Source organism: Cervus elaphus, chromosome 13 (assembly GCF_910594005.1).
Source record: "Cervus elaphus chromosome 13, mCerEla1.1, whole genome shotgun sequence".
Taxonomy (NCBI): Eukaryota; Metazoa; Chordata; class Mammalia; order Artiodactyla; family Cervidae; genus Cervus; species Cervus elaphus.
The window spans coordinates 66,096,277-66,322,168 of record NC_057827.1 but is presented as its reverse complement, the minus strand read 5'-3'; the positions used below and the strand labels follow the sequence as shown (position 1 = coordinate 66,322,168).

The 225,892-nt window shown below is 53.0% G+C and overlaps 3 protein-coding genes and 1 long non-coding RNA gene across 11 annotated transcripts; 3 read left to right on the top strand and 1 right to left on the bottom strand.

Moving 5' to 3' along the window:
• The first annotated feature begins 29,433 nt into the window (after positions 1–29,433).
• Positions 29,434–107,548, top strand: CCDC85C (coiled-coil domain containing 85C). Of its 2 annotated transcripts, none has more exons than XM_043922354.1 (6): positions 29,434–30,376; positions 88,650–88,723; positions 98,576–98,680; positions 103,454–103,549; positions 103,856–103,954; positions 104,675–107,548. In XM_043922354.1, exons 1-6 carry the CDS (start codon positions 29,578–29,580, stop codon positions 104,762–104,764), a joined length of 1,263 nt encoding a protein of 420 aa, XP_043778289.1. In that variant the 5' UTR covers positions 29,434–29,577; the 3' UTR covers positions 104,765–107,548. The 2 variants fall into 2 exon arrangements, with proteins under 2 accessions (XP_043778289.1, XP_043778288.1); XM_043922353.1 differs by having other exon boundaries at positions 98,573–98,680.
• A 377-nt stretch (positions 107,549–107,925) lies between these two features.
• On the bottom strand, positions 107,926–136,891 carry CCNK (cyclin K). Of its 4 annotated transcripts, XM_043922349.1 has the most exons (13): positions 136,778–136,891; positions 126,048–126,149; positions 123,035–123,285; positions 122,272–122,353; positions 120,707–120,838; positions 116,633–116,738; positions 116,078–116,135; positions 115,153–115,322; positions 114,576–114,847; positions 113,927–113,960; positions 112,022–112,075; positions 111,618–111,689; positions 107,926–109,291 (listed from the first exon to the last, which is right to left on the bottom strand). In XM_043922349.1, exons 3-13 carry the CDS (start codon positions 123,229–123,231, stop codon positions 108,666–108,668), a joined length of 1,803 nt encoding a protein of 600 aa, XP_043778284.1. In that variant the 5' UTR covers positions 123,232–123,285; positions 126,048–126,149; positions 136,778–136,891; the 3' UTR covers positions 107,926–108,665. The 4 variants fall into 4 exon arrangements, with proteins under 4 accessions (XP_043778284.1, XP_043778286.1, XP_043778285.1 ...); XM_043922351.1 differs by lacking the exon at positions 112,022–112,075; XM_043922350.1 differs by lacking the exon at positions 126,048–126,149 and having other exon boundaries at positions 136,778–136,883.
• Positions 125,596–129,665, top strand: LOC122706839. The gene is made up of 3 exons (XR_006344475.1): positions 125,596–125,629; positions 128,112–128,198; positions 129,530–129,665. It is a non-coding gene; the product is annotated as an uncharacterized LOC122706839 (long non-coding RNA).
• A 487-nt stretch (positions 136,892–137,378) lies between the features above and the next one.
• On the top strand, positions 137,379–212,980 carry SETD3 (SET domain containing 3, actin histidine methyltransferase). 4 transcript variants are annotated; one of them, XM_043922345.1, is made up of 14 exons: positions 137,379–137,551; positions 152,440–152,546; positions 152,659–152,768; positions 154,201–154,293; positions 156,421–156,569; positions 158,953–159,025; positions 159,321–159,577; positions 199,467–199,525; positions 200,382–200,496; positions 205,446–205,520; positions 206,422–206,588; positions 207,456–207,541; positions 210,739–210,899; positions 211,640–212,980. In XM_043922345.1, exons 2-14 carry the CDS (start codon positions 152,533–152,535, stop codon positions 212,084–212,086), a joined length of 1,806 nt encoding a protein of 601 aa, XP_043778280.1. In that variant the 5' UTR covers positions 137,379–137,551; positions 152,440–152,532; the 3' UTR covers positions 212,087–212,980. The 4 variants fall into 4 exon arrangements, with proteins under 4 accessions (XP_043778280.1, XP_043778279.1, XP_043778281.1 ...); XM_043922344.1 differs by having other exon boundaries at positions 152,404–152,546; XM_043922348.1 differs by lacking the exons at positions 137,379–137,551; positions 152,440–152,546 and adding exons at positions 139,791–139,795; positions 144,261–144,267.
• The last annotated feature ends 12,912 nt before the right edge of the window (positions 212,981–225,892 follow it).

Sequence of the window (225,892 nt, the reverse complement as noted above, 5' to 3'; positions counted from 1 at the left end):
TCCCTCCTCCCCATCAGCTCCACTCCACAGAGCCCTAGAGGTTTTTCAGAAAGGCAAATACCATGGGGGTCCTTGCCCTGCTGACCAGGCCTGAGGCCTCTCAGAGCCCAGGGTAGCGGTTTGCAAACTCTCTTGAGCAAGCCAGCCCCCCTGAAATGCAGCTTCTGAGGCATGCAGATATTCTGATGCCCCTCCCCCCCACCCCGTAGAACTCTAATGCAAGAAATTCTGGAATTACTCTTTGAGTTACCCTGGTATACAACACACAGGGTAGGGTTGGGTTCACCCATGGCTCCCACTGCCCAGACAGGACCCCCCTAAACACACACACACACACACACACACACACACACACACACTCTACCCCCTACTCCCAGGATCTCAGAGCAACAAATCCCCCAGGGTATATTTTCCAGGTGGGCCTTAGCACTTGCTTCTCCCAGAACTGCTCTTCCCCATCTTCTCGGTCTGGCAAACTCCTACTCAGCCCTCATGGCCCCAGCTCACACACCCATTCTGGGCAGGTCTCTTTCAGCTGCCGTGGGGGACAGGCCCTCGTGGCAGGACTGAGGGTGAACTTGATTCTGCAGGACTCTGAGCTCCTGAGGTCTGTGGTTTAGGCCTGAACAGGTACCATGTGTGAGCCGGGGCGTCCACAGCAGGTCAAACATCTCTAAGTACTTAAAATGTGGCGGGGGTGGACTTCCCTGGTAGTCCAGTGGTTAAGACTCCCTGTTTCCACTGCAGCGGGGCACAGGTTCAATCCCTGGTCAGGGAATTAAGATCCCACATACCTCGTGTCTCCTGCATCGGCAGGCGGATTCTTTACCACTGAGTCACCAGGGGAGTCCTGCAGGGACGAAAACATTCAGATCGTAATAACAGCACATCCACACGGGCTCCTGGAGCGTGTGTGAGGGGCTGGGAGGGCGGGGAGGAGGGCGCAGAGCCGGGGCCATAGCCATGAGCTTCGGGGATGGGGACAGCCTCACCAGTGCCCAGTGTCATTGCCACGGGAGTTTCTGGAGATGGCCAGGCAGACACCTTTCCCCTGCAGCATACGCACCTGGGCACCGCCAGCCACTCAGGCAGATTCTGGGGCCACGGAGTCCTGCTGAGCCCCCATTCCCCACCTGGGTGGATCAACTTTTAGAGATGTGTTGTTAGTTCATTAAACAAATGTTCATTAAGCAGCTACAGGGCACTTGGCTCAAGGCCCCTGTCCCCACCTGGCTGTTTTCTGGCATGCTGGGCTGTCTGACCTCGGAGAAGACCTGCTGTCTGGGGTCCCGAGGAGGGGGGCCCGGGGGCCTGGACTCCTCTGACTGATGCCTCCATCATGGGCGCCTGCTTGCCAGGGTCCCCAGCACTCTTTACAGGTCTCGGCAGCGTGGTCGCAGAGTCTTCGTGCTGAGGCCCGCTGTGCAGAGGAGGAAACACGGGCTGCAGCACACAGCAAGCTGGCGTTGGAGAGCCAGGGTCTCCGCTTCCTCTCTGGCATGTCACAGCTTGGAAGCTTTTACTCCTGTCTCACCAGTAAGACAAAGGGTGGGGCTTCTCCGCTGGTCTAATGGTTAAGAATCCAACTGCCAATGCAGGGCCCAAGGGTTTGATCCCTGGCCCGGGAAGATCCCACGTGCCACGGAGCAACTGAACCTGGGCACCATGACTCCTGAGTCTGCACTCTATAGACCATGCTGGGTAACAAGAGAAGCCACTGCAATGAGAAGCCTGCACAGAAATGGCAGCAAAGAGTAGCCCCGCTCTCTGCACCTGGAGAAAGCCCGTGGGAAGTAACAATGACCCAGAATAGCCATAAATAAATAAATCTTAAAAAAAAAAAAAAAAAGGATGAGTAGACTGAAACCTGGATCGGTGATTTTCCTGGACCCATCTGAGAACTGAGGTTTGAAGGTCAACCGCGACCCCCAAATCTGAAGAGACAAGCGAGTCCAGAGTGCCAGGGGTGATCAGCTCACTTAGGGCAGAAGGTACTGTATCCAGAACCTGTCGGATGGCCTCAGAGGTCATGTTGATGAACTGTAGGAGGCTTCGTGCGAAATAGCGTGAGGCTGAGGAACTCCTGTGGGGCCCAGGGGTCACAGTCTAAAGGAGGAGGGACTTTATCGCTAGGGAGCCTCGCCAAAGACCCCCACAGCTCTTGCAGGGGGAAGGGAAAGCCTATGGTCCCCTCCCTACCCACCGCAAAATACTCTCACAACGGTCTCCATAACAAAACCCACTCTCCAGGATTAAGAGTCGTACCAGAGGCATGTCCCTGGTGGTGCAGTGGTTAAGAATCCACCTTACAATGTAGGGGCTGTGGGTTCAATCCCTGGCCGAGAAACTGAGATCCCACGTGCCTTGGAGTCTGCGCAACCCAGCTAGAAAGGCTGCATGCCACAGTGAAGGATCCCGCAGGACACAACGAGGGTCCCAGGGGCCGCAACTAAGGCCTGATGCACCCAAGTAAATAAATAACTTAAAAAAAAAGAATACTAATCAGCATAGGCATGTCAAAAAGAGAGAGAGCCCCATCCACATCACCCCCCAACACCCCTCACAAGGCATTTCCCCAACTCCAGCCCTCCCTAACCTAACCTCTAACCCACCTGTCTTACCTAAGGGGGTGGGTTAAGAAACACTAGTGAATGTCACAGCCCCTGAGGACTGAGCCGGTGGCCATGGACTAGACGGCCTGAACGTTTTCACCAAATGCCATCTGGGGTCAGGGATATTCGGGGGATTGGGGACACTGCCTGGGCAGTAGGAACAAAGCTGGTCCTTTGAGCCGATGTGCCCTCGGGCTCCATGTGATGGAAACAGCGGCGGAAGCCAGGCCTGTGGCTAAGGAAACCTCCAGACTTTCTTCCCCAAACATTGGCTTCGTGGGTACTTTGAGCAGTTGCTTCCGGGCCCAAAGGCTGCCTTCTTGCCCATCCGGGTCCCGCCTGGAACAAGAGGGACGCGCAGTTCTGCCATCAACACCCTTGGTGACCCCGTGCATGACCTTCCCCACCCTCAGCCCCGACTGCCCTACTTCTTGAGTGGGGGCGGTGCGGAGGAGGTGAGACCAGGCCACTGCTGGCCACTCCGGGTCCCAGCCCAGTGGGCCTGAGGATTGTCTGAGGGTGCAGGACTATTGCCCACATTTCCAGGAGCCCCGAGGGCACTGCCAGAACCCGGACACAGAGACCAGAGGAACACCCAAAGCCTACTCTAGGCAGACTGGGTCAGTGTGGGCCGCCAGCCACGCATCAGCTCCTGCTGAGCAGACGCCCGCTAATTACACAGCCATTAGTTCCTTCTCCAGAGCGACGGGAAAGGCCCCCCGACCCGCCTGTCTGCGCAGGGGGCCACTTGCCCTCCCCGTCTCCAGGGGGCAGCCCACATCAGCTAATCCTTTCTCCCCAGGACCCAGGCCACTCAGCCACAGCAGGAGATTACGCTAGGCGTCCTAGTACAGGAGAATGCGGGAGCTGGGGGCTGGGCTGGTCCCAGCTCAGTCACTCTGGCAGCCGGACTCCCTGCGTGATGTGGATCACAGCTGGGCAAAGGGCCTGGGGCCAGCAGAGGCTTTTGCAAACACCTCACACCTATGAGAAATCATACAGCGTGAGAGAAAGAACACACAAGGACACACCACCAGACTTTACCCACATTAATATTTGACCACATTTGCTTCAGACGTCTCAAGTGTTATTTCAAAACAAGAGGAACTGTGAGAACTGTGAGAGGCCAGGCAGGAGGGTTAGTAATCCAGAGTGTGGGCTCTGCCACTTACTGTGACCTTGGACAGGCCGCTTAACCCTTCTGAGCCTCAGTCTACTCATCTGTTCAATGGGCTGGCAGGTGAGGCCTGGCACATAATATGTGCTTGATACAGACCTGGCTGGCTCCCACCTTCTGCACCTGACATTGACCTCACAGCCTTTTCCTCTGCTCCTGGGGGAAGTCTTTCCTGAAGGCGGTGCATGCAGGTACCACAGAGAACTCAGAACGTCATCTAACACCTTCTCTAACTTTGAACGACTGGGCTGTGCCGTGTACTTTCACTCCTGTGACTGGCTTCTGTCCCCTCACCCGGTGTTGGAGATTCGACCGTGTGGATATGGGAGCTTGCTCACTGAACTGCTGTCCAGGCCACACCGGGTGCTTAGGGTTACCTTCTATCCTCCTTGCCAGTCACCAAAAGGCAGCTCAGCCTGTCTCTGGAGACCTGCTGGCCTGCCGATCTGCTGGCCTCTTTTCAAAATGTCAGGTCCCGGGGGCTCAGGAAGCCACCCCCAGGGCCTCAGTGAAGTGTCCTGACACTGAGTCCGGGGTTCAAATCCCAGTCCCCCCATTTCCTGACCCCACTGTGATTCCTTCGGCACCCTGTGCTCTCCATCCGCCTGTGACCAGGACGTCAGTGGAGACACCGGCTGGTGCAGGCAGGCGGTGGGAGAAGTTCTCAGGGGCTGGAAGACGCCAGCAAGCTTGCCCCTGAGTTCACACCTGACGCCCAGAGACTCAGGGTACCTGGGGAGACCTGAGGATCCTGCAGGCGCACGGTAGGGGTGGGGGCAGCATCCTGAGTCACGTGGCCCCCGGGACCTGACGGCTGAGACCTGGTGGCAGACAGCTCATGTGTGCAGTCGTGCTGGTATGAGGTCATAGAGGCAGCACAAAGCTGCATCATACCCATTTTCTTGTTTTTTGTACTTATTCTTCTTTTTCAAGTTTAAAATTAAACATAGATGTTTTGAAAAGAGACCAGCAGACTGGCAGGCACCTCACAGAAACCTTCTAGGATGAACATTCTTATTAACCCCATTTTACAGATGAGGAAACTGAGGCTCGGGACATTGATACTGCAAGACCAATCAGATACACCCATCAGACACTTCAGTACAAGGGCATATCTGTAGACACTGGACAGTAGGAAGTGGGACAAGAGGATGCAACAAGAATTCATGGGTGCCGTGAATGGGTGTTGTTGCTACAAACACCTGCCAACCCTGTGTGTGGTGGTCAAGTCCTATATTGGCTACAGTCTTGTACTCAATGGCCTCAGAATCCCATCTATTGCTGGGCTTATAGAAACTGGCCTCTGAGCTTGTTAGGGGCTGAAACCAGGCCCAAGGCCCCAGGGGATGCTCAGCCAGTACTGGAATCCTACCAATAACCAAAGGTCATCCCAGGAGAGGAAGTGTAAACCAGAGAGCTATGGTTCAGCTCATAGAGAGAGAGTCTTTCCAGACTGGGAGTTGGCTCATTAAGGTGTAAGCTCCCCTTTGCTGTAGGCATACAAGTAATTGTCAAGCAGCTTCCTATCAGTGTTTTTGTGACCTGGGGAAAATCCGGCTACTTCCATGTTCCTTTCTGTCCCTGAGTCTCTGAATACTTAGACCTTTCATGTATTTTTAAGTACAGGCAATCTTTCTACAGGGTTCAAAAACCAGAAAGCACAAAATTAAACCAGTGAGAAAGGTTCCTCTCCCCCCTGCGCCCAGGCCTCAGCTCCCCTCCTGAAAGCACAGGGTGATACCAGGTTCTGTGCCAACCTCCAGACCACACTCGCTCTTCATTTCTCAAGTAAGTACATGTTTACGTTATTTTTATTTCTGTTCTGTCTCTTGCTTGTTTCTCTAACAATGGATTTTTGGTGGCAGCTTAATGACTTGGGACAGTCCCCTCTAGATAACCACATGTGTAAGATGGGGTAACTTCCACCTCACAGGACTGTTGGGAGATGACTTTTCCCCAATGACACCCAGCAAAGAACCTGACATGCAGTCTGGTTCTCCCAAGAAAGGTCCTGTATCAGGGGGAGTCCAGGTGAGCTTACCCCAGCCTGTGTGGCTGCAGCAACTCCTTGGGCCACCAGGGGGCCCCATGGAGCTGCCCAGTCGTTTTGGTGGCCACATCATGTCCCGAGGTGACCAGCACACCACTGGAGGCTCCGCAGAGGGAGGGAGGCAAACCTGCACTGGGACTCAGCATCCTGAATTTCCAGGAGCACTGCCTCTCCTCCATCCTGCCGCTGTCCTTGTCCAGGAATGCAAGGGCAAGACGCAGAGGTCACCTCTGACCCCAGTTACCTCTCCCGAAAAGAAAAGAACAACAGATTTTAAGCCATCTTGTTGGGTGTTGTTTTCATTCGGAGAAGACAGCGAGATGTTGTCCCACGCACAGCCACGGCCCGCCTGCCCCGCCTCCATCGGATCCCCTTATCCCCCGGACCCTTGGCTGTTCGTGGCCACTGGGATGCCCCTCTGCCTTAGCAACGCTCCCCGAGAATCCTGGCCCCTGTGGGGCCTCCTCACCTTCATGCTGCCTATTGACTGATGTGAATGGTTGAAAGTCTCAGTTGCTCAGTCGTGTCCGATGCTTTGCGATCCCATGACTGTAGCCCACCAGGCTCCTCTGTCCATGGAATTCTCCAGGCAAGAATACTGGCGTGGGTAGCCATTCGCTTCTCCGGGGGATCTCCCCAACCCAGGGATGGAACCCAGGTCTTCAGCATTGCGGGCAGACTCTTTACCGTCTGACCACCAGGGAAGTCCGTTTACAAAGGCACCTGAAAATGCACCCTGCCTTCCCCTTTGCCCATGCTGGTGTCTCCCTCTGGGTGCCCTAGACATTCTCAACGCTGTGCCAGCAAGCCAGCCCTCTGGACAGGCTCCAGGCCAGGCACCCATCCCGTGGGGAGCCTGCGAGGCCAGCTGCGGGCTGACACTGGCGCTGGACACCCTGTCCTGAGGCTGCAGACTTGGTCTCTGAGCCCAGAGCTGGGCAGCTGGGTGGGCTGTGTCCCAGAGGCTGGAGCTAGGCCTTCAGATTTCTACCCCTTCCCCCTTGGTCCCAGGGGCAGGACAGAGCAGAAGATGGAGCTGGAATCCTGGCTGGAAGCAGGGAGCAGGAACTTGTTAGGCAGGCTTCCTCAGGGTCTCTTAGCTCCAAGGGAACCAGGGGGGGCCTGAGGGGCTCAAACACATGGTCCTGGACCCTTGGGGGCAGCAAGCCCTCTGGCTTTCCCAGCCCTCTGGCTTTCCCAGCCCAGAGCTGATGCCTGCTGGGGCCATGGGGCTGTCCCAGCCACACATAGGGGCCGCCACGCCACGAGGACTCATCGCCATCAAGTCCGCCCCTTCTCCAGCTGTCCCCACCTGCAGGGATAATGGTGCAAACGTTTATGGAGCATGGGCATGGGCCAGGCATGGTTCCAGCTTGCAGTCCTCACAGTGACCTTGAGCTTTGCCCTGTTGTGCAGATGGGGAAACAGAGCCACAGGTGAAGTCACTTGTTCGTATAGTCAAAGCTATGATTTTTCCAGTGTGAGTGAAGTCGCTCAGTCGTGTCCGACTCTTTGTGACCCCATGGACTGTAGCCTACCAGGCTCCTCCATCTGTGGGATTCTCCAGGCAAGAATACTGGAGTGGGTTGCCATTCCCTTCTCCAGGAGATCTTCCCAACCCAGGGATCGAACCCGGGTCTCCCACATTGCAGGCAGACGCTTTACCATCTGAACCACCAGGGAAGTAGTCAGGTACAAACGGGAGGACCATAAAGAAAGCTGAGCGCTTTTGATGCTTTTGAATACTGGTGCTGAAGAAGACTGTTGAGAATCCCTTGGACTGCAAGGAGATCACACCAGTCAATCCTAAAGGAAATCAACCCTGAATATTCACTGGAAGGACTGATGCTGAAGCTGAAGCTCCAATACTTTGGCCACCTGATGCAAAGAGCCAACTCATTGGAAAAGACCCTGATGCTGGGAAAGATTGAAGGCAGGAGGAGAAGGGGACGCCAGAGGACGAGGTGGTTGGATGGCATCACTGACTCGATGGACATGAGTTTGAGCAAGCACCAGGAGATGGTGAAGGACAAGGAAGCCTGGTGTGCTGCAGTCCGTGGGGTCACAGAGTTGGACACGACTGAACGACTGAACGACAACAATCTTGCATTAACCAGCAGGATGTACCGCCTTTTGGAGCAGGGCTACTTAGCTTGCCTGGGAGCAGGTGCGGGGAGACCGTGCTTTATCAAAACAGTGGGCGCCTCTGGTTGAATTTTCAGTGTTCCCATCCGTGAAGCTCTGCTGTCTCCATCACCAGATGCTTCCAGGAGCAGATGGACACTGAGTAGCCTGCCGGAGTCCAGGATCCGCCGGAGGGTGGGCGAGGCCCCATGCTGTTGACCCAGCCTGCAGACTTGGGCTGCACGGTGGAGCCTCGCATCTTCACTGTGGTCCTGGGGCGCCTGGGACAGGACCCTGCCGAGTTTTGGACACCAGCCAGGCACCTGGCCCCGGCGACACGCCACCCAGACCTGTCTGCCGAGGGCGCTGCCCTCCATAGCAGTAATTACAGCTATTATGAATATTCTATTTTAATGACGATAATAACCTTGGAAGCAGTTTTGGCGTCATGGCCAAGAGACCAGACTCTGTGTCAGGCAGACCGGCACACCTTCGCCTCAAGACCTTTGGCTGGTGACGTACCTTCCCTGACCTCAGTTTTCTCCTCTGCAAACAGGGATGAGGTTGTTGAGGGGTGTCAGTTCCCGAGGGCTGCCCCCTGGGGTGGGGCTGCGCAGGGTGGAGGCCTGGCCAGGCTGGTGGGGCCGGAGCTGCGGCCACAGGAAAGAAGGCCCTGCGATGCTGCCATGGGGTGGGGGGCGGGGGGAGCCTGAGCCCACCGGCTCCCAGGGGACCATCAATTCCAGGCCCCCTGAGCTGCAGCACCTGCCTCTTGGCAGCAGACCCCTCGACTGGCAGCTCTGGCACTTCAACCTTAAGGCAGTTCTCACTAAGTCAGGGACTGGGTATTTCTCCAAACTCCAGAGGTGTGAATGGGATGGACTGCCCATTTTAGGGGCTTCCTTGGTGACTCAGCTGTAAAGAATCTGCCTGCAATTCTGGAGACGCAGGTTTGACCCCTGGGTTAGGAAGATCCCCTGAAGGAGGGCATGGCAAGCCACTCCAGGATTCTTGCCTGGAGAATCTTCATGGACAGAGGAGCCTGGAGGGCTACAGTCCATAGAGTCACAAAGAGCTGGACATGACTGAAGTGACTTAGCACACACACCCATTTTAGAGATAGGAAGACTGAGGCACAGGGAGGCTAGGGGCTTGCTTCGGGCCATAGAGGGGGCGGCCCAAGGCCAGTGTGGGATTCTGAATCTGGCCTCCTCTGCATAGTGAACTAGGCTTCTGAGGACAAGAAAAGGGGGCCCAGTTCATGGTCACATGAACGGGGTAGGAAGGGAGTCGGGTGGCTGACATAGGCCACCAGTCCTGTGAACAACTCGCACTTATAGGCCGGCTGCTCCAGCCGCCACCTGCCCTGTCTCCTCAGATTCCAGGATGGGGACACGGGGGAGGAGAAGGCAGGTCCCACTTCTGCATCCACCAGAGTCAGAGAAGGGGCAGTGTGTCCCCAGGGGGACCCGGGGCTGTACACGCGTTATCTTGTGTCAGTTGATAAGAAAACCAGACTTGTCCCAGATTGAGCCCTCGTCCAGACCATACGTCTCCAGTTTCGCATGGCTCCTGTCTCCACCACAGCCCCGCGGGGCAGACATTATTGCTGTCCCATCCACAGATGCGATGAAGTGATGGTTCTGGCCACACAGCGGGTGGGAGGCAGGACTGCACTGGAACCCGGGTCAGGGAGCCCTGGGACTCTAGAACCGTCTCATCTCACCTTCCAGGGAGCCACCTGCCAAGAAGGAGGAGCAACTGGGTGTTGTGAGCCAAGCAAGGTGGAGAGTCAGCTCTGGGCTTCAATTCCTGGCTCTGCCAAGTCCTTGGCAGCCCCTGGGCCCTTCCGAGAGTCCACCCCCTCACCTGCAGCCTGGGTAGCTCCCCCGCCTTGCTCACGTGTTGAGTGCTCAAGCCCAGTAAGTCTCCAGCTTCCTTTCCTTTGATAATAAAGCACATAGTAGGTGCTCGATAAAAGTAAGTTTCCATCTTCCGCTCTCTTGATGATGAAGCCAAGTCTCCCAGACAAAATATTTACATTCTAGGAGAAACGCTTGCCTTAAGAAGGAACGTGAGGGATGGTGGAATTCGAGGCGGCCGCGGGTCGTGTCAGGCCAGGAGGCGGCTAGGGAAGACTCTTCGTGTTTCTCAGATCACAGTGAGCGGCAGCCCCAGGGAGGCTGGTGCTGCCCGGGGCATGCCAGGGTCCTGCCTTTCTTCCCTACCAAGTGGGGGTCTCATCATCTGAAATGCACCACTTCGGAAAAACCACCCAAGCGCTCCAGCGCTGAGCTAATAGAGAAGGACTTCCCTGGACTCATACATACTTTTGAGATGTGTGGTTCTCAGAGCCAGCCTTAAAGGGAAACAGGCATTCAAAGACATACAGAATAAGGCTGTTCCAACACCATTCACCCTTATTAAATCACACAGACATATACACACACGCTCATCATTAAAATGATAAAAGCCAGTGCCGACAGCTCTGTAGGCAAGAGCACCCCCAGGAAGGCTAGAATGTTTCCACCAGCTCTGCTGCCTACAGAACTCAGGAGGCCCCGAGCAGTGCATGAACCTCCTCTGCCATAAAGCCTTCCTTGCTTCCCGTCAATCGCGGCTCCTCGTGGCAGTTCCCACAGCATGAATCTGTCCCCTTCTCTACTGAACTTGAGGACAGGGACCGTGGCTCCTGGCTCCTTCATTCACCCGGTGAGCACAGAGAGCCCGTCCCAGCCCAGCATTTTGCGCACGGGGGTCTGTGATCCTCGTTAACCCTTGACCTGGTGAGCATCCTGTTTGGAGAAGCGGGGAAAGAGAGGCTCAGAGAGATTCAGCCATTGGTCTAAACCTTGCTGGGCCCTGAGCCCGGGCCCTTTCGGCAGCACAGAACTGCCTCTGCAGGGGTGTGGTCCTGCCTGGGCTCTGAGAACCCTGAGATCCCAGGGTGTAGGTGAGGGGCCAGGAGACAGGGCCACAGCACTGGCCATGGGGTGGCGGGGGGCATGAACGGGGAGCCCAGGGGCCTGTGGGAGCCTGATGGGCTAGGAGGGGGCGTGGAGAAGGACTTTACAAGCCTGTGTCCAGGCAGCGTGGGAGTCAGCCAGGTGAGGAAGAAGGACAGGGCATCCGAGGCATAGGGAACACTGTGGCCCAAGGCGTGGAGGTGTGACAGATAAGGGTGGGTCTAGGAGGCAAGCTCTTCACGCTGTCCTTTCGGTGGAATGGAGAATGCACGCTGGAGAGGAGGGCAGCCATAACTCCCCAGACCCAGTGACCTGGGGGCAAAGTGTGCCTGTAAATCAGTGCAGTCTGATGTGAGAGGGTCTCTAAAGGTGGGCCATGGGACTCTGCCTTCTGCTCTGCTCGTTTCAATCAAGCATCTGCATGGAGCCCCGGGAGGCTTGCTTATCAGATGTGCCAGTGGCAACATCCCACAAAAACACAGCATTTCCAGGAACCTCAGCAGGACCGGGGACTGAGACCAACAGAATGGAACTGAACAAAGAGGGCCGGAATAACCTGCCTTCATGTGCAGAAGGTCGAATGCACAGACTGTTCCCCCAAATTGTCTTTTAAATGAGCATCTCTTGAGGCTGAGATGGAGGACCTGTTTTCCTGGGGCCCGCCCACAAAACATTCTATATCAACTTTTTGTGGGCAGTGGACCCCCGGATGAATGCCCCTGTATCATCCAGGAGGATCTTCTCCAGGGGATCTTCCCAACTCAGGAATCGAACCTGTATCTCTCATTGCAGGCAGCTATGCTTCTCATAGGAGCAAGGGGAGCTGACCCTGTGAGATCAGCCTCTTAGTGGCTAGACCATCTCACAGAGCCTGGCACTAGTGGGTTCCCCCTTCCTATTATGTGTCCCGAGCCTGGGAGAATCCTTCAGAGGAGGGCAGCCGGTGGCCTGGCTCCAGGAACAGGCAACCCCAGCCGTGCCTGTAAGGCTCCCTCCCCCACAACAACAGCTGGAGTTGGCCGACCCCCCAGTTCTACCCAGGAACAGCTATCAGGCTGCTCCGAGGCCGAAGAGAGTCACGGCTAGCTGAACATCAGCTTTGGGGCAGGGCAACGGGGGTAACGCCCTTCCTGCGGGCGTGGACGCACGGCTGCTCCTTGTGCCTGTGACGAAATGTGGACAATGGCTGGGAAAACTGGTCAAGGGGAGACTCGGGAAGCCAGGTGGCCTGGCACACAGCAGCTGCTGAGTAAGCACGATGAGCTGTGAAGGAGTCTTCAGGCCGCCGGGCAAGCCAGTCGAGCCCCTATGCCTCAGTTTATGCAGCTGTAAAGTGGGTGTAATATCCAGAGCCAAGTAAATTTTGGGCAAACAGTGGCACAGGGTGGGCACGCAGCCTGGGGAGACCCTTCTACCTAGCTGGTACAACCTGCAGGCCTCTGAGAGATGGTCATGCTGCTTTAGCTTGTCCACCTCCAGGGACAGAGAGCTCACTTCTGAGTCTGAAACAGAGCAGACACCGGCCTGCCTTCAGAGAATTCATAATAAGGAGGGGGATCCGACGAGTGCCAGGCTCTGTGAGACGGTCTGCGCACTCAGAGGCTGGCCTCCCAGGGTCGACTCCTCCTGCTCCTATTAGAAGCATAGAATCTGCCCGCAACGAGAGATCCAGGTTCGATTCCTGAGTTGGGAAGATCTGCTAGAGAAGGAATTGGCAATGCACTCCAGTACTCTTGCCTGGAGAATCCCATGGACAGAGGATCCTGGCAGGCTACAGTCCTTGGGGTCACAAAGAGTCGTACACGACTGGGCAACTGACACTTTCACTTTCAGTGGGAGAAGGGCCTGAGTGTCCCATAGATGTGCCCTGGAGGGGCGGCCCCCACCTCAGGGGGGTCAGAGAGGCCAGAGGTCCTTTGTTGTCTGTAAAGACGAGGAACCATCAGCTCACTGGGTCTCAAGCCTTCTCTATGGCCCTTGCCCAAAAGCTGCTGACAGAAGTGGATGGCTTTCTGCTTCCTGTGACCTCCACGGAGAAAATCCATCACCTGCTGGTGAAGCCATCCTGGCGGGCCCCGGAAAGATGGTACTGAGTCACCTGGCCCTCGTGGCTCTGCCAGCCGTGGATGCGTGAAGCTGGTCATTAGCTCTTACTGGAAGGACCAGACCTGTCATTTTCCTCCGGAAGTGCTGAGGGCGACTTGCCGGCCGCCCCTCCCAGAAGCCAGAGAAAGGCCGGATCCTCCTCCTGGGGCGAGACTGGATTAGGGATGGGGACCAGGGGCGGGAGAACATCCATCCTTCCGCTCAGGAATCCCACTTCTGGGAACTCGTCCCGAGGAAACAATTGGACAGGAAAACCAAGCTGTGCACAAACACGGCCCCGCGGGAAGTATTTATAATAGTTCAGCCCCGGAAATCACCCTCGTGTCCCGCAGTGGAGGGGCAGCCAAGCACCTCAGCTGCCTAAATAGCACACGGCAGTAAAATTAGGTGAATGGCGGGGGGGGGGGGGGGGGGGGGGCGGGGTGGCGCCTGGCGGCCGTGGGTCAATTACCCTGAGGTTGCTGATGCCCCCATCCCCACCCCCGCACTGATCAAGCAGACCTACTACCAGCTGCACCCAGAGGCGGTGGATCAGAATCTCCAGGGAAAAGTTCTAACTGACAAGGGTCTGCGTGATTCCTATCACCAGGCTGGCTGAGAAACCCTGCTCACGGCTAAGATTGCAACTTCAGCCATGCATTGATTTAAACCTTGTTAAGTCTTAGTTTTTGCATCTGTGAAATGGGCCTAGCCCCAGGCCTGTCCCTGGGATTCTGGGAAGGCTGGTGAGATTCTGGACAGGATGACTCCACGGGATGCAAGGCTCTGGGAGCCGCTGTCACCACTTACACAGCCTGCCTCTCCCACTTCCTCTCCCCAGACCTGTCCCATCACCACTGGGGGAAGTTACACCTGTGCATTATATTAAAAAGCAGAACCATCACTTTGTAGACAAAGGTTCATATAGTCAGAGCTATGGTTTTTCCAATAGTTATGTACGGATGTGAGAGCTGGACCATAAAAACAGCTGAGGAGCACCAAAGATCTATGCTTTCAAATTGTGGTGCTGGAGAAGACTCTTGAGAGTCCCTTGGAAAGCAAGGAGATCAAACCTGTCAATCCTAAAGGAAATCAACCGTGGATATTCATTAGAAGGACTGATGCTGAAGCTCCAATCTTTGGCCACTTGATGCGAAGAGCCAATTCATTGGAAAAGACCTTGATGCTGGGAAAGACTGAGGGCAGGAGGAGAAGGAGGTGACAGAGGATGAGATGGTTGGATGGCATCACTGACTCAACAGACATGAGTTTGAGCAAAGTCCGGGAGATCGTGAAGGACAGGGGAGCCTGGCGTGCTGCAGTCCATGGGATCGCAGCGAGTCGGACACGGCTGAGCGACTGAACAACATACGCCAGCAACCGCACCCAGCGCACACAGGCTGCTTTGAGGACATCCAGTGTCAAGATGGGCGGGGAGGCTGGTGGGATGTTTCTGCAGGGGTCTTCTCCACGCTCCCCCTACCTGGCCAGGCCCAGTCCCAGCCTGCGGAGGGGAGGATGGAGGCTCTGGGCAGAGCACGGCAGCCCCACTCACCTGATGTGTCAGACTCCAGGTGGGGGAGAATGCCACCTCCCTTCCCATTCCGTTCCTACCTGGGTCCCCAAGAGCCAGGGGGTGTCTGAGCCCTTGCTCTATACCCACGCAGGTCCAAGTATTTGAAGGATGCTCCTGAGTGAAGCAGCTGGGCTGAGTTCCCCAGAATCTTAAAGAGAGAAGGAAAGGCCAGACAAAGGCCTGGGGCTGTTAGCTGTTCCGCCGAGGGGACTGGGCTAAGGGACGTTAGGGGGCTGGTTGTACACATGGGTCCGGAGCTTTGGGTCCATGTGGGCTGAAGAGGTGTGAGACTATAGAGGAGACTAAAGAGTTGTGTTGGGTATGCTGCTTCTGCAACCAGGAAGATCTGGGTGCAGACTGCAGGGAGAGTGCGGGTGTCCCACTCCTGAGATGGGTCAGCCTCTTTTTTCTTAGTAGCTTTCAGGATCTCCCATCTTCTCTGGAGGGACTGGGCTGGGTCAGTGGTCTTGAGCCATTGTGTGTTTTCAAGGGGAATATTAAGAGTCTGGGGCTGCGAACCTAAAGAGATTTGACTGCAGCAAACTTAGGACTTCCCTGCTGGTCCAGTGGCTAAGACTCCACGCTCCCAACGCGGGGGCCCCGGTTCCATCCCTGGTCAGGGAACTAGATTCAAGATGCCGAATGAAATTAAGACCCGGAGCAGCCAAATAAATAAAAAATAAATCTTTGTGTTAAATGAACATTTACAAAAAGAAAAAGAAAAGAAACAACAGCAAACTCATCAGCAGTAAGCACGACTCGGAGCCTGTCTCAGGAGCATGGAGACCCCCGGACCCACCACCCCACCAGCTGGACTTTCTGCATGGAGGTGCCTGTCCACTGCCCCCCCGCCCCAGCTCCCACACAGCCCCCAGGATACCGCATCTAAGTGCAGCCCCGGCTGGTGCCAGCCCTTCCTCTTGGGCAACTGGAGGTACCCCCTCAACAGGGCACCCCCACTTGCTGGACAAAATGCTCCTTCCAACAGACCCTGGGAGTAGGGTTTGTGACTACATATGAGGAAAAGTAAATTGTACAGTCAAGTGAAGGGTTTGCAGCCTCCTGGCTGGGTGCCCCCAGCCCGAGAGAGGTGACTCCAGCCCTGAAATTCCAGCCTAATTGCCTCTCACAGGCTTTTTTTTTTTTTTTATTTTTGGCTGTACTGGGTCTTTGTTGTGGTGCATGGGCTTTCTCGAGTTGTGGCAAGCGGAGGCCACACTTCACCGTGGAGCTTGAGCTTCTCATTGAAGTGGCTTCTCTTGTTGCAGAGCACAGGCTCAGTAGTTGCGATGCTCCGGCTTGGCTGCGCTGGGGCCTGTGAGATCTTCTGGGACCAGGGATCAGACCCGTGACCCCCGCACGGGCAGGTGGGTTCTTAACCACTGGACCACCGGTGAGGTCCATGCCTCCCCCTGGCTCTTGAATGTGTCCTCCACTGACCAGCCACGGCAGGGACCCGTTTCAACCCCCTAAATACACACGGACTCTCAGCTTCTGTGGGCATAAATGGACATGCTCATTCCTGTCACCTTGCAGGCTTTGCAGGGAGGATGGGAGGAGGATGCTCCCCAGAGAATGCTTCATAAACTGGAAATGGCCTTGGAGAACGTGAGGGCAGATTGGGCTGGGCGGGCCTGCAGTCCTCGAGGCTCCGGGGCCTGGGCTGCTGAGCATCAGGTCTAGGAGTGTGTCTGGGGGAGCATCTCTGGTCCTTCTCTCTTATTTCACACGCCCTGGCCCAGAGGTAGGTTTTATTATTTAGATTAGTGATATATTTATTGTTTATACATAATAAATTATATAATATAAATGTTTTATGTAAATTGTATTATAATATAATATAAATGTATTGTTTATATAAATTATAATATATTAATTATATATAGTTATATATATTATTTATACTGTAAACCAAACAATGCATGCACTTTGGGTAAAAACAAACCCAATAACAGTAAAAGGTTCAGAAGGAAATATTTCCCTGGCCTTTCCTCCCCTCCCCCACCCCCGGAACAATCTGTTTCTACATTTAGTTTTCCTTTTGATCTCCGCATTTCTTGGTAAGGTGTTTCTGTCCATGGCTTTCTTGATTTCTTGGTTCTAGACTTTTCTAGAATTCCTTCCGGCCATGACGGACAAGCCTTCACCTCTCTTAAATCCTCCCACTCTCACATCTCCTCCGTCAGCTTCCCCTTGAGGGCTCGACCCACGGCTTAGGTGACTAGTCGTCCAGGGTTTCATTATGATTCTATAAACGTTGCCTATGAAAGTCAAGGAATGGTTTCTTTTTTGGTGGAGTTTGTTTATGCCTTGGAGTTAATGCGTTTAAAAAAACAAACTTGTAAAATGTCTCTTTTTCCATCTGCTCCGCTCTAACCTAGTGGCGGGATGGTCAAATGGTCAGGCACTTGGATATCTTATCTCCCAGCTCCGACCTGGGCTCTTCCTGGCTGAACCCTCCCCCCCTGCTCTGGGGCCTGGGCTGGCCCCTCCCCCTTCTCCTTTCCTCCCCCACCCCTCCCCCCAGGGAAGGACTGGCCCCCCTGGGGAGCCGTCCTGTCCTCTGGTCTACTCTCAGCTCCTAGGTGGAGCATGTGCTTCAAAAGCTTCCTGAGAGGTGCACGGCAGTCCATTTTTTCCTCTTTTTGGTGACCTTGCATTTCTGACAATGTTTATATTCCAGTCTCATATTTGGCTGATGTTCTCTGTGGGCATAGAATCCAGGCAGGAAATCCTTTTCCCTTAGACTTTTAAGGCGACTGATGACTCTTGTGATCTTCTAGCCTCCAGGGTTTCTAATAAGAAGTCCAATGCCAGCTTGTTAAAAACGTATTAATTTAAATACACGTGCACAGAGTTTCAAAAATCAGATACAAGTATAAAGCCTATGAAAAACAAAAACTCCCTGCCTCAAGGCTCCACCACGATCCTGATCCTGGATCCCAGAGGCAACTGCTTTCGATTCTTCTTTTGTCCACAGTTCAAAACAACACACTAACACAGCTCTTCTTTGACTTTCCAGTTTAGGTATTATCACTGCCTTTCTCTTAGGGACCAGGAAGATTTACTACACTTATAAACCACCCCCACACATGCCACCCCTTCCCCTATGCTCCTAGTAAAACTGTACACAATTTTCTTTGGTTAAATCAATGTTTACATATGATACTATTTAAACACTCTGGTCAACAGAGCCACAGTACATCCTATGACTGTATTTCCTTCCTTGCAGGACTTCTGGGTTTCCCTGGGGATTATTAGTTGCCTCCTTCTTTGTACTTGCCTCTCATTCACCACCAGGCTCTCTGACAGAGCTCTAATGCTCCTCTCTAGGTAGCCGAGGCCCCAGGCAATCCACGAGTTGTGTTCTCTTTCTCAGCCAGCTCCTCCTGGTGCCCCTTCCCACCCCGTTCCAATGTGCTCTGATTGTTTCTAGTCCTGAAGCCCTCACTGTCCGATTTCCCTAGGCCATCACCTTCGTTCAGGCGCTAAGTCGTGTCTGACTCTTCGAGACCCCGTGAACTGCAGCACGCCAGGCTTCCTTGTCCCCCGAGATGTATACCATCACTTTGGAATTCCCCACTTTCTGAATTTTGGATCTTCTTGTGTCTTTGTTAAGTTCCTAATTTTTAGAGAAAGAATGCGTGGGAGATACTGTTCTAAAAATCTGGGGACTTTTGGGACTTCCTTGGAGGCGCAGTGGATAAGAATCTGCCTGCCAATGCCGGGGACACACGTTCAATCCCTGGTGTGGGAAGATTCCACATGCCTCAGAGCAACTAGGCCTGTGTGCCACAACTACTGAGCCTGTCTGCTGCTAGTACCGAAGCCGGAGCACCCAGAGCCCGTGCTCCACGGCAAGAGACGCCACCACAATGAGAAGCCAGCGCACTGCCCAAAGAGTGGCCCCCGCTCACTGCACCTCGAGAAAGCCCATGCACAGCAATGGAGACCCAGCGCAGCCAAAATAAATACATAAAATTTAAAATCTGAACATGTCATACTTTACCCTCATACTTAATTGGCCAGATACTGAAATCATTTTCCTTCAGAGTCTTGAACGTGTTGCTCCAAAATCCTCTAGCTTTTGGAGTTACTGTTGAGAACGTCAGGGTTTCTGCTTTCTGATCCTCTTTGTGAATTCTCTCTTTCTCTCCCCTTCTCTCTCTCTTTCTTTCTGGAGATTTTTAGGATCTCCTCCACCCTGTTGTTTTCAGATTTTACAAGGATGTGCCCTCTGTGACAATTTCTCCACTTCTGTGCTCGCGCTTTGTAGCCCTCAGTCCCAGATAAGTTTTATGTATCATATCGCTAATATTTTCCTTCCCTTCGTTTTGTCCCATTAGATATGGGGCAAAAAAAAGTGGGGGACATTAAGTGAACTCTAGAGTGAACTCCAGGATCCCTTGGCCCCTTCCTTAACCTCGGCAGTGTATCTAAAGATTATTTGGGGTATTTGGAGAACCTAGAGAAAAAATCTCTAAATCCAGACACTTGGAGAAAGGAGTGCCCCCAGAAATGGTGGTGGCTTCTTGGGTAGCCTGGTGCCAGTGAACAAGGACTTCATCTAACCCAGTCCTTCTCCGCCCTGCCTGCTAGACCCCCCTCCTCCAGATGGAATGGGTCTGGGGTGGGGCCTGGGCATCTGCATTTTACCAGCTTATGAGGGGCTTTCCAGGTGGCGCTAGTGGTAAAGAATCTGCCTGCCAATGCAGGAGACTTCGGAGACGCAGCTTTGATCCCTGGGCCGGGAAGATCCCCTGGAGGAGGGCCTGGCAACCCAGTCCAGTATTCTTGCCTAGAGAATTCCATGGATAGTAGAGGCTGGTGGGCTACAGTCCTTGGGGTCACAAAGAGTTGGATACGACTGAAGCGACTCAGCACGCACACGGGTGAGTCTGAGCAGTCCGTGCCCAGGGCTGACGGCCACTGATCTGACCCACTGGCCTTGTTCAGAGTTAGCTACTTCCTGTGTGCTGTGAGCTTAGTCACTCAGTCCTGTCTGATTCTTTTCAACGGCTCAGCAGGTAAAGAATCACCTGCAGAGCAGGAGACACAGGAGATGCAGGTTCGATCCCTGGATTGGGAAGATCCCCTGGAGCAGGAAATAGCTGCTTCCTTAGTGTTACTGAAAGCGTGGCCTCTCTGAGCACTGGTGTTGAATCAAACCCTGCAGACAGAATTTTGGGTGAAGTAGAAAAGGGTAGCTTTATTGCTTTGCCAGGCTTCTGCCTTGAAAAATTGTGTGTCTCCATTGCAAAGAACCTGATGAGGGTTTTTATAACAGAGTAAAGCGTGGGGTCTCTGACAAGGTTAGGGTGTGAGCAGGATGGTCTGATTCTTGATGAGCTTCTCTGATCACTTTCCTCCGGCCTCAGGTGGTCTCCTGGCTTCTCCTCCCTTGCTTAGCAACTGTTCAAACCCACACTATGGAACTCAGAGAAGGTCATGATGGCTCGAGTCTTGACTATAAGAACTGGGGGACAGAAAGGCCTGGGAGCCCCACAGGGCCTTGCTCGGCTTCATTAGGACCGTGACTCGTTTATAGAGGCTCTGACACTTTGCGATGCTAAGATGTGACTCTCCATTGCAAAGCTGTGTCCTGGAATCGGGTCTTGGTGGAGCTGAGCCTGTGCTGGAAAGAAGGATCAGCCCTCCTAGAGTCTCAGAGTCTCCGGCTGGGCTCGGGGGGATGCCCAGGCCTTTCCCTAGCAGACCAGCTCCCCACCTGCCTCACTGTGTGGCTCAGGGTTCGAGCCTACCTTTTCTCTGCATTTGAGTATCTCTCCGTCCCAGCAGGAGGAGGGAATGATTCCATTTCCTCATAAGATCCAGAGGCTCAGGGAGGGGCAGGACCCCCCAGGTTAAGCATCAGGTTAGAGACACAGATTCTAACTCCAGGGCTTTCCTACTTAAACCAGCTCCCTCCTGTATCATTCATTCACCCCACAAATACTCTTTGAGCTCCCAGCTCTCTGCTGGGAGGACTCTGGGGACCGTTGCCGTTGTTCAGGAGCTCAGCCCTGTCTGACTCTCTGTGACCCCATGGACTGCAACACGCCAGGCTCCCCTGTCCCTCACTGTCTCCTGGAGCTTGCTCAAACTCCTGTCCATTGAGCTGGAGATGCCATCCAACCATCTCATCCTCTGTCACCCCCGTCTCCTTCTGCCCTCCCTGTTCCCCAGCATCAGTGTCTTTTACAATGATGGGCTCTTCGCATCAGGTGGCCAAAGCATTGGAACTCCAGCTTCAGTAATAGGGCTTCTAGTGAATATTCAGGGTTGATTTCCTTAAGGATTCACTGGTTTGATCTCCTCGCTGGGCAAGGGACTCTCAAGAGTCTTTTCCAGCACCACAGTTCAAACGGCGGTAATCAAAGAGGTGGACCCAACTGATGGTTCAGTTGGTAAAGTTACTCGTGTCACAGCTTCTCTGCCCAGCTGCGGACTCGCCTAGGGGCTGGGTGAGGGGGACAACTTCACTTCAGCCCAGCCTCACCCAGAGCAGGTCACAGGAGGAATTATTGATACTGCTGTTGTATCAGACAGGAGGGGGCAGGCTGGAGAGAGTGGGAAAGGCTGGTCTCAGCCACATTAACAATTAAGGTCTTCACCGACTTCATTTCCACTGTCAGAGCATGAAATATTCAGCAGCGGAGGAGGCTGCTCTCCCATCTCCGCAGAGAGCAGGGCCAGAAGGGCAGCTGCCCAGGCCTGGCGGGCAGGGCATCTAGAGGCTGAGGTGGGGCCTGGGGGTGGGGGTGGGGGGTCTCTGGGGGTGTGGCCCAGAGGTATCTCTTGCAGACCCCCAGGGAACTCTGCTGGGCGGGTCCCAGAGAAGGGCGGGGCTTTGTCCTGGAGGAGGGTACAGCTGCGGCCAGGCAGATGGAAACCACCCATCCCAGGTGGGACTGCTCGCCTGGGCTTCCCCCTTCCTAGCACAGTCTTGAGAGTCACAGAGAAGCACGCTGGCCTCAAAGACCCTGCGTCTGGGGTCTGGAACTTATCACCTGGAGTAAATCCTGTATATCTGACAAGTAACATAAGTCATGTCTCACTGGTATCTCTGCACATTTGAAAGTGTCAGTTTGATAAACATTTCAAAGATGTCATAGTGGGCAAACCTGCTATACTGTTTCTTTTTCCCCCCTAATATCTGTGCACCTCCAGTATGAAATTTAGCCCGGGTTTCTCTTATGCCCCGAGAGCCACGAGGGTACAGACCCAAGAGAAGCTTGTGCCTGTGAGCACGGGGACACAGACGGCGGCATCGCTCGCTGCAGCAGAAAACTAGAAACAAATGTCCTTCAACAGGAGAAGAGAAGTAAAGGTAATGTATTCATGCAATGGAAATTAGATGGCGGCGTTCTCAGCTGGGGAGATTTCGATCTCAGTGGCCATTTGGCAAGGTCTGGAGACATTTTTGTTCTTGTTTTTTAATTTTTATTTTATACTGGAGTATAGTCGATTTACAATGTTGTGTTAGTTTCAGGCAGACAGCAAAGTGATTCGGTTATACATATACACGTATCTATTCTTCCATTTAGGTCATTATGGAATGCTGAGTAGAGTTTCCTGTGCTCTGTAGTAGGCCCTTGTTGATTATTTTATATATAGTAGCTTGTATCTGCTCCTTGTGTTGGGAAGATCCCCTGGAGGAGAGCATGGCAACCCACTCCAGTATTCTTGCCTCGAGAATCCCATGGACTGAGGAGCCGGGTGGGATACAGTCCATGGGGGGGGGGGGGTCTCAAAGAGTCGGACAGGACTGAAGTGACTTAGCAAGGACGCTAGTGTATCTGTTAACCCCAAACTCCTGATTTATCCCTCCCCGCCACCTCCTGCCTCTGGTAACCATGAATTTGTTTGTTAAGTCTGAGAGTCTGTTTCTATTTTGTAAATGAGTTCATTTGGATCATTTTTTTAGATTGGAGACGTTTTTGGTTTTCACAGTAACAGGGGCAGGGGCGTCACTTCCATCTAATGGGTGGAGGCCAGAGAAGCTGGTAAACATCTTACACTGGGGAGGACGCCCCCTCCCCGCCCCTACAACAAAGACTTCTCCAGTCCAAACTGCCAACGTGCTGAGGCTGGGAAACCTCGCTCTACAGCCAGCCGTGCAAATAAATGAACCCCAGCGACATATTTCAACATAATAATGCATGACTTAAAAGCTTGCTGCCAGAGAACACATGAAGTATAATACAATTTGAATAAAGTTCAAAAGCATGCAAGATTAAGCAGTATATTATAAGGGGAAAATACAGCACTATGAGATACAGGAATAAGCAATGCAACATTTAGGATCCTGTTCACCCTGGCGTCAGGTGGGCTGGCCAGGTGACCTGGGAGGGGCTCCAGGGGCCAATGACGTCGGTGATTTCTTAAGCTGGGCAGTAGGGTTCCAGGCACCTGCATTGCAGTTTGCTGTGGTAGGAAATCACATAATGAGAAGACTGGTGTTTTGAAGTGCATGGAGCTGGGAGCCAGTCCTTCAAAGAGCTCTCCTCATTAGGTTTCCCCAAGATTGAGGGTTCCTCCCCGCTCCCTCCCCCTTCCCCTCCCCCCTTCCCCTCCCTCTTTCCCCTTCCCCCTCCACTGGTGCTTTGCTCCTGAGGCAATGGTCTGAGCTGGTGTCAGCAGCTGCAGGGGAAGGAGGGTATTTTGGTGGCTCCAGAGGGGAAGGGAGAGGCAGGGAGGGATGCGGGTCTTGATCCCCCACCACTGAATTGATCCCTAAAGGCAACTTTCTCCCACCTCTGCCCTGGCCTCTGGCCAGCCTGGCTTTGCAGTCTTCTGACTCTGTCTCAGCCTCAGCTGACTCTCTCTCCGATCCATTCACAGCTCCGGTCACTTGCTCTTTTTCAAACAAAGCCTGCCAGGTCCCTCCCCTGCTCGCCCCTCTCCTGCAGCTCCCACTGCCCTCAGGTTGAGCGCGGGCTTGTGCTCAGACGCTTCAGCTGTGTCAACTCTGCGACCCCACGGACTGTAGCCCTCCAGGCTCCTCTGTCTATGGGATTCTCCAGGCAAGAATATTGAAGTGGGTAGCCATTTTCTTCTCCAGGGGATCTTCTTGACCCAGGGATCAAACCCCTGTCTCTTATATCTCCTGCATTGGCAGGCGGGTTCTTTCCATTAGCACCCTTAGGTTAACGTTGAGGCTTTTGCCTGTGACGTTGGCGGTTCTGGAAGCTGTGCAGTTCATCACCAACTTCCTGATCTCCAGCACCCAGGGGCCTGGCAGCTGGTTAAGGATGTGAGTGAGTGAGCCCACCCTCCCCCTAGACCTCCCAGGGCTGTGCTCCAGGGGCTGATATCCCAGCAGACTTGCCTGCTAGTGGCCCAGCATCACTGCAGTTTCCCCACTTAAAAATGTGAGAATTGAGACCCTTCATCACTAAACCTCATATTCTGTGCTGCACCCTTTCCAGAAAGAAGTCGGTGGCAGCCCAAGGCCATAGCCGGCATCCTTTGTAGCCCTGTTTGCCAGGGGCAAGCACTAGGCTTCCTGGACAGCCCTTGTTTCAATGTACCTCAGGGTTTGCATCTGGAAAATGGGTGCAAAAGTCCTTGTGGGAAGATTGTCCTGATCCAGAGGGTGGGGAGAATGAGCAGAAAGGAGAGGTACATTTCTCCGGGCCTTGACACTGGCCTCGTGAAGGAAGGCTCAGAGGAGAAAACTGGCTCAGAGAGGGTAAGGGACTGGCCTAAGGTCACCCAGCAAATGGGTGAGAGAAGAGCTGTGAGACAGAGCTAACAGCACGCAGTGATTGATCTGTCAGCAGGGAGAGCTGGGAAGCTCTACCCAGTGGTCCCCCCAGAGGCGCAGGGAGTCTGACTTGGGGACAATGGGGAAGGCGGAAGCAGGAGGAAGCTGGGTGATGGGCGTGGTGCGGGCAGAGCGCAGGCCTCCCCATGGTAGAACCAGAGTCACAGTGAAAAGGATGTTGCAGAGCAGCGGGCGTGCAGGAGGCTGTGGGCTGTGGGCTCAGAAGGTCGTGGGTTTGAATCTCAGCTCATTCACTTGCTTGCCTTGTGAGCTGGGACAAGTGACCTAGCCTGTGAGCCTTGGTCTGCCCCTCTGTAAAACGGGGATTGAGGCTCTTAACTGAGGACTGCATTGAGGACTCAGTGAGACAATCCCTGTGAAGCCTTTGCCCAGGGCTGGGTAGATGTGTAGCAAGTGCTCCGCAAACACTGCCCTTTATTCATAACAATTCCAGTTGCTTTTCCACGGGCCCTGATTTCACTGTGGCCTCTCAGCTGTGCATGCTGACTTCCCCCGTTCAGGGGTGCAGGGTGGGGTGCAGAGAAGAAACCCCAGAGCCTGGTCCCGGACCTGTCAGCTGCCATCGCCTCGCTGACCTGCAGAAATCCTCAGCCACCACACAAACCTCCACTGGCCACACCAGAGGCTTTGGACATCCACCAGCCTCTGAACACTGCCCATAAGTTTGCATTCAGTGATCTGAGCTTTGTGGAGACAAAACCCACAGCCAATAGGAATCCATGTGAAATCCTCCAAGGGGTTAATGACATTGTCATTCTGATCATCATGTGGGGGCTGGTTTAGGACCCCTGGCACCCACTGGGTGCGTGGTAGGAGGTGATGGTTATTATTATTATTGCTGCTGCTGCTGCTCTTAGCCGTCAGAGCCCCAGGAAGGGGGCCACACTTCCCCTGGAACTATTCCCTGCTGTTCTCTGCCTCTTCAGGCAATAAGGCATGGCTGTGTCTACACCTGGCCCTCACCATTGCTCACCTCTGGGCATTGGCTTTGTTGTTGCCTCCACCTGGATTATCTCAACCCTCTCCTTCCCCATCTACAATCTGATAAACTCCTACTCTTTAATTCCCTTTGGGTGGTGGTGGGGGTGGAAGGTGGGGGTGGCAGGGGGGTGGGTGTCACCTCCTCCATGGCCTCAGGATGCTCCCACAATGATGTGTTCTGCTCCTCTCCTCTGTGGTACTTACCACACTGCATTTCCAATGCATATCTGATTGCACATATACATATGCATTTATGCATAAACACTGAACCAATTATGTTTGTGTGTTTCGGAAATCAATGAATGAAAGTGACCTTAGGCAAGTCATTTCCCTGCTGGGGCTCCGTATCTTTATCATCAAAACGTGGGACTCAGACTTGATTGATCACGGATTTACTCAGCAAACAGCAAAGAGTGGCTGCTGGGAGGTCTATGCTCAGGGCCCAGACACAGAGGCACAAGAACCCCCTTCCCCTCCCATTGTGGAGACAATTTACTTACCCCTAGTGTGCTGTTACCATTTTCCAGGTTCACAGACCCTGTGATCAGGAATCATTTTGTCTACTATATGTTAGTGTACTGGCTGTCCCCCTAGCAGGCTCTCAAAAACATTTGTGTGGCTTTAAATGGACACACACAGCCTTGGAGATTCAGAAGAAAAAAAAAAAATTGAGGAGCAGTGGTGGTGCATCTTTATTTTTTTCCAACACCCACAGCTACTTGTACTGGCCATCTAGAGAATTATTAGGGTCTTCCCTGGTGGTTCAGTCGGTAAAGGATCCACCTGCAATGCAGGAGACCTGAGTTCGAGCCCTGGGTCGGGAAGATCCCCTGGAGGAGGAGATGGCAACTCGCTCCAAGTATTGTTGCCTGGAAAAGCCCATGGATAAAGGAGTCTGGCAGGATATAGTACATGGGGCTGTAAGAGTTACTGTATTGGAGATCCATGGTTCAGTTTTACAGGTTTCATGACAAAGCAGAGCTTGTTACGATCACATAGCTAAAAAAAACCAAAGACACGATATTTTTGGGATCCTGGCTTGGGTATAGGGTCTGTTGGACCGCGAGTGTTCTAGGGGGGCTTGGCGCTTGCTGGACCCTTAGGGAGGGGGCTCTGGCTTGGACGGTTTCCCGTGCTTCAGGAGCCTGTTTCAGGTCTGGACCCTCTCACCCTCCTGCCGTCGGTCTTGTGCCTCGGCCTGTCCAGCCACAGTGGGGAGAGCAAAGACTGTCACTGAGACTTCCTACCCAGTAGCCTCATCTCTAGCCCCTTGTCTTTGCTGCACCAGAGGGACGTGAGGGACGCTCTCGTGAGTTTTGGCAAGGGGGACTCTAGGTCCCACATCTTGTAGATGATGCAAGTAAACCCCCTCTAGATAGAGGCTTCATTTTTCTCTTGGAAAGTTCAGCTGAAGCTGCCAGCCCTGGAGGATCAGAGGACTGGATGCTATGGGAACAACCTGGAGCCACGCTCAAATTGGGGGGAGGGGGTCCCCACAAACAGTGCTAACATCTCAGCGACTTCCCTGGTGCTCACCCTTCACTCTCCCAGGAGCGCCTCTGACCGGCCTTTGTTCTGGGGACAGCCTCCAGGGAGCTATTACTTCCGGTTGGCCTTTGGGGGTAAGAAAGACTTTAGCCTTCTCAAGTGAGAGCTGGAACTCTTCTCCTCAAACTCAAACTTAGATGGCCTGGGCTGGGTCCTCGAAGCACAGTGCCCCAGTGGGGAGGGTGGCCCCCCCACAGGACCCAGGGACTGGTTCACCTGCCTGGGGACCCTTGGCTACCCTGGGGTTTGACCCTCGAAGCTATGCTCCCCCCCACCCCCCGCCCAACTCATCCTTTCCTCACTACCCTTTCCTAAACATATGGGGGGGGGAAGGGAGTGGCGAATCTGTACTACCCTGCGACCCCACACCCCCACCCCTTCTCCACATATGGGCCAGAAAAAGAAAAGAAAGTGTTAGTCCATCAGTCCTGTCTGACCCTGTGCGGCCCCATGGAATCTAGCCCACACAGGCTCCGCTGTCTGTGGGATTTCCCAGGCAAGAATGTTGGAGTGGGTTTGCCATTTCCTTCTCCAGGGGATCTTTCTGACCCAGGGATCAAACCCAGGTCTCCTACACTATAGGCAGCTTCTTTACTGTCTGAGCCATCAGCGTGAAGCTCTTAAAAGGCAAATCGGGTCATGTTGTGTCCTGCTAATTCCCCCCACGGCTTTCCCAGCTGCATTAGAATCACGGATGATCTGGTCTCTCTGACCTCATCTCTCACACCTCTTCCTTGAATAGGCCACAAACAGGGCAACCCTAGGGCCTCTGCACTAGCTGTTCTCTTTACCTGGAGTGCCCTCCCCCTTATCTTTGTCCTTCTCCGTCACTCAGACAGCAGCTTAGACCGCACCTCCTCAAAGGTCCTCCCTGACCACGGGATCTAAAGTAACTGATAATCACTTTCCGCGACAGCAGCTGGTCTTAATCCCCTGCACAGCACTTATTACAGCCTCACAGTTCTCCAGTTTGTTGATTTTCTTCTCGCCCCTCCTCCCCGCAGAGTGCAAAGTCCCCCCAGCGGGCAGTGGCCGCCGGTCCCCTAGAGAATCCCCTAGTGGTCCAGAGCAAGCCTGGCTTAGAGGAGGCGCTGTACACGGTTGTCCAATGAATGGCTGGGTCGCTGTAAGCCGGGACAACCGCTGCCGAGCGGGCGCGCGCGCCGGGCCGTGGCGCTCTCGGTCGAGGGCGCGGGTCCCGGGGGCAGAGACGCCCCCCTCCGCCCGCCCGGCAGCAGACTCGCCGTAAATGCACTTCAGGGACGCGAGGATAACGAGATGGATTCGCACAAGCCAGTGGGGGGAGACCCGGGTGCCAGGCGAGGCTGTCGGTGGGGAGGGTTTGATTTTTATTGCCGCGGAATCGACGCCCCCGCCCCGAGTTAAGACCCCAGTGAAAGACCTTCCCCTCCCCTCCCCAGTGGTCTCCACGTCGCGAGTCACAGATTCCCTCCCGCATTCCGGGACGAGCGGTCGGGTTGGCGGGGGAACGGTGCGTGTTCCTCAAGCCCTCGCCCTCTCGGGGCAGGGAGGGTACGGGACCCCGATCCGGGACGGCGGGTGAGGCCCCCTGGCCCTCCTGGGGCGCAGATGCCGGAGCCGCAGCCCCTGGCTTGAGTGGAAAACGCTGCAACCTCGGCGCGCTCCGGGCTGGGGACCACGGTGGAGACCGGGGTGGAGGAGGAGCCGGGGGCCGGGAGCGGACAAAGAGCCGCTCTCCGCCGGGGAGAGCGACCCCCCGGGCCTGAGTCCTATTGTCCGCCGTATCTCAGACTAAGCTGGCCTCTGGTGCCCTCGGCCGGGAGAAGGGGAGCGGTCCTTCCGACCGTGGGTATTTGTTCATTCGGGGCGGGGGACGGCGGGCGGGGCGCGCGGGCCCAGGAAGGGGCTGGGCGCCCTTTTCCACGCGTCTCCTTTAAGGGAAGCCCTGCCCTACCTTTCCCACCGTTACCCCCCCGCCCCGCAGCCGTACCTGCATTTTAAAAGCGCCCTGTAGCCCTGGGATTGGCGGAGGCCGCGTCCTCCGGCCGCAGAAACTTGAACCGCGGAAGGGGGGGGGGCGGCGGGCAGCCCGAAGGGTGGACTGTACCATCTCCCGCGGCGTCCCCCGAGTGCGCCCCGCCCCTCCCACACACCCCCGGGAAGACCCAATCGGACGGGCGCGGGGGTGGGACCACGGCTCGAGCGCGCCTCTGGCTGGGCGCCGGGAGGGCGGGCGCACGGCGCGGGGGAGACGTGGGGACCCGCCGCGCCTCTGCCCGCCCGCCCGCTCGCTCCCCCCAGGAGGCGGGGCCCGGACCGCGTGCGCCCAGCCCCTTCCCCGCCCGGAGTAGGCGGGGCGGCTGGGGCTCCGGAGCTGGGCCGGGGGCGGGCCTCCGCCTGCTTAGCCCGAGCCGGGAGAGAGCCCGGCACCACGGCCGCCGACGCAGCAGCGTTCCCAGCTCGCCGAGTCTCGAGACGCACCGATTCCCCCGGGCGCCCCGGGCGGCGGGCAGGCGCTGCGTGAGGGCGCGCGAGGCAGCGCGGGGCGGGCCGCACGCGCCCCCCGGCCGCCACCACCACCCCCACCCCACCCCGCCGCCCGCGCGCGGACCGGCCCAGCGCAGCCCCGGAACGGGGAGCGCCGGCCGGGCGAGGGCGCGGGCGATGCCGCGGTGACGGCCCCGCCATGGCGAAGCCCCCGGCGGCAGCGGCGGCGGCGGCGTCGGAGGAGCTGAGCCAGGTGCCGGACGAGGAGCTGCTGCGCTGGAGCAAGGAGGAGCTGGCGCGGAGGCTGCGGCGCGCGGAGGGCGAGAAGGTGGGCCTCATGCTGGAGCACGGCGGCCTGATGCGCGACGTGAACCGGAGGCTGCAGCAGCACTTGCTGGAGATCCGCGGCCTCAAGGACGTGAACCAGCGGCTGCAGGACGACAACCAGGAGCTGCGCGAGCTGTGCTGCTTCCTCGACGACGACCGGCAGAAGGGGCGCAAGCTGGCGCGCGAGTGGCAGCGCTTCGGGCGCCACGCGGCCGGCGCCGTGTGGCACGAGGTGGCCCGCTCGCAGCAGAAGCTCCGCGAGCTTGAGGCGCGCCAGGAGGCCCTGCTGCGCGAGAACCTGGAGCTCAAAGAACTGGTGCTGCTGCTGGACGAGGAGCGCGCGGCGCTGGCGGGGGGCGCGGGCGGCGCGGGCGGCGGCGGTGGCGCCGGCGGCGCCGGCTCCCGCAGCTCCATCGACAGCCAGGCCAGCTTGAGCGGGCCGCTGCCCGGCGGCGCGGCGGGCGCGGGTACCCGGGACGTGGGCGACGGCAGCAGCACGTCGAGCGCGGGCAGCGGCGGCAGCCCAGACCATCACCACCACGTCCCGCCGCCGCTGCTGCCTCCCGGGCCGCCCAAGGCCCCGGACGGCAAGGCGGTCGCCACGCGCCGGTCCCTGGACGACCTTTCGGCGCCGCCGCCGCACCACCGAAGCATCCCCAACGGCTTGCACGGTAAGGAGGGCGCCCGCCGGGTAGGGCGCGTCTCGGGCCCAGAGCCCCTTCCGCCGCGGGCGGCCGCCACTCCGGACCCCTCCTCCGGCTGGCGTCGGAGAGATCGCCAGCCAGTCCGCGGTGGGGCTTTTTTTTTTTTTAGGTGCCGAATTTTCCGGTTAAGCGATGGGGGCGTGTCCCTGCCGCGCTGAATCCGCAGCCGGTCCGGGACCCCCAGGCTCCTCAAAAGTTTCTCCCCTGCGGAGTTTATCGGTCTCAGAATCTGGGACCATAGGGCTGGCTGGAGGTGCCGCAGCTCTGCCTGGAAACCCTGGCCCGGGACCGGGAAGTTTTTAATGGGAGGGGGCGCGGGGAGGAGGGAAGTGATAGGCCCTTTGAGCGAAAGCGAAATTTTCCCTCTTCTTGGAACAACAGGCAGCCCCCAAGCAATGATCACCTGTGTGCCTGGGCAGAGCTGGCATTCCACCTGGGCTTCTCCGTGCTGTCTGCCCCAGGGAAGGGGTCACAGGCAGCTGGGCCCGAGTACTGGGGTGGAAGAATCTTCCTGGTTTGCTATTACTCCTGCCTTTCTCAGCGCCCCCCGCCCCGGGGGAGCTTTCTCAACTGAGGCTCTTAATATTTCCCAGAGGAATATAGGCTTGGACTGGATCCTGGCATTATATCTCCTCGAGCCTCAGTTTCCTTATCTGTAGAATGGAGCCGGTAATCCCTACCTCCCGGATTTGAGGCAGAGATAAAAGCCTCTGAAGGGGTCTGTAAATTACTGCTCACCTTACAGGAAGTGCGGAGGTTGGCAGCAGCTGCTGGGCTGTGGGTGGGAGGACCTTTGGCCTCGGGAAAGCCCAGCTACTGTATTCCAGCCCACTTGACTGCTGGGCCCCCGGGCAGAGGGCTCTGTCGCAGCTGGTCGCCCTCCCCGTCCCCAGCTCTCTGATCGGTGGCTGTCCCCCTGCCTCACTCCTCTCCCTCCTCCCTGTCTTTCCACATTTTTGGTGGCTTGGCTCCTGCCTCTGGTGGCTGTTCCTGCTCCCTGAACTATTTGCCTGAAGGTGGAGATTAAACAGCCCTTTCTGGTTTTCTTTAAAGGCTTACCTAGTTCAGAGAAAATGTATCTAGGCCTTAAATGACTGTTCTTCCCCTGAGTGACAGCCTGGGAGCCGGGTGGGGACGGGACATGCTCTCTTTGCTTTGGTGGCCAAGTGGCCTCTGCAGGTGCCTCGGGGTGGTGGCTGGGGTGGGAACTGGACCCTGGGGAGGTGGGGCACTAGCCCAGTGCAGGTTTTATTTACCTTCCTAGCCTGTGAGTTGGGGCAGGGCTAGGTGTAGAGGGATATTTCATTACTGATTAGCAATCTAAGGCTACAACTTGGGTTTCTCTCCAGTGACTCTCTATCCACCCCACCTCCCACCAGCAAGCTCCTTAAGGCCAGTGGGAGTAGTTCAGAGTTAGGTGGTTTGCACCATTTGGGGAATGAGGAGTCCCAGTCTCAGCCTCTCTGGTCTTGTTTTCTGGGGCGGGGGTGGAGGGGTGGGGCTTGGGAGGGACAGATTTCTGGGCCTCGGTTTCCCCAAGTGCCGTAGGAAGTGGAGGACTGCGGCAGTCTCTGGCTAGGAAGCAAAATGTTTCTGGTTTTCAGCTGCGTCATCAGTGACACTTGGCGAGGGTGTTTCTCTGCAGGGCACTAAAGTGTCAGGGCACATTGGCAGAGAAGTTCTGGCATTATTTTGGACAAGGAGACGCAGACCCTGTCTTCGTTCGCGGCTGCTGTGAGCAGAGCAGGTGTGGAGGACTGGATCCCACCTGAGGTTTCCCAGCCCACTGAGGGGCAGGGAGGATTGGAGCTGTAGTTTTCCCTGTAGAGTCCACGCTCCCCCAAGACCCGTGCACACAGGACTGCCACAGATTCTGTGGGGGCACAGCTTTCTGTCGGGGTGAAATAAGCACTCAGCGTCATGATCACAAGTTTCAGTCATCAGTGGGATTGTTGTCAATTTCGTTTTGTCTCAAAGTTGAGCGTGGCCTTGAGATGGTCTCCCAACAGTATGAGTGGGATGTCTGGAGACAAGGGAAGGCCCTTCTCTTCAAAGCCACTCTTCTGGCCTTGGACCTGTAGTTTTGGGTGGAGAGCAAGCTGGAGATGAGGCAGATAACAGGCCCCAGTCTGGGTGGTGGTGAAAGTGGAATCAGATACCAGAGTGGTGCTTCAGATTCTTTGCCCTCTCAGCTTACCCTCACAGGAACCCTGCGAGGCAGTATTATCCCCATTTTACAGTCAAGCAACTAGAGGCTCAGAGAGGTTCTGAGCAATTCCTGAGAAGGCAACTGAGATTGCAATGTCAGTTGTCAGTTGCCTGGGTGGTGCTGCGGGGGTCATGTACTGCTCAGGCCACGGGGTTGGCTCACGTCTCTGGCCTGTGGTCATTTTGGCCGATAATATTCATCAACAGACACTGCTGACTCCCCGTTCTTGATTCCGGCCCACGTTTGCCCTGCTTCTCCTGCCCCAGCAAATGTCACTTCCTTATCGGTGACCCCTGAGCAGATGGTTGATAACCCCCGTGCCTGGAGGGCTCAGACAATCTCCTGTTCGAATCTCTTCCCTCTTCCCTCCGGCCAGGGACTTCACTTTCACGAGCCTCTCTTTGCTCCTCTTCTGTAGAGTGGGTGCTCCTCTATCCCTGCAGACAGTGGGCCTCAACAGTTGTCAGGGCCTTGTCATGTGTGTTTCTCCCAAGGATCCTCATGAGAAAGAGAGGGACCTGTTGGGGGTTTGCCAAATAGACATCGGCCGTTCTCTTTGAAACTCTGTTTGCTGTTTAGACAGATAGCTCGCCCTAGTGTTTGCGGCTGAGCTGGTGTCTGGTTGCACCTCCTGGGGCGCAGTGGCCCTGTAGTCCTGTCTGGAAGCTGCAGGGTACCTGCAGTCCTGCTGGGTGCCCTTGGGGCTGTAAGAGGCTGTGGTGGGTGGCGGCCCATCTGTATTCCAGGTCCTCCCTGGCTGGGCCTGGGCCTGACTGGCCTGTGAATGGGAATTCAAATAGGCCTTTTTTTTGGTCTTTTTTTTTTTCTTTTTCTTTGATAGAAGTCCGGGCTGAGCTGATTAAAGTCTGGACTGGGATGCTCTTTGCTCTAATTTAGTCGGGGGGCAGACTGGGACAGGCGAACCCCACACATCAGACAGTCAGGTCTGCACTTTGAACTCATGCAATTTTCAAACAAAAGTTATTTTTAACAGTTCTTCCTTCCCCCTCCCCATCCTGCGTGTCCCACCTTTTTCCTCCCTCCCGCCGCCCACCGTGTGCCCATTCACCTCCGGCCCAGTCCTCCCATCACGTCACATGGCCCACTCCCCTTTTTGCTAACCCCAGGAACGAGGGCCTCCAGCAGCCCTTTGTACAGGCCCCGTTTATACCTTTAAAAGTTTGCATGAAAAGTTTGAGCTTCTCAAAATAAGATGGGTTTGTTCTCTGGCTTGTGTTTTTTTGTTGGTTTAAAGGGAGGATAGAGTGAGGGTGGTCTGGGTCTTTAAAAAAAGACAGAGCCTCTGGCCTTGAATAGGTCTTTTCTGTGGGGATTCCAGCTCAGCAGCCCCGGGGCAGGAGGCTAATGGGCAGCTTTTCCTAAACCTGGCCAGGCCTGGGGGCAGAGGTCAGTGAAGACAAGGAGGCGGGGTTGAATAAGCCTTTTCCCCTCCCTCCCCATCTTGACCCCACCACCTGTCACTGGCCTTGGGTACCGGGCCCCCAGGGCCAGGAGCTCACTGGCTGGTAACCCAGGGCATGTGCCCTGAGCCTCACAGTTTATACCTACCACAGAGCGTCCCAGTCCCAGCTCCATTGTGTTCAGAGCTCCCAAGTGGTCCCATATGGCAGATGGAGAAACTGAGGTCTGGAGAGGTGTGGTGACTAGCTCCCAGTCCTGTGGGCTGGCTGGGGCAGAGAGGAGTGGCTGGATCAGTCCAGGGGATCTCTCTCAGCCTTGGGTGTCAGAGCCTGGGCCTACCACCCCTCTGGGCCAGGACAGTCTGAGCGCCCCCCCAATAGGAGGCCCCCTTCCAGCCGTGGAAGGCCACTCGGAGCTTAATCCTGGGCAGGGCTCCAATGACCTGTAGATGGACCCAGGCAGGGCGGGGCCTGTGTAGCTAAGGTGTGGCTCCCCTTCTCAGGCCAGACCCAGAGCCTCAGTCTTGCTGTCCTCTTTCCTTGCCTGAAGTTCACGGCTCCAGAGATCTGTGGATGGGAAAGTGCCAGCTTCCACGCACCGGGTCCCTCCTCACTTCTGTTTTCATTCCCTCGCTTCCCTGCCAGACAGCTTCCCTCTGCTGTCGTGGCCCCACCAGACCCCTCACCCAGGGCCTGGCCTCTGAGTTCCTAGGACACAGACTTGGTTTTTATGTTGATCCTGGAGCTTCAGGATTAGCAGGGAAATGCTCCGCTGCTCGTGGTCTGTGGTTTGCACTCGTGGGGGGGTTTCCTACGCTCTGCTTGTCCTCCCCGTTGGCAGAAAGCATCGGAGGCCTGGACCCTGCTCGAGTTCTGGGACCTCTGTTTTATCATCTGCAAAGTGGGAAGCTGTGACCTGCCTCTGGGTTGAGGAAGGAGGGAGCGGAGGGGTGTGTGTAAAGTGGGCAGCGTGTAAGAGGAGGCAGCTTACTGCACGTTGAAGCCTCGATTTCCTCATCTGTGTCCTGAGAACCGAGCCTCAAAGGATGGGCTTAGGGACTCCTGCAGATTTGCCTCCTCGTGGTGGGGCTGCGGGACCCCCATCACGTGCTTATGAAGGGGCCCTTGTGCCCGCCGCCCATCACAGTCACAGGAGTGCTTGTCCAGTTGAATGGAAAGGGGTGGCGTTCCAGCAGCAGCCGTAGGCCTGCAGGTGGCTCTGGACCAGGGGTGCCAAGAGCCCAGAGCCTGCAAGGTGCTCTCATGACCTGCGGGGAGGCAGGGGGCCTGGAAGCCTCTTCTCGGGAACAGCAAGAGCGAGCATGTTGAGCCAGGAGATGAAAGACTTTGGGGTTGGTGAGAGGCCGCTAGGCAGGGAGGGCTGTCAGCCCAGGGGGATTAGTGCTGTGTGCAGACCCCCGAAGTTCCAGCAATTCGGACTTCAGCTCCCGCAAACAAGAGTGGTCCAGGCGGACCTGGTTGCCTCTGGAGGTGGGGAGCTCCCCATCAGGGGAGGCATGCAAGCCCAGGGCATTCCTGAACCCACTGCGATGAAGCACTCAGACAGCTGGGCAGCTGGTTGTGCGAGTCCAGAACAGGAGTAGAGAATAGTCTGGAGGCGGGTGGGTGGGGCTGGTTGTTGAGAGAATTCGCCCTTCAAGCAGGAAGGAAAACAGGAGCAGACGTTTCTTGAGCGGTTACTCAGTCTGAGAGTGCCACGCGCGGTGATTCATGTAGCTGGGCTTGGGGAGTGGCAGCTTGGGAGCGTCCATCTGGAGTCCGTCGTGGTGTGGGCTGGGTTGGGGGCCTCCAGGGTGGTTGTCACGGGGACCGTGGTCACAGGAGAGAACCTTCTCTGCAGGTCCTCAGACCAGGTGTGTCTGCCCCAAAGCCCCGCCTGCCTCCTTGTGACTCCTGACGTCTGGGGTCAGGGGCTCCACCCTGAGCTATTGGGGTGCTCAGGCACGCCTTCTCTCTCTGCAGCCTCACTCTGCCTGCCCACAGAATACTTACGCCCATGGTGGCTCTGCCCACGCCTACAACCTGGGTGCCGGGGGGTCCCTGCAGGGAGTGCCCTGGGATTTCAGAGCTGGGAAGGAGGCAACGCTAATTTCCCTGGAGCAGGGTGGCGAGGGAACCCGAGTGGCTTCCCCGAAGCCTGGCGATAGAGGAACAAGTTGGTCTGCGAAAGAGACCTGATGCTCTTTTGATTGTGTACAGGCAGGAATGGTCCCCCACACCCTCAGCTTCCAGGCACCGAGAGCTGGTCACTGTCACCTGTTCCCCTCTTGCTGTCTTCTGCTGCCTCAGGCAGTCAGGGGCAGGAGGGTGGAGGGCAGGTCTGGAGCTGGGTCAGTCCCCTGTGATGGGATGCCTGCCTCTTCTTGACCAACTCACTGTTGGTCTCCACTGTCCAGGGAGCAGGGCAGAAAGATCAGGAGTTGTATTGATTCGTCGGTAAATGTTCTTGGGATCACCCTGTGTGTGATGTTTAAGCAGAGGTGTGGAGCGTCGTCTAACCAGAGCAGAGCCTGCGGGCCCTGGGGAGTAGGTGAGGGTCTGTTTCCCTTTCCTCCGTCCTGCTTCCCCATTGGCCGGAGGCCCTGGTCATTTGTTATTTCCTGAATTCGAACGTGGGCTTTACTCTCCTCCGTTGCAATGCCGGGTTGCATCTTAGAATCAGCGTGTGTGTTTACTGCAGGTCTTCCCCTCCCTCCCTCTGGAAAATCGGGCATCTGTGACTGATGGTATCTTAGAGAGGAGGAAATGCCATGCCTGGGAAAGCCGGAAACCTGGGAGCAAACTGCCTGGAGCCCTGAAGGCTCTCGGAAGAGACTGGGAAGGAAAGGGGGCCCGCCCCAGGCTTGGCCACACAGGTTCGAGGAGACGCACCGGGGCGGGGTCGGGGTGGGGTCCCTGTTTCTGCTGAGGAAGAGGGGCTCGGGGCAGAGAGGCAAGTCACATCAGGTCACGTGGGGGTGGGGATGGGGCCGTCCACGTGAAGGTGCCCCGCCACCGCCGTGTGACTTCATCATGCCCCCCTTCGCTGCTCTCAGAGGCGCCCTGGTTTGGCTCTCAGCCTCTTCGGGGGTGCCCGGAGCTCAGCCGAGGGGGTTGGCTGGAGCTGGGAGCTGAGACGGAGCAGGTCCGTGCAAGCAGAGGAGAGCAGGGGAGAGGCCAGGTGTGGAGGGAGGAACCGCTGGCACATCTGGCTCGGCGGGGTGGGGCTGACTGCGTGATGCTGGGGCAGGTGGCTCTGCGGCGCTGCCCTCACCGCGCGCCCCGCTGCAGTCCCTGGGCTGGGCTCTTCCAGCTGTGAGCGGTTCCAGCTGTGACCTTCTCGGAGAGTTTTTCTGCAGTCAGCTGTCCCAGGCGCTCTCAAGAGACTGCCACTTCCCATAGCCCGTCTGCTCCCTTCCCCTTGCACTCCGCTGAACACACACACACAGGGGCCCCCCGCCAGCTGATACAGCCCCCACATCTGGGGCAGCTTCAGGGGCACGGCTGTGCCCTACCCGCCCCCCGGGTCAGGGCTCTGTGTGTGGACCGGACAACGCAGAACCAACGGCCGCAGCCCACTCGTGAGCTGACCTCACGCGAGCCCCGTCTTCTCTCTGGGCCCTCGTTTTGCCCTCCTGTAAAATGGGAGGCTTGGGTGGGCTGTGCCCAGGGTTCCAGAGACCCTCGCATCCTCTGGCCCCTTGACTCGGCGTTCCTAGAGCTGGCAGAGCCACAGGGAACGGGCCACTGCCCTGCCCGTCCTCCTCTGGTTGTCACCTTTGTGGTTGGGTCTCTCGCAGGGGCAGGTCTGGGTGGTGGCGGGGCTGTGGCTGCTGTGATGACAGGCGGGCACCACTCTGTCCAGCACTGAGGCCAAGCCAGTGGCTGGCCATCCTGTCCTCGTGAGGGGCCGTGGTGAGGGCCCCGGTGGAATTACCTGCCCCTGCCATCTGATCGCCTTCTGCAGGGCTGGGCGCTGCTAGAAGAGGGCGCTGGGCTCTGGTCCCCAGGTGTGGGTTACGCGGAACAAGTCTGTCTGTTCTGGACTTACGCCATTTGCTGTCCTGTCTGTCCCCGAGTCCATAACCTTCCCCAGGGCAGGGTCCAGTCTTCCTGGCATGTGGTGGGCACTCAGTAAATGGTGGGATGAGAAATGAGCAACCCAGAGGCGTTGGATGAGTTCTCCCTCTGGTTTTAAACCCAACAGAGTTCCATCCGCTTTGGCCACCTGCCTTTTTTTTTTTTTTGTGCCATTTGGCGCCAAATGGCCTTCAACTACTTTAAAAATCAGATCACCTCCCCAACCCCCAGGGTGGTGACTTGTGCTTCCCACTGCCCGCCCCCTCCCCCGCCCCCCACCAGCTTCCCTGTTTCCTTTTAACAACTCCTTAGAAGTACCTCTTTGCTTTTTTCAGTGGTTCTCAACCTCAGCTGCATATTAGACATCACCTCTGGGAACTTGAAGAAATGTCAGTGCTTGGACCAGTCCTCGGAGATGGGCCTGTCTGGTCGGGGCGGGTGGGTGTTGGAGATGCTCCCTGGAGACTCCTCCCTGGTGGGAAGCTCTGGGGGACGAGCTGTGGGGTCCACTGGTCGCCTGAGCTGGAGGTGGCCTGTTTGCAGGTCAGCTGGCGGCAAGGACACCTCCCCACACTGGGGCATCACAGAGCCAGGCCCTCGGGCCTGGAGGCTGGTGTCGGCTCACGTTAGCCGTGAGCGTGAGACAGGCCCGTTCGGATGGTCGCTTGCCCGCATTTGCCGCCTGGATGCCCAGGGAGCTGGCTTTGGCCTGCCCGGCGGACAGTGGAAAGCTGGGTCTGAAGCTGGCCTTGCGTCTGCTGAGCACCCACCCCAGCCCTGGTCATGGCTTGGCCCAGTGGTCCCCTCCCCACCCCCCTGCCCCCTGCCACCCAACTTGGGAGCCAGAGCAGACTGCCAGGCTTCAGGCTGGGAGGCACTGACGGCCTTTGTCACCCCCGTGGAGCGGGGCGGTGGGTGGTGGAGGGGGAGGCTGGGCCACCCCAGAGGGGCTGGGGGCCTCCTTAGGGCTGCGGTCAAGGGGACAGAGGTGGGCAGGGCTGGCAGCACCCAGACGGCAGGAGAGCCGACCCATTTCCAGAAATAGCCCGTGAACTGTCAGGGGAAGCATCTCTTTGTCTTCCCCGATCTGTCTTTCTGTCGGCTCTGGGCTGTAAGGCAAGAAGCAGGCGCGCTCTTGTCTTGGAATCAGAGGCTCCGGGAGCCGCCCGCCCCCCCCACCGCCCCCTACAAGGGCCCGATTGTGCGGCGCCCCTGCAAGGGCCCGCCCCGCATCGAGCGCACCGGCTCCTGTCCTAATGAGCCCGCTCTGGGAGTGGCCCTTTGTGGCGGGTTCCGGCCACGCTGCCTGTGCCAGGGGCTCCCAGAAGGCTCGATTCACATCTCCCGGAGCTCCGGGGGTGGACAATGGGAGCCTCCCGCCCTGCCCTTTCGCCTTTTTCTCTGTATTTTCTGTACTTTGGGGGAATGCACACACACCCCACTTTTACATAGGACAGAAAATCAAACTGCATGTTTCTCTTCCTCTCTGCACCTTCCAGCCTGGGGGGTGGGGCGGCGGGTTCCCAGCCCCCCCGTGGGACCTGCCTCCACCATTGTCCCCTTCCTCTTGTTTCTGGGTCTCTCCTGGCTCCTTTCCCCTGCAAACAGGCTCATGTTTCCTGGTCCAAAACAATAAACAAGGTCTTCCCCCTTCTGTTCCCTGCCCCGGCTTCCTCCTTCCACTGCTGACTTCTCCCCGGAGCATCGGAGGCCCAGCCCACCTTCCCACCCGCCGCCGCTTCTTGGCCCCTGGCAGCCCTGGGCCCCAGGAAAGGCAGCTCCGGCTTGGCCCATTGGCTTCTCCTCATCCTGACCTCCCGGTGGTGTGTGATGCCCACCCTGGGCTCATCTGCTAGAACAAGGCTGTGTGCCGCCTGCCCTCAGACCTCCGTGGCTGCAGTGCTTGGGTGCCTGGCTGCCTCCCGCCTTTGCCCGGCTGCCTCCCTCCTGGAATGAGCCCCTGGTCTTTCTCTGCTTCTCTCTCCTGACTTGGATGTCTAGCTGTCCAGTGTCCCAGTCAGCTTCTCGCTGATGTCAGGGCCCCTGTGTCTCACCGACACCCCTGTGTCTTCCGCCTGATGGGTGGTGACCCTACTCCAGGGTTTCCTGGCTCTGGCCCTGAGCTGCCCACTAGCCACTGGAGGCTGTTTTGATCTGAGTTAATTCGGATTAAGTAACAAGAGCGGTTTGGTTTCTGAGCTGCACTTAGGCCCCTTGCAGGCGCTTCGCAGCTTGTTGTCAACAGAGGAAAGGAACCTCTCCGTCGTTCCAGAGAGTTCTGTGGGCAGCGCCGATCTGGACAACGCCTGGCCGGGCCTTGCACTTGCTCTTGTGCATGGAAGGAAGCTCTGTGTCTCGGCTGGTGTCAGGGACTCTGCCCCTCCCTGCCGGGCTCCACGCACCTCCCCAAGGTCTGCCTGCCTTGAAGGTGCACAGCCGGCCCTGAGGGCTTCTGTTGGCAGGAGCCCCCTCTCCCTCCTGCCCCCACGGGGATCCCGCTCTTCCCTCGAGGCTTAGGTCTGCCCTTCGAGGTGGCCGCTCACCAGCTGAGCGAGCAGCAGTCCGCGTCCTCTCATCCCCCGGTGTCCGCAGGAGCCTCTCGCCGGTTGCCCTGCAGCCGTGGATGCCGCTCCTGCTGGTGGCCTTGTGTGTGGGTCCACAGATCTGTGTAGGAAACCCAAACCAAGGGGGCCACAGGCAGGGCCCCCGGGGGCTGCGGAGGTCACCCCCTCAGAGCCCAGCCCCCTGCGCCCAGCCTCAAAATGAGACCAAGAAGCCTGCAGGATCAGAAAACAGAGAAAACGGCCTTAGAAACGGTGGGGTGAGGCGGGCGTAGGGGTGCAGAGGAGGGGACCCAGGCCTCCGATCGGTCTCCTCCCCGCCGTCCTTGCCGGCAGCATCCTGGCCAGTCACCAGCCCCCAGCAGGGTCCCCCTGCCGCCCTCTGTGGCTGTGACGGGCAGCGGGCGGGCGCACCATCTCAGGGTTAAATGAGTTGCCGGAGTCCAGCCACGGCGGGTCGTTAGGCCGGCTGGTCTCCCTGGCAGATGAAGCCATTACACACCACACCTGGGTCCCGCCCTGGGCTCGGCCTCGCTGACTGCTGCCCCTCCTTGAGCCCACTGTTGGGTTTTGGTGGGGGAGGGCAGGGGGACTGATGAGATCACAGCCTGATGGCGCCTCCCGTGTGCCCCCTCCCGCTCTCCGCTTGAGGGCCTGCTGGGGCACTGGCTTGGCCTCGGGAAGATGAGCTAATATTCTGGCCTTCCCGACTTTGGGGCCCAGAAGGGTCCAAGGAGAGCCCCTTCTAAGTCATCTTCCTCTGGAAATGCGGCTGATGGTGGTGGAGCCCTTGGTGGGTGGGGGACCCTTGGTGTCAGCTCCCTGGGGGTCTGCTGACCCCCTTCTGCCACCGCCCTCCTCTCCCTGGTCTGCGGCCGTGGGTTTCCTGGGAGCCCTGCCCCACCCCAGCCTGTAGCCCCCCAGTCGTGGGACCCCCTCGTGCTGACCAAGTGTGGTCAGGAGGTCCAGTGGGTGTTCCCTGCCCTCCCTCCAAGGTCCCGGCTCTGGAGGGTGGTCCTCACCCTCGAGGGTGATCCCTGCCCTTGGAGGGTGGGCCCCAGTGCGGTTTAATTTCATCTCACACCTCTCCCTGCAGGGTCCTTAATCCCTGTTGTCCCCTCTGAGTTAAGACCTGGTTCCCGTGAGCGCCAGCCTGGCTGTGGGCAACGTGATCCTCTCCCCAGTGTATGTGGCTGGGTCCTTGTGGGTAACGCAGGATGAAAAGACCCCTTGTTTTTGCTGCAATTCAGACTCGTGGGCAGGGGAGTGGCGGGCGGGGATGGGGGTGCTGGAGGTGTGGGGAGGCCAGTCTGCCCTCCAGCTCTCCGGAAAGGCGGTGCAGGTGGGGTCCCTGGAGCTTCCTGGCCAGGGACTTCAATTTGGGGGTCGTGATAGGAGGGAGACAGCCGGGCCCCCTCAGCCTCCTCTGGTCCCTCAGCAGGCCCTCTTGCTTCAAGGTCAGCTGTGCCCTGCCCTGAGCTGACGTCTGGTGGACATGTGTGCTGTGGTCTCCTTAACCCGGGCAAGACAGGCTTTGCCGAAACTTGGGTCCCCAACATGACTGCTCTCGGGCTATTTCTAAGAGGTGGGGCGTGGTCTCTGGCCCAGGAAAGACCCAGAACCACATTGGGAGGGACAGTGCAATCCCTCCCTGAAGGTTTTAAAACAATTTTTTAAAAAACTGTATGCATATATATAAATAATTTTGTTTAGTTTCTTTTTTAAAGTTTTTATTGACATAGAGTTGATTTGCAGTGTGGTTTTAGCTTCAGGTATATAGCAAACCGATTCAGTTGTACACATGTATATAAATATATACATTCTTTTTTAATATTCTCTTCTGTTGTAGTTTATTGCAAGATATCGAGTGCAGTTCCCTGTGCTATTTAGTAGGTCTTTGTTGGTAATGTATTTTATATATAGTAGTGTATATATTTTAATTCCAGACTCCTAATTTATCCTCATCACCTTTGCCTTTGGTAACCATAGCTTTGTTATCTGACTGTGAGTCTATTTCTGTTTTGTAAACCAGTTCGTGTCTTTTTTTAAGATTGCACATATAAGAAATATAATACGAAAATTTTCTTTGGCTTACTTCACTTGGTACGATCATCTCTAGTTCTTGCCATTGGCATTATTTCATTCTTTTTATGGAGGAGTAATATTCCATTGTATATATCAATATTTCCCTTCTCCATGGTATCTTCCCAACCCAGGGCTCGAACCCAGGTCTCCCGCATTGCAGGCGGATTCTTTACCAGCTGAGCCATAAAGGGAAGCCCAATATATATTATACTACACCTTTACCCATTCCCCTAATTCCCCTATCGATGGACATTTAGGTTGCTTCTCCATGAAGCCTTTGAAAAATAAAAATGAATGAGCTTAACACACACCTAGCCAAGAGGCTCCATGCAGGACGCAGGGAGTGAAATCTAATGGCCTCTCCCTTGGCTGACCGGGCATCCTGGACACCGACCATCTTGGCTTGAGCCTGTGGTCTAGTGGGTTTGGAGGTCAAGTTCTGGTTCACCTCCCACCCCACCGTCTCCAGAAAGTCACACCTCTGCTCCTCTGTCTTTTTTAAAAAATAATTTTATTTGTTTGTGGATTTATTTTTGGCTCTGCTGGGTCTTCACTGCTGCACAGGCGTTCTTTGGTTGCAGAGAGCAGGGTCGCTCTCTAGTTGCGCTGCGTGGACTTCTCATTGTGGGGCTTCTCTTGTTTCCGAGCACAGGCTGCGGGCGCGCGGACGTCAGTAGTTGTGGCTCTCGGGCTCTGGAGCACAGACTCAGGAGCTGGGGCGCACGGTCTTAGTTGCTCTGCGGTGTGTGGGGTCCTCCCAGACCAGGGATCGAGTCCGTGGCTCCTGCCTTGGCTGGTAGATTCTTTACCACTGAGCCCCCAGGGACGCCCTTGCTCCTCTCTCGCAGTGAAGGATTCAGGCTTAGGTAGGTGTTTCCCTGCACATCTCTGCTTCCTGACTTTCTGTGTCGCTTCCCCTCTGCCTCATTTTCCCGGGGCCTCAGCTTACCAGCTGGGAAATGTGGCAGCTGGACCAGGTCCGTGGGGGCTCAGAGACCCCAGAGGAACCTGGGGAAGGTTCTGGACGCGGGGTCCCTTCTGGGCAGCAGCCTTGCCTCGGTGGCTGTTCCCGGCCTGGCCCCTTCTCCCCTGCTGAACTAGTGCTATTGGGGCTTTTTTCTGGGTGATGTTCTTATCTCTGGGGCTTTCAGAATCCAAGGTGACTCAGTTTCTAACCTCAGGCCTTTGCCTTCCAAGTGCCTGCCGTGGTGGGGGCTGACCCAGCCCAGAATCAGCAAGCAGTGGCCGGGAGGGATCGCATACTGCCCTCCCCCACCCCCGACCCCTCCTACGAAGGCTTGGCTTTCCAAGCTGCCCCCCTGCCCTCCCAGAACCAGAGGTGCACGTGCCAGCTCCCCGAGGCTGTGGGCGCCTTAGCCATCACCAGCGAGAGCAGAATGAACATGGGAAAGTCTCCTCATTTCCTTCTTTTGAATGGCAACCTCCCTCCTCCTGTAGACCGGGCCTCTGGTGACTTTTGAATCGGTCTGTGGGCTGAAATATATGCCCACAGCATATATTTCCGTTCTTTGGCTGAAAATATATGCATTAGTGCCTCCTTTGCCTTAATGAAAACGGCAGCCTTAGGGCATCAGGGGAGGCCCGGGGGCGAGAAGGCGGCTCTGAGCCTGGACTGACGGCCTGGCATCCAGCCTGTGACTTTGGCTCTGAAAGGTGCTAATGCGCTTGTGTGCCGGCTGGGGTTTTCAGCCTCCCGGGAGGCTTTGTGGGTTCAAGGGAGCCCTGTGCCCAGCCGAGAGGCCTCGTTTCCCCGCGTCATGCCCACCGGCCCCTCCGTGGCCTGCTGACTGGTGCCTTGAAGAAGCAGGAAGGACGTTCCCAAAGCAGGAAGGACGTTCCCAAAGGGGAGAATGGGGTCTCGGAGGCCTCGGGGGTGTGTGTGCGGGGCTGCAGGTAAGGGGTGGCCGAGGGCAGACGAAAGGGATGTGGGACCCCGCTTGCCGCGTTCTGCACGGGGACGGGGAGGGTGGCGTGGCTTCGTCACTGGCGTGGCAGACGTTTCTAGGGCTGCCCGTGGTGCAGGCCCCGGGGCGGGAGTGACCACCTGCTTCAATGTCCTATTTCCGCACCTGGGAATGAGTCTGGGAGGAGGGGTCGGCCCAGTGCAGGCTGGGGAGGTGGGGACGGCCAGGGAGAGCCGGGGGCACCTGCTCTGTTGTGACCACCTCCTAGGCAGGAGGTGCACCCGGCGCCCAGCCCTGGGGCCTGTGTCTGTCCTTGGCTGGTCCTGTTGTGGCGGGGGAGCCCTTCAGGCGAGGGAGCGGTGAGCTCCCCATCCCCTCCCCTCCCCTCCTTTCCCCTCCCCAGGGCGGCTCTGCTTTGTCCCTGGTGATGCAGATCCTTGGGTTAGGGGTCTGGAAGGGCCTTGCCACAGAGAGTTGGAAAGAATCCACCTACACCACTCAATGTTTTTCTTTTTTTTTCTTTCTAATAACTTAGAAAACCGGCATCCACAACCTCCTTCAGAGGTCTTGGGTGAGACTCAGTTCTGACCACTCTCATCAGGCACCGAGGCTGTTTTCCGTCGCTGTTCCTAGAGGATGATGGGGAGTGGGTAGTCCTGGAAGGGAGAGGGACCCCGGGTGTTGACGGGAGGGGGTGGGGATGTCGGGGCTGAGTCTGCGCTGGGCTCTGGACCGCCCCCAGAGCAGGAGGGCTGCCTTGGATAACACACCAACTGCTGTCCTTAGAGTTTATCATTTTAATGCCCCGGGGGCTTGAGGTGTCCGTGGGCCCAGGAGGAGAGTTTGTGGGGAAGAAGGAGGCCCCGGTGGGAGGCTGCCCTGCTGGGGGAAAAGGGGAGCTGGCCTGGCCCCTCTGCCCCTCTTACCCCCACCCACAGGAGCAAGCAGGACCCCAGGTCAGAAAGGCAGGGACCCACGTGAGCTCTGGAGGTGTGCCTGTGGCCGCAGGGCTTAGCCATGGCTCGCCAGCCCCGAGGCGGCCTGGTGTGACTTGGGGTCCTGGATCAGCAGCGGCAGGGGTGGGAGAAGGGGCAGGCGGGGGTCCCGGGGGTCGGGGTCGGGGGGTCCCTTGCTGACACATCACCATTCCTCTCCATGTCCAGAGCGGCTCAGACAGGGAGATGCTTGTGCAAAAGAGTGATGAGCTGGTATCTGGAAATGACGCGTCATTACAGAGTGTGCTTCCTAAAAACGCGTGCATTTATCATGAAGGGCCTTCAGGAGGAGGAGTCCCCTGGTTGCTGTGGCCCGGATTGGGGCCTGGATACGGGGAGGAGAGCTGGTCGCGGCCCCACGGCACAGAGGAGGGGGAACACAGACCTCAGGGCCATAGGACTTCACAGGTTCTCCCCGTCCATCCCTGAGCCCCAGTTCCTGCCTCTGTCCTGGGGGGAATGTGGGGGTGTTGGTGGTCTTCTCCGCTCTGTGCCATGCTGTCTCCAGCAGAGTGCCACCCGATGCGGGGAGGCAGTGGTGGATGGGACCCGGGCCCCAGTGCTGCTGACCCCTGTGTCCCTCCCCACAGGCTGCTGGTCCCCGCTCAGGAGACGGATGGAGTTTGATGTCTGAGTTTGTACCTGTGTGTGTGTGGGAGGGGGACAGTTTTCTCTGGGAGCCCTGGAGGATGCTTGGGGGGGGTCCCCCATTAAAAAACAGAGACATCACTTTGCCGGCAAAGGTCGAACTGTGGTGCTGGAGAAGACTCTTGAGAGCCCCTTGGACAGCAAGGAGATCCAACCTGTCAGTCCTAAAGGAAATCAAGCCTGAATATCCATTGGGAGGACTGATGCTGAAGCTGAAGCTCCAATACTTTGGCCAGCTGATGGAAAGAGCTGACTCATTGGAAAAGACCCTGTTGCTGGGAAAGACTAAAGGCAGGAGGAGAAGGGGACGACAGAGGATGAGATGGTTGGATAGTAGCATCATCCAGTCAGTGGACATGAGTTTGAGTAAACTGTAGCAGATAGTGAAGGACAGGCTTGCTTCGGTCCATGGGGTTGCAGAGTCAGACACGACTGAGTAACAACTGAACAAGAACAATGAGGTCCCAATAACATGTTGGGCCATCATTACTAATGACATGTTGACATAACAATGACATGTTGGGTCATCATTACCACGTGGTCTGAGCACCACCCAGGGCAGGCAGGGGCCACCGGGAAAGAAAATCCTGCCCAGAGTGGGACCGTCCTTGCTGCAGGGAGGAGGGAGGAGGCTCCCGGGTGGCCGGCCTGGCCCTTGTCCCTGTGTCCTGAGCTTGACCGCCTCCCAGCCTCTGACCTGAGGTCCAAGGGAGGAGGGGGCTTTGGCGTCTCACCCTCCCCACTGCAGGACTTGGTCAGGGTCAGCTTGCTGGGTGGGTTTCAGCTGGGGCTGTGATTCAGTTTCCTGGCGGGCACTGGGTACCATCTGACCGGGTCCAGATGGAGGGTCCTGAGGTCTGGTCGTGGGTCCCCCTGGCGTGAACCCAGGCAGGTCACACAAACTCGAGTGCCTCGCCTTTCCATCTCTGTTTGATGGAGTGACCTTGTCTTGTTCATCTTAGGGCTGTTGAGACTGGATCAAGATGTGTGCCTAGTAACAGCAAGAGCGGCCTGGTAGGAACAGTAATGGGTGCTGCATGCTGGGTATCCACGTGTTTAACCTTTGGAAAGCACAGGCACTTCAGTTTTCCCGCGTGGATGGGAAGAGGAAGCGGAGACCCAGAGAGGTTGAGCAGCCCAGATCCAGGGGAGAGAGGGGAAGAAGGGGGCCTGGCTCTGGGGCCCGCATCCCTCACCGGGACCCTGCACTGCCTCTCTGCACAAGACATGGTGCACAATCAATGCATTTTCTTCTTCTGAAATAACTGCCTGTTGGGAATTCCCCAGAGGCCCAGTGGTTAGGCCTGGATGCCCTGGTTGGGGAACTAACATCCCACAAGCCATGCGGCATGGCCAAAAATAAATACATAAATGACAGTGCCTATTTATCATAGAAAATTTAGGAAAATAATCACCTTGGGCTCAGCACGCAGAAGGTCTCTGTGAACCAGAGTGATATGGCCTGAAAGTCATGGGTGCGTTTTCCCACTTTCCCTGGGGGCATTGGCCGTGGGAATGGGCGAGTTAAGGAGACAATCAGGAACATTCCAGTTTGAGTGTGATGTTTCTCCCCTCCGCGGGCAGTGGGGCAGTTGGTGGACCTGAAACACGTATGTCACTGGAACACTTATCCTGGAATTTTTTGGCTCCAAAGCCCCGCCGGGTTTACGTTTTTGCAGCATGTCCTGCGTTGCAGATTCTTCCCAGGGTGTCACTGCCCCCTCCCCTCAGTACCCCCTACCCCGCTCTGGGATGCACAGCTCCCTGTTGCAAGCCTGAGTTCAGCCTTCCTCATTTATCCTGAGATCCCCTGAAAGGAGTTGGGCGGGGGTGGTAGTGAGGCGCTCTGGACATCATTCCCCACAAATGTGTCCAGCTGGGGCTGGGGGACACCTCTCCAGCTGCTGTGTCTCACCTGGTCCTTTCATGCTGCAGACTCCACCCTCCCCCCCCCCCCCGCCCCCCCCCCGCAAACCCCTCTGGCTTATCCTGGTGGGGATACAGAGTATTGCTCACACCTGAATCATCCTTTGCTTATGGTGTGCCCGTCAGGGGAGACTTGGAAGGTACTGAGAGATGCAACATTCGAAATTTGAAAATCGCCTATAATCCTGCTCTCTGGAGAGAACAGGTATTAACATTTTGTTCCTTTCCTAAAGGAGGAAATAGATGCTGGCTCGAAGGGGAGGTTTGTGCACACCTTTTGTTAACTTAACAAAGCAGCAAGATATTGAATATAGTTCACTGTGCAGCACAGTAGGTCCATGTTGTTTATTTTGTATATAGTAGAGTGTGTATCTGTTGATTCCAAGTTTATCCCTCCTCCCCAACTTCCTCTTTGGTAACAGTAAGCTTGTTCTGCGTGTGAGTCTGCAAATAATGCCATTGGCGGCAGCGTGGATGGACTTAGAGACGATCATACTAAGTGAAATAAGCCAGACAGAGAAAGACAAATAACATATATCACTTAAATGTGAAATCTAAAAAAAAAAAAGAAAAATCCATTCAAAACAACTTATGTATAAAACAGAAAGAGACTCACACACAGAAAGCAGACTCTGTTTTATTTTGAAATAACTGTAGACTCACAAGAAGTTGCAGTTGTGGCACAGTGGGCTCCCTTGAGCCCTTCCTCACCGCCCACCCCCCACAGTGACGTCTTTGTGCGAATGGGCATTATTGAAACCACAGCAACGATGGATGATGACCCCACACAGTGACCAGACCTCAGACCCTCCCTCTGACCAGTCCGTCTTTCCAGTGTTCTCATTCCTATGTGTGTGGGGAGTTTTATGAGCTCTTGCCACGTGTATAGAGTTGTTAGACACACTTTTTCTGTGTAGAACTGTTTTCAGATTTACAGGATCACTGAGAAGATAGTGGAGCTACCCATGAACCCTGGACCCCATTCTCTTGTTGCTTGCTGGCTCTAATGGAACTGGTACATTTGTTACGGTTCCTGAGCCGATATTGGTACGTGTGTGTTAACTAGAGTCTGCACTTCCAGATCTTACGTTTCTTCTTCTGTTCAGGATGCTATCTAAGACATGATTTTTTTTTTTTTTTTTTTTTAATATTTGTCTATTTGACTGCTCTGGTCTTAGTTGGACACGTGGGATCTTCGTTTCAGCCTGTGGGATCTTTAGCTGAGGCATGCGAACTCTTAGTTGAGGCCTATGGGACCTAGTTCCTTGACCAGGGATCGAACCCTGGGCCGCCTGCATTGGGAGCTCAGAGTCTTAGCCAGTGGACCACCAGGGAAGTCCCGGACATCCTCCAGTTGGTAATCCCACCTTTTTTTTCCTGGGAGCTTGTTGAGAATTTCTCTCAATTTATTGAAGTATTGCTGATTTTCCAGGTTGTATTGAGAGTATCTCAGCAAAGCATATCAGGCAGTTCTCACTCGTCACGTTGGGTGGCCCTCTGCTTGTTCGTCTTGTGGCCAGCCCCACCAGGACCTTCAGAAGGGCCACTGCAGTCCCTCTGGGCTGCTTTGGTCATGTCAGTGTCCAGCCTGCCGCCCCCGCCCCCCCCACAATGGGAGGAGTCCAAGGAGCAGACCAGGTACCCCTTTCTCCTGAGACAGGGCAGCTTTGGGGGCACACAGACCTCTCCCAGAGTGCCCCTGGGTCCCCCAGGCTGGGCGAGGTCATATAAGAGGGCAGAATGTGGCAGTGGGGTGGAGTGGGGTCCAGGAGGATCTGGGTGCTGGCTCTGCCCTCCGGGGCCCCATGACCCTAGGAGGGGGTTCCCGCCGCCTGTGTACGACCTTGCAATCCAACCATTGCTTGGCTTAGAGTAGCCGCTCACATCCGGGGCCACTTCTGAAGGGTCACTGACCCCCAGCCACTCTCCTGGCTGGGAGCAGCGGGTCCCGCCAACAGGATGTTTCTCCCCAAGCCCGCTGAGAAATCCCTCTGGAAGCCCTGCTTTGACCCTGGTGCAGGCAGGCGAGAGAATCGCAGACAATGGGACCGCCAGACAAAAGGCAGTTGTCAGCAGGGTTGCCCGTCGACCGTTGGGCAGGTCACTGGATTTCTGCCCGCTGGGCGGAGGCCCCGAAGGAGGGGGGAGTCAGGCCGGCCCCCGGGTGCCACACCGCGTCCTGTAGAGCTCGGAGTTTTGACTTCGGGGCTGCGTGCTTTGCAAGAAGTCCAGACCCCCAGAGGGTCTACCCGGCTTGGTGTGGCGTGGTCTGGGGCCGCCCTTGGGGCTCCATCCCCCTGCTCTGTGCGGTCTTTGCCTGGACGAGCTCGTGGTTTGTGGTGCCACCGTGGGCATGGGTCTGCAGTCTCCAGGCGTGGGCGCTCCCACCCCGATCCCTCGGTGCTGGGACTTCACCCCCCAGGCCCACCTCTGCGCCAGTGTTCCTGGAGCCAGCCTCTCAGGTGGCCTCCCTGCCTCCAGGGTCTCCACCTCCAGCCCTCACTCTGGCCTTTCAAAATGTTCTGGAAACAACAGCCCCTACCTTGCCCCCAACCCACGGGGACCCTCAGCCTCAGAATCTAGTGTAGCTTCCTGGGGACAAAGTTGGAGGCACTCTGACTCCTTTTCCACACGCCTCTCCCTTCCAGAAGCTTCCACGACCCCAGGCCAGTAGCAGCTCCTGAGTGCCATCCAGGCGTCTGTGCTCCCCCCGCCTTTGCCTTGACCATCTCCTCCACCTCCAGTCCCCTTCCCGTCTCCTCGCCTCCCGCCACTTATTTGGAAGATCCTGCCTGTTTGCAAGCTGTGGCTGAGATGCCGCCCCCTCTTTCCACATTTCTGGCCACCCCCTCCCCCAGCACTCGGGGTGGATCTCTTTGAGTCGGGTTTCATTCTGTCGGGTCTGTGGATGTTTCCTCGTCAGCCTCCTGCCTGAACTCCAAGGATGGCCCCTCATCCTAACGGTCACTGGTCCGGTACCCACTGCCCGAGTGGGGAGCGCCCCGCGGTGGCCCGTGTCTCCCCCGCCCGATGCCGAGGGCTCCTCCTCCTCCATCAGGGCCGTAGTGGCCAGGCCCCCTGCTTCCTGCCCCCGGGGGCTCCGTCCGCCTCGGTGACCGGGATCGGGGGTCACTGTGTGCCCCACCCCCAGGCTGACACCCGGAGTTGTGGGACCCAGCCAGATGGGGGTGGACAGGGGGTGTCTCAGGCCGCGCGAAGGCAGGCAGCCTGACCCCCTCTGTCCTTGATGCCCTTGTTGGTAAGATGCGGATGGTGAGGGTCAGGAGGGGTGACGGCGGGCAGGAGATGGTGTGTGGTTCCCTCTGCCAGCGGCCGTCACAGCTGGGGTGGCGAGGGCCCTGAGAGACATCAGGCAGCCCCCCCGGGTCATGCAGGCACCCCCTCTGCCCTCGGCAATCCTGACCCTGTTCCTGGCCTTTCGGGCTCTGCCCTGTCCTGTGTTTCTTGCCTGGGCTCTTTGGGCTGGGTTCCGGGCAGGCTCAGAGTAGGGTGGACTGAGTTGCTCAGTGGCCCCCCGGCTGCCAGGGGGCATCTGGAGCACCAGGGGCCCATCACAGGTGCCCTGGGGTTGTGCAGGGTGAGCTGGAGGAGGCTGGGGCGTGGGGCACCCCCTGTTGGCCCCCCCGAGCTCCGAGTCTCCTGACTGTGGAGCCAGCCACCAGCTTCTCGGATTAACCAAGCTGCAGCGATGACGCAGGGCGCCAAGGGAGCGTGGCCTTTCTCAGCGGCCCCTTGACCAGGCTCCTGAGAACAGGACCCGCATTCTCCCCGAGCTGCCCTGGGCCCAGTGCCTGGTGTTGGGCAGAAGGGAGGAGAAGTCTCCCTAGGGGATTGGGGGCTTCCCAGACGACGCTCGTGGTAAAGAACTTGCCTGCCAGTGCAGGAGACATAAGAGATGTGGGTTTGATCCCTGGGTCGGGAAGATCCCCTGGAGGAGGGCATGGCAACCCACTCCAGTGTTCTTGCCTGGAAAATCCCATGGACAGAGGAGCCAGTGGGCTACAGTTCATGGGGTCACAAGGAATCAGACACGACTGAAGTGACTTAGCACGCACTAGGGAATTGGCTTTGGGAAGACCCGGTGTGGGGAGGATGGAAGGTGTGTGAGTGTGTGTGTATATGGGAGAGAGTGTGTGTCTGTGTGAGTCAGAATGCGCGTGTCCATGTGTGTCTGTGAGTGTGTGTGTATGAATGAGAGTGTGTGAGTCACCGCCCCGCCCACACAGCCTGTCCCCGCTCCCCTCGCTCACGTTCAATGGCCTGAAAGCATCTCTCCCCACAGCTTCTATTTTTGCTTTCGACCTTTAGTTAAATGCTCACGACGCTGGGCTGTTGGTGCGCTGCTGAGTTTATGACATGTAATTGGGAGAGAGGACCGTTTGTTGCTCTGGGCCCCCATGCTCCTCCCCACCCACCCCACCCCCACCCCCAGCCCCTCGCAAGAGTAGAGCTGACTTCTGCAAGCTTTTTTCCTGGGGTGAGGATTTAATGATATGCCAGGCGGTATGACGGCGCCCACGAAAGGTTCTAGGTGACAGTGGATGCTGTCTGTATCAGTATTGATGTTTACAGGCTCATGACACCCTCCCGCCATCCACAGATCCCGGTTGTGTGGAGGGAGGCAGTTGCTGACCCACGCCCCTCTGGTGCTGGTGGGGGTCGGAGGCTCTGGGAACATTGACCCTTCTTTCTGCTGAGTCTAAAGCCTCCGTGCAGGTGAGGACGCTGAGGCCTGGAGCGTGGAGGGAGCTGGCCTGCTCAGCCAGGCGGCCCTGAGCCCTGAGATGCCCCCGGGAAGATGGTGTCAGGGTGCTGTCCTCTGTGTGGAATGCCTCCTGGCACACCCTGGAGCCCAGGGGCCCGTGGAGGAGGAGCAACCCCGGGGCATGCCAGGGTCGGGGGCCCAGGGTGACTTGCCGCCACTTGCTGGGCAGGTTGTCCTGCTCACCCAGCCTCTGTCCCCTCCTCCATTCAGCGGGCTCAGGGACACTCAGGCAGTTTCACGCGCCGCACTGGGGACCCACGCCCGGCGCAAAGCCGGCCGTCAGTGGGGGAGATGCCTTTGTTCGTCCAGTCTGTGTGTGTGTGAAGTGCCCTGAGCACCGGTGATGGGCAAGATGCAGACTGGAAAGCGGCGAGGAGGCAGGCCGGGAGTGTTGTTCCTGGGGTTGGAAGGAGTCCAGCTTGGTGCAGGTGCGGTCGTATCCCCTGCCGATATCTGTTCTGACTTGAGGCCTCCGGCCGGCTGCAAAGCAAGCAGATGGGGGAGGCGGGTGGGGTCCCTGGGGCGTCCGGTCACTGGTGCCCGCCGTGCGCCCAGGCCACCTCGGTGGGGAGGGACAGCTCATCGGTGGGTGCGGGAAGGGCATCTGACGTGGGCCTCCAGGCTGATGGGGCGGGCAGGGTGGTGTGGAAAGAGTGCTGACTTGCTGTGCTACCTCGGGCGTATATTCCTACCTCTCTGAGCCCTGATTTCCTGCTGAGTGAAGCGTCTGGCCCTCCCGCCCCGCCCTGAGTCTCCCGAGGGTGTTGTGGGGTGAGAGGATGGTAAACTTGAAACAGGCCGTGCAAGCTCATCAGGGGCCCTGACGTCACCAGGCCTGGTGGCTTGGGGTGAGTGTGAACTCCAGGGGAGCTCTGTAGCCATCTGCACCTGCAGGCCCCCAGTACTCCAACGTGGATGTGGGACTCGGCTCCTCATTGATTACCTCCTAGGTCTCCTGTTCTCGGAGGTGAGGCTGCCTCCCCAGAGAGGCAGGTCCCACCGGTGAGGTTCATGGAACGTGAGTGGACGACGCTCTTCTGTCCTGGGGATAGCACGATGCCAGGCAGAGGTGGGGGTGGGCCTCCTGGGGGCTCCTTCTCCTGGGCCAGCCTGGTCCTGTGTGTTGGAACCGGAAGGAGCGCCATGCACTGTCCAGCCGGCTCACCCCACTTGCAGTGGCCCACAGGACCACACTCGGTCTGGAGGCCTCTGGCCCTGGGTGTTAGATGTGGTCAGTGGGGAAGGTTAGCAGCCGCTCTCTGATTTTTATTTTACTAAGGCATCTGAAATGCCCCACCAAATATCACAGCTTGCCTTGGTGATCTGTCAGCCCCTGGAGTGTGCCCTGGGCCCCCCTTGTGGGGTTGGGCTTCCTCTTTGAAGATGGGGGAGATGTGATCGTCATTCGGTCCACACCCATCAGAGCTGCATGGACAGGGGAGATTTGTGGGGTGGGCAGAGGACGTGGTGGCTTTCCCTGAGGTTTCCTCTGGCGACTGGAGTTCTGGATGGGAATGGGAGGGCCCGCCGGCCCACAGGTATCTGATTTGGCCTGGGAGACAATTCAGATTCTCGATGTCCACTCTTGTCCCCACAGCCGTGAAACATAGGCCATCTGTGAGGATCCACCTCGGGGGAGCATGCCAGCCTTCTCCCCTGGATGCCCCAGGGCGGGCTCCTTGGCCTGGAAGCTGCCTTCTTGTGGGCTTTGCTTTCTAGCCCCTGTCAGGAGCCGGGAGACTGGAGTGGGCTTATCTCTGCAGGGCCTGGAGTGCAAATGTTCCCCATGCAGAGCTCGGCTGGGAGATGGCCTGGAGCAGGTGGAGGGCGTGTGGCTTTGCACAGACATTTGTGAATGATCTCCTCCAGGGTGGGCCGCTGTGAGCCCACTGTTTCTTGCTGGGTCCTCAACGGCAGCCCTGAGGGGCGCCCGCCACCCACAGAAGGGGACCAGGCTCACGGAATGGTCCCTGGGTCCCGGTGTCCTCCGAGCCCTGCAGGGTGAGCCGTGGGCAGAGGGCCCGGCACCGTCTGTTGGTCCCGGGGCCTCCGCGTCTCCCAGGGCCCTTGCCGCCTCCCTCGCATGGTCACACGCGTGCCTGCTGAATGCCCTAATTCCCTTGCTGGGCCCAGGGTCAGGAAGCGGGCCCCACCCGGGGCTCCCATGTCAGGGAACTTGGCCGGATCCTGGGGGTGGTGCCCGTTAAACAGGAAGGAGGAGGCCCAGATGCGATCCTAAAGGCCACGCTCTGGCTGCAGTCCCCGCCTCCAGGAAGCCTTTCTTCCCTGTCGCTGGTCGAAGCTGTTTGCTTGCTGACCTTGGCAGTCCCTAGCGTCTCAGGAACCCTGGGCATATACGTGGGATAACCCACGGGTGGCCAGCGGCGTCCCACTGATGGCCTGTCCACAGCCGGGCCCGGGCGAGGACCCAGCGCATGACCTTGTTAACCTCCAGAATGCCCTGTGGTGGGCCCTCCTGTGGTCTTGCCCTTCACAGGTGGGAACAGGTTTAGGAATGTTCATTTCCTCTGGTCTTCAGCACTGACTGCCTCCCTGCCATTCTCCCCTATCTCCGTACATTCCCTGAATTCCAGGCCCGCCTGCCTCCTACCTCCTGGGTGCCCCGCATCACCTGCCCAGGTCATCTTTATCCCCAGGGATCCCCGGGTCTGGGTTGAACTTGCTGGATTCTCTGCCTCACCCTGGGGGGAGGGGTGTGCTGGGCATGTGTCAGACCCGAGTTGTGGGGAGAGCCCGCTGTGGTTGGGATGGTGCCCAGCAGGCATCTCTGCCTCCCCTGGGCCAGGGACGACTCCAGCTGAGAGCTAGCTGCTTCTCCTGTGAACACACGGAAAATCCCTGCAAGTTTTCACTTCTCCATTGAGCTGCTTGCACCCCAGCTCCCCACACCCCGCCATGAGGAGGGCTCCCTAGTCCTTGACTGCGAGCTGGTGGGACGGCAGAGAGGAAGGAGCAGGTGTCGCAGAATTTAACTCTGACCCAAAGCCCTGATAGCTCAGTTGGTAAAGAATCCGCCGGCAATGCACGAGACCTCCGTTTGATTCCTGGGTCTGGAAGATCCCCTGGAGAAGGGAAAGGCTACCGACTCCAGTATTCTGGCCTGGAGAATTTCATGGACTGTATAGTCCGTGGGGTCGCAAAGAGTCGGACACGACCGAGCGACTTTCAGTTTTAAAGCTGGCAGGCAGCCGTGCCCTCCATCAGCCAGGATGCCTGGCCGAGACCCCAGGTTCCAGGTGACCGCTGCCAAACACAGCCCTCCACGTGCGTCCTTCACACCCTGGGGTGGCGGGCCGGAGGACTCCAGCGAGGCGGGATCAGGCCCCTTCCTGGGGTCGCTTGCCCCTCATTTGAGGGGCCGTGGAGCGCTTGCGGAGACCAGAGGCCTTCTGCAGGTTGGGGGCGGGTGTTAACACGCCCGGAAATCCAAGGCTCAGAGATGCGGAGGGACTCGCTTAGAGTCACCCAGAAGCTGCCTGGGCCTGACCCAGGCTCCTCTGTCCCCACCCTCAGCCTTGCGTGGAGGAGGGGCAGGGGGCGTTGAGGGTCTGGGTGGGGTCGTGGGGAGGAGTGCATTTGGGGGACAGTGCTGCTGTCAAAAGGAAGGCCTCTTGGAAGGCTGTCTCCCCTGCCCACACCCCCAGCAGCTGCACACCCCTGCCAGCCTTGGACTATGGGTGCTTCTGCCCGGGGCTGTTTAGAGATAGTGAGGGTGGAGCCCAGTGATGCTGCCCAGGGCCCTGCCTGGGGGTTGGGGTAGGGGGTGGGGGTGGGCGGAGTGCCCTCTGTCCTTGGAGCCAGAGCAGCCGGACCTCAGGGGCCTCATCACCGACCAGCAAGGCCCCGAGCAGCCTGCCCCTTGAAGGGGAATCGAGGCCCTGAGTGGGGAGGGCGGCGGTGACCGTGAAGGCACGACTTCAGCCGGTGCCTGCGCTTGGTGCCAGCTGAGGGTCTGCGCTCTAAGAGACGCCGGGTGACCCTCAGTGATGTCGAAACAGAAGCCCCCCCAGCAGCCGGGCAGTGCGGGCCGCCGGGGCAGCCCCCTTCCTCTGTCCCTCTGGGCAATGTCATGGAATACCCCTGCCTGGGGGTGTTATCGGGAAAACACAAGTGTGTTGCTCCCAGTTCTGAAGGCTGTTGGTCCACGATCAAGGCACCGGTTCCTAGCAGCTCCCTCCTCCCTGCGGCCTCACCGGTGGTGGGGGGAGGTGGGGGGTCTCTGGAGCCCCTCATGAGGCACTCGTCCCATTCTCGGGGCCCCACATTCTGGCTTTAGCCCCCTCCCAAAGGCCCCGTCCCCAACAGCATCACCTGTGGGGGTCGGGACTGCAGCACGAACTTTGGAGGCACACAGACTTTCAGACCATAACAACCCGGATGCCAGGCAGAGCCAGCTCCCCCGGGGGGCGCCCGTCAGAGTCCTAGCCGCCCACGGCTCCTTCCTCTGCAGGAAGCACCCCCCCGGGGGGGCTGGCGTTCACTCTGGGTGGTCGGCCCAGTGGTGGGCGTGTTGGATGGTGGCAGCAGCGGCACTGGCGGAGACGCCGGGGTCTCCCGGAGACGCTGAGTGGTGTGTGGGTGGTGGGGCGGCCGTCTCTGCCTGGTTTCTGATGTCCCCAGAAATAGCGGCAGCCTTGCTTGTCCCCGTCAGCATCGGGCTCTGTCACTTGGCGTCTCCCGTGGTTACCATGACGTTCTGACGTTTTCATTATCCTGTCCTATGTACGGAGACGGTGGATGGAGGATGGAGCTCAGAGGTCCAGGAGCCTGCCCGGGGTGGTCCCGATGCCACCAGCGAGGGGGTGGGGGCCCAGCCTCCTGCCCTTTGCCCTCTGTGGTACTCGAAGCGGGAGCTCTCTGTCAGCTGTTACTGAGCACCTGTTTCACGTCGGGACCCTGTGTCCATGCTCCTGGGATAGTCCCCGGAGCAACGTAGACAGAAACCTCATTGGTGAGTTTGTTGTGCCGTTGCTAAGTCACGTTTGACTCTTTGCGACCCTGTGGACTGCAGCACGCCAGGCTCGTCTGTCCTCCACGATCTCCTAGAGCTTGCTCAAACTCACGTCCATCGAGTTGGTGATGCCATCCAGCCATCTCATCCTCTGTTGCCCCCTTCTCTTTCTGCCCTCAATCTTTCCCAGCATCAGGGTCTTTTTCAATGAGTCATTTCTTCGCATCAGGTGGCCAAAGTATTGGAGCTTCAGCTTCAGCATCAGTCCTTCCAATGAATACTCAGGATTGATTTCCTTTAGGATTGACTGGTTTGATCTCCTTGCTTTCCAAGGGACTCTCAAGAGTCTTCTCCAACACCACAGTTTGAAAGCATCAATTCTTCGGCACTCAGCCCTCTTTATGGTCCAACTCTCCTAGCTTTGACTATGTGGACCTTTGTTGGCAAAGTGATGCCTCTGCTTTTGAAAATGGTGTCTAGGTTTGTCATAGCTTTCCTTCCAAGGAGCAAGTGTATTTTGCAGTCACTGTCTGCAGTGATTTTGGAGCCCAAGAAAATAAATCTATCACTGTTTCCATTTTTTCCCCAGCTATCTGCCATAAAGTGATGGGACCGGATGCCATGATCTTCGTTTTCTGAATGTTGACCTTTAAGCCAGCTTTTTCACTCTGCTCTTTCACCTTCGTCAACAGGCTGTTAGTTCCTTTTTACTTCCTGCCGGTTAGTTTGGTATCATCTGCATATCTGAGGTTGTTGATATTTTTCCCGGCAATCTTGATTCCAGCTTGTGATTAATCCACCCCGGCATTGTGCATGATGTACTCTGTATAGAAGTTAAACAAACAGGGAGACAAATGAGCAAACAAATCAATGAACAAGAGAGGTTTGTGTGCTGGTGAGTGCCGGGAAGAGCAGACAAGAGGCGGTGGCTGCCATCAGGGAGGAGGGGGGCCGCCTGGACCGCGGCCGGGATGAGCAGGAGCTGTTGCTGGAGGTCTTCCAGCCCAGGGAGGATGCGGAGGCGGGTGGGAACGAGCCTGGTGCTTTCCAGGACAGGATGCAGGCCACTGTGGCCGGAGCCTGGTGACCGCGGGGGCAGAGTGGGCGGGGCGGTTGGAGTTGGGATTTTCTCTAAGTCGGGCAGAGCTGACTGTCTCACTCAGACTTCTCCGAAGGCTCTGGGTTGCCTGGTGGAGGGTGGGCTCGGGGTGGGGTGGAGGTGCCTGGTTGGAGGCCCTGCCGTGTCCTGGTGACAGAGACCACAGGCGCAGCTTTCAGTCTCCTTGCTAAGGACTGGGGAGGGGGGAGGAGATGACACCCCAGCTTTTCTGGTGTTGGGACTTACGTGATATTTCTTAGAGAGAAACAATTCATTAAAAAAAAAAAACAATTCATTTTTGAGGGAGGCGTGGCTCTTTCCCTGGGGATGGAGGAATTTCCAGGGAGGGAGGGCTGTGCCTTGGCCATTCACAAACATTCCAAACCCCCGCAACCCGCCGACACCAGGGCTGATGTGTGTGGCCAGGGACGCAGGAGTCCACCTTCTCGGGCTACCACCCTGTGGAGGGAGCCCATGGACTTGGGAGAACGTCTAGGGGATCTCACCCCCACCACTGATTTCCAGAGACTTCCAGAGCCTGGGGTGGGGTTACAGGACCCCGTGAGGGGACCCTCTGGGCCTCAGGTTTGTGCAGACGCCCTGGTGGGGGTAGGGGGCCCACACTGAGCAGCTTCTAGCTCCTTTGCCCCCTCGCCCTGTCCCTTCAGCCCCCCTGCCTGTGACTCCGGGCTAAGATGAAGGGCCAGGAAGCTGGCAGGTGTGACAGTCCCTCCCTCCTGCATGTCAGGAGGCAGGAGGGAAGGGGTAAGAGAGACTTGATTTCGGGGACGAGAGTGATTTGATTTCTAATCAGCCTGATGGGGCCTGACTCAAGAAATCAGCCGCAGGGGCCTGGAACTCTCCATCTGCCCGCCCGAAATATGTGCATCCGTCAGGCCACAGATTACCCCGTGCCTGTGATTCAGCTTCCCACCCACCTTTCTCTCCAAGGAGTTCCTGGCATCATAAATCTTGCTGCAAACAGAGGGCAGGAAAGGAATCCGAGGTGGTATGGCGCGCTCTCACATCCGTGGCCGAGTCTGACCTTCCAGGCGGTGGAGGACCCAGCCGGCTCCCGTCTCCAGCAGCCCGCCCAGGGATGCCCTGTGACCCCCGCCGTGGGCCGGCCCTCTGCTCCTCTGAGCTGCCGCTCACCACCCGTCACTTGGGGCTGGAGTGTGCGTTCAGCACCCCAGGTGTACAACGGGCACTTGGTCTTCACAGCAGCCGGAGCTGGGTGTTCTCATGAATTGGTGACTGTTACCATTATTGTCTTTATGAATTGGTGACCGTTATTATTATTGTTGGTTTCCCAGGTGGCTCAGTGGTAAAGAATCCACCTGTCAATGCAGGAGAGGCGGGTTCAGTCCCTGGAGAAGGAAGATCCCCTGGAGGAGGAAATGGCAACCCACTCCAGTATTCTTGCCTGGAGAATCCCACGGACAGAGGAGCCTGGTGGGCCACAGTCCATGGGGTCACAAAGAGTCGGACACTTGTGAGCGGCTGAGCACACACGCACACACCTGTGTTATTGTTGCGGTGGTGGCAGCCCCGGCGGGCAGACCTCCCCAAGATGGGAAGCCCTGGTCTCCCCGTGGCTGGGCTTTCTCTGTCTCAGTCCTCTTTCCTGTGTGTTGCCCTCTCTTGGGTGGTTTTTGGAGAGAGTGAGGCCCTGGCAAAGGCAGGGACTGTGGGTCTGGGTGGACAGTGATTGGTTGGGGGAACCCACCGGCAGGCCGGGGAGGCCGGCGGGGACGGGGCCCCGGGGAAGGGGCCCCTCCCTCCCCCGCTGCTGCCCCGCCCCGGCCCCAGCACATGCCCACCCCAGCATGGCCTGGCCATCTTCTCCTTGTTGGCTTCTGCCCTTCGGTTCATACCAGGGCCTGGGCCTTTCTGCTCCTTCCAAAACCGCACGTGCCCATAAGCTCTGGGTTTTCCGCCGTCAGTGGCCAAGGAGGTTGACCTCTAGATAAGATGCCTCTGGCTCTGGGAGGACCCATCTTTCCCAGGGGCCCGCAGGGCATATCTCAAGGTCTAGGAACATCTTTTCATTTCTCTGGCCTGGTCTGTCGGAGTGTAGCCCCATGCTCCCCTCCGACCCTCCCCTGCTGGCCTGTTATCTGCCTTAGAAACCTCTGTCTGGGCCACTTGTGGTCCCTGCTGAGGTCGCTCATCTGTAGAGTGGGGTTGATAAGGGACCCGCGTCACAGGGCGTGTGTGTGGCAGGGGCCTAGGCACGCAGGCCACCCCACATTCCTCCACCCTGAGCGCAGTGGGAGGAAGCTGGGTGAGGCCCCTTTGAGGGTTCTCGGCAAACCCCCGTGTTGGCTGCTGTGTTACCTTGGGCTGGCCAGTTAACCTCTCTGAGCCTCTCTCCTCGTGGGTCAAGTGGGGGGATGTGCGAACCTTCCTTACTGCAGCGCGTGGCGAGCGCTGGCCGGGATGACGTGTGTACGGTGCTCAGGTGTGTCAGGAGCCAGGCTGTGATGGCTGCACGTGGACGTCACCCCCAGTGGGTGGCAGTTGGCTTCAGGAAGTGTATTTCCAGCCCCATATCGAGGGCTCCTCCTTCGGAGCCAGCCTTGCCCGCTCAGGTCCCCTCTTCTGACCGTGAGCTGCCCAGCTGAGGCCGACCCTCAGCTCCAGATCCTTCCCACCAGCCCAGCATCGGCAAATGCCGCACGTGAGCCTGCGTCTGGGGCAGTGACCTGGACAGAGGGGCTCAGGGCAGCTCTGGGTGCTCTCGGGACCCCCACATGCGGCCCCTCGGAGGCAGGAGGACCGAATGCAGGTCTCGGGCTCTGACGGGGCCTCCTGGAGCGCTGCGGGATCCCCGCCTGAGGTGGCTGCCCCTGGCTCGGGTTGGTTCCCGAGCGTCCTGGCCTTGTGGCTCAGATAGCAGCTGGGTCCCTGTCTCTTCTTCGAGCCTGTCTGGATAAGAGGCTTGGACTTCCGTGGCTTCGAGTTTTGTCTTGGCACCAGGGGGCACCCCCCCTCCCCCCACTGTCACTGCCGAGAGCCCTGGGCAGTGGTGACCACCGCCAGCCACACGCACCGTTTTGGAATCCCACCTGGTGCAGCTGAGCAAACACCGTGCTGGCCAGTGGCCTGTTTTTTGGGGGACCTCAGAGCTTCAGCACCCAGCGCCCTGTGTTGTGTGGCTCCCGGCTTCCGGGTTCCTGGGTTTAGCTTCCTTGACACCGGGCCACCGCTGGGAATTTGGATCTTGCTTTGTGGATGAGGCATAAGGTCACATGGGTCTTTTGTTAGAGTTGGCCGTGGTGTGGCTGGGTTTGGGAGCCGGGGCTGGACAGTCAGGCCAAGAGTTGGGGTCTGACCTTCCCCAGAGCGGTCTCTCTCTGCAGCCCCCCTCCCGATCGCTGGGACCCCTGGTCAGCCCACCCGTGTTTCTGAGGCTTGTTCCTGCTGCGGTGCCAGGCACCGGCCACCCCAGGAGAGAGGGCCCTGCCCACTCCTGGGACCACGTTCGAGATGGAGCTGGGGGTGGGGATCCCGGAGGAGCCCCCCGCACCCCCATCATTTCCAGCACCGTCTCTGACGAGGTAATCCTCTCCTTTGTTTACAGCCTGACTGAAGTCACGTTTCATCTGCCCTTTTCTCTGAGCCCGTGTCTGGCCTTTGGCCAAACCGCTAGTAATCACACAGCTCGCAGTAATCCTTACGTTTGCGGGATGTGTGGGCTGTCCCCGGCCCTGTCCCCCAGTCGCAGGAAGGCCCGGCGTCCTCTCCCCGAGGGCCCTGCACGCCTGTCAAGCTGGTCTGCGTCCCCCTCGCTGCCGACACAGGGTCCCACGGCCACTTCTGTCTTGGTCGCTGTACTCACGTCCTTGTCTTGCTCACCTGCCGGCCCGTCAGGAGGGCGCTGTCTTCCGAGTGTTTGCTTGTGTGTCCAGGGGTCCACAGAGGAGGTCTCTGCGGCTTTCCCCTACCCTCCAAGGAAGCTGGGGAGGGGGGATGTACCTTCAGACGCCTGGGGGCAGAGGTTCCAGGACACAGAGGGGCAGAGGAGGCTGGAGAAGATCTGAGGGGTCCAGAGGCCTTCCGAAATTCACACACTTGGCTGGCAGCACCCCCGCCCTGGGGCTGCAGGCCTGGATTGCCCAGCAAAGAGACCTTCCCCTGCCGCTCTGCTGAACAGCGGCGGATGCCCCCTAATGCATAAGACTGGCCCTCCACTCCCAGCGGGAAACGGGCACACAGTGGCAAAGGCGGGGACTCTGGGGCCCTGGCCCCCCCAGGCAGAGACAGCAGGGCGCAGAGGCTGGCCCGGGGCCCTGGCTTGGGTGGGTCTGGTCCAGAGAGGCCGGAGTCGGGGAGCTAATTCATGGACAGCGGGGGCAAGGTCATAGACACAGGCCCCCTGAAGCCACCCATCCCGTCGTAAACAAGCCTGCATCTGCCGTGTCCTGGGCCGGGAGTCCCTTCTGCTCTGAGAACGAGGGCTCTGATGGAGCTTTTCTTTTTTTTTTTTTTTTTTTTGATGGAGCTTTTCTGTCTTTATTTCTTTTATTATTTTATTTTTATTTATTTGGCTGCGTCGGATCTTAATTGTGGCATGCAGGATCTTTACGGCATCCTTAGTTTTGTGGCTTGCAAACTCTTAGTTGCGGCGTGTGGGATCTAGTTCCCGACCAGGGATTGAACTGGGGAGTGAGGGGTCTTAGCCACTGGACCACCGGGGACGTCCACCCCATGGAGCTCTTTACAAAAAGTCCAGCCTAACAGGGGTCTCAGCACCGGGGCTCCTCTGCCGATCTCCGCTCCCTGCCTGGTCCACCCGGAGGATTTCTGTCCCTGCTGTGCCTTCCCCGGGGTGAGCCGAGGCCCCCTACCTCGGTTCCCGTGGGTCCTGGTGCTGCCCTGTCTCATCGGCCGCCAGGCTGTGTGTGCTGCTGCCTGGGACAGAGCAGGCCTTTCCGGGGGGCCTGGGACTGCTCCAGCAGTCATCCTCTTGTTAACCCAGACCAGGGATGGGGGGCTGCCTTCCCCATCCCTGAGACGCGGGGCCCGAGCGGAGGTCCTGACCCAGGCCGAGCTGCCTGCTCGGGGACCCAGGGCAGTTCTTGGTGTGGGGTGAGGGAAGGGAGTTGGCATCCATGGTCCTCGCCTGCCCCGTGATGTCTGGGCGTGGCGGGCGTGGCAGCGCCCTGACCGTGGCCGGCCCTGGGCGGGGCGGGTCTCATGGAAGTTCTGGCTCCTCTGGGCTTCTGAGATCGCAGCCATGGGGCCCTTGCTATCAGCAGAGGGCGAGGGACAGTGAAGCGGCCACGAGTCCACCGCTGCCAGCAGGAGGCAGGCCCTCAGCCTGGAGGGACACGTCTGGGTCTCAGGGGGTCGATGGGCGTGGAGCCGGGTTTGCTCAAAGCCTTTTCAGGGCAGCGAGCACCTGGCATGAGGCGGGCACCTCCCTGCCCAGACAGCGACACTGCGAGGCTCCTCTGCTGTAAATGGGTGCAGAGTTCACAGGGTCAGCCGGGGGTGTGTGCATTTTTGTCTCGGGGAGCTGAGGAGGCCTTGGCACCTTACTCACTCTCCAGGAGGGTGTGGACCGGGCGCCCCACCTCCCTGGATGGCTGGTGGAAGGGGAGGGTGGGGGGCGGGCAGCGGGGCAGGGAAGGGAGAGTCAGGAGGCTGTAGGTTAGTGGTGAAGAGTCCAGCTCTGAGTAGATCAGTCCTGGATGCAAAGTCTTAGACCCACCCAGGACCGTTCCCGGTGGTGCGGGCACCTGACACCACCCTCAGGAGCCTCAGTTTTCCCATCTGTAAAATGGAGCAACGACAGCGCATCCCTCGTAGGCCTGAGTAACTCGCGTGGTGTGTTTGGCAGAACGCCTGGCACGCAGCAAGTGCCCCGCAGACGTGGTCAGTGGCCGTGACGGGGGCGAACGAGCCTTCCCCACACTCGGTGCTCGGGAAGGACCACACGGTTTAAGCCCGGAGGATGTGGGGGGCCTTGCTGCCGCCGCCTCCCTGGTCTCCGGGGACCCTCTGTGACGTGTCCCTGCCACTGCTCAGCTGGGCCCCCGCTGCCTTCCCTTGCCCTGGGGTGGGGGCCGCCCACGTGCCCCTCCTGCACTGTGATGCCTCTTCTAGGGGGTGTGCCCGCCCTGGCCCGGCCCACTGGGGGCCTGTTTATATTTGTGGCTCTTCCAGTGTGTGTGTTCTGCTCGGGTCAGGCTGCCCAGCACAGACTCCTCTTTTAGTGGAGCAGCAGACAATGGTCATGAAGCAGCCGGGGCTGGTGGGGTGGCCGCGGCAGGGGGTGGGGGTGGTCGTGGCGTCCTGCTGGGCTCCACATTCATCACGGTGGCAGCCTGCCCACTCCCAGCCTGGCCACATACCCACCTCTCTCTCTCTGGGGCCACATAGGTCAAGGGGCCACACACAGGCCCCCGGGTGGGGCTTGTAACCTGTCTGACTTTCAGGCCTCTGTGCGCTGGAGCCAGGTTACCACCACTCAGGCCTTGGATCATCTCTGGGAGAGAGTGTTCTTGATGGCCCAGCTTCGACCAGGGAGGCTGAAGTCCCTACCTCTCAGCACAGCACAAAGCATTGCGTACCAGAGGGGTGCCCGGCCCGGCGCCCTCTGCACTGGAGTTGGCTCTCCTTCTCCGTGGACCTGCTCCCTGAGTCCCGGCTGGTGGTCGCAGTGGAGGAGGGACCTCTGCAAGGAAGAGGCGAGCACCACATCGAAACGCCCCGCAGAGGAGCAGCGGCCTTAAGCTGTTGACAGAGGTGGGAGGGGTGATTGCGGCTCGGGCCTCCTCCTGGGGCTCGCGGAGGCCCGCGGTGCCTGGCATGGCCCTTCCCAGCTGATGTTTCCAGACCCACCCACCGCCTGCTCCCGCGCCGGCCTGGGGAATGCCAAGAGACTGCCTGGCAGTGGGACTCAGACACCCTCCTCCCCTCAATTTCCTCCCCACACCCAGGCCCTTCTGTCCCCATGTTCAGAGACCCCGGCCTCTGGGCCTGGACTTGTCTCGTGACCACCCCTGGCCTTAACCCCTGGGCCTGCGGAGGCCCAGAGCAGTGCTCTGAAGCCGTGCCCTGCTGTATCACGCAGGCGTGTGGCGTTCCCGCGGCCCCCTCCCGCTTTGCCGTTGTCTTTGCCGTGATGGGCAGGCAGGTGTGGGTACCATGGACGGATGCTGTCAGTGGGGTGTGGCGCTGTGTCTGGGCGGGCGGGTGATCTGGGCACACTTCCTGCTGCCTCGCCGGCAGAGGAGACTTGTTCAGTGGTGGACTCTCTCTGCGCCCTCCGCGTCTCCGTGGGTTAGATGGGGGAACTTAGTGTGAGCCGCTCGGTGGGGTTGTGGTGAGGCTCAGACAGCGTGATGGGGCAAATGAGCTTTGTGTCTGTAAGGAAACCTTCAAGCTTTAAAGAGCCGCAGGACAGGCGTCCCAGCGTCTTGTCATCAGCGGGCACGAATGCTGCGTGCCCTGAGACGGTGAGCCGCCAGGGGCAGGAGCCTCGGGCGCTGCAGCCCCGGGTGAGGCCCAGGGCAGGGGTGCCACCCCTTGTCTTAGGACCCCCGACCCCTTCCGCAGCCTCCCCTTCCCCCTGCCCGTCCTTCTACCCTGGGTTCTGCCTTGAGACTTTGGGAGGCAGGGGTCTCCAAAGGGTCAGCTGAGGGTCACACGGGTCAGCTCTCCCGGGTGACCTTGTTTCCTCCTGCTCAGAGCCCCCCGGGACCTGACCAGCTAGGTCCTGTGACTGCCAACCATCGCGTCGAGGGGCCCTGGGAGCCAGTTCCTTGCCCACGGGATGGGCGGGCAGCCTCTCTGCCCTGTGGCTGTGAGAAGACCCGGGGGGCTGGCTGGGTGGGGGGCTGGCTGGGTGGAGGGCGGGGGTAGCAGGACTTACTGCAGCGCTTGGGGACCAGGGACCCAGGAACAGGGGTCTCCCCGCCCCCCTCTGTGGCTGCGCTATAGCCTGAGCTGACTGTCCCTGGCCAAGCCAGCCGGGGGACAGCGGGCCCAGTGGCCTGTGACTAAGCTCTGAGCGAGTGCAGCCGCTCGGCTGCGTGCTCAGGGGCCTGAGGCCACCCGGGGAGGCTCCGTTTCCCTGCGCTGCGGCTGGTTGTCCCCAGCGGCCGCTGCTCCCGCCCGGATTCCTCGCAGTTCCTGAGTGTTCTCTGGACAAGCACACATTCCTCACGGCCTGTTTGCTCCTTTCTGCCCCCAGCTGCTCCCCACCCCCGTCCTGTCGCCGTCCCCCACCCCACCCCCACTAAGCCGGCACAGTCTGTCCAGAAGGTCTCAGATTGGCCGAATGCCCTTCTTTTTCTGTAAAGACAGTTTAATTTGGGCTGTCTCCGAGAACCCGTGACAGGCTGGACATTGTTGGCTGGTGTCGTGAGATGAGCCTGGATGACCCAGTATCCAGCCCACCCGCCCCAGCCTCCTGATGGCCTCAACCAGACACTCCCCACAAGGGCCTGTGTCAGGCACCACCGGGAGGGGACACGTGGGACGTGGGAGAGGTGCTCAGTCAGACGGTGGAGGCTGATTTCGGGGAAAAGGGGATACAATGAGCCAAGAATCACAGAGGGCTTGAAGGGCTGGCGCAGAGGGCGGGCATGTGTGCGTGCTCAGTCGTGTCCAGTTTTTTGTACCACCTCCCAGGGACTGTAGCCCGCCAGGCTCCTCCGTCCATGGGATTCTCCAGGCAAGGATACTGGAGTGGGCTGTCATGCTCTTCTTCAGGGGATCTTCCTGACCTGGGGATGGAACCCCGGTCTCCTGCGCTGCAGGCAGATTCTTTACCCACTGAGCTAGGAGGGAAGCCTGGATACAGGAGTGGGTTGCACTTCTAGAAGGCCATGTGGGTGAGGGGGTGTTGGAGAGGCACTGCCTCTTTCCTGATGAGCTTGACTCTGGTCTGCAGCTGCAGGCTGGCCCAGGCGGGAGGACGTGTCTCAGAGTCACCTGGGTCCTGTTCCTCTTTCCCAGCCTCTCCGGGCGTGGGCAGGGAGGTGGGCACCACGCACCAGGGGAGGGAATTCCTAGGTGAGAGGACCAGCAGCGAGGAGGCTGCATGTGGAGCTACAAGGTGTCCAACTGGCTAGCTCCTTCTCTTCGGAAAATGAAGGGCAAGCCAGAAAGCATTCCTCATACGTGCTAATGGGAGACGGATGCTCTCACACATGCTAATGGTGGTGTGATGGGGGCCAGTCCCTCTGGAGAGCAATCTGGTGACTTTTAGAAAATCGCAGAGGCATGGCCCTTTGGCCGAGCAGTCCCTGTGTCAGGCATTGGTCCTCAGCAGGCACGCAGATGGGGCCCGCCCCAGCCCTTGCTGCGGCCGAGCTCGTGATGGCTGAATTTGGAGACAGCCCAGGGGTCCCCTGCTGAGGACTCGTGCCTGCTACCCACCCCGGTGCCCTGGGAGCCCTGCTCAGGGGGAAGGCGGGACTCATCCAGCCCTGCCTGGCTTGTGCCAGGACCGGCCTGGCCCACCTGCTCCCTCATGGGCCGTTCACAGGACTCCTTGCCCGAGAAGCGTGCAGGGGGTGCTGGCACATGGAGGCCCCGGGTGGCCCCTGGGAGGGGTGATTTATGCCTGCCTGCTGGCAAGCTCTGCGCCTTCTGCCAGCCCTGGGGGCGCGTGGCGCCTGGCGTCTCCCTGCCTGCTCCATTGCCCTCCCCATCTCGCCCTGGTGTCTTGCAGATACCTAGTGACCCCTTAATCACCAGGCAGGTCTGCCTCCTCCCCTGGGGGGTGATATCCCTGCCTGAGGTCCTCTCGATGGCCCAGCTGGGCCCCACGCCGCCTGTGTCCGTGGGCCAGGGACCGGGAGGTGGTCAGGGCAGGGGTGAGCGAGACATGCCTTGGGCCAGTTCCCAGGTGTCCTGCCCACAGCCCCTGCTGGGTCTCGACAGGATGAGCGATTGGCTTGAAGGGGCCGCTGGCCACGCCACGCCATCTGGTGGGGCTATTGTGGGCGACACAAAGGATGGAGCGCGGCAGGGCAGGGGCCGGCCCCGCGGTGGACAGAGGAACCGAGAGAGGACGCAGGCCGGCTGGCCCGCACCCGGCTGGCGGGAGCCGGCCCATTTGTTCCTTCTGTGGCCGCAGCTTCAGAGCAGAGACCTGGTTTATCACTTCCCGGGGCGCCGAGGGGGGCAACTCCTCACCGCCCCCCTGCCCCGGAATCTTTGGCTAGAATGCTTTAAACAACTCTGGTTCTGAGCTGATTTATTGCTCTGCTAAGATGCAAAGGCAGTTTTATGTAGTAGGTAATTAAGTGGCATTATGGATGGCTTAAGAGTAAGTGGCTACTGTTTTAATAATTAAAATAAATGACCCCTTGACTGCTTCCCGACTCGATAGTGTTTTCTCAGTGTTGAGACCCTGGAGAGGGATGGGGCACACGCGCGCGTGTGGGTGTGCGCGTGCGCACGCATATGTGGGTGTGCGTGTGTGTGGGTGCATGGGTGCGAGCTCCCGTGTGTGAGTGTGAGGTGTGCAGGGGAGGGGGAGGTGGTGGTGCCCTCAGGAATCTCTGGTTTCCAGGACGGCCCTCAGGGAGCGCGTGTTACTCGGGGCAGGCGGTGTGCCGGCCCTGGAAACACCTCCTTTTCCCGCTTTGAGGCAAGGCTGCCCCCCGGGGAGGCTCTCTTGAAGTTCTCGTACGGCGAGGTGACAACGCCTGCCTCCCGTAGTGGGCATGCAGGGGACCCAGGGACATGCCAGCCCTCCTTCACTGCTGGGGAGGCGGTGAGCGCCAGCTCTGCATGGCCACCAGCTGGGGGCTGCCGCTGTCCTTGAGGCCCGCGTGAGCGAGGCGGGTGGGCACAAGGTCACGGGCAGCAGAAACACTGCGGGGAGCAGGACTTGAGTCCTGGGAGGGACCTTGCCCCCTGCTGGGTGGAGCATCTGTCTGTCTGGAAATCTGTCACCTGCTGGGGGTGCTTGGGCGAGCCTGCTGGGGCTGCACATGCCCGGGGGAGGTCATTGTCTTCTGCCTTCGACTGTGCTTTGGTTTTGTGGGAGAATCGCCTTCCCCAAAAGACGTGGGTATCACACGTTGGCACCTCTGTGGGGTTGCCCCCAGGCATTTCTGGGGGGAGAATGGCCCAGTGAAGGAAGCAAGGGCCCCGGTAGGCAGTTTTGCCTCCAGGTCCTTACGTGAGTGACCCAGGAAAAGGGGAGAGGAAGGAGGGGAATGTACATATGGTGGGGAGTCAGGCCTGGTACTGGGCTCCCTGCATCCTGCATCCTACGGAATCAAGTTTAACTGAACTTCCCCAGGGCTTCCCAAGTGGCGCTAGTGATAAAAAAAACCCACCTGCCAATGCAGGAGACATTAGAGACACGTGTTTGATCCCTGGGTTGGGAAGATCCCCTGGAGGAGGGCATGACAACCCAGTCCAGTATTCTTGCCTGGAGCATCCCATGGACAGAGGAGCCTGGCGGGCTGTGGTCCACGGGGTCACACAGAGTCAGACACAATGGAAGCGACTTAGCACACACAGCTCTGCAGTGAAGATGCTTCTTTGACAGCTGGGAGAGTGATAAGTCAGAGGCAGAGCCACTCGGCGGGGTCGGGCGTGAAACCCCCTCCCTCCGGGCCCTCCATGCTCCGTCTGTCCTTCCCTGAGGTGTCCTGGGCCCCAGCGTGGGCAGGCACAGTGTCGGGAGCTGGTGGGTTGCCAGGCCAGCTCCCTTGCCATCTCGTGGCCCCTCCCTGGCCCAGAGCCCAACGTTGAACTTGCAGCCCTGGGGGCTCCCAGGAGTGCCATGTGGCCCGCAGGCACCTCCACCATTCTGGGCCTCGGTGGTTCTTTCTGGAGCCTGGAGTGTCTGAGGCCACTTCTGGCCTTTGCTGTGCCCGGCCGTGCCCGCTGTGACGACGCGTGGAGGGGGTGGCATGCTGAGGCCGAGGGATGCGGAACGTGGCTGGGCCGACCAGGCTCCTGGGCAGAGGCAGGCCCTGGCACAGCCTAGCCCTCGGCGGGCGTGTGCCGCCCTGTCTGTGGGTGCCTCGCCCTGGCCCCCCTCCCCTTCTCTGCCGTGAGCTCCCAGGGCAGGCCTGGGTCCTCAGAGTCTGCCTCCGGGGCTGGGCATGGAGGAGGCACGCTCTGAGTGTGACCTGGGCCCGGGTCTGTGGTTCGAAGCCCCTCCTTCCTGACCCTGCTGATCTGGGAGGGCTCCAGCCTCCCTGACGCCCCCGTCTCGGGCTAGCGAGTGTCTTTTCCAGTCGGGTAGATGGATGGGTGGTTGCCAGGGTGGTTCTGTTGCCAGAGGGACTCGCCCAGGCTCATGCCATCCCAGGGCTCAGATTCAGACATGCCGAGGCTCACTTTTGCCTATCGCAGCGAGGGCAGCCACGGGAAGGTCACCGTTGGGTGTGGGTGCTTCCTGCGGGACGGGCACAGCCTCCTGAAGCCGCCCCCTGAGAGTTGTGGCCTGGGGTCCTGGCCCCTGGGGGCAGAAGAGAGGCACCGTAGGCCCAGGAGGGAGGTCGGGGTGTGGGGTGGGCGCGGGCAGGACCCCTCTGTGCTGGGGTTCCCTGAGGGCCTGCTGCCGCCTATCCCCACCCTTACCCTGCTCGCCATCTGCGTCATCCCTAAATTTTGGATCCTGGGCACTGAAGATGCTCCTGAAGATCCAGGCAATCGCCCGGCACCCAAGGCTACGAAATAAGCCTCACTCCTTCCCCTGGTGCCCCTTGACTCCGGGAGAAGGGCCGGGCTGCCTGAGGCATCTCTCCTGTGGCTGAGTGAGCTCAGGCACAGGCTGTGTTTGGGCCTCGGGGTAGGAGGAACTTGCAAGACCAGGTCAGAGGTCTTTGGGTCCAGCCCAGTGGACAGGCTGAGGCCACGCCGAGAGGCCATGGCTCCGCCGGGTCTGGGGCAGAGTGGCCACGGCTGCCCCCACGTGCTGCCCCCCAGGGGCAGCGCCAGCTGGTGGTGTGTGCACGTGAGCGAGTTGTCCTGGCTGGACCGGACGCCCTGACCTGTGGCTGCAGCCAGTGCCCCAGTGCAGCTGGAATCCTGGGGTCCTCCCTGGACTGGGTGTGGGGAGAGGAGGCTGGCTTCTCTTCCTGGTTCTGAAACTCCCTGGACCCCTCTCTGGATCTGGGTTCCCCGTATAAGAGATTTCTCGCGTTCCCAGGGGCTCTGGCATCAGGGCAGAGCTGGGCGGTGGCTGTTGATGAACCAAACCACCCTTGGGGGCGTGTGTGACCTGCACGGCAACTCCCAGCTCGGAGTGTTTCTGCACGTGGGGCCCGCCTCCGGGTGTGGGGCCGGGGTGGCGGGGCAGAGCATGCGTAGCTGCCTCCCTCCGGGGCCCTCTGAGAGCGAGCATGTCCTTGGCACCCTCACTCTGTGGCACTGGAATGCCCACGGGGGAAGGGCCGGGCCCACTGGATGTCACCAGGCCTCCTCCCCCACTTCTCCAAAGAGAGCCTGGCGCCGGAGGGCTCTAGAATTGCAACACGGGGGTTTTGTCATTCCCCGGGCACCCCTGTGCTTCCGTTCAAGGCGTTCTTGCCAGCACTGCCGCCTTCCAGCGAACTCACCTCGTGTGTGATTGTCACCGTTTCCCAGTTGGCATGCCCAGACTCAGAGGGCTCACCCCAGGATCGCCCAGTCCAGACCCTCTGCCTGCCCCTGGGCTGGCCTGAAGACCCCTCTCTTTGCCGGGGTTAAGTGGGCAGCCTTGGGAGGCCACCACTCAGAAGCAGCCTGGCCTGAGAGTTCCTGGGTCTCATCCTTGGGGTCTAGCACATGTCTGCCCGGGGAAGCAACTGGTATGAGCTGATTCTTGCAATGAGGAATTCCAGGGCTGTGTGCTGGGGAGGCCTGTGAGGCCCAGGCACAGATTTGATTGATTTTATTTCTAAGTGGATACGTATTCCTCAGAGAAACAGGAAGATTTGGAAGAGTAGAAAGAAAATCAAAACACATTTAGCGCAGTACCTACCCTCCTCCCACCCCTGACCCTGCTCTGAAGATTCCACCCTGCGATGTGCCATTGACGTAAGACTGTTTTGTTCATAAAAACATAAGAGTGTTTGCTTTCTCCCCGGAGCAGGCGTGTTTTGGTGGCTGGTTATCTTGCTGTGGGTTTAATGTGGAATCTGGCTCTTTTCACTTAACATTGCATCAGACTTCCTAAACCTTGTTAGTGTCTGTACAACATCCCTTCGAGTGAGTTAACCAGAATTTACGTGACTGTTGCTCTGTTGTTGGGGAAACACAGATTGTTTCCTGCATGGGGGGTGCTTTAGGTCCGTGGTCGGCCTCTGCTGACTCAGTGGACATGAGTTTGAGCAACTCCAGGAGATGGTGAAGGACAGGGAAGCCTGGCGTGCTGCGGTCCATGGGGTCGCAAAGAGTCGGACAGGGCTGAGCGGCTGAACAGCAACGGCCTCTGCCTGGGAGGAGGGGTGTTGGTTTGGGGGCCGTGGCGGGACCCCAGGTCCCCTCATGGTGATGCTCCAGGCAGCGCGGCAAGGTGGCACTCGGGATGGCTCTCGTGGGAGGTGACGCCGTGTGGCTGGAATTCCTTGGCTTTTCCCATTCTTGCCCTTAAATGTCGCTAAGAGCAGGTGCATTCGTTTCCCAGGGCTGTCCAGCCCTTGCTCATTCCTTCTCTGCACGTGGGCTGTTTTTTTGCCCCTGAACCGTTTGGGAGGAGTCGGGGTTAACACACACCTTTGGCCTGCGTTTCCTGGGGACCGGGACTTTCCCTTAGGTGGTGCCCGTATGGTGACAGTGCCCGGGGGTGGAAGCCGGCCACCTGTGCAGCCCGGCTCGGTGCTCTGGAGCAGCTGCTTTCTTTCTTAAAGAAGTATTTATTTATTTGGCTGCATCGGGTCTTAATTGCGGTACTGGTTCTCTAGTTGTGGCGCGTGGTCTCCAGAGCTCCTGGGCTCAGGAGCTCCAAGGCACGTGAGATTTTGGTTCCCCAACCAGGGATTGATCCTGTCTCCCCTCCACTGATTTGGAACCACTGGGCCACCAGGCAAGTCTCTAGAGCAACCGCTTTCTGATCTGGGGCCCCGGGCAGGGTCACGCCCTCCCCTTGGTCGTCCTTCCTGGGGAACCTTGCTTCCATCTTCCTTTGACGGTTCACGGTTGTTTTGAAGAGCAGGGAGCAGCCACGAGCTTGGCTCACGGTTGGATTCCAGGCTGTGTGTCTGGGGCGGGAATGGCCCCGAGGGGACGCTGTGTCGTCAGCCCGTCCTGCCAGGGGCACCCAGTACGGCCCGTCTTGGGAGCAGACTTCCCTTCGTGGGGTCAGGAGGTTTCTCACGGTCTCCCCACCGTGAGGTCAGTACATGGAGTTCTGTGGTTAATAAACCACCCGTGGGAAGCACTCTGAGGACACACCGGTGTCTTGATGCTCACTGGATGCTCACCCTCGAGCGGCTGGCGTCCCCTGGCTGTGGTGGCGGTGACTTTTTATAACTTCCTCCATGCACCTGCTACTCAGCGGCTGGAATTCTGCCGGGGGCGGGAGGGAGGGAGGGAGGGCTTCCCCTTCTCGCTCAGCAGCCTGTGTGTGTGGATGTGTTTTTATCGGTGTGGATCCTTATTTTATCCAACGTGATTGCGATCCCTGGCTTTCTCTGTTATTGTCATTGTCACCTTGCCCGGGACAAACAGCTGGCTAGATGCCAGGGAGGAGAAGGCGGGAGTTGGGCTTTGATGCGTGTGTGTCCATGGTGGGGCCCTGGGGGCCAGGAGGGCCTATGACCTCGGGCAAGTTGGGGAGCATCTTGGGGTCCCTCAGTAAACCCTGATGTTAGGAAGAGGCTGGGAAAGGCTGACCTTGAGGGCCCTCTTGCTCCCTTGGGGGGTCCCCTTTCCAGGCCTTGTGCTGGCTCCCTGCTGAGACTGAGAGCTGGCCGTGGGCAGTTCCTGGCGGCCAGCTGTCACCTGTCACCTGTGGGTGTGACGACGCGGGGGGTGGGGGGTGGCGCCCTGGCCCCGCCCACCTCACGCTCCCCCGGCGCGTCTCCAGCAGGGCCCTTCCTCTGCGGGGCCGAGGCCTGTTTGTCCTCATTGGTAACCAAACACTGACCTCATCCTGGCACCGGCTCTCCTGACCTTCGGGTCTGTCCGCGTTCGTCTCTTTCTTAAAGAAACAGCCGCGTGGGCAGGGGTGCTGCTGCGGTGATGCGCCCGCCCCCGCTGTGCCCACCGTGTCAGAAGGGCCCCCGGAGGCCTTCAACTTCCTTGTTGTACAGAGAAGGTGTTCTGGGGCCCAGAGAAGGCAGGCGACCTGCCCAGGGTCACACGGCGAGTGGTGGTGGGTCCCGGGCCCTGGGGCCTGGGCTCTGCTCCCCTCACTGCTGGTGACCCTTTTCCGTGACGAGCCTCACCGGTCCCCTCTCAGCCCAGGGCCGGTGTTTGATGCCAGGGAGTGGGCTGATGGTTCCTGCTCTGTGTAGTGTACGGGATGTGAGGGTTAGCCACCTTCTCTACCCAGAAACGTGCAGAGGGCGGGCGCACTCCAATCAGAGGCACCCTGGGGGAGGCGGAATGGGCAGGCTCTGGGGTCTCCCCCAGCAGGCTGAGCCTTGACCAGAGGCGCCGTGGAGGCCTGGCTTGCCAGTCCTGTTTGGATCCACCCACTGAGGTTGTGGCAGGAAGGGCCCTGCCCAAAGGTGAGCCGGTGACCTTTGAATCCTGGAAGCTCATGCACCCCTCCCTCGTGGGGAGAGTTGTGGGTCCAAAGGGCAATTCCAGCTCTGTTGACCAGGTGAAAGGCAGCCTGGGCCCGAGGGTCATTCAGAGAGCTGACGGCAGGACGGGAAGGCACCTGGGGAGGCTGGCAGGGCCAGGTGAAGCCCACCACCTGGGGCACCCCCGTCAGCACCAGCGCCTGCAGGGCTGCAGCCCCTCTCTGCCAGGGTCTTTGCGGCCTTTTGGGGGGGCCTGGTCTGTCCCCATGGTTCTCTCTGACTCATGGATGTGGACGACTTGCCCGGCAAATGCAGCCAGCCCAGACCCCACGCCCAGGTGCTCCTCGCAGTGTGGCAGGGATGCGGCTGTGCATGCCTCCCCCCTGCCAGCTGTAGCCTGGGGCCCGCCTGGGGCACTTGATGCCTCGTGAAGGCCCCCACGATGACCCAGGGTGGACGTGCGGGTCTGTGAGCTTCCTCAGAGGAGTTGGATCATGCACCAAAATCATAACCCCGCCAGGCGGTAGCCGGCTCCTGCCCATCCACCCTAGGTGCCGCAGGAGACCCCTCCATGCGTGTAGCGTGGGGCTGTGTGGGGTGCAGGCTTCCCTGCCCGGGAGGAGCTCCGTCCTTCCTCTCCCTGAGCCTCATGCCTGGACCCCCAGCTTCAGGGTTTGACCCCATCCTTACAGCCTTCGAATCAGACCTCCAGGTGCCCTGTGACCAAGCACATCCTCTCTGGCCTTGCTCAGCCTGGCTCTCGTTGCCACGAGGGCCTGGGGTCTGGTGAGTGTCGGCTTGGGTCATTTCTTCTCTCGCCATGTTCCTTTCTTTTGTGGACCCGCCTTCCTGCCTGGGTTTGGCTTGGGCTGCCTCTTGAACCCTGTTTCCTGGGGTATTGAACTGGGGTTGGGGAGCAGTGTGCTAGGGAGTAGGGGGCTGAGCCTGGCCTCGGGCTCACCTGCTCGCTCATTCCTTCCCCGCCCCCTGGAGGCCACCTGTGATGCATCCGTGAACACGGGGCTGGGCGCTGGGGTCTGTGCAGCCCCAGGGGTCCATGCACAGAGGACCCTTACCCGCGCTGGGACTCTGTTTATGGCAGGGAGGTCTTCCCTGCGGTCTGTGGAACCAGCGCGGTTTGTTTCTCCATCACAGCCAGCTCAGGTGTCCGTGCACGCCACGCTCTACAAGAATCTCAACTTAAAATAGAGAAGGGGGCATTTGTTTTATGAACAAACAGTACCACCATTGCTTCAGATACTCTCTGGGTGTGACGGTCCTAAATTGGATTCATACCCCATTTTCACAGGCTGTTGGTGATGCACCAGCCTCGCTAACTCTGAAAGCGAGGCAGACGCAGGGGGTTCGGGTGGGCCAGGCCCCAGGTGGGCGGTCATGCCGTGGAGGTGGCTGTGGCCTGATGCCGCCGTCTCCATGGTGACCTGGTGCTGGTGGGACAGCTCAGAGGCGGTGTGCCCTTGGCTGGCAGCATGGAAGCCTCCGCTCACCGTGAGTTCCTTCCTGTCAAGGTTGTGCCGCTGGGATGTGGGCAGTGGAGAGGATGGGGCCGGGTTTTAACTGAGCATCTATTAAGTATGCCAGGCGCTGAGCCAGGGGCTTCCAGGGCCGCTTGCTACCTCTCTCAGCTTTCTTAGTCCTCGCGGCAGCCTCCCAAGGCTGGTTTCTCTCTTCTCGTTTTAAAATGAAACTGAGATTAGAGTGGCTGGGCATGTCACCTGAAGTCACAGCCACAGCTTTTATTCCCACGGCTGCCGTCACCGATGACGACCTTGGGGTGGCGTACACAGCACAAGTGGGTCATCTTATAGCAGTCCTAAAGTCCAGGTGTCAGCAGGTCTGAGGGGGAAACCTTCTCCTGCCTGTTCCAGTTTCTAGACTCCACCCGCATTCCTTGGCTCGTGGCCCGTCCCTGTCTTCCGAAGTAGCAGTAGTGCTTTTTTCTGACCATTCCTCACTTCACACATCCCTCTGACCACAGCCAGGAACGGCTCTCCATTTTTCATACTCTCATGAGACTAGGTTGGGGAATCATCCAGGCTAGTCCCCCCCACCGCCCTTGACTGCCATGACTTTAATCACATCGGCAAAGTCTCTTTGTCTGCGTAAGGTCACGTATTCGTGGATTCCAGGAGTTAAGAGTGGGCATCTTTGGGTGGACAGCAGTCTGCCAAGTACAGTTCATAAGTGCAGGCTGATATCTTTATCGTATTGTTTGGGGGAGACTGAAGCTCGAGGGTGCTGCCGGAGCTGGGACCCTTCACTGGTTTTCTCCTCTTGCGATGTGCCCTGGCCACAAAAGGAGTTGGTCCCTCACCGGCTAGAAGGGCGCGTCCTCCCTAGGACCTCGGGGGAGGCACGCAGAAGTCAGTCTTCTCCATGGTCCTTCGGTCACCAGCCACCTGCTCTGGGTGTCCTGTGATGTGGGAGGGGCGGTTTGCTGTCCCCACGCCGAATCTGTGTCATTGTAACGGGCGGGTCCTCGCTGCTCTGCCTAATTGCAGGGGTGCTGCCCTGCAGGGGCTCTGAATCACCTCCTGGTCCTGCCCTCAGCCCCCTGGGTCACCTGCGCCTCCTACCCACATCTCTCTGGGCCTGGGCAGGGGAAGGGGCTTGTTCAAGGCCACAGGGTGGTTGGGGGCAGAGACGGGACCCGCCCTTGTCCCTGAACTGTCTGCAGGAGGGTGGCTTCCCACTGCTGTCAGCCTCCCATCCCCGTGGACCCCTCCTCTCCCTGCAGGCTCTGACCTGCCGCCACTCGGCTGCTCCCAAGGGTTGGGGGCAGCAGCAGAGGAGGCCTGTTGCCGTGGGTGTTTGTGAGGTTTTCCAAAGTTGTTTTTGTTTAGTTGCTGAGTCGTGTCTGACTCTTCGCAGCCCCATGGATGGTTGCCCACCAGGCTCCTCTGTCCATGGGATTCTCCAGGCAAGAATACTGGAGTGGGTTGCCATGCCCTCCTCCAGGGGATCTTCCTGACTCAGGGATCGAACTCAGGTCCCCTGCTTTGGCAGGTAGATTCTTTACAATCTGAGCCACCAGGGAAACTCTTCATGTTTTTACTGAATCGGCAAAACTGTCCGGATGTGATGCTGCCTCCCGAGCTTGCTGCCTGGAGCCCCCTCTTTCTCTTGCTGCCAAGGCCTTGAGCCCCAGCTCTGCTGCTCACCCATGGGGCAGGGTTCCTGCTGAGGTGTCAGACATCAGAGCTGCTGGCCGTACCTCCAGCTGCTCCCCTGTATCTGGAATGGGGATCCCTGGGACTGAGGAGCCAGCCACGCCCAGATTTTCCCTGCTCCACCTGCCACTCCTCTCCCCACTCCTCCTGCCCCTGCCCACGGCTGGAGTGTGCCCTGGTGTCCTGCCCCCTGCCTCCGGCGACCTCGGCTGGCCAGTCGGCCCCGTTCCGGCCCCACCAGCTTTTCATGCTTGGTTTAGTTCAGTTCAGTCAGAGTTGTGTCTGACTCTTTGCGACCCCATGGACTGCAGCACGCCAGGCCTCCCTGTCCTTCAACAACTCCAGGAACTTGCTCAAACTCACGTCCATCGAGTCAGTGATGCCATCCCACCATCTCATCCTCTGTTGTCCCCTTCTCCTCTCGCCTTCAATCTTTCCAGCATCAGGGTCTTTTCCAAGGAGTCAGTTCTTTGCATCAGGTGGCCAAAGTATTGGAGCTTCAGCTTCAGCGTCAGTCCTTCCAATGAATGTTCAGTACTGATCTCCTTTAGGATTGACTGGTTTGACCTCCTTGCAATCCAAGGGACTCTCAAGAGTCTTGTCCAACACCACAGTTCAAAAGCATCAATTCTTTGGGACCCAGCTTTCTTTATAGTTCAACTCTCACATCCATACATGACTACTGGAAAAACCATAGCTTTTACTAGACAAAACTTTGTTGGTAAAGTAATGTCTCTGCTTTTTAATATGCTGTCTAGGTTGGTCATAACTTTTCTTCTAAGGAGCATGCTTGGCAGAGACGTACCTGATATCTAGGCAGGAAGGCAAACTCTCTTTCCTGCTCAAACCCACAAGGTCTCCACTGTGGCTACCAGAGGGTTTGGTTGATACGTTCTGGGGTCCATGAACTGCCCCCTCTTCCCACCACTTTTAAACGTCCGCGTGTCCTGGTCTCATCGGGGTCCCTGTAGTGCAGCTATGTTGTCAGGAGTTTAGCCCCAAGGAATAGTCAGGGCCAGACGGCATGGAGTCCCTCGGGGAAGGAGCCCGAGAGGGGGACCGTTTGAACGGTCATTGCTCCGCATAGATCAGGGGTCCCCAGCCCATGTGCCTGATAGAATCACCTGGAGGATGTCTGAGTTGTATGTGGACCTCCAGGCCCTTTCGCTGGAGTCCAGTCTCGTGGGTTTCAGGGGAGACGAGATCAAGCGTTGAGAAGATCCCCGGGGAGCCAGGTGCTGTGACCGAGAGACACAGGCCAGGTGTGACTCGGCTTCTGTGTGTCCCCCCTTCTGTGGGGGCCTCTCGGTGGTCTGTTCCGCCTCTGTCACTGATTCCCAATCATTCAGAGCGAAATCAGGTTGGTGGGGGCGGAGACATGAACAGGGCCGACACCTGCTCTGGCGCCTAAGCACACAGGCTAGTTTCTGGGCCTGCAAACTGACGTGAAGTCGCTCAGTCATGTCTGACTCTTGGCGATCCCATGGACTGTGGCTTACCAGGCTCCTCCATCCATGGAATTTTCCAGGCAAGAGTACTGGAGTGGGTTGCCGTTTCCTTCTCCAGGGGATCTTCCCGACCCGGGGATCGAACTCGGGTCTCCCACATTGCAGGCAGACGCTTTACCCTCTGAGCCAGCAGGGGAAAGTTGAAGGCATGGGGAAGGAAGTCTCTTTTCCCTTCTTTTCCCCTGGTTTCAGTCTGGCTTGTCAGGCTTCCTAAGCGGTAGATGGAGAGGATGAGTTTGAGTTTTCGGCTGGAGAACACCCGCAGCGGCAGGTGGATCCACACCGGGGCAGGTTCTAAGTATGCTGGGCCGGTCCCTCCAGATTTCAGCGTGGGTTAGATTAAATGCCAGGCGGCCCCAGGAGGGTAGAGCACCAAGCTGTGGGTCCCTGGAGCCGTGCGCATGGCACATAGCGGGGCAGGTGGCTGCCAGGGGCAGCCGTGTGCCTCTCCGGGAGAGGGTGAGCGGCCGGCCTGGGGAGGTCTCAGTTTTCATCAATGAGGTATTCGTTTCTCTCTGTGCCCCTTCATTTTCTTGCCTCTGAAGGATCCGGATGAGGAAGGTGGGGCATGGCTGTCTTGTTTGAACTGGAGAGGTGGGATCTGAGGTTTCCAGGGTCCCCTATCTCAGGACACAGGGGAGAGTGGGGGAGAGGCTAGGTGCCAGCCTTTCGGAGCCTCGTGACCTGGTGAGGTCCAGACCCTGGGGGCCGGCAGGTGCCTTTGGTGGAGGGGGTCCGAGGGGAGAGAGGGCCAGGAGAATGCCGTCCAGGGCGGAGCTCCCTGGGCCCCGCCTTGGAGGCGGAGAGTTTCCAGAGCTGCCCCTTGGTGAGAATTTGTGCTCAGGGAGAGGGAGGTGGGGGGAGGGAAGCCGTGGGCCTTCCCAGGCCTGATGGGTGGCCTGGAAGAGCACCAGGTTTGGGGATGGACACACACACACACACACACACACACACACGCATGCACATCTCAAGTTTGGGGATGGACACACACACACACATGCATGCACATCTCAAGTTGCAGCCCTGCTTTTATGCCTCTGATGGGACCAGTTCCTGAGCCCCTCCAAATCTTGGTTTCTCCATCCGGGGAGTGGGTGAAAATCGCTGGTCCCCTGACCGGGTCAGGGCTGTGATTGAGCAGTGCCAGTCCCCTTGGCCGTGACGTTCTGAGAGGCCCAGGGTGATCGTGTGGCCCCAGGGCTGCTGGGGGTGCTTCGAGGAAGGGCCGAAAGAGCCTTGGCTCTAGACAAAGCTGGGTTCACATCCCAGCCCTGCCGTGTTTTCACCACGTGACTCTGGACTTGCTACTTAACCTCTCTGAGTCTCAGCGGATGGTGTGTGAGGATCACGGGGGTGCTGGAAGGACTGGGCTTTTGCTCAGTGCCAGCTGACATACAGTAGCGTGCGTGCTCGGTCGTGTCCGACTCTTTGCAACCCCGTGGACTGTAGCCCGCCAGGCTCCTCTGTCCTTGGGACTTTCTAGGCAAGAATACTGCAGTGGGTTTCCACTTCCCTACTCCAGGCATACAGTAGGTTCTCAGTAAAATTTGCGTTCTTGTTTGTTCTGTGTGGACAGGAGACATCTTTCTCATGCCCAAGGCTCTGGAAGTCAGCTGCCTTGGCCCGCACGCCCTGCAGACCCACTGTGGGCAACTCAGGTGGGCAGGCCCGGCCGGAGGAGGGAGGTGCCGAGGCAGCCTTCCCTGCTCAGCGCTGCCCCTGCCAAGCGGTGTCCTCACAGGAACCTGATGTTCCTCTGATATGCCTGCCGCAGCCCTCTCGCCTTCATGCATAAATAATGTCTGTCTCACATTCAGCCTGCACCTCCTGGGGCAACGATGTGTGCCAGGAGACAGATGCCAGTGGGCACCGGCGCAGGTGCTCCCGAACCTGCCTGACCCCACCTCCTGCCTCTGCTCACTCTGCACCCTCAGCTGGGACTTGCCTTCCATCCCTGCCCCACTTGCCTGCGGGTCAGTGTCCTGCTCGCTCTTCAGTGCTCAGATGCCACCTCCCTCAGGCAGGACTCCCTGATTTCTCCCTGTTAGTGCATCCTCACTCTCTCTGTGCCCTGTCATCCCAGGGTGAGCCTCTTCACTCTACCCTTTGCCCTTCAGCAGACGTGGTTATTCCTGCAGCTCCTTCCTTGGGCTGAGAGCCCCTCGCAGAAGGGGACCATGCCCTGGGACAAGCATGCTGACTGCCGGTCCTGCTGGCACCTGGCCCTGTGACCTTGGGTGAGCCCAAGTCTGAGTGTTTTTTTCCTTCTCTGTAGGTTGGGCTTTCTGCCGCCCACCTGACGGGGTCCCCCCCTTCCTCCCAGCTTGGTGGGGAAACTTCAGTATTACTGGGGTTTCTCTCCAGTCTCCAGATTCTGCTTGCTTCCCGTTAGCAGTGGGGAGCTCACTCCCCACTGGCAGCCTGGACTGTCATGAAGTTGGTGACTCTCCTTTCCGGTCCTGGGTTTGGGGACCACCTGCTCTGTGAGAACGCGGTGCTCTGGTGACCTTTGGGATTGCCCAGGGTCGGGAGTAGTTGGGTCTGGGATTGGAACGCCCTTTAAGTCCTTTCAGGACACAGGACGGTGCCCAGGCTCAGCTGGATTAGTGTCCTTGTGGTGGTGGGTGGTGGACCTGCGTGGCTCTTTCATCAGAGGCAGAGACAGCAGGAACATCAGCCCAGGGCGTGCTGAGCCTGGTCTGCAGGCAAGGGCGCCTGGCTCTGTGTCTGAGTCTGCTCCAGCTGCTCCGGGTGGCTTATAAACAACAGGAGTTCCTCCGTCTGGAGGCTGGGACCCCAAGGTCAAAGCGCCGGCAGATTCAGTGTCTGGGGAGGGCTACTTGCTGGGTCATAGATGGCCTTCTCCCTGCTGTGTGGTCACAAGGCAGCGGACAAAGGAGCTCTCTGGGGTCTCATCTATTAGGGCACTAATTGCCCTCATGGGGGCTCCACACTCATGACCTAAGCACCTCCCGAAGGCCCTGCTTCCTAGCACCGTCTTGCCAGGCGTTAGGTTTCAACATGTGGATTTTGCAGTGGGGGCAGACACAAGCATTGAGAGCGTCGCCCCTGTTCCTGGAGCCTGGAGTTGGTCCGAGCCCCCTGGGTGTGAGCCTGGAGCTGGTCCGAGCCCCCTGGGCGTGGTTCTCCTGGTGGCCCTTGCCTATGTGATTCGGGTGCGATCCTGCATCCTTGTTCTGCGCCTTATGGGGGGGCGGGGGGTACCTCCCATGGGGTCGCCTGTCAGAGGCCACAGCTCCACCACCTGGGCAGGTGGGAGGCACGCGTGGAGACTGAGCCCCATGGCGCAGAGTGCGGGTGTCTTCTGGGCCCACCCTGCTTGGTTTCGATTTCCACGGCCGCAGGCGTGGGTAGTGCTCACCTGCCCCCTTGGAGGTGAGTCCTGAGATGGGGGTAGAAAGGAGAGAAGCCCAGAATGACTCCTGGGAAGGCAGAGATGCTCTTAGGAGCTGCTCTTATCCCCTGGGGCAGAGGGGGAGGGAACCTGGAGCAGTGAGCGGGCCTCGGCTTAATGAGACCTTTTAGGTCCGATGGAGCCCCCAGCCCTGATGCCGCAAGCGACCCCTTCTTAATGAAGCGGGCGGAGAAAGGAATTGAATCAGACGTGGAAAAGTCAGCCGTCTCAGAGCAGGGCGTCTGGGTGTGAGCCCCCACGGATGGCTCCAAGGCATGGCATGGCCGCGTCTCCTGCTAGTGATGCCACAAAGCCTGCCTGTCCCCAATCCCTTACGGGGCCCCTGCTCAAGGAGAGGGGGCTGGCAGGGATCAGGGCTGGTGGGGACCCTGGGAGAGGTGGCAGCTGTAGAGTCAGGCCCCGTGTGTTGCTGTGTGTCGCAGCGCCCGCCCCCCAGCCCCCATCCCCTTCCTCCCGTGCAGAGAAGGAGAATCGTGCTTTCTCCTGACCGTGGCGGGCACTGTTGGCTCCTTCCCCAGGTCCCCGTGGCACTCACTGCCGCCAAGCCCACCACCCGCTTCGCCTGCTGGCACCTGCAGCTCTGCGTGGGGGCTTGTCCCATCACCCGTCCAGGTGGGCAGTCCTGGGGCACGCACACCCCTCGTCTGCCAGGAGCGGCTCCCGTCAGCGAGCCCCTGGGTCGGCGAGTGACTCTGAGGCCCCCGGAGCTCCCCAGAGGGTTGACACCCCCTGTCCTTGTCTCCTTGTGATCCCCTCTAACCTCCCCACGCCCCCCACCTGGGCTTCCCAGGCACCCCCCCACCTCACCGCTTGCCCACGAGCCTGTGTCTCATCCAAACTAAGACGTTAAGTTCATGGTGAGACAGCGTGAGTGCTGTGGGCTGAGGTCCGGGGAACACTGGGCCTTGGCCACTGGCATTGCTCTGCCCTGGGTGGCCTGGCGGTGCCATGTCACGGTCACAGGCGGGGTGCTTCTGACTGTCATCGTTGCTGCTGCTGGCGGGAGCTTGCAGGATTGAGAAGGTCGACTCCTCTGGGGAAACCAGACCGGCCCACCAGGAAGGATGAATTCCTCTTAGGTCCTTAGGTCTCCCAGGACCTTCTGGGTGCCCAGCGGTGAGGTTTCTCAAGGACTTTGGGGAGGTGGCCCCATGGCCTGTTAAACTCTATGAGCTAGGCGGGGAGGGGGTGATGGGTGATTGGACTTGGCCTCTGGCCCCCAAATTCTTGCAGTTTGGATTGATGCTGAGGCTGGAGTGACATTGCCTAGCCAGGCAAGGGGGCTGGGCCAGGAGGGGAGATGTGACCTGGTGGCTTCTGGGAGGGCAGGGTCCCCTGATGGTCAAGGCCAGCACCAGGCACAGGGCTTCTGGGGGGAGCTGATCAGCGCCGTTGGGGAGGAGTTTGGAGACCTGCATCTCTGTGACTCCCCCTGCCTCATGGGCTGCACTGGTCCTCCACACACCCCGGGAGCAAGGATCCTTGAGGAGGGCTGGTGCTCAGGCTCCTGGGAGTGAGAACATTGTAGGGGGCGCTCCTTGTCTCCCCACATGGAAGGTGGATCATGAGTCCCCCAGAATTGGACCAGTGAGCCCTGCCTGGCTCAGGGGAGGTCTGAGGGGATGGATACCTTGGCCAGCCCAGCTCGGGGTCCCTTCCGCAGTCAACCGCCCCCCTACACCCCCCTCCCATGCCCCTCCGCCCAGCCATCAGGCCAGGAAATGACGCTTCCCTCCCTGCTGGCTCCACTCATTACTGCAAACCCTGGGATTAATTTAATTACACGCTTGTCTCCTAGAGGCTGGGGCATGGAGGCGCCCCATGGGATCCCAGTTGCCCAAGGCTGCTGGGGAGGATTAGGGAGCCAGGCCCTTCCTGCCGTCCCTTCCCCACATCGCCCCCCCCCAACTTGAGGGTCCACCTGGCTCTCATGCTTCTCCACCGCAGGGCACCTGCTCTGACCCCCTGGGTGACCAGATGTCCGGCTCCTTGGCCCTGGGCAGCGTGCACAGCCTGGTTTGGAGAGCTGAGGATAGAGACAGTGGGGAGGGGTCCCACGGGGCAGGGGAGGTTTATCCAGGACTTTGAGGAGGCGGCCTCTTCCCTTGTTAAACTGAGCAGGGTTGGGCAGGCTCGGAGCTGGGCCTGGGGCTCAGGAAAGGTCCCCGGACCAGAACTGGAGGACGTGGGCAGAGGGTGGGTGATGGGGTCCACTTTCCAGGCCGTACTCTGGGCCCCCTCTTCTGCCTGCCTTGACATCAACAGGGGGCTCTGTGATGTGGAGGGGAATCATTTAATCCCTCCTCCTTTTTTATAAAGAAAGATCGCTCCCTATTCTAAAAGCAGATTATTGGAAAACTAACAGGAAATGGTGTGAATAAATAAAAGATCACCCGTCCCCTCGTGAGCAACACTGCAATCAGTATTTCCCCGTGCCTCCTTCCTGGATTTATTTCAATGCACAGATATTTTTAAACACAACAGCAATTATATGTGTGCTTTTGCGTCCAGTTCTTTTCACTGGCGTTGAAGTGTTGTTTTTTTTTCCCTGTATCGTTGAAGAGAGACGCTCTCCCAAACGTCATTTGAAAGATGACGAGGCTATGAACTCTCTGCTGTTGTTCAGCAAGTGGTTTCAGTTTTGGTCCCTGTAGCACCATCTGCCTGGAGCCGGGAGGGTCTTTTCCTCAGGTGGTGTTCCAGGGAATCCTCCTGCCGGCAGCTGGTGAAGGACAGAGTACTGGGGAGACTGCACCCCATCTCCGCCCTGGTGCTCAGAGGGCCCAGCAGACCACAAACCTTAAGGCCCTTCCCATCGGGCCTGTTTGTGTGGATAGGTGTGGACGGGTGTGGGTGCGTGTGGGTGGGTGAGGACGGGATGTGGGAGCTACTGGTCAGTTTGGGCAGACGGATGGGTAAACCGAGGCAGGGGAATGGCACAGGGCGTGGACTGTAGTGACCGCCGAGGGCTCCCCGCCCAGGCAGGGGGGATCTACCCAGCCCTGACCGGGGTACCGGGTCCCAGTGGGGGGCCTTTGGAGTCCCCGCCTGGGGTCCAGCCATCCTCCGCCACTGCGCTGCGTGTGTATGAAGAAGCCCCTTCACCTCTCGGAGACCAGCGCGCAGGGCTCGCTGCAGATCTGCCTTCTGGTTCCCGGTGTCACCCCTGGGGTTGTGGGTGGGAGGCTGGCGGGTGAGTGGCCTTCTTCCTCGCTAGAAGCCTCCACATTCCTGGGAGGTGACTGGCGGAGAGCAAGGGGAGGAGTCGGCTGTGTAATCGGGGTGGGGTGGGCCGCCTCCCATTCCTGCCCAGGGCTGGGCTGCAGTCTCCTGGGTCTGGTCCCGGGCTGGGCACACAAGCCTCCCCAGGTCCTTCTGAGGTGCTCGGGTCACAGAGTGACCCCCAGCAGACAGGTCAAGGGGCAGCTGGACACTGCAGGGGGAAGCGCCTCCCGGGCATGTCAGAGGGCAGAGCTGCTGATGGGCAGAGGCTGGTGGAGCCGGGCCCAAGCTTCCATGCAGGGCGGTGGGGGGTGGTGGTCATGGCATCTGGGGAGGGGGCCACCCACCGCCTCGTCCTCACAGGGCACCCGTGGGCTCCTCTTTGGCCCACAGGCTCCGTGGGGAAGGGGCGTGAAGTCCACGTCACACACGGGGACCCTCAGGGCTGGGGGCCCCTCTGGGGGTGTGCTGACTCTGCTGCCTTGGTTGCGTGACGGTCCCAGCTCGTCCTCTGGCAGCAGCCAAGCCCCCTTTCTCCCCCACCCCCTGCCCGGGAAGGTCAAAAGCCCCGTGGGGGGCAGTGCTGTGGGCGGGTTAGGGAGCTGGCTTACGTCGAAGGTCTGGTGCCTTCTGAGACGAAGGGTCAGTAGTGTGATCTAGGAAGACCCTGAGTCCTGTCATGGGCCAGGGGTCAGGGCAGGAGCAGCAGGCTGGCCCACGGGTGGGCAGGGTCCTGGCTGGTGCCTGAGCCAGGCGCCCGTGGGACTTCAGAGGCGCGCGGCAGTCTCCTCCCAGGTGCCCGCAGACCTGGGGAGGTGCCCGTGCTGTCACTGAGGCGTTGGGCCCAGCCTCCTCCCTCTGCCCCTGCTGTGACCTCCCCTACCCCGCTTCCTGCCTCCTTCCCCCTGCCCCATGTCACCCTTGACCTCTACCCAGGCCGGCTCCCTTGTCCTGGCCTGGAGGGACTTTTCTCCTCTGAGCCCATTTCCAGCCCCATGGGGAGAGGGGTCCGGGGCTGTGGGTAGCTGGGGTGGTGGAATTTCTCCTGCTTCTGATGCAGCAGGCTCAGTGAGTCAAGGGAGGGTGGGTTTCACCCCCTCGCTGCGTTCAGACACTGGGGGCGTGTGGTTGGGGGTGTCTCTGGTCCGGCCCCTGACCTCAGGAAAGGTGCTGGGTTACGCCTACAATCGTTTGTAGAAGTTCAGGTGGGACGGAGTGGAGGAAGCCCAGTTGCCCCCACTGCGTGGGCGAGGGCCTCCCTGCCCCGCGGGCCCTGGGGTGGGCCGCCCCGGGGTGAGGGGGCCATCAGGGACCTCCTTTTGGACCTGAAGCCCTGCGGAGGCTGAAGGCATCAGCCCAGGACAAGCTGGTGAGAGCATCCCTCACCCCGGTTCTGCAGGTGGACAGGGAAACCGGGCTCCAAGGCCCACCCAGGGCGGGGGCGCGCAGGGGAGGGCCCTCCTGCGGGAGACAGCCTGCCGGCCGGTGACGCGACTCCTCTGTGCCTTTCAGATCCCTCGTCCGCCTACGTGCGGCAGCTGGAGACCAAGGTGAAGCTGCTGGAAGGTGACAAGCTCCTGGTGCAGGTAGGCTGGCTGCACCCCGAGGGCCGGGGCGGGCCCTGGCACCGCCCTCCGCTCCAGGGCCTGGCTTCCCAGCCCCAGGTGGCCTCTGTGGGTTCCTTCCTGCTTCGTGCCCCCAACGTCCCACCTGCCCTCCACTCCCGCCCAGAGTCACCTCCAGGGACACCTGCTCAGGGACCCCACAGCCTCCGGGCATCCCTCCGTCATGGCCGTCCCCCGTCTGTCCCCCCGGTGTCCTGCGAGCTCCTCGGGGGCCCGGAGATGCTGTGGAACCCACACTTGCTGAAGAAGTGGGCTGCTTTGCCCCTCTGCTGGGTGCATCCAAGGCCCGATAGGCGGACAGGCTCGCCCGCGCTCAGACCCGTAGGGAAACTTCCCTGGGCTTGCCGGGCCAGATTCTTGACGGGCTGGGGGCTGCCCTCTGCCCTGCTGCCTGGCCTGGGGCCACAGAGAGCCGAGGCCAGGCCTGACCCTGGCCCGTCCTCAGCACGGGGACGACGGGTCGGGGATGGGTGACGAGGTTGGTGCAGGGAGGAGATGGAGCTGGGAGGCTGCGGGCGGCTGGAGCCTGGAGCGGACCTGGCTACCCAGTCGAGGACAAGGGGCCCTCCCCGCTACGGACGGGGCGCTGCTGGGCGCCTACGGTCAGCTTGGTCAATCGGGGCGCCCGGTGGCGGGATGGGCAGCTGGCTGGGTGGACCCTCCAGCCTCTCTCCCCGCTTGTCCTCAGCCCTGACTCCATCTCAGCACCCGCGTCTCCCCAACCACGCCTGCTGGCTCCTAAGCAGCCGGCCTGGATCCCAGAGCGTGTTTCTGGGAACCGACCCCAGGGAGGGCTCGGCGGCCGGGCCCCGTTGCTAAGCGACTGGTGGGCTTGCTGCCGCCCCGAGGGCAGCCCCAACGGCTGCCGTCCCACCTCTCGCCCTTGCATGGGCGGCTGGAAGGTGCAGGACTCCGCGGAGTACATGGTCCACGCACCCTGGCCTTGTTCCTCCATGGCCTCCATGTTAGGTGCGCAGCCAGGCATCGAATTGCAAGGCCCGTTTTTGGGTGTCGGGTGCCTGCCCCCACGTGTGCAGGCTCCTCGGGGCTGGTGAGGGCAGGGAGGGGTGGGGGCTCGCCTGGCTGTGAGCTGGGGCTCCCTACACCCAAACACTCCCCGGGGGCTGGTCCTAGGGGCGAAGGAGGGTGTGTGGTGGGGGGCTGCGGGAACTGTAGGCAGAGGTGATGGGGGGTGGGCAGCATCAGAACTTGGGGGCCTTGACTCTGGAGCTGGTTCCTGTCCAGCAAGTAGGGGAGAATGGCACTGCTTCTGGGGAGAAGCAGGTTGAGAGCGTGGACTCCAAATTCCGGATGCTGTTTGCAGTGTTGTTCCACGGTCCAGCCCTGCTGTGGCTCGTGGTCCTGTTTCCGAGGACCAGGGTGGATGTGTCCCTGTGGCCCCTGCTCTCCTAGGCCACGCCGTCCCATCGAGAACACGCACCCACTTCCACGTGGTGGACTTGGCCTTGTGTTTAGTCGCTCAGTCGTGTCTGACTCCTTCGTGACCCCATGGACTGTAGCCCGCCAGGCTCCTCTGTCCATGGGATTCTCCAGGCAAGAATACTGGAGTGGGTTGCCATTTCCTTCTCCAGGGGATTTTCCCGACCCAGGGATTGAACCCACGTCTCCTGCATCGCAGGCAGATTCTTTACCACTGAGCCCCCGGGGACTTGTTCAAAACCTACACATGCTCAGGCCCCAGACTGGTGGGCCTTCCTCTTCCGCCTCCCTGTGGGTACCCCCTGGTCTCACAAGGAGCACCCCACCATGGCTGTATCTGCCTACTTGCGCGCACATGGGCAGAGGTGGAGGTTGACAGGGGCCTTGTGTCTGGAGCATCGGGGTATGCGGGTGTCTCTGTCTGGGCCCTTCCCTCCCCAAGCCTGCTCTGACCTGCTCCCTGGGGGCCTTGCCCTGGAGGCAGCAGCAGGGGGGTTCTGTCCCCAGCTTGTGCCCACACTTGGGCCAGGCTCTCCGGACACAGATTTCCATCCCTCAGATGTGGGGTGGCCTCTAGCCTGGGTCCAGGCCTGCTGGCTGCAGGCAATCAGATTGGGCTTTAGGGAATAAGAGCATCTTTTTGCTCAGCTTCTTGCTAGTGCAGGAGAAGTGCTGGGAACTCAGAGACTGGCCAGTGAGCACTTGCTCTGAGCTCTCTTTGCACCGCAGGCTGCTCTTTCGGATGGGGTGTTGGGATCCTCCCTTGGGGAGTTCAGCCCCCACCTGTGCTGGAGTGTCAGCCTCTCACAGACAGGGCTGTGATCTCAGTGGTCACATCCCCAGTGCCCGGCTGGACTTGGCGGATGCATCTGGGGACCCCTGCCTGTACCCTACCCAGTCTTCTGGGTCAGAGGGGAGACTGGTTCTTGCCCAGAGTAAGGAAGATCCGCTTAACCCAGGGAGAGCTGCTTCATAGCATAGTGAGTGTATCATCTTTGGAGGTAATCAAGGGTGGATGGGTGGGAGGATGGATGACCAGGTTTAGGAAGGAGACTGCTGCCATGGGTGGGCATCTGGCCACGGCCTCATGGGCTCTGGCTTGTGAGATTTTATGATTCTGGCACCTAAGTCTTGTCAGTGAAATAAAAATTGCCCAGGAACCTCCAGCCCTGTGCAAAGCAGAAAAATCTGCCTTTTGGCAAAAAGCAGCAGAGAGCAACATTATTCTTTTAACTATCTTCAGATGATGTGGCTTTGGGGTTCGAGGGGAAGGGCAGAGGGCCTCCACGGGTTCCCTTTCCCATTTCCCACCCCCTCCCCCGTCCCCCCACTGCCTCTATTTAGCTCCAGAATAGCTTTAATTAAAAATGCTCCAGAGTGTCCACAGGCTAAATTAGTGTATTGCAGTTCCTATTTTCTTTCTCGTGTCGGCTTTAAAATTTCATCAGTGCAGCTGCTCCCCCTGCGATGATTCATCTGGAGCCTGGTCCATGGTATGATTTTCCCTGTGGATTCTGTGCCTGGCAGGGCTGGGCTGGGGGCGGCTGTCATTGACGCTGCTCCGTGGTTCCCTCCGTTCACTTCCCTGCAGGGCTGATCAGCCAAGGCGCCGCGTGCGCCCAGAAGCCAGCTTCACAAAAGAGCAAGAAGCTGGTTGGGCAGGAGTGGGTGGCCCTCTGGGGGCGCAGAGGCAGTGGTCCAGGCTGGCGACTTGGGACCAGCTCCAGCTGCCCGCGCCTCCTGGCCCTAGGGCCCGTTTGTCCCGTCCTGCCACGCCGCACGGAATTGCTGAACACTCAGGTTGGAAGCGACCCCAGAATTTACACCGAGCCGGGATGGAGAAACTGAGGCCTGGGTGGAGGAGGATTTCCTGGGATGGGTGATTGAGTTGGTTTGCTGGGGCTGCCCGGGAAAAGAGCCATACACTTGGTGGAGGTGGGAGGGTGGAGAAGGGGCTTAAGCAACTGAAATGTATTGAATGTATTGTCTCATAATTCTGGGGGCGTGGGGGTCAACAGGGCCATGTATAAATTTGATTGAGACACAGTTCAACCTGCTGCTGTGGGGCTGTTGGCCTGATGGTATGAGAAAGTGGGTTTGGGCCCCAGAGGAATCTGGGTTCAGATGATGCCTGCTCCAGCTGTCGCCCTCTGTGTGTGTGGCTTTAAGTGGGGTGTCTTATGTCCCAGTGCCTCGGTTTCTTCTCCTGTAACCCAGGGATGGCGGGGTGCCCGCTGCAGCGCTGGTCGGAACCTGGGGCGCCCTGGGCAAGTATCTGCCCTTCCCTCCTTTTCCTGGTCTTGGGAGCCTGGGATTTTCCAGGGTCTGGCAGACCGCGCCCACTCAGCCGGGCTTGATCCCTGATGAACTGCTTGCTCCTTTTTGTACTTTGAGTTTTGAACCATCCAGGCTTTGGGACTGAGAAAGGGGCCTCTGCTGTCTCAGCCCATGGCTGACGCCTCCTTCCTGTTTCCGGCCTCCCTGGGGGCGGGGCTTGTTCTTAGCCGTGGTTCCTTCGCCCAAGCCCTCTGCAGGTGCTGGCCTCATGGCGTGCCTGCTCGCCAGCATCCTCTGTGCCGCTCTGTTGACAGGCTCTGGACCACCCCCTCTCCCCTTGTTTGGTGTCTATGGTTGGCCATCACTTCCCTGTCCCCTCTGTCAGGGGTGACATGGTCTCCGGAGGGCTTAAACAGGTATCCTTAGCAGAATCTTTGACCCAGTCCACCTTCTTTCTCAGCCAGGGAGAACACCCCCTCTTTCCACCATCTGATGGATGGTCCATCTAGCAACGTGGGCAGGAAGAGAGACTAGGAATTCACCTCTGTATCTGAGGCTCAACCAGTGTCCATTGTGAGCCAGTTGCCGGCCAGGTCAGCCTGGCTAGAGGGCAACCCCAGGACTTTAGAGCCAGAGGGCCTGGTTCCGATCCCTAAAGTGCCACTTACTGGCGGGGTGGCACTGGGCCAGTGGTTTAACCTCTGTGCTTCCGTTTCCCCATATATGAGATGAGGACACTAAGGGTGCCTGCCCAGGACTAAAGGGCGAATCACGGAAGGGCCTAAAGGGCCAGGCCTGGCTGGTGGTAAGGGCCATGGGTCAGTGACTGTGACCTCGCCTGGGGGTCACCCAGCAGCTGAGTGTCTTCTGGACCCCATTTGACATGCAAGAGACCAGGAGGCTGGGAAGCTGCTCAGATCCGACAGCTGTGATGGGATTGGGATTTAGCAATGTCTGTGCCTTCCAAGAAATGGCAGCCCACTCCAGTGTTCTTGCCTGGAGAATCCCAGGGATAGGGGAGCCTGGTGGACTGCCGTCTATGGGGTCGCACAGAGTCAGACACGACTGCAGTGACTTAGCTGCAGCAGCAGTGCCCTCCAAGGGCTTCCAGGGGGCTCAGTGGTAAAGAATCCATCTGCAGTGCAGGAGACATCCCTAGGTGGAGAAGATCCCCTGGAGGAGAAAATGGCAACCCACTCCAGTATTCTTGCCTGGAGAATCCCATGGACAGAGGAGCCTGGCGGGCTGCAGTCCATGGGGTCGCAAAGAGTCAGACGCGGCTGAGCGACTGAACATGCACCCATGCACGTGCCCTTCAAAGCCCCCGTCTTCCCCCCGTGGAGGTCCCATGGCCTGCCCCTCAGTCACCTCATCGTGCCAGGGGACACAGGAGCAGACAGTGGTCATTGTGGCTGAGGCCCGGTCTGTGTGGTACCCATCGGTCACAGGCCGGACGGTCCTGGGCGGTCCTCAAATCCCAGGTTGAGCACCGAAGCCTCGTGGGGAGCAGGGGGCAGTGCCAGCCGCGGATTAGAAATACTCTCCATTCGTTAACCACACGAGGACGCCACGTGCTTCATCTGAGCACCGATCAGAGGAACCCTCTGGGCCTGGGCCACCCTGCAGCCCTTTGTTCAGTGGCCTGCAGATGAGTTCTTATAAAATACCAGGGGGAAAAACGGAAGTAAATCTGACTGTATGTTCCTGTGAGGGACCTTCACCCTGAGGACACAGCAGAGGCAGATCCCCGGCCTCCCCGGGGCTGGCTAGGGTCTCAGGGTGCCTGTCAGGAGGGCAGCTGTGTTCTGGGTTCTGGTGTCAGCCTCGGGGAATCAGGGGCTGGCCATGTGCTACGTCACGACCTCGTGGAATCCAGAGTTTCTGAAAACGTGGGACTCTGTTGAGACACCTTGGGGACCCCACCTGGGCCCTGGGACACCCTCCCACTCCAGCCCAGCCGAGGTCCTGGCGGCTTTGGGGCAGTGGGAGTTCGGGGGGGATGGCGGGGAGGGCAGAGGTGAGGGTGGTGGGAGGCGTTTGCGGGGTGACACGTGCTCTTTTCCTTTCCAGCTGCCCCGCCCCTACGGCCGTCCCCGACGCTGGCTTCAGGTAGCCCCGACCGGGGCTCGAGTGCAGTGGCGTGTGGGGTGGGGGCGGCTTGCAGTGCTGTGTGATGGCCTTCCTGTCCCTTCCCCGGGGAGCTGACCACCACCCAGGGTCTAGCATTTAGATTCATCTTAGGTTTCGCCTCCTCTCTGAGCTGGCAGCTTTACAAAACAACAGCCAAGGGTTAGGACGCAGCAGCCTGCTGTGACACTCGGCCCAGGCCCCACTCACCCACCTCTCATCCCATCTGCCCCATCTGCCCAGCATGCGAGGTCGGGGCTGGGGGGGAGCAGGGGGACAGGTCGTGATCCACACTTTGCAGGAGAACCCGCAGTGCCTGGTGGGGCGAGGGGCTGGCTGGCCAAGGCCCAGGCGTGAGTGCTGGCTCCTGGCTGGCCCGGGTCCTCGGGCGAGGTCTCCAGGGGTGCCTGGTGGTCGGAAGAGCCCACCGGCGCCCAGCGATAGGCTCCCAGCCCCACCAAGCAGTAGAGCCCTACCGCCCCTGGGAGGCAGGCATACCGCCCTGGGTTACCATTCTGGAAAGCAGGACTGGTGTCATCTGCGATCAGGGCCTTGTTCCTATGATGGAGATGCCGACACCTCCCTGCCCCATGAAGGCCGGCAGCCCGAGGGATGGTTCCCCCTGAGGGGGTCCTGCCCCTGATCACTGCGTGCAGATCAGCCTTGGGGCCCTGGACCTGAGTGGTCACCGGTGGGCAGGCTGCCTGGTGGGGACCCCGGGCGCCCCTGTGTGAGTTCTCACCTTCCATCCCCAGAGCTGCAGGCGTCGCCTCACCTATCAGGTGCTGCCCTCTGCTCAGGTGCGCACACAGTAGGTGCTTAGTGACCAGATCTGGGGGTAGCGTGCGGCCCACCCGAGGGGCCTCCAGCCCTTTGGGAGGAGGGCAGGGTGAGCAACTGCCTTTGAGCCAGGAGGGGTGGGCGCCTGGCCCCCTTTTCTCTGAGTTCTGTTTGTCTTCAGCACCTCCCCTGATGGTCCTCCCCAGGAGGATCCCGGGGGTGCCGTCCCCCCAGCTTTGCAAGGAGGAGTCCCTGGGAAGGAGATGATGGCCGTTCCCGCTGCTGGAATCTCCTTGCAGCTCCACAGAGGCCTGGAGAGGCTGGGCGGCCTGAATTCACGCCGCGCGCCGCAGCCAGCTCTGAGCTGAGGGCCCCAGACAGAGGCCTCTGCAGCCTGCTGGGCCACCCCCGCCTGGCCTGGCCTCTAAACCCCATCCAGAACCCTCGCGCTGCCCTTGGCGGGTGCGGGACCGAGTGGAAGGGCATTTCAGCGCTGGGATCGTTTCCTTCTCTTTTAAGGATTCAGGCAACTCTCCAGCTCCTGTTCTGTGTCCCCGACCCACCCCTCCACATCCTGAGGGACCCCATTTGGGAGCCTGGGGGGGCAGGGCGGTCCTCTCCTGGGGAGCGGCAATGAGCCCCGTCCCTTGCCTGCCCAGTCACCCTAGAAGACCGCTCCCCATCAGCGGTGAAACCCTCAGGGATTTCATCTTCCAGGGCACTGGTGGGCACATAGCAGGATTTTTAATTTGGATTTAAGTGCAATTATGTTTCTTCATTTCGATGCGTCATTAGGCACGTTGCCCTTCGTGAGAGCTGGTGCGTTCTCCCCGCCAGCTTTGTGGCTTGCTTCTCGAGCACTGTGGGCTCGCAAATATTGATGCACAACACCCATCACCGAAGGCAGGGGTGGGAATTGCCCGCTGCTAATTAAAATCTCCCCGTCCCCTTGCACACACATATATACACCTCCTCCCCAGGGAATCATCTGGGGGAGGGAGGAGACGTACAAACCAGTGTTTTCAGAAGCAGCACGTGGGCTGCTTGTGATCCCATTGGGTCCAGGATCAGAGATGCTGTGGACGAGGGGAGCCGCAGCCCAGGGCAGCATCTGGACCGCGTGTGGGCGGGGACAGGGAGGCGTCTGCCTCCTGGTCCCTGGGGCCCGTGGGAGCACCGGGGCCCAGAGCCCAGCCCTGGGGCCACATCCACATCCACACGTGTGTGTGTTGGGCCAGCTGGGCCTTACGCCTGGCCCCTTGGCTTTCTCTCACCAGGCAGGCGGGGGAATGCCTGTAGAATGGCTCCGGGGCCCGGTGAGACGCCGGTGGCCCCAGGAGTGGACATTCCGTGGGTTGGGTTTAGAACGCACTCTCAGTTGGAAGTGATTTTGCAGCTGTCATGGAGATCTGGCCAAAAAATAATTCTGTTTGGGAAGTTTGCTTTTAAGTGGAGCTGTGGGTGAGACCCCCCCAGCCCCACAGGAAGGCAAGGGTGCCCTGGGGGTGAGAAACCCCCATGGTGGGGGCAGACGCAGGGCCTCTCTCTTTTGGGGGCTGTTGGTAGAGGCTTCTCCACTCAGACCTCTGGCCGGGCCAGGGAGGGTCTCTGTGCCTGGGGCGCTGATGCCGCAGGTTGACCTAGACAGGCAGTGATGGGGCGTGACTGTCCCAGTTCCAGACAGAGGGCTGTGCCCGAGGTCCCCCAGTGAGACCCTGCCCGCTTCTCCCCACTCTGGCCCCCCCAGGCTATGGGAACCGTGCTTAGCTAGGTGGCTGGTGTCTGCTCCGGCTGCCGGGAGCTGGGAATAGGGGTTGGGGGTGTTAATCAGGGAGCGGCCGCCTGTCCCCTGTTCCCCTGGCCGCCTCCACTCCTGGCCTGCAGACACAAGGCACTAGAGACGGTGAGGCCTGGGGGGTCAGCCCTGGGCGTGACGGGGGGCAGGAGAGCAGAACCTAGGGAGTCGATGAGGCTGAAGGTCCCATGGGAAACGGGGACCTGGATCCAGTGGCTGGCGAGAGGGCGGCAGGGTGTGTGCAGACGCCTCTGGGTGAGGCGGGGGGCAGGGGCGCTGATGAGAAGGAGGAGGTCCCCCCATCCCCGCCCCCCGCCTACCCCAGCGAGGCTGCTGCCTGTATTTCTCACCCCAGCCCTGGCCTCCTCCTCTTGAAGGGTTTGTTTGGGCAACTCAACAGCCTGCTGATTTATGGGACGTTCCGCTGAATTTTATCTGCCCAGCAGTGTTCCCGAAGTTCCTTTGAAGTAGAAGAGTGTGTTGGGGTCAGAAACGCCATCCCAGGGTCGAAGGGACTCAGAGGGTCCGCAGACCAAGGCTTCTGCTCGGCCAGACTGGGGGCTGTGCTGGATCGAGTGTGACCCCTGGGTCCTCCCCCTGTCTGGGTCCAGCCCCAGCTTCTGTAGGGGGTGCCGTGTGTTGCTTTGCTCAAGCGAACCACTTAAGGCCAGATCTGTGCTTGTTCATTCATTCATTCATTCTCTTCTCCCTTGCCCGCTCCTTCTAAGCACGCCTTGGGCTTTAGTCACGAGCCCAGCGGCACTGGTTCCTGTGGACAGAGGGCAAGGCCCCGGGCTCATGTTTGGGAGCTCCCTGTCCGATGGTGGAGGCTCGTGGGCACGTGTCAGAGCGCCGTGCAGGCTCACCCGGGCAGCCCCCAGCCTTGTGGTGGTGGGCGGGCTTCCCCCCTCCAGGACCTGAGCCCCAGGGCTGGAGAGGCTGTTCCCCAGGCCTGGCGGGGACCCCAAGGGCAGGATGCTGGCGCAGAGGGGCGAGAGTGGAGAGGGGTGGGGGAGCCACCGACTCACTCACCTGTTTATTCGGCCACCAACAGATGCTTATAAAGCACGCAGCGGGGAGCTAATCAAAGCCCCTGGCCTCGTGGCTCTGACCCTCGAGTGGGGAGAGGGAGGGATGTCAAGGGCTTCCGATGGCTGTGGCAGTGGGGATGGATGAAGAGGGGGCGGGGAAGGGAGAGGGCACAGGCGGGGTCGCCCGGCAGGTGCCCCGAGGTGGATGCCCTGCTGAGCCAAGGACTGGGTGGGGGCGTCTGGTCCAGCAAAGAGGCCAGCGGTTCTCGGCCCCCCTGGCCCAGCCCCCACCCCACATCCAATCCCACCCGCTTTCTCTCTCTCTCTCTCTCTCTCTCTCTCTCTCTCTCTCTCTCGCAGCAGGCAGGCCCTGGGGAGTTCAGGACGCTGCGGAAAGGCTTCTCCCCGTACCACTCGGAGTCACAGCTCTCCAGCCTGCCGCCCTCCTACCAGGACTCCCTGCAGAACGTAAGTGCCCCTCCCCCAAGGGCCCCACCATGCCTAGGAGGACCCCGCACCCCCCAGGGAATTGGAGGGATGAGGCTCAGACCGAGCTCGTGACCTGCCCAGGGCCACGTCGGCGGTCACAGCTGAGCTGGGTGTGGGACCCTGAGCTTCTGCCCAAGCTCTTCCGGGGCAGGGCTTGGACTCTCGACCCTTGCCTTCCACCTCTGACTCTTGGAGCCTTGTAAGGGCCCAGTGTGCTGGCGGGAGGTGGAGGCCCGGCTTGAGATGCCGTCCCTGGCATCGCAGGCTGGTGTAGCGGCCACGAGGCCCGGCCGCCGTCTGTGTCTCTCGTGGGCCTGTGTCCCTCCTCGGACGCAGCCGGGGGAGGCTGCCCGGCTGGGCTGGGGCTGGCCCGAGTCTGTGTGGGTGTCGCTACCCTGGCTTGAGCTCAGGTGTATGCTCATGTGCCTCAGTTCTTGCCAGTGGCCCCCACGGTTGTCCTGGGTTCTCGCCTGGGCCCTGACCTGCCCTGGGAGGGCAGCAGGGGGCCTGCTCCCCGGGACGAGCGTGGTCAGCTCAGGAGTGCTCCCTGTGGGTGAGCGTGCCATCGTCCCCGGTGACTGCGTGTGCAGAAGGCAGCGATCTATAGAGGCAGAGAGTGCGTGAGTGGTTGCCAGGGGCTGGGGGGAGCGGGGAGGAGGTGATGAAAGTGTTCTGTTGAGTGACTGCACAAATCGGTGAATGTGCAAAACCACCTCCCCCAGAAGCACGCGTCTGAGTGAGCCGTGGGATGTTTATTGAGCATCTGTTACTTGGAGGGCCATGCCGGGTTCTCCCCACGCCCAGAAACCCCATCACAGGGTGGGGACCTCACTGTCCCCCTGGAACAGATAGGAAACCGAGCCGGCCTGAGGTCACGGTGGGCCCACCTCTCTCCCAGGGTCCCGGCCTTGCTGCCCCCCTCCACCCCGGCCAGTGAGGGCGAGCCTGGGGCTCCTCCTGGGACTCCGAGCTGGCGGGAGCGGGCTGGCACCGCTGCTGGCTGCCGGCAGAACCCTCTGCAGTTTCTCTCCGAGGCCTCGCACCTTCTCCAGGAATGTAGCTGCTGACGCTGCGGAGGTGGCAAAGCCCGCTGACGACAGATAATCCAAATATTTACCCAGGAGCCCCGTGGCTCAATGAGGCTCCAATTGCTTCCTGATGAAGGGCTCTGAAAAGCCCAGCATCGCCCCCACAGGGGGCAGCTCCCCAGCCCTTCGTATCCTCTCCCTGGGCTGTGGGAAGCCTCACCGCTGATGGTACTGTGCGCTGAAGCCTCGGCAGGTTGCAAACTGGAAAGTGCGGTGCAAACCCTGCTGGCTCCCGTGATGTGCCAGGCCTGTGAGATGTGAGCAGAGGAAGCTCGCTCCTCTGCTCCTCAGGGCTGAGCCCCTGAGGCCTTGACAGTGCTGCTTGGGCTGTCAAAGGGAGGGAGGCTTCTGGAAGGCTTCCTGGAGGAGGCGTTAAGAGGGGTTCCATGGGCCTCCCTTAGGCCGCCCTGTGTGGCCAGGGGTTGTCACCCCACTTCAGAGGGAAGGAAGCTGAGGCCCACCGAGGTGAGGTGGGGTGGACTGCCAGGGTCACGTGGCTAGTCCATGCCAGCACCCAGGCCAAATTGGGCCTGGGGGCCGGGGGCCAGCCCGAAGCTCCACTGAGGCTGGGGGGCAGGTTCCTGGGGCGGAGGGGGAGGGTTGGGGTATCTCGTGGGAGGCCGCCGCAGAGGGGCCCTAGCTTGGGTGGAGGCTCGTGGTCCAGGCCTCTCGGGCTGTTTAGGGGGCATGGAGCCTCTCTGGAGCGGCTGGGCGCTGAGCCCCATGTCCAGCGTACGGATGCACTGGGAGAGGAGGCTTGTATGGGGAGGACCCTCTGCCCTCTGATGCTGCCAGGGGCGTTGTCTCTCCGTACCTGGGTGTGGGCACGCCTTCTGTGAGGCTATTTTAAGTGTTCATTTCAGTGGATTTTAGTATCTTCACAGATCCATGCAATCATCGCAGCAAAATGTCTCCCTTATCCCAGAAAGCAAGCCCGTGCTCATTAGCAATCCCTCCCCACCCCCCACCCCCGCCAGCCCCCTGACAATCACTGATCTGCTTTCTGCCTCTCCGTTTGCCTTTTCTGGATATTTCATATAAATGGAAGCATAACACGTGTCCCTCTTTGTCCCTGGCTTCCGAGCACCGTTTCTAGGGTGCAGCCACACGGTAGCAGGTGTCAGAGCTTCATGCCTTTTCCTTACCAAGCAGCACCCCACCACGTGGGGACCCTCGTGTTGCTCATCCGTTTGTCAGTCGCTGTGCATGCCTCTGTTCCACTTTTGCCTCCTGTGGTTGTGCGTCTCTGAACACCCCCAGACGGGGCACTTGTGTGGACGTCTGTGTTCAGTTCTCTGGGGTGTACACTCGTCTCCCCACTTTGGACGCTGGTCCTGGCGTCCCACAGCCCCGGGCTGGAGGCTCGGGCCCCCTGGTGTACTAGCTGTTTGGCCTCAGGCAAGTCTTGCAGCCTTCCCCTCCTCATCTGTAAAATGGGTGCATAGAAAAGACAGCTTCCACACAGAGGGTTGCAGTCAGCCCTCGGTAGGCTGCCCTGCTCTGAGTGGGCACTTGGGGAGCTGGGGAGGCGTCCTTGGGCCTTCCAGGCTGTGACTGGGGGAGTCTGCCAGGGTGAGCTGGTTTGGGAAGTGCTCTTAAGTTCACAGTCCTGACCAGTGTCTGGCGGTGGCTTCGCTCACAGGCTCCTCTGCGCACTCATTGAGTGAGTGAAGTCGCTCTGTCGTGTCCAACTCTTTGCGACCCCATGGACTGTAGCTTACCAGGCTCCTCTGTTCATGGAATTTTCCAGGCAAGAGTACTGGAGTGAGTTGCCACTTCCTTCTCCAGGGGATCTTCCCGACCCAGGGATCGAAGCTGGGTCTCTCACATTGCAGGCAGATGTTTTACCATCTGAGCCACCAGGGAAGCCCCATTAGCACCTGCTATCGGCCCAGCGAGGAGGCCCAGGAAAGGGCTGGATTGCACAGCCTCCCCCAGCCACTCCTGGCCTTTGTTCTAGGAACATGTCCCCTTGCGGAGCAGGGAGCCCCAGGTGCAAACAAGACCTGAGCCCAGAGCCAAGGGCCAGGCGCCTTCCGGGGCGGTACGTGTGTGACCGTCGCCCCCTGCTGGCCGGTGCGAGGAAGGCAGCCTTCTGTCCAGGTGCCCACCTGGGTGTGGCCCACACCCCCTCCAGTCCCTGCCCCCACTACCCCCCAGGACCCTGTTTGGTTCCCCCGTATGACACCAGAGACCAGGCAGCCCGGGCCAGAGTTAGGGAACAGCGTCCCAGGGCTCTGCACACGCCTTGGGACACACAGGGGCCCTGGCTGAGACAGAGACCGAGATCCAGAGTGGGTTGGGCCTCCCTTGAGAACCATGCTCATGCCCAGCTTTCCCAGACCCCAGGGCTGTGGGGTCTTGGCCTCTGCATGGAACCAGGAGCAGGGCAAGCCTGGCAGGCTCCCCTGGGAGCAGGTCCAGGCCATGCTGGCCGGTAGGGCAAGTGCCGAGGTTGGCCGCTGGTGGTGGAAGGTTCCAGACCCTGAGGGTCCCTGCACAGCGCAGCCAGGCTGGGAGGATCCCGGGGCCATGGCCTCATCTGAGCTCACTGAGTTGGCCTGGTCTCCAGAGGCGTCATCGGGCGGTTGATGGAGAAGAAAACCACAACTCAGAGACGGGAGGGATGCCCAAGGACTCTAGGGTCTTCTCTCCCCTCACACACTCCCTGGGGCATTCTCGGTGTTTTCTCTCTGGCTTCCAGCACCTGCTGCTTTATCGCAGGGCCCAGCCCAGCGTCTCCTGACCTCCTGGCTCCTGCTGGCCCCAGGGCTCCAGCTGTCTCTGAGTGTGAGCTCCCTCTGTGTGGCCTTGAGTCCTTCCTGACCTTGCTCTGGGGCCTGGGGTCCCCACTCCAGCCTGAAGGCCTGCCTCCAGCCCCACGGCCACAAGGCCAGCGCCCCTTGCCCGGGAGAAGCTGGACGGATGCTCGGCCTCTGACACGGGCAGGCAGGGGACCGGAGGCTGGATCCTTTCCTCTCCCAGCCTCATCTCCTGGCTTCCCCGGCTGTTGTGGGAACCTGGCTCCTAGTTGCCAGTTAGAGTGTTTGTAGAATGTGGTGGCCGTTCTCGGACAGGGCTGGGAGTGTCAGGGCTGGAAGCCCCATGATGGCCCTAGAGGATGGAAATGGGGGAGGGAGAGGGGCCTTAGGAGTCAGGCTGCCTGGGGCTGGAGCCCAAGCCCTTCCGCACCTTCCTAGGTGACCTGCCAAACAGAACAATAGACCTGCCCCGTGGGCTGTTTACAGGGGCCTATGGGAACGGGACGCAAAGGATGAGATGGTTGGATGGCATCACCAACTCCATGGACATGAGTTTGAGTAAACTCTGGGAGTTGGTGATGGACAGGGAGGCCTGGCATGCTGCAGTCCATGGGGTTGCAAAGAGTCGGACACGACTGAGCGACTGAACTGACTGACTGATGGGATTTGGGAGGTTTCTTGGGCAGGGGGAAGGTTTCTTGATGCTTCTTCTCTGCCCCGGCCCAGTCTTCTTTCCCAGCCTCCTCTCCCCCCATCACCTCAGCCCCCGTTTCCTCCCACTTGGGCCCTAGCCCAGATGCAAGGCCCTCTGCCAGCCGCCGGTTGCCCCATGGCCCCATGGCCCCATGGCCCAGGAGCCACCCAGGGCAAGCTCCGAGCTCAGACACAGTCTATTCCCGCAGGGCCCAGCCTGCCCGGCTCCCGAGCTGCCCTCACCCCCGTCCGGCGGCTACAGCTCCACAGGGCAGAAGCCCGAGGCCGTGGTGCACGCAATGAAGGTGAGGGCCAGGCCCTGCCGGCTCCCACTGCTTTGGGGGACCCCCACCCTGGTCCCTGCTGCTCTTCCGGACCCTGTGACCCTGGACCCCACATTTGCCCTCTCCGGGCCTCAGGGCCGCTGAGCAGCAGGGCAGGAAGGCGGGGGGTGGGGGGGTGGGGGGGCATGACTGCCTGGGACAGTGTGGGGGAGGGGTTTGGGGGTGCTGGGCGGCAGCTGGGGGCGCTGAGGCCTGGTGGAGGTCAGGGAGGGGGGCAGTGGGCATTGCTCAGGGCCTGCCTGGTGACCCGGGGCTCGCCCCCTTCAGGTCCTGGAGGTGCATGAAAACCTCGACCGGCCGCTGCAGGACAGCTGTGAGGAGGACCTGAGTGAGAAGGAGAAGGCCATCGTCCGCGAGATGTGCAACGTGAGCTGCGAGGGCCTGGGGGTGGGCTCGGGGGCTCCAGGATCTCCCGGCGGTCTCTGTTCCCCTCCTCCTCCTCCCCTCCCTCCTCCCCTCCCTCCTTCCCTGCCCCACCTTTGTTCTGACCTGCTTCCCCTCCCTGAGAACCAAGTCCCTGATCCTGGTCTGGTTTGCCCCGCGCGTCCTGACCCTTGACCCCTGACCCCTGTCCCCTGGTGTCAGTCTGGCTGCTAGCGCACAGGTGGTGCTCACACTGTGGGTGCCCGTGGGGCCCTCTCTGCCCGGGGCTGCCCCCCTGGGGCTTCGGGGAGGCAGAGCGTTCTCCTCCTCTCCGCCTGGTCGATGCGTGCTGTCCCTGTGGACCTCGAGGGGGCCAGGAGGGAAGGGGATCACGGGGGCTGCACCCAGGCCCCGCTCGGGGTAGTGTGTCCTGAGTCCCCCTCCTCTGCCTGCCCCCCCCGCCCCCCCGGGTCTGTAGACCCCACTGGACCACCGTGAGGCCAGGGCCGCACCGATGTGATCTGCGTTGGGGTGGGGAGTGTGGTGGTGAGGGTGGGCGTGCACAGACCGGGTCTGAGGGTCTCCTCCGTGCCCCCTCCTGGCCCCAGGGCTCTGGGGGACGCAGGCGATCTTGAGCGACTGGGCAGTCTGTGACCACAGGCCCCCAGGGGCGGCTCGGGGTGGGCCTTCCCCTCACAGCGCCCCCCCCCCCCCTCCCCACAGGTGGTCTGGAGGAAACTGGGAGATGCCGCCAGCTCCAAGCCCTCCATCCGGCAGCACCTCTCTGGGAACCAGTTCAAAGGGCCTTTGTAGGGCCGCTCCCCCGCGGACGTGGACTTGGCCCTTGTGCCGAGCCGCCGGCTCCTTTCTCCCTGGTGGACTGTACATAGGACGCTGCCTGTTGCCGCCTGGCTGCAGGGGGCGCGGCCCCCTCCCGCCTCTCAGACACCAGCACACCGGGGAGTCGGCTCCCCAGCAGAGCGGCCTGGACAGCTTCCTTCCTGCCCCGGGGCCCGGTGGCGGTGGGCGAGAGGCTGAGGGGTGCTCGGAGATGCCCAGCCCTGGCGAAGCGGTCCCCCGGGCTGCCGCCTGCCCAGGACAGTGGTCGCTGGCTGCCGGACCGCCCCGCGGGGCTCCACTTCTGAACGCCGGCTCCCCGAGCAGGGTGCCCCGACTCTTGGATGACGGGGGCTCCACTGTGGCCCCTCCTCTGGCCCTCAGGCCCGGTGCCTCCCTGCTGCCAGCCGCTGCTTGTTTTTAGATTCCACACCCCCACCCTTGGCCACACACCCTCTGCCGTGTCCCCTCGCCTGTGCCAGCTGGTGCCCCATCTTTCTGGGTCCCTCGTGCCCAGGGGCCCAAGGCACTTCCTGGTCTGTGCTCCACACGACGGGCCGTGCGGAGCCTCTGGGCCGGGCCTCCCTCTGCGTGGGTGGCAGCAGGCCACGGCATGGCTGGGCCTCTGCTCAGGAATGGTCCCCCGGAGCCCAGGCCCCTTCCTGGGTGACTGTGCCCAGAGCTGCGTGGCCGCAGGTGAAGGGGTTCTGCCCTCCTTGGTAGGAGCCCCCCCCGGGCTCTGGCTTTCATTTTCCTGTGTGACCTTCAGCAAGTCACTCAGCATCTCTGGGCCCCTGGTGGGGAAAAAAGGAGGACTCAGAGGATCAGGGCCAGCAGCTCACGCACAGCGCAGGGGCCAGTGGGGACCCTCCTGCTGGAGGGGCGGCTGGCGGGGGCGGGGGGCTGCAGGGGAGCCCCGCTGCCTTGGCCCCCGCCTCGATGGGTGGCCGCCTCCCTCTCTGAGCTTCAGTGTCCTCTCCTGTCGAGGGCGCAGCCTAAGGCCCTCCTTGCAGGGCTCTGGGGATCAAATGAGACCTTCCGTGTAAAATGACCATGTATAAAACTGTAAAGCGAGACATGTAAATGTTAAAATTTATGTGAGGGAAGTGAGGCCCAGAGGCCTCGGTTTCCAGTTCCTCCAGCACCGCTGACCCCTGCACCTCGGCGGTACCGAGAGGCTGTCTCGGCCTCGTCCAGGCTCACGTGAGCGGCGGGGACCAGGCGAAGGGACGGGCGAGACTGCCCTGGTCTGCCCCCGCGGGGACTCAGAGCCGTCCCCACTGCCTGTCTGCCGTCGGCACCCTTGGGCGCACAGTCCCCGGGGAGAGGCCCGCGTCCGCAGAGTGCCGAGTGGGTGCTGCTGACAGCATCAGGCATGGTCCTGATGCCCTGAGCGTTGCAGGAAGCTATGGGCGCCCTGGAAGAGCTGGTCCTCAGGCCAGGTGGTGAGCTCCCCGTCTCCGGGGGTGTGCACTTGGAGTTGGGTGATTCCTACCTAGGTGGGCAGCGAGCTGGAGGGCAGAGGGCCCCCCTCCTGGGTCTCCGGGGTGGGAGCCACTCCCGAGAACCCGTGTGTCACGTTTGGGTCAGGTTGGCTCGGCCACCACTGAAAATAAGCAATAAGTCAGGCGTCCTGGTACCTGCGGGTCTCCTGCAAACTGACCCAGGGAACGGCCTCAAAGGGACCTTTCCCGGGTGGAGGGAGGTGACCCTGCCCCCTAATGCTGCGGTGGCGTCCAGGGGATGGGGCGGGGCAAGCGTTTCCGGCCGGTGCTGAGGTCTCCTTCCTGCCCCCTGCCCGTGTCCAGAGCCAGCGCTGCCTGGGAACGGCTTTCCAGGACAAAGCTGTACCTGGGATACCATCTTGCTCACCTAAGCTGTTGAAAAGTCTGCAGCGCTTCTGCCTGGCCCGCGCTGGGCCTGGGGCCTTGGCTGCAGCAGGAACCCTCGGCTGGGAGGAGGACCCCGGGATCCCGGCTAGCTCAGGGGGGTCCCAGCTCTGCCACCACGCAGGGAGTGCGCGCAGGGCGACCGTGGCACCCCTCCTCCCGTCCGGAGCCTTAGCTCTGAAGCTCGTGGGTAGGGGTGTCACTGAACCTGGTGTCCTTTTGTGAAGGTCCTTGTTTCAGACACTCTTTGCTGCCAGAGCCCCATGGGACCCCTATGCTGTGGCTTTCATCCCCACTGTGATGGATGTCACCCTTCCAGCCTCATCCCAGGTGGCCAGGCCCATCCTGGAATCAGAATCCACTGAGCACATTTTTATCCAAAAGTTATTAGCTACACATCAGTGTTTGAAAGAGAAAAGTGACCTTTCATTTTTTTTTTTTCTTTCTTGAAAACTTGAGAGGAAACCATGCATACTACTGATTTTTTTTTAAAGAAACAAAGGAAATGCATGACTGCAGAGCGGTAGAGGTGTATATTTTTCATAAGGTGGGGGAACTATTTGTGCTGCTCTCTGGGAACGGGTGCGTGCCTGGCTCCCGTCCCCGGGCCAGCAGCCACGCTCTGTCTTCCGAGGGACGCTGGAGCCCCGGGCCGACCCCTCCCCGGCTCCGGGCAGTGCCGGTAGCCCTGGACTCCTGTGCCCGTTTCTACCTTCTATTGAACCACTTTGATTTGGGGAGAGAAAAAGAAATAGAACTTTTTTGATAGTGTGGTAAAAACATTGATTTGAACTATTTTAGTAAAAGTAACAGAGAAGACTGTGATAGTGTATACTTTGCGCTAGATAAATAAAGGCTCCTTGCAAGCCTCCGCGGTGCGTATGCAGTGCTCATTATCTCTGGTGATGGGGCCCCTCGGGGCAGACAGTGGGGCTGACGCCCGCTGCTCCAGGGTCTCAGTCACAGACCAGCAGGGAAAAGGGTTTCCGGTCTAAACCCAGGGACCTGTCTATGGAGGGAGATGGACAGGCCCAAACCACCATCACATTCAACGACTTCCTCCCAAGAAAGCCCGAGCAGGTGCCTGATGTGGGAGGCCGGCCCCCGAAGGTCCTCCTGGGCCATCTCCTGGGGGGCATTCCTCCATGCCCTGCTCCCGTACCCCCAGAACCCGGGGGAAGAAGGCCTGCTTCTGGGCTGCAAACCCCAGGCGCCCCGCCTTCTGCCCGTAACAAAGGAAAGGGGCCATTGCAGAACTGATTTTATTTGGGTAACTGACTGAAGGAGTCTTGTTTGTAACCAAGATGGAATTCACAGTATGTTGTTACATTCACACTTAAAAAATATATCTCTATGTATAGGAATTTGCAAATTGATGTAAACATACATTACTTCCAAGAACATTTCTCCCTTTCTCCCTGGAAAAAGAATAGAGCCATCCAAGCAAGGCAGCCCCTTCAGAGTACCTCAAACACAAACGGGGTGGGTTCTCTCTAAATCAGACAGTGGTTCATCTGGCCTGGGCGCCGTGGGCTAGAACTTCATGAATGACAGCAATGACAAGCTTGACTTCAGACGGAACTGGACTATTGAAAACTGACTTTCCAGGAAAAATAGGCACTGGTTTCTAGAAGGAAATGCACTCCTCACTGAAGCTGTGTGTTGAGCCAGCATGGCTGGTGAACATTCTCAGCAGTGGGAAGTAACCCAGCGCAGGGCCCGAGGACACCACCGAGCTGGGGGAGGCGGTGGGGGGAGAGGCGGCGGGGTCACAGCCGGGTGGCCCAGCCCCCCGACGGCTGCTGCGCCCACTCTTCAGGTGCGCAGGGGCACCCCAATTTCATCTCCGGTCCCGTCCACTTCTTCTCATACTCCAACTGTCGACGTAATACAAGGTACCCTGCTGCTTACCCACTTAAACTACTTTTCAAGTCGATTAGAAAAACTTTTCTTAAAAAAACAACAAAGGAAAAGAAAGGGGTCAAAGGTTATCTCATCCAGGCTGCCCGCCCCAGCCCCCCCACGGGAGGCATGCCAGGTGGCGGGATGGGCGGGGGCACAGGGGGCTGTCCCCCCGGGGGCACCGCCGGAGGCGGGTAGCTGGCCGGCGGCAGGCCCAGGCCCGGGGGCGGGTGCGGCGGGACGGCGTGGGTGGGGGGCAGGCGAGGGGGCGGGGGCGGGAAGTTGGGGTTGTAGGTGGGCGGGGGCGGGGGGTAGCCAGGAGTTGGGGGAGGGATGGCGGGCGGCGGGAAGGAGGCGGGGGGCGGGGGCACAGGCGGCGGCGGCGGGTTCGGCGGGTAGACGTGCGGGTGGTAGGGCAGGTGGGCCGGCGGGCCGTAGGCGGGCGGCAGAGCCCCGTAGGAGGGGCCCTCGGTCTTCATCATGGACTGCAGGCTCTGGTAGCCCTCCCCAGACATGTAGGAGCTGCTGGTGGACATCCCCGTCATGTAGCTGGAGGGCGGCGGCGGCGGCGGCCGGTGCGGCAGCGGCGGCGGCTGGTGCACAGGCGCCGGGTGGGCCGGAGGAGGGATCTGGACCTTGGGGAGGTCGCCGGCTTCCACCGGGCCTGGAGGCTCGGCCTCACCCAAGGCGGCTGCGAGGGGCGGCTTCCGGTCTGCGGAGAGGAGCCGGGTCACTGGCCCGCCCAGGCCGCTGCCTCCCCAGCAGGGCGGCGAGTGGAGGCAGGGGCCATTGCCCGCTCAGGGCTCCACGCACAGCCCAGTCAACCCTGGGGCTCCAGGCCCTGTCGCTGCGCCGTGGGCCACCTTCGCTTCTGCCGCCCGACAGCATGGCCTGCGCCTGCGTCCTGCCGCCGTGGGCTCGTTTCCACCACACAGGCCCTCCACCTCTCCCCGCTTGGTCCTGCGTGCACGACCACCTTGCCTCCAGTCGCTCTGCGGGTCCCCGCCTTGGTCCCGAGTGCATAAGCCACGGGCATTCCCTGCGGTGCAGGAAGCCCCTTCTGCCCCAGCCCCCCATCTAGCACAAACACGTGCGGGGTCCCTTCTTTCTGCCCATCTCGGCCCCCAGAGAAAGGCGAGCCCCCAGACTACAGCACTGCCTGCGGCACTGGTGTTCTGGCAGGACGCCTGAGAGATGGTCACACTGGTGACCTGGTGCTAACAACACCTGGGTCAGTCTCTGACACCCCCCCCACCCCCCCCCCCCCCCCCCCCCCCCCCCGCCCAGGTGGCAGGTCTGGCCAGTGCCCTGGGCGGCTCCTGTCCCAGCAGCCCACGGGGAGAGCTGACACCCCCAGAGGCTCAGAGGTCTCTGGAGCATCTTCCACCCTTCAGCAAACACACACCAATTTCCGCCTTCTCTAGCTAAACACTTCGCCTTCCAAAATGATGCCACGGGTAAAGAAGGAAAGTTCTTTATAACTTCCCGCCTCTACTTCTAGTGAGGTCACAGAAGTGTCCTAGTTCACTGGGTGCCTGTGAAGCACTTTTCATTCTTTCTTCTCCACGTGACTCCACGAACAACTGCTTCCTCTTCAAAGTGTACTGAGGAGAGACCCCGCCAAGAGGAAGCAGGAGCAGAGCCCGGAGCCTGAGGCCTACTGCGCTCCTGCCCGGACCTGCACAATGTTCCTAAGTTGGCAGGGCTGTTGTTTTCCTAAAACTAATTCTAAATTAGTTTCTCATGGGTAGTTCACCATCTCTGGATGCAAGAGATCAGAGATTATTCAGATATACTTAGAAGTCACAACATCCCCAAAATTATCCAGCTGTAAAAAACAATTTTCTGAGAGGAGCTGTGGCCTGCCTGGGCGCCAGTCGCAGAGGGCCCGAGCCTGGCCCCCGCCAGCGGGGTTGGGACAGGAGGAAGACGGGGGCGGGGCTGGGGGAGCCCCGGGTGTAGACCTTATGGAGCTTCTTGGAGTTACATGTAGGCCAGAAAAAATGACACCTCTGATGGGCAGAGGGAGGGAGATTTCAGGTCAGTGGAAACAGCCATGGATTACTTCTCTGGGATGCTCAAGCTGGAGTGCAGACTCACCCGAGCCCCTTCCGGTCCAGCCCCCTGCCTCACACCCCTTACCCCCTTCTCGGATGCACCCCCACCACCCCCGCCCACATCCCCACCACCCCCGCCCACATCCCCACCACCAGCACTGTTCACAACAGGAGTTCCTTCTCAGACGTCTCCCTGTCTCCCCGCTGGGGTCCCTCTGATTTTAGCTTGGGGTCTGATGGGGGCTCTAGGGAACAGACTCTCAAGAACGAGGCAGGAGAGAAGACTTCCAGTATTTTTCAGGCCTGAGGACTGGGACTGCCCTTGGTGTAAATCTGAATTTTTCAGAGGGGAAGTTGTTTCCACTGTGCAAAGTGTATCTGGCTGCAGAGTACTCAAGTGAATTCAGAAATGTGAAACAAGAATATATCCAGAGGGGGCGAAGCGGGGAGAGGGCCGGATGGTGTAAAGTCAGGTAAGAGTGGGAGAATGAGGTTAGGGGAGGTGGGTGGGAGTTGGGGAGGGTGCAGACTGACTGGAAGAGATTTGATGACCCTGTTTGACGACAAAGGGGGTCATCAGAACACATCTGTCCCGGTCAGTCTGCACCCTCTCCAACTCCCACCCCCCTCAACCCCCTTTATGTTACAGGGGTTTCCCTGGTGGCACAGACAGTAAAATCTGCCTGCAATGCAGGAGACCCTGGATCAATCCCCTGGGTTGGGAAGATGCCCTGGAGATGGAAATGGCAACCCACTCCAGTATTCCTGCCTGGAGAATTCCACTGACAGAGGAGCTCGGCGGGCTACAGTCTATAGAGTCGCAAAAAGTCGGACAACACTGAGCGAATATCCACACCCAGGTCATTAATGTCTTTTTATATTTCTGAAATTCTTCTAGAAATTTTCCCCAGGACTTCCAAAATCTGTCCTTCAAAAAGGCAGAGAGAAAAGCTGGTCTTCCCAAAGACCAGCAGCGCTTACCTGGAGGTGGATGGGCTGGAGGCAATGGAGGGTGAGTGGGCTCGATTTTGGGAATTTTAGGTGGTGGTGGTTCTAAAAAGAAAAAATAGATTTTAAAAAGCGACTCTTCATGTAGAATAAACATGTCAGAGAGAGAGAGAAGGAACAGAAAAATGTACCGTTAAGGAATTTTTTTGGGGAAAAGGCAGATGTGAAGGCTTTAAGGGAAGCTGAGGACAGACTGGCTAAACCATCCTTTTAAAAGAACAAAAAGGAAATCAAACAAATACACCCCTCTGTCCCCCCCCCACCCCCCGCACGCCCCACACCTCTCACCACCTCCCTCCCCAAAACAAAAATGGCCAGCCCATTTTCCGTATCTGCCCAGTTTTCTCCTGACCACCTAAGACAAGCCCTCCAATGACCTGAGAGAAGTGGAGTGAATCTCAGGTGCCAAGTGGTATCCATCGGGGTCCACCCTAACGCAGAGAACACAAAGAAAGGCCCCGAGTGTGCACAGGGGCAACTGCCGCTGTTTAATTCTCGCTCAGGCACATCTGAGGTTATTTTCTCTCACAAGTATTTACTCCCAGTTATCAGCCCATTAACTGGTGGCTGGAGGCGAGCAGACCTAACAGCAAAGCAGTCGGGACCACTTGAGGCAGAGCACACGGCCCACCCTTCGGGGTGGGGCAGCTGCGTGGAAATGGCACCTCCAGTGACCACTTGGCTAAGTGGCCAAGACAGGCTGCACTGCGTCCAGTACCTTCCGGTCATGAGTAGAGAGAGTGTGCATACAACCAAAAAAGCACTCCATCTTTTTGTGTGTATTTTTGGTTCTTTCTCCCTGAAACTTGCTCTATTCTAGCTTGTACACCACTCTGCCCTGTAGTTGCTCAGCATTCCTGGCTTCCTCTGTCTTAAACACAGGCTGAATTTGAGGTCCAGGGACAGCCCCTCTTTACCCTCTTCCTGAGAGATCCCCCCGACCCAATTCCCCAGCCTCCGTGCCGTGAGTGCTGCCGGAGACTTTCTGAACGGAATGAAGTCAGACCGTGCCATCTCCCACTCACACACCTCCCGTGGTGCCCCAGCTTCTGCAGCACCCACCCTCCACCAGGTGGGCACGGTCACTGCTTCCATCCCATCTTCAGTTCTAGCAAAAGCCACTCCCCTTGAACCCAGTCCAGTAAAACTCCTTTCTCTGTTTTCTCCCAAATTCTCAATTCCACTGATCAGTTTTCATCTACCTAAAGACTCCACCCTGTCCGCCCCAGCTGGCTGATGTCAGTCCTCCCCCAAGGCCCACCGGGCTTGTTTCTGCCTCTCACAGACATGGTACCGGCTCAGCGGATCGTACACCCCAGTGAAAAACAGCACAGCCCCCTCCTCTGTGTCTCACACTCACTGCTTACCCACGTGGAGCCAAAAAACAAAAGATCTCCCCTGTACTGAACTCATCATTTCCCCAAAGATCCTGAGAAAAACGTAGCTTTACTGTAATGTGAAGATCTCACAACAGTTCAATAAATAATTCCTGGGGTTCCTACCCTGGAACCAAGCAACAGAGAAAACGGAGAATCAGAAATACAGACACCCGCTCTGTGCTTGCACAGGGATCATCACCACGGGGCCGGCTGAGTCGGAGGCAACACGCCTCTAGTCGTCTCTGTGATCATCCTGCTTCCCTCACTTTGGTTTCTAGCACAGAAACAAGTTAACCAACTCGGCTCCACAAACATGGGGAAAATAGGTGTTGCAAAGAAGCCTGGCCCTGTAAGCACAGGCGGCACCCTGGCTCGCGGCTCCCCTCCTTTCTACCTGCACGCTGCTGCCTGCTGCTCAGCCAGGGGGCCTTCACTCTGTTGACTGCGGTGGGCTTAACTAACCTTCAAAAATAAATGCTGCTGCAGTGGTTCGCCTACATTCCTAACTATATTTTGATATACAGTCGGCCCCTCGCATCTGTAGACAGGGAGGGCAGACTATGAAACTTGAGCATCTGGGAGTCTGGTATCCAAGGCGGGTCGGTCCCGGAGGCTGTCCCGCCACCGCTGATACCAAGGAACGACCGGAAGTTGCTGAGCATGTTTTCACTGCCGCTAGTGATTTTCTTTGAACTGATACTTTGTTAGAGTACAATCCAAAAACACACAGTCGGGGAATATACAGAAGAGACAATGCAGGTAGGATAAAGTTTTTGCTGGGCTCCAACGTTAAATTTTAAGGTCAATCTAAATCTGAAAGGAAGTGAGTTTTTGATTAAGAATCTAAAGTTTTGATAAACAACACATAAAACTAAAACAGGAAGCACAAGAACAGCAAATTACCTGCTGCTTTGTTCTCTTCTTTGGGAGAAACAACCTGTTACAAAAGAAAATACACAGTGGTTAACCAAGACTCTGAAAAGTAATCATCAGAAAAACGGATTATTCAGGCACTGCAGAATCACAGCCAGACACAGCCTCAGACAAAAATTAACTTTGGCTTGAACCTGCAGAGCAAACCAAGGCATCTGACAGGTCATCATTTCTGCCTCCTTCCTCTTTCCCTTTCAAATCGGACAGAAGGACTAGCTTTTCTGCGCAGTGAGTCCTGTGCCCTCCTCAAGCCGTCGGAGCTGCGGTGAGCGGGGCCTGCTGCCCTGCCTGTCCCGTAGGGCTTCCCCCTGCAGTGGGGAGGAACCTTCACAGACACCGCGCGTCACTGACAGCCAGGGGAGACGCCGACCCCAGCAGTCAGTGTGCAGATGTGCGAACGACCCCTGGCAGGGTCTGGGGCCCCGGCATAGCAACAGCAGTGCTGAAGGATGGAGCTGCCCTGGCTCCCAGAGGCCTCCCCTCAACCACACCAGTGGTCCAGCTGCCCACGGACATGCAGACGGCAAGGCTGCAGTTCCCGGCGATCCTCAGCAAGGGGAACGCGCGTGGGGGGTTGCCGTGGGGAGCCAGCCACCTGGCGCTGAGCCGGCGCACTCACCACAGTTCGCTTCGCCTGCCGGGGGGGACTAGGCTGCGGGGATGGCTTCTTGGGCGGCTGGGCGGGCGGCGGCGGCGGCTGCTGGGCCGGCTGCTGCGAGTCCTTCTGTGGGGGTTGGGGTGGCTCGGGGCCTGGAGGCGGCTGTGACGGTGGCACTGGTGGCACTTGCGGTGTAGGCTGGAGAGATGGGGGCTGCTGCAGCTGGTGGGGGGTGTGATGAGGCATCTGTTGTTTCCCTTGTGAGTACAGATCCAGGATTTGGTGGCAGATGTCTAAACGAGAGGCAACAATTGCATTCCTCACAAGGTGATGTTTTAAAATGCCCCCAAGGTCCCTTGCAGCTATGATGCCCCTACAAGGACCATTATGCCGGGTCGTATGTGTATTAACAAATCACCCATCTCTGGTGTGTGAAGCACTGCTGTGCATTTTCAGTTCACCCTTGGACAGAATGAACACTCTAGAGAATTTAATTAAAGAATAGTTTGCATGCACCTACTGGGGAAAATCCATTCTCGGGACTCAAGTTTCCCAGGGAAGAATGATCAGCCTGCAGAAAGCTCAGCACGCCCCATACCTTCCAAAACATCCACAGGGACGTCTTGCACGAACTGCTCCCACCATCTCCTGTACATGGGTTTGGAGGTCCACTCTTGTATTTCAAATTTGCACAAACGTCCCGCAAGATACATCACTGCCACTGCTATGATCTCTGGTTCCCACTGTAGTGACAAGGTCGTGCAGAGACTAGTTCAACAAGAAAAAGAGGTGACTTGACTTGGGTGAGCAAACACTTATGACTAACTGAGTGCAGGGGGATTAGATGCTGTATCCAAGTGTCTTGTTTGCTTATAATCCCCTATACATGATCAAATACAGTATTATTAATAAGCAACTTTTTAGCCTTCTAAACATACTGAAATGAGTTATTAACTACAGCTACTAATCTGTCTGTTCCTTGAAGAGGCAGAAGAATTCCAGCACCTTTAGAAACTGCTATGCCGTGAAAAACAAGTGAAATTGCTTAAGTTCTTAAGTGGCTGGAATCCTGGTGCTGACCCTTCTCCTCACATGAAGCAACGCTACTCATGGGCATTCTGTTCCCCATATAGTACCTCATTAGCTCTCTGGGCTCCAAGAACATCAGGCTTTAGAACCACCACAAAAAGTACAAAACTGCAGATACATACTCTCCAACTTTTGCAAAATCAAATGGATTTAAGTATTTACTTGTCAAAATTCTCTGGTATATTGTGTTGGACTTCTGTTTCAAGCTGGTGGTAAGGCTTCAGCATCCTGTACCACCATGACGTAACAGGTTACCCCTCTGCCGGGAAGCAGATGACCTGGATTTTATTTAACCCCAGCTCTGCCGTGTACTGGGCCCTAAAGCTGGGGCAAGTCAGTTTCCTCACGACAAAATAAGGGGTTCGGGTTAGATGACACACGAAGTCCCTGCCTGTTTGAAAGCACCACGATTAAACCAATGTGAACACGCGTACCTGTCATTGACGAATGTCCATGCCATTTGAACCAACTTTTGAATTTTGTTTTTGTCACCTAGAGATGGGAAAGAGAAGGCAAATTAGTAGCAACAGAAAGAAAACACAAGGCCCGAGAGGCAGTAAGTGCTCATTTGAAGTCTACCGTGCACTCAGCAGCAGTCCTGACACACAGCAAAGAGCTGCTGCCGGGCAGCCAAGGACAGACGAGCAGGCCCAGGTCCTACCTCTGTCCCCTGTCCACATGACCCACGCTGAACCACCATTTATGGGAAACCTGGCTCTGAGGCTGATTTTATTAGGCTATTTAAAAAATTCTGACTCATTTTCCTGCCTCATATCACTTGGCAACTGGATGACAGAGCCTGTTTATACATAAAAGGAAACAGCATTAGCAGCTATAACATGAATTGTCTGGCAAGCTATGGCCTGGGTACTTCAAACACTGAACTTTCTGCTCTTCTCTCTTGAAAAGTGTAATCTGAGTGTCATCAAATTATTATGCAGATGATTTCAGAATGAAGAGGTTCTCTTCATAACGTTTTTTCTTCTCACCTTTGAGTTGTTTTGCATACTTGAGTAGGAATTGGTACGGATGTTCTACCTGTAAATCAAACTTTATGGTCTGCAGTAAGATTCTCTCCAGAACCATTACTTCTTCCTAAAAATGAAATAACAAATGCTGGGGTAGTAATTTCAATCACAGGTCTGAAACAGCATTAAAAACATGAGCTTTCCTTTTATTCGCTCTCCCAAGTTCTATTTTAGAAACTAGTTTTCATTCCCTTTCTCCTCTCTCCCACTCAGGCCTTTAACATGCTCAGAAGACGATAAAATTCTCAAAAGAACTACAAGTAGGAAAACAAAACAATCAGAGTTAATTTTTAAAACTATTATAGGAAACAAACATTCTCAGAAATGTTATTACGTTCAACACACAAGTCCCCTTTAAAAAACAGATCTTTACTTTATAGATTCATTAATAAACCTTGGTTTCCTTCCAAACCTGTATTAAAAAATGCAATCTTTCAGGCATTTACACTGAAAATTTTAAGCAAGAAAGACTGTAATAGTGGCAGCTTCATGCATACCTGGACAGTGAATTATACCAGTTAAATGTGTGTGTGTGTGAATGGGGCACATCATTACTGTGTTTTAATCTTTCATCTTCCTGAAACAGGCTTTCCCAATGTTATTTATTGAATAAATCATCATCTTCTCTTTTATCAAAGTACATCCTAAGCTGCCTATTCATATACACATGTGTGCTCACATACAATCTTTTTTTTGTTCATAGATCTGTTGGTCTATCTCTGTACCAGGACCAAAGTGATTAAACATTTGGGACAGTTCAATTATTACTTCTCTTTTAAAAAATGTTTCTTGTTTTTGCATGTTCCCCCTAACACCTGCATTTTAATATCATTTTATTTGGTACCATTCTAGAAAAAATGAAGGCCACTATGTTCTGACTGGGAACTCACTGATTTATAGAATGGACCTTTTAATTACACTGTATCTTACTATCAAAAATTTATTTATGAAAATCTCCTTTCCAATCTGTTTGTAGTTCTAAAGTCTCCCAGTCCCAACATGGTTTCCATAAATCTCTTTTAAGGTTTACTCCTGGATATATTATTTTACTGCTGTTATTGTAAATGGAATCTCTTTTGATTATACTTCCTAACTAGTTAATAAACAAGAACTTCTTGAATTCAACGGCTGTACAGCCTGACTGAGCACTTACATTAAGACAATTTCACTTGATTGTAAAATACTGTCAAGATGCTCTGTGTGGCAAGAATAGTTAGAATCACTTGTTTGAGTTGAAGAAGAAAGGGTTTCAAGAGACTGACAATCTCATCGTTAACAGTTACATAAATCTGTTAACTCTGGGAAGAGAAGCCATGTAGATAACTGGTTTTAGGTTCAAGTATGGTATCAGTTCACAGAAGGCAGAGGATTCTACCACAAGAGTTATTCCAGATGGCAGGGCAGGCAGGGTGAATGTGCTTCCACTCAAGTTTCCCAAGTGTTCTCTCAAGAAAGTTTTTTCAAGTCTTAACACTTTCATACAGTATGAAAAAAAAAAAAGAAAAAAAGATCCCACCATCACTGTCTCCTCCACCCCAACCCCTCAGTGTTTTTGTCACCACCTGTTTCCTAGAAGCTTCATCGTGTCTTCTAAATTTGGGAACACTCTTTAACAAGTGTCCAGACTGTAGCCCATACAGTATAGTATTACGAGACAGCTCAAGGCTTGGCCTCCCTTTGTGTTTCAGATACTCAATTAAAGGGATAATTACAGGTCTGGGTGCCAACGTCACCCCTCGGGGAACTTTCCCTCAGCCCCGTACTACCTGTCTGGAATACCTGCCTAGGTTCCCAGATGGCAAGCCCTCACCATACCTTTTAATAACCTTTCACAGCATTTATCACATCTCATAAGCAGATCACTGGCTATCTGAATATTTGATCATAAAATCTATCCCTCCACTCGACTGTAAAACCCATGAGAGCAAAGGCCATGCCTGTTTTGCTACCTGTGAGTGTTAGTCGCTCAGTCGTGACCGACTCTTTGCAACCCCACTGACTGAAGCCCACCAGGCTCCTCTGTCCATGGGATTTCCCAGGCAAGGATATGGAGTGGGTTGCCATTCCCTTCTCCAGGGGATCTTCTTGACCCAGGGATCGAACCCAAGTCTCCTGCACTGCAGGCAGATTCTTTACTGACTGAGCTATGAGGGAAGCCCTATTGCTACCAATGTCTAGTGCTTAACACAGAGCCTGGAACAAGTACTTGTTGAGTACATGAGAGATTAACGTAACAGGGAGAAATCACACAGTTCGGGCAAAGTTTATTAGGATGTGATTCAGGACCTTATTTTTCTTATGTGCTTACATGGCCTCCCTCCAAACTGCCCTCCTCTCCTCTCCATCGAGACAGTATCTATCACAGTGTTCTCACTGCTCCCAGACCCAGGTTCTTTCCTTTGGCCCCGACACCCAGTCAGGTGTAGGAAGACTGCATGTGAGAAAGCAGAGTGTGGGCTACAGAGCACGCTACCCATGTGGGTCAAGCTGGCCTGCATTAAAAGCTTGATGAGCACGGCCATTCCCCACTTGCTGGCCTCGGGGCACTGCGCCGCAGGACTTCCGCCTCGCTGTGCCTGGCCCGGGTCTCAGGTTCCTGGCGTGCTGGTGCAGGGGGTTAAGGCTGCAAGCAGAAGAGGACTCCTCCAAAGGCGCCCTGGACGACGCACACCAGCGGCTGCAGCTTCCAGATCTTTGCGACTCCTGAGTAACCACGGCTCGTTAGCCACAAGGTCCTTCTGCCCCTGTGACCAGAGCTGACTAAAGCACGATCCATTTCTACAACAGACTCTGTGCTCCGTGAAAATAAAAAACCTATGGCATCAGAAATATCTAATGGTACATTACTTTCATAAAATATATTTTTGACCACTGGTAGTTATGAGTTTATCATAGGTTCACATTTTCATAAACAGGTGAATGGATTTATAAACAAGTTCAAGGGATAGGGTTACCCACACCGACAATACTTACACAAAGGACCACCATTTATTGCAACCACAGAACGTGCAAAAGCATTCTGGCCTCTGTCACCTCTTTGAAGGGAGAAGGAAAACTAGCACATGTGTTTTATACACACATACAGATTCTGCGGGCCGGAGGGAAGGTGACTGCCATGGGAAGCAACACCAGCTGACTAGGAGAAACAGGGCCGTGGGTGCGCCGAACGTCTCCGACTGGGTCAGCTTTGCATTTCTGTGATTCTCAGTTTCTCCCCACAATCTCAGCCTGTCATTTACTCAACAAGTACCTGCTGAACATCTACCCTGTCCAGCCAGGAGAGAACACGAGGCACCAGGCAGAACAGACAGGGTCTGAGCGCTCACAGACGACAACTGAGAAAAGGGATACTCTGTGTGTGCTGACCTGGTTAAAAAAGCTACGTAATTATGAGCTGTGATAAAGGTTATAAAGGATCACTCTCATCAATGCTATAAGGATCATAATGGGAGATCCTGACAAGAACAGGGAGAAGGAAAGCCGCTACCAATCCCTGAAAGTGGTCTTTTTAGAACATAATAAAAGCATGTGTACAATTATTTTGCCACCATTTCCTGACAGCAGCAGGTGTTGGGGGGAAGGGACAAGACGGACAGTCTGTTAATCTGGGTGTCTGCAAATGTTCGTACCTTCCACCATTCCTGGGAAGCAAAAGACACGCAGCACATGCACACACAGCACCCGTACTTTCTGTCTGCCCAGAAGCCGGCTAGAGATGAACCCAAGAAGCCAAACTGCTTCTGGGCCTAAGAGTGCTAACGGCCATGAGAACTTTGCTCCTACTGGTTCTATGTGCCGTTGCCCCTAAAGGGCTCAGAAGCCGACACAGCACGTCAGTAGCTGCCACCTAAGTGTACAGTACATTATCTCCCCTCCTTACTCACAGAAGCAAGGAAGAGCAATCTCTGTATAAGGGCCTCTTAGGGATTCCAGGGACTGGCAGATACTGGGGCCACAGCCATTGTCAACACAGGAGCTCTGCCACAATGCTGCGCTGAGGAATCAAGACCTGAGCACAGAAGTTACGCCTCTTACCTTTGGGTCATCTCCAAACTGGCCAAACTGCACATCATTTAATAAACTCCGCGCTGTTTTGATGATATCTTTACATTTTTTTGGTGTTTCTTCTACTTTCCCAGCCAGAAAGAGACAACAAGCTCCTGTCACCTAAAAGGAAGACAAAAGCTCTTGATCTCACTATCAGGGCTCACCCAGAAACAGAAGGATTTGGGGCCTTCACCATCAACTGGGGCGCCTCCCTTCCTGTCTTGCTCTTCTCATTCACAAACACTAGGGCACTCTAAAAGCCTGAAGGAAAGTCCACATACAGACAATCCACCCTGCGACCTCCAATTCGGCTTCACAAATTATTTAAAATATAGTTTTCTAAATTGCCATGTAAATCATGTAGACGGAAAAAGTCACAAAAACAAACTTCTCATGTTGTGCTCTTAGAGACACTGCCTCCCTGACCAGTAGCCTTGCTCAGAGAGTGTTCGCCCCGTACCACGCCCGTGCTCTTTCCTTCCTTCTGCTGCCCAACTCCTGGTCCAGCTCCTCGTCCCTGTGACCCTCACTGCTCTGTCTCCAGCTTTCCTCTGCCTGCTTGCTCTTCTGCGTGCCCCTCCATTCACAGGATCCTGACCACACGTCACACAGCAGTCAGTACCGTGCTGGAGTATAAAGCGGATCCAGACACGGTCTCTCCCCCGAGAACATCACAAACTAGTGAGGAAGAGATGCGTGCAAAACTAAGTAACTCAGCAAAAGGAAGAAGCCCCAGCAGACTAACTTCCTGTTATGTCTAATTCTGTCTTCTTCATAAAACCCTCCCATCGCGTCAGCTGACCTACTAAAGTCACAGTTCCCCAGTCTGGAATTCAAGGTCCACAACAGTCTAGCTCAGACTACTTTTGCACCCAGAGTCCCACCATGCCCTTCCTGCCCACGGGCCTCCTGGCTGGCTGCACGCCCGCCCCAGAGCCTGGCTCAGCTTGGTTTCTGGCGGAAGACTGCTCAGTCTCATCTCAGCGCAGCAAGGTCCCACTCACCGCCAAGGCTTAACTCAGGGCTGGCACTGCCCCGACCCCTCCATGGTGCAGGCTACCCCTCCCCTGGAGCGCTAGCCTTCTTCCCTGCCTCTCCCATGGCCTCGCCCTCTACTGTGTGCTTGGCATTCATCAGACCAGCTGTCCTGGACCGGAAACTACTGGAGGTGGCATCTCCCACAGAGCAGGTTTAAAAAGTAACTGAAGACTCACTGACATGGAACAAAGAACTCCGATGCCATCTTGGGCTTTGCTGGGTCTCAACCGTAAGGCCAATCTTATCTTGGGAAAAGTAACAAGGAAGTAAAGTACACTAAGGACGACACGATTATGGTTCATACTGACCCAAATAAAACAGTCAAAAAAGATTTTAATACAGTTAATTGGGAAAAAACAAAGTTTGAACTTGATTTTGTTTATATATAGTATGCGCCATACAAAAATGAATACTTCCTGTAAAATACAATAAAAAGAAAGGCTACAATCTGTTCACTGAACTATGTAGAAATAATAACACATGATAGAGAATTATAATAGAATTAAAATACTTACATATCTTGGAAATTGCTTGAAGGAATGGAACATATAGAAGCGATGAAAATAAATTATTCCAGTTGCCAGGGTGTCATAGTGTCTGTTGTTCTGGTTAAGGACTTTGGCCAAGAATTATGTCTTCGTTAAATGCAGAAAAATAATAAAAGCGAACAATAACAACAAGAGAAGTGGGAAGGCAAATATTATCAGTGACAAAGCAGGTGAATGGGAGCCTCAAGGTGTCAGGATTCTGGTACAAGCTGCAGTCTGTGCTTTAATAAGGTGTGTGTGCTGTGTGCTCAGCTGTGTCTGACTCTTTGTGACCCCATGGACTGCAGCCTGCGCGGTTTCTCTGTCCATGGGATTCTCCAGGCAAGAATACCAGGGTGGGTGGCCATGCCCTCCTCCAGGGGACCTTCCCAACCTAGGGACTGGCCCTGCATCTCTGCATTCGCCAGTGGCTTCTTTACCACTGCGCCACCTGGGAAGCTTTAGCAAGGCAGGGCTTCACTACCCTTAGATATACTCCCTCTGTGATCAGCAGGCGCTGCTTTCCATACTGGTGGCCACAAGCTCAGTGGCTATGTCTTCACACTTAAGTTGTAAAAAAGAAACAGAAAACCTCTAAGGAGCCAAGCAAATCTGAAGTAGCATTTAAATAAGAAAGATATTTAAAAGCTGTTTTAGTCAGGGATGTTACTCTTTTATCTATAATGCCTAATTTAATTCTTGGTGGTGGTGGTGGGGAACCCATCTATTGTAGATTCCAGAAACAGGATACAGTCCCAAACGTGTGCCCACATCAAAGATGAACCGTGCCCCTTCTCGGCGGTACCGGGCCTCAGTTGCTGGATCAAGTCCTTCTAGCTGTGAGGGTGTATGAGCCAAGTCTTTTTTATCCCAGTACCAACATGGTTTTGTGTGGTCCAGGTTTGCTGAGGTTACTGAAGGGCTTGAATTTTCTTTATTCTCCTTCATTTATTGAAGTAGACTTGTTCTTTCCAAAAGACTTTCGGAAAAAATGTTAGAATCCTGAGAAAAAGAGAAGAAGTAATGTTGGAAAGGGATACCTCACATTAAACAATCTCCATCATTATAAACAATCTACAATCATAGATTTTTACTTGATAAAAAAAATTCCAATAGCGGACACACTACTGATTGGCATTTTGAAGACCAGGCTCATCTCCAAACACAATATAACACTCAAGTGACATGTAGTATGATAAATCCCATATTTCACAGCTTAAAAGGAAGAGCATTTGTCTCATTTCTTTCTGCCTTTCTTCATTAGACCTAGCTTCCTCATGCTGGTCTACATTCTGTTCTTCAGTAAAACCTAGGTCTGTCCTAACCCAAAAGATTTATGCTCCAAAATTATCCATTTCTTTCATCTAGCATCCAATCAAATTTTCCCTTTTTTAGTTTACTTGATTCCATTTAGGTACTTTCACTTAGAAAAGCCACCATACTGGATGAATTAATATCTGAACAAGCCACTGAACAGAGCAATGTAGATCAGGTATGGGTGTAGTGATCTAGGGGGAGAGGGTGGAGGGAGGTGGCCTATAAGGAAAAGAAGTGCCTTTAAATTTTTCTTGCTTTCATCCCCTTCTCTTTCATTCAGAATGAAGAAATTCTCTAAAACCTCTAAGCTGGGAAAAGAAAACAATAAATAAGAATTCTCACCTAGAGATCATTATAATATGTAAATTATTTGTAAATCGGACCAGAAAACAGGAATTTTCATACAGGGCAGAGAAAAGGTTCTAAGGAGGCAGCTAGAACCAGATTGGTCTGGTTCAGCAAGAAAGTAGCATCCGGGCAGCCAGGCTCTGGGTCAGGGCCTTCAGTTAATCTGGAAACCTAACTTCTCCTGTGCGCCACACTTCATCTCTGGTCAGAAAAGTGACAGGGGGTGGACTGCTCTCCTTGCACCTGTGAGCTCTAAAGAGAATGTGGTCTTCCTCCAACAGGAAGAATGAAGTACTACCTGGAGAAAAGTAATCTTCTTGAACTAATTTACGCTCTGTGTGACTGAACTGGGCAATGGGTGGGGGCCGGGGGAGACTGGTTCACTAAAGCCTCAGTATATATTAAGAGTTCATAATCAGATGCTTAGTAAAAATGAAGAGTTGGTTTTTTCTTAATCTTTGATCTCGTTTATATATGTGTGTGTATCTGTCTATATGTTTCCTTTGCACTGAAAAACTTAATCTTCAGTTATACCATTTATATATTTGCTTTATCTTATAATATATCCAGAAAATGGTATATCTCAGATGTCGTACTGAGATATCATTTCTCACCAATCAGATCGGCAAAAAGCCCAAATCTTTTCTGCTGGCAAGGCCAGAGAAAAGCAAGTAATCTCATATGCTGCTGGTGGGGGTACAAAATGGAACAACTCTCACAGAGGGGAATTTGGCAATATGTAACAAAATTGCAGCAGCACTTGCTCTTTGATTTAGCAATTCCACTTCAAAGGATCTACTCGGACAACATCATCACAAATAGAAGACAAAGGTGCACAAGATCATTCAAAGTATTGTTTATAACAGCAAAAACTACAGACAATGCAAATGCCCATCATTAGGGCACTAGCTGAATAACATGGTACATTAACACAAACGGCGTGCCATGCAGCTATTATGACAGACTGAGAAAGATCTTTAACTATGGGTGTGGAGAAATTTCCAGGATCAGCATACATGGTTACTAACATTGGTACATATCTATGTAAGAAAAGAGGGGAAGTAAGAATAGATATCTTTACTTAAAAAAAAAACAAAAAACAAACACTAATCAAAAAACTGGTTACCAACAGGGAATGGAAAGAACTGGGATGGGAACAAGATTTCTCTGAGTATATCTTTTTATATGGTTTTACTTAAAAACAACAACAACCATTTAAAAATAATTTTAGATTTATAGAAGAGTTGTAAAGATGGTTGTAAAGATGAATTTTCGTATATCCTAAACCAGCTTCCCTTAAAAAATTAATTTTGGAAACTTACTAACTACACTATATAGCCTTGATCTGGACTTTGAATTTTTCCAAAAATCTCTTTTCCGTTCCAGGATCTAATCCAGGATGCTACGTTGCATTTGGGGGCTCACGTTTCCTTAATATCTTCTAATATGTTTCTCATGTTTTCCTTGTTTATCTTGACCCTCCTAGTTTTGAAGAGTACTAGAAGGTAATAAATGTCTTGATTTAGGTCTGTCTGATATTTTCCTATTAATAGACTGGAGTTCTGAGGAAGAACGTCATAAAGTGCCCTTCTCATCACATCACGTGAGGGGGCAAGTGACTGCAGAATGACCTGCTTTACTGTCCTCATTTGGTTACGATGGGGTCTGCCAGTTTCTCACTGTAAGTCACTATTTCTCACTTTTTATCTTCTATTCTTTAAGAGCGACCTCAAGGTCCAGGCCACACTCTAGGGTAAGGGAAATAAGGGAGTTAAGTGCCACTGCCTGAAGGAGTTGTACTGAAGAATGTGTGCAGACCTCTATCAAAACTACTGCAATATAAATATCTTGGGGGGGGGGATTTTGCAATGCAAAATAGTATGCAAAGTACCTGTTTCTCCTAAAAGCATCACCTATTAATTTAAGCATTCCTGAGGATCTTGCCTGCAACCACTACTATGGTGCTCTAGTGGCGATTTTCTCTTTCTTTCCTTCCTTCAACATCACTTGGAGTTCTTTTGTAAGAAAGATTTGTTCCTTCTCCCTCATTTATTTATTAGATCATTTATTTAAACAAGGATGGGCTCATCAACACTTATCTTATTCTTTGAGTTATAATCCCACCACTACCATTATTTGCTGCTCTCACTGGTCCAGTTTACAGCCACTGGAAACAGCTCTTTCAGGCTAGCTCCTGAGTCCTAAAAGTCAAAGTTACAAAAGGACTCAGCTCAGGAGCCAGCCTTAAGGGCATCATAGCATACACACAAAAAAGCAAACTGATTTTAAGTGTATAGGTATGGATTTTCACAACATGAACATGTTTGTGTAGCACCGTCCAGTCGGTAAGCAGAATATTACCAAAGCCCAGCAGTTCCCATTCCTCTCCTAATCACCACCTATGGAAAGATAACCACCATCTTGACTTCTATTCCCATCCGATAGTCTTCCCTGTTTCTAAAGGATGTGGAATGAGATATTATCACTCTTTTACAACTGGCTTTTTTTGCTCAATGTTAGGTTTGTGGGGTTCGTCCTTGTCACATTCTCATTATTACACGGCAGGGGTTTTCAACCTGGGGTGAGCTTGCCCTCCAGGGCACATGTTTTGGCATGTGCACGTGGCAGCGTTTTCGTGGTCCTAACTGCGGGGCTGCTGCTGGCATCCAGTGGCTACAGGTCACGAACATAGTTAAGCATTTTTTTTAAAGCACAGAAGAATCTCTCACAACAAGGAATTAACTCTGCTGAAGTTGAGAAGCTCTGTTGCACAGTATTCTATTCTGCGAACACAATGGTTTCCTACTGTGGATGAACACTTGAGATGTCTCTGGTTTTCAATTATTAATAATAGTAATAAACATTCGTGTGCATTCTTGTAGAGCAGAGGGCAACTGGCCAGTTGGCTGAGGGGATCGACATCTCAGCATATCTGTACTTTATTCACAGGACACTAGTTGGGAGTCTTTAAAACATATTAAAATAACAGTTCTCCATGTTCATTCAAATATTTCCCTCATATTCATTCAAATATATTTCCATATTTATTCAAATGTTTTCTGCACATTTTCTATGAGTCAGGCCTCAATGACATAGCAGGAAACAAGAGAGGCAAGCTCTCGACCCCACCAGAAGCTTACATTCTAGGCAGACACAAAGAGAAACAGATACGTCAGTGTCTAACAGGAGTCCCAGTGTCTATCAGGGAGTCCCAGTGTCTGTCAGGGAGCCCCGCTATCAGGAGCCCCGCTGTCTATCAGGGAGCCCCGCCGTCTATCGGGAGCCCCGCTGTCTATCAGGGAGCCCCGCGGTCTATCGGGAGCCCCGCGGTCTATCAGGGAGCCCCAGGGTCTATCAGGGAGCCCTGCGGTCTATTGGGAGCCCCGCGGTCTATCAGGGAGCCCCGCTGTCTATCAGGGAGTCAAGGGAAACAATAAAGCATGATAGGGCGGGGACAGTGATGCCTTAGGGGCAGTTTAGAGATGTGCAGAAGGGAGACCAGGCAGAAGGCTGTGACAGCTGCTGAAACAATGCCTAACAAGGCCTCGGCCCCACAAATGGCTGCGGGAGAAAGAGGGGCATCACAATTGGCCACGGGGCAAAGAATAGTAAGAGATGACTCATTTGCTTTACTCTCAGAGAAGGGTAATATTGAAGAGAAAAATGGGGAAGAGAAAGACTTTTGTTTTTTAAATTGAAGTACAGTTAACAAAAGTCTTTCTCTTCCCCATTTTTCTCTTCAATATTACTTTCTCTGAGAGTAAAGTTAATTTGGGCTTCCCTTGTGGCTCAGCTGGTAAAGAATCCACACGCAATGAGGCAGACCTGGGTTTGATCCCTGGGTTGGGAAGATCCCCTGGAGAAGGGAAAGGCTACCCATTCCAGTATTCTGGCCTGGAGAATTCCATGGACTGTATAGTCCATGGGGTCGCAAAGAGTCAGACAAGACTGAGCAACTTTCACTTTCACAGTTAATTTACTATGTTTCAAGCGTGAAAAAAAGTTGGTTTCGACAGAGGAGGGAAAGAATGTGGTTCTATAATTACTAGATACTTGTGAGGAAATAACCACCAGACCCATAAACAGGGCTACTGAAATCTAGAAAGGATTCATCTACTTGGGATTCACCTATATAGAACTGACAGATAACGTCATGTTGATAGACAGAAGGATGGAGAGTGAAGACAGGGACACAACTCTGAAGAACTTCAGGAATCAGGAAGGACAGAAAGGGAAGGCATGGTCAAAAGGTAAGGAAATTTGCACCCTTAATTACATAAGAAACCAAGGGAACACCAGCTTTAAGTAAGAGGCAGTAGCCAACAGTAACAAATGCTAAAGAAAAATCAAAGGACAGGAATTAGGAAAAGGTTACTAGGACTGCTTATGACTTATGAAACATTAAAAATTCAGTGTAGTGGTAGTTGCACAACTGACTCGTACATTTTTAAAAGGATGATTTGTATGATATGTGAATTGTACCTCAATAAAGCAGACATATACACATGTGTAAACAGAAGAAACTTTCTGGAGGTGCAGTAGGGCAGAAGGAAAACTGTATGGGTGACAAAGAATGAACAGGGTATAAAACGGGTTATTGTTTCTTCGGCATAGAGGAGAATGAAGGATGTCTGTGGCCAGAGGAGCCACTAGAAGAGGCTGGGCAAGCAACTGCGCGGTTAAGGGGCCAAGAGATAATAAAAAGCCTAGGGATAATAAAAAGGAGCTTGCTTTTTCTCTGAGACAGAGGGAAGGAAGAGTGTGAGAAAGATGTTTTAAAAAATCATCTAAGGGAGAGAAAATAAAACATAAGACAGCATCTCCATTCCCTTTGGAAAGTGCCAAGACCTCTGCTGAGAAGAGAGTGACGGAGTGGAAAAAAGGATCAGGAACAGTCCAGTAGGGGTTAAATAGGGATGGAAAAGAATTCAAACCCGTTTACCTTGCTGTCATCGCCAGAACCCACGCTAATAATCTACCCTATGTGCTGTTAAGACTCCAGGACAGGATGAACAACAGGCTCAACACAGAGAAAATAAGTCACGTAAATAGAATAGAGACAGTTCTCTAAATCAGTCACCCCCTGAAACAGTTCTAACCTCAGTTCTAGAACCCTGTTCCCTATTACTTTTCAATTTATTTTTTCCACAAGACTCTAGAGTTATAAATTTTCTCATTAGCAGTTCATGACTACTGTGAAAATGATGGAGATTTAAGACCTCCACAAAGTAAAAATCTCTTCGTAAACAAGCGGCATGTCAAGGCATTTTAACAATATCTTTCAGGAATGTGCTTTAAGGGTATCACTAACTGAGAAAAGATTAAATGCATTTTCAACATTTAGAATTACGGATACTTACAAACTGGAATCAACAGTAAAGGTCACTACTCAATTTTCTCATCCGGTGCACAGACTGCCTCTAAACAGTAACATTTGGTCATTGACTTTCAATTGGTCACTTTCATTGGGACCTTAATAGTTGACAAAGCAGCCTATGGTATTGCTAGGTATCAATAACTGGTGTTTACATTACTTTCGTATTAACTTTATATCAATTTTTATCTGTTCTGTTCATCCCAGGGATCTGGTACAGATGGCGCAGAATGAAAGAAATCTACCTTTCAACAACTTTGTAGCTCCCACCGAGCCCCTAAGCCTTGAAAATACCTTTCCCTTATCTACTGATTGACTTTGAAATATGTGAAGACAATTTTTCTTTTCCTTTCTCTTCTGGGTAAAGAAACAGCTCTGTTTTCTCAACGCGGCTTTTAGTATTTCAAGAGCCTCCCTAAACATTAGCAATCAACGTGGAAAACAACATTCCTCATGTGATCTGCATAGTATGAGTGAATATACTAATATTCACCAACATGCCCACTGTGTGTCTGCTGAGTTGCAGCATGCCCGCAAGCTATGTTTTCCTCACCATTTATCCCTGAGAAAACGGGGCCAAAGAGACATGAAGCAACTTGCCTAATTCCACAGTTAGTCAATGGAAGAAATACAATTTATCATTAGAGTAAAACACCACCTTTCCCCTAGCTGGGGAGAACTTTATAGTTCACTTCTGTAAATGGAACATTACATCATACAACCTTTTTTTTTTCCCCCAAGTCAGATCTTCTTCATCTCAAACACACACATAATTGAATTTTCATGGATTCAGTAATTCCTGGCAAATCTACATCTTGTTAATTTTGGTTTATAATTTCAGCCTTGAAGAATGCTTTGAATCTAAGTGTCATCTAACATACTTGCTAACTATCACTACAGATTTTGAGTACATTTATTAATTTGAGAAGCATGCCTCATATATTTAAAGCTGGTAATAAAAAAAAGTGCTAACCAGAGTGAGAGCAAGACCAGAGCCCTACAGCTTTATCTCTAAAGAACTCTCTTCCAGTTGACATCAACCTATTGATCAACATTTGGGATTTGGTAATTTGAATGGCTATAAATCCATCTAACCAGACGTTATTCAGTGTACAGTTACCTCTGGTATCTATTATATGAAGTGGGATTATGTTCAGTGTCCTTAGGAAATTATCCCTCAGCAGTGTAGTAAACTTATAACAAAAGCAAATATAATTTGTGTCACTAGCTTTTTTTTTTAATGGAAGCTTTGCCAGTTTGAGGCTATGAGCCCGCTTTTCCAAATACTCAGAAACTCTTTTTGCTCATCCTAAATATCCTAATATAGATTAGTAATAAGCTCTGGAGTATGACTTCAATGGTGGACTAGAAGGATGTGTGCTCAGCTTCTCCTGCAAGAACATCAAAATCTGCAACTAGCTGCTGAACAACCACTGACAGGAGAATGTTGGATCACACCAAAAAAAGATACCCTGCATCAGGGGCAAAGGAGAAGCCCCAACAAGATGGTAGGAGGGGCAAAATCATGTTTAGAATCAAACCTCATACTCGCCATAGACACTTAGAGGGCACAAGCAGAACCCTTGTGTGCACCAGGACCCAGGGGCCCCACAAAAGACTGAGCCAGACCTGTCTTTGAGTGTGTGACTGTCTCCTGCGGAGGCATGGATTAGCAGGGGATGCCTCGGGGACAGGGGCTCTGGCTGCAGCAGACCCGGGAGGAGTAGCGTGTGGCGTAAGTCCTCTTGGAGGAGGTTGCCATTAGCCCCACCATAGAGCTGCTGAGCAGACGACCCACAAACTGGAAAACAATTATACCAAAGAAGTTCTTGCACTGTTGCGAAAGTTCTAGGGCCCAGCAGATTTCCCAACTTGGGGATCTGGCAAAGGGACTGAGAACCCCCAGGGAATTTGACTTTGAAGGCCAGTGGGATTTGAACACAGAACTTCCACAGGACTGGGTAAACAGAATCTTGGGCACAAACAAAACCTTGTGTGCACTAGGACCCAGGAGAAAGGAGCAGTGACCCCACAAGAGACTGAGTCAAACTTGCCTGTGAGTGCCCAGGAGTCCCCAGCAGATGCGTGGGTCGACAGTCAGGGGCACTGAATACAACAGTCTTGGGAGCTGCAGGGTGCTGGCCTAAGTCCTTTTGAAGGAGGTGTCCATTAATGCAATTACTGCCACCACAGTTTGACCTCAGGCCAAACTACAGGGAGGGAACACAGCCACATCCATCAGCAGAAAACTGGATTAAAGATATACTGAGCATGTCCCGTGTAGGACCCATGCCTTGCAGGGCCACCTAAGACAGATGGGTCATGGCAGAGAGCTCTGACAAAATGTGGTCCACTGCAGAAGGAAAATGGCAAACCATTTCAGCATTCTTGCTTTTGAGAACCACATGAACAGTATGAAAAGGTAAAAGATGAATTCTGAAAAAATTCACTGAAAGATGAATTCCTCAGGTCAGTACATGCCCAATATGCTACTGGAGAAGAGTAAAGAAATAGCTCCAGAAGGAATGAAGAGGCTGAGCCAAAGTGGAAACAACGCCCAGCTGTGGATATGTCTGGTGGTGAAAGTAAAGTCTGATGCTGTAAAGAACAGTACTGCATAGGAACCTGGAATGTTAAGTCCATGAATCAAGGTAAATTGGAAGTGGTCAAATAGGAGATGGCAAGAGTGAACATCAACATTTTAGGAGTCAGTGAACTAAAATGGACCAGAATGGGCAAATTTAATTCAGATGACCATTATATTGACTACTGTGGGCAAGAATCCCTTGGAAGAAATGGAGTAACCCTCACAGTCAACAAGAGAGTCTGAAATGCAGTACTTGGGTGCCATCTCAAAAACAACAGAATGATCTCTGTTCATTTCCAAGGTAAACCATTCAGAATCACAGTAATCCAAGTTTATGCCCCAACCACCAATGCCAAAGAAGCAGAATTTGAACAGTTCAATGAAGACCTACAAGACCTTCTAGAACTAACACCAAAAAAAGATATCCTTTTCATCATAGGAGACCAGAATGCAAAAGTAGGAAGTCAAGAGATACCTGGAGTAACAGGCAAGTTTGGCTTTGGAGTACAAAAGGAAGCAGGGCAAAGGCTAACAGAGTTTTGCCAAGAAAACACACTGGTCATAGCAAAAACCCTCTGCCAACAACACAAGAGAAGAGTCTACACATGGACATCACCAGATGGTCAATACTGAGATCAGATTGATTATATTCTTTGCAGCTGAAGGTGGAGAAGCTCTATACAGTCAGCAAAAACAAGACCAGGAGCTGACTGTCGCTCAGATCATGAACTCCTTATTGCCAAATTCAGACTTAAATTGAAGAAAGTAGGGAAAACCACCAGACCATTCTGGTATGACCTATATCAAATCCCGTGATTACATAGTGGAAGTGACAAATAAATTCAAGGGATTAGTTCTGATAGAGTGCCTGAAGAACTATGGACGGAGGTTCGTAACACTGTACAGGAAGCGGTGATCAAAACCATCCCCAAGAAAAAGAAATGCAAAATGGTTGTCTGAGGAGGCCTTATAAATAGCTGAGAAAAGAAGAGAAGCGAAAGGCAAAGGAGAAAAGGAAAGATATACCCATCTGAATGCAGAGTTCAAAAGAACAAGGAGAGTTTAGAAAGCCTTCCTAAGTAATCAATGCGAAGACAGAGAGGAAAGCAATAGAATGGGAAAGACTAGAGATCTCTTCAAGTAAATGATAGATACCAAGTGAACATTTCATGCAAAGATGGACAGAATAAAGGACAGAAGCGGTATGGACCTAACAGAAGCAGAAAGTAATTAAGAAGAGGTGGCAAGAATACACAGAAGAACTATACAAAAGAGATCTTCATGACCCAGATAACCACGATGGTGTGATCACTCACCTAGAGCCAGACATCCTGGAATGAGAATTCAAGTGGGCCTTAGGAAGCATCACTGGGAACAAAACTAGTGGAGGTGATGGAATTCCAGCTGAGCTCTTTCAAATCCTAAAAGATGATGCTGTGAAAGTGCTGTACTCAATATGCCAGCAAATTTGGAAAACTCAGCAGTGGCCATGGGACTGGAAAAGGTCAGTTTTCATTCCAATCCCAAAGAAAGGCAATGCCAAAGAATGTTCAAACTACGACCCAATTGCACTCATTTCACATGCTAGTAAAGTAATGCTCAAAATCGTTCAAGCTAGACTTCAACAGTATGTGAACCAAGAACTTCCAGATGTTCAAGTTGTATTTAGAAAAGGCAGAGGAACCAGAGATCAAATTGCCAATGTCCGTTGAACCACAGAAAAAGCAAGAGAATTCCAGAAAAACATATACTTCTGCTTCACTGACTACGCTAAAGCCTTTGACTGAGTGGATCACAACAAAATGTGAAAAATTCTTAAAGTGCTGGTAATACCAGACCCCCTTGCCTGCCTCCTGAGAAATCTGTATGCAGGTCAAGAAGCAACAGTTAGAACCTTACATGGAACAACAGACTGGTTCCAAATTGGGAAAGGAATACATCAAGGTTGTACATTGTCACCCTGCTTATTTAACTTCTATGCCAAGTATATCATGCAAAATGCCTGGCTGGATGAAGCACAAGTTGGAATCAAGACTGTTGGGAGAAATATCAGTAACCTCAGATATGCAGATGATGCCACCCTTACGGTAGAAAGCAAAGAGGAACTAAAGAACCTGATGATGAAGGTGAAAGGGGAGAGTGAAAAAGCTGGCTTAAAATTCAGCATTTAAAAAACAAAGATCGTGGCATTTGGTCCCATTACTTCATGACAAATAGATGGGGAAACAATGGAAACAGTGACAGACTTTAATTTCTTGGGCTCCAAAATCACTGCAGATGGTGACTGTAGCCATGAAATTAAAAGATGCTCCTTGGAAGAAAAGCTGGGACAAACCTATATGGCGTATTAAAAAGCAGAGACATTACTTTGCTGGGAAAGGTCCATATAGTCAAAGCTATGGTTTTTCTAGTAGTCACATAAGGATGTGAACGTTGGACCATAAAGAAGGCTGAATGCCGAAGAATTGATGCTTTTGAACTGTGGTGTTGGAGAAGACTCTTGAGAGTCCCTCAGACTGCAAGGAGATCCAACCAGTCCATCCTAAAGGAAATCAGTCCTCAATATTCATTGGAAGAACTGATGCTGAAGCCGAGGCCCTAATACTTCGGTCACCTCATGTGAAGAGCTGACTCACTGGAAAATACCCTGATGCTGGGAAGATTGAAGGCTAGAAGAGAAGGGGATGACAGAGGATGAGATGGTTGGGTGGCATCACTGCCTCAACAGACATGAGTTGGAAAAGGCTGCAGGAGATGGTGAAGGACAGGGAAGCCTGTCCTGTGTGCTGCAGTCCAAGGAGTGGAAAAGAGTCGGACATGACTGAGGCACTCAACAACAACAACTGGCTCTAGCATCCAAAGCCATTCAACTGTTCTCTGCAAAAACTGACACATTTACCACACTCCAGTCTTCTATCATTAACTGCACTTTTAAGATACCTCAAGCGTTATGAACAATGATTGCACAATCTTATCTGTAAGTATTTTGGCATATTTTTTATTTGACCCTGAAAATATGAATTAGATTTAATCCAATTAAGTATTTTTTTTTATAATCTCTATTCCCTTGACCTTAATCTTTCCTGGTTTTGCCTGGACCTAGTTTTAAAGAAAACTGAAAACATTTTTTTCTTCTCAATTCCTAGCAAACTCATTGCTTTCAAATATAATCTCCTGAAACGAGCAATTTATTTTGTAGGCCAAACCATGACCATTTTTTCTTTGTGATATTCAATTTTAGAAATGACGCCTAAGACACAACAATCTCATTAATTAGAACGTTTCTTTATTGCTTGTTGGTGCAAACTAAGTTCCATAAAATGGAACAAATGTTTAACATGCTTTTATGCAAGAATCAACTAATATTTTTCAACAATGCGTCACAAGATAATCGAAGTGAGACAACAGTTAAAATTACACATCAATGGTAGTCATTCCAAATAAACTAAAAGAATCTTGGATAACTATTATATTCATAGTCAACAAGCAGGCATCTAAGATGCTTAAGATCTAAGTTTACGTTGGTTAAGGCATCTTAACCAATCAAATGTCTATGATTATCGCCACTATTATCATCATCCATGCATTCATTCCCTGATAGCTCAGTTGGTAAAGAATCCATCTGCAATGCAGGAAACACCGGTTCGATTCCTGGGTCGGGAAGATCCGCTGGAGAAGGGATAGGCTACCCACTCCAATATTCTTGGGCTTCCCTCCTGGCTCAGCTGGTAAAGAATCTGCCTGCAATGTTGGAGACCTGGGTTTGATCCCTAGGTTGGGAAGATCCCCTGGAGAAGGGAAAGGCTACCCACTCCAGTATCCTGGCCTGGAGAATTTCACGGACTGTATAGTCTGGGGGGTCGCAAAGAGTCGGACACGACTGAACGACTTTCATTTTCACGCATTCATTAAGCAATAGGGACAGATTAGTATCCCGGCAGTATCTTAGATGCTGAGGATACAAAGCTTTGTGCAGCTCTCACTCTAGCAACATCATACAAACTTTAATCAGCGCTAAGATTGCAAGGCATTGTGCTAGGTATCTTTAACGAGGGAATTAGAGATACCCAAGCATCATCAAGTTTACGTTAAAAACATAAAAAGGCCCCTTTCAACTAAATGCTCTGAGTCGCTCCTAATGTTAGAAAACAGCGAAAGCTCCGTTTTAACTGGCAGGCCAAATTTCAGGAGCGTTAACGACCATGTTTTGTGCGGGTAATCTGAGAGCTCTGAGATATCCCTCTAGACTCAACGCCTCAACTTTTAAAGAACAATCCCTCCAGTAACAAACCAAACAACCCTGGAGAGGGTCTGTAAGCGCGACGTGAACGGAAGAACGAAACGATTAATAATCGCGGAAGTGCGTTTTCCTCATTCCTAGTCCCACCCTCTATGCACCGATCTTCAAACTCCGAAGTCAGGGCATCCTAGCTGTGGAACAATACGCAAAGACTCAGGCTTTACCAAGGCTGGGACTGACACACTGCGAAATGACTGGAAAGATGTGGGTCTGCGGTTATATCGCTGAGTGTGTGGGAGTGCCTAAGACCCCCTGCCCTTTCTCCCCACTTTCCAGAAACCCCCTGAACCATAACCGCCTTTCACTTCGTGGGTTGCTACCTACTCTAGAGTCCGAGCCAGGTTCCCTGATCAGCTCCTGCGCCTCAGACCCTCTCCCCGAGCGCGTCTCGGAAGCCGCAGCCCCGCCATCGCCCGCTAACTTTGATTCGCACAGGGGGGTAGCGGAGGAAATCGGAATCCAGGAAGAGAGACTCCACCAGAGGTTGGAGGCTGGTGGCCATACCCTAACCCGACCTCCAGGTACGCAGGACTTAAGTGGCGCCGTCCGAAGACCGTTGCTCACTCACCCCTCGCCTGAGGTAAGACCCTTAGCGACGTCTCTCCTTGCCGACTGCGGCCATCTTGGACGTGGAATATCGGGGGTGCTACGTCATCGCGCTGCGTCTGTGACGGAAAAAATGAGCGACCGGAGGAACGCCGGTCAGCCAATGAGAAGAACGTAGCGCTCTCAAAAGAGGAAAGAGCCGCCAGTCTCCTCCGGGCCCCGCCCATCGAGTCGTTGGTCGCGGCGTGAGGGAGGAGGGGCCCGCTAGAGGGCCCATCCCGTCGGTCCCGCCCCCTGGGGGGTGGGGGTGGGGGAGGAGAGGGAATTCTGGAGCAACCGAACCTGCTAACGGAACTGAAGCGCGAGAGGCGGGCCCCGGGGGGGCGGGGAGTGCCTGTCCTCCAATCAACGCTCGGGCCTGCGCTCAGCCTAGCCAATTATGGCCCGGAAGCTGGCGGGCCGAGCCGGCGGCTCCGGACCCCTGGAGTTCGCCCGTCCAATGGCTGAGGAGGAACCGGCGCGGAACGGTCAGGGGGCGGCGGGGCGGGGCCGCGCCCCCTGCGTCTAAATCGCGGGCCAATGGGCGGCGGCGGCGGTGGCGGCTCGAGGGCGGGGCCCGGGGGCGGGCGGAGCCGGGTTGGGCCGCGGCGGCGGGGCTGTTCTGAGGCAGCCGTCCCGCCCCCTCCCGTCCGGCTGCCGCTGCCACCGCCGCCGCCTGGGGCTTGGTTGAGGTGGCCTGTGGGTCCCGGCGGAGTGTGGCGCCGCCGCCGCCGCGCGAAGGGGCAAAAGTGGGCAGGTGAGTGCCGGCGGCGGCCCCTCCTCAGCGCGCGGCCCGCGGAGCCGACTCGCGCTACCCTCCGCCACCGCCAACCAGCCCGCCCCGGAGCGCTGCGCGGCCGCCCCACGCCCAGGCTGGCGGCCCTCGGCCGTGGTCAGGCCCGCGCCCTGCTGGCCCCTCTGTGGGCCCAGAGTGCGGGAGGCGGTGTGCGCCCTGGGGGCCCGGCGGGTCGGGCCCTGGGCGCCGGGAGTCCAGCGAGGTCGGCGTGCGCCGCACGGCCTTTCTACCCTCCGGCCCTGCCCGGGGCTGGGGCGGGGGCGAGGGGCGCGTTCATCGCCTCTCGGCGCCCAAGATCCCCCGGTCCCCGCTCCGCCCGCCCCGAGACGGCTGCAGCAGGTGCAGAAATGCCCGGCCCCTCGGCGCCCACCGGGCGGGGCCGGGGTCCGTCCCTCTCGCGCCCGTGGGCTCGGCCCTGCGTGCGGCCGGCTCGCGCACCCGCTTCCTTCCTCTCTCTTCCCTCCTTGCCGTCGTCACCCCGCCGCTTGGGCGAGGGCTGTGTGGCTTTCGTGTTCCTCTCTCCACACCTCAGGCGCCCGCGGGGATGCTGGGGACTAGCCCCCCCCCCCCCGCCCCGTTTCTCTCCCTCACTTTCTAGTTATAAAAACGGTCGTTGAAAATAGGTCATCTCTCTTCCCACGCGCCCCTTGGCCATCTTCCCCACGCTCCGTGCCCTACTAGGAAGAAGAATTCAGTGCTTTGGAGTTCGTCATTCCGGGGTATCAAACTCTTCTTCCTCGTGACTCCAGCCTGGCGATGCAAGTCTGCACCCCCGTCCCCTGTGTGTGTGTGTCTACGCCGGGGTGGGGGCGTGGGGGGGGTGCGAGTGCAGAAAGGAGCCGATTAGTGTGTCGGGCGCCACTTGCTGCGGGGGAACGGGGGGAGTGCTCGCCCTCGCTGTGTGTTGACAGGTTTAGGATCACTTGGAGTGGATTGTGTTGCATTTCCAAACGCAGGAGGTGATGTTTCAGAAGCAAAAGTGCTTTTAAAGTCCGTTGACAGGTGACTTTTGCTTTTAACATCCTCTGCGGCGTTAACCCTTTAGCGACGGATCCGAACATAACTTGCTTGCGGTGTAGTTAGAGGGCTGTATGGGTTTGTCCAAACTGGCAGAAGTGTGGATTTTATCACGTGCAAATGATACCTCTTGCCCATTGTTCTTCTCCAGAATGACCCCACTATTTCCAAACTGAAGCAACCAGTAATTATTTAGGGGAAGTTTTTTTTTTTTAACTATTTGAAGTGAATGCATTTAATTTGAGAATATAGAAAAATAAAAGCAACTTTTCTCCACCATTAAAATTTGGAAAGACTTACTTGAGCCATGATACATTGTGTCTATTCGGGCTACTATACATTCAGTCTCATCTTATCAGATTAGTCCCTGGGGCTGTTGTGATTGATATTTTGGAAAGGTTCCAGCATTTTAAGGAGGAGTTTTCCTCTGGCCTAGGAAAGTGATGTGCAAAGCCAAGTTCTCAAACAGCTACAGAACAACTTTTATTGGGCCCTCAGCAACCTCAGTTTTTCTTCTATTACCCCTTCCTGTCTGCCCTTTGTCATATATATATATATATATATATATTGAAAATTGTAAGTTAATGTGTGCAATGAAACTCTAAGTCTGAATGAGTAAAATAGTTGCTGCTTCTGGTTTCTTCTCCAGTGATCCCTGGAACAGGAATGATTTGGACTCGAATATGAAAACATTTATGCCTGCATGTCTGTAGACATGAAAACTTCTGTTCAATTCAGTCAATAGGAGTGCAATAAGATTGTCAGGAAGACTAACACTAAGCTGCTCTTCCGTGTGGTGAACATTTAGGCCACATTTTGAATGATGATTAAACCTTTGCTTTAGAAGCCATTGGAAAATGAGAGAGCTGTGAAGGTTGTACTGAAAGTTTTCCATTCTAAAGTTCAGCCCCTGGAAAACTGTTTTGTTCTAAGAGCTCTGATAACTGGTCACAACCTTTCCTTAGAACTTGCTGCTCTCATGATCTTGAAGAAGATGACAAAGACGGGGATGGCTGGAAGAGGCGGTCTACAGCATGACCTAGGTTGCTTGCAGAAAATATTTAGTAGATGATCATTGAATTCAGTGGGAACCAGGTACCTAGTTTGTGGCCTGTGGAATTTTAGTAAAAATGTGAGTAAAAATCTGAACTCCTGGCTCAGGGTTTCTCTGCTTAATTTTTACAAGGTGTCAATCTAGTTTGAGACATTCCAAGTCTCTTAAAATGTTTAAACTACATAGTCTCCTTTTTTTCTTTTTTAATTACTAATCTGCAGTAGTTTTTAGAAATGGAACTAGTAATCCTATATCTCTCTTGATGCAGTTTGATGAATATCTGTCACTGGGAGGTTTTTTATCTTTAGAAACTGGTTTTCTCAATTAAAAAGTAATATATTTGGGCCCATTGATTTATCAGAAATAATATTTTGATTTCCTGTGCATCCTTTTTTCTTGCTACAGTTGAAGAAGTGTTTATCTTGGCTGTCAGTTCATTCTGAGTCATATTTAACTGCTTACAGGTAGTAGTTTAAGGATTCCTTGCTTTTGAATTTTCCTGATTTTCACTTTTATTGACTGTAAAGTGTACCTTACTTGGCAAAATTGACTTCTGTATCCTGGATTTCCTTATGTCATCTCACTTTTCAACTCACAAAATTGGATATTGTAAAATATTTTTATCTGCAAATATAATTTACCTAATGTTTATTCTCAAAGTAAATTTCTAACAAAACAGTAATATAATTTTTTTTAATTATGAAGGAGTTGAGACTTTTTTCTAAGTCACTTAATAGTCTTATGGGGAAAAAAGTCAATTAATAGAATTGGCAAGAATAGCAATCCTTTCTATTGTTAAATTCCTTCGGTAACTCAGGCCAGAGATTAGCTGTGTAGACTCCATTTCCTTTTGGGAGTTTCTTCTAGGTTTAGAAATAAACATCATAAAACCAGAAGTACAAACACAGCTATTGACAATTTTCAACTGAAATGAGTTTGAATGGAAGAAAAATGATTCCAAATGATTATAAAATTCAAATACCGAAGTTGAGGCTTTGAAAAATTTTTTTCTTATTCAAGTCCCTTCCAAGTATTGTTAGAAGCTAATTAAATAATCAAGATAAGTCCAAACACTCTTGGCTGGCAATGGAAGATGAAGTCTTAACTCTGAAGTTAAGATTTTGAGAGGTAAAGTGGTACTGATTACCAAGCCAGAGTAAAATTTTAACCTCTCACATGTTAGTACTCTTGGGCATCGGTGAAGTTGGACACCAGGCTGTGTTGATGAGGCTCTGCTCCCAGCTGTCTGTCGCTAAACTTGAGGTTTCTGATCTGTAAAGTGGGCATAGTGTCTTTCTTTATCTACTGTGTAACATGTTTACCTCAGTTCCTGATACAGAGAATGCCTGAATGGTGCAGTTAGGATGAAGGCGGTCATGTGGGAACCTGCCCTAGGGCACACACACTTTCAACAGCCTGGAAACAAACAACATGACAGTTAGCATGAATAATTGCATTTGGATTAAAACTGCATCTGGATTTATTGTTTAATAAAGCACACGGATCTAGCTGAAGATCAGTTTATGTAACCAAGGGTTTAGTTGGTTATCATGTTATCCTAAAGGCTGCCTTAACTTATCCCTCCTTTTCAGATTACTCAAGAAATATGCTCTGAATCCAAGTGTGAATTCACTTGTTCACTTGGCTGGTGGAAAAGTAAGGCTGTTTTGGCTATACTGAACTTCCTCAACTTATGATGGGGTTATATCCTGATAGCATTTGAAAATATCGTTGTTGAAAATGCAGTTAGTGCACCTAACATACCAAACATCTTAGCCTGGCCGACCTTAGACATGCTCAGAACTTGACATTAGCCTACAGTTTGGCGAAATCATCTAACACAAGCCTGTTTTATAATTATGTGCTGAATATCTCATGTTATTTGTTGAATACTGTACTGAAAGTGAAAAACCGAATGGTGGTCTGGATTCAGAATGGTGGCAAGTGTGTTGGTGGTTTGCCCTCGTGCTCCACGGGCTGGCCGGCAGCTGAGACTCGCTGCTCAGAACCCCAGTGGGTATCGTACTGCATGTCACTAGCCTGGGACAGATCAGAATTCAGCGATTCCCCTGAATGCCTATGGCTTTTGCACCATCTGTATTAAAGTCGAAATAGTCTAAGCTGAACCATCTTAAGTTGGGGACCATCTGTATTAGTAAATCTCCTTGAGGTGAACTTGGCTGTGGTTCGCAAAGCACTTTGACAACCATACCTGCTACTTAACATTAGATGTTATTATTTTAAAGATGTTTGTGCTGAGGGTTAACACAGATAATAAACCTAGAGGTCTCTTCCAAACCTGATATTCCACAGTTCGAGAATCTAGTATCCTTATGGGAGGAATGTGGGTGGTTTGAAAGTAACTTCTTGACAGATTACAGCTAGCTGTTTCTTCACCCTTTAGCATTTTTCTTTTTTCTTTAAGAAAGGTATAATAAGGAATGATTATTTATGATACTGAGTGATTCTTTGCTTTATAAAGAGGGTTTTTTTTGGGGGGGGGGAGTGACTTTCTTTAAATAGAAGCCTCATTTTAATTTAATTGAGTTTGTAACTTAATTCAACGGCAGTTTCAAAGTACACCTATTATGTATTGAAAAGCCAATCAAAGATAGTTTAGCATCTCTAAAATTATCATGTATATTAGTGGAAATATGGCAAAAACATTGTAGAAAGCAAGAAATATCTGTATTTTTTAAAAAAGATCTTAAGTTTGTGTGTTTGTGTATCTAGCTATCTGACAGCCCAGCTTGTTCTGTATAAAGATTGGAATTTTTCTTACATACAGCTTATAGGTCTACCTTCATCTTGCTATATGTGTAGCTACTGAGTTGAAATTAATTGCACGGTCTTAGCTCTCTGCCTGCCTTGGCTTCCTGGTGGTTGTGAGTTGTGACACACACGCCTCCTCTGATAGAGGTTGGAATGGTGGGTGCTTGTCAGCCTCTTGAGCTGGGATAAGTTAGTGTGACTTGACCGTGTTACCAGATTCTGCAAATGTGCAAAGAGATGTTCCTGACGTTTCAGTTAACATGCTGCCAATGCAAGGACTATGTACACCTCATCAGTTTTTGTAGCAGAGAGAACTTAAATACTTTTCAATTTGGGAGCGCTTTGATTTGCCTAGGCCACCACCCTGTAATTTGTGTATTTAATTCAGAATGTCCTCTGATCCTAATGGCTTGCAAGGGATTTCAGTGAGGTTCTTTTCTTCCTTCAGAAATCAGGCAGGGTTCACACTCCCTTCAAACACCTTTAGAGCTGTGAGCCCAAGGTAGGAGAAAGCCTGAGGGCTGTCCTCTCCCTTAGTCGATCCAGCTGCAGAGTTGAGAGGAAGGATGCAGGATGTGTTGAAAAGAAGATGCTGGGCTTGAACAAAGGTTTTCTGGGTGAATTACCAAGTAAGTGTAATTAAAAATGTTTATTCTAGTTGTAATTAGTGGAAAGCAACTCAAGAATAATGCACATTTACAGTCTTTCCATTTAGAATTTTGGGGGGACAGAAAAAAAAAAAGCCCACACAGCTGAATTCTATCTCAGTCTGTTCAGTAAGTGTGAACTAGATTTTGTAAAAACGGGTTAAGTGTCCAACACCCTCCCTTACCACTCCTACCATCCCCTCACCCGAGTTCCCTGCATGCTCTGTGTTCATGTTTCTCCTCGCCTGTGCAGATTATATGTACAAGAATCACTTCATTGGTCAGAGGTGATTGTTGATTACAGATGCCACTTGCATATTAGCAATTTAAATAATAATTGAATATGCCATCTATTTTACTGTTTTCTAAGTCTGTTCTATCTCTTAGGTGGAGAGGTGGTTGATAGATTTGCAGAATAGCTTATGGTGTTATGAAGAGCCAGGTTTTGAAGATTCTGTAGATTTTTTAAAAATCTTGATGGTGAGAAATGTAGATATGTGTAAAACTCGTAGCTTGCTGTTTCTTTTTATTGATGGCCCTTTCTTTGAGGGACTGCCACTGTAGTAACTGTTTATTGTAGAATCCATTTGCTTGTCAATTCAGTATTGCTCTTCTACATAGTAATTTCTTTTAAGTATTCAGTCCTTTTTTTAAACCATATATTTGTTTCCCCTAAGATAATTCAATAAGAACTCGTAATTTATACCAGATTTTGATCTAAACTTTGAGGAAACAGATCTTTTATTTAGTATTGTACCTTTTGACTGGAATTTGGAATTTAACTTTATGTATGTATACATAGATGTAATTTAGCACATATTTAAATTTTTCTAGTAAACATATTTGAAATAAATATTGAAGATAAATATTGAGTCTTTGTAGGAAGTTGATGAATTAAACTAAGCAGTAGTTTTTTTCCACTGAGAACATTAAGAATATTCAGGATACCTATTTGGCTCTTTAATTTGCTAAAACTTGGAATCCTGCCTCAAATTTGGCTGAACTCACAATGAAAATTATTCATGGTGTGTAACAAGTTTTTGAATCATGAACAGGGTGGGTAGTTATTTTAAATCCTTGGTGTTGGGGACATCTTCGTTAGCTAAGAAAGGCAGAAGGGGGTTGAATTTAGGAGACCACCCAAACTGGATTCTAACACTTTTCTCTGGCTGAATCTTAGCATCCAGTTGTTCTCCTTTAACTGCACTTTATTCCTCGCCCCTCTTTGTTTCCTTACTTTCCTTGCACATTCGAGGAGTTATCCAGGCTGTGTCCTGGGTGCCTACCTCCTCATCCTCGAGGCCACAGGCCTGACTGTCCCTCACTTGGTCATCTTCTGCCGTGACTGGCATGGTCCTGGCACGGGGATGCCGGTGAGCTTGTCTCATTGCAAATGTGCTGGGCTTAACACAGGACTTCAGGTTGAAGCTGTGGGTCCACTGCTTGATGGCTGTGGGCTCTTGGCCAAGTCGTAGCCGTGTGTGAGTCCCCTGACGTCACAGTGGTCACCGTTGGCCTCAGCGGGCTGTGGCAGGGACGGTGGGATCAGAGCAGTGCTGTGCTGACGCCCGTGCCCCTGTCTCAAGTGTCCCCGGAGCTCGAAGTCACGAGCGAGTCACTGCTTTTCCGTTTCTCTTGGAAATGAACTTCTTTCTGCTTGGCTGCTTTCTAGAAACCAGAGAGATTCTTCTATGAAATGTAATATCTTAAAACTTTTCTGACAAAAACTGTGGATTCCCAAAGGAAGCCATCTTTTAAATGTGAATTTTATATCTCTATGTGTATAAAGTTGTGTTTTGATTTAAGAGTCATCCTAGTTTTTTAGAGGTAGTAGTTAAATATTAAGTAAATGTCTCATTTTGGTTCCTGTCCTGTCAGTGTTGGGGGAATATATCAAAATCGTTCATTGCTATACAATCTTACTATAGTGATAGGAGATAAATCACTCACAAGTAATATTATGCGTGCTTAGTTGCTCAACCATGTCTGACTCTGCGACCCCCATGGACTGTCACCTGCCAGGTCCTTCTGGCCATGGGATTTCCTAGGCAAGAATACTGGAGTGGGTTGCTATCACCTCTTTCAGGGGCTCTCTGAAACCCAGGGATTGAACTCCTGCATCGGCAGGCAGATCTTTATGACTAACGCCACCTGGGAAGTGTACAAATAACACTAGTACATTCAAATTAGATTTTCCTTCATTCAACAAATATTTGACACTCAGCTGTGTCTGTCACACCATACTAGACCCTACAGATAATTTCAAAATGGAAGGTTGGAGTTTTTTTGCTGTAAGATGGAAACCCACTCCAGTGGATGAGATAACCTGTAAATGAAGTCGACCTCAGCGGGTGAGGCCGCAGAGCCTCAGGATTGAGCTCTGGGTGCAGACTGGGGAGGGGGTTGTTGGTAGGTGGGATTTGAGCTGAGACTTAGGCTCCTTCACTAAAGACTTTTGTAGATCAGCGGGTGGTACCAAGCCAAAGGGGGTTACAGCGGCAGGAAGGCCTGGTACTTTCTAGGGTCAAAAGAAATGCGTGTTTGCTTCTGAGGTGCTTCTAGTCAGGGTGTCTGTACACAAATACTAGAAGAGTTGGTGCCGAACCACATTGAATCCAGAGGCAAATGAATCTTCCAGACATTGATGGCTGCAGAGTTTGGAAGAACCACTGAACTGGGCCATAGAACTGGGTACAGAGAACCACCGCCCTCCTGAAATGTGAGTTCTTCAGGTACCCTTAAGGCTTGAGGACGCCCCTGAGTCTGTGTGCAGGGGGACTGAGTGGTGAGGGGCTCCTGACAGAGTGGGCCAGGTGACTGGAGGACTTTCCTGGACAAGGTCACTGTCAGCCTGGCTTCTGGGTAGCACAGGTTAAGAGCTGGTCTAGACCTAGGCTCCTGCACCTCAGGGATTTGCCTTGGGACAAGGACAGGCACCTCCCTACACTCTCCTTAATTAAGAGTTGACAGTGCCTACCTGGAGGATTCCTCCTGTCTAACCCAGCAGCAGAAAATTGGATTAAAGATTTATTGAGCATGGTCCTGCCCATCAGAGCAAGACCCGGTTTGCACCATAGCTGGTGCCTCCCATTAGGAGGCTTCCACAAGCCTCTTTTCCTCATCCAGCAGAGACCAGACAGAATGAAAACCACAGTCACAGAAAACTAAGCAAACTGACCACACGGATCACAGCCTTGTCTAGCTCAGTGAAAGTATGAGCCATGCCATGTAGGGCCCCCTGAGACAGACGGGTCAGGGCAGACCGCTGTGACAGAATGTGGTCCCTGCAGAAGGGCAGGGCAGACCCCTTCAGCACTCTTGCCTTGAGAACCCCATGAACAGTATGAAAGAGCAAAAAGATAGGGCACTGAAAGATGGACCTCCCAGGTTGGCACGTGCCCAGTATGCTACTGGAGAAGAGCAAAGAAACAGCTCCAGAAGGAATGAAGAGGCTGAGCCAGAGTGGAAGCAATGCCCAGTTGTGGATGTGCCTGGGGGTGAAAGTAAAGTCTGATGCTGTGAAGACCAGTACTGCACAGGAACCTGGAAAGTTAAGTCCATGAATCAAGGTAAATTGGAAGTGGTCAGAGGCGAGATGGCAAGAGTGAGCATGGACATTTTAGGAGTCAGTGAACTAAAATGGACCAGAATGGGCAAATTTAATTCAGATGACCATTATATCGACTACTGTGGGCAAGAATCCCTTAGAAGAAATGGAGTAGCTCTCATAGTCAACAAGAGAGTCTGAAATGCAGTACTTGGGTGCTATCTCAAAAATGACAGAATGATCTCTGTTCATTTCCAAGGTAAACCATTCAGTATCACAGTAATCCAAGTTTATGCCCCAACCACTAATGCCGAAGAAGCAGAAATTGAGTGGTTCTATGAAGACCTACAAGACCTTCTAGAACTAACACCAAAAAAGATGTCCTTTTCATCACAGGGAACTGGAAGTAGAAGTAGGAAGTCAAGAGATACCTGGAGTAACAGGCAAGTTTGGCCTTGGAGTACAAAATGTAGCAGGGCAAAGGTTAACAGTTTTGCTAAGAGAATGTACTGGTCATAGCAAACACCCTCTGCCAACAACACAAGAGAAGAGTCTACACATGGACATCACCAGATGGTCAATACTGAGATCAGATTGATTATATTCTTTGTAGCTGAAGGTGGAGATGCTCTATACAGTCAGCAAAAACAAGACCAGGAGCTGACTGTCGCTCAGATCATGAACTCCTTATTGCCAAATTCAGACTTAAATTGAAGAAAGTAGGGAAAACCACCAGACCATTCTGGTATGACCTATATCAAATCCCATACGATTACACAGTGGAAGTGACAAATAAATTCAAGAGATTAGATCTGATAGAGTGCCTGAAGAACTATGGACGGAGGTTTGTAACACTGTACAGGAGACAGTGATCAAGACCATCCCCAAGAAAAAGAAATGCAAAAAGGCAAAATGGTTGTCTGAGGAGGGCTTACAAATAGCTGTGGAAAGAAGAGAAGTGAAAGGCAAAGGAGAAAAGGAAAGATATACCCATCTGAATGCAGAGTTCAAAAGAAGAACGAGGAGAGATGAGAAAGCCTTAGTGATCAATGCAAAGAAAGAGGAAAACAATAGAATGGGAAACACTAGAGATCTCTTCAAGAAAATTAGAGATACCAAGGGAATATTTCATGCAAAGATGGACAGAATAAAGGCAGAAACGGTATGGACCTAACAGAAGCAGAAAGTAATTAAGAAGAGATGGCAAGAATACACAGAAGAACTATACAAAAGAGGTCTTCATGACCCAGATAACCACGATGGTGTGATCACTCACCTAGAGCCAGACATCCTGGAATGCGAATTCAAGTGGGCCTTAGGAAGCATCACTGGGAACAAAACTAGTGGAGGTGATGGAATTTCAGCTGAGCTCTTTCAAATCCTGAAAGATGATGCTGTGAAAGTGCTGTACTCAGTATGCCAGCAAATTTGGAAAACTCAGCAGTGGCCATGGGACTGGAAAAGGTCAGTTTTCATTCCAATCCCAAAGAAAGGCAATGCCAAAGAATGTTCAAACTACCACACAGTTGCACTCATCTCACACCCTAGCAAGGTTATGTTCAGAATTCTCCAAGCCAAGCTTCAACAGTATGTGAACCAAGAACTTCCAGATATTCAAGCTGGATTTAGAAAAGGCAGAAGAACCAGAGATCAAATTGCCAACATCCATTGAATCATTGAAAAGCAAGATAATTCCAGAAAAACATCTACTTCTGCTTCAGCCTTTGACTGTGTGGATCTCAGCAAACTGTGGAAAAATCTTAAAGAGAATGGAATACCAGACCACCTTACCTGTCTTCTGAGGAATCTGTATGCAGGTCAAGAAGCAAGAGTTAGAACCTTACATGGAACAATGGACTGGCTCCAAGTTGGAAAAGGAGTACATCAAAGCTGTATATTGTCACCTGCTTATTTAGCTTCTATGCAGAGTACATCATGCAAAATGCAGGGCTGGATGAAGCACAAGTCGGAATCAAGATTGCTGGGAGAACTGTCAATAACTTCAGATATGCAGATGACACCACTCTTATGGCAGAAAGCAAAGAGGAACTAAAGAGCTTTTTGATGAAAGTGAAAAAAGCGAGTGAAAAAGCTGGCTTAAAACTCAGCATTCAGAAAACTAAGATCATGGCATCTGGTCCCATCACTTCATGGCAATTAGATGGAAAAACAATGGCAACAGTGAGAGACTTTATGTTCTTGGGCTCCAAAATCACTGCAGCCATGAAAGTAAAAGACACTTGCTCTTTGGAAGCAAAGCTATGACCAACCTGGACAGCATATTAAAAAGCAGAGACATTACTTTGCCAACAAAGGTCTGTCTAGTCAAGGCTATGATTTTTCCAGTGGTCATGTATGGATGTGAGAGTTGGACCATAAAGAAGGCTGAGTGCTGAAAGATTGATGCTTTTGAACTGTGGTGTTGGGGAAGACTCTTGAGAGTCCCTTGGACTGCAAGGAGATTGAACCAGTGAATCCTAAAGGAAATCAGTCTTGAATTGAAGGACTGATGCTGAAGCTCCAACACTTTGGCCCCCTGACATGAAGAGCTGACTCACTATAAAAGACCCTGTTGCTGGGAAAGAATGAAGGCGGGAGGAGAAGGGGATGGCAGAGGAAGAGATGGTTGGATGGCATCACTGACTCAATGGACACGAGTTTGAGCAAGCTCCAGGAGATGGTGAAGGACAGGGAAACCTGGCATTCTGCAGTCTGTGGGGTCACAAAGAGTCAGATATGACTTAGCAACTGAACAACAACCTGGGCAAGCTGCTTTATGTCTTTTGGGCCTGTATCCCTGTGGGAGGGAACCAGTCCAAAGAGAATTCCGAAAGACTGATCTCAATGGTAGCTTCCCTGGTGGAAAAGAATGCACCTGTCCGTGCAGGAATTGTGGGTTCGATCCCTGGGTTGGGAAGATTCCCTGGAGAAAGAAATGGCAACCAAATCCAGTATTCTTGCCTGGGAAATCACGTGGACAGAGGAGCTTGTGGGCTACAGTGTATGGGGTTGCAAAGGAGTCTGACATAACTGAGCAACTAAACAACAACAAATCTCAAAGTAAGCCTAACCTTTAGCATCTGCTGATCATATTGAACTTGACTCAGCCTTACTGATTTCCATGGGAGTGAAGGCTGCATGGAGGAACCCAGAATTTCTTCAGGGCCACTGGGAACATTTTGACCTGGGTATGTGAAAAATTGTTGTCTGGAGGAGGCAGAGGTAGCCAAAGGTAGCTTTCTTCCAGAAAAGGGGAAGAACATGAGCAGATCCTGACGCTGTACTGTGTAAGGGGTGTTGGGAAGAAGGAAGCGGGGTGGGTAGAGTGGGGTGACGGGGTGAAGGGCCCTGCGGGCTGTGCCTGGGAGAGTGGGTGTCACCTTAGCCCTGTGGAAAGACTTCACCTTGAGCAAAAGAAGCCCGTGTGTTGTGTAATCCCACTTGTATGAAGTTCAAGAACAGCGGCTCTCCCAGGTGCTCACGTCCTGATGTGTTTTGAAGTTCCACCCGTGTTGTGTTTCTGCGCTCGTTACTGTGGGACCGACTCGTTACAGGGGTGGGCGTGGGCAGGGAGAACGCAGGACGCTGTTGCAGTCTGAGCAGGAGGTGGTTTCCAGAGGGGCGGGTCGCCGGAGGTCCTCAGGGCGGCCCCTTGTCCAGGCGCGGCTGGTGTCGGGTCTGGAAGACCTGCCTCTCTCCTGCTCCCTGTGGAGCGCCGTGCTTTCCTCTGCGTCTCACAGGAGCCGCTGGGCGGTGGCCAGGCCCAGGCTTCAGAGTCCTCGCTGCAGCTTTTTGAGAATGTCATCTAGAAGAGGAGGTTGATGTCTGTTGATTAGAGTGTCTGGGAAGATCAAACACATCTTAGCTGCGTGTGGCAAAGGTTAAGGATTGCACACACAGTCGCTGCTGCTGCTGCTTTAATTAAGGATCCTTGTCTCAGGGCAGGTATCTAGGTGCTGGGGCACGGGATGGGAGTTGCAGGCGGATTCCTGAGGGAAGGCATTCGGGGTGGGCACAAGGGCTGCAGGCAGAGTGGAAATCCTGTTTTGTAGCCCTTGGGTCCTTGTCCTGAGGCAGCCAGTGTGGGGGTGGGGGATGTGGCTGCCTTGGCCTCACTGTGCCGCAGGCCTGCTGAATGGGGCAGGGTCTTCGAGCTCCTATTGGAGTGATGTTTTCAAGTTGCTTGGCGTCTGATACGCAAGGCTGTAGGGAGAGGCCAGCAGGCCCATCTCCGACTGCTCCCGCCAAGCTACATTTGGAAGTGTGATAGGAGCCCTTCTTTGCGGACTTAGCGCTAGTCTTAGTTGTTTTCAGGTCAAGTTCAGCGATCCTCTGCAAAGATGCCCTCTGTAGATGTGGAGAGGGCCTGCTGCAGAGAAGAGTGGCAGGCACTCTGTCCAGGCGGAGAGCCAGCGAACATGGGAGCTTCCTTCTCTTTAGTCCTTGAGTTTAGGAAAAGGTGCTTAAACTGTTCCTCTGCCTGCTGCCCTGCCCCACACTTAATATTTTTTCCCCTGCTTTTGATCTCAAAATAACTCACTCTCTTTGCTGCACAAGTTTTAGGTTTTGTTACTTGTTTCAGGTTTTGTTACTTGTTTCCTTTGGTTCTGGGAAGCCAGATACTGTGTGTTCCACTCCCTGTGTTAGAAGGCTTATTGGATACATAAGTTACAAAGTTACATCAGAGACAGAGAAGCTACACAGCCAGTCCTTTAAGAGAATGCGGTTTCCTGTTGTTTGAGCACTGCCTGTATTTGCATGGAGTCTTTACAGTGGAGTGAGTGAACAGCTAGACTGTGGGAGAGCATGCATTTTAACCCTTTGTCCCGTCACAGCTCTCCCACTTCAGTACTTGTTTCTCTTTGTAAAAACCAAGTAGGTCAGAGTTGGCTTTCTGGCTCACCCTGGCGATGAAGTGAAGCTCGCTGGCGAGAGTTCGTGGAGCATCACCATGGCGTCCATTGACGATTAGTGTGCAGGGGGCTCCAGGCACTGCTCGCCTGGCCTCCCCATCTTCCTGGGTGGTTGTCCTCAGGCACTTCTGACTTAGGAAGAGCCCTTGGATCAGAGTCCTCGGGCAGCAGTGGTACCCCTCCTGCAACTAGGGTCTTTTCTCTCCCCACTCCCCACAGACTCCTCTCCAGGCGGGCACACTGCCCACCGGGCCCCCAGGTGCCCCCCTCATTCTTGCCCAACCTTTGAGTTGCCTACCCTGTCTTCACATGTCCCAGTCCCTTGCTTTCTTCAAGATATGTCGCTGACTCACTGCCATCAACTGTTTTCTCACAAATGTTATAACATCTCTGCCTAGCATCCATTGGTACCTGCCGGTCCCACTGTCTTGTTTGCTTGTGGCCATTTGTCTGTTAGACCATTGAGGCCTCCAGGGTAGTTGCAGTGCCAGATGGGGAGGCAGTGATGGAGACCTCTTTTGAGGCTCGGGTCTGCCATCGACTCCTGTGAAACCCTGGGCAAGGCACTGTGGATTTTCCTTGAAATGAGATTGAGGAATTGGATTAGCTCCCTAAAGTTTCCTTGATCTCCAGAGTGTCTTTAGCGCTTATCCAGAGAGTCTGATTTGTTGCTTATGATATAGGTACTCTTCATAGGAAATTATTCTTTTAAAGCAAAGTGAGAAAAGAATATCTAGATTTTTGTGGCCATGTGACAGTTTGTGATACATGAATGTAGTGTCACAGAATAAACACCGTAGGATGTACAACGAAGTCTATGTAATTAAAAAAAAATTCCAGAGTAAAACTTGCTTCCACTGTAGTTTTTGTAGGTGAACAGGAATGAACTTTTCTTCCAGAGACTACAAAGCAGCATTTTCCCCCCCATTTGAGTGCCTCCAAACACTAGTGTTTGTTACACATTGCTTTTTCTGGAAGGAAACTTCAGGAATATGGCTCCTGCAAGGTAAGATCTTAATGTCTCCAGGCTGAGCCACTTCAGTGCTCTGTTTTATTACTCGATTTTGTTCTTTGGAAATGTAGGGCTTTTCCTCTTTGTTTTTTCTTTCTCTCTGTAGTCAGAAAATGGGTAAGAAGAGCCGAGTGAAAACGCAGAAATCAGGCACTGGTGCTGCAGCAAGCGTGTCCCCGAAGGAAACCTTGAACCTGACCAGTGAGCTTTTGCAGAGTAAGTCCCAACTCGGCTGCCCGCCTCTGGGGGGCACGTGCATCTTTCCTTGTGGGGAGGGGTCCCTGGTCTGGGGAGCAGGAGGTGAAACAGACTATTGTCAGTTCCCAGCTGGTTAGCCATGGGACCTGGCAGATTACCCATCTTCCCAGCCCGCAGTCTCCCCAGCTGTAAACATGGAGAAACGGTACCAACAGTAACTGTTACCTAACAGGTACGGGGCCGGCTGTGACTGTCCCTCCCCGAGTGCTCCCATCCTCCCCTGGGGGTCCCCCCCGCAGATCAGCGTGGGCCCCCACAGGCACGCTCCCCCACCTGCTCCTTCCCGCAGGTCTCCTCAGATAGACTGTAGATGGCCTAAGGACAGACTCCTGTATCCCAGGGCCTCACTTGGTGTTGATAGAAGAGGGAAGTAAGACTGGTTAACCTGATAGTTATGCATCAACACGTAACTAGTTACTATCCACTATTTACACATCTAGTCTTCTCCTTGGGGAACAGAGGGGGCCTAGAGGTTTGGCAGGAACGTGGGGCGCGGTCTCTGTCTTGAAACAGATGCAGCTGTTTAAAGAGGGCAGGGCCCTGGCAGGCAGGGGCCTGGTGTGCGGCCCTCCACAGTGCCCGTTCTGGCCCAGTGATGGAATCCTCGCTGCTCTGTTAGCAGCAACTGTGTCGTCTCTTTTTGTAACTCCCCCAGAGCGCTTATTATAGAGCCTTACACATGGGTGTGAAACGTTTGTTGACTAATTGTCCTTATGTCCAATTTATCTGGTTCCCTTGGGGAGTCATTGTTATGGGGTTTAACTCGAAATAAATGTTGACTTTTAATGTACCTTCTTCTTACCATCCACAAGAGTTTTCAGGGAAATGTTTCACATTTTAGCTTAGCTTTTTAGATTTTCCTGTTTATGAGTGTATTCTGAGGAAGTTTGATCCGAGGAGCAAGAATGAGGTAGATGCAGGTAAGGTGCCCACACCTTACACACGGTCTGTGTGCACCGTGTAACACTGGGCCTGAGTGGTTTCAGAGGGATTGTGTGCATACTCAGCCATGTCTGACTCTTTGTGACCCCATGGACTGTAACACACTAGGCTTCTCTGTCCATGGGATTCTCCAGGCAAGCATACGGGAATGGGTGGCAGTTTCCTCCTCTAGGTGATCTTCCCAACCTAGGGATCAAACCCCCATCTCCTGCATTGGCAGGCGGATTCTTTATCGCTGAGCCACCAGGGAAGCCGATTTCAGAGGATTTATGTGCTTTAAAAAAGCATACCTGGTTTGTACTTCTCACCTTGGTCATCACAGCTACAGTATCTTTGTCCTTTAAAAATAAACCAACAGTGATGACAAAACCCAGATCCTCTTTCTTCTGAAGGCTAACAGGTTAAGGTGAAAGAAAACTGTTTGCATGCCATAGTTTCTGTGTTACAGAATGCAGTAGCCCTGCCCCTGGCCCTGGAAAAGAGTGGGAAGAGTATGTGCAGATCCGGTCTCTAGTGGAGAAAATACGAAAAAAGCAAAAAGGTAAATTTCCTCGAGTGATCTTATTCTAATAATATCCTGTGGAGACCTGGCCCCAGCAAGGCAGGGCGGTTTTGAGAAGGAAGGTCTCCACATGAAACCTCAGGCCTCATGCCTGTCTGGAGAGTGTCTGTGGAAGGGCTTCTAGGTTGGAGGGGAAACTGCATCAGAAAACCGTCAGGGTTTTTCCCATTTCTGAGGCGCTATGACTGCTTTGGAAGGAATAAAAATGTTAAGCTTCAGGTGGGGGGAATGTGTCTGGGGACTAAAATGGTACAACTTTCATTGATCTTTATTTTATGAAATATGTTTTTAAATCTGTTTTGATATCCTGTGTTTCCTTCAGGGTTTGAGGTCAGTACATGATGTTGTATGGTCAGCACACAAATATATCCAGATTGATTAGTGTCTTGTTAAATAAGATTTATGATGAACTCAAATCTAACTTGATTGAATGAGAGAGTTAGCTATATTTCTCAAGCTGTGTTTTTTCAGGGTGTATTCAGTAGGCATCTTAATGATTCTCAACCAGGCTGGCAACAGGACCAAGTGTCAATTTGGAAAAGTTTGTTCAATATACCTATTGTTTTTGTGCTGTAAAACACAAAAAGTAGATTTGTATGCAGGCCACAGGGAAAGTGGGAGGAGAGAACACAGTAAGGAGCCTGCATTCAAAAGGATGAAAGAGCTTGGCTCCCTGTCTGTTTCTCGCCGTGGAAGTGGGAAGGCGGTTGTTCTCACTGCGTTGGCGGGTGTGAGGTGTCCGCGCTGTCCTGTGGCGCCTGCACGCTTGGCAGGCTTCAGGTGGGACGGTCTCAGACCCTCACGGGGACCGGCTCTTTTAGAGTGTTTGTTTGCACTGATTGGTACACTGTGCTCATCCTGGCTCACCACGTTGATTGCCAAACAGTTTTTGTATGTCCTGAGTCTCTGTTCTAAGTAGAGATCGTTTACTACCCCTGGCACTAAGGTTAGAGCGTTCATTTGTTCTCAGTGAGGGAAGAGGACATTCTGTCTTAGAGTACTCCTCACAAACTCAGTTTTCCCCAGTTAGTAGGTCTCACCTGGCACAAACCCATGATCCAGTTACCCATGAATTTTGTCCTGGGGACATGGCCACAGGCCCTGGGCTGATGCCATGCCCAGCATCTCATGTGGTTAAAGTTCCTATTCTCCCCTTACTCCTCAGAAAAATGATGATTTTTCCTATGCATGGCTTTTCACCTTTTTTGATATTTTAAATGTGCTGCGAGGCCCAGAAGATCACCCCTAAGCATCCACTGTATCACCTGGACATGCGCCCAAGTCTTGTTGGGTCAGGTTCTTCTTTCCTCCCTTCCCATCTACTGGTCCCATCTCTTCCCCTCCCTCTGTGCTTTGATTGGTTCTTATATTTGTTTTTAAGAAAGGAGGTGTCTCAGGGATAGCTGAAGCCCCACACTCCCACCCCCACCCCCCAACCAGGGGGGTTGTCTTTACAGTGAATGTGTTTCTGCTTCGTTTATAACCCCATACAAATAGATGGTACTACTTGGTATTTTAACAGTTTACATAAATGGTATCATACTATTGCATTTTCAAGAAAAAAACCATTGTAAAGTTTGGTGTTTTATTTACAGTGATATATACGGATCCTGTCATCTCAGATGCTGGGTGGAATCCAGAGCTCAGCTTTGTGCTCTTAATCAGGGTCTAGGGCTCCCCTTCCACACGTGTCTTCTTGCACATGTGTGCATTGCTGATCTTGGTGCTTGTGGGAGTTTTGTTTGCGTGTGCATATGAGAGAGGGCAGGTTGCTCTGGAAACCTGCCTGGTCAGAAGTCTTCCCATGGTACCATCCCTTGATATCACCTGATAGAACCGAACAGCCAGTGTTCACGTTACCTGGGATCGCAGCTGTTTCTCTGTAGCCAGCAGGGGCATTTAGTGTTTTAACTTGCCTTTCCTGTCACAAGTTAAGGTATGCACTGTGACTGGCTGGTGGTCAGTTTTTATTTTTTTTTGAGATTGAAGTCTTATTACTCTTTCCAGGTAGTTAGTTCCAGTAGTCTATTTTTTATTTTCTGTGGCAGTGTGACTAATACATGTCCTCAAAGTAGCTCTTGTTTTCTAACACCTGGATGAATATAGGTCTGTCTGTTACTTTTGATGGAAAAAGAGAAGATTACTTTCCTGATCTAATGAAATGGGCCTCTGAAAATGGAGCCTCTGTTGAGGGTTTTGAAATGGTGAACTTCAAAGAAGAGGGCTTCGGTTTGAGAGCAACAAGAGATATCAAGGTGAGTCTGTAGGTCAGCTGTGGGTCTGGGTGGGCGGGAGCTCAGTGTTTGGATGGTGTGGGGTGTGGAGGGCCCAGGACCCGGGGACAGATGCCTTGGGCTGAGTTCTGAGCCTGTGGGCACCTCGGCGGTGCAGTCCACAGCCCCCCTCCCTGCCCTGCAGCCTCCTATCTGGTCTTGTGGGTCCGGAGGAGCCTCGACTCAGGGTTCAAGGCAGCCCCTTCCAGGTCGTCCTTGGAACTGTACTATTAACCAGTGACCTTGTGAGGGATTGGATGCGGGGTCAGGGGGAGGATCGACAGTGTTGAGGGTGGAGACCTGTTTTCTGGATGGGTAACTAGTGCCTGGAGGTACCGCTTACTGAGACGGCAGCAGCAGGGGCGGTGGGAAGGAAGAAGGGGCCAGTGCTCTTCTCCAGCCTCAGTCCTTCCTCTGGCGGAGGGAGCAGCGGCCTCCCTGACAGCGGCCTCCCAGCAGCTGAGGGAGCAGCGGCCTCCCTGACAGCGGCCTCCCAGCAGCTGAGGGAGCAGCGGCCTCGCTGACAGCGGCCTCCCTGACAGCGGCCTCCCAGCAGCTGAGGGAGCAGCGGCCTCCCTGACCGGCTCCAGGCCTCCCTCTGGCACTCACTCCTGCCTCTCCTCGAGAGGAGGCATAGCAGTCCTGACGGTTCCGGAAAAAGGAACTGGCCTTTTTCTCCGTGGAGCTGGTTGCCATGTGAGTCCACCTCCCCACCCTGGGAGTTTACAGGGGAGGCCTGCGGGGCTCCAGTCCTGCCTGTAACTAGGTGGGGGAGTCGGTCTAATTCTGGGATTCCGTAGGTGACGTTTTGTGTGACCATCTGTTGTATTCTTGTGTCTCTCTCAGTTGGTTCAGAGTTTAGGTGGAGGAAATGGATATTATTTATTTGGGTCCCCTCAAACTCCCAACAACACTTGTGGTCAAGTTGTAGTTTACTTTTCAATGATACATTGATAAGCCGTACGCTGTTTTATTAGATACCCGTTGAATAGCTAGTATGTGAATAGTCCCTTGTTCATCATCATACCATGCTTCCCAGAACACCAGGCCCTTTCCCTTCATGACACTTGTGATGTGTAGTAAGGGACCAGACACACGTGAGAGGGAACGGGCGATGCTGGTGAGCGGCCCGCGCAGACGTGTCTCAGAAGAGCAGCCCTGGGAGTGTGGCTGCTGCCCGCAGTGTCTTGGTGCTGGCGTCCTCATGGTGTGCATGTGTTTCATTTAATCAAGCTTTACTGAAGCATAATTGACACACAACTGCACATCTTTAATGAATACACTTTGATGAGCTTGGACATAGGTGTGTATCTGTGACACCATCACCTCTCTGAGGCACTACTAAAGCAGTGTCCATGCTTTAGGCAGTATAGACACACATGCAGGACTGCCTGAACCCAAGCCTTCATGTTGCCAAGATGGTGAGGTGATGCTGTTGGAAAAAATCGGTAACCAAAACGCTCCCACTGGTAACCCTGTGCTTGAGGGCAAGCATGTGGAGGAAGGGAGGTTTCTCTGGCCTCAAAACCCAGTGGCGATTCACACTGGTAGGTGAGGCTTTTTGTGGGAGGTAGGATTTTGTCTTGTTCTTAGAATTAATGTAAGTATGGCTAAGAGTGAATAAACAAGGTGGTTAAGAATTCTCCTTTCAATGTAAGGGATACCAGTTCAACCCTTGGTCCAGGAAGATCCCATATGCCGCAAAGCAGCTAAGCCCATGTGCCACAACTACTGAGCCAGCTCCCCAGAGCCTGCACCCTGCAACTCCTGAGCCCGCTGTGGCAACTCCTGAGGCCTGTCGCCCCAGGGCTTGTGCTCTGCAACAGTGAGAAGGCGCGCTCGGCAGCTAGAGAAGAGCCCACACAGTAACAAAGACCCAGCACAGCCAAAAATAGATAAATCTTAAAAACAGACCAGTGAATAAACACCCTGTGCTCTACCCCACGTTGTTCTGTTTGCTTCAAATTCAAGTTGAAAGCTATTCTTTTCATTTCTTCTCAGTGTGTATGGTTTTTCTTTGGATGTGTTGTTTAGTCGCTCAGTCGTGTCTGACTCCTTTGTGACCCCATGGACTGTAGCCCTCCAGGCTCCTCTGTCCATGGGGTTCTCCAGGCAAGAATACCAGAACGGGTTGCCATTTTCTTCTCCATTCCTTTGGATACATGTTTCAAGATCATTCATATACTCATTAAACTATAATACAAATGTTTGTATTTAGAACTGTGTTTGATAATTAGAAATGAAATGCCAGTTGGCAACTTTAAGTTGTGTTTCCTTGTGACTGGGTTTCTGACCATGGATGTGGTTGGATTGACAATTGTAACATGTTTTGGTAATTCTAGTCTTCTTATTTTTTTCCTCCTAGGCAGAAGAATTATTTTTATGGGTTCCACGAAAATTACTAATGACTGTTGAATCTGCTAAAAATTCAGTGTTGGGTGAGAATAATTTCTGTTTGTTGAAAGGAGAGCAAAAATGATAAAAATACATAAAATTTCATTTTGTGAGGGAAGGACCATCTTTGGTTGTTTTCTAGACTAGTGAGCTATTTCCCACAGTCCCCATGAAGTGTTTTCCACGCTTGTAATATGACACAGTAGAATAATGGGGCACTTAAACTTTAAATGTTATGAGACTATCAGATTGCTCCTCTAACTTTAGTGTATCTTTTGAAATGAACACTTTGTAAGGCAGTTTGTGGCACTAATGCTGTTAACTTCTGGGTTAATTTAGGGCCCTTGTATTCTCAAGACCGAATTCTCCAGGCCATGGGGAACATAACACTGGCCTTCCACCTGCTGTGTGAGCGGGCCGACCCTAACTCGTTCTGGCAGCCCTACATCCAGACCCTCCCCAGCGAGTACGACACGCCCCTCTACTTCGAAGAGGACGAGGTGCGCTACCTGCAGTCCACACAGGCCATACACGACGTCTTCAGCCAGTATAAGAACACGGCGCGGCAGTACGCCTACTTCTACAAGGTCATTCAGGTGAGCGGCGCTGGCGGGGTGGGGAGGAGGAGAGCCCAGTGCTTGAGTGCTGCCCTTAAGCGTTTTGTTTTCTAAGGGAAGAGGCATGGAGTGCATGTTTCTGTTTTTACAAAATGTCACTGAAATGTAGTTGGAATACATCTGATTGCCTCAATGCCCCTGTGAAAACAAGCATCGGTTACTCCCATCTCGTGAAAGTCATGACCTTGTTCTGGAAGCAGAAGATAACTTTGGAATGTTAGAAGTCACTCAAGTCTTATCTGATACAAGAAGATGCTCCAGGTCTAAATTTTCCAAGAAAATGAAAATCCCTTTATGGATTCTTCATATATACATTAGTAGTAAAGTACTGACAGTTGATTTCTTTATGTTTCTCCAAGTGTACACTGTAGTATATTAATTGTAATTAGTTCTAAGTGGAAGTGTCACGCAGAAGTCTCTATGAGGTGGTGAGCATTTGAGTTACGCCTCGCTGCTCCTTGCTGTGGTGTAGCAGTTCAGCCAACATCCCTACATCCTCTTTCCGTTCAAGCTGGTCGGCACTCAGATGGTGGAGGGCCAGCGTCATGGTTCCCCTGGGGCTGAGAAGGGGCGGAGGTCTCTGCTTCCTGACGCACCCCGTTTCTCATCTGCCCACAGATCAGCTCCTGGGCTTCTGTACCTAACGAGTGGCCAGTGAAAAATGAGCTGCTCCCTTCCCTTTTCTTTGGGCAGTTTGATAACCTGAATTAGGCCTGATACGGTTGTTCCCTTAGCTGGTCTGTCTCTGCTGTGTTTCATCTGCAAGAAATGGTGATCTGATTTCATTGCAACAGGAAATAAATGTTTGTCTATTCAGCATGCTTACTGCACAGGAATATTGCACTCAAAAATTACATCCTTCAGTGGGTCAAATACTTCAGATATATAAAAAAACTGTATGACTCTTATCTTCAAGCAGAAATCTCTGCTTTTCTAAACTTTAACCTTCAGGAAATCATTAAGAATTATTGTACAGGATCTATACATTGTTTACTTCAAGTGTGCTTGACTTGAAAAAAGACAGATGGAGCCAAATAAAAATTTTGGTTATTCAATTAGTTTGCACCTACCGTCCTGCAGTCTGAAGTTTGGTGTGGTTCTTCGTGACCTGAAAGGATTGTGCTTTTTTTTCCAAGTTCTTGTTCGTGTCTTCAGTGACTAAACGTGAAGCTGACCCTGGCAGGTCTAAGCCTCTGTCATTTCCTATCATTAGGCAGCAACCTGGAAATTAGCTCTTTCCATGAATGTGTTTCTCAAATCGGGGCGGTTAGATGGCGAGTGCCAGCGGCTTGCCCTGAGAGGGAAGGTAGCGCCTCCGCGGTCAGGTCAGGAATTCTGGAACTGTGCCGGGTCTCTTGACAGCTGGCTTGGCAGAATGATCTCTGGGTTTTCACTGCATGCACCGGTCCGTTGATTTCAGCCTTAATGAAGTAGTGCGGTTTTGCTTAGGCAATGAGATTTTTAAAGACTGAGTCACTAAAAGACTCTCTTTGGGAACTGTCTTATGCCGAGTCTCTTAACAACCCTCTGAAATAAACCCCCTTAAGTGATGCTGAGGTGACTGAATTACACCACAGTCTAGGTAGTAAATTGTATTTATTGTGAATATCTCAGGAAGTAGAGAACATTTTAAAAATAAACTTTAATTTAGAGGTTTTTCTAAGAATAATAAAATTCTCACATGACTAACAAGAACAGTTTGTATAAATTATAATAAATCCAAATGTCCTTAAAAAGAAAACCCACAGGCTTAAGGCATTAATGGACCTATCCGTCATTATTCCTCATCATTGTTGTTCAGTCCCCAAGTCGTGTCTGACTCTCTCGTGACCCCTGGACTGTAGCCCTCCAGGCTCCTCTGCCTATGGGTTTCCTTTATTTATTGTTCCTTTTTATTGAGAAATTTAGCTAATAATCATGAAACAGGATATATCAAATGTGAAAGTATAATCATCAGGCAAATGTTGGCTTTTTTGCATAATTAAGTCAGTTTTGAGTATTTGAAAAATAATGGTCATGATTTTATAAAGGTGCAAAGGGGGTCAAAAGGTAAAAAGAAAAAACATTACAGAATTACAAAGTTTAAAAATATTTTAGGGTGACATGAAACCCTGTTTTTCTTGACTGTCAGAATTATCAAAGTGAAGAGAGAGCAAAGTGTATTTGTGCCCACTTAATAGGTTCCTCTATTCTACATCAGCGCTTCTCAGCTGGGCGGTCGAAGGGTATTTGTCCTTGAGAGAGTGTGTGGTTATGGTTTTGGTGGTTGGGTTTGGCGGGGTGGAGTGCGGCGGTGGAGGGAATGCTGCTAAACTTCTCATGGCGTCCAGGGCAGGCCCCAGACAAGGAACCGTCCAGTGCGGATGTCAGTGGTGCAGAGGCGGAGAACCCTGCTTTATGTTCATGCAGTGAGCACAGCACCTCAGACACCAGTGTGATTCCAGAACCCCTCGGGATTGGACACCTAGAGTCTGACTGGCGTTGGCTTCTGGTAGGTCAGAAAGTCTTCCTGGGCCACTGCCCACCCCCTCAGCAGTAGCTGCTGGCTGTGGCTGGGGGAATGTGTTTGAAGTGCTTTTTTGTTTGCTTCCATTTAACAAACATCCCTTCTTTTTAAAAATTTACAAGTCTATAACTAGGTTTGGAGATGTTTGAGTTGTTAACGAGTCAAGATGAGAGCCTTGTAATTGCATTTTGAAAATGAACTCTATCTGGTGGACTGTCATCACTGCGCCACATGAGCTGGTGAGAGTTCAGTCAGGAAGAGGGCAGTGGACTCAGAGAGGGGAAGGACCACGTGCCCCAAACGGGGCTGCCCTCACTGAGGGTGGTCTCAGGAAGGGTCGAAGCAGCAGTGAGATGATCTGCCCGCGAGAGAGGCTGCACAGAAAAAACTCAAGCTCTGTGGTAAGACAGACCTGAATTGAAATCCAAACTTCTTTTGTTTGTTTAGTTGCTCAGTCACATCCGACTCTCTGCAACCCCATGGACTGCAGCACACCAGACTTCCCTGTCCTTCTTTGTAGCCACAGTTTGCTCAAACTCATGTTCATTGAATTGGTGGTGCCCTCCTACAGTCTCATCCTCTGTCACCCCCTTCTCCTTTTGCCTTTAATCTTTCCCAGCATCAGGGTCTTTTCCAGTGAGTTGGCTCTAATCAGGTGGCCAAAGTATTGGAGCTTCAGCTTCAGTCCTTCCAGTGAATATTCAGGGTTGATTTCCTTTAGGAGTGACTCGTTTGATCTTTTTGCTGTCCAGTGGATTCTCAAGAGTCTTCTCCAGCATCACAATTAGAAAGCATCAACTCTTTGGTGCTCTGCCTTCTTTGTGGTCCAACTCTCACATCCAAACAGTATGAAAAGGCAAAAAGATATGACAGTGGAAGATGAGCACCACCACCCCCCACCCTGCCCCCTGCCTGTCCTGGCCTAAGTTTGGTAGGTATCCAGTATGTTACTGGGGAAGAGCAGAGAAATCCTAATAAATATATTTATTAGTTAAATTAAATGTGGTTTGTCTTTAGTTACTTTACCTTAGCCCTCTGTGTTTGTCTCCTACTCTGTTAGGTAAAACTAGAAGACCAGTATAACTATTGTCAGTGCAAGTTGGGTTGTTCGCCAAAGCCCTCAGCAGAGTCCAGGGCCGCGGTGCCTTTGGATGTGTGAAACATGAAGGAGATCGTGGTTGGAGCCACCCCAACCGGGTAACGGAGAGGGTGGCCTCTGGAGCCGGCCTGCCAGGGCTCCAATCCCCGAAGCTTCATTCTGAGCAAGTCTCTGTGCTTCTGATTGCTTTTCTGTAAAATGGGCTGATACAGCATCTGTCTCCCAGTGGCTGAGTGGGCGAAGTGAGCTAACCTGTGTGAGGCACTCCATCCGGCAGTACCTGTCATGGAAGTACTTGTCCATTTCTGTTTGTGTTTTATTGTTTAAATTGCACCTCCTTTGTCCTACAGTACCTCATGTTAGTGTTTAACTTTCCTACTAAAATCCCTACTGGCCGTGGATAATAAAGCGCATTCTTATAGACTTAGGCCTAGAGCCAAGTGACTTTTAAAAAAAAATTAATTAGTTAATTTATGGCTGTGCTGGGTGTTTGTTGCTGTGTGTAGACTTCCTCTAGTTGCAGTGAGCAAGGGCTTCTCTCTGGTTACGATGCGTAGGCCTCTCATTGTGGTGGCTCCTCTTGTTGGGAAGCATGGGCGCTGGGGCGCGTGGGTTTAGTTGCCCTGTGGCATGAGGAATCTTCCCAGAGCAGAGCTCAAACCCACGTCCCCTGAATTGGCAAGGCAGATTCTTAACCACTGGACTACCAGGAAAGTCCTCCCAAGTGACTCTTCACAAACTTGAAATTGCTTCCATACCTCATGCTTTTGTTGTTAGTGTTGGGTTTTTTTTCAGTCTCATGTTTTTAAATATTAAATGTTAGTCACTCAGTCATGTCCGACTCTCTGCAACCCCATGAACTGTAGCTGGCCAGGCTCTTCTGTCCATGGAATTCTCCAGGCAAGAATACTGGAGAGGGTAGTCATTCCCTTCTTCAGGGGATCATCCTGACCCAGGAATTGATCTTGGGTCTCCCACATTGCAGGCAGATTCTTTACCATCTGAGCCACCAGGAAAGCCCCTAAAATATTAAAAATTCATGCAGTTGTTTGTTTGCTGAAGTTTGAAATTCATGTGAGGTGACGTACTGTCAAGGTAGATTGGCATTGTAGGAACCAGCACTGTTCTCCCATGATCCTGCATGCCACTGCGCGCCCAGGACCCAGGATCCTGCTGGAGAAGCTTGGCTTTACGTGGAGTGAACACCCTGAGCCCCTCGGTGTGGTCAGTGTAAGGGGGGGTCTTTTTCAGGAAAAGCAAATGTGACAGTCACTTGAAATTAGTAAAAATAAGGCAGCAGAAGAGATGATCACAAATTGAAAATACATCAGGATGAACTTTCATAGAAAATTTCTTTTTTTCCCCAGACTTTAAACTTTTTATTTTGTATTGGGGTATAGCCAATTAACAACGTTGTGATAGTTTCAGGTGAATGGCAAAGGGACTCAGCCATTCATGTGCATGTATCCATTCTCCCCCAAACCCCACTACCATCCAGACTACCATAACATTGAGCAGAGTTCCACGTGCTATACAATAGGTCCTTGTTGGTTATCCATTTAAAATATAGCAGTGGGTACATGTCTGTCCCAAACTCCGTAACTGTCCCTTCCCTCTGGCAACCATAAGTTCATTTTCTGAAACTCACAGAAAATTTCTTAATCAGTTGTTTAACTTCTGTGTCCATTGCTATGAAAGCTCCAGGCAGCCCAGAATGAGATGTATTGCTGAAACAACCAGACGGTCTGGGCTGTGGAGAAGAGGGTTTTTGCATAAGAATTCATGACAAAGAAAAACAGATGTAAGGAAGAGTTACCTTTTAAACACCACCTTCGGAGTCTCGCTGCTTTTCTGGCTTCAGGGTGCCCTCACTGCTTGTGGAGTCTTCAGTGATCGCTAAGAGTGAGCGTGACCGCTCCCTTCCTGCTGCTGCTACTTTGTGCAGTGTGTTCTCACCGGCTGCTTTTCCAGGCTTGGATGCTGGGTTTTGGCTCCTGGTTATTAGCACACAGACTACTTCAGCAGTGAACTAGCCCCCAGGGGTGAGGCCAGGGTTACAGCAGCCCGGAGTTAACATTTTCAGTGTGGTGACCTGCCCCGTTAACCTCTTTCAGGGTCTCGGGCACTCTGTTCCCAAAGAAATATGCCTGTGCGCTGTAATGACAAACCCTGGCCTACCATTTTGGGACTGAAATTCCAGAACCTGATTTGCAGTTTTCTGCTATGACTTGCAATTTAAAGTCATTTTCTGGGACCTGTCCTAAGCTCTGCATCTGAACTAAAGCCCATTTTTTGTCTTCTGAGCTGACCTCTGGCTTCTGGGTGTGCTGGCCGCAGCCTCCCGGTGCAACAGCGGGGTGACCCAGGCATGCCGGGTCTGGGTGTCTGGTGGCGATCCCAGCTCCCTGGAGAGGAGCCCAGAGATGTGTTCATAGTCCTCTTGCTTCAGCTTTTAGGCTGTTTATTCTAAAAGAAACCCAGCACTAGTACTAACGTCTAGTGATTGTGAATTACTCTGCTAGTTCTCCGCTGCCCTGCATTCTTTGTTTTAGTGTCTCTCTCTCTGCTGGTTGTTGCCTCAGACCTAGGAAGATAATTTCCTGTGTTCTTGCCTCCCAGCGTATCTCTTTGGTCAGGGGTTTTTCAGTGTGGCTGTTTGCTAGTTCAGCTTACTTTCTGTCTTTACCTTGCTTCCTAGAGTTGGTTTAAAAGCCTTTCCAGGCCTCTGTTGGTCCTCACCTGTGCAGTAGGGTTTCAGCTTTACAGTTCTTCAGGGTTTTTACCTATAACCTACATTGTATTCTTCTTGAGATGTGCAGTGTACAGGGTGTCTTTTAGGTGCTCAAAGGTGATAGTATGTAACCAGGGTCTCGGACTCAGGGACTTTCTCGTGCATACCTGTGTTAAGACCTAACACCTGCTGGTGAAACATTATACTGCAGCTTCATGGTTGAGAAATGTCCACACCCAAACTCAGGAAGCTAAAGTTAGAAATTGTGGCTCAGCCAAGTGCTGGAAAAGGCTCGTAGGGATTGAGAACCTGTGTGGTGGTAGGATTTCTGTCTGTCTGTGAAGGAGGGGCCAGGGAAGAAGAGAGGATCAGTGGTGGAGGGAGAACTTGGCCTTTGAAACTGCTGCAGAGCTTTAACCAGTAAAAATAACCTGACAGGCCAGGGCGTTCCAAAGTTCGGCTCCAAGTTGGGACTTTTGCGTGGAAATAAATGACTAGTTTTGTGACAGAAATCAGTGGGAATAAAAAGCAGGATTTAGCTTAAACCCAACTTTGAAGCAGTGTAATCATGAGAAAGGGAAGAAATTTCTATCTTGACTTAACATAGGTGAATAATAGTCCAAATGTGTCTCACCCACGTCAGTGGAAAAGAAATTACTAGATCCTGAGTGGTGGTCCAGGCCCTGGCTGGGGGCCACCAGCCTATCCAAAGGTTGAGAGTGCTCTTGGAACGTGTGCATTTTCCCGTGCTGTTGACTTTAACAGGATACTCTTTTAAGTAAGTTCAAGTGTTTGGGGTATAACAGCATAGAGCATAGGGGTGTATCTATAACAATACTGTCTCTGGTTGATCTCATCACGTAAGTGATTTGTCCACCTTCCTTGGGTTTCCTCCTTTGCGCTGGTTGAATCTGAGAGGTGCAAGGGGAGGGGTGTGGAGGGGAAGCTCACTTGTGCGCCGAGTGCTGTGAATTTTAATATTTCACTGTGTGTGTCCGTGGCAGTGGGCTTCCTCCTTGCCAGCCTCATGCTGCAGGGTAGGGGGAGGCTGTGCGATGGCGGCCATCATCCTGGACAGGCAGCTTCCCGCCACCACCCCAACTCCCCGCCCCCAGGCCCTCGGTGGCGCAGGACCCAGGCAGCCGGCTTCCCTGCCTGCTGAAGACAGGCCGGCCCAGGGCCCGAGGCCGCTGGCACTGCAGTCTCTGCAGCCCGGGCAACGTGGCTGAGCCCCAGGCGCGGCCCCGCCCCTCGCCGCTGTCCTCGCCCTGGCAGAGCCACACGGGACGCACAGACATGCGTTTCTGGAGGCGGGTTTGCCCCTGTGTCTGTGAGGCTCGCGTCTGCATAGAGAAATCTGATCATGCCGAGGCCTTCAGGAGTGAGCAGTGGGTTTGAGTCAAGCCCTTGGGCCTCCACAGACTTTAAAGATCCAACACATTGACCCCTGCGGGTGATGTGCGTGAGCGTCGAATGCTGTTTGGCACTCGTGTGTGAATGTGTGTGCCCGAGCAGCACCACAGGAGAGGACATGCGTGCGCGTTCACGGAACTTGACCTCTGTGGGTGGCTGAGGTGGTGGCCGGCACCCCCTGGTTTATGCGTGGGTTTATTCCGTGTCATCCCTGAATCCGCGGTTTGGGGCACTTGGGGGATCTCCATAGCCGGCTTCCCCCTCTGTTGGCCTTTCCTCTCCACCTGGAAGCCCGTGTAAGGGTCCTCCCTCCCAGGTAAACCCACCCACCTGCTCCTCCTGCCCTTGGGCTCACTCCCCTTTCTTTCTGTTTTCTCCCATTATATCTTCCTGGTTATTGAGTCATTCATCTGCTGTTTATTGAGATCTCCAGTGTGAGGCTCCACACCTGGGGACAGGGAGGAAGACTTTTCTGGAACTTTTTATTTTAAAATGATTTTCTCAGCTTACAGAAAAGTTGCAAAATTAATACAGAGTTGAAAGCCTGGCCATGGGCACCGCCTCCTGGATACTCTGCTCCTGCCCTGGGGTCCACTTGCGTTTCCTCCTTGAAGCACGTGCCTTCTGTATGCGGCGCTCTGGTTCTCAGCCTACTTCCTGACAGTGTCGTGACTTCCGATGGAGGGCGGGGGTGTGGAGCGCTGCAGAGGTGAGGCAGGGGCGATGGCGGGGGTGAGAGGAAGTGCTTCAGGGGCTCGGGGTATCGAGGTGAACCCGGGTTCTGTGGTCATGGCCTTGGTGGAGACGCAGGATGTAATGGGAACATGATGCCCACCAGTGTCAAGCTGCACCCAGAGGCAGCGGGGCCTCTTCCCGATCTGGGAGTCGTGCTCTGTGCCGGGTGCTGGAATGGCTCCCGAGCACGCTGCAGGGACCTGCGGCCACTAACGAAGATGCTGCGTGGGGACAGAGCCACTCGCTGGGGTGACCCTCCCTGGGCCCCTCCTCAGGGCTTTGGTCCTGACAGTCACCCTGCCAGGGAGCAGCGCATGTGCTCCCTTTGCAAATGAGCAGTGGGAGGTGGGGATGGCCAGACCCCAGCCCTCCCGAACCGGGGCCGGTGGGACACGGTCTGCCTCTGCGGTCCTTCCTGGTCTTCAGTTTGGGGACAAAGAAGCGATCTGGTTTAAGGGCAGAGCAGTCTTGTTTCATCTCCCTTTTGGGCTCTCATTTCGCAGAAAGCTGGGCTGTCTCCTGGGCCTGCAAAGGGAGCCTGCTGGAGTTCCTTCCACTCCCCGAGGAGCCCGTCCCCGCCTCAGCCCCGCTGTGTGCAGCGGTGGGAGAGGGTCACCTGCAGAGGAAGCTGCAGGCTGAAGCTCCCCGGTCGCTGGGACCAGTGGGGGTCTTCTCTGTCTCTCTCCTTTTCCCCCTTTATCCTTAACAGCTTGGCTTTTAATGTTTTAAAAATTGTGGAAACAGTGGGATTTAAGAGAATCACTCCAGGCTTGTGTGTTCTCTGGAGGGTCTCCAGGGCCTTTGGGATCTTGTTAGAGCCCCTGGATGTCTTGCTGAGATGCTGTGGCCCGTGTCCTTGCTTGTTCCTGATAGCTGACCTTGAGCATTATTAATCTGTGTTAATGTATGAGTGTTGTCCTGACCATGTCCTCATGTAAGGTTTCTGACTTTGTAGATTATTAGTCCTAAACATGTGTCTAATTTTCACCATTTTTATAAACACAGGCTGCAGATACGACATTTTAAAAAATCCTAATCTGTGTTTTTAGTTGTTGACTTGTTTTGTGTAAAATTGTAACAATTCAAAGAGATACAAACTTCACCTTCTAGGAATCCTGTTCTTTGTTGCTTCCAGTTTTTGTTTCCGCAGCCTCAGGAAATCGGTGCCTTTTCTCTGTGTTCTTGGTTCTGAGTGGGAGAAGCCACGCCTGTGTGCGGTTGGTGGCGTGTGTTCCGTCCTGGCGGAGAAGGGAGGGTACTGGCTTGTGGTGTCTGTACAGGGGAGATGCTGGGCAGTCCCGCGCTCTGGGTCCTCCTGTGGAAGCTCTCCAGGTAAGGCTCCTGCCCTTGCCTGGCCTGCTGGCGCTTCCCCCTGGCCGTCCTTCTGTGAACCGCAGCCTTCCTCCCGGAACTCGTCACCTGGGCCCCTTGAGAAGAGCGTCCAGCTTTGCTGCTCAGAGTTAGGAATGGAAGTCCAGCAAAGCCATCCCAAGGGTAATCATGCTTGGCAAAGCTGGCTGTGTGTCCAGCACTGAGAGAGCTTTCTTACCTTTTATTCCAGAAACTACTGCCTTCCCATAAGAGTCTGAGACAGAATTAATCAAATTAGATTCACCAGAAGCCCCCAGGCCCAGCCGCAGGTTGTTGGTGGTTTGATTACCCCAGAGCCTGACGTACAGGTGAGGAGATGTGCTGAGCATCAGAGTTGAAACCCAGATCTGCCCGACCCTGGAGGCTGTTTTTCTCACTTCCCTCACCTCCGCAGACCTGGCCTCTCTACAATTCCCGTCTCCTCCTCAGGCCCCGGCTTTGGGAAAGACCGCAAATCTGATCAGTAGAACTTTTTGGAAAAAGCGAATTTAAAAACAAAAGCTTCAAAAAATCTTTCTTAAAACCTGCTTAAGCCCCCTGAGATCTGTATCTGATGATTATGTTCCCTATCCTCTGGGATAGGATTCTGGGGTTTTACTTTTTGTTTTGCGTGTGTTGATAAAGTGGGAACCTGCTTCTATTTTTGAGACCTCTGACAAGCACCCTTACTGGAACACTCTTTCGTGTTAGCAGCATATTTGCAGCCACTCGTGTTGGTTGATGTTGACGCCCCAATTCTGTTCCTTCCCTGCAGAACCATTCTGCTTTTGTAATTGTGTATGACCCAAGAAATTTAAGACTCAGGCTGTCCACATCCCATGGCCACTCTGTGTATCCTCCTCCTCAGGGAGAAAAATGTTTACAGTGGAGGCATGAGAAGGAAGGAGACAGCAGAGGAACCTTGGTAACACCAGTTTTTTATTATTAATGTGTCATTATTACCTGAGTTGAGCCTGGGGCCTCTCAGCAGCTGAATGTGTGGGCAGAGCTGGGACTACCCACCCCCGCCGCGCTTTAATACCCAGTGGAGGCGTGAGCGTGAGTGAACTTAACAGGCCTGCATGGAGTGAGGTGGCGAGGACAGTCGCTCTGGGAAACAGCAGGCTAGTGACCCTCAGAGACCAGTCAGAGGTGCCCGTGTTCTGTCGCCCTTATTCCATGAGGTGCCTGCCATGGGTTAGACACACCTACAGTCCAGGCTGCCTGACCTTCTTGGATCTGAGAGCCGGGGTGTGGGTGGGGCTTTGCTGTTGGTGCCGCTGGGGCTGCGTGCTTACTGCTTTTGCCCTGCACACTGGCTCTGCCTAGGACTGATGCTGGCAGACACTCTGATGTGAGTATTCGGTGCATTGTTCTAGCCCTGGTGGGTTAGACCAGGCCGACCACATCTTTTACCATCACGGAAACTCTTCAGCAGCATGTTTCTGTTGCTATAATTATTATCGAGAAGATTGCCCATGCGATGTAATAATTTTCAAATAGTCTTGTTAATTATAGCTTCTACATGAGCCGTCCCTTCTGCACCCAGCTTGCCAGTTTTCAGAGAAGTCAGTGTCCTGCAGAGGAAGGAACAGTCCCCTGTACTCTGAGTTGTCACCTGCTGGGTGAATCTGTGCAGGTTAGGTTGGAGTCTGCGTCCCTTATCTATAGAAAGGACACATGGGCATCTGCTGGCCAGGCCGTGTAGAGCAGAGCAGGAGGCCCTCTGCAGGCCCCGCACCAGGAGCCAGCCCGCAGGCACACACTGCTGGTCCCTGCCCACTGCGAGGCCACCCTCTGATCTGTCAGGCTGCTCAGGGTTCGTGCCTACAACGTCGCCCTTCGCAGCACGCGGACTACTCAGGATGCCAGTCTGTATGGAGGCAAAATCCGCCTCCCTAGGGCCATCGTTCAGAGCTGTTTCCTGACTTTTAGAGTGAAAGAGTAGATTTCGCCCTCTGCCACGATGATTCCTCTTCCCCAGTTTCCCCCGCCGCCCTCCGGCAGAGGCCTTCACTCAGCAAACACCTCTCTGAAAGGTGCACCTGCTTGGAATCAGCGGTTTACAAAGTTAGTCAGGAGCTTGCTTGCTGGCCCTCTGTAGTCAGTCCAGTAGAGAGTGATATTTGGGCTTCCCTGGCGGTCTGGTGGTGGAGGCATCACCGTCCGCTGCAGGGGCTGCCGGGCGGATCTCTGCACATAGAAGCGGTGTTGTAACAAAATTCAATAAAGACTTTTAAAATGGGCCACATCAAAAAAAGTCTTAAAATGATATTTAGGGGCATAGATTGAAAAAATAAATCATGGAAGGTCAGAGAAGGAAGAGTCCATTCAGCTGAGAGGTTGAGGAGGACTTTTTTGGTTTTTGTCGCTTTAAACAGGAAGCAGTGGTGGTTGGACAAGGTGACCTCAGAGACGGACCCACTGCTCTCTGCCCTCACCTCTGCCGACTTTTCCTCCCAGTGTGTGTCGGAACCTGTGTATTTCTCCATTCATTTGTCTCTCTGCCCAACCACAATGTCAGCACACTGCGGGCAGGTGCTGTTTCGTCTTCACCTGTAAGGTACCTAACACATCGCAGGGGCTCCGTTGTTTGTTGACTGAATAAAGCCACCAGCCAATAGCCCAAACAGCAGCAAATGGCATTTAGTACAACTGGTCAGACAACTGCCTTACTTTGTTTCCTCCTGTCAAGAGCCAGTGAGAGGCACAATTCTGCTTTACTCCTGAAGGACAGACCTGCCAGGCATCTCTGGTGGGCAGTAGCCAGGCTGGGTCTCGGGCTCGGCTCAAACCCCAGAGCCCCTGCTCTCCACATGCTACCGCCCTCCCTGCCCAACTCAGAGTTCCAGAACTTGGGCCACCTGTTGCTCAGTCGTCTTTTATTTCTCAGCTTCTCGGGAACCTGCAAGGGGTCAGGAGCAGACTTCTGTGTTTCCTGGCTTCTCTTTTTATGGGGAGCTTTGCTTGTCTCTTGTGTTCAGACAGCTTTTTAAAATTTTCCGTGGTCTGTAAGAGATCACCAGCAGTGACTTTGCGGTCCCATGTATAGGTTCTTTCAGTGTTCAAGTGAGTTACTTTCTAGTTTTATTTTCAATCTGGAACAATTTGGACTTGTTAAAATGGCTGGGGGCTTTCTTACTGTCATGTCTTCTTTCCTAGGAATTCATTTTCCTTCCAGTGATGACAGACACCGTCCTCCCTTCCAGAGGGTTTCTGCACTTTTGACCTCTCCTGTCTAGGTCTGAGTAGAACCAGTGCCATCTTTTCATAACATGAATTGTGTTGTGCCGCTGGCACCATCATACTTGGGAAAGCCCAAAGCGTGGGACTGCCGAGGTGGCTGCTCCTGCCCGCTTCAGGTGAATTCTTGGGCGCCCTCCTCCCCGTCACTGCTGTCTGCCCCCTCTGGCTGCAATCAGTTCCCCGGTGCTGCCTAGCCTCTCTGGCCAGTAGCTGAAAGGGCTTTGCCACCTGCTTCTTTTCTGCGGGGGCTTCCCCCTGGTCTGTGAGTGACTGCGTCTTTCTCAGCCTTCTGGTTTCAGCTACAACATTACAGTTTGAGTGTGGCTTTCCTTTCTCTCAAGTAGATCTTCCTTATCTACTGTGTTAGTGTGTTAGTTAGGACTCTCCAGAGAAACAGAACCAATAGACTGTATGTATGTTTGTTGTTCAGTTGTTCAGTTGCATCCGACTCTGTAACCTCATGGACTGCAGCATGCCAGGCTTCCCTGTCTTTTACCAACTCCTGGAGCCTACTCAAACTCATATCAATTGAGTCGGTGATGCCATCCAACCATCTCATCCTCTGTCATCCCCTTCTCTTGCCTTCAATCTTTCCCAGCATCAGGGTCTTTTCTAATGAGTTGGTTCTTAGTATCAGGTGACCAAAGTTTGGAGCTTCAACATCAGTCCTTCCAATGAATATTCATGATGGATTTCCTCCAGGATTGAGTGGTTTGATTTCCTTGCAGTCCAGGGGACTCTCGAGTCTTCTCCAAAAGCATCAAATCTTTGGTGCTCAGCCTTCTTTATGGTCCAACTCTTACATCCACACATGACTACTGGAAAAACCATAGCTGTTTATATAGAAGGAGTTTATTTCAAGGAATTGGCTGTCATGATTATGGAGGCTGTCAAGTCCAAAATTCACAGGATAGGCCAGCAGGCTGAAGACCCAGGAAAGAGCTGATGTTTCAGTTCAGATGCAAAAGCCATCTGCTGCAGACTTCCCTCTTGATTGAGTGGGGTGTCTTTTGCTCCATTCAGGCCTTCAGTTGACTGGATGGGGCCCCCTGCATTAGGGCGGCCAGTCTGCTTTACTCAGAGTCCACCAGCTTAAATGGCAAGCTCCTCCAAGAGCAGCGTCACAGGACTGTCAAAATCATGCTTGACTAAGCATGTGGGCACGAGGCTCAGCCAAGTTGACACACAAAATCCACCTTCACTGCAGGCTTTTGTAAGATTGATGTATTAGCCTACTATCTGTGTCCTCCTCTGGAGGGGCCCTGCTCTCCAGGCCCAGAGGGACACTGTGTGGGACCTGCAGAGCTTGGGCAGAGCTTGTTCCCTGGGGGAGCCGATCACCCGCAGGTTTTCCATGTGACTCTTGCATGGCCAGGACCTCGTGGGAGGTGAATGGCCAAAATCCAGCCGATCCTCCACTTCCCAAGCTGTGTCCCCGCAGAGCTGCAGGCAGCCATTTCCAGTTTGTGCGGAGGTCCATGTCAAGGTGCTAAGCCTGATGGGCCGTAAGAGAAACCACGTGGATGAGGGCTGCCCGAGTCTAAGAGCAAGGCCTCACTGTGCCTGAAGCACAGCGGCCCTGGATGTATGTGCCCCAGTCTTTCTTCCAGGACAGGAACCATGCAGTGAGGGGAGGATTTATCAGATCGTCTGCTTTTAGCAGGCTTACTTTCACTGCTGTCCACATCACTGATGTATACTTTCTTGGGCTACTATATTTTCCTCTGTTAAAAAAGATAGTCTGTATTTTCCAAAAGATTAGGTGATGTGAAATGTACTTCACTGCGCTGTTGGCTTCAGTTCTTTCCTTCTCACCTGGTGCCCATGACCAGGCTCTGTGGCTCCGAGTCAGGGTTCCCTGCAGGGGCGCCGGGGGCCGTTGTTCACTTCCCTCCAGCTCTCCTCCTGCTGCTGTGTCCCGTCCACTCAGTCCGCCCCAGCCAGGGCTCCCTGACCGCGCGGGGCCCGGTGTCCCCTCCTCTGCGTGCTGCCGTGTGGCCGTCTGAGGCCGTGGGCGTCCCTCCTGACCCTCTTCCTGGCTGTTTCCTCCTGAAAATTACTGGGTGTCTCCACCTTGCATACAGCTGTAGCAAAACGCCCTGCGATTATCGACAGTTTGAACCTAAATTATATTTTTGGAGAGCTGTTACTTTTAGGCCCACCTGTGTTCTTTAGTTCTTAAACTTTGTCACGTGTTAACGACTTGAATTATTTTGTCCTTTCACAAATCAATTTTATTCTTCCAGTTTAAGAGAAAAAATGAGTCCTAAATATTAGTCATTGAAAACATAGAATGGATACTCTATTTTTATTTACATTCAGCCTCATCATGAAAAAATTGCAATAGTATTCATTACAGTTTTTTGAAAGTCAGATAACTATCTATTTAAAATATCTTCTTTTTTGTGTGTGTGTAATAAAGTTTTATTAAAGTATAAAGGAGATAGAGAAAGCTTCTGACATAGGCATCAGAAGGGGGCAAAAGAGTACCCCTTTTGCTAGTGTTAGCAATGGAGTTATATACTCTCCAATGAATCCAAAGAATGTCTGGAGGTTGTAAAGACCTCACCAGACCCACTCCCATAATTTACATTTTAAGATAACAGAGTTGGCCAGAAGGTTTAATCCAAAGATTGTCCTCAGGCAGGATACATCCTTGTAAAGACCAGACCTACTCCCATAATTTATGTTTTAAGATAACAGAATTAGCCAGAGGGTTTAATCCAAAGACTGTCCTCAGGCAGGATACATTATTGTTATATAATCCTAAGGAATGTAGAGGAAAAAAAGTAAAAGTTTGTCCTTTCTTCCTCCTTGAATATCCCAGACCTCTCTCTCCTTGGGGACCCTTAGACTTCTTATCAACCTGCCTGGGAAATGACTCTCTCATTCCCCCCTTTCCTTTTAGGAGAATTATGTTGCCTAGGGAAAAGGGGCGTCGTTCTCATTCCATAACTGCTTCCGAGCTGACAAGGGGCGTTGTCCCTAAACTGGTGAGGCAACATATTCTCCTAATCCTCATAGTGAGGATGTCTGATCCAGGGGCTCCAAGTAATAGTTGGAGGAGGCTGTGGCACTCATAGGAGCTCGGACAACTATTGGTAAATTAAAAGCTTTTAGACGGTTAGAAAACCCCATTATACAGTTACAGATGTAAGGCAAAATAGTCATTAAACCAAGTTAAAATCAAAATGAAAAGTCACATTATGTCCATAGTTACATCAGTCCATCTTAAGGTTGTTAGATGTCATCAGTTTAAGAAGAGGCATCACATGTGATTGTTGAAGGTATTTGCAGACTTGGAGAAAGTCCTTTCCTTGAAGTGGAGATGTCCACCATGGGACGCCTTCTTCCACTGATGAAGAGGGGAGTGCTCTGCAGAACCAGCAGTTAGACCGATTGTGGAATGCAGCATAGGAGTGAGCCCAGGACAGGAAGGCATTGTCTTGAGGATCAAACGGCAGACCCAGGATTTCTGGAGTCAGCAGAAGTAGGCTCACATAGATTATCAGGCCCATCTGGTAAGGGCCTTCCCAGAGGGGCTCGAGGGATGAGCCCCCAGATCCCAATGTTTTTATGAGGACCTCAGTTCCTGGCTCAAATAGAGGCTTACTGGATTCAGAGGCTGGGTCAGGAATCGTCTCCCGGAGTTCTGTTAATGCCTTGTCCTGAAGGATCCCAGACGAGCCCCCAAGATGAAAGGTTGTTGCTGAACGATGAGACGCGGGATTCTTGGCCTCCGGAGATGAATTCAATCCAGGGCCAGAGACGAGGCTGGATCGCTCAGAGCTTTTGTGTAATAAAGTTTTATTAAAGTATAAAGGAGATAGAGAAAGCTTCTGACATAGGCATCAGAAGGGGGCAAAAGAGTACCCCCTAAAATATCTTCTTATAACAAGGGTGTTTTGCTGAATGCTGTCTTCTCCTCCCAGTCGGTGATGGGTGCTCTGGGGAGATAGAAAAGTCCTTTGAGACCCTTGCGTGGTGGGAGTTCGAGAGAGATAGGAGGAAGACAGCCGGTGGGAGACGTTGGAGAGCAGATGGTAAACTGAGGCCGTGACTGCTGCCTGAGCCCCTGGGGGCAGTCAGGTGGCGCCTGAGTTGGGGCTCGAAGGGCAGAATTGTCTGGCCAAGGGAGGGAAATACCATCAGCTGAGGGATGGCGTCAGGGGCAGTAGGATGTGTTCTGAGGATGGGAGACAGCGTGGCCTGCCGAGGCCGCAGCCGCGGAGTTGAGGCAGGTTGTGCAGGGGTGTGCCGCAGGGACCAGCTCCCCGAAGGCGGATCCGGGCGCCTCCCTGGAATGCCTGCAGCCTCTGTGGCTCAGGCCAGTGTGGGAGGGAAGAGCTGTGACCTCCGCAGTTGGGTTTATGACACCTGCTTAGGCGCCTCAGTTTCCACTGTTCCATCCCACCCTGTCTCACAGCTGATATCAGGGGATAAAATGTGGTTTTAAAACATAGCGTCCTGTTAACCTAATTCACCAGAAGCCAGATTTGAGCATGTTTCAGTGATATAAAAAAAGAAAGCTCCAGTAGTGGACATAAAAGGCAGGAGGCAGAAAGGCCTGTTGCCAGGAGCTGGGAGGGAGGGAGGGAGAGCATGGCGGCCTTGGGGACTGTGCCCTTCGTGTCGCAGGGCGCCCCGGGCAGCGGAGCGGTCACACGTCGCCTGGGTGTGTTTGCTTGCTTACAGATAACCTCGCTGCGAGGAAGCTAGAAGACCAGTTAGCCTGAGGAATTTGAGAAGTATTTAAAGGTCGAATTGACAGTGGTGACAAACTGGCTGAGAAGAGTTTGGGAGAGAGTTAGTGTAGGATGACCCTGTGGTTTCTGGAATAAAATCGTTTTAAGTTTAGTATGTTCCCCTTGTTCCTAAACTGATTTTCCCAACCTTTCTGTATTTCTAACCTTTGTGGTTTAGAAAGGAAACTTTTGATCCTAAATTTCTGGTTTATTCTAACTTATTTAAACCCAAGACACTGAAAGTAATCCTTGTATGTGAGTTTTCAGTCCAGACAGGTTTGTTTTATATTTTGGAATATATATTTCAAGCAGAAATCTTTTGTATGCAAAAGTCAAGCCTGGAGCAAATCTTTATTGTGAAATTATAAGCTTGCGAAGGTGAAGGTTTTAATGGAAGTGCTCACTCAACCTTAACCGTAGTGACATACACACAATAGCACGTCTGAACGAAGGGCTGTCAGATGAGCAGCTTTCAATTTAAATATATCAGTGATTTTCAGGCTGTCTCTAATGAGTTCTGAAATCTTTGTGTCAGTCTCATTTTTTTCCTTAAATGCTGTGAAGTCCTTTAAAATTAATAAGCCTGTTTTTTTTTTTTTTATTTGATGGTGTTGACATCAACTGCTACCGTCGGCTTAGAGGTCCTGGCTCTTGTGTGGTCTTCTCATTAGTCTGATGGGAGTTAGTGGCCGTAGTTTCTAGAACCAGAAGGACGGCAGCTTCCCGTTAGCAGGCCAGTAGCTGGAGGGACTGCCTAGCCACGGCTGCTGTGTCTGAATGCTACCAGGTCGTCCCTGAGCGCGGGCAGTTAGTCGCAGGAGCAGTGTTTGAGTCGCAGCTGCCGTAGATGTGAGTGAAGCTTCCTCAGTGAGCGCAGTGTTGGACCGGGAGGTATGGACCTAGGAGGAGTATTCCCAAACCGAGAAAGAGCCCCTGGGAAGGATGGGTCTCTCTCACACACACACACATCACATCACATATCACACAGTCACGCAGGAGTCCCAGTGCATCCAGGCCTTTCCCCCGTTACCCGGCGCCAGTGGTGTGAGAGGAGCCCTGGTCTCTGGTCTCGGGGCGCTCTCCCTCAAGCGGAAGGCTGAGCCCATCCCGTGAGAGGGTGCTGGGCTGCAAGCCTGGTCTCTGGTCTCAGGGCGCTCTCCCTCAAGCGGAAGGCTGAGCCCATCCCGTGAGAGGAGAGCGGGGCTGGGGAGGCACTGCCCAGGGGTGAGAGGGCAGCAGCAGCAGGCCTGGGGCTCAGGAGGGGCTTCCAGGAGGCGGCGGGGTGCTGACGCTGAAGAAGGTCCAGGTTTGCTGAGGAGGGGAGGGACACAGCCTGGCCACTCTGCAGCCAGAGCCTGGTGTGCGGGGGAGGGGACAGAGGGAGAGAGGGAGGGGAGACAGGCTGGGAGGGAGCGAACAGAGCCAGCGTGCGGTGGCACCTCACTGGATGCACGCTGAATCCTCACCACCACCCTGCTGTTTCTGGCTGTTGTTCCCATTTGACAGATGAAGAAACGGAGGCCTCTTTGCTGGTCCATCTGTTTCAGGACTTAAACTCACCCCTGTGGTTGGTACATGAGGCCTTAGATTCCCGCCTGAATCTGAGGCCCCTTCTCTGATGCCATGCTGACCTCACCTCGTACCCTAGGGAGCCGGTTGCTCACTCCATCGACAAGTGCGGGTGCTCACAGCCCAGCCATCTGGTTTGCATTTCATCACAAGCAGTAGGAATGCTTCAGGCGTGCACGTGTGCCCCTGAGTCCTCTGGAAGTGAAAGCCCCTCAGTGGCAGGGCTTGGCCAGTGTCCGTCGGGCGCCCAGAGCAGAGAGGGCTGGTGTGCAGTGAGAGCCAGGGGCCTGGTTCCCGGGGAAGAAGGAGAACTCCTGGGTGAGGCCGAGAGGAGGTGGGGACCGCCCGCAGGGTCGGCGCGTTTGGATGCCATTCTGGGTTTCCTTTAGAGTGTGCGGGCGGCACCAGCTTCCTGGACAGGCTGCTCTGGGAATGAAAAGCACGTGAGAACATAGCTGTGGGCCAAGTCAGACGTGCCCCGAGAAAGAGTCATCCCAAGCTGACTTCACTGACTGTTCTGCTTTTTATTTTAAAGAAGATGCTTTGTCTTAGCAAGGCACTCACTCAGCCTGGTGCCGTAGCAGAGGAGTGCCTTGGACATGGTCGGAGAGGTGACGGTGGCTTCCAGCTGACTTGCTGGGCCTGTCCCGCCCACACTCCTGTTGGGGCAGCTCTGCGGACCTGGGAGGCATGCCGATCCCGTTTCTGGGTGATGAACAGCCAGGGAGACTCTGTGTGTAGACTAAGCCTCCCTTGATTCACGAAGCTGTCGGCCACGCTAGAAGGATGGGATTGAACAGGAAGCGCTGGGAGGACTGGTGAGCGGACCTCAGAGCCCGCAGGCCTGTTCCCCGGCAGTGGCTCGCAGTGTCATGAGCAGGGACCTGCCCCTCACGCTCCCTCAGTCTGTCACTGAAAAGGGGACCTGCCCTGTGTCCCCTGCGGGCGTGTGAAGCGCGGTGAGGAGTGAAGGGAAGCTGCTCCTCAGTAATAGAGCATTTTACAAAGGCCTGTTTTTAAGAGGCTGCCTGTCACTGCCCCTTGGGGGTTTTGAAGAGGCGATCTCAGATGAGGTGTGAAGTGAGCTGCGTGGCCAGCCCTGGTTGCTCCCGGCTCAGAGGAGCGTGGAGTGGCTGCTCCAGTCTCGGCCCGGTGGGTGCAGGGGGCTTGCTGTTCTCTCCTCAGCCTCCTGGGAGAAGTGAGACAGATGGGGAGAAGCCAGACGGCAGCAGAGCATGCCGGTGACGGTTTATGGTGATGGAGGCTTTTGCTGGTTGGTACAAGGTCGGTTACCAAAATTCTAGACAAAAACTTAGAGGCAGGAAGATTTGAATGGTTTAAGATTTTATCACATAAAAATAGGCAGTACTGTAAAGACAGTAAAGGTCAATAATCGCTTCCAAACATTGAACATTATAAACTGTTTTTAAAGTAAGATTATCTTTAGTCTCCCCAAACATTATACATGGCAAGTAATTGAAAAAGTTAAAAATGATACAAATCTATTGATGAATTATGTCACATATAATGAATAGGCTTTTGAGTGCGTCAGTTATTTAAAGTGGTCAATATTGATAGAATAAATATATAGTAGAAAAAGTAAAGGGAGCAGCCCTCTAGTAACTCAGGTGAGTAACACTCATCATGTGACAAAGCTGAACAGTTTGGGAAATGTTCTGTTGACTTTTTAAATTGAGATTTAATTTACACTCACGAAGCACACAGGTAGCAGGTACAGATTCGTCTTTACACTAAATACCTGAACCGAAATCAAGATATGGAGCATCTCCTCATCCCAGGAAGCGCCCCAGACTCCTTTGTGCCCTCCCCTGCCCCGTTTTCACAGGTGAGCCCTGGGGATTCTGTCACCAAGGGTTGCTTTTGCCTGCTCACCAGCCTCCAGGCATTAGGGTTGTGCGGTGTGACTCAGCTCTGCCTTCCTGTGCTGGGGGTGGCGTCTGTGAGCTCCGTCCATGTCGCTGGGGTGGCAGTGGTTTTGTGTCTGATCACTGCGGTATAGTCCTCCAGTGTGTGAATTGTACCACAGAGCATTTATCCGTTCTCTTATGGGTGGACATTTCGGTGGTTCCTACTGTCGGCTGTTGTAAACGAAGCTGCTATACATAATACTGTATATGTCTCCTTGTGGACATACGCATTCCTTTCTTCTTCGTGTTCTTGGAAGAAGACTTAACTAGGGTGTGGGGCGGTCGTGTCTGTGACCACCCAGCCTCAGTAGACGTTGACAGACTATTTTCTGAAGCAGCGGGAACCAGTTGGTGGTGGGAACAGTGCACGAACGTCCCGCTTGCTCAGCTCCTTCCCAGCCCTGGGCCTCGGGGCGTCCTGTGCACGTGTTCTGTCTCCTCATGGTCCCAGCTTCTGTCCCCAGTGACTAGCAGTGCTGAGGGTGATCTCACCCGCTTATTAATTACTTGGACGCCTTAATATAATATATTTTATTTAACCCAATATAGCCAAAAGATTATCCTTTAAAAATATAATCAGTGTAAGTGATTTATGATATATTTTAGATTTTTTATAATGAATCATCAAAGTCCAGGGTGTATTTTGTGGGGGGAGTACTATATTATGTTACTAAGCTTTCAAATTATGGCAAAATATATGTAACGTAAAATTTGTCAGTTTGACCATTTTTAAGCATACAATTCAGTGGCAGTAATTACATCCCTAATGTACAGCCATCACCTCTATCAAAATCTTTTCCTCACCATGAACAGAAACTCTGTAAATATTAAGCAGTAACTCCCCTGCCCCCGCCCTGTTCCGTTATTTGTGTTAATAATTTGGCGTTTTCTTCTGTATGATGATGATTTAGTTGCTCAGTCGTATCTGACTCTTGCCACCCCATGGACTGTAGCCCACCGGGCTCCTCTGTCCGTGGAATTCTCCAGGCAAGACTGGAGTGGGTTACCCACCGGAGTGGGTTACCATTCCCTTCTCCCTTTCTTCTGGATGTGTGGCTTTCACACGACCTGTTTTGACTGTCTCCTCCCAGTCTGTGGCTCGCCTAGTCGCCTTCCTAATGATATCACTGGATGAATAGAAGTTCTTAATTTTAATGAAGTCTGATTTATCAGTCTTATCTTATTCTTAAGGTAGTGTTCTTCGTGTCTTTGTAACGAGTTCCTTGCCAAACCCAGGGGCTCTCCACCAAGAGCAGTCTTCCCTCGGGGAGAGAGGCATTTTTGACTCTCACAGCAGGGCCTGGGAGGCTGCCAAGCCTGCAGCACACAGGACATTCCCCACAACGCAGACTCATCTGGCCCGTAGCATCGGGAGTGCTGAGCTGGGGAGAGCCTGGCCTGGCCAGGATCATCAGGGTGTTCTTGTACATTCGCTTCTGGAAGTTTTCCCACCTTACCTTAAGCAGTTAAGTCTGTGATCCATCTCTCTGTAACCCAGGTATATGGGATGAGAAGAAATTGAGAGAAATCTTGATTCTTCCACATCTGGGCCCCCAGCCTTTTATTTAAAACAAAATTCAACTCATTGTCATGAACCGTACATGGAACACTTTCACATACAGAACTGAAGTTTAGGTGTTTGGTGGTCTAAAGGCCAGTGTTTGGAGCATGAAGTGAATGCCTGGCATGTGCAGAAACTGAAGGGTTTTTTCCTTTTCCAACTCCATTATTAAGGACTTGATAGAGTTTTTGTTTCTGTGGTTTTTTAACTTTCAGGTTGCACCTGTAATGAAAACACCCACACAAAAGATGCAACTCACAAAAATAAACTGACTCTGACCTGTGCTGTTTTTACTAGACTGTTACTAGGTTCTTTGAGGGGATTCCCTGGTGGCTAAACTGGTAAAGAATCTGATTGCAATGCGGGAGACCTGGGTTTGATCCCTGGGTTGGGAAGATCTGCTGGAGAGGGGACAGCTACCCACTCCAGTATTCTGGCCTGGAGAATTCCATGGACTGTATAGGCCATGGGGTCGCAAAGAGTTGGACATGACTGAGCGACTTTCACTTACCTGGTTCTTTGCAGATAAGCGTCATGATTAGAATTTGCCAGACAGGGAATTGTTTAGTTTTTCCATTGTAATTCAGTTGGATTTCTACTTGTCAGGTCTTCCACAAAACTGACCACTTAAATATTCAAATCCTAGTAATTGGTAGGAGGAGGAGAGCCTAACTTCGCAAGTGGTGCCCTTAACCCGTGTAGACAGCTGTTCAGGAGGACGGCAAGGACAAAAAGGTTGTTGTGTGAATGTTCCCCTGTGTTTAATGTCGTGTCCAGTACATTCATGATATTCTTTGAAATCTAATTTTATATAAGATTTTATGGCTGTTGAGTGGTCAGATGGGGAAAAGAAATCACCTTATCTAGCATGTTGTGGACAGGTAACTGCTTGCTGTTGAAACTGACCCTGTCAAGGGGATCTAGGGGCTTTAGGGTTAGATACTTAGATCTTGCTTTAAAATCCTTTAAAATACTATAATGTTGCTCTTTTAGGGCAACACTGGTTCCCCTTTTTCTCCGTATTTGTGTCTAGTGTGCACCAGAGAGGTGCCGATTTGGAATCAACACCTGGGTCTGAGTCACAGCTCTGCCTCTAAGTAACCCAGGGCGGCTCAGTTTCCCACTCTGGTAGGGGAGGCACTGGCCGCTGTCCCACGTGGGTCCTGGAGGACTGACTGAGGAGTGACGAGCTCTTTGTGAAGTACAGATCCTCACAGAAATGGGAGGGGCCCCCATTTGGTTCAAGGGCTTCCCTGATGGCTCAGATGGTAAGGAATCTACTGGCAGTGTAGGAGACCCGGTTCGATCCCGTGGTTGGGAAGATCCCCTGGAGGAGGGCATGGCAACCCACTCCAGTGTTCTTGCCTGGAGAAATCCATGGACAAACCATGGGGTCAAAAAGAGTCAGACATGACTAAGTGACTAACACACACCCACTTATTTGTGGGTCCACCCACTTGTTTGTGATGTGTGTTGTGTTTATACTGAGGCAGCACTTGAGATTAGGTGAGTAGATGTGGAAGGACCTCCCCTTCCTCGCTGGGTGACCTGGGGCTCATTTCTTCTGGGGCATCGTTCCTTACCTGTAAAATGGGGGTGATGGTGGTACCAACCTTATAGGGATCCCGTGAGGTTTGTTACACTGTAAAATGCCTAGGATATTTTATGTGCTTGGCACATAGTAGGTTCTCAGTGAATGTTAATTATTTTATTGTTACTGTAGAGTTGATTTGGATAACAATGAAATTCAGTGTCTGCCTCAGTCAGGCCCTTTTCTGCACAGGCTGACCGGGCCTCTGGAAGCTGGTGTGATGAGTCCCTGACGTCGGGTTGTGGTCCTCCATGCTGTGAAGCTGGGCAGGGATGATGGGCAGAGAGGGCCTGCTGCGGGAAGGAGGAGACAGGAGAGCCAGGTGCCCCGCGTTTACCTGTGTCTTCACTGCTCAGCAGATTCAGAGTTTAATTGTTCGTTAATGAGTCACCTGTTTAATTTCACTAGTTTCTTTAATGGGGTCATTTCAACGTCGGAAGGGCAGAGAACAAACTTTCTTCGATTTTGTTTCTACTGCTCCGAGCCTGATGGCCCCTGATAAATGTATGTTGAGTAAATTCTGATGATCAATTATTTGCAGGTCAGGTCCCAAACTATGTTAGGGATCCTGAGAAAAAGTAATGTGGCCAAAAGAGTCATGTTAGAGGTTTTTAAGATCACTTTAGAGGAAAAAGTCATGTGGCTGAGTCTTTGGCCTTGGTGTCAGAGGCCTTTTTGACTTTTTTTTTTCTTTTTTTTTAAGTGAAATTATTTTTAAAATTGGAAACTATATGTAAATATAATAATAAATACACTGTAGCTTAAGGGGGAAAGTTAAGGTTTTATATGTTCTATTTGGCAGAGTTTCAGTGACCTGGAACCTCAAGTGGGCAGATCTGGGCAGAGATGGGCCAGAAACCTCAGTGTGAAGTGTAGCTTCTCCCAGACTGCATCCTGCCACCGTGCATCTGTGTGCACATATGTACATGCGAGGCGTGGGGAGGGCTTGATCAGATAGCAGAGATCCTCACTGTCTCCTCCTTGGTGGCAGCTGGCAGTACACCCAGTTCCTGGATCCAACTCGAGTGAGCGTAAGTCACCTGGAAACTTGTTAGAAACAGTGCTTCCTGCACGCCGCTCTTGCGGTCTGTGGGTCTGGGCTGAGGCCTGCACGTTGCCCCCAGGGAGCAGCACCCTGGACTGTAGGACTCTGGAGTAGCAGAGAGCCTGCTGTTGGCGCCTGTCCAGGGTCTCTTACAATCCCCTGTATGCGTCACAGTTTTCATCTGTTTTACAGAACAAAACAGGTGTGTGGAACTGAAGAGACCAAAATAAACCCTTAAGCATATAAGATGGGCCTTATGGAGGCCTTCAGAGTGCCTGATTTTCATGAGGAGCTTTGGAAATTAAAGAGACTCAGATGGGTTTCTATATTGGACTGGATTCTGTTTGAGACTGCCAGTGTAGAAGCAACTGTTTATCACATCTTAACTAGCCAGTGTCTTTGTTCAGAGTACATAGCATATGTTTCAAAGAGCTTGGATGTCTGCAAGAGCTGTAAATTTAGGATTGAAATAAAGTATTAGTTTTCAGGTGACTGAGTGAATGCTGAGCTCAGATAGGGGCAGAAGGGACCAGAAATCATGTCATCACACTCTTAATGGTCGTAAAGCTGACCAGATGCCCCTCGTTCTGAGCAGTCTCTGGCCTCCAGTTTGAGGTGAATTGAGGTGTTTTGTCCACCTTTAGTTTCTGTGGTTTCTCTCTGTTTTCCTCAGAGTTTCCCCGTAGCTTCACTCCTGTTCTGTCTTCACCTTTCGCTCCTTGTCCAGACCAGCCCTTCTATCTGTGCTCTTGGAATGCCCATGTGTCCTTGTTCTGTCACTTACTCCCTTTTCTGTTCATCTTCTTCCTTTTTTCTGGTTAATATGGTCACTTCCTCTTTCCTAAAAGGCAGAAAGGTGTGAACATTTACTGAAGACACTTGTTACTACAGCAGCTCCCAGCCCATCCTGACTCAAAAGGCATGTATGTGCTTGTGTGAACTTCCTTGAGAAGTTCTCCCAGGCCCATTTTTTTGTTTGTGTGTTTCTTAAAGGCTTAAAACAGTGCACTTTTATTCCCTTATGGTTGGTGTGGGAATCCAGGCGTGGCCTCTCTGGATCCTCCAGTCCAGGCGTCTCTCAGTCTGCAGTCAGCACATGCTCTCATCTGAGGGCTTGACTGGGATGGGATCCGTGTCCCGGCTCCCTCTCGTCATTGGTGGCAGGTCTCTGCCCCTCGGGGACGCAGTTCTTACTGCTGGTGGCTGAGGTCTTCCCACCTCAGACCTATGGTTTTGATCAGATTCATAAACTACCAGCCCCTTCCCCATACTCTCTATGTCCTTGGCTCTCTGTTTTGATTCATCCTTTGGTAAATTACTTTACCTGAAGAAGACCTTCTTTGAGTTCTCTGGTGGCCCACTGGTTAGAATTCAGCAGTGTCAAACTGCTGTGGTCTGCTTCAGTCCCTGGTTGGGGAACTGTGTGGTGTGGCCAAAATATTAAAAAAATATAAAAAATCAGCTCCAAGAAGACCTTCATCATTTCTGTTAATTTACCAATGTCTACTAAAATCAAGTCCCTCCCCCTGGAAGGATACTAACTTACTGATGCCTCCTCAAGTACCAGCAAACCTAGGGGGGCGGGCACTGTGTTTCTGTTCCCGGTGAGGCTGCTGACCGATGGTGAAGGCCCCTGCAGGGCCAATGCCCGGGGCCCTGTCCCCTCCCCTGCAGGGTCCTCGCCCCCTCCTGCTGCTGCTCTGCACATGCTTTTCCACCCAGGACACCTCAGTCCCTCCTCGTGAACCCAGCTGCCGGGTGCTCTCTGCCCAGGACGCTTCCTACCTTCCCACTCGAAAACCTGATTCATGTGCCCCCTCCTCCGTGAGTCACTGCCTGACCTTGTTCCCAACAATGTCTGCAACCCCTTCTGTGTGATTCCAGCACACGGCATGTAGTCTGCCGTGACACATCGTGTTTTGCCCATCCGGACAGCCTACTTGCGATGATGTCATTGCCCCTGAGTGTGGGGAACCAGTCTTACTGATTGTCCCCCTTGGGGCTTGACCCATAGCAGGAACAGGAAGTGGGAACAGCGAACCAGGGTCAGCTGCTCGCGTGTGGCGGGTTCAGCAGGGGAGCCCAGGGCTGCCTCTGCCTGCCTCTCCTCCCTCCCTGCACCCCCTGCCGCCTGCCTGGCTGGATCCACCCCTCTGCTCTGCCTTCCTCCTCTCCGCCTGTCCGTGGCCTTGTCTTACCCAGCACACAGGACGCGCCAGGAGGGTAGAAGGCCGAGACATCCTGTTCACTTGTTCCCCATCGGGTACAGCCTTCACTCCAGAGCGGGCACTCGGTAGTGTTTGTTGAACAAGTTAGTGAGTGAATGAAGGAATGGAGCAACTCAAGAGCAGTTTAATATGGTATGAAGTCAAATGCTAGGTGGTATTTTGCAGACTTCAGTTTTAGAAATGCAGAGGTCACTGGAGGTCATCTGACGATTTGAAATAAGAGGAATCTTAAACTATCTTAGGGTTGGCAAAGTGAATCACTGGACAGGGAGTAAATCATTCTACTCTGGAAAGTAATACCAAACACTAAGTGTGAGAATTGGGGAAACTTTTCCACATCACATTTTTTTTTCAGGGATATATAAGATTACTTCCAGGTTTTTGCAACATTTTTTTTAGAAATTAGAAGATGACTGAAAAAAACAATGGTCATTTTGCCGAGCATGGAGTCTTAATTGACAAAGCTAATGATCTAGAGAAACCTATGTTGGAAAATGTCACATTATTATAGGCGTCTGCAAGTGCAGATGGGAAAACAGGTTTTTTTCTTTCTGCAGCAGATTCATTAAGTGTTTAGAAAGAGGTTCTCTCTGCACCGCCTTCCCCAGCCTGAGTCTCTTGAGACTAACTCTGAAACCCTTGTTGTCTCGCGTCTGTTAGGAAGGAGGCGTATGCACTGCCCTTTATAGCAGACCCCGGGGCTCCGTGCCACCCTCTCTCAGCCTCTGATCCCAGCCCAGGAGCATCGTCAGGAGTGTGCAGGTGACCGTCAGCTCCCAGACAGGCAGCCCCCGCCTGGCCAGAGAGATGCCTCGTCGCGCCTTGCTGACCGGCTCTCCCCCAGGTGATGGTTCAGAGTCTCCACAGTCCTGAGCTGCCCCCAGGCTCCCCCGCTCCTGCTTTACTAAGAGAGAGCTCAGAGCCGGCGACAGGCGCCCCTCCTGTTTCTTGCTGTCTCCAGCTCAGTTTCTCTGTGTCTTCACCTCCCTTGGTCTCTCTGAGGAGGAGTCCTGGCCAGCAGTTAAGACGAGCCCGGTGGCCCGTGCCCGGGTCTTGTGACGTCGATCTGGATGCTGTCTCTCCATCCCCATCTTTCCTTCCTTCCCGGTTGTGGCCCCTGGGTTTACACAACGTCCCTGTGCCTCTGAGATAATGTCCTGTCCCCTCGGTCTTCACTTACGGCATTTACCAAGAATATTCTACATGTGAGAGTTCCTCAGGCTGCTGGGTCTGGGTGCTCCCACCGCCAGCGACGCGCCTGGTGGGTCCCGTCCTCCAGTCCTCCCGCCCGGGCCTCCTGCCGCCCTGCGACCTTGGCCTCCCCGAGCTCCTGCTGACCCGTCAGGCGCTCTCCCCCGCGCTCCTGTCACTGCCCTTCCTGCCCCTGAACAGGGGTGCTCCCCAACTTTCGGGACTCTGGGTTAGGGTTAGACCTGGTTTTCAAAACCCAGTTCTAAAATATTCTCTCATCTCTGACTATAATCAGAAGTCATCTTATGTCAAAAGGTAACTTTAGCTAATGTATTCAATTCCTTGCTTTTGGTTCCAAGTGAACAATTTGATAATTGCCTGTTTTGTAGGTAGCGATTAAAAGCTGTGTACTGGTTAAACTGTTCTCTCACTGGAAATTCGTTTCCAGATATTGACTGCTCCAACAAAATGGTGTTTAGTGGTGTTATTCTCAGAAAGTGGGACAGCATTTTCTCTGATAAAAACGAGAATGAAATCCATCTCATAACTATTGATCAGTAAAGCATTTAATTATGGAAATATAAGGCAAAGAATTTTTTTTTTTTTGGTGGGAAAAGAAGTAGGTTTGCATTTTCCTGCTTGTCCTGCTGGGCTCTCAGTTGGCTGGCTCTTAGAGGTGGGAGCCGAGCAGAGTCTGGTGCAGGCAACCCTGCACAACTTGATCAGCCCTTAAACCTGCTCAATTTCATACCCGGCTTTGTTTCAAGGTAGACTCTAACTACAGAAGAATTTTTCTTTATGACTTCTTCTCCGTTAGAAATTTTAATGCCGGTAGAGAAATAGCTAATAAATACCAATGACATCTTAGTGACACTTTCTTAATTTTTATTTTTTGATAGAACAGTGCTCGAAAGAGTTATGGACTCTTGAAACGAGAGTTTTTTTTTTTTTTATCAACTGAAGCGGAATATAAAATAATTTTGCTTAATCAAAAAGAAAGCTCTCAGCTACTTTACCCAAAGGCATGGGCATTTTAAATTATATTTGGTTAGTCAAGTGAGTTGTCTTGACTTACTGTAATAACATTTTGGTGTGACTCTAATAAATTATAGCCTATAATTCAGTTTATTGCAGTTTTAATGGGGGTATTTTTTTTTTTAACCAAAAAATGTTAAAATATTTGTTTTCTTTGTCAAATCTCAGGGTGATATGTTTGCAGGTTCCCTTTTCAGGGGATACAGAAAAGGTTTCTACACTTTTCTCGGCATAGTTCTTTGTCAGTGACATACTGTTCACCTCCACCTCCTCCTCTCTCTCTCGGTCTGTCTGCCTGTCTGTCTCTCTCCTGGAGATGCAGGGAGCTTTCCTGTGTACCAGGCCGTCAGACAAGAGTCGTGTACTCGCCTCGTGTTCCATGGCCTCCGTGCCTCTCCTCTTGGTTTTAATTTTGCTCTACTGACAGGGACCCAGAGAAACAGCGCGGGGATTTTCCCTCTGATGGGCCCCTCTTGAGCACAGTGCTAAGTGTCGGACCAGGGGAAAGGAAGGGATGGGAGTGGTCCTGCGGTGGAGGGGGGCCAGCACCCTCACCAGTGGCCATGTTCTCTCTCTCACACTCCAGCGCCGTCAGGGGTGGTGGAGACGCCCCGACCTCGGCACTGTGATCTCAGCCTCGCACCCTCACCACCTTCCTGGTGACCAGCAGCTGGCTCTGTGCCGCAGGGACCTTTACCCTAGATTCTGTTATCATTGGGGTTTACCAAAGTAAACTCGCAGCAGCTGGTGACAAAGTAGCATACATGATGTATGGGCTCATACTACGTGCCTCAGAGTGTGGAGGTTCCAGAGGCTTGCTCAGTTGTAGGGACCCTCCTGAATCCTTTGGATCGATGCATTACGAAGTTGGCCCATCTTTATCAGAATCCCAAGTCTGAAATATGTGGGTTCTCAGATTCCGTGGCGCAGCCCTGGGGTTCACTTCTTACTGGCTGCTTGTAACTTCTTCAACTTCCTTTAGGCTTAAAGGCAGAAAATTTAAGGGACCAAAGTTCATTTCTAACAACATGACAACTAGGAGAATTGAAAGTAGCCCAAAGAGATAGTGCCTGTGTAAGAACGTGGAGATAATACTGGTTTAATGATTGATTAAAGCTGTGGGGTGTCTTAGAGGCTATTCAGAGTTATCATGAAATGATAGGGGTTCCAGATAACGTGGTATTGGAAGTTGTCGGAACACCGATGCGGCATAATTTTAATGAAGAAAAAAATACCAGAAAGTGAATTCCAAATATGACCCCTGTGTTTTACAATGTATTGAAGGAAAAGAGTATACATCTCTACATGTATTTGGTACACGTGTGTTTTCTGGAACCAGGGTTCTTCACGTCCAGAATGACCAGGAAATTGGGCTAGATGATCTCTACGTCAGCACCTGGGTCTGAGATTTCACGACTGTAGATAGTGACTTTAAATATGGTGTCCTTTCTGGTAATTTGGAAATAACAGATTCAGTCTTAGTTTTGCTAATATTGCCTGCCTCTAAGCTTTGTAATGTCCTTAAAACATCTCTGTGCTTGTGCTGAGCACTAAAACTCTAGTGTTTATTTATTTATTTGGCTGTGCTGGGTCTCTGTCCCTGCCTGGGCTTTCTCTAGTTGTGGCTGGCGGGGGCTCCTCTCTAGCTGCGGTGCACAAGCTTCTCACTGCGGTACCTTCTCTTGTTGCAGAGCGCTGGCTGACTCTAGCTGGGCTTCACCAGCTGGGGCTCCCGGGCTCTAGAGCGCAGGTTCAGTACTTGTGGTGGATGGGCTTACTTGCTCCATGGCAGGTGGGATCTTCCCGGATCAGGGGTCGAACCTGTGTCTCCTGAATTTTGGCAGGCGATTCTTTACCACCGAGCCACAGGGAAGCCCTCTGTGCTGAATTTTAAATGAGAGCAATATTTACCAAGGATTTTTCTAGCATTTCAACAAGAAAAAACGTATTTACCGTATCAGAACTTAAACTTAATTTATATAAGTGGTGCAGCTAATTATTCTATGCCTTTCAGTAAATTCCAGAAAACTGTTGCCTGGCCATTATCCCGCCCCTGTCACTTATTAACTGGGTAATAACCTTGGACACACTGTTGATTTCTCTGTCCCTCAGTTTTTGCAGCAATGGAGTGGGCCTAATCATAGTGCCTATTTCCTAAGAAGCAAGATGATTAAATTATGTAGTACATGTCAAGTTCACAAGAGTTCCTTGCACTGAGGGTTTAGCAAATGGTGGTTGTTAATAGCGTCACCAATTGAATATATGAATTGGAGCAAACTCTGAGAAATAGTGGACAGAGGAGGACAGAGGAGCCTGGCGTGCTGCAGTCTGGGGTTGCAGAGAGTCAGAGACAACTTAGCGACCAAACAACAGTCCCTCCCTCTCTGCCGCCCACCTCCCTCTCTCCTTCCTTTTCAGTTTCTCTGACTCTGACCTTTTCTGGGACAAGGTCTGTTTGCATCTCTGAGTGTCAGTCCAGAAGATGGGCTTCATCATGATGGTCAGAATTCTCTCCTCTTATGAATGACTGGTGGCCCCGATCATGCTAGCTTGATTAACTTAGAGTCCACAGACTCTATCCTGAATTGTTAAAATCTAAAGTAGCTGAAATGAAAAGTAGAATACTGTGAAGCTGATGATAAATAATTCTAGCCTGCTTTTTTGATGCAGGTATATTCATCTAAAATGATAACTGCTTTTACCACTCTATTTGTTTCTGGTTAGGGATAAGCTGAGAAGTTGCAAATATTGCTTTGGAGTTGTTATCTTTTTGCAGACCAGAAAAGAGATACGATCATGGTTTAGAGTCCTTAAGTTGACCTGTATGTTGAGGTATTTGGTGGAGAGGAGTGTCAAAGGCAAAGAAACCAAAAGATTTAAGAGCTTAGAAGATAGAGGTCTCTTGTCTGGCCCCCTTTTCAGATTCAGAGGCTCAGGGTCAGGTCATCTGAGGTGACCAGGAAGGACACTGCTGTCTTTAACCGTGTGCCTCTGCTGGGGTGCATGGGGGTGTGCTGGAGGGACACTTGTTGACCATTTGGAGCAGGGAACAGCTGGGCTTGGTCCATTTTGCTCCTCAGTGGATTCTTTCTTTTTAATTGGAGTATAGTTGCTTTATACCGTTGTGTTGGTTTCTGCTGTAGAGCAGTGAGAATGTGTATACACGTATGTTGTGTATATATACATGACATTATGTGTTGTGTGCATACACGTGCCCCCTGCCCTTTGAACCCCCTCCTACCCTCTGGGTCACCCCAGAGCGCCGAGCTGAGCGCCCCTGTGCAGTGCAGCGGCTTCCACCAGCGATGTGTTTACACACGGGAGTGTGTGCGTGGGAGTCTCTGCCTCCCAGTGCATCCTGACCCCTTCGCCTCCTGCCTGCATCAGCGCGTCCGTCCTCCACGTCTCCGTCTCTGTCCTGCCCTGCAAGTAAGTTCATCGGAGCCGATTTTTTAGATTCCGCAGATTTTTAAACTAGAGCTTTCTCGAGTAAACGTGTTTGAAGGTAGATTTGGAGGAAACAAAAGAGAGAAGATTCTTTGGCCCTATCGTAGAAAAATACTCCATTCATGAGAGATGGAAGTCGGAGGCAGAGGAAACCCAGGCCTGCCTCTCTGGAAGCGTGTGGGCGGTGTCTCTGTGCGGCAGCGGTGCGCACAGGGCCCGGCTCCTCTGAGAGGAGCGTGGAGACCAGGTACCCAGGGCTGCAGTCTGGTCACCGCCAACTCGCCTGGTGACCCTGGTGGTGCCGCTCGTCGGCTCTCCTGTCATGGAGGCCACAGCGGGTTCATGCAGAAGTCCTGTGAGCCCGCGATGGCCGCTCTCCCCACTGCCCAGGGCAGAGGGCAGGTGGAGTGTTTGCCTCTCACGGGGGTGGGCGGGCAATGAGGCGCCCGCGAGACACTGGGGGTTCCCTAGTGGTCAGAAAGGACATGGCCCCTGCCCCCCGTGCCTCCTTGGGTCAAGAAACATAAACCACATGTGCACGTATGTGTGGACACATGCACATACACACGCACAGCGGGAGAAGGGCGCAGCGCTGGGCAGACAGTGCGGAAGCCTGGAGGTGGAGGGAGGGCATCTGGGTGTACCTTCGGGCTTCACCTTTCTTTTTAAAGTCGCGTATCTGACTGCAGCCAGGCAGGCCCCCCGAGAGTGGTGACGGCGTCCGCCTCTCAGAGCGTCGTGTACCTCTCAAGACAGACAGGAAAGGCAATGTTTGTTGAATTTCTACTGCTAACCTATTCAACTCTTTTCGGAGTCAATGAATATTTGTTGAGTGAACAAATGATTGACAGTCAAAAGTGTAGATTGATTATAACTAAATTTGATTCATGGATGATTGCCCCTCTTCAGGGAATACAAATGGTAACCAATAAAGTTTTTAAACAGGCATATCTTTCGCAGTGTTTCAGTAGATTTCAGTTTAATCTAAACTGGATGTAGGTTACAGATTTCAGTGTTTCAATTAAAAAAAAAACAATTCTTCCATCACGAAGTAATTTTATAAATTTATTGAAGAGTGTTGATGTTTCTCCACTAATCTCATTTTCTTAATTAAAAATTTTTATTTTAAGGTAATACATATTTGCTATAGAAATGAAACTATATATATAAGCAAAAAGCAAACAGTTTAAATTTAATGTGTATTGATGTATTTATTTGATCGTATTGAGTGAATTCAGAGAACTTTATGATGAAAAATTCCCTAAAGAGTTGGATGTAATCTGTGTTTAAAAATAAAAGTCTTAAAAATTGATTTTTTTCCCTCAAGAGCCAAATGTATGAACCAAGCATTCTTTGATTCTGATTTATGGTCATCAAAACTAAATTCTAGATTCAGTAGATATTTTGCAATTTGTCATTCTGTTAAACTGTGTTCTATCCACTTAGAAAATGAAATATGAGCAGGAGGGTTGACGGACCTACTAGAAATCGCTGCCTGACAGTGCTTCTAATTAGCCTACTTTTGGAGCTAGAAGGGGAAACTCAGTGTTCTAAGTGTAAATTTTCCTTCTCCTCCTCCCCTGTCCCCTGCCTTTTAGTATGTATGCCAAATGCAACCTATGACGTGTTATAGCTGGAAAGTTCTAATTGCGTGTTGCTGTGGTTTTTAACCAGAGCAAACTAGGTACAATTTCTAAATTGTATTTTGTCATTCCTGATACTGTAGAACCATTAATAAGTCACTGAACTACCATATATATTTTTCAAATTAACAATTGATTATATATTATAGCAGGCTATAAATTTTTAAAAATACGGTGTTTAAGAGTCTTTTTTTTGAACTGTGCTACTTTCCTTTTAATATATTTAAATGCCTCATGGAAGGTGATTATTAAATGTGTTCAACTCAGTTTCCATATAAACACTGGTCAAGGTTAGAGATGAGGATTTTTTAGAAAAGTAAAGATCTAATTTTGAGAAGTGTTTATGTCCTAGAGACATTTATGTGTCTTAATCCTTTTTATTTTATTTTTTAATTTCCTTACAGGATGTTGAATCTTTCTTCCAGATAAATGTGTGGCTTTTTAAAAAAGAATTGTTTTAGGGAATACCTCTCCATGTAGTTCTCAAAGTGCTTATCTTTATTTTTGAAATGTTTACTGTCAAATGTTAAAAACAAAAAACAACTTTAACTCGAATGTATTTTGTTTCATGTGCAGAGCTGTTTCAGAGCCGTTTCATACACTAGATGCTTTTGAATTAGGAATTCACATAATAATGAATTCTGCTTATTTTGCTTCTCTGCGAAGGTTTGTTGTGTGAGCTTAAAATAAGACTGCAGCTGATTCGTGCAGCACATATTAACTGTTTATTTAGTTTAAGTACATGACTGTATCTTTCATTTCTGATCAACCTGAGGAATTTGCATGCTACACAGCAGCCATCTTCTTTTATACTTTATTAAATATCTGTCAATTATAAATATCAAGGTTTTACATTAATGTCAAGATAGTACATCAAAAATTCATGGAATATGTGACTTTTTCCAAGGGTATTTAATACTTAATGCATTTGTGTCATTTTTCTTTCTAGAGATATTGACAGGTTTTATTAAGTGTTTGTTAGGGAGATTTCATTTTTATCAAGGGACTATAAAGAGAAGCTGCATGCTAAATCAATTTTTTAAAGCCAGAATATTGTTCATTTTTTTCATATTCAAACTCTTGTAATCCATAGGTTTTTTATTTAAATTTCTTCTTGGTTTATTTTTGTTTTATGTGAGTGATAGTTCAAGACAGAACTTTAATAAGGATGAAATATGCTGACTGTAGTGGTTTTTAATTTCCTTAAGCATAGCTACCAGACCCATGCAATATGGTAAATTCTTCAAAATGTCATACTTACATATTTAGCAATATTACTTCTTTTTATTGAAGCCAAACAAACGATTTTAGATATTAATCTTTCCCAAACACAGTGATTATTTTGTACTAGGTACAGTATTATTGTGTCTCATCTGAAACACCTCCTCCGATGGAAGAGGGACCGGGGAGGGCTTCCCTGGGCTGCCGGGCTTGACATGAGCAAACAAGAATCCTCTTTTAAAAGTGAGCTCTGCAGGGCTTCAGGTCTGATCATGAGCTGCAGCAACTGTTCATGTCTCAACTTCAAATATTTATAATGCATAAGAAAGTAAAAATATCAATCACTTAAAAAATCTGCAGAAGATCTATGGCTGGTTTCTAAACTGCATTTATGGGGTCACTGTTGTTCTAGCCAGACAGCCCCTCCCCATCCAGCGTGTAGGTAGGTACATCCTGGAAACAGCTATCTCAACTTAAATCAATTAGCCACATTTTCTGCTTTCATTTAGATTTCTATTTTTAAAGTACATGTTAGGACTGGCTTCTACTGGAGATAAACAAAATCCTTATAGGATTTTGCTCTATAAAGTGAGGAGTGTTCAGTTATCCTTCCCATAAAGTATAAGTGTAATAAGTTTCATCGAAGAACATTTTTAGAAACTTTCAAGTAACTTCAGATTAATATTGTAATTTTTTGGAAGATGTATTTTTAAACCTTGAGACTTAATGTGTTAAAAAAAAAAATCTGTCCAAAGTTTAAACAGTGTCTGCAATAGACACATTTCTTATTCTTGTTTATTTTTTCAGGGTATGTTAAAATACTTATATTTAAAGTTAAATGCTTTTCACCCATGCAAATCATTTCAATATTTGAATGTTTCAAGATCCTTGTGAAAAAACTATAATATATCTAAAGGGGAAGGTTAGATTTTTTTTTTTTTTTTTTTACAAACCAAATTTCTCTTGAGTAAATCTGAGCTAGTAGCCACTCTGGATAAACCCAGTTTGGGTTTAGGATAAGTTGCCCTCTAGGCCTCTTACCCTGGGAAATACTGTTAATTCAAGAACCCTGCAGCGCCAGTGTAGTCCACCATGACGCCAGTAGGTGGCGCTGATGTCACAGTGGTGAGCCCCATTGAAATGGCAGTTACTCGCCTTTCTCTATAGCCTCAAATTCCGCTTCAGTCTGTTAAGTGAGTGTGTTTGGCAGAACACATATATTTCTTTAAACCAGAATTACATACAGTGGGCACACCTTATTTTTTAAGCACATAAGAACAACTGTTTCTAAGAGATTCTGCAAATATTACATAACTCTACAGCCAAAATAATCTTCAAAATTAATCTGCAGAAAACATTTGCACATTTTTTTTTTCCTTGAGTTTTCTTTACGACTTTGCCAGGACAGTGAACATGAACTTATATTTTTGGTAAGAAATGTATATAAATAGTAGGAAGGGAGACAGTTTTGCGAGTTAATTTTCCATCTTTTTGGTCCTTGGGGAGGTGGCCCTTGTTTGAAGAGTTTTCATAGAGTCCAAAGCTATTTAAAGATGTTTGAGTGTCTGGAGCATTTTTCCTCAAGTCATTGTGACATTCAGCGTTCTAATTTTGAAAACTGTCATCTTTCTCCAATAAGTCAAACTTTTTGAGGGGGAGGGGTTAAATTTTTAATACTTAGGGGTTTTAGCATTGGAATTTACCAACTTTCAAAAATACTGTAGTGCATTCCATAGTTTAAATGAACTTAAAATATTTTAAAATGACAAAAGCAGCAATGCTTTCCCACCTCCTAGAGTTTGAGGAGAGATGGGCTATGCCACATTTCTAGTAGGTCAGACCATGAGAAACTTCATTTCATTATATAAGTGAAAGGAAATTCTAGCAATAGAATAGAAATATAGAATTTCCTTTCTTTAAAGTTTGGAAGCTTTTCTATGGTACTTATCACAGCTTGGAGTGTAGAGAAGTTCCTGTCTGCTGAATTTGTATTTTTATGAGAAAAAAAAGCGAGCACTGTTGTGGTCAAGTTCCATAATTAAATGGAAAGCATCTTTAGGAGTCTTGAGCACAGCCTTACATTTCATCTATTCAAAGAAGAGGTAATGAGAAGCTTCTCCTCCCATCTTTGCTGCGCTTGACCATGGTATAGGGTCTTGTGGTTTTTTTTTTTTTTTAAAACCAGAAACAGGATTGCCTAATCTTCCTAGTTAGGAAATGTAGCAAGGGAATGCTCCTGGGCAATAGGATATTTTTATGTTAAATGGCATCTTCTTTAATTTCATTTTTATTATCACAACATTTACATATTGTGTAACTGTATTTCCTAATGTTGACTTTTCTTCCAAAGGGTTAAGACTGGGTTGAGGGTTAGAGGGGAGAAGCAGGCACCTGGGAGCTAGCACCCAATTGGCAGCCTCTTGTAATATATAATTTGCCTAAAATTGCGCGCGGAGCACCAGCTTTTGTTTTCTAATTGATTTACGGTTTGAGCCACTTTTACCTTATTCCCCCCCTGTCCTTCGTGCGGTGCCAGCGAGTACATTACAGTGAGCGATGATAAATTGCCGTGCACTTGTGATGCTAATGCGTCAAGAGTAAAAACTGCATACTACATGGGGCTTCATGCATTAACGGTGGTGCAGACAGTGCAGCCGATTCCATGGGTGTCCCAGAAATCACCATTTGTTCATTTGATCCTTACTGCAATCTGTCTATCAGCCTGTAATGGAAACTGAAGATTAAAATTATACCGTTACAGCTTTTAATTTCTTAATAGAGACAAAGTTTTTTACGTGCTCAAAAGGTCTAAGGTGTGGGGGAGGAGAGTGTTACGGAGTGAGAACCTGAGATGTTTAAAATTTTCTCCAATGTGTGAAATTTGGGATATTTTCATCAAATGATCTTTTGTCTAGAGAAAAAAAAAAAGTAGTGAAGTTTAAATGTGCCGATCTCAATTTTATCTTCATTATGTTTGTTTGTAAAATTTAATTCATAATTTATGGAACTGTATTTTTTCTTGATTTTCTGTACTTGAGCTGCATCTGCCATGTGTGTGATTCATTTGCCCATAACAAGTTGATTTCCTTCTAAATGATTTTAAGTCAGAGATTAATGAGAGAAGTTTCAGTTTATTCGAGTACCTTTAATTGCTCCTTTTACTGAGGTAGGAAGAGATTTGGACTCTTCGTAAGGGCCTTACAGCACATTAGGATGTGGAGGGAGGTGGGACCTGACTTAGGCTCCGGGTTTCTGTGTTGATCAGATACTCAGAATGTGGGTGTGCCTACCTTTTGTAAACTCAGTCCACCTTAAATTTTATTTTGTGCCTTGTCTGTGGGCCCTGGTATCAGAATACAAGCAGCAGATTTATGGCGGCTGCTGGGCACAACAAATTAAGTTGACAGTGATGTATGAGCGCATAATAGCACGATGAGCCCTCAGTAGCGCGGCTGGACGCCTCCTGCTTCATTTGGCTCTTGTTAGGATCCGTTAGGCAGCTAAATAATGAAATTCTGCTGACTGATTTCTGTCTTCCCTTTTTCTCTTTTCACCTCTGCTTTCTAAAACTTCCTCATTCCCAGACCCATCCTCATGCCCACAAACTGCCCTTGAAGGACTCCTTCACATACGAGGACTACAGGTTGGTGTGTGGGAGGGTGATGGGGGGGTTGTGTATGTGCAGGAGGCCTGTGTTGGGAGGGTGGTTCCGGAGTGAGTTTGGGGTCTCAGAAGCGCGAAGAGCTATGATAAGAAGTGATTGGCATGACCATTTAAAGCCTGTAAAAAAAAAGTCTTTCCCAAGTTATCCCGAACAGCTGGGGTAAGTAGCCGCATCTTCATAGCCCTGTGGAAATTTCCACTAACCTGTATTGGTGAGGATTAGTTGTTGTAGCCAAGTGCTGCCCGGGATTAACATTAGTGTGGGGTGGTCGTGGGGATCTTTTTTCTTTCTAAGTAGACTATTTTAGTGCTTTGAAGTAGGGACTTTTTTTTTTTAAACAAAAAGATTCAGTGTAGTTCACAGCATAATAAAAAATAGAATTCCACATTTTGAAGCATTCTTAGAGGATTTCTGATCAGAAAGGAGTTATATTGCTTGCTTTTCACTGAGGCTGCACATAGGAACAGAGTCATCGTTTGTGTGAAAGAGGCATGGAGTCCCTGTGGCCGCCCAGCTCGGGACCTGCAGAGGGCTGGCCATCTCTGGTGTCAGCCAGCCCTTTTTCCAGGCTACTTTCTCCCCCAAGAACAACCTCCTCTTAACCGCTTACTCCTTTATTGCCCCTGGCTTCCTTTCCTTCCATACCTGTCCCCCTCCCCCACCAACCATCTCTGAAAGTAAATTTTAAATGATGATGAAGGTGGCTAGTTGTCACCTTTGCAACTTAGGAAAGAATTTTGAGAAGTCAGGCACCTCGATTTTGGTTGAACTGTGACTGTGCTGGGCTCTTCGATGTGCCAGCCCTAATCAGCCTCTTTTTTTTGGATTGTTACAGGTGGGCGGTCTCTTCCGTTATGACTCGACAAAACCAGATTCCCACGGAGGACGGCTCCCGAGTGACCCTGGCGCTTATCCCCCTGTGGGACATGTGCAACCACACCAGCGGCCTGGTGAGCACCCACCTCCCGGGTCGTGTGCAGTCGGGACGGGGCGGCCTGCCTCGGGTCACTCTCCCCACCGCCCCTCCCAGAGGGGCAAACAGAACAAACCTGCCACCTGCCCTGCCTCCCCTGAGTAGAGGCTGGGAGTTTTCTCCCTGTGTTTATTACTTAATTCTGAAAACGGGAGTCTTATGTCACTTTCAGAAGCCACAATGAACAGCATTTATGTGCTAAGCCTAGACATACATTTTCTTATCTAAGGACCACAGACAAAACCAGTTTCTTTTTCCTGATTCTTTTAAAAATACTGATTTATTAAAAAAAAGAAACCTGTCTCCTCCTGCTGTTTCCTTCAGTGTTGCTGGTTTTCTCTCCTTGCTGACTGATTTCCGGTTCCTTAAGCTTCTCTGATGCTCTTCTATCCCCTGGCCCACTCCTTCACCTGACAGGCGGACACGTCCTCGGCTCCCTTGGTTAACCTGGTGTTAATTGTCCTGGTGGCCCTGGCGGTGGGGCGGGGGAGGTGCATGTGGCCTCGGATAGAGGAGTCTGTTGGCATCAGCGGATGCTAAGGAGACAGGGGGATGCCGCGATGATGGTTAGTCAGGACGCACAGAGGAGCCTGCCTCTGGCTCAGCATGCTTTCAACCATGAGCCACCGAAGAGTGCCACTCTATGCGGAGACAGCGTCCGAGAGAGGTTTCCTGAAGTCAGTGTGGGATGTCCTGGACTTACACGTCGTGACTGTGTACGGGTTTGGTTAGTGTTTTGTTCATCTTTTCTCAGTGTCAGCTTTCTTTGTTATTATTAGCAGTATTATAAATAGATTAGAAAAATGCTGCAAATGAGTATTTTACATGTAATTCCACAAAATGGCCAGAACACAGGTAACACTTGCCAAACACTTAAGATAGAACACCCTAGTGCTAATCTGGGAAGGTCCAGCAGCCAGTACACTCTTAAACTGTAGAGAAGAAATAACCAGACTTTTTAAAAGTACTTTTGCCTTGATTTAGATATGCTTAATTAGCCGTTTTGAGGTGTTCTTAGCATATTTTATCATTTATTTTCATTAATAAAATTTTACATTTTGTTCTTTTTCTTTCAGAGCTGTTTTGAACTGATTATCATATTGAAGTTTTAAAATAGCATTTAATCTTTGGCTGTAGCATTTTTCTTTTTCTTCTTTTGGATTGGGACGTTGGTTCCCAGACTTGATTGATTGTTGGGGTTTATTCTTTTCTTTCTAAAATGTGAAAAGCACACACTTTATTGTGAACAAACACAACCTGTGAAACAAAACAGAAGCCTCTGCAAGGTGAAACTCAAGAGTTTGCCCCCAGTCCCGGGCCCCGTGGTCTGTTCCCCTCATGCCTCTGGGCAGCTGGCCACTGGCTTTCTGAGAGTCTCTGCATGCATTTGCCCCCTCACACACTCACACACAGACTGCTTTTATGTTGCTTTCATGTACACTACTCACATTTTCCCCCTAAAAGTTAAAAAAAAAAAAAAGTTTATCTCGTAATAAAATTACTGAGTTGATGACGACTGCTCATGCTGCCTTTTACTACACTGTTCACCAAGTCTTTAACCCCCGCAGCCCAGGCGGGAACACTGCTGACCTTGAGAAGGCTCATGTGAGACGTTAGTACTTTTCCCTCCAGTGGTTACTCTCTCCACATACTTAATTCTTTCTGCTGCACCTTTGTTGAACTGTTTGCCGTCGTAATTGTAAGACTTCATGGGAAATTCTGTCTGGGTAATTTCAGAATCTATTTTAACACTGTGAAGTTGCATGTCATACATCTGAACAGTTAATCTCTTTTTTAAAGTGAGGTATTTGAAATTAAGCTTTTCAGACAGTAGATTTCTTCTCTGTGTGTCTGTCCTGGCAGCCGTTGTCTGTCTGACCTGATTGTCACTGAGGGAGGAGACAGAAATTAGTAACCGGGCAACGTCGCGCGCTCCTGACAGTGTGCCCGCACCTGGTTCCGGGGGGAGAGGTGGGAAAGTCAGGTTCTGTGACTGATTCCAAAGCAGCAGCCGAGGAAGGTCATGAGGAAGGAAGCGGCTAGCCGGCCGCAGCCTGGCGCAGGGGACCCACTCCCATCCGCTGGGAGAGGCACACAGACAGGCCTCCAGGTGCCGTGCTGAGCTGTGTCTGAATTCAGTGTGTCTGGGTCAGAACCGGGGGGTGCTGGTCTGCCTGCCCTTCCTTGAGGGCGGTCCGTTCATACAGAGAGGGCCGCTCCCCGGCCGTCTGGGGCCCCTGTGCGCCTGCCCGCAGGTGGAGCTGTCGGACGGTCAGCCCCTGGGTCTGTCGTGCCCCTGCCAGTCAGGGTGAGCGGGCTGCGGGAGGTTCAGGCAGGACCGAGGGAGGCTCTTCCCCAGGGCCTTTCTGTTGGGTGCTGAAAGTCTGAAACATTTAGGTGTGCGCCAGGCTTCAGTCTCGAGGTGAGAGCCCAGGTGTTTGCAGTGGCAGAAAAGCGCCTGCTCGGCCTGTCCCCCCGCACCCCCACACCCCCCCACGGGGCCTCTGCACAGACTGCCCCCCGCACCCCCACACCCCCCCACGGGGCCTCTGCACTGACTGCCCCCCCACACCCCCACACCCCCCCACGGGGCCTCTGCACTGACTGTCCCCCCGCACCCCCACACCCCCCCACGGGGCCTCTGCACCCCCACACCCCCCCACGGGGCCTCTGCGCTGACTGTCCCCCCGCACCCCCACACCCCCCCACGGGGCCTCTGCACCCCCACATCCCCCCACGGGGCCTCTGCACTGACTGTCCCCCTGCACCCCCACATCCCCCCTTGGGGCCTTGGCACTGACTGTCCCGCTGCCTCCTCAGGCCATGCTTTCCTTCATCAAGTGTTGAGGCTGTGCTGTGAGTGAGGAGGAGCTGGGACACCTGGCTTCATGATGTGCTCGTCACTTTCCTGTTTCTCGTTGGTCTTTGCAGATCACAAGTGTGTGGATTTCTCGGTCTGTGTCTACTCAGCCATTGGTTCTGGGGTGCTGGGTTTAGAGAGCAGTGTTGTCTGGCCTGCCGTTCCCTAGACTCAGAAGTAATCTTTTGAGCTGTTGACACCTTTATTAGGAAATAGCACGTGAAGCTGTCTTGAATTCTGATTCTCCGGGATAAAATGAGGAGATCAAACTTATTAATGAGCATTTACAGACACTCTAGGGCTTCCCTGGTGGCTCAGTGGGTAAAGAATCCACCTGCCAACGCAGGAGATACAGATTCAATTCCTGGGTCGGGAAGATCCCCTGGAGAAGGAAATGGCACCCCACTCCAGTATTATTGCCTGGGAAATCCCATGAACTGAGGAACCTACCAGGCTACAGTCCACGGGGTCACAGAGAGTCGGACACGACTGAAGTGACTGACTTTACACGCACAGACCCTCTAAGATATGGCGGGGGCTGCGCTGAGGGACTGTGTTCTTCCCCCACTGGAGGTTGCTTTGTCAGGCAGATGTTGTCAAGGGCAGAGGCAGCATTGGGTGATAGGCACGGTGAGCCAAGCTGCTGGCTCAGAGGTGGAAAGGGTTCAGCTGCAGGTCTGGCTGGCAGGGGCAGGTACACAGATAAATGGCCTGCTGTGGGGTGGGAGGGGCTTTGGGGGGCACGGAGGGAATCTGGGATGAGGGGAGACCTCCAGAGAAGGCAGAGCTCAGGTCGAACAGGAGCTGAAGGCAGCTGCAAGCACGAGGGAGCGGGGACAGTGGCCAGAGTGGCAGGTCCAGAGGCCATAAGGAGGCGCAGGGCTCCTTGAAAACTGGCTTTGCTCCGGAATTCAGATTTTCTTTTCTGAAGGCAAAGGAGAGCGCCACTGAAAGGTTGTAAACAAGAGATCAACAATGAATATCCCCAGGGATGCAGGAGGGACAGTGCAGGAATTGGAGACCAACTGGGAGGGTTTTGCACATGATAAACCAGGCATGAACGAGCAGGGGGATGATTGGACAGATGGAATCCAAAGGGCGACCTGGAAGGTGACATGCTGACCAGCTGAGGCCCAGAGAATTAAGTGGAGGTGTAAGTGCTGGGACTACAATGTTGCCTCTCCCCTCCCTCTCCAGGCCCCAGGACAGGAGCGGTGAGAGATGCATGTTTTCCGTGTAGTCAGTGATTGGAAGATTTAGAAACTCAGTGTAGCCTTCAGCATAAAGAAAGTAAATAGGATGTAACTAAGTTGTTCTGTTTTTCTTTTGCTTGTCTGAAAGTTTGAATTTCTCTAGTTTTAGAGTAAAATATGTATATAATTCAGAAACAGGATTTTTCTTTCTCCCTGATTCTTGATCCAGTAGGAGACTCGCTTTGGGTTCTTAGTGGCCAGATAGGAGAAAAGATGCTATTTGCAAGTCCGTTACAGGCTTCCCTGGTTGCTCAGACGGTAAAGTGTCTGCCTACAGTGTGGGAGACCTGGGTTCAATCCCTGGTTTGGGAAGATCCTCTGGAGAAGGAAATGGCGACCCACTCTAGTACTCTTGCCTGGAAAATCCCATGGATGGAGGAGCATGGTGGGCTATAGTCCGTGGGGTCCCAAAGTGTCGGACACGACTGAGCGACTTCACTTTCACAGTTCTCCTGGGATCCTGCTTCCTCCTTGGGGAGTGCTTGTCCTGTGTTTGTGGGGCTGGGGGTGGATGGGCTCAAAGGCGGTAACTATGTAACGAATAATTTTATCTGGTTAAGACCAGCAAGGGATAATGTGTACATTTTCTGAAGGGTATGTCCCTCAGTGCAGGTTTGGGGTCTTCCAGGAGGATGTCTGCTGTGAACAGAATTAATGAAAATAACTCTGCTCAGTTTGATGAAGCAGGGCCAAATGTACCCCTTTAAGTAGCTTTGGGTGTTTCTTATCCTCTAATGGCCAAAAAGAAAAAAAAAAGGCCCTCCTGAGCCAGAGCACTCAGACACTGTCCTGTCCCCTCCCTCCCGTGTTCAGATCACCACCGGCTACAACCTGGAGGATGACCGCTGCGAGTGTGTGGCCCTGCAGGACTTCCGGGCCGGAGAGCAGGTGGGTTCCGCCTGAGACCCTCAGCTCACACTGTGTGAGATTTGTATTTGAGGCTTGTTTAGGGAGTATGTACTAGGACCCAAAGCCAGGATAAACACATCATGCTCTGTATGGGACCTTTGGTCCCGCCAGGGAGAAAGATTTGCACAACTGACCTACTGTGTGTAACACTGTCCACTGAAAATTGACTCTGTGTCACGACAGTAGAACAGATTTTTTCCATTATATAAACTGCGTTGCTTTCATATCTTTCTCTATGGATCAGAACCTTCTTTATACAGAGGCAGTGTATTTAAGTGGCAAAACCATAAGGGAATTGGGACCCACAAGAGCTGTCTTTTTATACTTGAATCTGTTTCCAGTAATAATTGGGGCGGGGTGGGCGGGGCTCAGCCTCTCAGTCAGCTTGCAGATATGCAGGTAAGAACACCTGTGCTCTGTCAGCCGTGACCAAGAACTGACACACGCCACTGACATTCCTTGGAGACAGGGTGAAAAATGTCGGCCTAACCAAATGTCTGGAGGAAAGTTCATCACCCCTCTGCTACGGGCAGAATTGCCGCAGCCTCTGGAGATGGGTCTCCGCCAGACACTCTGGTGGTCAGGGGAGGGCAGAACGTGGTGAACTGTAACGTGCAGCTCTAAAGGGACAGTATTGCTGTGCCTGGGCAGGGAGGGGTTACGAGAGAGGCCGGGACGGGCCCAGCTCCTGTGTGTGCTGGGAGGCCTGGGGGGCCCGCACCGGGCCTTCAGAACAGGGTGTGGTTCCTTCAGGGCTGTCTGTCCTCTTAGTGTAAAGTCGCGCTAAATGTATGAGAACTGACCCTTTGCCCTGCTTTGTACTGAGAATGGATGTTAAGTTTCTTTTATATCCCTTTATTTTTTCTTTACTGCATCTCAGATTTACATTTTTTATGGCACTCGGTCAAATGCAGAGTTTGTGATCCACAGTGGTTTTTTCTTTGACAATAATTCACACGACAGAGTGAAAATAAAGCTTGGAGTGAGTAAAAGTGACCGGCTCTACGCCATGAAGGCCGAGGTCCTGGCTCGCGCTGGCATCCCAACGTACGTAGACACAGTCTGTCAGCTCTCTCCTGTGGCCCTTGAAATACTTCCAGTTGCAGAGTGTTTAATTGGCGAGTTAATGCAACTCCTCTGCTGTAGTTTGTCTTAATCCCTTTATCCCTATTATACTGCGAATTTAAACCATTAGATGTATGGTGATTTACCAGCGTTTTCAGATGAACATAATCGTGTCGCTGAAGGCGTCCACAGCCAGTTCCTGGGGATGTGGCCTGAAATCCTCCTTCAGTTAAATTAGAGCCTCCATGTCATTAATGCCTTTCACCTTGAAAAGGTTAATGACCTGGATCAATTTGTTTCATTTAATTCTTTGCCACCATTAGTTTCTATAATGAAGTCATGATCCTCAGTGATTTCAAGAATTTCTGGTTAAATTTTTTAAGATCTTCTTGCATTTGAGGTGCAAAATGATAAAGAAGACAAGAATTATGATTTATTGGTTCTCCAGGGAATGGAGGAACCATTCTTGATGAAAATGGATTATCTAGACCTTTTTTTATTGAACTTGCCAATATTTGATTAATGATTAAAATCTGAACTCAACATAAATTATCGTAACCTCCTTTTAGGGACCGTGGGTGTGCTCGGCTCTCCTAGTATGTCGTGTGCCCCCGAGGTGAAGGCTGTTAGACTGGCGACCGCTGGCAGTGACGGTTTCCGCCGTCCTCCTGGGCCGGCCCAGCCCTGCTGCATTTTGCCAGGACTGAATGCTGTGTATTTAGAGTTTGGGGGAGAAGCTGGGGGGCCTCTGGCTGGCCCGGCCCTGCCCGAGGGCAGGCTTAGAAATCTCCCTGAGGAGCGGGCGGGCAGGAGTGGCTCCGGGACTGATGCGGCCTCTTCTCTCGTCAGCTCCAGCGTCTTTGCCCTGCATTTCACGGAGCCGCCCATCTCCGCCCAGCTGCTGGCTTTTCTCCGCGTTTTCTGCATGACCGAAGGTAAATCATCTCAGGGAAAAAAATGTTGACTTTTTTTTTAATTCATGAAGTGTGAGGCTGAGGGATTCAGATTAAAGATAAAACTGCTTAAAATTAAAGCACTTCAGGGGAGGAGGTAAGACGGTAATATTGGAAAAAGAAGAAAATGATGTTTCATCGTGGAAGTTTTTTATTAAATCCTCGATGTGTTGTCAATATTCGCTTGTAGTAAACAAATAATTCTCTACTGCATTAGGAGAAAACTTATAACATCTTGGACTATCTCACCGTATCAGATTCTTCATTGGCAGACAGGAGTTTTTGATGTGTTTATTTACCTGGGATGACAGAACCTCTGTGTACTCATGGGGTCTGATGTCTCTAATTCATCTGGACAAGTGAGGGGGGCAATTGTCACTGAAGTTGTGGGGTTGGCTGGGGCCCGTGTGGGCCAGAGGCCTTCATCTGTTAACCAGCTTTGTGGTTTGGATCCAAAGTCGCCAGCAGGCCTTTTAATGCCAGGCATCCAGTTGGAGTACATAACACTGCAAACAGAACCTGTTTAAATTGCAAAATATTCTTGTCAACAGCCTCTTACTTCAGGCACAGAAAGAGTTTGATATATATATATATATACATAGTATTGAGCACTGATTTTATGTTTCCGTAAGATAAGCCATTTGGAGTTTCTGGTACTGAGTTGTGACCTATTGCGGTCGTGTTTCATTCTTCATCGGAAAATACACTCTTCCAGATCCTCTGGTCGTGAGGTTCCATTGCTAATTGTGTGTGAGTTTGCTGTTGTTGTAAAGCACCTTGGATCCTGTGCACAACAGATTGGGCGGGAAAGAGTGAGCAAGCGAGCGAGTGCCCCCTGATTGAAAAGACAAGTGTGAGGCTGTCCGAGCGTTGGAGCGAGGCCAGCTGGGCTGGAGCAGAAATGCCAGCCCCTGGAGGGAGCCTGCTGGGCTCTGCCGCCCAGCTCCTATCTTCACATCCGCAGCCAAGGAAGTGCTGCCTGGGTCTGGCTGGTCATCGGGATGGAGGTGGGAGAAACTGAGTCCCGCAGCACAGAAAGGCCACTTAGACCCCAACTGCAGAACCCAGAGACATGCACGGCGGTCCTCACCCCTCGTTCACAGCCACGCTGCTCCGGACTCCCCGTCCCTTGAGTGAGAGCTTGTGCTTCTGTGAGTGGTAGCGAGTCGTCACTCCAGTTTAGTGGACACGAGTTTAGGGTTAACTGTGGGCTTTTCTTGCATATAAGGTAGGGTTACAGAGTTGAGTGTCACAGTTCATGGCCTGAAGAAGCTTATAACTAAGAGCGATGATGACGATGACGACCCCTGGGGTCTGGGAGCCCCACTCTGCGCGTGGCTCTTGTAATAAACACATAATTCTCTACTTCATTGAGAGAAAACTTACAACATCTTGGATTATCTAACCGTGTCAGAGTCTGCATTTGTAGAGGACTATGGAGCAGGCTGTTCATTCTCAGCCGCCTTGTGGAAGGAAGGCAGGGCTTCCCACTTAACTGACGTAGAAACTCTTGTGCCACGAGGAGAGGAACTTGGCCACTCAGCTCACAGGCAGTGACCCGTGGGACCAGCTCAGCCAACTCAGAGCCTGTGCCCCAAGCCCCCTTGTGGCTCCGGCTGGTTTGCAGGAATTGCAGCTCATGGAAGAGATCCTGGCGCTGCAGGGTCTTTGACACGGAAGCCAGGCTGGGGGCCACCAAACCACGCTCTCGTGGTGGCTGGGGTGGGGGGAGTAGGGCGGTGGTGAGGAGCCCTGTGACGGCAGGGAATCCAGGAAGGGTCTGTGAGTTGGGGAAGGGGGAAAGAAGCCTGCTTCTGGAGGCTGTGTTCATTTCCCGAGTGTTGCAGGCAGGTGGATGGCCTTTCCTAGGTTTCATCTCTCCAGGTGTGTGAAGTCAGGCCGGTTTCACTGTGAAAAGCAGCAGAGAGAAAACTCTGCTTCAGCTCCTTGGCTTCACAAAGTTCATTAAAGGGTGAAACTTGAGTAGGTTGAGGAAGGAAAAAAGATAGGAACCTTAGTATCGGGGGCTTCTAAAAAGACATTTCTTCCACCCACAGAGTTTATATTCTTTATACAAAGACTAAAACTATAGGCTCAAAAATCTAAAAATCCTGAATTTTATCATGATCTTTTGCTAACAAATGCAACTTAATAAATTTTTTTGAATATTAGATTAACTTCTATTTTATTAAAAAAAAAAAAGAAACCCTGCTTCTGAATCATTTTAGGTTCGCTGCTTCTCTTTAGTTTCTCTGTAGTCATAGAGAGATAGTTTGTCATGTCAAGACAATTGATGCGTCCTTTGAATCATTCTCACTAATACTAATAAAAGTTTGGTTTGCTGGCAGCAGAAGTTCTTCCATTTGAATTGTAAATAGTGACAGCTGTGGGGCATTTTGCTCTGAAAGAGACACTGTCTCATAATTACATAAGAAGCACGGGCATGCTTCTTGAGCGTGAATAGGATCGGCACGTTTTGGTCTTTTGAAGATAATGTGCCAGGAGATAAAGTGCTCAGAGCAGTTGCTGAATTCTTTCCTCTTCTTACATGCATTTGAAGGTAATTGAGATGTGCACTTGTGTTTATTTGTAATTCCTATTTAAATGCCTGACAAGTGAGGGATATAGGCACATTTTTTTCATTAAGGTTTTTCTAGTCCATTTTCTTGTTTCACTTTGTGGTTTACTTGTTACAAGATGAGACAGATAGCTTTGTCAGGTCAGCTACTGGAACTGGCACCATCAGATTTCAATCTAGAAGGGTCACTGGGCTCTTGTGCTATTGTTTGTCTTCCCTGATGGCATTGCTCACCTGCATGTCTCTTCTACCCAATTGGTGTGACTGGGCTCACGGTTTGCGGGAAGGGTGTTCTCTCCAGATGGTCTTTAAGAAGCATCTTCTGCAACCATCTAAAGGCTCTCAGGGCCCCTCTTAAAAACAATGAGATGAGGAGTGCTGGCCAAGCAAGGCTTGATCTAGATGCCAGTCAAGAAGACCTCTCCGCTTTTTCCTTCCCTGAGACAGGCCAGGCTCTGACCCTGCTCTGACTGACCCGGGAGAAGGGAGCACTTCATCCTGGAAGAGGACGCCGCTGGGAGGCTGTTTTGTGAGGTGGCCGCTGGTTAGTATGAAAGTAGTGCTGTTTCCCCTAACAGGTGACTGTTTGTGTTTCCTGTAGAAGAGCTGAAAGAGCACTTGCTGGGAGACAATGCCATTGACAGAATCTTCACCTTGGGGAACTCTGAGTACCCTGTCAGCTGGGACAACGAGGTCAGACTGTGGACATTTCTTGAAGACCGAGCATCACTTCTTCTAAAAACATATAAGACAACCATTGAGGTGATTCAGTTGATTAAACAAGGATTTGTGCTTTGTCATGCTTTAAAAGATGTTTCATGAGAGTCTTAGATGTAAATTACTATAATTCTTTAGCAAAATCATTGTGTATTTGACATTTTTCATTCAGTTCATTTGGAGAAGGAAATGGCAGCCCCACTGCAGGATTCTTGCCTGGGAAATCCATGGGCAGAGGAGCCTGGTGGGCTGCAGCCCATGGGGTTGCAGAAGAGCTGGACACGACAGCGGCCAAACAACAGCCAAGTCTAACTCACTAATATTTTTCTGTTTAACACATTTACCCTTACCAAAAGAGTCACGAGGCATTGTTGATTAGAAGATAAATTTTTAAAATTATTTAGTGCTTTTTTATAATTTCTAATTCATACAAGCAAGTGTAAGTTTTTATTTGTGCTTTCAAAGTTTCTTCCTGGGTCACTTGACTTCAAATACCCATTGTTCATCCACAATCCAAGCACTGTGATTTAGGCTCCTCTTTTTTGTTTGACCATCATTTATTTAGGTATAATATACATATAGTAAAATTCACACTTCCGAAGCGTACGCTTGGGTGTAAGTGTATAGTCATGCAGCCACACCCACAATCAAGTTCTCGAACCTTCTCCCCCCCACCCCAATTTCCCCTGTGCCCTCCTCCCTGGCAATGACTGACCTGCCTTCTGTTGGTATAGTTTACCAGTTTAGCGACTTGTGATAGTTGATTTTGCTGTTTCCTTTTCCAGGAAGATAAGTCTTTCTTGAAAAACCACGACCTTTCCGCCCGTGCCACCATGGCCGTCAAGTTGCGCTTAGGTGAGAAGGAGATCCTGGAGAGAGCGGTCAAGAGCGCGGCGGCGAACCGGGAGTTCTACCGGCGGCAGATGGAGGAGCGGGCCCCGCTGCCCAAGTACGAGGAGAGCGGCGGCGGGCTGCTGGAGGGCGTGGCGGACTCGCGGCTGCCGCTGGTGCTCAGGAACCTGGACGGGGAGGCGGGCGCGCAGGAGGCCTTGACGCTCACCGAGGCCGTCCGCAGGGCCCAGGCCGCAGAGCACGGGCTCGTCAACGGCGAAAGCTCTATCCCCAACGGGACCAGGTCAGAGAAGGAGACTTTAACTCAAGAGGAGAGTAAACGAGCGACTGGAGACGCCAAAGAACCTTCTTCCGACAGCGCCGAGGACGGTGCAAAGTAGCGCCGGCTTCGGCCGAGGTTTATGAACAGGCCCGTTTACATCGCTGTGTTTCCCTGTTCACGGTTTTCTTTCTGCTGAGAGAAAAATATGTTTTTGCTGCTTTATATAAAAATGATTTTTTTTTAAGTTATTTAAAAAAATCTAGCTTCCCTTTCTGATTATGTTTGCCATCTTGCTTCTAGGCCAAACCAACCAGTTAACCAAGCAGAGCGCAGAGGGGAGCGGCGCCTCGGAAGGTTCTGCAGGCCCGCTGCGGGCGGACGCCTTTTCTTCTCGGGAGAAGATGCAGCTCCCCCGTCCGCTGTGCTTCTGTGGGCCTGGCCTCTCGGCAGCCAGGGGCAGGCCTGACCCGCCTGCTGCCTGAGGGGGGCGCGCCGGGGCGCCGCGCTACGCTGGGGCAGGTGGCTGCCCAGCGGAAAACGGGCTTGAGGTTAGGAAACCTGGGAGTCTGGGCAAAGAAAATGAAATTCATTTTTTTTTTTTTCCTAAAAAAATAATGCCCCAGTACCAAAAGAAAAGGAAAGGTGGCAACCTTATTTTTAATAGTTTTAAATGTTGATGATAATCCTAATGATACAAACACGCAGACACACACACACACATGTCTAGTGATTTCTAAAGATTTGTTTACTTTGTGTTTTGTTTTACTGTGTTAAGAACTTGTCCTTTCTCCTGGAATCAAAGTAGGACATGCATATCCTGCTCCTAAATTTCCGCGTTGGCTCAGATTGTAAAGCGTTCGCCCTCCACGCCGGCGACGGAGAGCCCGTGAGGGCACCGCTGCCGTGTTCAGGCGAGGCTGCTCCGGCTTCTCTGGTTGTCACAACAAGCTACAGGTTTTCAAAGCTACACTTTTGAGTAACAAGCCTTATTAAAAGGAAAACGTGATTAATATTTTTGTCTATTCCTTTTCTTTGGAGTGTGACAGGCCTCTTGAGCCGAAAGTGAAAGTGTTAGTAGCCCGCCAGGCTCCTCTGTCCGTGGGATTTCCCAGGCAAGGATACTGGAATGGGTAGCCATTCCCTTCTCCAGGTTATCTTCTGGGCCCAGGGATCCAACCCAGGTCTCCTGCATCACAGGCGGATTCTTTCCCGTCTGAGCCACCAGGGGAGCTTTTATGTACACCATGCCTCTCGCTCCTGGGCAGGTTGTGAACCTGACCTGTGCTGGGTGTGTTCGCTTCCCCTGGCAAGGTGGATGAGAAGCCTGTGTTCAGCCGCAGGGGGAGCTCTGGGAGGCCCGGCAGCACCAGGAACACTGGAAGGGGGTTCTTAGTGTCGGGGGAGGTGGTGACTGGGGGTGGGGTGGGTTCCATCCCTAGAAAGCCACCAGCCTTCAGGTTGCTCATTGCCAGTCATCCTCAACTTCATGTTAATGTTTTCACATGTCTCCGAAGCCCTATTAAATACATCACTTGTTTTTAAAAATGCCAAGTGAACTCTTCACCCGACTGTCTCAGTAACATCACTGCACACAGATGTCTCCAGGATGTTCTTGGGGTTTCTCCTTGGAAAAGACACAGCTCTGTCAACCATTTGCTTCATTCTTTACTGAGGACACCCTGCCTCCCCAAGCTCTGTGCATCAAGTGTACCCGCCGCGTTGGACATTCGCGGCAGGTTTCATCTTTCCATGAGGTCGGCGCCCGTTAACATCCTGCGTTGTTCATGCAATCACAGTTTCAACTTCCTCCTAAGAGGCTGCCTGTGACACCAACTCTCCCATCAGCCCTTTACCAAAGTATGAGTCTGGGAGACGTACGTGGCTAACTTGCAAAAGGCAAAAGCACAGTGGTATTCAAGGAGTTTTCTGTCCGGAACAGAAGCCCCAGAGACGGGAATGTAGATGAGTTTCTCATTGGATAACAGCCTTCAAGTCTAATGTGAAATGTGTCCTTTGAAAGGTGTATGTATGGTTCAGACAGACCAGCTTCATGAGATGGGATGGTTTCAAAATACTCCCTGGAGAAGATTCCAGTTGAGGTGGAGCTGGACTGGGGTAGGGACAAGCCCTGGTCCTCAGGGCACCGAAGGAGGGTGTGGGAGGGTGTCCCACACTCAGGGCTCAGTTCCTTCATTTACTTGGGAGATGAGAGAATGGTACTAAATTATCAACAGTCCCTGCTTAAAAATTGGGAGACTGCTGTCCACTAATTCCACTAGGGTCTGTTTGTTAAGGTTGTTGGACCAGAAAGCAGTTACATAGGTTAGGCTCCAATGGAGGAGGCTCTCTGTGACAAAAATGGTGCTCACAGAACGCTTTCGATGTTGGAAGACAGTGTGTTGAACAACACGCTTTCCCAGGTCGAGGAGAATTGCCCTGGCAGGACCCCGGCAGGGTCAGCAAGACCACAGTGCATGTCACCGGCCCCCTGTGCCCGTGAGGTGAGCACAGACCCTTGGGTTCACAACTGAAGCATTTGAAAACTGAGGAAAAGCGATTAAATTGGCATTGAAGAACCCTCACTGCCATCTGTCATGAAAATAGACCTTTTTCAAATCATTTTAAAGTTTACTTTCTTCCTAATGCTTTTGGATAAGAGGCTGCTCAGGCTAGTCATTGGAAAAATGCCAGCTTCTGCTTCTGTTTCGTTAGCTCTGTGTGTTATTTGTGTAAACAGTTAGCAATTAGATTCTCCAGCCCTAGAAAAATCACCCCGTTTTCCCACACAAGCTGGCCATTGATGGGTGATTTCCCCCAATAGTTTCTAGAATAGGCTCACTAAAAGATGTGTTTAATTTTTCCGAGAGATGGGGTAAGACATAAAAAATGTAATATTCCCAGGTTCCCAACATACAGGGTTGTGCTAAGTCAAACTTTCACTTAAAAATGAGGGAATTCGTTTTCTATAAATCATCACTTAACTATATTTTTGGTGGTTAATGCATACATGTTGGAGTGAAAGGATTAAAAAAAAAAAAAACCCAGAGAAAGTACCTACAACTTGGGTTCAGAACTAAAATAGCAGTGTCTGTAAAGAAAACCAGGAATCATGGTTAGTGGGGGTTGGTTTAGGGGGTGAGTTTCAGAAAACCCAGATCGTGAAGCGTTGGCTGTAACCATGGCTACAGTGAGAGGCTTTTTCTGTGATATATTGTGCCACGTTCCCATTATTATCGATCTGGCAAAATGAACATGTTTATTAACAGGCTATAGCCTATCACCTGACCAAAGAATTGGGCTCACTTTTATTTAAATGTCAATTTCAGGTAAGTGTAGAGTAGAATCCAGTCACCTCATTAAGGGTCAGCCTACTGTTTTTTTAAATCAGTGGCAACTTGTATAGTGTAAACCTAAAATTGTGTGTGTCAATGGAATTTGAGGAACTCAGATTGCATTCAGATGCACTGTCAAATTTGTTATTTAAATGAAGCTGCAGGGCTGGTCCTGGGTGTTTGAGGAGCCCTCCCTGGAAGGAGGGATGGGACTCTGGGCACAACCCTGGCCAGTGGTCAGGGAGGCAGAGCCCCGCCGAGGAAGGCCACTGTACCCGTGAACCGGGACAGACCGCCGGCCATCAGAAGGGGTGCCTGACGTGAAAAGTGTGTTCTAAGTGCCAGGGGCACTTTGATTTTATTCATCACTATACAGGCAGTCCGTGCTGGCTGAGAGTGCAAGTTCTGGGGCCCGTGGTCCCAGGCTGCTCTCCCAGGCCCTGCGGACAGTCCCTGGGTGTTTCTGTACTTGCCTTTAGGGTATCTTGTGCTTCCTACCTCCCGAGGGGACAGGGAAGACCGGATGAGGTAATGGGTATAAAAGCTTCTGGCACAGTGTCGGCTGCGTGCTAAGCATTCAGTAGATGTGAGTTATTACTATTTTCTCAGTCTGAGCCGCTCCCGGGAGGCAGGAAGTGTTCATGGGACTGGGGGTGGGGGGAGCACAAGGGTCCCTGCTCTGCAGACAGGCTGCTCACATCTGTCCACTGAGAAGGGAACTTCAGGCCCTGGTGCGAGGTGGCAGGGCAGCCATTTGAACAAATAACCACCATCCCGGGCAAAGCACGGCCGTGCTTCAAGAGAAGGGGGTGCTCTGTGCACTTGGGAACTCGGGAAAAGATGCGCTGGGGGAAGTGGGACGTGGACATTCAGGGCTTCCCCTGGGTGCAGGGCAGTGCCTGGCCGGGTGAGGGCACAGGAAGCTGAGCCCCATCCCTCCGTGAGGAACCCCACAGGAGGCTCCTGGACTGGGCTGGGGCTCAGGGGCCCCCAGGAGAGCACCTGCGGAGTTTCACCCACCTTGCAGGGAGTGAGCTTCAGATGGAAAAATGGAGCGGCGGCCAGCTGCTTTAAACACAAATGCCACCATCGGTATTTCCTGTAGAAACACGATAAAACTGCAGAGAAACCTGTGTTCATGGCCTCAGCCTGACTGTGGGGTTGGGAAAGTTAACCCAGGTGCTCACACTCATTTCAGGGCCAACTCCTAGGCACAGTCTCCTAGTGCCCTCTTACGGCTCAGGTGTACCTGTGTGTGGACTCACACACACACATACACACACATACACACACATACACACACACACACACATACACACACACACACACATTTGGGCTTCCCAGATGGCACTAGTGGAAAGAAAGTGAAAGAAAGTGAAAGCCGCTCAGTCGTGTCCGACTCTTGACCCCCACGGACTATACAGTCTGTGAGATTCTCCAGGCCAGAATACTGGAGTGGGTAGCCTATCCTTTCTCCAGGGGATTTTCCCAACCCAGGAATCGAACTGGGGTCTCCTGCACTGCAGGCTGATTCTTTACCAACTGAGCTATGAGGGAAGCCCAGTGGTAAAGAACCCGCCTGCCAATGCAGGAGACATCAGAGACGCACGCAAGTTGCATCTCTGGGTCAGAAAGATCTCCTGGAGGAGGAAATGGCCACCCACTGCAGTATCCCTGCCTGGAGAATCTCATGAACACAGGAGTCTGGCGGGCTATAGTCCACGGGGTCGCAAAGTCAAGACACGACCGAGTGACTAAGCGCAGCACAGCGCCTCGCGTGCGCCCTCCCCGCACAGAAAGCCGGGCTGTCACGGACACTGTGCTGTCGTAGTCAGGGCTGTCTACCCCTAACTGCCAGCAGCTCGAACAAAGGTGGTGTTTCACAGAGAGCGTTTCCAGTGTGCATTCGGCCGGACTCGGGTGCCAAGGGATCTGAGGTGGAGAGCAGCCTGGTTGGATGCGTTCCTGCCGCTTGCTGAGAGGCCGTGGGAACCGCTAACTCGTGGGTCAGTGACCTTGACGAACGCTCCCCAAGCTTCAGGCAGCGGGCCTCGCTCTCCCCAGTAAGACACCTGGGTCGAGTCCTCAGCGCGCCAGGAGAGCTTGACCTTCCCGCCTGTCCTTGTGCGGACAGAGTAGCTGTCTCCTCCAGGTACTCACTCAGCCCTGCAATGTGAGTGGGGGGCAGTCCAACCAGGCTGAGCAGGGTCCCCACGGGACCAGCTGTTTTCCAGGTCTGTCTTCTCGGAGCTCGGACAGCCTTCCAGGTGCGGGTTCTTCTCCACGGGGACCCAGGCAGCCGCGGTCTGCTGCTCCCTCCCACAGCACCCAGGGGCCCGGGCAGGGCAGGGCAGAAGCCCTGTTTCCCAGGTGACAAAACGCAGATCCAGGTGCCACCAATGGCCACAGGGTCTCATCCTACTTTCTCTTCCTATAAGCTTTGATTCAGAGACACTCATAGCTCAGTTGGTAAAGAATCCGCCTGCAAGGCAGGAGACCCAGGTTCAATCCCTGAGTTGGGAAGATGCCCTGGAGAAGAGAATGGCAACCCACTCCAGTGTTCTGACCTGGGGAACTCCATGGACTGTAGCCCATGGGGTCGCAAAGAGTCGGACACGACTGAGGGACTTTCCCTCAGTGATACCTGTAGATTTGCCCACAGTTGTGGCACCTGATCAGGGCTGCGGGGACAAAGAGTGCAGACCCTGGGCCCCTCGTCCACAAGGAGCTCCAGCCCCCTGCCCATGTCTGGAGGGTGCGGGGGGCCTTCCAAGGGGAAGTCACCCCCAAACCAGGTCTTCAGGTACATTCCTTTTATTTTTCTCCTATTCCTAACATAAGAGACTGGCCAGGGCTTTTAATCTACAAAATGGTAGATTACCTTAGTTCTCTCTTAGCCTGATTTTTATTCCTTCTCTCTTCTCCACCCCAAAGGTTCATTTCTATTACCAAGCAGTAGAGAGTTTAAGTCTGATTTCACAACTTTACTTAACTGCTTTGAACACATGCCTCAGGGAACTAGAATCTTCTTCATGTTTATTAGATCCTACATTTCCAGGTTTTCTAACATTATGGGATCTTCCAGTGAGAATGGAATGATAAGAGGGCACCCGAGCATCATAGCTCTGGGGTGACTCGATTAATAGCAGTTTTGAACTCCCTATTTCCTTTGCTGAAACAGAAACAACAGAACCTGTTACGAGACCGGTGTGTGAGAGTGTGAACGCAGGGCATTAGCCCCGCCTCCTCAAACTAGTCTGCAAACACCCATCCTCGAATGATAGCATCTAAAAGACCACCTGCTCACTGTTTACAGTAGCCAAGACATGAATACAACCTAAACGTCCATCAACAGAGGAATGGATAAAGAAGATGTGGTCCATACACACGGCGAAGTATTCCTCAGCCAATGAAGAATGAATAACGCCATCTGCAGCAACACGGATAGACCTAGAGATGTCATACTGAGTGAAGTAAGTCAGACAGAGAAAGAAACATCATATGATATCCCTTATACGTGGAATCAAAAGAAATGATGCAAATGGATTTATTTACGAAACAGAAAGAGACTCACGGACTTAGGGAATGAACTTGAACTTAGGGTTCCCAGGAGGGAAACAGTGGGGAAGGATAATTAGGGAGTTTGGGACAGACATATACACGCTGCTATAGTTAAAATAGATAACCAACAAGGACCCACTGTATAGTATGGGGAACTCTGTCTCAATGTGACGGACTGGATGGGAGGGGAGTTTGGGGAAGAATGGATACATGCATAAGTATGGCTGAGTCCCGTTGCTGTCTACCTTAAACTATCACAAAATTGCTAATTGGCTATACTCCAATTTAAAATAAAAGGTTTAAAAAAATAGAAAAAACAAACAAAAAAACAAACAAAAAAAAACCAACCTGTTAATCCCATGGAGTTTGACTAAGTTGCACCTAAAACAAACAAACAACAAGGAAATGAGAGGACCCAGCCTCAGTGACAGACCACATCTGGGCATAGAATCTTGTCTTCTGTTTCCCCCTCATTCCTGTGACAAGTTTTGCTGTTTACTAATCAAGCTGCCTTTGGCCAAAGCGGCCAGGCTTTGTCCAGGACATCTCAATCTCTTAGAAATCCAAATGAACAAATATACTCCCCTGGAACAAATATAAAATGACTCCTGTAGGTATCAAAAAGTTCTTCAGGCTATCTCTTAAGGAAGCCAGAATTTCCAGCGGCAATTAAATTGCATAATTGGATACAGGAAAAATGTTATAATTGCTCACAGCAGCAATTTACTAGGATAGATGTTACTTATGACATGTGTCAAAAAGGTCAGAGTTTATATTTCCTTGGACATGAACCTAATCTTTGAAACTCTAAAAGTTACACTTTTTGGTCATTAATTTTTTTTTTACAAGCAGAGATTTTGACAATTAACCCAGTTAATAAAGGTCAAATTTCAGTTTTTTTTTTTTTCCAATTTCTGGAGCACTTATTTCTTTCTGAAAATGGGAAGATAGAGGATGATAAATAGTTATTAAATGAATACAGGGATGTAGTTCGGCTGTCAGGGTGATGATTATAAAACAGCTGATCCTGGAAGAACAGAATTGCTGTGTATCTGATGGGAAGGAAAGTAGATTACAAGCCGAGGAAATAGAAAAATTAAGCCCAAATACCGTGTGCTGTTAGTAGGATAATATGAGTATAGGCGCTTGTTCACTCACCTCAGGATTCTAGTCATTCAAATTATGTAGATTTCAGGCATCAAGTCTCCAATCTGCACATTTTGAAATAAGTAATTTCTGCAAACTGGCAACGAAGTACAACGTGTGTTAAGGGAAAGTGTCACCCTGAATCCCTGAAACGACCCACGGGCAGACGAGCAAACAGCCATCAGACAGCTAGGTCACCGGCCACCGGAGGCCAAGGGTGAGGCTGAGCGATGGGCATCCTGCCCGCCCTTCCCCCACACCGCCGCCGCGGGCAGCCCCCAGAGCCGTGTCCACGCGGGATGGAATTCTGTCATCTCTTCCCGGCACGGGAAACAGCGGAGAAAGGACCTCAAGACTTCCTCCGCCCCAGAACAGAAGACAAACCAAGCCTCCCTTTCCACTCTCAACCCAACCCAACCCACGCCCTCCCTCCGCCCTGGGTCACCTCCCCGCGGCCTTTGTAGGTGGCCCGACCCGGCCATCTCCCTTCCCCTGCTCCGCTCGCGCCCCCTGGTGGCCGTGCCAGCCGGGACAACCCGCCCACCGGAAAACCGCGCTGAGCCCTTGCATTCCACCGCCTGGGGAGCAGGTACCTTCCCGGACCCAGCCAAGAACTTGATTCTAGAGGTGGGCTTTTGCTGGTGTTGGGTGTCTGGGGCTTGCTGGTGCTGCCGTTGTATTGTGCAAATAAATGCTTCTCAGCACGGAGATGCTCAACATTAAGGAACATTTAAGACCTACAATTACACCTATTTATCCAAAAAATACTGATGATATGCGTGGAGCCAGGACCCTGCCTGGTCCACGGGTGCCCTGTGGCCCTGGATTTCCCCCCACCCCTGCTATCCAGCTTCTGGACCCTTAAGCTGTGACTGAGGTCCTCCCTGCATGCCCACTGTAGCACTCCCGCCGCGAGATTTGACTTTGCAGTCGATGCCCGACACCCCATTTACAGCTCCCTGTTCCCACTGCTCCTTTCACAGAGTAGGTGCCCAAAAACTGCCCTAGAAGAACAAAGCGCAAGCCATTTAGCTCAGCAAGAGGTGAGCTAAAACTGAAACTGTAAACAGCCAAAAAAAAAAGAAAACAAGAAACAGTCTTTTACACTTTTACAAAATATAATTTGGAAAATGATTAGAACGGTGGCTTTCACTAGAATGCTTTATTCCCAACAATTCCACAACATTCCGCCTGCAGGCAGAGGGGACAGATGGACGGATAGGAGCTCACAGGGTGACCTCACACTTTCAGGAAGGAAAGGTCACTTTCTTGGAGAACTGTGGTCTGCAGGCAAAGACACAACTGGCTTTACAGAATTCCTGGGAGCAGCCTGTCCTCGGGGACACCTGCCGCTCGGAGGGTGCGGAAGGGAAACACAGGAGCGCAGAGCAGCATCTGCCGATCCCGAAATATCCCTGCAGGCTGCGAACCTGTGTTAAATCTGAGCGCACCTGATGCTCTGGGCCCTCCGCGGGGCCTGGTTAAAAGAGGCCGTGGTGTCTTAGCCATGGAACTGCAGCGAAGGTGACTCTGGCCTGCGCTGGCTTCCTGTTGACCTCCTGGGCCAAGAGGGACCCGGTCCAGTCCTCTCCCACCTCCCCACTCCTCCTGCCCCACTTCCCTCCCTGGCTCCATCCCCCTCTTTCCGCCCCATCTCTCCTCCTCCTTGTCCACAATAGCTTGTTTCAGACATTTTATTGCATCTTCAGTCTGCCCAGTACCTACAGGGGAAAAATGAAAGTGAAAGTTGCTTAGTCATGTCCAACTCTTTGTGACCCCATGGCCTGAATTCTCCAGGCTAGAATACTGGAGTGGGTAGCCTTTCCCTTCTCCAGGGGATCTTCCCAACCCAGGGATCAAACCCGGGCTCCCGCCTTGCAGGCGGATTCTTTACCAGCTGAGCTACCAGGGAAGCCCACCTCCTGGGGAGCAGACCCCTACACTGGATGGAATCAGGGTTGGTCTGGGCACGTCAGAGGGAGGCAGGGGGCTCAGGGGAGGTGGATGGGAGCCTGGCCCCAGCAGCCAGCAGTACTGTCCCCGGTGGACAGGGGGGCAGCTGGTGCCTGGCTGTTCTGCGCTGGCAGGCTGGAGCCAGGGATGGGGCCGAGATAAAGGAGGCGTCCCTGAGATGGCTGGAGGCTGGTTACAGAGCCGCCCACGACCCCCCCACCAACCTGGTAGAAGAAATGGGGCTTTTCTCCTTTAGGGAGGGGCTCTCTGAAGTGTAGACAGATCCCCATGGAGCTCTACACGGCGCCTGGGGGCGCAGGCCAGAGTAGGGAGCCGCCCGGGCATCTGCAGCATAAACCCCAGGGCAGGCGGACAGGTCCAGCCAGAAGGTTCAGAAGAAAGGCAGGTGGGTGGGAAGCTCCTGTGGGGGAGAGGTGAGCCCAGGACCACAGCCTGGGGCCTGCAGATGCCATTAGCCAAAACTGCCCTGGGGGTGGGGCGCGGGTCTCCTGGGGGACAAATAAGCCCCCGCTGCACCTCAGCACAGCCCTGGAGGAAGGTGGACTCAGTCCAGCCGTTCCACCACGTGACCGGGTTGCTTAACTGAACTCCAGTTTCTCCACCTGGACCACAGATTAGCAGCTAAAGAACCCGCTGGTGGAGCACCAGCTCTGACTCTCCTTGCTCAGATGGTCCCCTCCCCACCCCTCCACACGGGCTCCAGAGGCACAGGACCCTGCCCTTGACTCTGCTCTCGCCGCGAAAAATAAACGTCCTCACGAAGCACGGGATTTCGGCTCAATTTCAGCAAATCTACCCGAATCTGAAGTGTTTGGGGAGCTACCTGCGTAAGTGAGTCCCTTTGGAGTCCCTTCAAGCTCCACCCTGAACTGGCCTGTCTTCTATTTCCAGCAGAGCTCTCCACCTCCCCATGCCTGTTCCTCCCCGCCTCCCCATTTCCCACTTTAAAGGATTACACTCAGGGGTAGCTGAAGACTCTCTAACTTTCCCTGAAAAACCAGTAGCAACACAAGATGGATAGATTTGACTGGCTACATAACTGAAAAGAAATTTTTATTGGATTATAGTTGAGATCAAACCAGTCAATCCTAAAGGAAATCAACCCTGAATATTCATTGGAAGGATTGATGCTGAAGCTGAAGCTCCAGTATTTTGGCCACTTAATGCCAAGAGCCCACTCACTGGAAAAGACCCTGATGCTGGGAAAGATTGAGGGCAGGGGGAGAAGGGACGACAGAGGATGAGATGGTTAGATGGCATCACTGACTCAATAGACATGAGTTTGAGCAAATGCTGGGAGGTAGTGAAGGACAGGAAAACCTGGTGTGCTGTAGTCTGTGGGCTCGCAAAGAGTCAGATGTGACTTAGCAACTGAACACCACCACATAGTTGATTTACAATGTTGTGTTAGTTGCTGGTATACAGCAAAGTAAATCAGTTATACATATATATTTATTCATTATTTTTCAGATTTTTTTCTCATGTAAGTAATCATAGAATATTGAGTAGCGTTCCTGTGCTATACAGTAGGTCCTTGTTGGTTATCTATTTTATATATAGTGGCTGCTGCTGCTACTGCTAAGTCACTTCAGTCGTGTCCGACTCTGTGCGACCCCATAGACGGCAGCCCACCAGGCTCCCCTGTCCCTGGGATTCTCCAGGCAGGAACACTGGAGTGGGTTGCCATGTCCTTCTCCAATGCATGAAAGTGAAAAGTGAAGGTGAAGTCACTCAGTCGTGTCTGACTCTTCGCGATCCCATGGACGGCAGCCTACCAGGCTCCTCCGTCCCTGGGATTCTCCAGGCAAGAGCACGGGCGTGGGCTGCCACTGCCTTCTCTGTCTGTAGCGGCGTGTGTGTGTTAATCCCAGACTCCCGATCTATCCCTCCCCGCAGTGTGTCTCCTTTGGTAGCTATTAGTTGGCTTTTGATACTTGTAAGTCTGTTTCGTAAATAAGTTCATTTGTATTATTTTTTAAAAATTAGATTCCACATATGAGTGATGTCGTATGATATTTGTCTCTGTCTGGCTTACTTCCCTTAGTTTGATAATCTCTACGTCCATCCATGTTGCTGCAAGTGGCGTTGTTTCATTCATTTTTACGGTTGAGCAACACTCTACTGCATATATGCAGCACATTTTCTCTATCCATCCTTCTGCTGATGGGCATTTAGGTCGTCTCCACGTCTTGGCTATTGTAAAGAGTGCTGCAATGAACACGGGGCGCCTGTATCTTTTCGAATGATGGTTTTCTCTGGGTACACGCCCAGAAGTGGGATTGTTAGGTCATATGGCAGTTCCATTTTTAGTTCCTCACTGCCTGTATGTAATTCCTCTCCTTAGTGTCTGTTTTTATTCCTGTATTTCCTTTGCATAAATGAGTGTATTAGACTGCCTTCCTTCTCCCATGAAGGGCAACGTGCTATAGAAACTCTCTTGCACTTTGCGTTTTTCACTTCACTGCATATCCTGGAAATCACTCCAGGTCAGCTCACGAAGATCTTCCTCCTCTACTGTGTGGAGGTACCAGAGTTGACTCAACCCCTCTCTTATTCATAAACTTCTAAGCAGTTTCCAGTATTTTACAATAACAAACAACGTTACAATGAGTGATTTTGTGTGTATCTATTTTACATGTTGCAGGTGTGTCTTCAGGACAGATTCCTAGAAGTGGGATTGCTACGCTGACAGGTAAGTGCATACATAGCTCTGTTGGGTATTGCCACATTTTCCTGCAAGGGAAGTACTAATTTGCATGAATGCAAATGCGGAAGTGCATGAGAGCACCTGTTTCCCACAGTTCACCAACAGAATATGTTGTATTTTAATTTTTGTTAGTCTAATAGGGAGAAAATGGTCCATCGGTATTGCTTTAAATTGCATTTCTCCACGATGAATGAGTTTGGACACTGTTTGATGTTTCAGGGCTTTGTGAATTGTCTGTTCATGCCTTTCCCCCATTTTTCTGACTGCTCCCAGGAGTGGGGAATGGAACCAGGTGGCAGGGAGTGGGGGCGGTGGGCCAGACTCTGAGTTAGGACCTCTGCAATGCTTCCCAGACTTTCGCTTGTCCTTCACATTGCCCCCCAAATCAAACAAACCGAGATATGAGAGTAGCCCCAAATGGAACAACCCCCACCAACAATGAACCAAGCCACATTGCACATGAATAGCACACCTACCCTGTAGGGTATGGGGAAGGAACTAACCTAAGTAACTTTGGAAATCAGTGTCTTCACTGGATGCTGTAAGGTCACAGGCGAAAGAGCTGCACACAGATCCAGTCGGGAAATGAGTCTCTCGAAGGGGAATGGGTCAGCAGGCAATCCTGAAACTCTTCTCTACGGCCATGAGAACTGAACTAATAATCATATTGCAGATTACAAGAGCTGGTTTTCTCACTGTTGGAGAAAGAAGTTACAAAGGAGGAGAAGAGGAAAGCTAAAATGATTCCTGTGATCTGTATGAACTCATGGTTTTTACCGTGTGTGATGAGACAGGGAGGCCAGGATCACGGATGTGCGTGCATGTGCTTAGCACATGTAGAACACACGTGTTTCCCAGCTCTGTCCACGGAGTGGGCCTGGAAGTAATGACGCCCCGGGAACAGTGAGTACCCCTAGCGCCTAATCTTGGTTGCTAAGCACCATCCTCCAATAAAGATTCCTGGGAGAATTGGTCTTAGGACTGGAGCAGGGAAAATACAAGATGAGCTTGGATTGGCCATCTTGTGGTATCAGGACGTTAGGAAATTATAAAAATGATGGAACAGTTTATGCAATAAAATAAATAATGGTAGTATTGGGTCATAATACATAGATTACAACATCTGCCCATGAGTCCATACTGATATAAACAATCAATTCAGTAAATAAATGGAGAAAAGGGAAAGTTCTTCCTTACAGTCAAA

Excerpts from the sequence above, each read along its gene's own strand:
- CCDC85C (XM_043922353.1), top strand. The coding sequence starts at position 29,578 with ATGGCGAAGCCCCCGGCGGCAGCGGCGGCGGCGGCGTCGGAGGAGCTG. Across the intron at positions 103,550-103,855 it reads CCGTGGTGCACGCAATGAAG|GTCCTGGAGGTGCATGAAAA; the intron begins GTGAGGGCCAGG and ends CGCCCCCTTCAG. Across the intron at positions 103,955-104,674 it reads TCGTCCGCGAGATGTGCAAC|GTGGTCTGGAGGAAACTGGG; the intron begins GTGAGCTGCGAG and ends CCCTCCCCACAG.
- CCNK (XM_043922349.1), bottom strand. The coding sequence starts at position 123,231 with ATGAAGGAGAATAAAGAAAATTCAAGCCCTTCAGTAACCTCAGCAAAC. Across the intron at positions 122,354-123,034 it reads GTGGGCACACGTTTGGGACT|ACACTATGACACCCTGGCAA; the intron begins GTATCCTGTTTC and ends CCAGAACAACAG. Across the intron at positions 116,739-120,706 it reads AGTTTGGAGATGACCCAAAG|GAAGAAGTAATGGTTCTGGA; the intron begins GTAAGAGGCGTA and ends TTTCATTTTTAG.
- SETD3 (XM_043922345.1), top strand. Across the intron at positions 156,570-158,952 it reads GAGCAACAAGAGATATCAAG|GCAGAAGAATTATTTTTATG; the intron begins GTGAGTCTGTAG and ends TTTTCCTCCTAG. Across the intron at positions 199,526-200,381 it reads TTCACATACGAGGACTACAG|GTGGGCGGTCTCTTCCGTTA; the intron begins GTTGGTGTGTGG and ends GGATTGTTACAG.